The sequence below is a fragment of the Mustela erminea genome, chromosome 13 (assembly GCF_009829155.1).
Source record: "Mustela erminea isolate mMusErm1 chromosome 13, mMusErm1.Pri, whole genome shotgun sequence".
In the NCBI taxonomy this organism is placed as follows: Eukaryota; Metazoa; Chordata; class Mammalia; order Carnivora; family Mustelidae; genus Mustela; species Mustela erminea.
The window spans coordinates 50,747,052-51,035,409 of record NC_045626.1 but is presented as its reverse complement, the minus strand read 5'-3'; the positions used below and the strand labels follow the sequence as shown (position 1 = coordinate 51,035,409).

Sequence of the window (288,358 nt, the reverse complement as noted above, 5' to 3'; positions counted from 1 at the left end):
TTTGTCAAAATTATTATTATTACCTGTGTACACAGCTCTAGTGGCTTCTGTTCCAGGTAAGCAGATATCAGCTAGGACTCTGCATTCCCCTGTCTCTCTAGATTTCAGGGTTGCACTTTGCCCTGTGACTTCTGTCTATGATGGAAAAACCATTGATTTTCAGCTTTTTCTTATTGGAATGATGACTTTGATGTCTAGTTAAAAGTAAAGCTCCTCCAGGACTTTCTTTTTTTTAATAATTTTTTATTTTTTATAAACATATATTTTTATCCCCAGGGGTACAGGTCTGTGAATCACCAGGTTTACACACTTCACAGCACTCACCAAAGCACATACCCTCCCCAATGTCCATAATCCCACCCCCTTCTCCCAAACCCCCTCCCCCCAGCAACCCTCAGTTTGTTTTGTGAGATTAAGAGTCACTTATGGTTTGTCTCCCTCCCAATCCCATCTTGTTTCATTTATTCTACTCCTACCCACTTAAGCCCTCATGTTGCATCACCATTTCCTCATATCAGGGTGATCATATGACAGTTGTCTTTCTCTGCTTGACTTATTTCGCTAAGCATGATACGCTCTAGTTCCATCCATGTTGTCGCAAATGGCAAGATTTCATTTCTTTTGATGGCTGCATAGTATTCCATTGTGTATATATACCACATCTTCTTGATCCATTCATCTGTTGATGGACATCTAGGTTCTTTCCATAGTTTGGCTATTGTGGACATTGCTGCTATAAACATTCGGGTGCATGTGCCCCTTTGGATCACTACGTTTGTATCTTTAGGGTAAATACCCAATAGTACAATTGCTGGGTCATAGGGCAGTTCTATTTTCAACATTTTGAGGAACCTCCATGCTGTTTTCCAGAGTGGCTGCACCAGCTTGCATTCCCACCAACAGTGTAGGAGGGTTCCCCTTTCTCCGCATCCTCGCCAGCATCTGTCATTTCCTGACTTGTTGATTTTAGCCATTCTGACTGGTGTGAGGTGATATCTCATTGTGGTTTTGATTTGTATTTCCCTGATGCCGAGTGATATGGAGCACTTTTTCATGTGTCTATTGGCCATCTGGATGTCTTCTTTGCAGAAATGTCTGTTCATGTCCTCTGCCCATTTCTTGATTGGATTATTTGTTCTTTGGGTGTTGAGTTTGCTAAGTTCTTTATAGATTCTGGACACTAGTCCTTTATCTGATATGTCGTTTGCAAATATCTTCTCCCATTCTGTCAGTTGTCTTTTGATTTTGCTAACTGTTTCCTTTGCTGTGCAAAAGATTTTGATCTTGATGAAATCCCAATAGTTCATTTTTGCCCTTGCTTCCCTTGCCTTTTGCGTTGTTCCTAGGAAGATGTTGCTGCGGCAGAGGTCAAAGAGGTTGCTGCCTGTGTTCTCCTCAAGGATTTTGATGGATTCCTTTTGCACATTGAGGTCCTTCATCCATTTTGAGTCTATTTTTGTGTGTGGTGTAAGGAAATGGTCCAATTTCATTTTTCTGCATGTGGCTGTCCAATTTTCCCAGCACCATTTATTGAAGAGGCTGTCTTTTTTCCATTGGACATTCTTTCCTGCTTTGTCGAAGATAAGTTGACTGTAGAGTTGAGGGTCTATTTCTGGGCTCTCTATTCTGTTCCATTGATCTATGTGTCTGTTTTTGTGCCAGTACCATGCTGTCTTGATGATGACAGCTTTGTAATAGAGCTTGAAGTCCGGAATTGTGATGCCACCAACTTTGGCTTTCTTTTTCAATATCCCTTTGGCTAATCGAGGTCTTTTCTGGTTCCATATAAATTTTAGAATTATTTGTTCCATTTCTTTGAAAAAGATGGATGGTACCTTGATAGGAATTGCATTAAATGTGTAGATTGCTTTAGGTAGCATAGACATTTTCACAATATTTATTCTTCCAATCCAGGAGCATGGAACATTTTTCCATTTCTTTGTGTCTTCCTCAATTTCTTTCATGAGTACTTTATAGTTTTCTGAGTATAGATTCTGTGCCTCTTTGGTTAGGTTTATTCCTAGGTATCTTATGGTTTTGGGTGCAATTGTAAATGGGATTGACTCCTTAATTTCTCTTTCTTCTGTCTTGCTGTTGGTGTAGAGAAATGCAACTGATTTCTGTGCATTGATTTTATATCCTGACACTTTACTGAATTCCTGTATAAGTTCTAGCAGTTTTGGAGTGGAGTCTTTTGCGTTTTCCACATATAGTATCATATCATCTGCGAAGAGTGATAATTTGACTTCTTCTTTGCCGATTTGGATGCCTTTAATTTCCTTTTGTTGTCTGATTGCTGAGGCTAGGACCTCTAGTACTATGTTGAATAGCTTGGTGATAATGGACATCCCTGCCGTGTTCCTGACCTTAGCGGAAAAGCTTTCAGTTTTTCTCCATTGAGAATGATATTTGCGGTGGGTTTTTCATAGATGGCTTTGATGATATTGAGGTATGTGCACTCTATCCCTACACATTGAAGAGTTTTGATCAGGAAGGGATGCTGTACTTTGTCAAATGCTTTTTCAGCATCTACTGAGAGTATCATATGGTTCTTGTTCTTTCTTTTATTGATGTGTTGTATCACATTGACTGATTTGCGGATGTTGAACCAACCTTGCAGCCCTGGAATAAATCCCACTTGGTCGTGGTGAATAATCCTTTTAATGTACTGTTGAATCCTATTTGCTAGTATTTTGGTGAGTATTTTCGCATCTGTGTTCATCAAGGATATTGGTCTATAGCTCTCTTTTTTGATGGGATCCTTGTCTGGTTTTGGGATCAAGGTGCTGCTGGCCTCATAAAATGAGTTTGGAAGCTTTCCTTCCATTTCTATTTTTTGGAACAGTTTCAGGAGAATAGGAATTAGTTCTTCTTTAAATGTTTGGTAGAATTCCCCCGGGAAGCCGTCTGGCCCTGGGCTTTTGTTTGTTTGGAGATTTTTAATGACTGTTTCAATCTCCTTACTGGTTATGGGTCTGTTCAGGCTTTCTATTTATTCCTGGTTCAGTTGTGGTAGTTTATATGTTTCTAGGAATGCATCCATTTCTTCCAGATTGTCAAATTTGTTGGCGTAGATTTGCTCATAGTATGTTCTTATAATAGTTTGTATTTCTTTGGTGTTAGTTGTGATCTCTCCTCTTTCATTCATGATTTTATTTATTTGGGTCCTTTCTCTTTTCTTTTTGATAAGTCTGGCGAGGGGTTTATCAATTTTATTAATTCTTTCAAAGAACCAGCTCCTAGTTTCGTTGATTTGTTCTATTGTTTTTTTGGTTTCTATTTCATTGATTTTTGCTCTGATCTTTATGATTTCTCTTCTCCTGCTGGGCTTAGGGTTTCTTTCTTGTTCTTTCTCCAGCTCCTTTAGGTGTAGGGTTAGGTTGTGTACCTGAGACCTTTCTTGTTTCTTGAGAAAGGCTTGTACCGCTATATATTTTCCTCTCAGGACTGCCTTTTTGTTTCCCACAGATTTTGAACCATTGTATTTTCATTATCATTTGTTTCCATGATTTTTTTCAATTCTTCTTTAATTTCCCGGTTGACCCATTCATTCTTTAGAAGGATGCTGTTTAGTCTCCATGTATTTGGGTTCTTTCCAAACTTCCTTTTGTGGTTGAGTTCTAGCTTTAGAGCATTGTGGTCTGAAAATATACAGGGAATGATCCCAATCTTTTGATACCAGTTGAGTCCTGATTTAGGACCGAGGATGTGATCTATTCTGGAGAATGTTCCATGTGCACTAGAGAAGAATGTGTATTCTGTTGCTTTGGGATGAAATGTTCCTTATATATCTGTGATGTCCATCTGGTCCAGTGTGTCATTTAAGGCCTTTATTTCCTTGCTGATCTTTTGCTTGGATGATCTGTCCATTTCAGTGAGGGGAGTGTTAAAGTCCCCTACTATTATTGTATTATTGTTGATGTGTTTCTTTGATTTTGTTATTAATTGGTTTATATAGTTGGCTGCTCCCACGTTGGGGGCATAGATATTTAAAATTGTTAAATCTTCTTGTTGGACAGACCCTTTGAGTATGATATAGTGTCCTTCCTCACCTCTTATTATAGTCTTTGGCTTAAAATCTAATTGATCTGATATAAGGATTGCCACTCCTGCTTTCTTCTGATGTCCATTAGCATGGTAAATTCTTTTCCACCCCCTCACTTTAAATCTGGAGGTGTCTTTGGGCTTAAAATGAGTTTCTTGGAGGCAACATATAGATGGGTTTTGTTTTTTTATCCATTCTGATACCCTGTGTCTTTTGACAGGGGCTTTTAGCCCATTAACATTCAGGGTAACTATTGAGAGATATGAATTTAGTGCCATTGTATTGCCTGTAAGGTGACTGTTACTGTATATGGTCTCTGTTCCTTTCTGATCTACCACTTGTAGGCTCTCTCTTAGCTTAGAGGACCCCTTTCAAGATTTCCTGTAGAGCTGGTTTGGTGTTTGCAAATTCTTTCAGTTTTTGTTTGTCCTGGAAGCTTTTAATCTCTCCTTTATTTTCAATGATAGCCTAGCTGGATATAGTATTCTTGGATGCATGTTTTTCTCGTTTAGTGCTCTGAAAATATCATGCCAGCTCTTTCTGGCCAGCCAGGTCTCTGTGGATAAGTCAGCTGCCAATCTAATACTTTTACCATTGTATGTTACAGACTTCTTTTCCCGGGCTGCTTTCAGGATTTTCTCTTTGTCACTGAGACTTGTAAATTTTACTATTAGGTGACGGGGTGTGGGCCTATTCTTATTGATTTTGAGGGGCGTTCTCTGAACCTCCTGAATTTTGATGCTCGTTCCCTTTGCCATATTGGGGAAATTCTCCCCAATAATTCTCTCCAGTATACCTTCTGCTCCCCTCTCTCTTTCTTCTTCTTCTGGAATCCCAATTATTCTAATATTGTTTCGTCTTATGGTGTCACTTATCTCTCGAATTCTCCCCTCGTGGTCCAGTAGCTGTTTGTCCCTCTTTTGCTCAGATTCTTTATTCTCTGTCATTTGGTCTTCTATATCACTAATTCTTTCTTCTGCCTCATTTATCCTAGCAGTGAGAGCCTCCATTTTTGATTGCACCTCATTAATAGCTTTTTTGATTTCAACTTGGTTAGATTTTAGTTCTTTTATTTCTCCAGAAAGGGCTTTTATATCTCTCGAGAGGGTTTCTCTAATATCTTCCATGCCTTTTTCGAGCTTGGCTAAAACCTTGAGAATTGTCATACTGAACTCTAGATCTGACATATTACCAATGTCTATATTGATTAGGTCCCTAGCCTTCGGTACTGCCTCTTATTCTTTTTTTTTGTGTTGAATTTTTCCGTCTTGTCATTTTGTCCAGATAAGAGTATATGAAGGGGCAAGTAAAATACTAAAAGGGTGGCAACAACCCCAGGAAAAAATGCTTTAACCAAATTAGAAGAGATCCAAATCCTGAGGGGGGAGAAAGGGGATAAAAAGAGGTTCAAAAAGGAAGAAAGAAAAAAAAAAGAAAAAAGAAAAAAAAAGAAAAGAAAAGAATTTGAAAAAGAAAACAAATAAGAAAATATAAAAAAGAAAAAATATATATATTAGATAAACTAGTTAAAAAACATTAAAAAAGAAAAACATAAAAGTTAAAAAAAAATCTAACCAGAAGGCGAGAAAAAAAAACAAAAAATGAAAAAGAAAAAAATTAAATTAACTGCAAGACTAAAAAAAAAATCACAGGGAAAAAGCCATGAGTTCCGTGCTTTGCTTTTTCCTCCTCTGGAATTCTGCTGCTCTCCTTGGTAGCGAAACCGCACTCCTTGGTAGGTGAACTTGGTCTCAGCTGGATTTCTTGTTGATCTTCTGGGGGAGGGGCCTGTTGTAGTGATTCTCAAGTGTCTTTGCCCCAGGCGGAATTGCACCGCCCTTACCCGGGGCCGCGGTGTGTAATCCGCTCGGGTTTGCTTTCAGGAGCTTTTGTTCCCTGAGCGCTTTCCGTAGAGTTCCGGAGGACGGGAATACAAATGGCGGCCTCCTGGTCTCCGGCCTGGAGGAGCCAAGAGCCCAGGGCCCCACTCCTCAGTGCGCCCTCAGAGAACAGCGCCCAGTTACTCCCGTCTGCCTGACCTCCGGCCGCGCTCCGAGCTCTCCGAGCCTGCGACCGGTTCAAGGTAACCCCAAGCTGCGAGCTTACTGTTGGCTCTGTCTCTGTAGCCGGCTTTCCCATTCCAATACCCACAAGCTCTGTGACACTCAGACACCCCCGATCCTTCTGTGACCCTGCAGGACCTGAGGCCACGCTGACCCCGCGTGGGCTTCGCCCCGGTTTAGCCTCTGGAGCAATGTCCCTCAGCGAAACAGACTTTTAAAAGTCCTGATTTTGTGCGCCGTTGCTCCGCCGCTTACCAGGAGCCGGCCCCTCCCCCCGGGGTCTATCTTCCCAACGCTTTGGATTCACTTCTCCGCCGGTCCTACCTTTCAGAAAGTGGTTGTTTTTCTGTTTCCAGAATTGCTGTTCTTCTCTTCGATCTGCTGATGGATTTTCAGGTGTTTGCAATCTTTAGATAAGCTATCTAGCTGATATCTGGCTAGCTGAAGTAGTCTCAGCCTGCTACTTCTCTGCCATCTTGACTCCTCCCTCTCCTCCAGAACTTTTTATTATTCTTCTTTACCTTAATTTCATTATGTTCCATTTATATTCTTTGGAATTTATTGAGGCTTGCTCTGTGACCAAGCATTTGATTAATTTTGGTAAGTGTATTATTCTCTACCTATTGGGAGCAATATTCTACGAAGATCAAATAGGCCAAGAGTTGTGCTTTCTAGATTTTCTATATGCTTATTCATTTCTTATCTTCTTTTTCTCTTTTCTTTTCTTAGGGAGAGAGAGGTGGAGGGCAGAGGAAGAGACTGAGAGAGAATATTAAGCAGGCCCCACACCCATCATGGAGCCTGACACGGGGCTCAATCTCACAACCTTGAGGTCATGACCTATACCAAAATCAAGAGTCAGTTGCTTAACTAACTAAGCCACCCAGGCACCCCTCTGATCCTCATTTTAAGGAGCTATTTTGAATAAGGTATGTTATCATATGCCACTCTCATGTGGGTTTATTTCTCTTTGGTTCAGTCATGTTTTATTGTATGGATTTTGAAGTTATACTATTGGGAACATACACATCTTTAGAAATAGTATATTTTCCATTTGTTTTCCTAGTTTCTACAGTGACTACACCAGTCTGCATTCCCACCAAAAGATTCCTTTTTCTCCACATCCCTCAACAACACTTGTTTTTTCTTGTGTTTTTAATACTAGCCATCCTGAGAGATGTAAAGTGATGTAAAGTGATGTAAGATGTAAAGCAAGATGTAAAGTGATACTCATTGTGATTTTGATTTGCCTTTCCCTGATGATGACTGATGTTGAGCATCTTTTCACATGTGTGTTGGCCATTTGTATGTTATTTTGAAGAATGTTCATTCAGGTCCTCTGCCCGTTTTAATTGAATTATATGGGGGGGAGGGTTGGTGTTGAGTTTTATCAGTTCTTTATATATTTGGGATTGTATATGTCATTTACAAAAATCTTCTCCCATTTGGTAGGTTGCCTTTTTGTTTTGTTGATGGTTTCCTTCATGTGCAGAAGCTTTTTGTTTTGATATAGTCCCAGTAGTTTTTGGGTTTTTTTTTTTTAAGATTTTATTTATTTATTTTACAGACAGAGATCACAAGTAGGCAGAGAAGCAGGCAGAGAGAGGAGGAAGCAGGCTCCCTGCTGAGCAGAGAGCCCAATGCAGGGCTCAATCCCAGGACCCTGGGATCATGACCTGAGCCGAAGGCAGAGGCTTTAACCCACTGAGCCACCCAGGTACCCCTGGGGTCCCAGTAGTTTAACTTTGCTTTTCTGTCCCTTGCCAGAGGAGACATATATAAACAAATGTTTTTATAGCTGATTTCAAAGAAATTGCTGCCTATGTTTTCTTCTAGGAATTTTATGGTTTCAGGTCTCACATTTAGGTCTTTAATTTTGAGTTTATTTTTATGCATGGTATAAGAAACTGGTCCACTTTCATTCTTTTGCATGTAGCTGTCCAATCTTCCCAACACATTTATTGAAGAGACTTCCATTGTGTATTCTCAATTTTTATTAATGTCTCTTGCCTCAAAGTCTGATTGGGCTGATTGATACAACTATACCAACTTTCTTTTGGTTTGAATTCATTCGATGTACCCTTTCCTATCTATTACTTTTCAATGTTCTTATTTTTAAGATGTCTCTTATAAGAATTATATGGTTACAGATTTACTTTTATCCAGGTAGGTACTGTTTTATTTTAATTTGAGAATCTAATCTTTTACATTTACTGATATATTTAGAATTATTTCTGCCATCTTACTTTTTGCCCACTGAGTTACCTATTTTGTGTTTTTTATTTTTCTGGGTTTTCTTTCTTTAATTTAGGTGAATCAATTATTTTATTATTATTCTGTATCCCCTCTCTATTAGCATACTACTTATACCTTCTTTTACTATTTCATTAATGATTACTTTAGATTACAAGAATTTAAGAGTCCTGAACTCATTCCATTCTAAATGTTGATTTTTGCCTTACCACATCTAAATAAACTCCATTTGCCACTCTTTCATCTTTTCTGTAATATTGTCATGCATTTTACTTCTGGTGATGATGAGTTTTATGTGTCATCTAGCCCAGGCTCTATTGTCTACCAATTTAATCAAATACTAAGTATTGCCATGAAGGTGTTTTGTAGAGTAATTAACATCTTGAATTAGTTACCTTAAGTAAAGGGGATTGTCCTCCATAATCTGAGTGATATTTAACTAAGAAATTAAAAGACCTCAAGAGTAAGACTGGTATTTCCCTGAGGAATAAGAAATTCTACCTTTACCTACTTTGAGGGAGTTTCCAGACTGCTGGCCCACCCTACAAATGTCAGACTTGCCAGCCCGACTTGTTTGTCACCTCTTTGCAATCAATTTCCTTCTGTATCTTGCTCTCTCTACTCATAATCAAGTATTTATAAAAGGCAAGTATTTATAAAAGGCATTGTTGGCCATGCATTTGCTACCTTAGAACAGTTTTTTTCACCTAAAAAGTATCATGAGATTGACTGGTTGCTCTTCACTACATTAAAGAAAGTGATGAAAGGAAAGAAGGATTTTAGAGGCAACTTATTCTTCACTGAGTATCCTACTCTGGCCCATTACCAAGTGACCCAAAAAGCTGCTAGCTTTAAGTGGGGCCCAGAGCAAGGGAGGCTCTACCACTTCAACAGGTGGTCTAGCAGATTTGACGTTGCTTAAAGTGCCAGTGGCACAGAGAGATGATGTTTAGAGACTTTGGTGGGCCCTGCAGGTGGGTCCCAGGGAGGACCCAGGCCTTTGGTGCCAATCCCTGCCACTCCCTATGGCTAAGAACACTCCTTTTGAAAAGTAGTTTTGGCTTCTTCTGAGACTTAGTGGAAACTGGACATTTTACAGCAAGCCATGAAGTTGCCATGCAACCTGATCTGAGGTAACTTCACTCCCAATTCTCTGGCTCACAATCCAGCCTTTCACACCAGGACTCCACTGAACCTCTTTTTCCAGTATCAGGAGACATGCTGGCTCAATGTGTACAAAGAATTTAATTTTATTTTGTTCTAGAGGTAGGATGGTCCTAATTGCCTGGCTCCTAAGAATGCAGGTGGAGATCTGAATGTCTCACCTTTTTATATATGAGCTTTCAATCAATTCCACTTATTCCAGCACTTTTATTCACCTCTTTTCTCAGGGATTCTGATTACTTGATTTCCACTGGAAATTCTTGACAAATTCTTAGCCTTTAACTTTTTCTGCTCTCTGACTTCTTACAACTACTCCACCTATTATTTGTCTTCTGAAAATTATTTTTTTTAATTTTTAAATTTTTTTTCTTTATTTGACAGACAGAGATCACAAGTAGGCAGAGAGGGAGGGAGAGAGAGAGAGGAAGAAGCAGGCTTCCCACTGAGCAGAGAGCCTGATGCGGGGCTCGATCCCAGGACCCTGGGATCATGACCTGAGCCGAAGGCAGAGGCTTTAACCCACTGAGCCACCCAGGCACCCCTGTCTTCTGAAAATTATTTAAAGTCTTCCAACGCACCTATCTCATCTCCAGTTGTTTTTGTCCTGGGTCATTTCCTTCATTCTTGGACATTTTAGTAAGTTTGAGAGGACAAATTCATGGAACCAGTCTATCTTATTTAATGTTATTTCTGTATTGGCTTTTAAAAATGAGATTCTAACCGCAGCAACATCTTCCTAGGAACAACGCAAAAGGCAAGGGAAGCAAGGGCAAAAGTGAACTATTGGGATTTCATCAAGATCAAAAGCTTTTGCACAGCAAAGGAAACAGTTAACAAAATCAAAAGACAACTGACAGAATGGGAGAAGATATTTGCAAACGACATATCAGATAAAGGACTAGTGTCCAGAATCTATAAAGAACTTAGCAAACTCAACACCCAAAGAACAAATAATCCAATCAAGAAATGGGCAGAGGACATGAACAGACATTTCTGCAAAGAAGACATCCAGATGGCCAATAGACACATGAAAAAGTGCTCCATATCACTCGGCATCAGGGAAATACAAATCAAAACCACAATGAGATATCACCTCACACCAGTCAGAATGGCTAAAATCAACAAGTCAGGAAATGACAGATGCTGGCAAGGATGCGGAGAAAGGGGAACCCTCCTACACTGTTGGTGGGAATGCAAGCTGGTGCAGCCACTCTGGAAAACAGCATGGAGGTTCCTCAAAATGTTGAAAATAGAACTGCCCTATGACCCAGCAATTGCACTATTGGGTATTTACCCTAAGGATACAAACGTAGTGATCCAAAGGGGCACATGCACCCGAATGTTTATAGCAGCAATGTCCACAATAGCCAAACTATGGAAAGAACCTAGATGTCCATCAACAGATGAATGGATCAAGAAGATGTGGTATATATACACAATGGAATACTATGCAGCCATCAAAAGAAATGAAATCTTGCCATTTGCGACAACATGGATGGAACTAGAGCGTATCATGCTTAGCGAAATAAGTCAAGCAGAGAAAGACAACTATCATATGATCTCCTTGAGATGAGGAAGTGGTGATACAACATGGGGGCTTAAGTGGGTAGGAGAAGAATAAATGAAACAAGATGGGATTGGGAGGGAGACAAACCATAAGTGACTTTTAATCTCACAAAACAAACTGAGGGTTGCTGGGGGGAGGGGGTTTGGGAGAAGGGGGTGGGATTATGGACATTGGGGAGGGTATGTGCTTTGGTGAGTGCTGTGAAGTGTGTAAACCTGGTGATTCACAGACCTGTACCCCTGGGGATAGAGTATTATGCCTCCATCAGAAAGGATGAATACCCAACTTTTGTAGCAACATGGACGGGACTGGAAGAGATTATGCTGAGTGAAATAAGTCAAGCAGAGAGAGTCAATTATCATATGGTTTCACTTATTTGTGGAGCATAACAAATAGCATGGAGGACATGGGGACTTAGAGTGGAGAAGGGAGTTGGGGGAAATTGGAAGGGGAGGTGAACCATGAGAGACTATGGACTCTGAAAAACAATCTGAGGGTTTTGAAGGGACGGGGGGTGGGAGGTTGGGGTACCAGGTGGTGGGTATTATAGAGGGCACGGATTGCATGGAGCACGGGGTGTGGTGCAAAAATAATGAATACTGTTATGCTGGAAATAAAAAAAAAAATGAGATTCTAATGCCATTTCTAAAGTTTTTAAAAAAATTTTATAATGGGATAATAGAAAAGTAAGATAAACTAAAAGTTGTGACTAGCACAGGCATCACTAATATCAATTAAGGAGGAAAAGAAAAAGAATTTTTAATTTTATCAGTTATTTAGAATGAGCAACATAGTAAGAAAACAATATGGGTCTTTTTCTTTGTGTTTTGTAACATTTGGACAAAATCTTCTCTTGGAGTTAGGGCAGTTTTGGCTTCTTTTTCAGAATGAAAGCCTGACGTTTGCCTTCACAATCAATTCTTATTTCCTCCAATTTGGATCTGATAAATCTTTACTGCAAATGGCAAATGAGGTCAAGAGACACCTCAGGAGACACATCTTCAGTCTTCTACCAGATGCTCTTTGACACTCAGGGGCCTGGTGAGAATAGTCAGGAGGGAGACAGTATGGAAAGGGTAATCACTTTCTAAAAGTTGTCTGGCTTTATGGTTTAAAATATTGGTGATTTATCAGGTCCTTGTCAGTTATAAATCTCCAGGAGTCTAAAACAATAAACTGCCATCAAGATAGAAGCCTATATTCAGGGACTACTTCTAGCCTGGAGCAGAGTATCTATTACAAATTTATATAATTTACAGAATTACAGAAATTTCTAAGACCTGTCTGGTTAAGAGGCATGCTCAGGTAACACAGAAATAAAAGTAATGATAAATATGTTGCAGGAAAGAATTAAAAAATCACAATATCTCAATAAACTGAATTATAGGAATAATCTAAAAACGACAGCGTGTGTTGTCTTTTACATCTTCAAAGTTCAAGTTAATAATATCTACCATTTATTGAAAGTAAAATGTATTGTGCTAACCCAAGGTATTATGCTAAGGATGTGCATAACACATCTTTTTTAATTATAGCAATCCACTCAACAATTATTTTCTGAGCATTTGCTATGGACCAATCTCTATCCTTTGTGCTTAAGATACATCAGTAAACAAAACATTTAAACACCTTTGCCTTGAACAGGCCTAGAGATGACTATCGATTCTATTATTCCTGGTTTTTGGAGGAAGAGACAAAGTAAGCCATATTCTGTAAATCAAATTCTCCAAGCAGTTGAAGTGGCAGTAAACAGTTCAATCCATATTCTTGGTATCATGCAAGTTGAATTTTAACAAAACAAAATAATTATGTAAAGAAAAGAGGTAGTGTACAACACTTGTGAAATAGACAAATATAATTGACAGCAAACTCAACACATGTCAGTATTCTAATCAGGATGACAAAGATCTACAGGAATAACATAATGGTCAAAAGCATGAGCTTTGAGATTAGACAAACTCGGTTTCTTTTTAAAATTTTATTATTTTTATTATTCTTTTTATAAATATACAATGTATTATTTGCCTCAGGGGTACACGTTTGTGAATCATCAGGCTTACATACTATTAATATATATATATAATATATATATATTTTATATATATATATAATATGCCTGCATACTATTAATATATATATATACATATATACATATATACATATATACATATATATATATGTATATATATATATATATATATATAATCATTTCTTCTTTATCCATTTCATTGGTTGATGGACATCTAGGTTCTCTCCAGAGTTTGGCTATTGTGGACATTGCTGCTATAAACATTTGGGCGCATGTGCCCCTTTGGATCACTACATTTGTATCTTTAGGGTAAATACACAGTTGTGTGGTTGCTGGGTCATAGGGTAGTTCTATTTTCAACTTTTTGAGGAAACTCCATGCTGTTTTCCAGAGTGGCTGCACCAGCTTGCATTCCCACCAACAGTGTAGGAGAAAGTCTCTGCATTCTTGCCAACATCTGTTGTTTCCTGACTTGTTAATTTAAGCCATTCTAACTGGTGTGAGGTGGTATCTCATTATGGTTTTGATTTGTATTTCCCTGACGCCAAGTGATGTTGAGCATTTTTTCATGTGTCTCTTGGCCATCTGGATGTCTTCTTTGCAGAAATGCCTGTTCATGTCTTCTGCCGATTTCTTGATTGGCTTATTTTTTCTTTGAGTGTTGAGTTTGGTAAGTTCTTTATAGCTTTTTGATACAGTCCTTTATCTGATACGTTTGTTAAACAGACAGTCTTCTTTCCATTGAATATTCTTTCCTGCTTTGTCGAATTAGTTGACCATAGAGATGAGGGACTATTTGGGGCTCTGTATTCTGTTCCATTGATCTCTGTGTCTGTTTTTGTGTCAGTACCATACTGTCTTGATGATGACAGCTTTGTAATAGAGCTTGAAGTCTGAAATTGTGATGCCACCAACGTTGGGTTTCTTTTTCAACATTCCTCTGGCCAGGGTCTTTTCTGGTTCCATATAAAATTTAGGATTATTTGTTCCATTTCTTTGAAAAATTGGATGGCATTGTGATAGGGATTGCATTAACTGTGTAGATAGCTTTGGATAGCATAGACATTTTCACAATATTTGTTCTTCCAATCCATGAGCATGGAATGTTTTTCCATTTCTTTGTGTTTTCCTCAATTTCTTTCATGAGTACTTTATAGTTTTCTGAGTCTAGATTCTTAGCCTCTTTGGTTAGGTTTCTTCCTAGGTATCTTAATGTTTTGGGTGCAATCATAAATGAGATTCCCTCCTTAATTTCTCTTTTCTTCTGTCTTGCTGTTGGTATATAGAAATGCAACTGATTTCTGCACATTGATTTTATATCCTGACACTTTATTGAATTCCTGTAAGAGTTCTAGGAGTTTTGGAGTGGAGTCTTTTGGGTTTTCCACATAAAATATCATATCATCTGCAACAAGTGGGAGTTTGACTTCTTTGCCAATTTGGATGCCTTTTATTTCATAGCCGTGGATCATGGTTTAAGGTAACCCTGATCTGAAAGCTCACTCTTCGGCTCTGTCTCTGCAGCCAGCTTTCCTGCTCTGATACCTGGCAGCTCTGCCACACTCAGACACCCCTGATCTTTCTGTGACCCTGCGGGACCTGAGACCATGCTGTCCCCACAAGGGCTCCACCCCCGCTTAGCCTCTGGAGTGATGTCCTTCAGTGGAGCAGACTTCCAAAAGTTCTGATTTTGTGCTCCCCTGCTCTGCCACTTGCCAGGACCTGGCCCCTCCCACCATGTTTATCTTCCTGTGGCTTCAGATTCACTTCTCCATACACCCTACCTTTCAGAAAGTGGTCGATTTTCTGTTTCTAGATTTGCTGCTCTTCTTCTCTTCTATCTCCTGTTGAGTTTATAGGTGTTCAGAGTGGTTTGATAACTATCTAGCTGAACTCCTGGAATCTGATGTCATTTCAGTCTGCTACTCCTCTGCCATCTTGCTTTGAGTCCCTGACAAACTCGGTTTCAAATCCTGGTGCCCCTATTAGCTGTGTGACCTTAAGCACATGTATTGCTTTTGTGGCCTCAGTTTGTTCAACTGTGAAATAAATATATACTTTCCAAATCAGGGTAAAGATGAAATGAGCTAATATGTGATGTAATTAGCATGGTCTAAGCACATTATGTAGCTATTAATCCTATGTGACACCAGTATATACATATTATTGAGAAAAGAGAGGTCTTAAAACTCCTTTTACACATGGCTTAGATGTATCAATGTTTTTTATTTAGTTCCAAAATTCACAGTTGAAAAAGTCTTAAGATAAATTGGAGATACCTAAGGGAGAGACTATGATATTGAAGGAATTCAATTCCAATTATCAATTTATTAATTATGTGATAATAATATTCAGGCACTGTGCTCAAGGCTATCACAGGAGAAATACTTTGCTTCTTAGCAAAGAGCCTGGAAGTTCCCCATGAGTGGACATAATAAATGCCTTCCAACAACTATGGGAGAAGTCATGTAAAATATTTACTCCTTTCCATCCTAGGAGCAATAATTAAGCAAAAGGCATTAAAACTATAAGCAAGCAGACAATAGAAGTTTGAATTTATAATAGTTAAATTATCTCAGGGTGAAAGGAACACATCCCAGGAACACATCCTATATGACTTCTTAGAAGGGCAAGGGAATTAAAGCATCAGACATATGGTAGGGTCAATCATAGGATCTTTCCTAGGTCTGAGATGCTATGATTCTAATAAAAACAATTGAAATTTATACTTATGACCAAGTCTGGCATTTCAAGTATATGAGATTCTCATGACTATTGCTTCATATTCTCATAACATGCTATACTTTCTCCTAACTGTAGTAATTAGTTCTTCTCAAAAATAGGTACTGAAATGGAGTTAGGAATGCAAGAGGTTTATCAGGGAATAAAGTAAAGATCAAAGAGAAGGTAGCAGGACTTAAAAGATCAAACTGTTAGCCAGCAATGAAAACCTATAAAGTGTGGAAATAAAAGAGGAGAGAAAAGAAAAACAGGCAGGGGGAGTCTCAGACAGTGAAGATCTCATCAAATCCTCACCAACACCAGGGAGAGGACACAGCCAAACATTAGAAGAGTTTCATGTTGAACAAAAATGTCTCCATTCCCACTGCCCACCACATTCATGCTCAGTCTTTGGCTGGTGGTTGCCTTGAAAGAATGTAGAGGCTTCAGATCAAGGGCAGACTGAGGCAGATCCCAAGGGCGCTGTAGCTGGAGGCTGTAAGCTTACTGCTTTCCTTGCTCAGTGAGAAATAAGCTCCTACTTATGGAAACCATGGGACTTAAGCTCCATGTTATCCACATCCTTATTTCACCACACTGAACATTTTGTTTACTTTCCTTTTTTTATGGATAAGCTACAGGATATCTGAATGTGACAACTGTGTTTTAATCTCCGTTGTGTCTCTCACTTGTATATTAAATAATATCCACAGATACTCTACAGTCACTGTTATCAATTCATAAATATAGGAGGAGCTATGTTGAGAGCTGTGGAAGAACCTAAAAAGGTGGCCTACCATGAAATTAGCAACCAATAAACCCATTAACCTTTAGAAACTTCTGGTAATATACATTTTTAACCAAATTTGGAAACACTTTAATAGTCAGATTTACTTATATGTTGCTAAGGAATAGTTTTTACAATGATCACCTTCTAATATAAAGCAGAGTTTTAAAGTAAGAAAAATGGAGATAGGGACAATAGGGAAAGGGAATTGAGTAAAGTTCGATAATGTGGCTGCCAGAGGTGATGGGAGTTCTCCTTAAGAGCCTTGATGAAGGGCGCCTGGGTGGCTCAGTGGGTTAAAGCCTCTGCTTTCGGCTCTGGTCATGATCTCAGGGTCCTGGGATTGAGCCCTACATCGGGCTGTCCACTCAGCAGGGAGCCTGCTTCCCCTACTCTCTCTCTGCCTGCCTCTCTGCCTACTTGTGATCTGTCAAATAAATAAATAAAATCTTTAGAAAAAATTTAAAAAAAAGAGCCTTGATGAAGAGTGTAGGATGATAGAATGCCAGATAGCATTTATATCAGAGAAATATTTTCATCCCTCTAGATCACTCCTCCACTCTGTTTTTTCCCACAAGAAGATGAGCCGTGTGAATGATGGCAACAATATCCTGTGTCTTCTCACTCCTAGTTGAGGAGCCTAGCAGAAAAGTGGAGGGAGGGAAGAGAGTTCAGGGAATTTGGCCCTTGGTTTTATCCTTGTGGAACTGCCTTTCTGTCAGGTGGTGAATTCTATCACCTCTTTTTCTTGGTTTTGAGGATTATTCTTTTTCCTTGTCCTTTTAAGCCTACAACTGTAACAGCTCTGTTGCTGCTGGCCCTGGGTTCCTATATTTCTGGTAGGCCTATACATATGCAGCCCCGTACCTTTGTACTTAATATGTGACCATGACCCTCACTGATACACAAGTTATATATATCAACCATTTTCCCCACAGATCTGACCTTCATGTATTACAAGGGACTAAAACAAGTTTGTGGCCTATTTCATCTCCTTTGTTGCTGATCCAAGAGGTCAGACAGTTCCATCACTGGCTCACATTGATTTGTCCCAAATGAATGGACTTAGCGATCTGTAAGTCAAGAGAAGATTTGTTTTAGAGTATAATTATGGTCTCTGTAAACGGTTAGATAGATTGAAAGGCTGGGGCCAAGGCTAAAGGTCTCCTGAATGCTAAAGGAGTTCCCATGGCTCACAGGACCACTACCTTCACATGATCAAACTTTCTAGAGTTCAGCCCTCACTTTTCACAACAAAGCCTCTGATGGAATTGAGTGGTATCTTCTTTTCACAATATACTCACATGTCCTATACACTCACATGTACAGAAAGAAAACTCGAGCTTTAAATGCTAAGTATGGAGTTCCATACTTTTTAATGCATGGACTCTAAACCCAGTATGAAATTTCCTTTTATTACACTGGAAAAAACCCACTATACTCCCAGAAGTCATTGAATCATTAAAGATCAACAGAGTTTCAGTATGGTTCAAGCTCTTTAAAATCATCTGTTCCTTGTTAATTCAGATGACAGTTCAGCCTCAATTGTTAGATAAACAAGACAACAAACAAACAACTCACAGACTGCAGCTGAATGTAGATGTTTGCCCGATTCTAGCTTTCGTTTTTGTTATTTCAGACCATATTCATGGCTGTGGAAGTCAACACCATCTGACTTTATCTTCCTACTTAAGTTTGTGTGTGTGAGTTGCATCCCTAGACTAATTTATAGAAGCCATCTGTGAGGTTCTGACTGATACTAAAAAGTTAATGATTTAAAAATAAAACAACTGATTACAAGTATCAATATGAAATTCCTGATGCTCCTCATAGACTGAATATCAACAGAAATGAGTGACAGGAATTACATTAATGACCATTTGGTGTATTCCCACCCTGCTGGACACTTGGGGCATGTATTATCAAAAGAGCAATGGAATTTAGTAGATAGGTCATTTCACAGTTCATGCTTATTTGGTCAGCCAGACCATTATTTATCTATTATGTTAGAAAAAAATGTTAAAAACTCTTTTTCAATTGACCAAATGTCATTGAGAGGGTTTTTATAAATTATTCATCAGAGAAGAAAGAACACCTTATTTCTTTTCCTAAAGTATATTTAAAAAGAAATTCTGTGACAAATTTCAGGGAAAGTAAAGAAAATAAAGAGGGAAATGTTCCTCCAACACAGATGCAACTTAGCTAGGTTATTTCTGAACTAAAGACCGTTTAATAAGAAACAGTGAAATATATTCTTTTTATCTGCTAATTTAGGTATATTCCCTCCAAAAAAAAAAATAATCCAGACCATAATGGTTCCAAAGCCAGTCTGAGTCTCCATTAACTATCTTCAAAGTTTAAATACCTTAAGGAAAATTAGATATTAGTCTACAAGAATCCTGTTAAGTAGCATCAGATAATTAAAACAGAAAATGACAGCTCTATAGAAGTGGGTGTCAATCATAAGACATACCTAAAACATGTCTTTGTCTTGGGACTAGCAATGAGCAGAATCTGAGGATGTTAAGTGTAAGATCAAAGAAAGGGAGACTGTAATTTTTGAACGTTGGTGGCAAAGCAATAGTTGCTATGTTGTGACAGAAAATTAGCAGACTGTTACCTGAACTAACACGGAAAATTGAAAGAGGTCATGGTCTTGGCTAAAGACATTTCCCGGCAGATGTTTAACATGCCACATCCTTCCTCTTGCTGTCTGTGATTAAACATGTGGAGAGAAAGATATCCCAGAGAAGGCACTATTCATATTCTAAGCACAATTTCCCGGATACACAAATGAACTTGGCTCAAAATAATTTTTTCTTATCCCTGGTCCCTTCTGGTAAAGAAACTCAAATTTAGAAATGTTCTAGGACGCTATCAGTAAAGCATGGCTTCAGGAAAAAGATCTGAAGACAGTGCGTAAAAGATTATCGAGACATCCAAAAGATTTAAATCATGCCTATATGGGCTTCTCACAATACTAACAATGAGCCCCTTAGGCATCTGTGATAGAGAAGAAGAGATTCTCTAAAAATATTAAGTGTATGAATGACAGGCATTTTATATTCTTGACAGAGTTTTTAAGAATCGTGAAGATATTGTCCCACATATCAGTGCGATCCAGAGAGGGGCTTGTTTTGCAGATATTTGTAAGTGAGGCCTTTGTCCAACAGAGTTTAACCCAATAAGGATCAAAATGAATCCCAAAATCTGCACTGTGAGAAACACCGATTAAAACTAAAATGAATTAGAAACATTTTTAAATGGGAAGAGCTTCCAGAATCTCCCTGGAGATAGCAGTCTGAGAATCTCATGTGCAAATTCAGCTGTGAGTCTGTGAGAAAGGAAGCACGACTCAGAGGGAAGGCAAAGCCTGGAGAGTAGAGCCAAAAGCAGCGGCAAGGGAGGACCTCTAGGGAGCAAGACAGGTCCTAGTCAAGGAACTGGCAAAGTGTGCTCAGCTGGGTTTCAAAACTGCAAGGACTGGTAACTGCTATGAGTTTTTCATCCAGTCCTTTTTTAATTGAAGTACTTATTTTTATTACACTACACACGTGTCACCTTTGTATGTTGGTTGTATGCATATTTGAAGGGGGTATGTAATCTGTCTCTTTAGTTCACCGATTCTTCCTAGAAAGGAGACAAGTACTTGGTCTTACCTGAGGAGCTTCATTTTTGCCTAGATATAACTTTGTTAACACAATCCTGGGTTTGGGGCTTATGCCAAATTGGATGAAATATGGAGGGACAGGGTGAGTGCATTATTTATGTGGTAAAAATATAAACTATTTTGACTACAGAATAAAGTGGCAGATTAAAGATGACTACAAATTCTTTCCTACCTCTTCCACTGAGTGGTGGACTCTCATTCCTTCTCCCATGAATCTATGATGGCTGTGATAACTTTTTTGAATAACAGATTATAGAAGAAATGACATTCTGGAAGTTTTGGAACTAGATCATAAAATGTCCTAGAGTATCCACCTTGGTCTGTTGGAATGCTTGCTGTTAGAATACTTACTTTCAGAACCATCCATGATGAAGAAGCTCAAGCCACATGGAGAAGCCTGGTCGACAGGCCTAGTCGAGCTACCAGTAGAAAAGACAGCATCATCTGTCAGCCATGTGAGAGAATCCTCCTGGATGTCCAGCCTTGTGGGTCCTTCAGATGACTCAAGCCATGACTTCCATTTGATGGCAACCACATAAAAAATTCCAAATGAAGATCTACCAGTTGATCCTAGTCAACCCAGAGAGCTAAGATAGATAATAAATTGTTTTAGGTCACTAAATTTGGGAGTTGCTTGTTATATAGCAGTAGATAGGATATAGAAACATGAAGGGAATTATAATACATTGTGTCTGTTTTTTAAGGAAAAGCTTTGAAAACTTGGGGCAGTGGGATAACTGATAAGAAAAGGTTGTAAACCTGTATAACTGTCTGTCCTTCTCTATATACATAAAACTACAATGAAATTCATAGACTCTGGGACACCATTGATTACAAAATGCTCCTTTCTTTTATATATCACAAAGAAAGGAAATCATGTTTTAATCTGTGACATAATTCTTCCTTTTGAATTAGAATATCTATGTAACTCTGTGTCCTTCTGTATATAAATAAAACATACAGTGAAGTTCATAGATTCTGAGACACCATTGATTGCAAAATGCTCCTTTCTTTTACATATCACAAAGAAAGGAACTGTGACATAATGCTTCTTTTTGAACTAGAACTTCATGTTCTGCTCATAAAAGAGTTTTATACTGATTTGAGTATAAAATGTTTAACGATGTAACCCTTTTATAATATAGAAAAATGAAAATCTAGGTAAAATAAATTATTTAACTCTTTTTTAAAACATATGTATGTTGAGTCTTACATTTCAGAATCACTTTCCAACTCAAAGTCACTGATGTTTGGTGATTTTCCATATATTTTTGTGTTTTATCAGGAGCACCTGTGAAGTGGCATTTCTAAAACATGTTTTCCACTAGAGTTTCCAGTAATTTCTTGTAAGTCACTTATCCTCATTAGATAGATTTTGATATAGAACCTCTCTTGACTTTTACCAGAAGTTATCAATAGAAGGCTTTCCACAGAATAACCCGAACCCACATTCCTTCTTCAGATGAATCTAAAATGGTTTTATAAGGGCTCCTGGGTTGCTCAGTTGGTTAAATGTTCAACTTTTGGTTTTGGTTCAGGTCATGATCTCAGGGTCATGGGATTGGCCCTGAGTCAAGCTCCATGCTCAGCGCGGAGTCTGCCTGAGATTTTCTCTCTCCCTCTGCTCCTCCCCCTGTGTGCTCGCTCTCTCTCTAAATAAATAAATAAATCTTTTTAAAAAAATTGTTTTATTGACTAGAATATTAAGGGACTGCAGTTATCCATCAGGCTTAACAACCACATCACGATACTTTTCAGCAGGTTTATTCTTCAGTGATTCAAATAAATACTCACAAAGTACAACATGAACACATCCTTAGAATTCTATTGGGTTCCTGGCTGGCTATCTCAGATAGCTTAGGCAGGCTCTCTTCCTTCTAGTCCCCTGAGCACTAGTGGAATCTCTGTCTTGTTTGAGGGGAATCATTTTCCCTTCATGTTTATTTGAGAGGGTGTTCCATGCTATGGATTCCCTTCTCAGAACTGAGGCTTTTCTTGGAAACAATGTCTATAATTCAGTCCTATTGCTTTGTGAACAGCAGTAATCAAGTTTACACATGTACAAGCAATGACATTTATGGTATGACCACTGTATTATCAACAGTGATTGTGAGTTGCTATTGTTGCATATTTAAGTTTCAGAGATGTTAAAATGCAGAAAAATTGTGTATCTTAAAATTGATGAAATATAGCAAATTAATATTTATATATATTTGTAATATAGTTACAAATATATATATTTGTAAATATATATATTTATATATATTTGTAATATAGTTACAAATATATGAATATCTTTTATACACATAATATACACATATATTCATACATATGTATCACATAAATAACATATAAATATGCATACTATTATAACATATATATTACACTATTGTAACATATATAATATATTACATATATAACATATATTATAACATATATTATAATACATATATATTATATATAACATAACATATATATGCATACTATTATAAAATATATATACTATTATAACATATAAATATGTATACTATTATAACGCATATAACATATATATTACATATATATTATTATAACATTAAATGTTATAATATATAACATATGTTATATATTATAACACATATATAAATATGTGTACTATTATAACATATATAACATATATATGCTATTGTTGCATATCTAAGTTTCAGAGATGTTAAAATGCAGAAAAATTGTGTATCTTAAAATTGATGAAATAATAGCAAATTAATATTTATATATATTTGTAATATAGTTTCAAATGTATGAATATCTTTTATACACATATATTCATACATATGTATCACATAAATAACATATATAAATATGTATACTATTATAACATATATATAACATATAAAATAGTTATTTATATATATAATTTATGTATCACATAAATAACATATAAATATGTATACTATTATAACATATATAACATATATAATATAGTTATATATATAACAAAAATATACATATATTTTACATATATTATTATAACATATATATTACATACATACATATATATCACATAAATAACATATATAAATATGCATACTATTATAACATATATACTTATATATTATAAGTACTGTTGCCGATATTGCTCCCAGAAAATACATTTAATGTTATGAAAAATTTCTCATAACAACAAATCAGAAAGCATACTAATCACAGGTTTCTAGAAACTTTGATTTGGAAAGAATTTTAGGGAACCTTCAATTTGGATGCTTTGAGTTATAGATAGAGGCAGTTCTACTGAGGGAAGTAGTTGATTATCACACAACTTATGGATCTCAAAGCTGAAATAATTTATTCTGTTATCTGGCTCAGTATTCTTTTCACTACATCAGTGATCCTTTGGTGATATATAGAAATAGTCCAAATAGATTTTTTTTATAACAATTACTTGGTTTTATCTAAGTGCTCCCTTGTCCCTTTAAGTAAAAGAAGGCTCTTGGGCCACCTGGGTGGCTCAGTGGGTTAAGCCTCTGCCTTCAGCTCAGGTCATGATCTCAGGGTCCTGGGATCGAGCCCCACATTGGGCTCCTTGCTCAGCAGGGAGCCTGCTTACCCCTCCGCCCGCCTGTCTGTCTGCCTACTTGTGATCTCTGTCTGGCAAATGAATAAATAAAAAACTAAAAAAAAAAAAAAAAGAAGGCTCTTACTGGGTAGAGATACTTTAATAAACTTTTTGATGGGAACTGAGATACTGAGATACATATGTAGTTGGCAATACACTGCACTAACCTTCTTGAATTCACTGATGCTATTGCCTTTCTTCAGCCTTTTTTTTTTCCCCCTAAATTGGTCCCAAATTGCAAATTGACCCAGGGCACCATGTATTTAGAAAAAAGAAGATATGTTCACTAAATTATGGCAGCTATAAATCAAGACTCTAAAGTACTATAATTGAATTTTTTCTCTTTTTTAATTGTTTTTATTAACTTATAATGTATTATTTGCCCCAGGGGTACAGGTCTGTGAATCATCAGGCTTACACATTTCCGGCACTCAGCATAGCACATAACCTCCCCAATGTCCATAATACAACCACCCTATGCCTACCCCTCCACCCCCGAGCAACCCTCAGTTTGTTTAATGAGATTAAGTCTCATGGTTTGTCTCCCTCCCAATCCCATCTAGGTTCACTTTTTCCTTTCCTATCTCCCAAACCCCCTGCCCTACCTCTCAAATTCCTCACATGAGAGAGATCATATGATAATTGTCTTTCTCTCATTGACTTACTTCACTTAGCATAATACCCTCTAGTTCCATCCACATCATTGCCAATGGCAAGATTTCATTTATTTTGATGGCTGCATAATATTCCAGTGTGTGTGTGTGTGTGTGTGTGTGTACATACACACTTCATCTTCTTTATCCATTCATCTGTGAATGGACATCTGGGTTCTTTCTATAGTTTGGCTCTTGTGGACATTGCTGTTATCAACATTTAGCTGCATGTGCCCCTTTGGATCACCACATTTGTATCTTTAGGGTAAATACCCAGTAGTGTGATTGCTGGGTCATAGGGTAGCTCTATTTTTAACTTTTTGAGGAACCTCAATGCTGTTTACCAGAGCGGCTGCACCAGCTTGCATTCCCAGCAACAGCATAGGAGGGTTCCCCTTTCTTTGCATCCTTGACAACATCTGTTGTTTCCTGATGTGTTAATTGTAGCCATTCTGACTGGTGTGAGGTGGTATCTCATTGTGGTTTTGATTTGTATTTTCCTGATGCCGAGTGATGTGGAGCACTTTTTCATGTGTCTGTTGGCCATCCGGATGTCTTCTTTGCAGAAATGTCTGTTCATGTCCTCTGCCCATTTCTTGATTGGATTATTTGTTCTTTGGGTGTTGAGTCTGATAAATTCTTTGTAGATTTTGGATACTAGCCCTTTATCTGATATGTCATTTGCAAATATCTTCTCCCATTCTGTCAGTTGTCTTTTGGTTTTTTTGACTATTTCCTTTGCTGTGCAAAAGCTTTTCATCTTGATGAAGTCCCAGTAGTTCACTTTTGCCCTTGCTTCCCTTGCCTTTGGCGACGTTTCTAGGAAGAAGTTGCTGCAGCTGAGGTCGACAAGGTTGTTGCCTGTGTTCTCCTCAAAGATTTTGGTGGATTCCTGTCTCACATTGATGTCTTTCATACATTTGGAGTCTATTTTTGTGTGTGATGTAAGGAAATGGTCCAGTTTCATTCTTCTGCATGTGGGTGTCCAATATTCCCAATACCATTTTTTGAAGAGACTTTTTTCCATTGGAAATTCTTTCCTGCTTTGTCAAAGATTAGTTGACCATAGAGTTGAGGGTCCATTTCTGGGCTCTCTATTATGTTCCACTGATCTATGTCTTTGTTTTTGTGCCAGTATCATACTGTCTTAATGATGACAGCTTTGTAATAGAGCTTGAAGTCCGGAATGGTGATGCCACCAACTTTGGCTTTCTTTTTCAACGTTGCTCTGGCTATTTGGAGTCTTTTCTGATTCCATATAAATTTTAGGATTATTTGTTCCATTTCTTTGGAAAAAAAAAAAAAAGGATGGTATTTTCATAGGGACTGCATTAACTGTGTAGATAGCTTTGGGTAGCATAGACATTTTCACAATATTTGTTCTTCCAATTCATGAGCATGGAATGTTTTTCCATTTCTTTGTGCCCTCAATTTCTTTCATGAATACTTTATAGTTTTCAGAGTACAGATTCTTTGCCTGTTTGGTTAGGTTTCTTCCTAGGTATCTTAAGGTTTTGGGTGCAATCGTAAATGAGATTGACTCCTTAATTTCTTTCTTCTGTCTTGCTGTTGGTGTATAGAAATGCAACTGATTTCTGTGCATTGATTTTATAACCTGTCACTTTATTGAATTCCTGTAAGAGTTCTAGGAGTTTTGGAGTGGAGTCTTTCGGGTTTTCCACATAAAGTATCATATCATCTGCAACAAGTGAGAGTTTGACTTCTTCTTTGCCGATTTGGATGCCTTTTATTTCTTTTTGCTTTCTGATTATTGAGGCTAGGACTTCTATTACTACGTTGAATAGCAGTGGTGATAGTGGACATCCCTGCCATGCTCCTGACCTTAGTGGAAAAGCTCTCAGTTTTTCCCCTTTGAGAATGATATTCACTGTGGGTTTTTCATAGATCACTTTGATGATATTGAGGAATGTATCCTCTGTCCCTACACTTTGAAGAGTTTTGATCAAGGAAGGATGCTGTCAAATGCTTTTGCAGCATCTACTGGGAGTATCATATGGTTCTTGTTCTTTCTTTTATTAATGTATTGTATAACATTGATTGATTTGTGGATGTTGAACCAAACATGCAGCCCAGGAATAAATCCCACTTGCTCATGGTGAATAATCCTTTTGATGTACCATTGGATCCTAATGGCTAGTATTTTGGTGAGAATTTTTGCATCCATGTTCATCAAGGATATTGGTTTGTAATTCTCCTTTTTGGTGGGGTCTTTGTCTGGTTTGGGGATCAAGGTAATGCTGTCTTCATAAAATGAGTTTGGAAGTTTTCCTTTCATTTATATTTTTTGGAACAGTTTCAGGAGAATAGGTATTAATTCATCTTTAAATGTTTGGTAGAGGGGCGCCTGGGTGGCTCAGTGGGTTAAAGCCTCTGCCTTCGGCTCAGGTCATGATCCCAGGGACCTGGCATCGAGCCCTGCATTGAACTCTCTGCTCAGCAGGGAGCCTGCTTCCCTTCCTTTCTCTCTGCCTGCTTCTCTGCCTACTTGTGATCTCTGTCAAATAAATAAAATCTTAAAATAAATAAATAAATAAATAAATGTTTGGTAGAATTCCCCTGGGAAGCCATATGACCCCGGACTCTGGTTTGTTGGGAGATTTTTGATGACTGCTTCAATCTACTTACTGGTTATGGGTCTGTTCAGATTTTCTATGTCTTCCTGTTTTCCAGATTATCAAATTTGCTGGGTTGTAGTTGCTCATAATATGTTCTTATAATTGTTTGTATTTCTTTGGTGTTGGTTGTGAACGCTCCACTTTAATTCATCATTTTATTTATTTGGGTCATTTCTCTTTTCTTTTTGGTAAGTCTGGCCAGGGGTTATCAATTTTATTAATTCTTTCAAAGAACCAGCTCCTCCATTCATTGATTTGTTCTATTGCTCTTTTGGTTTCAATTTCATTGGTTTCTGCTTTGGTCTTTATGATTTCTCTTCTCCTGCTGGGTTTAGGCTTTCTTTGCCGTTCTTTCTCCAGCTCCTTTAGGTGTAGGGTTAAGTTGTTTACTTGAGACCTTTGTTGTTTCTTGAGAAAGGCTTGTATGGCTATATACTTTCCTCTCAGGACTGCCTTTGCTGTGTCCCAAAGATTTTGAACCATTGTGTTTTCATTATCATTTGTTTCCATGATTTTTTTCAATTCTTCTTTAATTTCCTGGTTGACCCATTCATTCTTTAGTAGGATGCTTTTTAGCCTCCATATATTTGAGTTCTTTCCAGTTTTCCTCTTGTGATTGAGTTCTAGCTTCAGAGCATTGTGCTCTGAAAATATTCAGGGAATGATCCCAGTCTTTTTGTATCAGCTGAGACTTCTTTGTGACCCAGGATGTGATCTATTCTGGAGAATGTTCCATGTCCACTAGAGAAGAATGTGTTTTCTGTTGCTTTGTGATGGAATGTTCTAAATATATCTGTGATTTCCATCTGATCCAGTGTGTCATTTAAAGCCTTTTTTTCCTTGTTGATCTTTTGCTTGGATGATCTGTCCATTTCAGTGAGGGGGGTGTTAAAGCCCCCTACTATTATTGTATTATTGTTGATGTGTTTCTTTGATTTTGTTATTAATTGCTTTATATAGCTGGCTGCCCCTATGTTAGGAGCATAGATATTTAAGATTGTTAGATCTTCTTGTTGTACAGACCCTTTGAGTATAATATGGTGTCCTTCCTCGACCCTTATTATAGTATTTGGCTTAAAATCTAATTTATCTGATATAAGGATTGCCACCCAGCTTTATTTCGGCATCCATTAACGTGGTAAATTTTTTTCCACCCCCTCACTTTAAATCTGGAGGTGTTTTGGAGTCTAAAATGAGTTTCTGGTAGACAGCATATGGATGGGTTTTGTTTTTTATCCATTCTGATACCCTGTGTCTTTTAGAGGTATTTAGCGGTGTCTTTTAAGGGTATTTAGCGCATTTGCGTTCAGGCTAACTATGGAAAGATATGAATATAGTGCCACTGTATAGCCTGTAAGGTGACTGTTATTGTGTATTGTCTCTGTTCCTTTGTGGTCTACTACTTTTAGGCTCCCTCTTTGCCTAGAGGACCCCTTTCAATATTTCCTGGAGGGCTGGTTTGGTGTTTGCAAACTTTTAATTTTTGTTTGTCCTGGAAGGTGTTTTTTTTTTTTTAAATAAAGATTTTATTTATTTATTTGACAGAGAGAGAGAGATCATAAGTAGGAAGAGAGGCAGGCGGGGGGGGGGGGGGAAGCAGGCCTGAGTAGAGAACCTGATGTGGGGCTTGATCCCAGGACTCTGGGATCATGATCTGAGCCGAAGGCAGAGGCTTTATTTAACCCACTGAGCCACCCAGACATCCCTGTCCTAGAAGTTTTTATCTTTCCTCTTATTTTCAATGACAGCATAGCTGGATATAGTGTCTGAATATATCATGGCACTTCTTTCTGTCCTGCCAGGTCTCTGTGGATAGGTCTGCAGCCAATATAATATTTCTACCATGGTACATTACAAACCTCTTGTCCTGGTCTGCTTTCAGGATTTTCTCTTTGTCACTTAGTCTTGTAAGTTTTACTGTTAGAGGGGTGTGTGCACCTATTTTTAATGATTTTGAGGGGGATTCTCTGGTGTGCCTCCATGATTTTGATGCTTAGTCCCTTTGCCATATTAGGGAAATGCTCTCCTATAATTTGGTCCAATATACTTTCTGTCCCTCTCTCTCTTTCTTCTTCTTCTGGGATCCTAATTATTGTCAAATTGTTTCTTCTTATGGTATCACTTATCTCTCGAATTCTCCCCTCATGGTCCAGTAGTTTTCCCCTCTTTTGCTTAGCTTCTTTATTCGCAGTCATATGGTCTTCTGTATCACTAATTCTCTCTTCTGCCTCATTTATCCTAGCAGTAAGATCCTCCTTTTTGGAGTGCACCTCATTAATAGCTTCTTTATATTTCTACTTGGTTATAATTTAGTTCTTTTATTTCTCAAGAAAGGTATTTTATTTCTCCAGAAAGGATTCTCTAATATCTTCCATGCCTTTTTTTGAGCCCAGCTAGCTCCTTGAGAATCATTGTTCTGAACTATAGTTCTGACGTGTTACCAATGTCCATATTGATTAGGTCCCTGGCCATTGGTATTGCCTCTTGTTGTTGTTGTTGTTGTTGTTGTTTTTTGTGGTGTGTTTTTCAGCCTTGTCATTTTTTCCAGATAAGAATATATGAATGAGAGAATAAAATACTAAAAGGGTGGCAAAGACCCCAGAAAAATATATGCTAAACAAATCAGAAGAGACCCAAAACTAACCAGTGGAAGAAGAAAGGGGTAATATATATAATATATTATGTATATTATATATATATATATATATATATATATATATATATATATATAAAATTGGTGAATAGAACAGAACCACCCACTTGGTTTTGGGTGTATTCTGATCTCTTAGAGGAAACTACCTCCCAAAATTTTAAAGGAAAGAAAAAAAAATATATATATATATAAAAGTTAATATATAAGGTTAAACACAAAGGTTAAAAAGTTAACAAATAAGGTTAAACACAATGAAGAGATGGGATATGACTGTAAAGATGAAAATTTTAAAAAAGATTCTGAAAAAGGTTGATAAGTTGATTGGAAAAAGAAAAAAATAAGACGATAGAATGTGATCAGGCTGGAGACTAGAACAAAGCCATTTGCTAGATTAGGATATAGTTTGATCTATTAGAAGAAATTGTATCCCAAAATTTTAAAGAAAAAAAGCCTGTATGTATACTAAAAATAAGGTTAAGTACAATGATGGGATAAAATTTGACTATAACAATGAAAATCTAAAAAGTTTTTTTTTTTAAAAAAAGGTATTGTTAAGATAAACTAGTTAAAAAACATTAAGAGAGGAAAGGGGAAAAGTTCGGAAAAAGAGAATAAGAAAAAAATAAAATAAAATAAAAACTTAACTGTGCAAGACTGAAGGATCATGGGAAAAATGCCATGAATTTATGTGTTGCTTTCCCCTACCTCTGGAGTTACACAGTTCTCGTTACTTGGTGAACTTGGTCTTGGCTGGATGTTCTTGCTGATCTTCTGGAGTAGGGGCCTGTTCCAGTGATTCTTAAATGTCTTTGCCTGAGGTGGAACTGCTCACCCTTGCCAGGGGCCAGGCTAAGTAATATGCTCAGGATGGCTCTCAGGAGGTTTTGTTCCCTGAAGCTTTCCATAGAGCTTTGGAGGACGGGAATGAAAATGATGGCCTCCCACTCTTTGGCCCGGAGAAGCTGAGAGCTGGGGCCACACTGCTCAGTGCGCCCTCAGAGAAAAGCAGTCAATCCCTCCCATCTCCCTGGTCACCAGCTGCACTCCATGCTCACCTGGCCTGTGACTGAGCATTTCTATCTCTGGTGCATGGCCCCATATGGAGTCTCCAAACCAGCAGATTCCTGCTGCACACTCCCACGCTGCTCCTCCTGGAGGAGGAAGGAGGGGGTCTTTCTGGATCTGCCACTTGTGGCATCCTTGTTCAAAGAGCAGTGGCCTGACTGTGTCTTATCTCATGGCTTAAGGTAACCCTGAGCTGAGAGCCCACTCCTTGGCTCCAGCTTCATCTCTGTAGCCAGCTTCCCCATTTCAATACCTTGCAACTCTGCCACACTCAGATATCCCCAATCTTTCTGTGACACCACAGGTCCTGAGACCACACTGTCCCTGCGAGGGCTCCACCCCTACTTAGCCTCTGGAGTGATGTACCTCAGTGGAGCAGACTTCTAAAAGTTCTGATTTTGTGCTCTGCTGCTCCACTCCTTGCTGGGAGCTGGCCCCTCCCAACACAGTCTTTCTTCCCATCACTTTGGATTCACTTCTCCACACGTCCTAGCTTCCAGAAGTGGTCAATTTTCTGTTCCTAAAATTGCTCTTCTCTTTGATCTTCTGTTGAGTTTGTAGGTGTTCAGAATGGTTTGATAACTATCTAGATTAACTCCTGGGACCTAATGCTGTTTCAGTCTACTACTCCTCTGCCATCTTGCTTCCTCCTCTTTTTTTTTTTTTCTTTAATTCCAATTTTTACACAACTGTTTACACATCTATGTATTCAGATCTGTGGTGCCCCTTCCAAGCAGTCCTTCTGAGAGACTGTACCTTTTCTCTATTTATGTCAAAGTCAGGTTTTGACTTCCTTCCTGACATTTTGTAAACTGTGATATGTTTTTTCTGAATATTCCTGGTGGTAACAAACTTCAATCCTCTGAGGGTAGATGTATCATTTTGCTTTTCTTCCATAACAGGTCATCCCAAAAGTTAATGGTTTAAAATCATAGCCATTAATTTAAATTATGATTCTGTGAGTCAGCAATTTGGTCTGGGCTTGATTGGCCAGTTATTCTGGTCTGGGTTTGGTCTTGTCATAGTCAGAGTCTGGATTGGCTGGAGCTGTCATATAGGTTTGTTTTTTGGGTTTTTTTTTTTTAATTAATTTTTTATTTTTTATAAACATATATTTTTATCCCCAGGGGTACAGGTCTGTGAATCACCAGGTTTACACACTTCACAGCACTCACCAAAGCCATTCCAGTTTTGAGGCCTTGGCTAGAGGCTTGTCCGTCCCCTTTTTGATTAGATAATTAAGTCCACATCTCACCACTCCCTTTACAGGGGTGATCACACTCCAGCAACTGGAGCCCAGGAAATAATTCAAACTGGTCAATCCACAGTGAGCCTGTGACACCTAGCTAACCCCACCCCACTTGCCTTACTTAAACTATCCCCAAGGCTCCCTACTACCCTATCTCCACTTACGATCCTTTGGCACTGCCTGACAGCCTTCCATTGTTTGGAGCTATTAAGTAACAATTCTGCCTTCTAGCTACCCTAGTGTCACTGTGTTGTGTCCTACACAAAAGATTGTCTTACACAAAAGATTCAAAAGAACTTTTTTAAAAAATATTTTATTTGTTTATTTGAGAGAGAGAGAAATGGAGAGAGCATGAGCAGGGGAGAGGGAGCCCCATAGAGGGAAAGGTTGCCAGATGTGGGGCTCAATCCCAGGACCCTGGCATCATGACTTGATCTGAACGCAGCCGCTTAACCAACTGAGCTATCCAGGTACCATCAAAATAATCTTTAAATCTTTTTTTTTTTTAAAGATTTTATTTATTTATTTGACAGAGAGAAATCACAAGTAGATGGAGAGGCAGGCAGAGAGAGAGAGAGGGAAGCAGGCTCCCTGCTGAGCAGAGAGCCCGATGCGGGCCTCGATCCCAGGACCCTGAGATCATGACCTGAGCCGAAGGCAGCGGCTTAACCCACTGAGCCACCCAGGCGCCCCAAAATAATCTTTAAATCTTAAGGAAATGGGGGTTTGACTGGCCTAGCATTGCTTCAGCGGGGACGGCTTGTTTGTTCCCATGTAGCCCTAGATTTTTCAGCAAGCTAGTCTGGCTATTCAGATTACAGTGGCAGAATGACAAGAGAGAAAGTAATGCCTCATAAAACCTAGGTGGGAAACTAGCATATTGCCACTTCTGCTGCTTTCCTTTGGTTAAAGACTTCATAAAGTCCCCACTTCTCAAGGGTTAGGAAAATGACTGCACCTCTGCAAGACAGAAACTGCAAAATCATATTTCAAAGGCCATGGATACAGAGAGGGTGGAAGAATTGGGGCATTTTTATAATCAGTCGACAATAGAGGCTTTGATTTTGGTGATCATGGAGATGTCATTTAGAGACATGGGTAATGAATAAGGGAGCTTACCAATTTAGAGAGTACCTTTTCAAATTAACAAACAAATTGCCTGTAATTATGGCTTATATATTCACTCTTTATTACCCATAATTGTGATGATTTCAAAACCTGTTTTAAATATGTTTTTAAACCTTGCTATCGTGGCTTAATGAATACTTTTTACAAATATTTCTGCTTGCTACTTAAATGTTTCACAAAATTTTTGCAGAAATGAACTGTAATGGGGATTTATCTCACTGAAAACTAAAAATTACAAGAGAAAATCAAATAACTATTACTATACTGATCTATATACTCTGGAATACATTAATGATTAATATACTCTGAATACATTAATGACGAAATTAAGTATGTCAACATAAATTGACAAATTTTACTCAAAGCTATTCTTTTCATCAGAATTAATGTCTCAAATATCATTTAACACTTTGTATAAAACTAATATTCCTTTTTGTATGTGCATAGAATTGGGGGAGTCGTTCACATCACATTAATGTCAGACTCTTTTGGAGATAATTTCATTAGTTTTCATCCATTGTCCCCATCCCTTCCTGTAATATAACATTTTGTGTGTGTGCATGTGTAAATAGAATAATGGAAAAATAGATAATTACGTTCCTAGTGACTTTCTTGCTGTGTGTGTTTTTTAATTTATAAAAATGATATCATTATGTTTCTTTTTTGCAGATCTATTCATGTTTCTATATGTAAATTTAATTCAGACTTTCTGGTAGCTTACCTCAAACAATGCTGCAGAGAATAATCAATCACATGTCTCCTTAATGGACTAGAGCAGATATTTTCCAGAAATACATATCAGAGCCATGATTACATATATACATGGGTATGGGTAGTGCAGTTATATTCACTCCTATTTTTCACTCTTGACTTAGTCTGGTCAGGCTACCGTAAACAAAATAGCATAGATTGGGTGGCTTGGACGAGAGTAATTTATTTTTCCATAATTCTGGAAACTGGAAGTCCAAGATCAAGGTGCTGGCAGGATTAGTGTCTGGTGAATACTCCTGCCTTGGGTAGCAGATATCTGTCTTCTGTGCTCACATGACCTCAGTGTGCATGCACAAAAAGTGAGGGAGCTCTCTGTTTCTTTTCTCATAAGGACACTAATCCTATCAGATCAGGACCCCATCCTTATGATCTCATTTAACTTTAGTTACTTTCTTAAAGGCCCCATCTCCAAATACAACCCTACCATGCATTAAGGCTTTATTTGGTAGGGACACAAACATTCCATTCATAACAACTATTATTTTGTATTATATTTACTTTTCCCTCTGAAAGAGTTTCAGTTTAAAGAGTAAGTTATATGGTTACTTTAGGTATATGAATACTTAAATTCTCTAAGTCTTATTAAGTTACTCTCCAAGTAGATTATTGGATCTTATGCTCCTTCCAAAAAAAAAAAGCATGAGATTTCTTGTTCTTCCACGTTTTATATGGAATTTTTATTATCTGATTTTCTGTGTTGTCACTGTTAGAGATCATAATAGGCATAGCTGGAACTGAATATTATGTCCTTTAATCTATAGTATAGTCCCTGTGATAGTATCTTTTTGGAGCTGAGAAGGGTGGAGAGGTATTGACAGTTTATCATCTCAGATATTAATGAGTTCTACATGCATTAAATGGCTGATATACTGCACCAAGTTAACATTTGATAAATGAGACCTATTATTATTGTGTAACATAGAAGAAAGATGTGTTTTAGTGGAACCAATATACTGCAGTTACATGATTTTGTGCAAGCCTGCAATTCTGTACTCATAGGAGGGATATTAATCAATAGCTTGTAGGGAACATTCAATGAAGTCAGAGAAAGTGTCAGTGGGCCCCATAGCAGGTCTCCCATATGTGTGGATTCTCTTCCCTTTATTTGGAGTCTTACTGACAGGAGGTCAATGAATTACTCGGACTTTTACATTTTGCTTCTGGCTTTTATTTCTGACTTTCCTTTCCAGGTTGTTTTTTTCTTCCTTGCTAAGAAATTTCATTTTAGTTTTCTGACTTCTCTTTGAAAGACATGGCATTCATTCATGCTTGTTTTCTTCAACCTCATAGTAACTTGAGAGGCTTAAATATCATACAGTTGGGAACTGAGGAAATGGTAAGAAAATACCCTCACTAACTGCTCTGGAGGAGAGCTTCTCCTGAGGCTAAAACCTCTCTCAGACTCAGAGTTTAATGTCCCCACTGCTATTTGGAAAAGCAACTGGATCTAGCTTTCTTTTTTTTTTTGGATCTAGCTTTCTTTTAGCCACAATCAAAAAGACATGGCTCTCTGGGGAACCAAACACTCTCGGTAGATAAATGGCCCATGTCCCAGGAGAAATGGGCAGTGGGGAAGGACAAGTGAGAATTAGGCAGGAGCTAGGATGTGGAGGGGGTGGTGGACTGGGATAGGTTCCTAGGGCGCCATCTGCCACATGCAGGTTAGGCTGCGGATAACTCTTCGTAAAATTCCTTCCAGCTACCTGTTGTCTTGTGTTGGGCCAGGCTCTCAGTGAAGCCTTACCATCTCTGTCATATGCCTTCCAAAATTTGTGGGCACAGGATCTCTTGTTCCAGTAAAGTACCTTGTTGAAAGTTGGCAAATGTCAGTTTAGATAAAAGATCAGTTTTAGAAAAGAAAAAAATATCACTTCCTTATAGATTTAGGCAGGGAGTCAAATTTAGTAAGATGGCCTATAATGGATATTGGTTTCAACATTAGTAACAACCTCACTTGCCTCAGTTTACTCGCTGCATCTCATGGACCTGCCACAGCGACCTCATTCCCTATTAAACCTTCTGACTAAAACCTTTGTTGCTCCGAAAACCCAACAGTATAGAATAATGATAGTTATTTCCAACAACAAGGACATTTGAAGGCTTTTTGTTATTACTCTGCCAGAAATATATGTAACTTGTGGAGCTTAGATAATGGTTTAATGTATACACCCAAAATGTCTGTCCATGTTAGATTTTTTTTTTTAAGATTTTATTTATTTATTTGACAGAGAGAGATCACAAGTAGGCAGAGCAGCAGGCAGAGAGAGAGGAAGGGAAGCAGGCCTCCTGCTGAGCAGAGAGTCTGATGCGGGGCTCGATCCCAGGACCCTGAGATCGTGACCTGAGCTGAAGGCTGAGGCTTAACCCACTGAGCCACCCAGGTGCCCCCAAGTTAGATTTTTTTAAACAATGGATTAATAAAGGGCCATTTAGATGGTCAAGCTGGTGTAAAAAGAGGGGTTGCCATTAATTACTCTGAGGACCGATTACAATTAAAAAAATGTCCTGTATAGTTACAATTTTGGATTTCTCTATTTAATTTAGTCCCTGCACACAGTTGTCATAGCTTCTAGTGAAAGATAGTAACTTTCTTTTAACAGTTCTAGAAACAGCTAGACAGCATTACTATGAAAGAACCACTCCAACCATCTTGTGTTTTCTCCATAGGATACCTTATGGATTTGAGACTTTGAATCAGCAGAGGAGAGGTTAAAAAATTGCTATGATTTTAATTGCTTTCACATTTTTTTCCCTTAACCAGATTCAGTCTGTTTATTAGAACTGAGAGATTTGAATTGATGAGTTTTATTGATTTTTGTCATGCACAATTTAATTCAATCAAATTACTTTGTTCCAGGTTGTGAAAATAAGCTTTGTTTTCTAATCCAGTTAGGAACAGCCTATGGAATGTGGTTCATGTAAGAACTAGGGCATAGCTAATTTATCTGCTAGTAGCTGAAGCCAGAAATAAATAAAAACACTCATGGTCTTAAATTGTATAGATATCTGTGCCTAAGAGTATCAGAAATAATGCTATCTTTAGGGGATGGTGAATCTCAGAAAACAATCAACCAAAGTTATGTACATGAAGTGATTTACTCTACTGTAGGGCCCAGGAATCAGACTAGTGACTCAAGATATTAAGAGTCTGCCCAGCTGAGCCTCAAAGTCATAAAATCAGCCCTCACACTCTCAATGCTTCCAAAGGCACGACTTAGAGGTAATGTCCTTCCCCATTCTCCCACACTATGCCTCTTTCTGAAGCCAACCATAATGTCTATTGTAACCTGATTTTGCCCGTAAAAAAACGTTAGGTTTGGGGCACCTAAGTCTCTCAGTTGGTTAGGACTCTGCCTTCAGCTCATGATTTCAGATTGAGATGTGGGATTGAGCCCAACATCAGACTCTCTGCTCAGCAGGGAGTCCGCTTCTCCCTCTGCGAGCTGTTCCCAGAGCTTGTGCACTCACTCTCTCTCACTCTTATTCTATATCAAATAAATAAATAGAATATTCTCTTAAAAAAAGAAAAACATTAGGTATTACAGCACTTGTGGGAAGCCCCATTATGATAAAATCTATTATCAGCATCCCTATATGTGGTTTTTTATCTGGAGATTACAAGAGGGCTTCTTGCTGGCCAGTATTGAATATTTCTGAAAATATCCTTTCAGATTTTGGCTCAACTTGTTATTGGGTAAGATAGTGGGTTCACTATCAAACTTGCTGTGATTCATATGCTCTTTTGTTTCAAACCCAGACATAGCTGTATTCAGTAAAAACTGTTCTCCTAAAGGGAGTTGAGGGAAATTGGAAGAGGAGGTGAACCATGAGAGAGTATGGACTCTGAAAAACAATCTGAGAGTTTTGAAGGGGCAGGGGGTGGGAGGTTGGGGGAACCAGGTGGTGGGTATTAAGGAGGGCACGGATTACCTGGAGCACTGGGTGTGGTGCAAAAACAATGAATACTGTTACGCTGAAAAGAAATAAAAAATTTAAAAAAAAAAAACTGTTTTCCTAGGTTTTGTGTAAAGGCACTCCCATGAGTCAGTGAATCACATAAAAACACCTTGAGTGTAAATATTTTTGTTTCTTTCGTTTAATTCTCAAAATGAAGGTACTCAGAGACAATATTACCTACTTAATATTGCTATTATAGATGTGAATCACTTTGTTTAAGTATCCCTTAAAAACTTTTAAACACCTTTGACCCACTGAAAAATGCCTGATTCCTCCATTGTATTTTTTATTAGTAAATGCAGTGATTCTTCAAGTCCTAAAATCCTCAAAATTATCGTCAATATAAGCTTAAATATAAAAAAGGTAAAATGACATAAGAATTACTCATTCTTAATGGTTTTATATGAGTCATTTGAAGTAAAGTGTGAGACTATTTTATGCTCTGAATTAACTGCCTTACATTGCATTAAACTACAAAGTGTAAACTATGCTACAATTAAGAGCTCCAACTTAGAATTAAAGAATGCCCCACAGATATACACTACAAAATTAAAAAATATATATATGTGGCAACAGTCTTCCTTTATCTTAATATTAACATCAATAAGTTTCTTTAAAATTTTCTTAATTGGCTTAAGGTTTATTGATTAAATCAAAAGTATTATTTATATATTTTGGTGTATAGAAATGATACCAAATAGCTCTGCTCATGTTCCTGCTTTTTGATTGGCACTATGAAATTTTCTCTTGCCAACTTTTAACTTTTGCTTATTTCTGAAATAAATTTATTTTCTTGGGTTTCATCACACTTTTCTTTTTCTCCCCTGTACTTTAAAATCCATTTCTTAGGATGCCTGGGTGACTCAGTCAGTTAAGTGACTGACTCTTGATCTCAGGGTCCTGGGATTGAATTCTGCGTGGGGCTCCCCAATCAGTGGGGAGCCTGCCTGAGGATTCTCTCCTTCTCCATCTCCCCTCTCTCTGCTCTCTCTCTCTCAAATAAATAAATAAGTCTTTTAAAAAATTAAAAAATAAACTCCATTTCTCTTCTTAGTTTTGAATTTCTGATTCAAAGTGGCTTTAGTATACTCAAATTCATGTTTAGTTATATTTAAAATCCAATGTGAAGTATTGTCTTACCTTCCCCTCTCCCTCTGCCTCCTGATTCATGCTTACTTTTCAGGGGGAGTTTTCCTCACTTGATATGAATTTTCCTTTTCTGTTTTATTATTTTTGAAAGATTTTTTTTAAGATTTTATTTATTTGACTGACAGAGATCACAAGTAGGCTGAGAGACAGGCAGAGAGAGGAGGAAGCAGGCTCCCAGCTGAGCAGAGAGCCCCATGCGGGGCTTGATCCCAGGACCCTGAGATCATGACCTGAGGTTAAGGCAGAGGCTTTAACCCACTGAGCCACCCAGGCGCCCCTCTTTTCTGTTTTTTTTCTGATAGCTCCTTATGGATCTGCTAGTTTGTTTTCATATTCATTGTTGTAGAATTGGGACACATTACATTGTTTCTAGTTTAATGATCTTCTGTAGATCTAATACACTAGAAAATTTATCTTTTGTTTTTTGTTGATAAAAAGGTAACATGTCCTTCAAATTATTTGGTATTCTTTGGTTTTCAGGACCCTAAATCTCCCTTCACCACTCTCCATTTCTTTTTTTTTTTTCTTCTCCCAGAAGCTTTGCAGTTTAAATACCACCACTTAAAATCACATGTATGGTATATCTCCTTCTTGTAATCTTTGCTCTGGTTCACCAGGTTATCTTTTTTTCTTTTTTTTTTTTTTTTAAAGATTTTGTTTATTTATTTGACAGAGAGGGAGAGATCACAAGCAGGCAGAGCAGCAGGCAGAGAGGGGGGAAGCAGGTTCCCAGCTGAGCAGAGAGCCCGATGTGGGGCTCGATCCCAGGACCCTGAGATCATGACCTGAGCCGAAGGCAGAGGCTTTAACCCACCGAGCCACCCAGGCGCCCCCGCCAGGATATCTTTTTAATGTTTTCAGACTTAGGATGGATTTATTGTTGCTAATAGTAATTTGAAATCAGTCTTAGGCCCTATTCCTAGCTCCCTTCTTCTCTTTCACCTACAATTTTTCTTGGTCTAATTTTTCTCCCTGCAAAGTGATGCCATGGGTTGAGGGAGGGGTAGGACCCTGAGATTATGTGTCAGAGTGTTTTCACTTTCCTCATTTTACTTACATTTTCCTTAGAGCTACTTGGAATTTGTACCTTCTCTATCATCAAGCTATGCTGAAGACATAAATTGTGCATAGTTTAGTTTTTTTTCTTGCCAATTTGTGTTGGTTTAGGAGGAAATGCCTGGTGATGAAGACCTAAGCAGGAGCCACCATTGTCTACTAAAATTCACTTAACCAGGTTGCTTTTATGGATACGATGACTAACCACAGATAAATTTCATTTTGTAGGCATGGCCATACCTATGGAATTAGTTCCTCAAAATAAAAGTGCTGGCTCCAAGATCCTAACTTTCTAATTTTTATGGATATTATCAAATTGTTCTTAATTACCAGTGGAATGATCCATACTCTCACTGGCATGGGAAAATATGAGAATGCTTGTTTTTCACATGTTGCCAATGTACTATGGCACTGAAATATTTCCCAGTCTGATATTTCATGGTTGTTTTTTAAATTTTCACTTATGAGCAAAATTGAATATCTTTTCATCTGATGAAGGGCCATTTTTCTTCCTGTGAGATGTCTATTAAATGCTATTCCTTAAACAAATTCATTTACTTTAAATATTTGTCAGTCTATAAAAATACAATGATTTTAGTACACTGATATTTTTAGCCATTAACCTTGATAAATGCTGTATTATTTCTCGTAAGTGTAGATTGTTTAAAACTCTTCTGTTGTCATCTGCAAACAATGACATTATGACTGTTTATGTTTTGTTTTCCTTCTCTTCTTTGCAGTTTTGATATATTCTTTTTATCTTATTATAACATCAGGAATTCCAGAAATATGGTTAATGGAAATGGTAATATACTGCATCTGTCCTTGTCTCGTTCCCAATCTCGAAGAAAAGATTTTCAGCGCTGCACTCTTAAGTCTAAAATTTATTCTATTTTTTTAAAGAGAAATTTTATCAGCTTAAGGATTCTTTTCCTATCCTCTGTTTGCTAAGGGATTTTATCATAATTGGATACAGAACTTTACTCTTTTCTGCATCTATTATGATGATTGTATGATATTTCTCTTTTCAGTTTCCTAATGTGATGAGTTGCATTATTTCACTTTTTTGTTATTAAGGCAACCTAGCCTTCCAGGACATGCCCAACTCAGTTACAGTGTATTATTTTTGTATCCTTTAGCCTGTATTTGGTTTGAAAATATTTTGTTTGAGGTTTTTGCATCTATTTTCATGGAGATGAGGCAGTGATTTTCCTTTTATGTTGGATTTGAATTTATCTTAATGCTAATTTCATAAAACTGCTTTAGGATTCCTTTTTTTTTTATTCCCTGGAAGAGTTTACATAAAATTAGAACCATTTCTTGCTTGAATTGGTTTAAGTACCCCATAAAACCACCAGGATTGAGCTTTCTATTGTGGGAAGATTTTGGTCACTGGGTCAATTTATACAATGGCTACTGGAGATTTCTAGCATTCTGTTTCTTGGATTTTATGTTATCTGAAATTTCAAACTTATTATAAAGTTTTTTATAAAATTTTCTTACATTATTTTTACTGTGTGCATGATCTGTAATTACATCTAATTTTCATCCCTAATACTGGTTGTTACTGCTTTATACTTTCATTGATCAAACTTGCCAGAAGATATCCAATACACACAACTTTTAAAACATCAGTCTTCTTGATATTTATGTTGTTTATTGTTTACCATTTCAAAACCGTTTGTCCTTTCTTATTGTTTCCTACCTATTACCTCTTTTTTATTCATTTTGCTGTTCAAATATTATTTTGAAATTGTTGCCTAGTTAATAAATTTTAAGGCTCTAAGTTTTCTGTTATATGTGTTTAAGTCTACTACTTTTTTTCTCCCAGAACTGCTTTCTTTTATCTTTCATATTTTCATATGAAGGATTTTCTTAATATTCATACAAATATTTTCTAATTTCCATTACTGTTTCTCAGGCACCTGGGTGGCTCAGTTGGCTAAGCATCTGACTGGCTCAGGTCATGATCCCAGGGTCCTGGGATTGCATCCTGCATTGGACTCCCTGCTCAGTGGGGAATCTGCTTCTCCCTCTGCCCCTTGCCCCCTACTCTTGCACAGGCATGCTCTCTCTCTTTCTCCCATTACAACTGCTGTTTTGACGCATGTGTTATTTAGAAATGTTTCACAATTTATGAACATCTGTAGATTTTCTAGTTATATAGTTGTACTTTTATATTAATATCTAGCTTAATTAAATTAAAAAATAACATGTATGTTTAAATGCATTTTTTTTTAAATGGATTGAGGGTTACCTGAATGGTTCAGTTGGTTAAGCATCTGACTTTTGGTTTTGGATTGGGTCATATCTCAAAGTTGTGAGATCAAGCCCTACACTGGACTCTACACTGTGCATGGAGCCTGCTTAAGGTTTTTTTTTTTTTTTTTTTTCTCCATTCATGTGAGTGTACACTCTCTCTCTCTGGGGGAGAAAAAAAATGGAACAGTTAAAAGAAAATAAACAGTTAAAAAAAAAGAAAAAAAAGGAAACAGTTTAAAAAATGGATTGAGACCTCCTTATAGCACTGTATGTGGTAAATATTTACAAATATTGTCTGTACTTTAGTGAAATTTGTTCTCTGAAATTGTAGCAGACAGTGCTCTACATGTATCTTTTTAGTTGTAGCAATTAAATTTTCTCTATTTTTCATCATAAGTTGTCTGTTTACTTTATCAGTTACCAATGGGGGACATTAAAATATCATGTTATGATGGTAAGTTTGTCTGTTTATGTCTGATGTTCAGTTGATTTCTACCTTATCCATGTTGAGGTTACCTATTAGGTACATAAATATTTAGAATTAATATATGCTAAGTAATCTTATTATGTTGATGCTTTACTGTATTATACTGACCATTTTTACCTTTAGTAATGTTTGTTGACTGTTATTAATGTTAATAAATAGGTTTTTTAATTAGTATTCTCATAGAATAGATCTTGGTTATTTTCATTCAAATTTTCTTTTTTTTTTTAAGATTTTATTTATTTATTTGAGAGATAGAATGAGAGAGAGAGCATGAGAAGGGGGAGGGTCAGAGAGAGAAGCAGATTCCCCATGGAGTTGGGAGCCCGATGCAGGACTCGATCCCAGAACTCTGGGATCATGAGCTGAGCCAAAGGCAGCCACTCAACCAACTGAACCACCCAGGTGCCCCTCAAATTTTTTGTAAGTCATCTACCTGTATTTAATATTTTAATCCTGTCTGAGAATCATCTTTCTTTTTAAATTCATGAGAAGTTGTTGGGGTCAATTCCATGTTAAAACATGTGAAACCTCCCCAGCCCAAGGGCCTGCCTGGGCCTACTTAGTCATAGTGACTCCATGTTGCCTAGGTAGACATTTTGTTGTTTAACAAATGCCTCAAATGCCCCAGTTATTGATATCAGTTCCAGGTAACTGTTGCTAAAACACATACCTAAAACAAGGCCATTTTGTTGTTTAATAAACGCCCCAACAGTTACTAGTATCGGTTCCAGGTAACCATTACTAAACCATTACTAACCGTTACTAAAACACAGGTAGGAGACATCCAATCAGCCAAAGCCACACATGCAGACGTCTGTGATTGTGCCCTATAAAAACTAGCCTGTAAGACCAAGGGGCATCGCTCTCTTCGGAGGTGGCCCTGGCCGGTCAGTCTGACTTCTAATACTTGGCATAGAATAAAGCTTTGTGTAACTTTGTCTCAGTCTCATTCCATTGATAATGGACCCAACATTGGGGGCTTGTCCGGGATCAAACGACAAGAACTGAGCCAGCATCAGAATTTCTGGGAAAAGCCTCCAGAGGTAAGATTTCCATATTCTGTGAGATCTGGTCTGTCTGGTTGTGGAGCTCCAGGGTATGGCCCACTGGGGAAAAGCTGGATGCAGCCATGCTCCCCAGGGCTGGAGTAGATGTGGGGACACCCCATCCCTCTTCTGGTAGATCGTCTGGGCGGTTTGAGCCCCCCCAGGCGGTCATCTGGGTCTGTAGGGGGCCGGGTAACCCCCGTCTTTAGGAGGCCAGGAAAACCCCCACCAGTGGGTGAAGGCTGCTGGGTCTGTGTGTCTTTGTCTTGTCTTTTTGTTGTCTGTTTTGTTACTCATTTCTAGGGGACCGAGAAAATCCCCACTGGCAAATGTTTGTAGGGGACTGAGAAAATCCCCACCAGCAGCAGGTTCTGGGTAAGGGCCTCTGGGTCTGTGGTTGTCTGTGTCTTGTCTTTTTGTTTTCTGTTGTGTTGTTTGTTGTGTTTGAAAAAATGGGACCAGCAGAGAGTAAGGGGACTCTGACTTTCATCTCTCCATTCCTCTTAATAGATGTGGGAATTCTCCCTTGCTCATTTCTTATGTTAATGGCTGTAACTGGAGCCAACTGTGGTTGGTCTAACTCAAGAGAGAGACTTTAAGGAATATTCCCAAGCAGCTGCCAAAACTCCCCTAAACTCTAACTCAAGAGAGAGACTTTAAGGAATATTCCCAAGCAGCTGCCAAAACTCCCTTTGTTTAGGGGAAATTCCTTACTTTCTCTGGCCCGACCTCGACTGCCTAGCCCCTCTCCCTTGCTGGCGGGGCCTTCTGGCAGCACTTTGTTTGTTCTGTCTCCTCCTTCTGTTTCTGCACCAGCTTGGGTGCAGCCTGCATAACTGGCTTCTAGACCATCCTCGGTGCTTCCTGCACCACAGCTCCCTCTCTCTTCACTGTCAAGAAACAAAAAGAGCATCCCCTGGACCTAACACCCCCCACTCCAGATCTTCCCACCCGTGTCTCAGGTAAACATTAAAAATGGAGTGGGTCCAGGTGAAATGTAAATCAGAATTTAAACTAAATTAAGTTTATTGGTTTAATTAAAATAGACATGTCTTTAAAGTTACAGCAGTAAATGTGAAACTTCAATCAAAGTTTATGAAGGTCAAATAAGCTCATGTTATTTGTTAAAATCTGTTAGCAAAGAAATAACTAAACTGATGATTAATTGTCTGTCTCAGAGCTTTAATTGGTAATTGTTAAAATAGCTTTCAAAGTCTTTGGCAACCTGAAGCACTAAAGGTTTACTTGGATGACAAACGGAATTAAATTTGTTGGACATCTAAGTCTTAACCAATGGGATAAAATACTAAAGCATTAATTACTGGAACCAGGTTTGTGTTTTTAACTTCTTACTGCAAGAAACTAAAAATATTTAAATCTTTTGGTAAACAAGTTTTGTGCTTAACTGATTCATAAGTTTGCCATCTACAGAATTCTGTTGTAACTATTCAAAATTAGTTAATACTTAGCCATCACTAGAGACTAGAGTGTTTCTAAGAATAAAAAATTCTACTAACTGTAACTAAGACTGATAAAAGTAAGAAAAACAACCCTATATAAAAAAATAGGAGATACATTTAAAAAAGGGGAATAAAAACATTTTGTTAACATTTTGTTAAAAATAAAAGGTAATTTTATTTTTTTAGGTAAAAGGTAAATTTATTTTATTTTATTTTATTTTTACAAATATTCAGATTTTATTATAAATAAAATACTGTTTTTTTTTAACATAAAAAAATGCCAAGTGTCGCATTTTATTCACCACCCTGGAGAGCAAGACTGTAGAGATTAAGGCAAACAGCTAGAGTGAAGGCACATACCAAAGGGCCACTGTTGGGGTTACAAGGAAGAATCCCAGGGCACAGCTGGACGCCCCGCCCCCCGCCACGACACGTAGCATTCTGCAGCAGCCGCCCTGTCGGTTTCGTTACATAAAATACAGGTAACTAGAACTATACAATAAAATAATGTATATTGCAGGAGTGTAATGCAGGTATTGTCTTATAAAGAGATTTTGTTTTAAAAATAAAATTCTGTTTTGGGGCGCCTGGGTGGCTCTGCGGGTTAAATCTTCTGCCTTCAGCCCAGGTCATGATCCCAGGGTGCTGGGATCGAGCCCTGCATTGGGCTCTCTGCTCAGTGCAGAGCCTGCTTCTCTCTCTCTCTCTTTCTCTGCCTGCCTCTCTGCCTACTTGTGTTCTCTGTCAAATAAATAAATAAATAAAATCTTAAAAAAAAAAATCTGTTTAAAAATATACTACACAGATGGAGAAGGAGAAAAGCAGCAAAACAAACCACTCCAAATTTCACTGCAGCCTAAGACTGACTGGTGTGAGGCTGACCCCTGGGCTAGAGGGAAACTGTCCTGGCAGTTGATCTATAGTCCTTGTTCCACAACATTGAACAGAATGTCTCTGTTAGGAGGTGGCCACTTAACACGAGGAACCGGCTAGGAGATGCTGATGTGAAAACTTGGCAACATAAGAGGCCTGAGAGAAGCAGGAGATAATATAGAGATGATTAGAGATAATTATTTGAAGATATAATATCTTAGCATAATTATTGAGATAATTATTGAAACAGGAGATAATAAGAGATAATTATTTGAAAAAAAATGTCTTGGGCAAAACCTTGCAAAAAAGTTGTAAAAGGTTTATGAAGAAAAATCTTCAAAAAAAATTTTAGGGGGCACTGGGGTGACTCAGTGGGTTAAAGCCTCTGCCTTCGGCTCCGGTCATGATCCCAGGGTCCTGAGATTGAGCCCCACATCGGGCTCTCTGCTCAGCAGGGAGCCTGCTTCCTCCTCTCTCTCTCTCTGCCTGCCTCTCAGCCTACTTGTGATCTCTGTCTGTCAAATAAATAAATAAAATCTTTAAACAAAATTTTTAGGTATGGTCAGGACAGACTAAAATTAAAATGAATTTTAAAATGTAACACATCAGAATAATAAATCATATGAAATGGCTCTATGTATTCTAGACTACCAAGAGAAAAACGCCATTAAGATTTTTATTAAAAGTTTTAATGTTGTCTAAAAAAAACCAGAGGAAAGGCAGTTGACTGATAACTGATAGTAAGTTTTAAAAAATTGTACACACACAAAAAAGAGGGCCTAAGAGAATAAATAGTTTTGTCTTAAAATAAAAATATCTGGTTGCACCAGAACTTGAAAGAAAATAATAAAAACTAAACTTGAGGGTATTTAGTAAGTCATAAAATGCTTGGGGAAAGTGACCTTTATTTGCCTTGGTTTATAGGTTTAAAAGAGAACAATAAAATATGTTGGAAATTTAACCATATTAGATCAGCTTTGTTGGATGTATTCACAAGGAAAAAAAAAAAAAGACTAAAGCCCTGTGTCATGGCAAATCTATATTGGTGATCCACTCAAGTAAATGTTGACTATTATGTAAACTAAAAAAACACTGGTATAAAAAATCTGCTTTCTCTCTGTTCAAAAAAAAACAGCTTTCTTAGATTAATTGATCTACTGTTAAGGAGAGAATATAAATGGTTTTCTCTTTGCTTGCCCAGAGAAACCAGTTTCTATATTTTGTTTTATCCATAATCCTATTTAAGCATGTGCTTTAAAAGTTAAATTTCAGCAATTGTCAACAAGATTTTAATTGTAAATGAGATCTCTTTGACTCATAAGGCTTTTCCTTGGTATGCTAATTACTCAAAAAGTACAATGATAAGCCTTGGTTTACATATGGGTAAATACTAAATTCTATGCATAAACTGTAAAATCATATCTATTCTGAATTTTTGTCATTTATAATTATTTTAATTCTCTTATAAAATAAATTCCGCCTTAAAGAAAATTCATATGGGAGACTTCCAAGACAAATACAGTTCTTTGATATGTTGAAATCCTGAAACTGAAATGGATAAAAATTTCCAGAACTAACTAAAACTACATTCAAACTAAACCAGAATTAGTAACATGGGACCTCAATCCCTGGCAAATGAAGGACTACTGTCCCAGGGAACCTCCTGACTGGAACCCAAACTCTGATAAAGGTAAGGAGAGTCTATGTTTCTACCACCAGGCCCTGCTGGGAGGCCTCCATGTGACTGCAAGGAGACCCATAAATTTATCTAAAACTAGTGTGGTGACTCAAGATAAGGATGAGTCTCCAGAGGCTTTTCTAGAAAGGATTATAGAAGCCTATAAAATATATAGCCTGATTGACCCTGAGGCACCCACAAATCAAAGGGCAATAAACCTTGCCTTTGCCAGTCAGTCAGCCCCAGATATAAGGAGAAAACTTCAGAAAATTGAAGGATTTAAAGGAAAGAATTTGACTGAGTTCATGGGAATGGCAGAAAAGGTGTTTAACAACAGAGATACACAAGAAGATGGAAAACAGACTAGAAAAATAGTTAAAGTTTTGGCATTATATGAGACGGGGAAAAAACAAAGGAAAAGAGGTCAATGAAAAGGAAAAAGGTAAAAAATGGTCAATGGAAAGAAAAGCCTAAGTATAAGAAAAAAAAAAAAACTTATGAGAAGTATTAGCTTCAGATCAGTATACTTACTGCAAGGAAAGAGGACACTGGGCCAAGGAGTGCCCCAAAAAGAAGATGGTAGTGCTGGCCACCAGAGACTAAAGGGACCATGGTTCAGAGCCCCTCCCCAAACCTCGGGTAAAAACTCAGGTGGAGGGGAAATCAATTGATTTTTTGATGGACATGGGAGCCCAATTTTCATCATTACTACAATCTATGAAAAAACGATCTGAAGAGGAAGTCTGGGTACACGGGGAAAATGGCACAAAAAGACATAAATAAACAACAGAAAGGACCTTAAATTTGGCCTACCGCTGTTCGCATTAGTTTTCCCTCCCCTGGGAAGCAAAGGAATGGATCTCCATAGAACACACCTTTGCTTCTCGTCAAAAGGCCAAAACTGGGGAGTACCGATCCATTCAGGACTTGCGGGAAGTTAACAAATGGATTAAAGATATCCACCCGATGGTGCCTAACCTCTATACCCTACTTTCCCTCCTGAGCCCCAAGAGAACCATGTGTACTGTCTTCGATCTCAAGAATACAAGAGAGTCTTCTCAACCCCTCTTTGCTTTTGAGTGGTCCAACCCACAGAAAGTGTTCCAAGGCCAGCTCACCTGGACAAGAACAAATGCCCAAGTGATGGGGTATCAGGCCCTCCTCCTCAACAAACCGAAAGTGACTTTCTGGTCCCCGGTGGTGCTAAATCCAGCCATGTTGCTGCCAGAGGAGCTGACTGACCACAGTACTTGCTAATAGCCGCTGAGGACTATAAGTCATGCTTGCGGGGGACAAGCCACTTATTTAAGCTTTGATCTCCAAGAAGGAGTGCGTTCACTGTCTGAGTCCAGGAAACAGGTAACCAACTGATACCTCCAGCCCACCCACACTACTGCGGGGAGGTCCTAACCCAGGTCACAGGAATAAGGCCAGATCTCAGAGACACTCTCCTCCCGAATGTGGAGATGACTTTTTTCACAGATGGGGGTAGCTACATGGTGGATGAAAAGAGGAATGCAGGGGTTGTGATGAGTTCTCCTGAGCAGGAACTCTAAAAAGCGGCCCTGCCACACATCTCTAGGAACAACAGGTATGTCTTTGCTACTCTCCATATACACAGGGCTATTTATAAAGAAAGGGGCCTATTAACAGCAGAAGAAAAAATTAAAAACAAAGAAAAAATACTGGCTCTCCTCCAGACTATTTGGGACCTGAAAGAGGTGGCCATTATGTATTGCCCGGGACACCAAAAGGGGACTGATCTGGTTTCAAAAGGAAAGCAATTAGCAGATCAAACAGCAAAACAAGCAGCCAGGAAAATGACTCAAAAACTGGTTACACTCCTGACTCCAGCCCTACCAGAAAAACCAGATTATTTAGAGGAAGATTTAAAATATTTACAAAAATGGACTAAATTAGACTATAAAGGGGACTGAGCTAAGACCAGGACAAAAAAGTTAATTCTTCCTCGAAGACTTAAAAAAAAAAAAATTGTAAACCAAATACATCAGGGTACTCATTTAGGGACACGGAAACTTAAAAAACTAATGGGCAAGCAATTTCAGGTATCTAAATTAGGGCATATGGCTCAGGATATAGTTAATAGATGTGCTCAATGTCAGGCAGTAAAAGCAGAAAAACTAGGATGGAAGAAAAAAAGAGAAAGAGGTAAAAAACCTCTGAAATAAAATGTTAGTTTTTGTAGATACCTCTTCAGACTGAGTAAAAACTTTTTCTGCGAAGCATGGAACGGCAGAAATAGTAGCCAAAAACTACTAAAAAAGTAATTCCTAGGTTTGGGTTGCCTCTCACAATCGGGTCAGACAACGGCCCAGCATTTGTGAGTTCAGTCTCATGGGCATTGGTCAAGGCCGTGGGCACTAACTGAAAACTACACTGTGCCTACCGGCCCCAGAGTCCCGGACAGGTAGAGAGAATGAGCCAGACTCTTAAAGAAAGAGCTAATTCTGAAAACTGGCGGTGGATGGATGGATCTCCTTCCCTTCACCCTCCTTAGGGCGCGATATGCACCCTACTTTAACAAGGTTACCCCATTTAAAATAATGTTCAGGAGACCCCCTCCACTCTGCTCATGGCTACAAAAGGTTGCCCTAATAAAAATGACTGATCAGTCTGTATTCCAGTCACTGCAGGCACTACAGTCTGTCTTAAAAAGAGCCCACGCAGGGATCTGAACTGCCTACAATGAGATGGAAATAGAGGTAAAACCACATCCTTACCAACCCAAAGACTTGGTTTGGATATGCCGCCATCGAATGAAAACCTTGAAGTCTCATTGGAAGGGACCATTTCCTGTCATCCTATAGAGGACGGAAGGATTCCAACATCTTACTGCAGGAATAAAATGGACAAAACCTGCTGTTCCCATCCTAATTCCAGCACTAATTGATACTTTAAAAAGTCAAAGAATTGACTAATCTCCAAAGAAAAGGGGGGGATGTTGGGGTCAATTCCATGTTAAAACATGTTAAACCCCTAGGGCCTGCCTGGGCCTACTTAACCATAGTGACTCCATGTTGCCTAGGTAGACATTTTGTTGTTTAATAAATGCCTCAACAGTTATTGATATCGGTTCCAGGTAACTGTTGCTAAAACACACACTTAAAACAAGGCCATTTTGTTTATATCGGTTCCAGGTAACTATTACTAAAACACATACCTAAAACAAGGCCATTTTGTTGTTTAATAAATGCCTCAACAGTTACTAGTATCGGTTCCAGGTAACCATTACTAAAACACACAGGTAGGAGACATCCAATCAGCCAAAGCCACATATGCAGATGTCTGTGATTGTGCCCTATAAAAACTAGCCTGTAAGACCAAGGGGCGTCGCTCTCTTCGGAGGCGGCCCTGGCTGGTCAGTCTGACTTCTAATGCTTGGCATAGAATAAAGCTTTATATAACTTTCACTTTGTCTCAGTCTCATTTCCCTGGCCGGTCAGTCTAACTTCTAATGCTTGGCATAGAATAAGGCTTTGCGTAACTTTGTCTCAGTCTCATTCCTTTGATAATGGACCCAACAAAGTGAGGGAAGTAATAACCAATATTTGCCCAACTTGTGACAAATGCAGTATTGCAATGCATTAGGGAGATAGTAGTCTTTAATAAATGATGATGAATCAATACATTAAATGTATAGAAAAAATAAATTCACCCCATCTCAAAACATACAAGAAAAAATATTAATTAAAAATGTATCATGTCAGAAGATGTTGGAGCAAACATAGGTCTTTATGACATTTAAGTTGGCAAATATTTTGGAGAGAATTAAAAAGCTGTCTGTACATGTAAAAGAAAAATTTGATAGTTTGAACTAATTTAAAATGGAGGAATTATCTTCATTAAAAGCCATCACTAAAAAATTTGCCATGAAGATAGTAAAAAGCCAAGTCATCAGTTGGGATGTTATATTTGAATACACATCTTTGACAAAGTGCTCATATCCAGATTAAACAAGAAGTAACTTCAAGTTGGGAAGAAAAAAGAAAATTAATTAAGATAGGCAAATTTAAATGTACACTTCAGAAAATGATCATGCCTCAAATTATATGAAAAGTTGCTCAACAGAACTAGTAATTAAGGAAATGCAAATTAATACCATAATAAATTATTAATACCATAATAAATTATTACACTTATTAATATATCTTAGAATAGAAGGGCCAGGGTTGAAAATATATATTGGTACATCCCTCTGCAAATGTTTTTGGCCATATCTATGAAAGCTATGTATATCCTACCCTTTACCAAAAATTTTAATTTTGGATAGAATGGGGTGGAATGAGTGACATCAAATACTTTATTCATAGTAGTCAAAAAATATGTCAATTCAAATGTGCATCAAGTATACAAAGAATGAATGTAGTAAAATTATATACTAGAACTCTACAAAACAATAAGAATAAAAGAATAAATTCCTGCTATAACAACTATCAGTCCATTTGGGCTGCTATAAGAAAAATGCCATAGACTGGATGACTTAAACAACAAACATTTATTTCTCACAGTTCTGGAGGCTGGCAAGTCAAAGATCCAGGTGCCTGCATATTTGGTATCCTGGTTCATAGATGGCTGTCTGCTCCCTGTGTCCTCACATGGTAAAAAAAAAAAAAAAAAAGCAAGAGAGGTCTCTGGAGTCTTTTGTAGAGACACCTATCTCATTCATGACCGTTCCATTCTTATGACCTAATCACATCTCAAAGGCTGCATCTCCTAATAGCATCACATTGGAGGTTAGGATTTCAACATATGAATTTTAGGAGGCCAACGCATTCAGTCTATACCAGCATCAGAAGAATGATTCTCACAATCATAATGAGAAGCGAAAAAAGCTGGAAATAAATGGATAGTTTTATCTATGGTATGATTCCATTGATATGAGGTTTAAGAGCAGCCAAACTTATTCTCTGATAATTAAAGCTGGAATAATGATTACCTTTGGATGAATGGAATTATTATTAGATGTACAAGGGAGCCTTCTGAGATATTTAAACTATTCTGTAACTTTATCTGAGTTGTGGTTATGTGAATGTATGCATACATGTAAATTCTTCACATTGTACACTTAACCTGTATGTATATGTCAGTAAAGCATTTACAACATAATGTAATTTTTATTAATGAAGGAAAAAATATATAATCATATTAGTAGATGCAGAAAACAGCTTTGATAACATACTGTTCCCTTTTATGATGATAAACAAAACAATTTTTAAATTCCTCTTAATAAATTTTAATAGAGGGCAAATTCTTGAATCTGGTAACAGATAGTCCCTAAAAACCTGTAAGGTGCCTCATATTTAAGAGTGAAACATTATACTGTGATTTATCTGTTAGTGTTAATATAGAGGCTGCTTTTGGGCAACCAACTTGAACAAAGGAAACCTGAGTAGAAGGGTTCACAGTAACCCCCACCCCTCTGTCTGAATACAAACAGGCCCATTAGATGACCCATCTCAAAATAGCCATAAGCCCTAGCTGACCAATGGGATACTTATACCTAGATGAAAAAAGGAAAATTCCATACATCCCCATACCTCCTCACCTTTCCCATTTAACTACAGCCACCCAACCATTACCTCTTGGGAGACAGTCTCTGCTTTGCTGTCCTGACTGCCGCTCCCTTGTGGTATATTCAATAAACTTCTATTTCCTTTGTTCTGTCTTGTGTGAATTCCTCAGCTGGTTTCCACCCAGTCGGGTAATCCCACATTTGGTGGCCCCCATTCGATAAGGAAAGACACCACATTAACTACTTTGAATTTACTTACTAAATTCAGAAAACAGCTAAGGATGATCTTTAACATTAGTATTTTACTGAAAGTTCTATCTAATCCAGTAGTACTAGAAAAATAAGTAAAGGTATAAAGTTTAGGAATAAGAATTAACATTATCATTATTTACAGACTATGTAATTCCTTATTTTAAAAAAAAAAGAAAAATTGAGTTGCTGACTCTGATTTCAATAAAATATATCAATCGAATCATTATATATTACCAACAAATTATTAGAAAATGTAATTTCACAAAAACACATCATTTTAATAGCAACTAAAAGTGTAAGATTTCTAGGAATTATTATAAAAAGATTTATTTATAGTCTTAATGGAGAAAATTATAAAACATTTATTTAGTGAATTTAAAGCAGATCCATGTAAATAGATACATACAGTTCAGAAATAACAGAATGCAGGGTTAAATTAAAGTTCTTATTCTGAAAGATTCAATGGGGTTTTCAAATTTATTCTAAATTTTTGTGGAAAGACAAAGGAGCATGAATATTTAGAAAAAATTTCAAGAACGATGTGTGTTTTGGAAGACAGAGGGGTTTGTTTTTTCAGATAAATATCTAGTCTCACTTAAATTTAAAATAAGATTGTGTGGTACAAGTATAATTATGGAAAAATAGACTAGCAAAATCAAATTTTTAAGTGTACAAAGAGATGCATGCCTTTACGAAAACTGGATAAATGAGAGATGGAGAATTTGATAAGTGATTGAGTGGAAAAGAATGAACTATTAAGAACATGGTACTGGGCAAATGGTTATCATATGGAGAATATTGATTAGAAACATGGATGTGCCATAATTAATTAAATTCCAGAATGATAAAAGATCTGGTTGTGAAAAAGAATAGCTTCATGAACTTTGTCTGAGAAAGGTGTTTTTTTGTTTTGTTTTGTTTTTAAGGTACTGGATATTTAAACCACATGGAAAAGAAAGTTAATTTTTCACATTAAAATGTAAAATTTCTGTGTATCCATGCATGAGAAGCACCATGAGTGAATAACTTGCACATTGACACTAGCAGATTTCATACAGAGACTTACTATTTACTGAGCAGTTATTATGTGTTGGGCATGTTTAGAGTTCTAGGGATAGAACAGTTAACAGAAGAGACAAAGATGCATGCCCTCATGGACGGAGCTTTCAGCCTAGCCCACAGCTGGTATGCAGTAAAATCAGGGTTTGAACCTATTTTTGCCAACTCCAAAGTTCTGCTTTATGAAGTAATGAATAAATTGACATTCTGTGTTGATGCATCACTTTATGAATATGAGCTTGGCAAATATCGGTTCATCCCTGACAACTGGATCCACACTGAGTTAAGACAGAATCTGAACCTGCAAAGATCAAGCTTTTACTTATAATGAATTCTCTAAAGAAATGAAAGTAATCTTGAAATGATTCAGCCCTCAGAAAACAATCAATCTTATACTATATTAAGATACAAATGCATTAGGAACTCGTATAAATAAATAAGAAAAACAATGGAAAAATGTGCAAACAAAAGGGAACAGGCAATTGATTAATAAAAGAGGATCATTACTAATATAAAACATACTTCATCTCACTAGTAGTCAGGTAACTTGACATTCAAAACAAAAGGAGATACTGTTTCCTACTCGTCCAACTGGTAACACTTAAAGCCAGTCAACTCAAGTGTTGCAGGAGATGTGAAGCAATATAAACTCCTATGCACTACTGGTGAGAGTGTAAATTATGCATAATTCTTGGGAGAGAGCAAAGCACTAATGTTTTATAAAGCTGAACCTACCCATACCTTATGACCAACCACATCCAATTCTACATGTGTAGCTTAAAGACATGTACAAGAATGTTTACTGTAATCTTGTTTACTATAAACATAAAAAAGGCCAACTGTGCAGTAATAGAAAGATAGATATATACACTATAATCCAGCCATCGAATAAAAAAAATGATAATAAATTACCTATAACTCTTGATCAATAAGGATAAATATCATAAACATAATTTGGAACAATATCAATTTGGAACAATATCAAGAAAAAATGCTTTAACTGTCCTATTACATGAATTTAAGAACATGCAAAACATTACTATGTATTGACTATGAATTCATGAATACATAGTAAATGTAAAAGAATAAGAAATCCTAGTTATGACAATGTTTTCCTTTTTGAAGAAGGAAGGTAAATCCAATTGAGGAAGTGAATTGTATAGTTTTTGTGTGATTTTAAAATTTTTGTTTCTTAATCTGGGTAATATGAATGTACATATTTATATACATGTATAATTTATATTATTATTTATATCTCCTGAATGTCAGAAATGTTATATTTTTAATGCATACAATCATAGATGGTTCCAAAAGTTTGTTTTTATTTTCTCTTCCTAAATGCACCATTTCTTAGTATTACAGACACAAAGTCCAGTGAGTCAATTAAACAAAAATAGTTACTTGCTGATCTATTTTAAGATATGAAGCTAATATTGAATTTTGTAATGTACTAGGATTTTAAACTGTAGCCACAGGAGACGTTTCAAGGGATGATACCACTGACTTATTAAGCCATAAGTGCAGAAACATCCCATAAGTTACCTATTTTGATGGTGCATCTAATAAAGAGGGATATTACTGTTATCCTTAAAGAACAGCACAACATACCCAAGGTTATCCAAATCCAACAGTCACTGCTCTCTTCCAAAACAAACCATGTTATCCAAAAATAAAGAGTTGTGATATGTTTTCTGAAGGAATAATATTATATCCACATTTTAAAACTTTGGTACAAAATTGAACATATGGGAAACTTTTACAAAATGCAAAATGGGAGGCGCATTAAGTAAAACGCCTAGGTATGGAATCTCAGTATAAATATGTTGAAATATATAATTCCCCAGGTGTTTCCAATGTGAAATCCCAGTTATGAGTCATTGATTAATGCTATTAATGTCCAATAAAGCGAAATTACATTACCTGTGCTTACATTGATCTTTGTGTGTTCTTCGGAAGGATTTTTGCTGGACTCAACACCATGATTATGTAAAAGACCATGCTTAGAAAAAGAGCTTGAAGAAATTCAACATACCCTATGTATACCTTTGTTCTTTTTCCTGCATTCTAGCTCCCTGTCTTTTTACATAGCAAATAAGTCACAGAACATTTTTCAGAGACTATTTCATCCTAAGAGCTGGTAGAGTTTAGAATTAATTAAGGAGTCCTTCAGAAATTAATATCTCATTCTGATAATACAAGTATTGATTATTCACCTTCTATTTGTCATTTTTAGTAGTGATTGATGACCTTATTTTTTTTAATTTTGTGTATAATAATTTTAGAGCCAGTAATAAAACACTGATACATAATTTATAAGAAAAAAAAGAAAAATCAGTAACCTCTCCACAAGGTGAATACATTTTTTTTTTTTTTTTTTTTTTTTTTTTTTTTTTTTTTTAAGGTGAATACATTTAAACCTCAAAAAATTTAGTTCACTTTCCCAACCAAGAAGAAATTAAGGAAAAGAAAATAATACATTTCAGCTTCATATTAATCATTTAGAATCACCACAGGGCCAAAACCCATCATCCTTTTCATAACTGCCTAAGTTCATAAAGTTTCAAAAGAACAGCCACTTACTCAAATTCAACCCAGGAGCTGTTTTCATCATAAAGGTAATGGGGTTTGTACCTAGTTACATTTCAGTTGAAAAACAAAAACAAAACAAAAAATACCACTCCTCCCTTTTGCTTCTGTTTGATGCTCTGTGTATCAAAGGCCAACAGGTCCACTTTACTGGAAGTCTACCTTGTCAGTTAATTTGTATCACTGAATGGTTATATATTTAAACCATGTATCTATGAGAGGCATCCTATCAGTAAATCCTTAAGGGTGTCAAATGTCAAAATAATAACAGGTGTGATGATACATAGTCAACATACATTGTGAGGTAGATGTCATTTATTCCTTCTAATAACCTTGTAAGATAATTGGAATATATGGCTGGCCCTTGAACAACACGGGTTTGTACTGCCTGGGTCCACTTATATGTGGACTTTTTCCAATAAATATAGCACAGTACTGTAAATGTACTTTCCCTTCCTTATGGTATTCTTAATATTTTCTTTTTTCTAGCTTACTTTATGGTAAGAATACAGTATATATTACATAAACAAAATATGTGTTAAATGTTTATGTTATCAGTAAGACCGCAGGTCAATAGTGGGCTATTAGTAAAGATTTTGGGGGGTCAAAAGTTATACATGGATTTTCAACTGAACGGGGGTTGGCGCCCCTAATCCCCATGTTGTTCAGTGTCCACTGTATTAGCTTTCTGAGGGAAAGACATGGAAAAAGCAGCACACTAAAGACAGTATCATCCTTTGAGAGACACATATAATTTAAGAAAAGGAAAAAGAAAGTTTTCTACAAAATGGCAATAATAGACGAAAGATAAATTATCAGAAAGAAAAAAGAGAACTGTATAAGAGAAATGATCTACAAGTCAGAGGAGGAACATCAATAAATGAGCTTTGGAGGTGAGGATGAAACAGCATTCTACCACAAGTCAGCCATGTCCCAGGAGTTTTAGATTTTAGATGTATCATGTCAAAAAATCAACTGCGCTGTGTGGCAGGAAATTCTTTTTTCAGTTTATCGGTGATACCGTTTTGGTTAGTTAAGACTTCAAAATCTGTTTAAATAAGAAATATAATGTGTCATTTTACATCTTAGTCCATTTATGTGAGAAAAAAAGAAGTACCAATGATCAGCTTCTGGATTTTCAAAGAAAATATTCAAATATTTATACCTTTGAGAAAACAGATATCAACTTAAATATTATTTCATGGTACCATGTTATTAAGTAAAGCAATCAACTGGAAATGCACACCTTTTAGAGTTTAAAGGTTAGTTTAATAAGACACAACAACAATATCAGAAGTCTGGTGGTTTTACAAGTTCTCATTATTGAATTTAAACTTCTTAAGTATAATGCTTTGATGCAAAATATCTGATTTTCTTGCAGGGGTAACATTTTTATCTCACCTCTTATAACCCTTTTTTTTTTTTTAACCAGTGACTAGAAAGTCTTATATTTTAAGACTAAAAACTGGAATTTCTTTGCTTAGCCCCAGGGATAAAAAGAGGGTGGCTGGAAAACTCAACCCCTATGATATTGAAAGGAAGAGGTCAGAACATGGTCACTAAGAAACAGCAGGTGGAGGATGTAATGGTTTAGAGCTGAATTATTTTGCATCTATGTAAGTAATGCACAAATGTCTGTAAGTAACGACATTGTTTAGGGACCTATGCCTGCCTAAAGCCAAAGCTTATGCTAGCTCAATTATTCCTTGCCCTCACATATCCAAGGAGATAATCAGTGGACATAGCCCAGAGAATGTAAGACAAACTAGGGGAGAAAAAAGGGGGAAAGTGTCAGAAATCTGACATGGAGGAAACAATAATGGGGTAAGAATTCAGATTCATAACCAAAGGGCAAATGGGATAATAGTGGAAGCTATAGTTTCATTGACATGGCAGAAATAATATAACCTGAAAACCCACCCACAACTTATGAAATGCTGGATTCCATATGAAAATTAATGTATAGCCAAGCTTTCAGGAAAGAAAGGAAAATACAAAGATGACAAAAATGAAGCAGAAATGAAAATGAAAGTGGAAAGTACATGAGGTGATGCTGTAGCAACCTTGGACTTTGGATTTGGAAACTGGGAACAAGAATCTTAACTTTCTTCAGGAATAGATCCTGAGCATACATGAGGGGGAGATTTGAAACTGGGCACCCCTTACATAAAATCAGAACTTCAAAGGGCTTCACACTCCATCAGAGCATTTACTAGTTTTCATTTACCAATATATCTGTATATTGGAATATATGCCTTAGGTATAGAAATAGATTAGTCAGAAAATTGACTCTGAAATAAACTTACTCCTCAAAATGGCAGTTGCTCTGAGTTGTACAATTGGCCAAGAGTATGTGTATACTTTGCAGGAAGTCTGATGTCAAAGAACAAAGAGCTTATCAGACCATATTTGATTCCCCAAATCACTAAGAGTACTTCCCACTTCTTCTCTTGGAAGGTATTTCAATCAGGTTAATATAAGTTATGTGGCTGTAACAAATAATGCAGAAATTTTCTTGGAATACAAAAAGAAAACTTTATTTCTTGATAGTATAAAAGGATTTCATCCTTAGTCTCATTAGTGACTGAAGGAGAAATCCTTCTTTGGAAGATGCTTTCCTTATCCTTGAAGAGGTAAGTAAATTCCAAATATATGCTGACTCTTCCATTGGAAGGCTTGCCCCTGTTACACCTACTTGTATTTCATTTGCTGAAATTTCATTCACCTAAGTCTGACCTGAACAAATAACATAACCTACCAAATGAATGAGTGAGGGGGTAAGGCAAGAGATACCTTATAGTGTCAGTTTGTCCATATGGAAGAAAGGAGCCAGAGAAAAAATCGGCCCCCAAGATAAGAGTGACCGATATTTGTATTCATGTTCATGTGCAGGGAGGTAAGTGGTTATAAAATAAGATGAGATTACTATCCCAGACAATACAATGGAATGTAGAAAAGTGATTAAAAATGAATAATATTTTTAAGAGGAAGAAGCATGAATGTTTGACACTTAAATTTTTATGCATTTGAAAATTTTAAGTATAATAAAAACTGTTAGAAATTAGACACAGGAAAATTTAAAAAGGGAATAAATTAAATTAGAGCAAACTAATAGAATACTGGCATTACATGGAGGAAGTAAATGAAAAGCAGGTTAATTGAAACCATAACATGAGATGGTAGATATAAATGCACATGTATTAGGAAGCATAATAAATGTAAATAAAGCAAACTCAGCATTTAAAGTCCAGAGAGAACCGGACTGGACAAAACAAAACAAAAAATACCTACACGTTATTTTCCTGAAATGCAAGAACATAGAAAATATGAAAGTGAAAAAAAAAATATATCAGGCCAATACTTAACCCATATACAGATAGGAAGTTGTGTTAATATCAGACAAAAGAGACCTTAATATATAACCCCTGATTTCTGAGGTAAGATGGTAAGATGGTGGATTTCTGAGGTAAGATGGTGGAGGAGTAGCGGACTGAAATGATATCAGGTTGTGGGAGTTCAGCTAGATAGTTATCAAACCATTCTGAACACCTACAAACTCAACAGGAGATCGAAAGAGAAGAGCAGTAATTATAGGAACAGAAAATCAACCACTTTCTGAAACGTAGGATGTGCGGAGAAGTGAATCCGAGGCCACAGGAAGATAGACCACGGGGGGAGGGGCCGGCTCCCAGTAAGCAGTGGGGCAGTGGAACATAAAATCAGAACTTTTAGAAGTCTGCTCCACTGAGGGACATCACTCCAGAGGTTAAGCAGGGGTGGAGCCCTCACAGGGACAGTGTGGTCTCAGGACCCACAGGGTCACTGAAAGATTGGAGATGTCTGAGTGTGACAGAGCTCCCAGGTATCGGAGCAGGGAAGCCGACTACATAAATAGAGCCCAGGAATGAACTCTCAGCTCAGGGTTACCTTAAACTATGATCTATGGCACAGTCAGACCACTGCTCTTTGAGCAGTGACCCCACAAGTGGCAGATCAAGGGAGACTCGCCTTCCTTTTCTGGAGGCAGAAATCTGCTGGGTTGGAGACTCCAAATGGAGTTCTGCATCATAGAGAGAAACACTTGGTCACAGGCTGGGTGAGCACAGAATGCAACCAGAGACCAGGGAAATGGGAGTGATTTACCCCTTTTCTCTGAGGGTGCACTGAGGAGTGAGGCCCCAGGCTCTCCGCTCCTCTAGGCTGGAGATTGGGAGGCCACCATTTTCATTCCTGTCCTCCAGAGCTCTACAGAAAGCGTTCAGGGGAAAAAACAAAACAAAACAAAACAAAAAACAAAACAAAACAAAAAAACAAAAAAAACCCCAAACCTCCCAAGAGCAAACCCGAGCAGATTACTTACCCTGGGCCCTGGCAAGGGCTATGCAATTCTGCCTCAGGCAAAGACATTTGAGAATCACTACAACAGGCCCCTTCCCCAGAAGATCAGCAAGAACATGGAGCCAAGACCAAGCTCACTTATCAAGGAGAATAGCAGAACTCCAGAGATAGGGGAAAGCAATGCATGGATTTCATGGCTTTCTTCCCATAATCCTTTTAGTCTTGCAAAGTTAAATTAAATTTTTTAAATTTCATTTTTCTCTTATTCTAATTTTTTAACTTTTTCTCCTTCCTCTTAGTTTTTTTAAACTAGTTTATCTTAACAATACCTTTCTAAAAAAATTTTTTAAACCTTTATTATTATAGTCATATTTTATCCTTCTATGAATTTAACCTTATTTTTTGTATACACATGGGTTTGTTTGTTTTTTTCTAAAAAATTTTGGGATACAATTTCTTCCAATAGATCAAACTATACCCTAAATCTATCACAGGGCTTTGTTCTAGTCTCCAGCCTGAGCACATTCTCTCCCCACTTTTTTTTCTTCTTTCTTTTTCCAACAAATGTTCTTATCAATTCCTTTTTAGAAAGTTTTGAAATTTTCATCTGTATAGTCATATTCCATCCCTTCATTATGTTTACCCTTATTTTGAATATATATGTTTTACTTTCTTTAAAATTTTGGGAGGTGGTTAATTCTTTTTATTTTAAGATTTTATTTATTCATTTGACAGAGAGATCACAAATAGGCAGAGAGGCAGGCAGAGAGAGAGAGGGAAGCAGGCTCCCTGCTGAGGAGATGTGGGGCTTGATTGCAGGACCCTGAGATCATGACCCAAGCTGAAGGCAGAGGCTTTAACCCACTGAGTCACCCAGGCACCCCAGGAGGTAGTTTCTTCAAAGAGACCAAAATACATCCAAAATCAAGTGGGTGGCTTTGTTCAATTCACTATTCATATATATATGAATTCACCATTCATATATATATGAATAGTGAATTGAACAAGTATATATATACATATTTGAAAATTTGAAATTCAAAATTTCAAAATAAGTAAATATATATATATATTTATATATATTTACTTATTTTGAACTTTACTTACTTTGAAATTTCTTTTTACCCCCTTTCTTCTCCCCCCAGTTTAGGGTCTCTTCTGACTTGGTTAGTGTACATTTTTCTGGGGTTGTTGCCACACTTTTAATATTTTATTCTCTTGTGCATATATTCTTCTTATCTGGATAAAAAGACAAGGCAGAAAAACTCTCCACAAAAAAAAGAAAGAAAGAAAGAAAAAGGAACAAGAGGCAGTACCAATGGCTAGCGACCTAATCAATGCGGACATTGGTAATATATCAGAACTAGCGTTCAGAATGATGATTCTCAAGGTGCTAGCTGGGCTCGAAAAAAGCATGGAGGCCTTAAAGAAACCCTGTCTGGAGGAAAAAGCCCTTTCTGGAGAAATAAAAAACTAAAATCTAACCAAGATGAAATCAAAAAAGGAAATAATGAGGTGCAATAAAGAATGGAGGCTCATACTGCTAGGATAAATGAGGGAGAAGAGAGAATTAGTGATATAGAAGACCAAATGACAGGGAATAAAGAAGCTGAGCAAAAGAGAGACAAACAACTACTGGACCATGAGGGAAGAATACGAGAGATAAGTGATATCATAAGATGAAACAATATTAGAGTAATTGGGGTTCCAGAAGAGGAAGAAACAGAGAAAGGGGAAGAAGGTATATTGGAGTGAATTATAATAGAGAATTTCCTTAATATGGCAAAGGGAACAATCATCAAAATCCAGGAGGCACAGAGAACCCCCCTCAAAATCAATAAAAATAGGTCCACACCCCATCATCTAATAGTAAAACTTACTAGTCTAAGTGACAAAGAGAAAATCCTGAAAGCAGCTCAGAACAAGAAGTCTGTAACATACAAAGGTAGAAATATTAGATTGTCAGCAGACTTATCCATAGAGACCTGACAGGCCAGAAAGAACTGGCATGATATATTCAGAGCACTAAATGAAAAAAAAAAATGTGCAGCTGAGAATACTATATCCAGCTAGGCTGTCACTGAAAATAGAAGGAGAGATAAAGTCTCCAGGACAAACAAAAGTTAAAAGAATTGGCAAACACCAAACCAGCCCTACAGGAAGTATTGAAAGGGGTCCTCTAAGCAAGGAGAGCCCAAAAGACCAGAAAGGAACAGATACAATATACAGTAACAGTCACCTTACAGGCAATAAAATGGCACTAAATTAATATTTTTCAGTAGTTAGCCTGAATATAAATGGGCTAAATGTCCCCAATCAAAAGACTGGATAAAAGAATGGATAAAAAAACAAAACCCATCCATATGCTGTCTGCAAGAAATTCATTTCAGACTTAAAGACACCTCCAGATTTAAAGTGAGGAGGTAGAAAACAATTTACCATAGTAATGGACATCAAAAGAAAGCTGGGGGGGGGGTAACAATCCTTATTTCAGATACATTAGATTTTTTAAAATAAGAATTTAGTTTTTTTTAAATTTCTTTTAGTTTTTTTTTAATTTCTTTTCAGCGTAACAGTATTCATTGTTTTTGCACCATTAGATTTTAAGCCAAAGACTATGATAAGAGATGAGGAAGGACACCGTATCATATTCAAAGGGTCTGTACAACAAGAAGATCTAACAATTTTAAATATCTATGCTCCTAACATAGGATCAGCCAGCTATATAAAGCAATTAATAAAATCAAAGAAACACATTGACAATAATACATAATAGTAGGGGACTTTAACACCCCCCTCACTGAAATGGACAGATCATCCAAGCAAAAGATCAACAAGGAAATAAAGGCTTTAAATGACACACTGGACAGATGGACATCACAGATATATTCAGAACATTCCATCCAAAAGCAACAGAATACACATTCTTCTCAAGTGCATATGGGTCATTCTCCAGAATAGATCACAATCTGGGTCACAAAGCAGGTCTCAGCCAGTACCAAAAGACTAAGATCATTCCCTGCATATTTTCAGAGCACAATGCTATGAAGCTTGAACTCAATCACAAGAGGAAAACTGGAAAGAACTCAAATACATGGAGGAAAAAGAGCATCCTACTAGAGAATGAATGGGTAAACCGGGAAATTAAAGAATTGAAAAAATTCATGGAAACAAATGATAATGAAAACACAACTGTTCAAAATCTGAGGGACACAGCAAAGGCAGTCCTGAGAGGAAAGTATATAGCCATACAAGCTTTTTTCAAGAAACAACAAAGGTCTCAAGTAAACAACTTAACCCTACACCTAAAGGAACTGGAGAAAGAACAGCAAAGAAAGGCTAAACCCATCAGTAGAAGAGAAATCATAAAGATCAGAGTAAAAATCAATGAAATTGAAACCAAAAGAGCAATAGAACAAATCAATGAAAGCAGGAGCTGTTCTTCAAAAGAATTAATAAGATTGATAACCGTTGGCCAGACTTACCAAAAAGAAAAGAGAAATGACCAAATAAATAAAATCATGAATGAAAGTGGAGAGATCACAACCAACACCAATAAAATACAAACAATTATAAGAATATACCATGAGCAACTCTATGTCAGCAAATTTGACAATCCAGAAGAAATGGATGCATTCCTAGAGATATATAAACTACCAAATCTGAAGCAGGAAGACATAGAAAACCTGAATAGACCCATAACCAGTAAGGAGATTAAATCAGTCATTAACAATCTCCCAAGAAACAAGAGCCCAGGGTCAGATGGTTTCCCAGGAGAATTCTACCAAACATTTAAAGAAACATTAATACCTATTTTCCTAAAACTGTTCCAAAAAATAGAAATGGAAGGAAAACTTCCAAACTCATTTTTTTAAAGATTTTATTTACTTATTTGACAGACAAGTAGGCAGAGAGACAGAGAGAGACAGAGAGAGGAGGAAGCAGGCTCCCTGATGAGCAGAGAGCCCGATGCGGGGCTCGATCCCAGGACCTTGGGACCATGACCTGAGCCGAAGGCAGAGGTTTTAACCCACTGAGCCACCCAGGCGCCCTTCCAAACTCATTTTATGAGGCCAGTGTTACCTTGATCCCAAAACCAGTCAAAGACCCTACCAAAAAGGAGAAATGAAGACCAATATCCTTGATGAACACAGATGCAAAAATTCTCACCAAAATACTAGCCAATAGGATCCAACAGTTCGTTAAAAGGATTATTTACCACGACCAAGTGGGATTTATCCCTGGGCTGGAAGGTTGGTTCAACATCTGCAAATCAATAACAGTATAACACAGTACATTAATAAAAGAAAGGACAAGAACCATATGATACTCTCAATAGATGCTGAAAAAGCATTTGACATAGTACAGCATCCTTTCTTGATCAAAACTCTTCAACGTGTAAGGATAGAGGGTACATACCTCAATATCATCAAAGCCATCTATGAAAAACCCACAGCGAATATCAAAAACTGAGACTTTTCCCCTAAGGTCAGGAACACGGCAGAGATGTCCACTATTACCACTGATATTCAACATAGTACTAGAAGTCCTAGTCTCAGTAATCAGACAACAAACAAAAATAAAAGGCATCTGGTCAGCAAAGAAGAAGTCAAATTCTCACTCTTTGTAGATGATATGATACTGTATGTGGAAAACCCAAAATACTTTACTCCAAAACTGCTAGAATTTGTACAGGAATTCAGCAAAGTGTCAGGATATAAAATCAATGCACAGAAAACAGTTGCATTCTATATACCAACAGCAAGACAGAAAAAAGAGAAATTAAGGAGTGGATCCCATTTATGATTGCACCCCAAAGAGACAAAGAATCTGTACTCAGAAAACTGAAAAGTACTCATGAAAGAAATTGAAGAAGACACAAAGAAATGGGAAAACATTCCATGCTCATGGTTTGGAAGAAAAAATATTGTGAAAATGTTTATACTATCTAAAGCAATCTACACGGTTAATGTAATCCCTAACAAAATCCCATCTTTTTTTTTTTTTTCAAAGAAATGGAACAAATAATCCTATAATTTATATGGAACTAGAAAACACCCCAAATACCTAGAGGAATGTTGAAAAAGAAAGCCAAAGTTGGTGGCATCACAATTCCAGACTTCAAGCTCTATTACAAAGGTGTCATCATCAAGACAGTATGGTACTGACACAAAAACAGACACATAGATCAATGGAACAGAATAGAGAGCCCAGAAATGAACCCTCAACTCTATGGTCAAAAGAATGTCCAATGGAAAAAAGACAGTCTCTTCAACAAACGGTGTTGGGAAAATAGGATAGTTACATGCAGAAAAATGAAACTGGACCATTTCCTTACACCACACACAAAAATAGACTCCAAGTGGATGAAAGAACTCAATGTGAGATAGGAATCCCCAAAATCCTTGAGGAGAACACAGGTATCAACCTCTTTGATCTCAGTCACAGCAACTTCTTCCTGGAAACATTGCCAAAGGCAAGGAAAGCAAGGGAAAAAGAGAACTATTGGGATTTCATCAAGATCAAAAGCTTTTGCACACAAAGGAAACAGTCAACAAAACCAAAAGACAGCTGACAGAATGGGAGAAGATATTTGCAAACAACATATACGATAAAGGGCTGGTATCCAAAAGCTAAAAAGAACTTAACAATCTCAACACCCAAAGAACAAGTAATCCAATCAAGAAATGTACAGAGGACATGAACAGACATTTCTGCAAAGAAGATATCCAGATGGCCAACAGACATTTGAAAAAATGCTCAACATCACTTGGCATCAGGGAAACACAAATCAAAACCTCAATGAGATACCACCCCACACCTGTCAGAATGGCTAAAATTACCAAGTCAGAAAACGACAGATGTTGGGAAGGATGTGGAGAAAGGGGAACCCTCCTACACTGTTGCTGGGAATGCAAGCTGGTGCATCCACTCTGGAAAATAGCAAGGAGTTTCCTCAAAAAGTTGAAAATAGAACTACCCTACAACCCAGCAATTGCACTACTGAGTATTTACTCTAAAGATACAAATGTAGTGATCCGAAGGAGCATGTGCACCCAAATGTTTCAAATGTTTATAGCAGCAATGTCCACAATAGCCAAACTATGGAAAGAACCTAAATGTCCATCAACAGATGAATGGATGAAAAAGAGGTGATACACACACACACACACACACACACACACACACACACACACAATGGAATACTATGCAGCCATCAAAATAAATGAAATCTTGCTACTTACAGCAATGTGGATGGAACTAAAGGATATTATGCTAAGCGAGATAAGTCAATCAGAGAAAGACAATTATCATATGATATCCATGATATGATGAATTTGAGAGGCAGAGTGGGGTGTTTGGGGGGTAGGGAAGGAAAAAATGAAACAAGATGGGATTGGGAAGGAGACAAACCATAAGAGACTCTTAATCTCACAAAATAAACAGGATTGCTGGGGAGAGAGCGGTATGGAGAGGTGGTTGGGTTATGGAAGTTGGGGAGGGTATGTGATATTGTGAGTGCTGTGAAGTGTGTAAGCCTGACGATTCACAGACCTGTACCTGTGGGGCAAATAATACATTTTATGTTAATAAAATAATTAATAAAAAAAATATACATACAACCCCTACCATGGATAAAGCATATGCTTAGTTATACATTCTGAGTTTGTACATAATAACATATTAAACATCATCACAAAACATTTAAAGGAAAATTTGACAGATGGCAAGGAGAAATTAATAATCCATAATGATTATGAGAAATTTTATTATCTATTTCCCATAATTTTTAAACTAAATGACATATCAGTGAAGATATCAAAGATTATAATGCAATTATTTTTGCATCTGATGGCTGCCATAACTGTCATCTAGACACCTACTTCCAACAACTCATACACATTCTTTTCTTTTACACATGAAACATTCAGAAAATCGGTAACTTAGGAAAAAAGATTCTCACTATGTTTTCAAAATTGGCATTATACAGACTATATATTCTCATGATAATGTAATAATGGTGTAAGCCAATTACAAAAAGGTTAACTTTAAAACTCATACCTGAGAAATTATAAACATAAGTCTAAAATACGGTTCAAAGAATGAAGCGTAATGGACAATTTAAATATTCAAAATTGAATAATTCATAAAATACAGCCTCTGTTAGCTTCCTGGTGCTGCTACAACAAATTGCTGAAAGCTTTGGGGCTTGAAACAGCAATGGATTACTATCTTACCATTCTGAAAGTGAGAAGTTTAAATGAATCTTGGCTAAAGTCAAGGTGCAGCAGGGCTGCAGTCCATCCTGGAAGCTCTAAGTGAAAATCTCTCTCCTTGCCTTTTCTGGTTTCTGGAAGCCACCTGCATTCCTTCATTCATGACCCACTTCACCTTCAAAGAGTCTTGAGTCTTCTTTATGTTACATTACAGGATTCTGATTTCTGACTTCTATTTTACTTATAAGGATTGTCATTACAGTGAGTCTACCTAGTTAATCCAGGATAATCTTCCCAATTGAAAATCAGCTGATTAGAAAACTTAATTCAATCTGCAACCTAAGTTTCCCCTTGCTATGTAACATAATTTACTGTTAGGTCATTAGCATGTGGACATCTTTGATGAGGTTGGGGTTTTGCCTATTCCACAGCTGAAGTATTATTTTGAGGGAAAAATAAAGGCAAATAGTATAAAAAAGAAAGTCCAAATTAAAAAAATAAGATTTATTCACTTATTTTAGAGAGAGAGAGAGAGCACAGGGGGGAGGGGCAGAGAGAAAGGTAGACAAGCAGACTCCCTTCCATATGGGGAGCCCTATGCAAGGCTTGATCCCAGGACCTGGAGATCATGACCCCAGCCAAAACCAAGGGTCAGATGCCCAAACAACTGAGCCACCCACATGCCCTGAAAGGCCAAATTTTTGAGGTACATAGCAATTTTTAAGAAGAGAGAAAAAGAAAATCCGAATAAACTAAATAAAAGATGAAGGAAATATTTATGATAAGAAAAAACAATTAATGAAACAGGACACAAAGCTGCCTCTAGAAATAAATAATAAAAAGTAAAACAAAGGCTTTTGCAAATTCAGTCTAGAAAAATGGACTAATTAAACATTAAAGACAACAAACCAAATGAACAACAACAAACAAGAAAAAAAAGAGTTTACAGATCAATTTCTTATATTAATATAGATACAAAAGTATGTACAAAGCTAAATCAAGTGGTGTAGAAAGTCATAGAATATATTAAAAACTTTGTGTCTCACAGGAAATCAGACAATATAAAATTAAAATCTTTAATCCACTAATAAGAATAAAAGTGTAACATAAACTGGGTTACTTAAAACAACAGAAATTTATTGTCCTATTGTTTTAGAAGCTAGAAGTCTAAAATCAAGGTAATGGCATGACCATGCTTCTTCTGAAACCAATAGGGGAATCCTTCCTTGCTCTTCCTAAGCTTCTGGTGGTTTGTCAGCAGTCTTTGACATTCACTGTAGATGCATGCCTCCTATCCTTCCATCTTCACATGGCCTTCCCCTTGTGTGTCTTCATATCATCTTCCCTCTGTGAATGGTGACTATAGTTAACAATGTTGTGTTGTATATTTATATTTGACTTGAAGTCACCATAAAACCATGTAATAACAAACCATATAATTACACAATTCTGCCTCCAAGATTTTAAAGCAGCTGCTCAATGAAATCAGTGCCTTATGTATCTAATTTCATCATGCACGAAAGAAGCCACTCATGTGTTCAATGTTGTCTATGTTTACAAAATCCATACTAACACCACATCCTACAGAGAAACATTTAGAGCTATGGGTTTCTTGTGGAAATCTTTCTCTTTGTATTTCCTTGAATAGCAATAAGAAAATCAAATCTTGTCCTTTCCCTAGGAGCTGAAGAGTGAGTATACTTGCAGGTGAAATAAACTGTCTTTCTTCTGTTGAAATGAAACTACAATCTATGTGCTCAGTGGCATATGCAAATAGCAGATTGAACTTGGTTGCAGCGAATTTTCTGTTCCTGATAACATCTGTTGTACTTGACAGATGCTCCAGTGCCAACTTCACACCAAGTAAAGTGAGACTACAAGAAAGTAGAAATGCCCAGTGTTTAAGCTTCTTTTCTGAACAAAAACACCATTAACCCAGACACAAGGCTCTGAACTGCGTAAACTCTATATAATGTTTGCACCTTGTGAATGCTAAGCATATGTGATTTCAATGATTAAAACATCACATTCCTCAATCCTTGCTTCCTGACAGGCAGAAGGTCTGGTTTCCTTAATCTTCCATTTGAGTTCATAACATTTCAAAATGTTTGCCTTTTTTTCTTATGACTATCAAAGAAATAGAATATTTGAAAAATGTGAAATGTTTCTTCCCAATCATAAGAACAACATCATAATTATAGTGAATGGATATGCAAGGAAAATGAACAGTAAAATGATTCAAAAGGACATGCAAATAATAAACACATTAGGCATTATTGGAATTTGCTCATATTCAAATAAATGCAAGTTAAAACAAAAAAGAGATATACTATAGAAGACATATACTTTCAAAATATGATTTTAAAAGCTAGTCTGGAGCGCCTGGGTGGCTCAGTGGGTTAAAGCCTCTGCCTTCGGCTCAGGTCATGATCCCAGGGTCCTGGGATCGAGCTCCGCATCGGGCTCTCTGCTTAGCAGGGAGCCTGCTTCCTCCTCTCTCTCTGCCTGTCTCTCTGCCTCCTTGTGATCTCTGTCTGTCAAATAAATAAATAAAAAAATCTTAAAAAAAAAAACAAAAACTAAAAGCTAGTCTAGTGAATAGTACATTGATTCCAGAGTACTGCTGCATCAACAGTAAAGTAATACATTTATATACTCATTTTGGAAAATAGTTTGGCATATCAAATGTCATTAAAAAGTTGTTTTTTTTTTTTAACTCACTTTAGGAAACTGCTGGTTAACTTTGTGCGGAAAAACAAACACAAGCTAAACACAATTTTGTGTTTGTTCCTCCACAGAATTTGACTGTAGAGAAGCTGGAGAAACTAAAGGGAAAGACAGATCCCAGAAATAAAAAACTGAGCAATCAGTTCAGAACATTGAGCATGTTTTGAGTTGTTTGTATATAGAAAATGAGAGTAAATAAGCATACGGAAAGATATTTCGTATCATATGTTGTCAGGGAAATGCAAATTTAAACAATGAGATACCACTAGAAAACTATTGGAATGGCTAGAATCCAGAATATTAACAGCACCATATGCTGGTGAGAATGTGGAGCAACAGAAACTCTCATTCATTGCTGGTGGGAAAGCAAAATGGTACAACCTCTTTAGTTTGGCAATTCTTACAAAATTAAACATACTCTTATGACTCAGTAGTCTCATTCCCTGGTATTGACCCAAAGGAGTTATCCACACAGACACCTGCACATAGGTGTTTATGGCAGCTTTATTCAAATTGCCAAAACTTGGAAGCAATCAAGATGTCCTTCAGTGGGTGAATGGAGGTGCATACGGACAATGGAATATTTTTCAGTAATAAAGGGCAATGAGTTATGAAGGCATGAAAAGAAATGGAGGAAACTAAAATGCATATTACTAAGTGAAAGATACCAATCTGGAAAGACTACTTACTGTATTATTTCAACTGTATGACACAGAGCATGAAAATACTCTGTATGGTACTATAATGATGGAAACATGTCATTATACATTTTCCAAACTCATAGAATATACAACACCAAGAGCAAATCCTAAGATAAACTATGGACTTTGGAAGATTATGATGTCAATGTAGGTTCATCAGTTATAACAAATGTACCACTCTGCTGGGAGATACTGATAATGGGGGAGGCTCTGTATGTATGGGAAGAGGGTATAAGAAAAGTACATATACCTTCCTATCAATTTTGCAGTGAACCTAAAACTGATAAATAAGACACAAAAGGCAACAGCAATAAAACTCCAAAACATAAGGATAACTAAAATAACTCCTATGTTTGTAAACTAGAAAATGTCTTTATAAATAACCCATGTGTCAAAAAAAAATTCACAATGGAAAATTTTTAAAAAAATACTTAAAAGTGACTCAGAAAACAACACAATTCAGTGTTTGTGTTTGCATCAAAACTACAACAATAAAAACTCATTATGAAATCCCAGTCAAGATTTTATTTGAATATTATGAGAAACTTGATTAATTTTCTCTAAATTAAAATTAAGCACATAGCAAAAGGAAATACATTAAAGCATTGAGGATGGTAGTCTATAAGAGTTGGAAGAGAGTAAATACAAAGAAAAATATATACTTTCCTTCTGCAATTCAACTAATTTACGTAAGATAACTTATAAGAAAAATATACATGATTTTTGTAATTATATAATTCAGAAGAAAATATATGTATACAGCTGGGTTTATGACAGTATTATCTCTGGTGAAGACAGAATATTATCCTTCTCAATGCCCAACAACAGAGAAATAGCACAGAAGATTAAGAGTGTAATATTATGTAGGCTTTAAAATAACAGGGAAGATTACGTAGATTCATCTGATAAGAATTTTTAAAGAAAAAGTTGTGTTTTTTTGTTTTTTTAAAGATTTTTATTTATTTATTTGTCAGAGAGCGAGCGAGCGAGAGCGAGCACAGGCAGACAGAGTGGAAGGCAGAGTCAAAGGGAGAAGCAGGCTCCCTGCGGAGCAAGGAGCCTGATGTGGGACTCGATCCCAGGACGCTGGGATCATGACCTGAGCTGAAGGCAGCTGCTTAACCAACTGAGCCACCCAGGCATCCTGAAACAGTTGTTTTCATTTAAAATAACTTTGTTTCATTATATAGGGGCATGGGTGACTCAGTCAGTTGAGCATCTGACTCTTGCTTTTAGCTTAGGTCATGGGATCGAGCCCCTATTGGGCTCTGTGCTCAGTGTGAAGTCTACTTCAGATTGTTTCTCCCCCCACCCCAGCCCCACCCTTTTCTCTCTCTCGAATAAACAAACAAATAAATAAATATTGTTTCATAAAATACACAATGTAATTTGTGATGTTAAAAGATCCCAATTATACATAAACCAGATGATATATACATGAATAAAAATAAAATTAATCAGAGATAATATAAAGCATTATGTTAAAGTGAGCTTAAGATAATAACATAACATATATTTTTAGTTTCTTTAAATACTGTATAATAGTGTCTCAAAAAGAAATATAGTTTGAAATCCTGGAAGTTTTCTATAAGAAATTTATGAAAGAAAACATGAGTTTCACAGTTTTATATGGAATTTTATTCAGTTATCAACCACTTATGCTAATGGTGGAATGCCAAAATATGGTGACTGTACATGTAAAAACTTCATTTCATCCTCATTTTACCTTGTACCAGTCTCATGACTTCTGTTTACCCTGACCATATCTATTGAATTCAATTCAATAGGAAGTTATAGGGTTGGATTAATTAATTAGATTGGATTGCTTTCCTGATGAAACATTCAATCTACTATGTACTGAACACTTCGTATGTATCAGGTCTTATACAAATATTATACATGGTATGTTCTAATTATATTATCTAAAACCAAGCACAGAAGAGCATGGCATGCACAGTGATAAAGCATGTGAAGCTGTACAAACCTTTTGTACAATGAACATACCATTATGTGTTGCATAAACAAAAAATTTGAGTAACGTACTGGCTAGTACTGTATCACTGCATTACTGCTGTGGTCCTCAACTGGTGTGTCTAGGACACTGGTAAACCAAGAACCCTCAGAGATTTGTTTGTATATTATCATTAAAGTATACAGTTTATTTTGCTGCAACTGATCTTACCTATTACCATGGCAACCAATCAGATGGAATGTTGTTCTGGGAAGGTTATGTGACCTGGTGTAAGTATATTATGGACTTACCAGAAAGTGTGAGGGAGAACTTTTCTTCTTGAAGGAATGAAACTGCATTTGGGCAGTGAATATTTCTAGAAAAGCAGCAAAAACAGGTTTAATGAGCAATGAAGAAAAATTATTTTCTAGACAAGGAGGCATTCCTCTGTTGTAATAATGACAGTAAGGTAACTATTGCTGATTTGCTTAGGTGTTGTTTTTTTTTTTTTTTCCATCTCCTGGAAAAAAACCAGCTAAAGGGGCACCTGGGTGGCTCAGTGGGTTAAAGCCTCTGCCTTCGGCTCAGGTCATGATGCAGGGTCCTGGGATCAAGCCCTGTATTGGGCACTCTGCATAGCAGGCAGAGAGCCCACTTCCCCTTCTCTCTCTGCCTGCCTCTCTGCCTATTTGTGACCTCTCTCTCTCTGTCAAATAAACAAAATCTTAAAAAAAAAAAAAAAGAAAAGGAAAAAAAAAGAAAACACCTAAGCAGAACAGCAATAGTTATTTGGTCCTATTGAGAGTTCCATACAAATACTAATTCTGAAAGAGAGTTGTTAGCCTAAGAAGGACAACCACTGGATTTATGAATTCCCTAAATTCATTTTCTTATAATATCAAGCTCCTTGCTAGCCAAAAAAGAAAAAACCAAAATAAAATCCAACAAAAATGACACCAATAATTTTTTCAACCTGCAAAATAGTCTACCTTTTGTAATTTACTAAGCTCTTTTCCCAGTTTCTCAATTCTTAGGAAAGTCATCTGTTGCCTTGCCTCTCAAGACTTCACAGCAGTTTTTTTTTGTATCTAGAAATGTTCCATTACTCCCCCCCCACACACACACAAACACACACACACATACACTGAGATAGACTGATAATATAGGCATTTCAAGAAGTTCTAGTTGGCAATAGCACCATTTGAAACATTTGCAAACCCAGAGGCAGCTCCAGAATTGGCATGAAATCAGAGCTTGAGGTGAGCAGCTGGATGGGAAAGTTTGAGCAGGTGAATTGCTTTGTAGTTGGTTTGAGTGGCAAACATACTAACCTTGTGGTCTATTTTAGGTGGCTAATGGGGTGACTGATGGAGATTGCCCAAGTAACCCACTGTCCTTACTCTTAGTTAAAATCTCTTCTCCTGTTGTAGCAGCTGGATTTCAGACTGCCCTTTCAAGATCCAAGCTTCTAGAAAACATTGTGATTTCAGAAGAGTTAATATAATAAGTAATTAAAGGTAGCTGTTGCTTTAAAATACATCTCTTAGACAGTATTTTAATGTTTTTATAGAAGTAGATTTTGGAAAAGATACTGAAACCTGGCAAATGGTACCTTCAGAAATAAGAAAAACAAGGAAGCCTTATCTCTGTCAGAGAGAAGACTACAGCCTCAAGTCCCTCAAACTATATGGAAACGTTATAATCAAAGCCACAAGGCAACATGGTGCACAGAAATATACTGAGAAATATAGATCACACTATTGCCAAGAAGCGCTTAGGGCATCCAGAGCCGAGGCTCTGGTGATAATTTATCACCAGTATGAAATCATTAAATAATGAATATCACACCTTTTAAATTACATTGCAATTATAATTGCTATTCTAAAAGTGAATCATAAGCTGTGATTTGACCTTGAGAAATAATTGAACATTTTTGGAGAGTTTCCACATCTGCTGTACAAAGTGATTGGATTGTATTCAGAGTCAAAACAGTGTTAATTGAGAATCTAGAATACGCAGGTGTTTTTAACATAATGTTTTAAAATATCGATTTTAGGGGGGGAGGAGTCAAGATGGCGGAGAAGTAGCAGGCTGAGACTGCTTCAGCTAGCCGGAGATCAGCTAGATAGCTTATCTAAAGATTGCAAACACCTGAAAATCCATCGGCAGATCGAAGAGAAGAAGAACAGCAATTCTGGAAACAGAAAAACAACCACTTTCTGAAAGGTAGGACCGGCGGAGAAGTGAATCCAAAGCGTCGGGAAGATAGACCCCGGGGGGAGGGGCCGGCTCCCGGCAAGCGGCGGAGCAACGGTGCACAAAATCAGGACTTTTAAAAGTCTGTTCCGCTGAGGGACATCGCTCCAGAGGCTAAACCGGGGCGAAGCCCACTCGGGTTCAGCGTGGCCTCAGGTCCTGCAGGGTCACAGAAGGATCAGGGGTGTCTGAGTGTCGCAGACCTTGCAGGTATTGGAACGGGAAAGCCGGCTACAGAGACAGAGCCGACAGTAAGCTCACAGCTCGGTGTTACCTTGAACTGGTCGCAGGTCGGAGAGCTCAGAGCGCGGCCGGAGGTCAGGCAGACGGGAGTAACTGGGCGCTGTTCTCTGAGGGCGCACTGAGGAGTACGGCCCTGGGCTCTCGGCTCCTCCGGGCCGGAGACAGGAGGCCGCCATTTGTATTCCCGTCCTCCGGAACTCTACGGAAAGCGCTCAGGGAACAAAAGCTCCTGAAAGCAAACCCGAGCGGATTACTCACCCCGGCCCCGGGTAAGGGTGGTGTAATTCCGCCTGGGGCAAAGACACTTGAGAATCACTACAACAGGCCCCTCCCCCAGAAGATCAACAAGAAATCCAGCCGAGACCAAGTTCACCTACCAAGGAGTGCGGTTTCAATACCAGGAGAGCAGCAGAATTCCAGAGGAGGAGAAAGCCAAGCACGGAACTCATGGCTTTTTCCCTGTGATTTTTTTTTAGTCTTGCAGTTAATTTAATTTTTTTCTTTTTCTTTTTTTTTTTTTTTTTTCCTCGCCTTCGGGTAAAATTTTTTTTTTTTAACTGTTACCTTTTTCTTTTTTAACGATTTTTTACTAGTTTATCTAATATATATATTTTTTCTTTTTTACATTTTTCTTAGGTGTTTTCCTTTTTTTTTTTTAATTCTTTTCTTTTTTCTTTTTTCTTTTTTTTTTTCTTTTTTCTTTTTTTTTCTTTCTTCCTTTTTGAACCTCTTTTTATCCCCTTTCTCCCCCCTCACGATTTTGGATCTCTTCTAATTTGGTTAAAGCATTTTTTCCTGGGGTTGTTGCCACCCTTTTAGTATTTTACTTGCCCCTTCATATACTCTTATCTGGACAAAATGACAAGACGGAAAAATTCAACACAAAAAAAAGAACAAGAGGCAGTACCGAAGGCTAGGGACCTAATCAATACAGACATTGGTAATATGTCAGATCTAGAGTTCAGAATGACAATTCTCAAGGTTCTAGCCGGGCTCGAAAAAGGCATGGAAGATATTAGAGAAACCCTCTCGAGAGATATAAAAGCCCTTTCTGGAGAAATCAAAGAACTAAAATCTAACCAAGTTGAAATCAAAAAAGCTATTAATGAAGTGCAATCAAAAATGGAGGCTCTCACTGCTAGGATAAATGAGGCAGAAGAAAGAATTAGTGATATAGAAGACCAAATGACAGAGAATAAAGAAGCTGAGCAAAAGAGGGACAAACAGTTACTGGACCACGAGGGGAGAATTCGAGAGATAAGTGACACCATAAGACGAAACAACATTAGAATCATTGGGATTCCAGAAGAAGAAGAAAGAGAGAGGGGAGCAGAAGGTATACTGGAGAGAATTATTGGGGAGAATTTCCCCAATATGGCAAAGGGAACGAGCATCAAAATTCAGGAGGTTCAGAGAACGCCCCTCAAAATCAATAGGAATAGGCCCACACCCCATCACCTAATAGTAAAATTTACAAGTCTCAGTGACAAAGAGAAAATCCTGAAAGCAGCCCGGGAAAAGAAGTCTGTAACATACAATGGTAAAAATATTAGATTGGCAGCTGACTTATCCACAGAGACCTGGCAGGCCAGAAAGAGCTGGCATGATATTTTCAGAGCACTAAACGAGAAAAACATGCAGCCAAGAATACTATATCCAGCTAGGCTATCATTGAAAATAGAAGGAGAGATTAAAAGCTTCCAGGACAAACAAAAACTGAAAGAATTTGCAAATACCAAACCAGCTCTACAGGAAATATTGAAAGGGGTCCTCTAAGCAAAGAGAGAGCCTACAAGTGGTAGATCAGAAAGGAACAGAGACCATATACAGTAACAGTCAACTTACAGGCAATACAATGGCACTAAATTCATATCTCTCAATAGTTACCCTGAATGTTAATGGGCTAAATGCCCCAATCAAAAGACACAGGGTATCAGAATGGATAAAAAAACAAAACCCATCTATATGTTGCCTCCAAGAAACTCATTTTAAGCCCGAAGACACCTCCAGATTTAAAGTGAGGGGGTGGAAAAGAATTTACCATGCTAATGGACATCAGAAGAAAGCAGGAGTGGCCATCCTTATATCAGATCAATTAGATTTTAAGCCAAAGACTATAATAAGAGATGAGGAAGGACACTATATCATACTCAAAGGGTCTGTCCAACAAGAAGATTTAACAATTTTAAATATCTATGCCCCCAACGTGGGAGCAGCCAACTATATAAACCAATTAATAACAAAATCAAAGAAACACATCAACAATAATACAATAATAGTAGGGGACTTTAACACTCCCCTCACTGAAATGGACAGATCATCCAAGCAAAAGATCAGCAAGGAAATAAAGGCCTTAAACGACACACTGGACCAGATGGACATCACAGATATATTCAGAATATTTCATCCCAAAGCAACAGAATACACATTCTTCTCTAGTGCACATGGAACATTCTCCAGAATAGATCACATCCTCGGTCCTAAATCAGGACTCAACCGGTATCAAAAGATTGGGATCATCCCCTGCATATTTTCAGACCACAATGCTCTAAAGCTAGAACTCAACCACAAAAGGAAGTTTGGAAAGAACCCAAATACATGGAGACTAAACAGCATCCTTCTAAAGAATGAATGGGTCAACCGGGAAATTAAAGAAGAATTGAAAAAAATCATGGAAACAAATGATAATGAAACTACAACGGTTCAAAATCTGTGGGACACAACAAAGGCAGTCCTGAGAGGAAAATATATAGCGGTACAAGCCTTTCTCAAGAAACAAGAAAGGTCTCAGGTACACAACCTAACACTACACCTAAAGGAGCTGGAGAAAGAACAAGAAAGAAACCCTAAGCCCAGCAGGAGAAGAGAAATCATAAAGATCAGAGCAGGAATCAATGAAATAGAAACCAAAAAAACAATAGAACAAATCAACGAAACTAGGAGCTGGTTCTTTGAAAGAATTAATAAAATTGATAAACCCCTGGCCCGATTTATCAAAAAGAAAAGAGAAAGGACCCAAATAAATAAAATCATGAATGAAAGAGGAGAGATCACAACTAACACCAAAGAAATACAAACTATTATAAGAACATACTATGAGCAACTCTACGCCAATAAATTTGACAATCTGGAAGAAATGGATGCATTCCTAGAAACATATAAACTACCACAACTGAACCAGGAAGAAATAGAAAGCCTGAACAGACCCATAACCAGTAAGGAGATTGAAACAGTCATTAAAAATCTCCAAACAAACAAAAGCCCAGGGCCAGACGGCTTCCCGGGGGAATTCTACCAAACATTTAAAGAAGAACTAATTCCTATTCTCCTGAAACTGTTCCAAAAAATAGAAATGGAAGGAAAACTTCCAAACTCATTTTATGAGGCCAGCATCACCTTGATCCTAAAACCAGACAAGGATCCCACCAAAAAAGAGAGCTATAGACCGATATCCTTGATGAACACAGATGCGAAAATACTCAACAAAATACTAGCCAATAGGATTCAACAGTACATTAAAAAGATTATTCACCACGACCAAGTGGGATTTATTCCAGGGCTGCAAGGTTGGTTCAACATCCGCAAATCAGTCAATGTGATACAACACATCAATAAAAGAAAGAACAAGAACCATATGATACTCTCAATAGATGCTGAAAAAGCATTTGACAAAGTACAGCATCCCTTCCTGATCAAAACTCTTCAAAGTGTAGGGATAGAGGGCACATACCTCAATATCATCAAAGCCATCTATGAAAAACCCACCGCAAATATCATTCTGAATGGAGAAAAACTGAAAGCTTTTCCGCTAAGGTCAGGAACACGGCAGGGATGTCCATTATCACCACTGCTATTCAACATAGTACTAGAGGTCCTAGCCTCAGCAATCAGACAACAAAAGGAAATTAAAGGCATCCAAATCGGCAAAGAAGAAGTCAAATTATCACTCTTCGCAGATGATATGATACTATATGTGGAAAACCCAAAAGACTCCACTCCAAAACTGCTAGAACTTATACAGGAATTCAGTAAAGTGTCAGGATATAAAATCAATGCACAGAAATCAGTTGCATTTCTCTACACCAACAGCAAGACAGAAGAAAGAGAAATTAAGGAGTCAATCCCATTTACAATTGCACCCAAAACCATAAGATACCTAGGAATAAACCTAACCAAAGAGACACAGAATCTATACTCAGAAAACTATAAAGTACTCATGAAAGAAATTGAGGAAGACACAAAGAAATGGAAAAATGTTCCATGCTCCTGGATTGGAAGAATAAATATTGTGAAAATGTCTATGCTACCTAAAGCAATTTACACATTTAATGCAATTCCTATCAAAGTACCATCCATCTTTTTCAAAGAAATGGAACAAATAATGCTAAAATTTATATGGAACCAGAAAAGACCTCGACTAGCCAAAGGGATATTGAAAAAGAAAGCCAACGTTGGTGGCATCACAATTCCGGACTTCAAGCTCTATTACAAAGCTGTCATCATCAAGACAGCATGGTACTGGCACAAAAACAGACACATAGATCAATGGAACAGAATAGAGAGCCCAGAAATAGACCCTCAACTCTATGGTCAACTAATCTTCGACAAAGCAGGAAAGAATGTCCAATGGCAAAAAGACAGCCTCTTCAATAAATGGTGCTGGGAAAATTGGACAGCCACATGCAGAAAAATGAAATTGGACCATTTCCTTACACCACACACAAAAATAGACTCAAAATGGATGAAGGACCTCAATGTGCGAAAGGAATCCATCAAAATCCTTGAGGAGAACACAGGCAGCAACCTCTTCGACCTCAACCGCAGCAACATCTTCCTAGGAACAACGCCAAAGGCAAGGGAAGCAAGGGCAAAAATGAACTATTGGGATTTCATCAAGATCAAAAGCTTTTGCACAGCAAAGGAAACAGTTAACAAAATCAAAAGACAACTGACAGAATGGGAGAAGATATTTGCAAATGACATATCAGATAAAGGACTAGTGTCCAGAATCTATAAAGAACTTAGCAAACTCAACACCCAAAGAACAAATAATCCAATCAAGAAATGGGCAGAGGACATGAACAGACATTTCTGCAAAGAAGACATCCAGATGGCCAACAGACACATGAAAAAGTGCTCCATATCACTCGGCATCAGGGAAATACAAATCAAAACCACAATGAGATATCACCTCACACCAGTCAGAATGGCTAAAATCAACAAGTCAGGAAATGACAGATGCTGGCGAGGATGCGGAGAAAGGGGAACCCTCCTACACTGTTGGTGGGAAGGCAAGCTGGTGCAGCCACTCTGGAAAACAGCATGGAGGTTCCTCAAAATGTTGAAAATAGAACTGCCCTATGACCCAGCAATTGCACTATTGGGTATTTACCCTAAAGATACAAACGTAGTGATCCAAAGGGGCACATGCACCCGAATGTTTATAGCAGCAATGTCCACAATAGCCAAACTATGGAAAGAACCTAGATGTCCATCAACAGATGAATGGATCAAGAAGATGTGGTATATATACACAATGGAATACTATGCAGCCATCAAAAGAAATGAAATCTTGCCATTTGCGACAACATGGATGGAACTAGAGCGTATCATGCTTAGCGAAATAAGTCAAGCAGAGAAAGACAACTATCATATGATCTCCTTGATATGAGGAAGTGGTGATGCAACATGGGGGCTTAAGTGGGTAGGAGAAGAATAAATGAAACAAGATGGGATTGGGAGGGAGACAAACCATAAGTGACTTTTAATCTCACAAAACAAACTGAGGGTTGCTGGGGGGAGGGGGTTTGGGAGAAGGGGGTGGGATTATGGACATTGGGGAGGGTATGTGCTTTGGTGAGTGCTGTGAAGTGTGTAAACCTGGTGATTCACAGACCTGTACCCCTGGGGATAGAGTATTATGCCTCCATCAGAAAGGATGAATACCCAACTTTTGTAGCAACATGGACAGGACTGGAAGAGATTATGCTGAGTGAAATAAGTCAAGCAGAGAGAGTCAATTATCATATGGTTTCACTTATTTGTGGAGCATAACAAATAGCATGGAGGACATGGGGACTTAGAGTGGAGAAGGGAGTTGGGGGAAATTGGAAGGGGAGGTGAATCATGAGAGACTATGGACTCTGAAAAACAATCTGAGGGTTTTGAAGGGATGGGGGGTGGGAGGTTGGGGTACCACGTGGTGGGTATTATAGAGGGCACGGATTGCATGGAGCACGGGGTGTGGTGCAAAAATAATGAATACTGTTATGCTGGAAATAAAAAAAATAATAATAAAAAATAAATAAATAAAATAAAATAAAATATCGATTTTAATAATGTTTATTAAGTAGTTATTAAATATGCTCATATGGAAGAATGACCACAGTTCAGCAGTAGATTGGGCTGTAGTTCTCCACTGGAGGCAGCACAAGACTGGTGACCAGTGCAAAGGTGGCATGAGATGATAATCACAGATGCTAGTGTGGACATTTGCCTCCTTCTGGTGCCATAAGGCTACCATTATTAAATAATGTTGCACCTGAACTAATTTAAGATCTTAATACAGTGTATAAACATGACATATTTATATTAACATTGTTTTCCCATAAAATAACAGCAACCAGTGAATGGTCTAAAAACAATCAGCTAATGGTAAAAATAAGGAAGTGAAAATTGATAAAATACTTAAGAATAGCTTTTAATTTAATGTATATCTTCTTTAATTAAAGAAACCTGTAACATTTCACAGTCAGCTGGAAATGATGAATAGTGATTATTGAGAAGACTGGTCAAAATGCAAATTACTGTCACATCAAATTGTAGATTTAACATAGTTGAAGTCAATTTATTTTTTTTAAGATTTTATTTATTTATTTGACACAGAGAGAGAGATTCACAAGCAGGGGAAGGGCAGGCAGAAGGAGAGAAAGAAGCAGTCTCCCTGAGGAGGAGAGATGCCAACGTGGGGCTCCATCCCAGAGCACTGGGATCATGACCTGAACTGAAGACAGACACTTAACCCATGGGCCTCCATCCCAGGACACTGGGATCATGAACTGAGCTGCAGGCAGACACTTAACAAACTGGGACACCCAGGAACCCCAAAGTTAATTTTTGATGAGTTATTTATACTATAATTCTTTATTTGGAAGAATAAGCAAGTTAATATAATAAAATATATAAGAGCTTGGATTGACTCTAAATTGCTAAAGTTTTAATAATTCTATAAAATACACTTAAATCTCAATAGAAAAATAGAACTAAATTGTGTCTTAGAAGGAGACACATTTTATATAAAAATTAAATTTTATGATAAAATTAAACAAGAGTATAGGTTGTTGGACAAGGGACAGAATAGTCAATAAAACCTGTTACAAAAATTACTTGGTGCACTAGAATTTTTACAGTTTGTAAGCATCAAAAACTAAATTCAAACTCATATAAAGAAAAATAAGAATTACTGGTTTATATAATAGAAGGTACAGGGTGCACTATAAGCATGTCTGAATCCAGGAGTTAAAGTTAAGCCATCAAGACACTGTCCATTTCTATTTTATTGGTTCTCCTTTTATTTGTGATACCTTATTCTCAGTTAGGTCCCCCAACCACATATAAGCACAAATATGACTATTGGCAGCTTCAGGCCCACCTCTGACCAGTAGAGAAACCCCAGAAGCAAAAGGTAACTTATTCTCCATAGGGTTGCACAGAAATATCTGGTTGACTTTCACTGGACTGGTCCACATGCTAGGTTGCAATGCCTGCATCACTCACCTCACTTCATCTCATCATACGGGCATTTTATCATCTTACAGCATCACAAGAAGAAGGCTGAGTACAATACAATAAGCTATTTTGTGCACACAAAGGAATTGCATTCATATAACTTTTATTATAGTATATTGTTATGATTCTTCTATTTTATTATTAGTTATTATCGTTGATCTCTGGCTGTGCTAAATTTATAAGTTAAACTTCATCATAGGTTATGATAAACATTTCCTATACATATGTATGTATAGGGAAAAAACATAGTTTTATATAAAGTTTGGTACTATCTGTGGTCTTGGGCATCTCCTGGGGTCTTGAAACATATTCCTTGTGGATAAGGGGGTATAGCTATATTTAAACTATATTTAAAACTAGTGAAAAACATTCCAACATTCTAGGGGAGGAGACTAATAATAAAGAAAATAAATGCATAAAGTAAATAACACACTGGATACTGATAAACGCCAGGGATAATAATAAAGGAGGAGATGGGGCACCGAGAAAGTGAAATTTGAATGAAAGTCTAAACTAAATGAAGGGACAAAACATAATCACAGTGGGAGGAAGACCATTTCAGACAGAATTGCAAGTGAATTGCTTATATGCCTGACACATTTGAAGATCATAAACATAAAAAGTTTATAATAATGAAAAAAAATGAGAAGCTAGTTTTTAAAATGTAGTGAAAAGAATAGGGCATATTGCTGTGCACAGTGGGTTCTCAGTCATGTACCAATATGTATAGGAAAAGCCCAGCTGGAAAAACATAAAATGGTTAAAAGTAGGATTAATTTTGTTCAATTTTCACTTTTCTGTGACTTTATTTTTTTCTAACAGCCATAAGTTCCTCTCACACTAGAATTTGCATTTTTAAAACTCATTGGACCAGAATGGATTGAGCAGCTGGAAGAACTGTACAATTATAAAATGTGGAAAATAAACCACACATCTGATATTAAATACCAAAATTTCCACCTAAAACCATGCCAAGTTCTTAGTCTTGTACAAGTGATGAAAAGAGCCCTATCAATAAAATATATTTTATTCTCTTCCCAGAAGAATTGCTCAGCCAACAAATACCCAGACAAGAAACTTACTGTCTCATAGTGAGAACATCAGCTTTACACTTAATTTAATTTATGACTTCATAGCAACTCACCAAATTTGAGATAATGTCTTCACATTCCTTATTAGTTTAGTGAAGTATCTAAAAAGGCACAGCTGAAGCCTTAGCAGATGGCAAGCTCAGTCCCTGAAATGGTATTACAGTTCTTTCTTTGCTGGGTGTTGACAGATGGGTCTCATCAGATGGGTATCATCACATACCTCCAGGGCAGAGAATAAGTGCACAGAGATTTCATGGGGACAAATGTGTTTAAAGAGCACATACTGGTTCTGCCAGCTAAATCAATAAGGGACAACTGATAGTTGGAACTATCAAGTCATGTTGGGTCTGGAAATTGCTCTTAACCTTTGCCTTCATTTGCAGACTGCCAACTCTGGAAAGAAACATCCAAAATCTAAGTGGATCAGATGGGATGCTGCACAATATCATTCTGATTAGGCTGCTATTTTTTATGAATGGCTTATCAGCGTTGTTAGATTTTAAGCTGAATTGCCATCTCTTCACATTGTATCTCCAGCACATTACCTAGAACATAGTAGGTGAAATACGTGTGGTGAGACTTGTTCGTGTGGTGAGACTTGTTCTTTCATATGTTGGATGCCTTCCAGCCCACAGAGATAGCTATACATGCTGAGCACTCTAAAAGGTCAGCAGCATATTTAGCAGAAGCTTAACCTTCAGTTTATGTAGAGCTAGGATTAGACTGAGATAATGTCTTTGCCCTCAATCATGCAAATTTGTTAACTCATGGAATTACATCATCATCACAGGTTCTTGTGATTCAGTTAAGTGTCCACTTGCATATAGGTAGTAGACATTTTCTCCTAGTTCTGTTTATTCTTTATTACAATTGGTGATGTTTTAATTATTTTTGCTCATTTTATATATCAGGGTAACATCAGTTGCAATAGCCAACAGTGATTAGTATTTTTTAAAGTTTTTTTTATAAGATTTTATTTTTCTTTATTTGACAGAGAGAGACAGCGAGAGAAGAACACAAGCAGCAGGTTGTGGGAGAGGAAGAAGCAGGCTTCCTGCTGAGCAGAGAGCTGGATGTGGGGCTTGATTCCAGGACCCTGGGATCATGACCTAAACTAAAGGCAGATGCTTAATGACTGCTACCCAAGAGCCCCTTTTTGTCATATTTAACCATTTTTAGCTTAAAGTCTATTTTGTCTCATATAAATGTAACTAATCTTCCATCCTTTTGATTGCCATTCACTTGAAATGTCTTTTTCCATTCTTTCACTCTCAGTCCATGTGTCCTTTTTTTTTTTAATTTTTTTATTTTTTATAAACATATATTTTTATGCCCAGGGGTACAGGTCTGTGAAACACCAGGTTTACACACTTCACAGCACTCACCAAAGCACATACCCTCCCCAATGTCCATAATCCCACCCCCTTCTCCCAAACCCCCTCCCCCAAGCAACCCTCAACTTGTTTTGTAAGATTAAGAGTCACTTATGGTTTGTCTCCCTCCCAATCCCATCTTGTTTCATTTATTCTTCTCCTACCCACTTAAGCCCCCATGTTGCATCACCACTTCCTCATATCAGGGAGATCATATGATAGTTGTCTTTCTCTGCTTGACTTATTTCGCTAAGCATGATACGCTCTAGTTCCATCCATGTTGTCGCAAATGGCAAGATTTCATTTCCTTTTGATGGCTGCATAGTATTCCATTGTGTATATATACCACATCTTCTTGATCCATTCATCTGTTGATGGACATCTAGGTTCTTTCCACAGTTTGGCTGTTGTGGACATTGCTGCTATAAACATTCGGGTGCACGTGCCCCTTTGGATCACTACGTTTGTATCTTTAGGGTAAATACCCAATAGTGCAATTGCTGGATCATAGGGCAGTCCTATTTTCAACATTTTGAGGAACCTCCATGCTGTTTTCCAGAGTGGCTGCACCAGCTTGCATTCCCACCAACATTGTAGGAGGGTTCCCCTTTCTCTGCATCCTCGCCAGCATCTGTCATTTCCTGACTTGTTGATTTTAGCCATTCTGACTGGTGTGAGGTGATATCTCATTGTGGTTTTGATTTGTATTTCCCTGATGCCGAGTGATATGGAGCACTTTTTCATGTGTCTGTTGGCCATCTGGATGTCTTCTTTGCAGAAATGTCTGTTCATGTCCTCTGCCCATTTCTTGATTGGATTATTTGTTCTTTGGGTGTTGAGTTTGCTAAGTTCTTTATAGATTCTGGACACTAGTCCTTTATCTGATATGTCGTTTGCAAATATCTTCTCCCATTCTGTCAGTTGTCTTTTGATTTTGTTAACTGTTTCCTTTGCTGTGCAAAAGCTTTTGATCTTGATGAAATCCCAATAGTTCATTTTTGCCCTTGCTTCCCTTGCCTTTGGCGTTGCTCCTAGGAAGATGTTGCTGCAGCTGAGGTCGAATAGGTTGCTGCCTGTGCTCTCCTCAAGGATTTTGATGGATTCCTTTTGCACATTGAGGTCCTTCATCCATTTTGAGTCTGTTTTTGTGTGTGGTGTAAGGAAATGGTCCAATTTCATTTTTCTGCATGTGGCTGTCCAATTTTCCCAGCACCATTTATTGAAGAGGCTGTCTTTTTTCCATTGGACATTCTTTCCTGCTTTGTCGAAGATTAGTTGACTGTAGAGTTGAGGGTCTATTTCTGGGCTCTCTATTCTGTTCCATTGATCTATGTGTCTGTTTTTGTGCCAGTACCATGCTGTCTTGATGATGACAGCTTTGTAATAGAGCTTGAAGTCCGGAACTGTGATGCCACCAACGTTGGCTTTCTTTTTCAATATCCCTTTGGCTATTCGAGGTCTTTTCTGGTTCCATATAAATTTTAGAATTATTTGTGCCATTTCTTTGAAAAAGATGGATGGTACTTTGATAGGAATTGCATTAAATGTGTAGATTGCTTTAGGTAGCATAGACATTTTCACAATATTTATTCTTCCAATCCAGGAGCATGGAACATTTTTCCATTTCTTTGTGTCTTCCTCAATTTCTTTCATGAGTACTTTATAGTTTTCTGAGTATAGATTCTGTGTCTCTTTGGTTAGGTTTATTCCTAGGTATCTTATGGTTTTGGGTGCAATTGTAAATGGGATTGACTCCTTAATTTCTCTTTCTTCTGTCTTGCTGTTGGTGTAGAGAAATGCAATTGATTCCTGTGCATTGATTTTATATCCTGACACTTTACTGAATTCCTGTATAAGTTCTAGCAGTTTTGGAGTGGAGTCTTTTCGGTTTTCCACATATAGTATCATATCATCTGTGAAGAGTGATAATTTGACTTCTTCTTTGCCGATTTGGATGCCTTTAATTTCCTTTTGTTGTCTGATTGCTGAGGCTAGGACCTCTAGTACTATGTTGAATGGCAGTGGTGATAATGGACATCCCTGCCGTGTTCCTGACCTTAGTGGAAAAGCTTTCAGTTTTTCTCCATTGAGAATGATATTTGCGGTGGGTTTTGCATAGATGGCTTTGATATATTGAGGTATGTGCCCTCTATCCCTACACTTTGAAGAGTTTTGATCAGGAAGGGATGCTGTACTTTGTCAAATGCTTTTTCAGCATCTATTGAGAGTATCATATGGTTCTTGTTCTTTCTTTTATTGATGTGTTGTATCACATTGACTGATTTGCGGATGTTGAACCAACCTTGCAGCCCTGGAATAAATCCCACTTGGTCGTGGTGAATAATCCTTTTAATGTACTGTTGAATCCTATTGGCTAGTATTTTGGTGAGTATTTTCGCATCTGTGTTCATCAAGGATATTGGTCTATAGCTCTCTTTTTTGATGGGATCCTTGTCTGGTTTTGGGATCAAGGTGATGCTGGCCTCATAAAATGAGTTTGGAAGCTTTCCTTCCATTTCTATTTTTTGGAACAGTTTCAGGAGAATAGGAATTTGTTCTTCTTTAAATGTTTGGTAGAATTCCCCCGGGAAGCCGTCTGGCCCTGGGCTTTTGTTTGTTTGGAGATTTTTAATGACTGTTTCAATCTCCTTACTGGTTATGGGTCTGTTCAGGCTTTCTATTTATTCCTGGTTTAGTTGTGGTAGTTTATATGTTTCTAGGAATGCATCCATTTCTTCCAGATTGTCAAATTTGTTGGCGTAGATTTGCTCATAATATGTTCTTATAATAGTTTGTATTTCTTTGGTGTTAGTTGTGATCTCTCCTCTTTCATTCATGATTTTATTTATTTGGGTCCTTTCTCTTTTCTTTTTGATAAGTCGGGCCAGGGGTTTATCAATTTTATTAATTCTTTCAAAGAACCAGCTCCTAGTTTCGTTGATTTGTTCTATTGTGTTTTTTTTGGTATCTATTTCATTTTTTCTGCTCTGATCTTTATGATTTCTCTTCTCCTGCTGGGCTTAGGGTTTCTTTCTTGTTCTTTCTCCAGCTCTTTTAGGTGTAGGGTTAGGTTGTGTACCTGAGACCTTTCTTGTTTCTTGAGAAAAGCTTGTACCGCTGTATATTTTCCTCTCAGGACTGCCTTTGTTGTGTCCCACAGATTTTGAACCGTTGTATTTTCATTATCATTTGTTTCCATGATTTTTTTCAATTCTTCTTTAATTTCCCGGTTGACCCATTCATTCTTTAGAAGGATGCTGTTTAGTCTCCATGTATTTGGGTTCTTTCCAAACTTCCTTTTGTGGTTAAAGTCCCCTACTTCCTTTTGTGGTTAAAGTCCCCTACTATTATTGTATTATTGTTGATGTATTTCTTTGATTTTGTTATTAATTGGTTTATATAGTTGGCTGCTCCCACGTTGGGGGCATAGATATTTAAAATTGTTAAATCTTCTTGATGGACAGACCCTTTGAGTATGATATAGTGTCCTTCCTCATCTCTTATTATAGTCTTTGGCTAAAATCGAATTGATCTGATATAAGGATGGCCACTCCTGCTTTCTTCTGATGTCCATTAGCATGGTAAATTCTTTTCCACCCCCTCACTTTAAATCTGGAGGTGTCTTCGGGCTTAAAATGAGTTTCTTGGAGGCAACATATAGATGGGTTTTGTTTTTTTATCCATTCTGATACCCTGTGTCTTTTGATTGGGGCATTTAGCCCATTAACATTCAGGGTAACTTTTGAGAGATATGAATTTAGTGCCATTGTATTGCCTGGAAGGTGACTGTTACTGTATATGGTCTCTGTTCCTTTCTGATCTACCACTTGTAGGCTCTCTCTTTGCTTAGAGGACCCCTTTCAATATTTCCTGTAGAGCTGGTTTGGTGTTTGCAAATTCTTTCAGTTTTTGTTTGTCCTGGAAGCTTTTAATCTCTCCTTCTATTTTCAATGATAGCCTAGCTGGATATAGTATTCTTGGCTGCACGTTTTTCTCGTTTAGTGCTCTGAAAATATCATGCCAGCTCTTTCTGGCCTGCCAGGTCTCTGTGGATAAGTCAGCTGCCAATCTAATATTTTTACCATTGTATGTTACAGACTTCTTTTCCCGGGCTGCTTTCAGGATTTTCTCTTTGTCACTGAGACTTGTAAATTTTACTATTAGGTGATGGGGTGTGGGCCTATTCTTATTGATTTTGAGGGGCATTCTCTGAACTTCCTGAATTTTGATGCTCGTTCCCTTTGCCATATTGGGGAAATTCTCCCCAATAATTCTCTCCAGTATACCTTCTGCTCCCCTCTCTCTTTCTTCTTCTTCTGGAATCCCAATGATTCTAATGTTGTTTCGTCTTATGGTGTCACTTATCTCTCGAATTCTCCCCTCGTGGTCCAGTAGCTGTTTGTCCCTCTTTTGCTCAGCTTCTTTATTCTCTGTCATTTGGTCTTCTATATCACTAATTCTTTCTTCTGCCTCATTTATCCTAGCAGTGAGAGCCTCCATTTTTGATTGCACTTCATTAATAGCTTTTTTGATTTCAACTTGGTTAGATTTTAGTTCTTTGATTTCTCCAGAAAGGGCTTTTATATCTCTCGAGAGGGTTATATATATCTTCCATGCCTTTTTCGAGCCCGGCTAGAACCTTGAGAATTGTCATTCTGAACTCTAGATCTTACATATTACCAATGTCTGTATTGATTAGGTCCCTAGCCTTCGGTACTGCCTCTTGTTCTTTTTTTGTGTGTTGAATTTTTCCGTCTTGTTATTTTGTCCAGATAAGAGTATATGAAGGAGCAAGTAAAATACTAAAAGGGTGGCAACAACCCCAGGAAAATATGCTTTAACCAAATTAGAAGAGATCCCAAATCGTGATGGGGGAGAAAGGGGATTAAAAAGAGATTCAAAAGGAAGAAAGAAAAAAAAAAGAAAAAAGAAAAGAAAAAGAAAAAAAAAGAAAAGAAGAGAATTAAAAAAAAAGAAAACAAATAAGAAAAATACAAAAAAGAAAAAATATATATATTAGATAAACTAGTTAAAAAATGTTAAAAAAGAAAAAGGTGAAAGTTAAAAAAAAAATTTTACCAGAAGGCGAGAAAAAAAAAAAAATGAAAAAGAGAAAAATTAAATTAGCTGCAAGACTAAAAAAAATCACAGGGAAAAAGCCATGAGTTCCGTGCTTTGCTTTCTCCTCCTCTGGAATTCTGCTGCTCTCCTTGGTATTGAAACCGCACTCCTTGGTAGGTGAACTTGGTCTCGGCTGGATTTCTTGTTGATCTTCTGGGGGAGGGGCCTGTTGTAGTGATTCTCAAGTGTCTTTGCCCCAGGTGGAATTGCACCGCCCTATCAGGGGCCAGGGTGAGTAATCCCCTCGGGTTTGCTTTCAGGAGCTTTTGTTCCCTGAGCACTTTCCGTAGAGTTCCGGAGGATGGGGAATACAAATGGCGGCCTCCTGGTCTCCGGCCTGGAGGAGCCAAGAGCCCAGGGCCCCACTCCTCAGTGCGCCCTCAGAGAACAGCGCCCAGTTACTCCCGTCTGCCTGACCTCCGGCCGCGCTCCGAGCTCACCGAGCCTGCGACTGGTTCAAGGTAACACTGAGCTGTGAGCTTACTGTCAGCTCTGTCTCTGTAGCCGGCTTTCCCGTTCCAATACCCGCAAGCTCTGCGACACTCAGACACCCCTGATCCTTCTGTGACCCTGCGGGCCCTGAGGCCATGCTGACCCCGCGTGGGCTTCGCCCCGGTTTAGCCTCTGGAGCGATGTCCCTCAGTGGAACAGACTTTTAAAAGTCCTGATTTTGTGCGCCGTTGCTCCGCCGCTTGCCGGGAGCCGGCCCCTCCCCCCCCCCCGGGTCTATCTTCCCATCGCTTTGGATTCACTTCTCCCCCGGTCCTACCCCTCAGAAAGTGGTTGTTTTTCTGTTTCCAGAATTGCTGTTCTTCTTCTCTTCGATCTGCCGATGGATTTTCAGGTGTTTGCAATCTTTAGATAAGCTATCTAGCTGATCTCCGGGTAGCTGAAGTAGTCTCAGCCTGCTACTTCTCCGCCATCTTGATTCCTCCCTCCCCATGTGTCCTTTAAGCTAATGTGAGCATCTTGTCCGCAGCATCACTGCTGTTCAATAGTACTGGAGTCCTAGACAGAGCAATCAGGCAAGAAAAAGAAATAAAGGCATCCAAATTGGAAAGGAAGAAGCAAAACTGTCTCTGCTTGCAAATGACATGATTTTACATATAGAAAATCCTGAAGACTTCCTCAAATACTGTGAGAACTAATAAATTCAGTAAAAGTATAAGATACAAAATCAATATGCAAAAATCAGTTTTTCTATACACTGATAATGAATTATCTAAAAAAGTAATAGAGGACAATTCCATTTACAATACCATTGAAAAAACAAAATACTTAAGAATAAAGTAAATCAAGGAAGTATAAAATCTGCACACTGAAAACTATAAGACACAAACAAATGGAAAGATATCTGATGTTCATGGTTTGGAAGAATTAGTATTGTTAAAATATCTAAACTATTCAAAGCCATCTATATATTTTATGCAATCCCTGTCAAATTCCAATGGTGGTTTTTTTACATAAATAGAAAAAAATCATAAAATTTATATAGAACCTAAAAAAAGACTGTATAGCTAAAGCATCTTGAGAAAAAAAAAGCTGGAGTATCACACTTTCAATTTCAAACTATATTAAAGGCCGTGTGTGTGTGTGTGTGTGTGTGTGTGTATACATATATATGTATGTGTGTATATATAGCACTGTAGCTATATATAGTATATATATGTAGTACTGACCTACAGACACATAAAAAAATGGAAAGGAATCTAGCACACAGAAATAAATTCATGCATATGTACTCAACTAATATTTAACATGAGAGCCAAGAATATTCAAAAGACAAAAGAGTTTCTGTTCAATAAATGGTGTTGTGAAAACTGGATATTTGCATGTAAAAGAATAAGATTGTACCCCCCATTTTACACCACTGACAAAAGTTGATTTGAAATGATTAAAGACTTACATGTAAATCTTAGATAAAACTCCTAGAAAAAAACAGAGGGAAAAAGCACCTTGGCATGGATCTTGGTGATGATTTTATGGGTACGATACCAAATCAAAAGCAACAAAAACAAAGATCAGCAAGCAGCAATCAGATGCTATTAAACTAAAAAGCTTCTATACAACAAAAGAAATAGTCAATAAAATGACAAAATCTATGTGATGGGAGAGCCTATTTGCAAACTACATATATGACAAGGAGTTTATATCCAAAGTATAAGTAATTCATATGACTCAATAGCAAAATAATAACAACAACAACTATAATAATGATAATGAATAACAATCAGGCAAAAAACTGAAAATACATTTTTCCAATGTATTTTTCAGGTACATGAAGTTACTCAATGCCACTAATCATCATGAAAACGCAAATCAAAACTACAATGATGTATCACCTAAACTGGTCAAAATGGTTTTTATCAAAAAGAGATAACAAAAGCTAGAGAGGATGGAATAAAAAGAATCCTTCTACACTGTTGATATTAATGTAAATTGGTACAGCCATTATGGAAAACAATACAGAGATTACTTAAAATTTAAAAGTAGAACTACAATATGATCCATAAATTCTACTTCTATGTTATTAATCCAAAGGAATAAAATCATTGTACCCAAGACATGGAAGCAATCTTTAATGTCTAACCTGGATGAAAATATAAAGAAAATTTGATATATAAGTAATGGAATATTATTCAACCATAAAAAAGAAGAAACCTTTGCCATTTGCAACAATATCTATGCCATCATAGTTGAAGAGTTTTACACCACTGATTCAGAAATGGACAGATCCAGCAGGCAGAAAATCTTTAAGAACATAGTTGATCTCAACAACACCATCAATTAACTGGATATTATTGACATCTAAAGACTATTTTATCCAACACCAGGAATAGGGACTCTGGATGATTATGATGTGCTAATGCAGGTTTATCAGTTATAACAAATAGACTGCTCACGTGGGGGATGTTGATAATGGGGGAGACTATGCATGTGTGGGACAAGGAAGGATAGGAAAAATCTCTGTAGCTTCCTCTCAACTTTGCTATGAAACTAAAACTGCTCTAAAAAATGTCTTTCAAGTAAAAGAATTTCTAATACAGGATGCTCATTACCAAGTTATTTGTAAAGAAATTGTAAAACAGCCTAAAAGTCCCCAATGAGAGATTGTTTAAATAAACTGAACATCTTTTGTGAGATTAAGAGTCACTTAATATAAAAATATATGTTTATAAAAAATAAAAAATTAATTAAAAAAAAAAACTGAAAAAAAAAATAAACTGAACATCAAGCAGGTACCATATAGAACACTATGCTTTGGGATCAGACAAACCATAGTACAAATATTGAATGTTTACTATACAGCCTTGCACAACTTACCTTCATTCTCTAAATTTCAGTAACAATAGGAGACTTACCTTGTAGATCTATGTGTGGAAAGTGCTATTAAAATATACCTAGTACAATGCCAACCAGCTAAAACTTTCTCAAGAAATATTAGCTAATTATGAATATGTTGCAAAAATTCAAAATTTATTTGATATTTTGAGCAAATGTTCATGGTCATAATAAATGAATCATCTAATTTCAAGTGAATTGCTCCTCATTTATATTTTAAAAATACGACCTCTTCTCTCTCTCTCTTCCTCTTTTTTGTATTCACCAAAATTTTAGGAGTGTATATTTGGATTGTGGAATTATGAATGACATTTGTTTTCTGTGTGAGTTTTCTGCAATGAGGATATATTGCTTTTATGAAAAAAGGAGAGAAGATAAGAGTGCCTATGATGAAGTCTGCTCTATCTAGTTCAAGTTTAGGAAATAACACATTACCAGACAGTGCAATTGCAAAAGGCCAGGGTCCACTCAGGGACTGGAAGTTCCCAGATGCAGAGAATGAAGCAGAGAGCCTGTTAGCACCAAGAGAACAATTCTGAAAGAAGGCTTGCATTTTGGAGGACACAGTATAGCACTTAATGGCAGGGAAGAGTTAAGACCATTGAACTCCCTGCCTCTCGGTCTTCACAGAGATGCACTGGTCAGCATATTATAGACTTCCTGCTCTTTTTTCAGACATTTCTGTCAGTCATGTTAGACCTGGACTGTTTTCCATTCAGCGGTGATACTTCTAACTTATTCCACTTCTCTACACCTTCCATAACTCAACTGTGAAATGGAGATAGTGAATGTGTCATCACATAAGTTGGTTTTGAGTATAGTGCCTGCTATATAGTAAACAATAAGTATCATTAGTATTAACATTCATCTCTTTTTTATTATAAGAAGGAAATATTTATTTGCTCCACTTATCCTTGGCATAAGACAAAGGAAAACATGAGATTAAATTTCCTCAGTAAATATGACACTAAATAGGGAAGTGGATATAATTTGCTTGTTTAAGAAATAAACAATTGCAGCCTGGCAATTACTCTCAAAAAAAAAAAAAAAAAAAAAAAAAAGAAAGAAAGAAAGAAAAAGAAAAGAAAAGAAAAATCTATCCTATTTGGTAAGGCAGAATTCACTTTCTGGACATAATGAGTAATAACTTGGAGTGCTGCTGTCTTACCTTAAACTTACATTTAATTGGTGGAGTTTGAAAGGTGTTCTAGAGTTCACTTAAAAGTTAAGCCCTAATCTTCACATTCGTTTATTCAATAAGTGCTATTATATATCTGATACTTTTCTAGATACAAGGAACACAAAAAGGCGTAACATAGGAGGATCTCTTTGAGAAGAAACACTTGTCTGGTTGAGGCATAATGTATAGACAAATTATTTTAATGCAATGGTACATAGAATACTTGAATAATGCCCAAGATACAGAAATAGCAGAATGATTGATAGATCATCTGGAACTGATAGAATTTAAGGATAATTTCTTAGAAAAGATGACACCTGAGATAAATTTTAAAGAATGAACAGATGTTTGCAGGGTGACTGGAGATAGGAGGGAGAACATTTCAGGATAGAATGATATAAAATGTGTCATAAAAGTATGAAATTAAATGAAGCATTTGGAAAATCAGCAAACTTTGGAATAACTAGGGTGTCAGAGTAGGGGGTGTTGGAAGATGTGATCAGAGAGACTGGCAAGCCCTGATGAATTCAAGTCCTGAATTCCGTGCTAAAGTTTTAAAATTCACCACAATAGTAAAGTGCAGTTATTGACATTTTTAAGTTTGGGGCAATATGGTCACATCTGCATTTTAAATAAATACTTTCTCAAGTATGGAGGATGTTTCAAGTACACTTTAGGTAAATGTATCATTTAGATTATCTGCATATAAGTGACTGGCATAGCTACTTAAAGGATGTGTGACTTTGGTCAGTTTAATCTCTGTGTTCTGGTTTCCTTGGTTATAAAATGAAGAAGGTGGGGTACGTGGGTGGCTCAGCTCAGGTATGATCTCAGGGTCCTGGGATCAAGCTCCGCATCGGGCTCTCTGCTCAGCAGAGAGCCTGCTTCCTCCTCTCTCTCTCTCTGCCTGCCTCCCTGCCTACTTGTGATCTCTGTCTGTCAAATAAATAAATAAAATCTCTTAAAAAAATGAAGAAGGTATTAGATCCCCTCTCAGAAAGTAAGGATAAAAGTGAAATGGGTTAGTCTATCCACCAAGAAGATCTAACAATTGTAAATATTTATGCCCCCAATATGGGAGCAGTCAACTACATAAGACAACTGTTAATCAAGATAAGGAGTCATATTGATATGAATACATTAATATTAGGGGATCTTAACATGCCACTCTCAATAATAGACAGATCATCCAAGCAGAAAATTAATAAAGAAACAAGAGCATCGAATGACACATTGGACTAGATGAGCCTTATAGATATATACAGAACATTTAACCATACAACAACAGAATACTTATTCTTTGCAAGTGCACATGGAACTTTCTCCAGAATAGACCACATACTGGGTACAAATCAGGACTCAACAGATACCAAAAGACTGAGATTATTCCCTGCATATTCTCAGACCACAATGCTTTGAAACTGGAACTCAACCACAAGAAATAGTTTGGAAGGAATTCAAACACCTGGAAGCTAAAGACCACCTTGCTTAAAAATGGATCAACCAGGAATCAAAGAAGAACTTAAACGATTCATGGAAACCAATGAGAATGAAGACACATTGGTCCAAAACCTATGGGATATGGCAAAGGCAGTCCTAAGGGGAAAATATATAACCATCCAAGCCTCCCTCAAAAAAATTGAAAAATTCAGAATACAACAGCTCTCTTTACACCTTAAATAACTGGAGAATCAACAAAAAATTAAGCCAACCCCACGCACAGAAGGGAAATAATCAAAATTAGAGCAGAGATCAATAAGATAGAAACTAGAGGTACAGTAAAACACATCAATAAAACTAGAAGCTGGTTTTTTGAAAGAATCAATAAGATTGATAAACCATTGGCCAAACTAATCCAAAAGAAAAGAGAGAAGACCCAAATTAATAAAATTATGACTGAAAAGGGAGAGATCACAACTAACACCAAGGAAATAGAAACAACCATCAGAAATCTTTATCAACAGTTATATGCCAACAGTTATATGCCAATAAGTTAAGCAACTTAGATGAAATGGATGCATTCCTGGAAACCGATTAACTTCCAAAACTGAATCAGGAAGAAATTGACAACCTGAATAGACCAATACCTAGTAACGAGATTGAAGCAGAGATCAAAAACTTCCCAAAAAACAAGAGCCCAAGACCTGACAGATTCCCTGGGGAATTCTACCAAACATTCAAAGAAAAAATAATACCTATTCTCCTGAAGGTGTTTCAAAAAATAGAAGCAGCAGGAAAACTTCCAAACTCTTTTTATGAAGCCAACATTACCCTGATTCCCAAACCAGGCAAAGACCCCACCAAAAAGGAGAATTTCAGACCAATATCCTAATGAGTATGGTTGCTAAGAGTCTCAACAAGATCTTAGCCAACAGGATCCAACAGTACATTAAAAAGATTATCCACCATGACCAGGTGGGATTTATCTGTGGGATGCAGGGGTGGTTCAACATTCACAAATCAATCAATGTGATAGAACAAATCAATAAGAGAAGAGAGAAGAACCACACAGTCGTCTCAATTTTTGCAGAAAAAGCATTTGACAAGATACAGCATCCATTCCTGATTAAAACGATTCAAAGTACAGGGATAGAGGGAACATTTCTCAACTTCATAAAAGCTATCTATGAAAAATGCACAGCGAATATCATCCTCAATGGGGAAAAGCTGACAGCCTTCCCTTTGAGATCAGGAACACAACAAGGATGCCCACTCTCACCACTCTTGTTCAACATAGTACTAGAAGTCCTAGCAACGACAACAAAAAGAAATAAAAGGTATCCAAATTGGCAAGGAGAAGTCAAACTCTCTCTGTTCACATGTGACAACATATTTTATATGGAAAACCCAAAAGACTCCACCCCCAAACTACTAGAACTCATACAGCAATTCAGTAATGTGGCAGGATACAAAATCAATGTACATAAATCAGTTGCTTTCTCATACACTAACAATGAAAATACAGAAAGGGAAATTAAAGAATCGATTCCATTTACTATAGCACCAAGAACCATAAGATACCTGGAAATAAACCTAATCAAACAGGTAAAGGATCTGTACTCGAAGAACTACAGAACACTCATGAAAGAAACTGAAGAAGACACAAAAAGATGGAAGACCATTCCATGCTCATGAATCAGAAAAATAAGCATTGTTAAAATGTCTATAGGGCCTAGAGCCATCTATATTTTCAATGCCATCCTGATCAAAATTCCACCAGCATTTTTCAAAGAGCTGGAACAAACAATCCTAAAATTTGTATGGAACCAGAAGAGACCCCAAATTGCTAAGGAAATGTTGAAAAAGAAAAACAAAACTGGGGGCACCACGTTACCTGATTTCAAGCTTTACTACAAAGCTGGGATCCACCAAGACAGCATGGTACTGGCACAAAAACAGACACATAGACCAGTGGAACAGAGTAGAGAGCCCAGATATAGACCCTCAACTTTACGGTCAATTAATCTTTGACAAAGCAGGAAAAAATATACAATGGAAAAAAGACAGTCTCTTCAATAAATGGTGCTGGGAAAACTGGGCAGCTATATGTAGAAGAATGAAACTCGACCATTCTCTTACACCGTATACAAAGACAAACTCAAAATGGATAAAAGAACTCAATGCAAGGCAGAAATCTATCAAAATCCTAGAGGAGAACATAGGTAGTAACCTTTTCGACACTGGCCCAGCAACTTCTTTCAAGATATGTCTCCAAAGGCAAAGGAAACAAAAGTGAAAATAAACTTTGGGACTTCATCAAGATCAAAAGCTTCTGCACAGCAAAGGAAACAGGCAACAAAACAAAGAGGCAACCCATTAAATGGGAGAAGATATTTGCAAATGACACTACAGACAAAGAGCTGATAGCCAAGATCTATAAAGAACTCCTCAAACTCAACACACACAAAACAAATAATCACGTCAAAAAATGGTCAGAAGACATGAAAGACACTTCTCCAAAGAAGACATACAAATGGCTAATAGACACATGAAAAAATGTTCATCATCATTAGCTATCAGGGAGATTCAAATCAAAACCAAACTCAGATATCACCTTATACCTCTTAGAATGGCAAAAAATTAACAAGACATTAAACAACAAGTGTTGGAGAGGATGTGAAGAAAGGGGAAACCCCCTTACACTGTTGGTGGGAATGCAATTTGGTGCAGCCACTTTAAAACACAGTGTGGATATTCCTTAAGAAATTACAAATAGAGCTTCCCTATGACCCTGCAATTGCACTATTGGGTATTTACCCCAAAGATACAGATGTAGTGAAAAGAAAGGCCACCTGTATCCCAATGTTCATAGCAGCAATGGCTATAGTCACCAAACTGTGGAAAGAACCAAGATGCCCTTCAATGGACGAATGGATAAAGAAGGTATGGTCCCTATATACAATGGAGTATTATGCCTCTATCAGAAAGGATGAATACCCAACTTTTGTACAAACATGGATGGGACTGGAAGAGATTATGCTAAGTGAAATAAGTCAAGCAGAGAGAGCCAATTATCATATAGTTTTGCTTACTTGTGGAGCATAAGGAATAACACAGAGGACATGAGAAATGAAGAGGAGAAGGGAGTTGGGGCAAATTGGAGGGGGAGACAAACCATGAGAGGCTGTGGACTCTGAGAAACAAACTGAGGGTTTTGGAGGGGAGGGAGGTGGGGGGCAGGGTGATTACCCTATTGAAAATAGGTGGTGGGTATTATGGAGGGCATTTATTGCATGGAACACTGGGTGTGGTGCATAAACAAACAATTCTGGAACACTGAAAAGAAACTTTTAAAAAAAATTTAAAAAGCCAAATGGGTTAGTATGTGTAAAGTGCTTAGAATAGTACCTGGCATGTAGTAGAGACCCCATAAATGGCAACTAACTAAATAATTAAGTTAAAGTGAATTTTTTTCTTTAAATATCCACAATTTGGGAGGGGAGAAAAGCAAACAGCACAATGAAGATAAGAATAAAGGAATAATAATTGGAGTAACCATCTTCCTATATAGTCATGAAATATAGTCATGAAAATTCTAGAGTGAATAGTATTACACATTCCACGGTTTTATTTTCTCACCAACTGTGTAAACTTTGCATTTGGCAAGGAGGTATGAAAAAGTTCTGAAAACTCTTCTGTAGAAACATAGACAATTTTTTAATCAGAGTTTGACATTCACACTCATTCATTTGCGTGCCAGAGTGCAGTTTCACCTTTACGTAAACACCAATGATTGTTTGCTCAACAGCTTGGGAACCATCAGGTAGAAGAACAAAGGGCACATTTCAGGCTCAGAGAAACATGAAAAGGGTAAATGAACTTTGTATGAATCTTTCAACTCTCATGATACTTTCTCTGGCCTCTTCCCCAGGATGCTTTTATACAAAAAGAAGAAAAAACAAAACCAAACAAGCTCTCATACCTACCTCATCTATTGGAATCAAAGGACTGAAAAGAAAGGAGATTTGTTTTTAGTATGGTGAGTGATGCAGCTGTGGATTAAAATTTTAAAAGCTACACAATGTCAGGAAATTCTTAATGGATAAACTAACTTTTATGAACGTCAATAATAATATGTTTATTTACCATACTGTATCCTATGCATATAGAAAAACAAGAAATTGACAATACATTCAATATAAAAATGAACATAATTAAATTTTACCATGTTAAAATTAATTCTAATGTTTCATAACAATTTGGTTAAAAAGAATATATAATTAAGTACTTAGAAAATATGTGGGAAAGTACACATTGATTACTATATTTAAACAGTTGTAGACATCTGCAGGTATTTAAATATTCAATTAAATCAGGATGTGTAAAATGTTAATAGTTTTTATACGGTGCCATATTCCTACATTTCTCTATTTCACAAAGGAAACTATTGCAATTTGCATTTTAAGAGCTAGAATTATACTTTAAAAAATGAAAATGTAATGCGAAGAATTGTTCGGGGAGAATCTATTTTAAAATCCAAAGATTTAAGCATTCCAGTTATTACAGAAATTGATTTAAATTTCAGCGAACAAAGAGATGTCCAAAATTATGAAGAAAAATATGAAGAGAAAAAGCTCTAGTAATTGTGTCTCTAACAATAATGCAAATTCTGGAGAGAAGAATATCATGCTGTGAAACTATGTGAGGATATAAAATTCTGTTTCCGAGCATGTCAAGAGTCTGTAATTCCATATAGTTATTAAAATGTAAGCAGGCAGCAACTTTGATTTTCTTTGTAGGTTATTCTAGTTTCAATTGCTGTGTAATAAATTATCCTGAATTTAACATCTTTAAGACTGTGATTTATTATGCTTATGGATTTTGGGGGGTCAGGAATTCAGCAAAAGACAAAAAGGAATGGCTTTTCTTTGCTGCATATTATCTGCAGGCTGGGCTGCATCTAAGACTGGGTGGCTGGAGGTAACTGATGATTTCGGATTCTCTGGCACACACTCTCCAACATGCAGTAAGCCTTTGGATAAAACACTGCATGTACATGTAACTTTCTAATCTGTAAAACTAAGAAACTAATAGTGTTTTTTTCACAGCTGTATATGACATATAAACGATGGATATGCATGTGTACATAGGTGCACATGTATGTTATCTCTATCTTTACATCAACTCACATTTCCTATCATAAACTGAATTGATCACCTTAACTTATTTGGCAGGAAAATTCCACTTGCTTATTAATGTGAATTCATCTACCTACCGAAACACTTAACAGTGTGTGACAATGTTTCCAATGTTAATAAATACTGAGAAGAAGTAAGATATTTATATGTATATGTATATATGTATTTTAATATAACACTCACTGAATTACTTTTGACATTCCCCATGATTGCCATGTGCCAGGGATGGCAGGATTTAGTGAGTCAGGAGATGTCAGGTTAGTCTTTGGTTAGAATTCTGTGGGCAATTCACAGTCTTTCAACTTTCTATTTTCATCAAATAAGTCAGTTGAGGTAAGAACAGTCATACAAGCAATGAGATAATTTCATTTTTAACTCCAAAATGAGCATTGCACGATAATGATAAAAGGTATTGACTCTGGAGCAGAATGCTCACATTTGAAAGTTGACTCCAAAAATTAATGTCTGCAAGACTTTGGACAGGTTAGTTAACTTGTCTGCACTGTAATCCACTCATTTGTAATATGGGGATAATAATAGCATCTATATCACAAATGTGGGATTTAAATGAGTTAGTATGGGTAAAGTCTTAGTATAATACAAGACATATGGTTCACACTCAAGTAAATATTAGATGTTATTATTAACATTAGTATTACAATATAATTTAGGCAGGTGGGAGAAAATTTCACAAGGTAAATTTTATTTCACAGATAGATTACCCTATTGAAAATAAAAGGCATATGACCATAATTGTAATCCTTCTTTGCACTTTATTTCTCTATATTGTTGAAACATCCTTATGATGCTTTCATGGATTTGATTTGCTCCATCCATTCAGATTGATGTTGTTCTGACATAGGGTAGAGGGAGGTGGTGTTCTCCAGATATATCTCTCTTTTCTATGTTTTAAGGTCTTTTGCCTTAATTCTTATAAAAAATTTATTGATGACATGCAATATTCTAAACATGGAGGTAGACCTGGAAGATACTATACTAATAACACAATCTAGTCCTTCAATGTATTCTCAGTTTTGTGGGAGAGAAAGGCATGTAAAAAGATAACTTTCCATGATTCAAGAATGAACATGATGCTCTGGAATTTTTTTTCAGGGGGTGGAGGGTGGGGGCACATCTTTGGCTGAGCATTTCTATTTCCTGACCCTACCTCCACTCCTCATTATTTGTAATATCTACTCCCCAGCCTGTCTGAGCAAACCTTATCTCTCTCTCTTTTTTTTTTTTTTTTTAAATACTTGACTCATTTGTCACCTTGTTTTGTGGAACTTCTCTGACAACTCCAAGCGGACTTAAAGTTCTTTTGTATCCCTAAGACAGAACTCTTTATATGAGAGTGATGATGAATTCCCAAGTATTTGTAATCACAATTTTAAGAAAGATATAATTTAGAAAACATACTGAAACATTTTATCGTAATGTCTTCTTTGCTTCTGACACTCAAAATAAATCTGTAAGGGGTCTAAAAAGGTATGGTGAGAATTTGTAATGCATGATTTTGGGGTTGTATTTCAATTTCTCTCCAATGACAAAAAAGGATTTGGAAATATTATTTACAGGGCTTTCAGTTTTTGCCAATTGGTTTTAAGATAATAAAATATTATTACACATACATTGGTTACTCATATTTTAAAATCACAAAACAAGGGGTGCCTGGGTGCTCATTTGGTTAAGCCTCTGACTCTTGATTTTGGCTCAGGTCATGATCTCAGCATTTGCTTTTTTAATTGTGTTATGCTAGTAAACCATAAAACACATAAAAACCATAAAACACATCATTAGTTTTTGATGCAGTGTCTTAAGACAGAGTCCTGCCTGGGGCTTCAGGCTCACAGCGATTCTTTCTCTCCCTCTACCACTCCTCCCCTCATTGCACACACACGGTGTCTCTCTCAAATCAATAAATCTTTTAAAAAATTAAAAAATAAAATCTCAAAACCAAGTGTAGGTTTTTATTGCTTCCATTTCAGAATATTGTTTGTGATTGAACCCTTTTCAGGAGTAATTCCTACAGCGCTGTGTTTAGAAATATATGCCTATGTCTTTGCCTAACAAATATGTTTGAGTTCTAAATATATTGTTGCTCTTCCAAGGAATTTAAATTCTACATTAGAAAATCAATTCATAATCTTGTATCAGAACACGTAGATCTATTCATAGAATATGTTTGTGAGTAAAAGTAGTAATCATGGGGTGAGTGTATTGAAACATTTTAGGTATATATAGCTTGATTACTATCATCTTGCTTCACATAAAAGCATACATATTTCATGATAATTTATTCTAACTTGCTTCTTTCAAACGTCAGCACAGTCTCAGTCACTTCCTTAATCTTGTAAGTTTTACATGACTCACATGTCCACAGAGACTGTTTTAAATATCTGAGTGCATCTCCTGATATGCCTATCCCATCATACTAGAAATTGAAATACATATGAACAAAAGAATCCTTATGTAGAGTGTCTGCTTTAATAGTTGTTATAAAATGAAGTGGTGGTGCGTGTTGTCAGTGGGTACATAGTCTGTGCTTGGAGCAGCCAAAAAGTTCTGGAGCCTGATGGTGGCGCTAGAGCACGGCAGTGAGAATGCATTGAACAGTACTGAATTGCTCACTTAAAAATGGTTAATATGCTGTCTTGGTGATCACAGCTTTGTAGTAAAGCTTGAAACCAGGTAACGTGATGCCCCCAGTTTTATTTTTATTTTTCAACATTTCCTTAGCGATTCGGTGTCTCTTCTGATTCCATACAAATTTTTGGATATTTGCTCCAGCTCTTTGAAAAATACCAGTGGAATTTTGATCGGAATGGCATTAAAATGCTCTAGGCAGTATAGACATTTTAACAGTGTTTATTCTTCCAATCCAAGAGCATGGAATGGTCTTCCATCTTTTTGTGTCTTCTTCAATTTCTTTCATGAGTGTTCTGTAGTTCCTCGAGTACAGTTCCTTTACCTCTTTGGTTAGGTTTATTCCCAGGTATTTTGTGGTTCTTGGTGCTATAGTAAATGGAATCGATTCTCTAATTTGCCTTTCTGTATTTTCATTATTAGTGTATAAGAAAGCCACTGGTTTCTGTACATTGACTTTGTAACCTGCCACGTTGCCGAATTGCTGTATGAGTTCTAGTAATTTGGGGGTGGAGTCTTTTGGGTTTTCCATATAAAGAATCATGTCATCTGCGAAGAGAGAGAGTTTGACTTCTTCATTGCCAATTTGGATAACTTTTATTTCTCTTTGGTGTCTGATTGCTGTTGCTAGGACTTCAAGTACCATGTTGAACAAGAGTGGTGAGAGTGGGCATCCTTGTCGTGTTCCTGATCTCAACGGGAAGGCTGATTTCAAGCTTTACTACAAAGCTGTGATCACCAAGACAGCATGGTACTGGCATAAAAACAGACACATAGACCAGTGGAACAGAGTAGAGAGCCCAGATATGGACCCTCAATTCTATGGTCAAATAATCTTCGATAAAACAGGAAAAAATATACAGTGGGAAAAAGATGGTCTCTTCAATAAATGGTGCTGGGAAAACTGGGAAGCTATATGTAGAAGAATGAAACTCGACCATTCTCTTACACTGTACACAAAGACAAACTCAAAATGGATAAAAGACCTCAATGTGAGACAGGAATCCATCAGAATCCTAGAGGAGAACATAGGCAGTAATCTCTTAGATATCAGCCACAACAACTTCTTTCAAGATATGTCTCCAAAGGCAAAGGAAACAAAAGCGAAGATGAACTTTTGGGACTTCTTCAAGATCAAAAGCTTCTGCACAACAAAGGAAAGAGTCAACAAAACAAAGAGGCAACCCATGGAATTGGAGAAGATATTTGCAAATGACAGTACAGACAAAAGGTTGATATCCAGGATCTATAAAGAACTCCTCAAACTCAACACACACAAAACAGACAATCATATAAAAAAAAATGGGCAGAAGATATGAACAGACACTTCTCCAATGAAGACATACAAATGGCTATCAGACAAATGAAAAAATGTTCATCATCACTAGCCATCAGGGAGATTCAAATTAAAACCACATTGAGATACCACCTTACACCAGTTAGAATGGCCAAAATTAGCAAGACAGGAAACAACATGTGTTGGGGAGAATGTAGAGAAAGGGGAACGCTCTTAGACTGTTGGTGGGATTGCAAGTTGGTGCAGCCACTTTGGAGAACAGTGTGGAGATTCCTCAAGAAATTAAAAATAGAACTTCCCTATGACCCTGCAATTGCACTACTGGGTATTTACCCCAAAGATACAGATGTAGTGAGAAGAAGGGCCATCTGTACCCCAATGTTTATAGCAGCAATGGCCACGGTTGCCAAACTGTGGAAAGAACCAAGATGCCCTTCAACGATGAATGGATAAGGAAGATGTGGTCCATATACACTATGGAGTATTATACCTCCATCAGAAAGGATGAATACCCAACTTTTGTAGCAACATGGACAGGACTGGAAGAGATTGGGCTGAGTGAAATAAGTCAAGCAGAGAGAGTCAATTATCATATGGTTTCATTTATTTGTGGAGCATAACAAATAGCACGGAGGACAAGGGGAGATGGAGAGGAGAAGGGAGGTGAGGGAAATTGGAAGGGGAGGTGAACCATGAGAGACTATGGACTCTGAAAAACAATCTGAGGGCTTTGAAGGGGCGGGGGGATGGGAGTTTGGGGGAACGAGGTGGTGGGTATTAGAGAGGGCACAGATTGCATGGAGCACTGGGGGTGGTGCAAAAACAATGAATACTGTTACGCTGAAAAGAAATTTTAAAAATGGTTAATATGGTAAATTTTTTTTAAAGATTTTATTTATTTATTTGACAGAGAGAAATCACAAGTAGATGGAGAGGCAGGCAGAGAGAGAGAGAGGGAAGCAGGCTCCCTGCTGAGCAGAGAGCCCGATGCGGGCCTCGATCCCAGGACCCTGAGATCATGACCTGAGCCGAAGGCAGCGGCTTAACCCTCTGAGCCACCCAGGCGCCCAATATGGTAAATTTTATATGAAGTATATATTACCACAATAGAAAAGTAAAAGAAAATGAACCAGTGTGTTTTAGCCCTTGGTAACATCTAAACAAATAGAAAACTGTAACAAATGTGTGCATATGTCTTTAAACTTGTAGGTATGAAATTTGTGTGTCTTTTCATCAATATTTTTACTCAGGTGCATTTGGTCCCTTGTCCTATTGAATGATCATTAGTGCTTTATCACAAGTTCAAGTGGACCAGGCATTGTGAAGAGTACAGGCAAAGCAGTTCCTACCTATCGTTAAGGACGTTACTATGAATAAACAAGCATAAAAATACTAAAATGAAGGACAGAGTAAGGTAAGGGCTATGACTCAAGTATAGAACAATCATCTGGGCAGTCAGGGGAAGGGGGGATTTGGGCTGACTGTGGAGGAGATCGGGCTAGGTCATGGTGCAACTGAGATGTCAGAGATGAATACGATATTTTGGCAGCAGGTTTAAGATCTTATTTTACCAAGAAGGAGCAGGACAAATAGAACAGTCAGGAAAATGAAAAGTCAGAACGGCAAGTGAACTAGAGCACATACCATGTGAAGTAATGTGTTGAAATATTGGACTAGAGTCGTGGGAGAGTGTCAAGTCTTTGAAGGGACTGGAAAATTTACTGGACTTTTCTGCAGGTAATAACATGAGACTGGAACGGGTAGATAGAGCCATAATGCCAGATAATTGATCTAACGACTTTTACCGAAAAGATTTTTGTGGTATTAGCATATGAAGGCAGTAAAAAGGAAACTTGAATTTAAACATGTTTTCTTTTATTTCCAAGGAGACCAGGAGATCAAGTTGAAGTGCCAGCCACTGTGAATACACGTCTTACATTGAGGTTAGTTCTAGATTTAAATTCAGTTAGGCATTTGTTTAGCAATCTGGTCTCCAAATGTTAGTGAAAACACGTTGTAGGAAAAAACATTTTTATATGGAATTTCTGCAGGTGCTAGGGATGACACCCCACTTCGCATTTTGAAAATAAAAACTATTTAGGTTACCACACAGGCCTCTAGATAATATTGAAACTTCCATCCAAGGTTATTCACGTCTAACAATACAAAACTATAGGGGTGCCTGGTGGCTCAGTGGGTTAAGTCTCTGTCTTCTGCTCAGGTCATGATTTGAGGGTCCTGAGATCAAGCACCGCATAGGGCTCTCTGCTCAGCAGGGAGTCTTCTTCCCCCTGTCTCTCTGCCTGCTGCTCTGCCTACTTGTGATCCACCCCTCTCTCTCTCTGTCAAATAAATAAATAAATAATTTAAAAAAATACAAAACTATAAATTTTATTTTAGAAAGCCATATTCTTGTCCTCATAAGTGCTGTGAACTTTCCTATTATATGTACATGTATATGAGTTTATAATTTATTCTCCATCCCTCAATACAAATTCCAAAATCAAAATGTTCTGATAAAATGCCTGCATGTTATATTAATACCAAACCCATTTCCACATTGGGTTTATATTGTGAATTAGAGATATGTTTCTTCTGAAATATTTAGAATGCAACTTATAATAGAGGGTCAAAGTTTTTATTTCTCATAAGATGATCAGTGAACTCAGAATATAAAACAACAAAAAGAATGTCTTCTTTTCTTCTGCTTTATTAATGCTTATATATTCAAGCATTTCCAGTAAATGTTGAAACAATGCATGCTTTACAAGATAACTAAAAGGATCCTACTGCATAGGATGACTATGAAATATGAGGAATAATGAAAAGTAGAGCAGGCCTCTGAAGCTTATGTCACCTTATGTATATTGGAATTCATTTATTGGTGGTTAATATGCAATTTCCTAGTAGAGCTTTCATAAAACCAAATAACATTTATATAATCTGTCTAGCTAAAATGTGAATTTTTTTTGCTCAATCAAAATTACTCTCATGCTAAAAGTACATCTATTTTCAAAACTGTAATTCTTCATGTTGAGCACCTCATATGTGGAAGGTTGGCCAACACAGTGGCTGGGCATGTAGAGAGAAGGAAAAAAAGAAATATACCCTCTTTTTTGGAAAAAAAAAAAAAAGAAAACTTCTTGCCACGAGGCCTAGCAAAGTGTAGTAAACAACACTGGAAGGAATGTAAATGGATTGTTAGTCTGTGCCCTCTGGAATATTTTTCTGCTCTTTGGCAAGATGCCAAGCCGGAGATGATGGGGGGCCCTGGCAATGAATTCTGGTAAGTCGGCAGGGAGGTCGAGAAACACCCTATTTTTTTGCACGCATATGTGCGGGTGCTCGTGGTCTGTGTCAGAATTTCACAGTGGCTTTACCAGACTCTGAATTTGATCCACTTTCTCATAATATCCAAGACAGGAAGAGAGAAACCATCTGTTGGATTACCAAGGTAGAAATCGCATTATAATGCGAGAAATTAACCATAAGGTCTGAGTCAGCTGGACCATCACTGCAGATCTGTCATAAGCAGAAAATAAACTCTGACAAATGTGCTCCATCTTCAGGATAACCGTCAATCTACTGCAGCCCAAATATGTTTACTTCAGCATATGGACTTAATAAAATTGTTAAGTCCTTTCTATAGTGATGTTTAAAATTGTTTGTCAAGTTGGAGCAAGAGCTGCTGCTCATTGTAATGAAAGTACTTGACGTCACCCTGAAAATAGAGTCATCAGTCATCTGTATCCTGTTTTGGGGAAAAAAAATGTGTTCTCCCTAGTGCACTTAGATCTACAACCTGATGTCTAAATGAAAATAAAATGTGAGTAGAACAAATAAATAAGACATGATTTTATGATACGGTAGCAACTAAACACAGGTGTGGGTTCCAATAGATGCTAAAAGAATGCCAGGAGTACAGAATTGGAAAGATTGATTAACGCTCTTACGATTTTGTGAAATAATAAGATCTGTATCATCTGTATCTATATCTATGTATCTCAGTCTCTGCCCCAGTTCCCAACACATCGCTACAAAAACCTTCTAAATCCTAAGTGCCAGATACCCTAGGAGCATCTCTCTTTCCAATATCTCATCTCTGACCTGTTTCTGACACAAGGCTCCTAAACCTGTGTAAATTCCTAAGTGATAAGAGCAGTAGGATCATCTTTTGTTCCAGTGAGGAGACTCCAGGTAGGCTCCTGAATGCCTCCTGGGTGGGGGCTGGTCACCAGAAATTTTCAGTCCTCCCTGTCATCTGCCAGAGAGGGAAAGGGGGCTAGAAATGGACTTTATAATTGATCATATCTACATGAACAAGCCTCCATATAACCCCAACACTAAGGGGTTCAGACAGCTTCCAGTCTAGCAAACATCTGCCTGCCAGGTGGGTGATGCACCTCAGCTCCACAAGGATGTAAGATCCTATGCTAGGGACCCTCTCAGACCTCGCCCTTTGTGACTCTTCATCTGGTTGCTCTTAGGTATCCTTTATCATATTCTTTAATAAAGTGGTAAACAGAAGTAAGCCTTTCCCTGAGTTCTGTGAGCCACTCTAATAAATTAGTTGAATTGAAGAAGGGGGTCTTTGGAACCTCCAGGCATAGCCAATCAGTCAGAAGCAGAGTTGATGACCCAGGCTTGGGACAGGAATTTGAAGTGGGGGGTGGGGGATGGAGAGACAGTCCTGTGGGGCTGAGACCTTACCCCGTGGGATCGGAGGCTACCTCCGGGTAGACAGTGTCAGAATGGAGTTAAGTTTTAAGACCCTCAGCTGGTGCCACAAAGAACTGCCTGGTGTGGGAAAAACCTCCACATGTTGGGGACCAGAAGTGAAGTGTTTCGTATGAGTAGTAAAGGAGAAGGGTGGGGTTTTGCCTATAGAGAAGGAGGAAATACTATTCACCCTTTGCATCTTCTTTTCTCCTCATCACACACCTCTCTGCTCCATCTCCCTGTGCTCATAAAACTGCTGAAACATCTACTTCTCTTTTCTGTCATTTAAGCCCTCACTGTTCTTCAAGGCTCACCCTGTTTGTTTGTGAATGAAGTCTTTGCTGATAACCTCAGCCATACTCATCTCTCACATTTAAACAGTTGGAAATTTCTGCCTACAATATACACTTCTGAATTATGTTTTATAATATAGTTGTTCATCTCAAATTCTACTGATTTCTGAAAGCATCTTCCTATTTACCTCCCTCTGGGGTAAGTGCTTGTCCTCTATGGTCTCAAAGTACATAGTAACTGTTTTTTTGTTTTTTGGGTTTTTTTTTTTTTTTTGATAGCATTATTGCCCTGCGTTTACTCATACTGTCAATTCCCTAAGAGAATGGGCTATGCTTTCTCTTCATTATATCCCCAGCATATAGAAGAGTACCCAACACAGAACTGCTGTTCCCTGTTTGTTGAATGAATGAGCACTCTTTTCCCAGACTTTAGTAACCCTAAAGATGAGCAGGGGTAAAAATGTTGTCCAATTTTTTAAAAAATCTAAACTTCAGAAAAGAGAGAACTTATCCAAAAGCATTATTGTGATGGGGGCGGGGGGAGACTCTAACCATAAGGTAGGCATCTTTGCAAGAGGGAGAAAGGCGAAAGAGAGGGCTTATATGCTCCGATCATAAGGGCCATAAGATCTATAAGTGATTCAAATATCAAGGAGGAAAAAAGCTCTTTTTTTCTAGGAAAGATTAAACAAAGCAAAGAAGATTCAGAAGTGAAAAAGTGGGATGAGCAATGGTCTGATCTAACCATTGTAACTATTCCTTGAGGTCAGCAGATTTGGGGGTGAGGGTTCACTAAGTAGGGCTGTTCTGAGTTCCTGATGCTTATTCAAGGATTGGTCAAACCAGGGCCTGTGGAGAGGAGAGAAACTTAACTAAAGTTTGGTCAAGTCAGATTAGTAGATATTTTATTTAGATTGTTCAGTGCATACAAACAATTCAGCTAATCATTTATAAGGCAAAGAGGAAATTCAGAGTATCTTTGTTTAGACAAGCCATTTTTAAGAAAGAGGGGCATCTGAGTGTCTTATCTAAATCACATGGAGGAGAGTAGTTGTTTGCATTAAATCATTTCCTGGACCACAAAAAAAGTGGGGAGATTTATTATCTGGGGTTGCTCCAGGAGTATTCAGGCATAATTGAACATTGTCAACGTAGAGCCATTATCTGACCATTATCTGACCCAAAATAGCTCTCACCACTTGCCTGGCCCTGTGCTTACTTCTGAACATAAGATCTCTGACCTGTTAGAGATCTAAAGGATGGCTTTGATTTGGTTAAGCTTATAGTTGGGAGATAATGGTCCAGCCAGACAAGATACCTGTCCAGAGAGAAGGAAAAGCAAGAGTGAAGGTCTCAGGAAAGAAAGAGTATTGAATCATCTGAGAACTAGAAGTCCAAATGGAAAATATATTTTTAAAAACCTTGAACTATAGCCAAAAAATTATCTATGGTTAAGGAGGTTATTTTAAAGATGAAGTTGGAAATTAATTGAAACAAAGAATATTAATTCTGACTAATGAAAAAATAGAAACTTCTATAAATCAAAGAACTTTTATGGATCATATCTTTACTCTTTTCTACCTTCTTTGTGGTACCAGAGACTGACCTCTATTGGTTACAGCGTTGGGCTTCCACCACCTTCTGGCTTCTTGATTATATTGGCCTCTGGGTGGTACCAGCAGGAGACCAGAAGGATCCTCTTTTGTGATTCCAGTGCTGGTTGGACTCTGGTAACATCATTCCCTCCCATTGATGTGGGGGGCCAACAGCTCCCTGTGGTTGCTAATCCTTGAGTGTTTCATTATCCTGTGTTTGGTCCCCCAAACATGTCCATATCTTTGTAAACTCTTTAAATTAAACCCTTTGGGTGCACCATCTGTTTTCTGCAGTGAACCGGACTGAAACATCACAACCAAAATAGAAAGTGACAAACTTGGAAAGAAAATATGACCTGCTTACAGAAGAAGAGTTTATACCAGCTTTATAGGTGCCATATTATAGAGTCCCTAGAAAGGATTATGAAAATTAAAGATGAATATCTTAAAATAAAAATGAGCAAGTGACCAGAACATTAAACAAATTAACATCACCAAATAACTATAAAACAGCTTTTTGTACATTTAAAGGGTGGGCAGAACCTTATTTTATGTGAATTGCTATAGTGCCCAAGTTTTCTACTAAGAATAGCTTTTACTTATATGACAAGGAAAATTAACATATGTGATACAGAAAGTAAACCTCACACAAATTTACTTTAAATATTTTTCATAAAGTTGAATTTAGTAACAACAAAGTCACTGATCTGCCCAACTTGGGCAAAGAACAGCCTAATAGATGGAAGAACAAAAAGCAGGAGAAACATTCAGTGAAGACAATCCATTTAAACCTCCTTGAAGCTTGCTTTGAAAAACTCATTCTTTGTAAACTCAGCCACTCTCTTGTTAGTGAATCCATTGTACCTCACATGTGATTCTTTATAATGTCATTTTTCCATTACATGACTGCCTCCCTGTTGTGAAGTCCTTAAAGATATTTATAAATAATGCCTAGAACAAAATATGTGTTCAGTAAATATTTCTTGAATGAGTAAGTGGATGAATATGGATAGTGAAACAGAAGAGAAAGGATGAGATGCTATCCCTGGGGGGTTCCAGGGGCACTTTAAACAGTAACAGATTCTGGAAAAATTTTGGAACCCTATTGCATGCAAGTTAGAAATTCAGTCCGAGTCACAGAGTAATGAAGGAAATAGGCTTGTGAGCAACACTCAATGTACTCCTTTACTATTACCTGAGTTCTCTCTTAAATTTATTCACATCATTGATTCTTTGTGTGTTCTTCTTTTCAGGAAGGCAAAATCCTATCCCTTTTCCCCCCAAACCAGGGAAATGTGTTTTCTTGAAAATTTTGCACTTGACTGTGAAGATGGGAGTGGGGTGTGTGTGTGTGTGTGTGTGCATGTGAAAGAGCAAGAGAGAGAGAAAACACACCAGGTATCAAGCAGTGTAACAATACCACAAGTGATATGGGATAAGGTGTTCATTTATTGGAATCTAACATACACAGTCGTCAAAGGAACTAGGGACATGAATAATCAGAATGGGTATATGGATATTTAGAGAAAAATCATTACTTGCAGAGAAACCGGAAGAACCAAGTCCAGCTGCCTAAGTGGGCCTGTGACAGGAAACTCTCATACCCACGGGAAGCCCTTGCCACTGTGCACTTAGTGCTTCTGTGGGCTCACAGTCAAGAGTTTGGCAGTGGACCTATTGGTTAGCAGGCAGATGAGTTAAATGACAAGCAAGGCGAGAAATAAAAACTGGAAATTTTCACTAACCTCTGTGTTTCATCGAAAACACCAGAAGAGCGATGGCTGCTACTTCCTTTCTTCTTTTCTTTTGAACAACACAAACCTGGACTTGTACGAGGAAGGACAATCATGGAAATGCAAGTCCTGTCTCAACCAAACCGGCGATAGAACAATCTGGCACAGTGGGTACATAAAGTGCCTAATATCCGGCACCATCACTATGAGTCATTATTGTTGTCCTTACGAAAGAGGGCATTACCCAAAGGAAAGAGAATTTTTAGAACTACACTGGAATACGTTGCATGCTGAAATACACACTCACTTAACTGTACTCCCCATCCTTGGGTCCAGGCAGTAAATTACTTGTTTTCTGTAAGATGAATTGCTTTTTTCTGTTCTAGGATTTCAATACATAGAATTATATTTTATGCACAATTTTGTGTCTGGTTTCTTTTGGTCAGCATTATGTTTTAAATTTTTTTTTAATTTTTAACTTTCTAAAATTTAAAATTTTAGTTTTTAAAATTGCACCAAGTTGGTGCATGTAGCAACTCATTCTTTTTATTTTGAGTAGCAATTTACAAAAGACTATAACCCAATTTGTTTATTGATTCAGTTATTTGGAACAAAGAGACTATGAATATTTCTACTATTCCTTGCGTATACATATATTTTCATTCCTCTTAAATACTCAGAAGTGGGATCATTGGGTTATATGACAATGATATGTTTAACTTTATAAGAAATGGAAACACAATTTTCCAAGTTGGTTATATCATTTTACACCAGTATATTTGAGATATCCAGTTGCTCTGCATCTTCACTAACATTTGGTATTATGGGGATTTTTTTTTTTAAATTTAAACTTTCTAGTGTGTGTGAAGTGGTCTCTCATTATAGTTATACATATATTTCCCTGATGACTAATGATGTAGAACATCTTTTTATCTGTTTATTGGTCATTCAGATGTCTTCTTTTGTGAACTGCATTTTGTCATTTTTAACATTTATTTCTTTCCTTAATATTAAGTTTTAAGAGTATATAATCTGGATATAATTCTCTTGTCAGATATAAATATTTTGAGTATTTTATCCAGTTTATGGTTTGCCTTGTTAATGACAAGGAGAATATTCTAAACAGCAACAAGTTTTAAATTTGATAAGGTACAATTTAGCGATTTGTATGGTTTATTCTTTTATTTCCTACTAAAAACATCTTTACCACCTCATAGTTTTCTTCTAATGTATTCTAAAATAGCACACCAGAAAATATCTATTTTACACAAAAGAAGGCAGTAATGAAGGAATAGAGGGAAAAAGAGAAGACATTTAAAAAAAAAACACACACAAATGGGAAAATGGCAGATGAAAATCTTATCTGTAACCCCACTAAATGTAAACGGAGTATATGGTTTTTTTCAGCAGTGGATGAACCTTGGAAATATTTGAAAATATTTCAGTAAGTACAAGAAGGCAGCCACAAAAGACAGCATCTTATATAACTTTGTTTACTTGAAATGCCCAGAATAGGGAAATTTGGAGAGACATAAAATATATCTGTGAGCTTTAAGAAAAAATAGCTTTCTTGAGATATAATTTATACATTCTAAAATTCACCACTGTAAAGTGTACAATTCAGTGTTTTATTTTATTTTTTTTAATTTTTATTTTATATTTATTCATAAAGTTCTACAACCTCATCACTACTTAATTTTGGAATATTTTTATCATTCTTACCCTACCCATTGTACTACTATCACACATTTTATTTCTACATATATTATAAAACTCAAAATATATTATGTAGATAATAGGTAGGTTAAGGCAAATGAAAACATACTATTATAAGATTCTTAAATTATAATTTGTGTTTGATAGGGGTTATAGAGAGAAAGGACAGGGAATGACAGCTGATGGGTATGGAGTTTCTTCGGGGGATGATAAAGGCTTTAGCATGCCTGGTTAATTTTGAGGAAAATGTGTCATGATGAGATTTGGTGATAGGAACTGAAGAAATAAACCCATATTATATAGTATGAGGTTCTGTGTTTATCTGGCCAGAATTTAAACTGTGCCTTAATGTTTGCTGCAGGTACAGGTACCAGTGGTTTCAGTTTCCTCTGGTGTTCTGTTTTGCCCCTCCTGTTGTCTTGGGATTACCCCTAGAAGGCTTTCTGAAGTAGCTCTTTTATTTATAGCTCTTTTATTTGTATCCATTGATATTACATGTGGCAGTACGAATGCAGAGATGAAATCTTCCACAATCCTCTGATAAAGTCTCAACCATTCAGTGGGCTTTTTGAACCTAGGCTGTGACCTTCCCAAGTGCTTCTTAGCTTTTTCCCCATCTTCCTTACTTGAGACCAGAAAAGCTAGGGCTTACTGGGTTCATGGAATTGCCCTACTCCCAGGTTGGATAAGGCTCAGTTATATCTTTTCCCCTGCACAGCCGGTCTTTGTTAATGTTAAGGAGAAAGCCCTGAGCAATCTTGAGAATGTGTACTCTTTTCCTCCTCCAGCCAGAAAATGAGAGGTTTTTAAAATTTTATATAGTTTTTTAAACTTTCTTTACTTATTTGAGAGGAAGAGCATGAGTTGGGGAGGGGAAGGGCAAAGGGAGAGGGAGAAGTAGGCTCCCCGCTAAGCAGGGAGCCCAATATGGGGCTCCATCACAGAACCCTGAGATCATGACCTGAGCAGGAGGCAGATGCTTAACTGACTGAGCCGCCCAGGTGCCCCAATTTAGCACATTTTTCAAGACTAACCTGACCTGGGTCATTTCTTGCATATGTCTGTGGAAATAATAAGCAAAACTTATACTGTTTCCCAAGGGTGATATCAGATAACCACTGACGAATTCCCCATCATTTAAGAAAATTCTAATATTATAACCAATCGCTATGAAGAATAGTCACAGCTTTCTCACTGTAGAACCTGCTTTATAACAATATGCCTCTGAGCCTGATTTCATATTTTAGTTTGATTGCTCCTGGTTAGCAAATTGTCTTTTTGGTATGTGCAAAATAAACTTTTACTAATTATTGCTTCACTAATTCACTGGTTTCACTTCTGTTATTTCTGAACTTTTGACAATGTATTTTCATTCAGGCAGTGCAATGCCTTTTTATTATGCATTAGAAAAATCAATCTGAATTACTGGTGTAATTTATCATTTTAAACATATACAAGCCCATGACAGAAATTATTGCTGTAAGTGTCTGTTAATATGTAAATGAGGATTCTATTGCTTCAAGCCTCATATAGTAATTACTCAGCTCCTTTTTAAGTATGATTTATTGATCAGCACTTTGTAAAGATGGAAAGATGTTGGCTTATTTCCTCTTGTCAGTTATTCCATTGGTTGGAATTTCAAAATATGCTTTCTCTTTTTATAGCTGTGTTCTCCATGCAATGGAATGTGTCACTGAATTCCTCTCTGTGAAGTTGCACACGTATTATTATAGATTCCTGGGATTTATCAACAACTACTTATTGAAACACTGTACTTGTTTCTTAAAAATCTGTTTTTAAAAGTGAGACATCAAACTAAATTCCAACAGAAGGTATGAAATTAAGAGTTATTGATTGATATAACTCTACCCTAAGAATGGGAGTGGTTATAAAATTATTAGCTTTGTTGCTTTCTGGTTTTGATGATTCAAAAAAAAGTGTTTAAATGGAAGGGCATGTAGAATTTGGGGGGAAATTAGGAGGACTAGAGAAAGCAAGGTATCTCTAAATGTTGAAAAAATTAATAAGAAAAAGAAAAGACAACAAATTACTTCGTAGAGAAAAACACTGAGGAGATTACAGATATGCTTTCACAGGTTAGTTATACAGAGCCAATAAGGAGTAAATTTCCATTCAAAACCAGTACTATTTAATCAAAGAAAGAGAGCTAATCCTCCCTATATAAGAGACAATATTTTCTAATATCCCAAGCCATTCTCTCAACTCTCCCTAAAAATATGTGTGTGTGTGTATATATATATATATATATATATATATATATATATGCACATTATCTAGGTATTCAACAGATTTAACATAATCTCAAAAATTCAAATGAAAACAGGATAATGATATTAATATAAAATGTGACCTTTATTCCAGGTTCTCATCTTGAAGACTTTCTTAATCCAAAAAAATAAAAACATTGGCTAAAGAAGTTCAGTAGATTCTTATTTACTGCTATAAAGAAAAGATTTTTTTCTTTAATTTCTTAAGGAAATCAGAAAAGATTCTAGGAAATGTCTTGTAAGCAAGAAAGTATGAAAAAGAATTTTCTTTCCTATGCAGGGATATGCAAATAATGACTAATTGGAGGGAACAATGAATAATGATCATGGGAAACCAGTAGTAACCAATGCAACCTCTTTTATCCTTCCCTCCTTTCTCTTGCAATGCTTCTAAAAGTAAACCCTCTTATCAGTGAGCCATCAAGCAGCTGGAGGATTTCCACTCAACACAACCATCTGAAGCCAGGGAGATATTAATAACCTTCCTAAAATGGCAATCTACCTTATTACATTAATTTACAGCACAGATAAAAAATCTTCACCATCCAGAAGATAAAGACACACACACACACACACACACACACACACACACACACACGTGCGTACACCCTCCCACCCCCACCCCCACAACCTGTTGGCAAAGACCGCTGTTTCTTGATCCAATTTCCTCCATTAATCCCTCTTTTTTATTAGACGAACTGAAAGATTTCTAGATCACATAAGCAACAGAAAGGAGTGAGAAGACAGTGAAACATTGGTATTACTTCTTACTAGATAATGGAGTTGGGAGGGAATTAGCTTGGAGCAGTTCAAAGGTTGAAGTACTCTAGAAATTGTGGGTGCTTTTTTTGGGGGGGGCAAGGAAAAAGAATGAAATGAGTGCTTCAGATTATGTATACAAATAAAAATTCATAGAGAGATAATCATAGTAGAATTGGAAATCTTCAGGATAGAAAATCCACACAAAATAAGATCATAAAACGTGAGAAAGTTATGAAGAAATTCAGCACATAGAACACACATTTGGCTTAAGACTCAGCTGAATATTGATGACAATCAGTTAAATATTGAAAGATACGATGGAAAAGCTGGAAGCCTCTATCAATGCATTAAATGGTTAGGACACAATAGAAAGGCCCATAAATGAGGATGAGTAAATCACTAAATGAAATTAAGAAATTGAAAAATTCAGCAGCATACAAAAAGAAGGAAGAATAAGAGCATAATCTGAAAATGATTTGCCACTGGAAACTGAATTATATTTTAGAATGTATACATAGAAACATGTCTCACTTTATTCCCAAGATCCATATACTTCATTGCCCTGTGCCCTGAGACCTGTCATGACCCCTATTGATTGTATCACCCAAGCTTCCTCGACCTCTGACTTCCACTTGTCCAGACCTCTGAGAAGCACAGGCAGGAGATTAGAGACTGAGCTGAAAGCAAGGTCTCTGGATATTTCTTCTCCCTATTTCTGTTTTGGCTCTGCACTCTTGACAATGGCTTGGCCAAATCACTGTATAACTATGTAATCTGTCATGTTGGTCCCTTCTTTAAGGCTCCAACTCATAAGAGGCTCTAGAAACACTGTTTAATCTTAGCTCTTTCAGGGCTAAGACAGTAATGGCTTCCCATAGTTGCTAGTTTCTAGGTGCCTCATACATTTGACTGCTTTTTTTGCCTGCCTAGACTTTGAAGGTAGGACTTCAAATTAGACTCAGTTACCTAATGGGACCCTAAGCGACATTGCTCCTTTTTGGTACATAAACAAAAGTCAGGAATTTAAACATGAAAGAAGTATTAAAAAGAAGCAAGAAGGCAAAACATGAGAGAAAAAGAAATCCAGCTAAAAGTGTGTAGAAATGCAAAAAGAGCCAGATCAAATAAAACATTTTAAGGAAACTAAAACAAATTGTAAAATATTTAAAAACCTATAAGAATACACAACAAACTGCATCACATATACACAAAAAATAAATAAATAAAATAAATTTATTTAAATAAAATTTATTTATTAAATAAAATTTATTTAAATAAAATATTAAATCAAATATTTTAAATCAAATGATATGAACACCAACCAGAGCTTTTTCAAAATACAGAAGAAAAAGACAAGGAAATGACAATAGTATCAGAAACACACATGTATGCACATATGCATGCATACATAAGTATAGTGTATATATTATACAGTGTAAAGAGCAACAGATAACATAAAAGTAACTAATGTGGGACAACATAAAATGGAAGCAATAAAGTTATAATAGAAGAAATGCTTCCTAACAAAGGATCTATTTTGTAAATGGTAATCACTGAACAGATAAATCTAGATATAATCATTTAATTTTAAATTTTATGGATCATGTAGGAGAAATGATCAGGTTACCTGCAAAAAGAAAGAGAATAAAGCAAACCTTATGCTACAGAAATGATGGAAGAAAGCAAAGCAACACCAAAATATTCTGGAAGATAAACAAAAGATTTAGACACAAATATTCTATACCAAACTGAATAGTTGTTAATGTAGAAAACTATTTAAATTACCTGAATTTTAATTTCTTCATCTGTAAATATGATTAATAATAATTCCTGGGGTGCTTGGGTGGCTCAATGGGTTAAGCCTCTGCCTTCCACTCCAGTCATGATCGTAGGATCCTGGGATCAAGACCCAAATCAGGATCTCTGCTCAGCAGGGAACCTGCTTCCCCCACCCCGACCCTCTCTGCCTGCCTCTCTGCCTATTTGTGATCTCTGTCAAATAAGTAAAATTTTTTAAAATAATAATAATAATAATAATAATTCTTTTTTCATAAGTTTGCTGTAAAGACCAATTCAAGTATGATACATAAATGACTGCTTGGGGACTTAAAACTACTTTCACACAATTCAGAAAATTATCTCATTGTAAATAGCAATAAAAATATTAATGAATAACCCTAAACATCATGTAGGGCTGAAATGTTAAAAAAAAAACCTTTAAAATAGTCTCAACAATATTAAAATATTGTTGACAGTGGTTATTCTTTTTTTATTCCTGCTTTATTTAATAAGAATTTTCTTATGGTTTCACCATTAAGTATATAGAGTTAGATTATTATGTCTCCAATATATTAATTAATTCTTACTTGAAATAAGAGCTAAAATACAGGCATTGTTTCAATGAAACAATGCAAATGTTGAGTGAAGAAGTTGTTGAACTGTGATTTTGAGAATGCAAAGCACTGAGTTGGCCATTACTTTTTGTTTAGAAAGATAACAGACTAGGGGCACCTGGGTGGCTCAGTCTGTTAGGTGCCTCTGCCTTCAGCTCAGCTCATGATGCCCAGGTCCTGGGATGAGCCCCATGTCACACAGGGCTCCCTGCTAAGGGGGGGGGGGCTGCTTCTCCCTCTGCTGCGCCCCTGTTTGTGCTCTCTCTCTTGCATGCTCACTCACTCTCAAATAAATAAATAAATAAATAAATAAATAAATAAAAAAAATTTTTTTAAAAAGCAAGCTATATATTTACAGGACAGTACTAAAAATTAAGTTAAATTTGTTCTTAGTCTGTATCTTGATACCTTAAAACCGAATTTTAGACTACTGCAAAATTATTCTGACTTTTGTCACCAGAAGAGTTGAATTCTGACTCAGCTTTGCTTTTTGGTTCAGAAATTATCAATCAAGAGCTGATAATTCCCTGGTGACCTACAATTAAATATCTACATCTAGATCTACAAATATTTATACATATACATACATATACATATTGTGGTTTCTCTTATCAATTTTTAAAAGTCATCAGGAAGTATTTCCTTTTGCAGAAATCATTTTATCCCAATAAAATAAAGTGATTAATTTTGAACCTATAGCTCATTCTTCCACCAGAATTTAATGCTAATTCTGGATTTAAGAGAAATCCCCTGTTACAGTAATGGAGCATCTTTGTATATGGAGTTGTTAGTTATATTTCCTCTCTAATGGCTTTCCCATAAATGTCACAGAGGAAAGCTGTGCAAATTGTTTCTGGCTGTGAATTTTCCTGTCCATTTCAGAAAGCCCGAAGTCTCACTTTCCCTTTTCCCCCCACAGCTACTTCTATTTGCGTAGGAAGAGGGAGAACACTGCAGCTTCACTGATTTTGTGTGGGTCTAACTTTTATCTAAACAGCTGAAGCAGCTTAATGTGGTTTTATATTTCAATTTTCAAGGTAGATTCAGATTTTCAGTGACTTGAATATCCAACTTAACTGGTTTAAGCATTTTAACCTCTCACAAAATTACAGCCACCTTGTGAAAAACTTGGGGCATCATTTGTAGCTCTTTTTCCAAAAACCTTAATTTAGATAATCTGAGCATTATCAGATGGGAATTTTAGTTGTTTTCAGTGGTTTCTACTGGAAAACATGGTAATTGAGGTTGAGCCAGATAGCTGTGTCTGAACAAAGGAGTCCTGCTGTTTTATTACCAAGAGGTTTTATTTAAAGCAAACTGGAAAAGTTCTGGGCTGCAAGGAGCATTTCAGCTGCCAGCTTCTAGGAGGAAATTAAGTGGCAATATGCACAACTGATGTAGCAGAGACTGAAATCAATGCAAGAGGAACACACGTGTTTTGAATACTCTAGTTTGATACCAAGGTATGGATTTTGTAGCTGTTTAAACTCCTAAGTAAGTGATTTGCAGAGATCTCTTCAAATACCCACACATACACACTCCTCTATCCTTTCTTCCCCATCCTTGCTTTCTTTACTTTCTCCTCTCCTGTTTCCTTCTCCTATGCAGAAAAATGAAATTTCCTCCTAAGCAAATGTAACTTGTTGGGATATTTGGCATATTAGGTTTAAATTAGTCTTAAGCAATTACAAATTCTAAACTGAATCTTGCACTTTTGCTCTTTAGAAATACATTTGCCCAAGAAATCGTTGGAACATTTATTCATGGTATTAAAATTCAATGATCCTGGTGACTTTCATTTGAAAAATTTATCTTTGAAAAGTATTGGAGAATGATGAATATTCTGCACTTTAATCACATTTTCAGGACAATGGACCCTGATGGAAGCAGGTAGCCCTGTTTTATATTCAGCTCGGCTTCCTACAGCGCCCCTTCAAGGTGACCCAAGGCCATCCAGCCGTTTGCCACATTTATCTCCACTTGGCTCTGGAATGGAAGTCAGGGGCCTGGGTTACAACCACTATTCTGCTATAGACCGTTAAGTCACCTCTGACAAATCTCTTGGTTTTTTCTTCAGGAAGAAATAAACGATACATCTCAGGCTTGGGATAGAGTCAAATGGAAGACAGTAGTCCCTCTTCATCTGTGGTTCTGATTTTTGCAGTTTCAGTTCCCCTGAAGCAGATGATCCCCCTTCTGACAGAATCATCAGAAGATGAATAGTAGCCTCACTTGATGTCACATTGCCCATGTCAATCCCTTCATTTCATCTCATCATGTACGCATTTTATCATTTCACTGCATCTCAAGGAGAAGGGTGAGTACAGTGCAATCAGATATTTCAACACACACACACACACACACACAGACTATATTCACATAACTTTTATTAAAGTATATTCTTATTATTGTTCTGTTTTATTAGAGGTTGTTGATGTTAATTTCTTTCTGTGCCTAATTTAGAAGTTAAGCTTTATCATAGGTATGTATAAAAAATAGAAAAAAAATAGAATAAAATATACATATATATGTATATATGTATACTATTTATGTACCATCTGTGGTTTCAGGCATCGACCGGGGGTTTCAGAAAGTATCCCCTAGCAGATGAGTGGGGGCTGCTGGAAAACATGGAAGCAGTTCATAAGCTATAATTGTCACACATCTGTATGGAACTATTATTAGGCCATTCTCAATGGCTATCAATATAGCTTTCAGTGACTGGTGAAAGAAATTACTAATCACCCCCTTCAAAAAAAATGATAAATCACTCTTCCAGAATTTTCTACTTCAAAAAAATGCATAGTTATTTTTCCATAATTAGCTCGATTATGTCTCTGCTATCACAAACAAGTAAATTTTAGAATATAATATTTAATAATGAAGTATTTCTATTACAAAATGTATGATACAAACCATTTAAAAAACACTCTTAATGACTTAAATTATCTTAAATATTTATATCACAAAATGATAATTAAAGTAGCAGCTGTACTATAAAATATTCAGAGTCTGCCCGACTCTTCAGGTGGGACATTGGTCTTCTCCTGCCCTGAGGCTGGAAGTTACACCATCTGCCCTCTGGTTTTTAGACCTTGAGACTTGGTCCAGAACTCACATCATTTGTTCTCCTGGTTTTCAGGCTTTTGGACTGAGACTAAAATTATGACACTGGCTTTTCCTGGGTTTCCAGCTCATAGACAGCAGATCATCAGACTTTTCAACATCTGTGGTCATGTAAGCTAATTTGTATAATAAATCTCTCTCTCTTTCTCGCTTTCTCTTTCTCTCTATATATGTATATACGTATACATTCATGTTAACTCTATATGTGTGTATATATATGTATATACGTATACATTCATGTTACCTCTATATGTGCTAATCCAGGGCAGCAGCTCTTCCTGCTCAGGGGTCCTGTCCCTGTGCTTTAATAAACCACCATTTTGCACCAAAGATGTCTCAAGAATTCTTTCTTGGTCATCAGCGCCAGACCGCAGCCCACCAACCTCACCTAGGTTCTAGAACTTCATCACAAGCATCAGTGGCTTTGGGAATGATCATCTGCCAGAAAAAGAAGCTGTGAGTGAATGGAATGGACTACTACCTATTTTCTCTGAAATTTATCAATTTAAATTCTATTTAAAATTTTTATAGTTCCATCATCTTATGACATCATATAATTGTTACTTTACCAATTAGAAGAATCCCTTGTCTTTGCCTCCCTGTAATCTTTATTCTCTTAAAATGTAATCTAACTGGATTTTTATTTGCTATACCCCACTGTCATATCAAAATTGTCTGGGTTTTTTATCCTTTACTTAGTGACATTTTCTAGTTAGAAAGGAGCTTTTGAAAATTTTTAATAGGCTACAAAACAAAACTAAATCAGGTGTATAAGGCAACAACTTGTAAGATTTAAGAATAAATGAGATTTTACACACACACACACACACACACACACACACACCCCAAATGACGTAAAGAATGGTTTCTTAAAAATACATAAATTAAGTTGCAGGGCTAAAAGTTCTTTTTGATGTTTTGTTGTTATATAAAGCTGAAGTTTAAATTTAGTAACAATGCTTTTCAGCAGAAATTTAAAGCTGAAATGTGGCTTAAGTGATTTCAGAGGCACAAAGTGACTTTCAAAAAAGGGACATCTGACTGTATCTTATTTTATTGTAAAATCAGTGAACCAAATCCATTTATTCCATCTCTTCTTTCTAACACTTAAGTGTTGCAAACTCACTGAATTGTAGAGTCTTAAGGTGTATAAGGAAAGGAAGGGTGTTCAAGCACAGGTCTAATCTGCTGTGCATACTAGGTATTAAATCCTTTCTCTTCCCAAATTAGGTAACTGTTGACTTAATATGGCAATCAATATTTGCTAGTAAAAAATAAATAAAATCTATGAATTCATACACAAACAGATCGAAGAAAACATGAGGGGATGAACACTGACCTTTTATAGTGAAGAAAACAAAAGAATTGCTAACTAAAATAATTTAAAAGGCACATTGTCATGATGATGAAGATATACAACTATTAGAACAATACAATGACTAATCTTCAAGGAAGTTCACATTTGCAAAGAAGATTCTTTGATGAAAAAGATTGTTTCATCAAATCAGGGCTGCACACACCTTTACAGCTGTTTTCTCATCTAAATCAAATGTCATCATAGATGATATTTTCATTTATTTCCCCTGTTCTTCTTATTATTTTGAATGCCTTTATGGTTTCTAGGCAACCATGCTAATACTTCTGTTTTAAAAATCCACTGCACAGGAATAGTATGCTTTAAAAAGATTGGTGACCTTCCTAGGAAAATATAAAGTTAGAAATAGATGTTAACCAAAAAGAAGAAAAAAAACTCAGTTATAATCATGAGTTTTGAATGCTACAGTGTGGAGAATTAAAATGTGTTGCCTGTAAAACATAATGAGCTCAACAATGTCACAAGAAAGAAGAAGGTACAAGTAAATTTATTTCCAAGAAGATGCACAAACAAACTCTGGCCAGATCTTTTGGTATTCATGCTCATTGCTGATCTGGTGAGGGAATAGGAGGTGATCATCCAGGAACAACCATGACTAGAAAGCCATTTAAGATGAGGGATGGTAGGAATGGAATGCTTAGCCAGGGCAAGAGAAGATCAATCAAGTAAAATGATCTGTTGGCAAATTTGCATAAGGCTATAATGGAAGAGATTGTTTCCTTATATTTATTCTTCAGAAAATAAAATAGTGATCACTAGGTGTAAGTTGGAAGTGGGATAGTTTGGGCTTAATAAAATTTTCTGAAACTTAGGATTGGCTGCAGGGGATTAGAATAACTCAGAAGCAGCAAAATCTCTAACTGTAAGTGTTCAAGCAAGATAGCCATCATTACGTATCCCACTGTATACCAGCATCCCTTCTTGGATGTCTAATAGAAACCTCAAACTTAACATGTCCCAAGCAAGCTCTTGAATCTTTCCAATCTGCTCTTCTTCCTATTTATCCAGCCTTAGTGGTAATTATTCAGGCTGAAAATTGAAGAATCATCCACATCTCTTCCCTTCATTTTCTTACCTTTCACATCCAATATAACAGCTAATCCTACAGTTTAACATGCATGTTAAATGTAGACTGTTCAACGACTTCTCTCCAGTTCTCATCACTTTCACCCAATAAAACTCCCTATAGCTATTATCATCCCTTGTGTGGATGGCTACTTAATGGTATCCCTGCTTCCACATTGTGACCTCTGAAGCTGATTCTTTTCATAGAAGCCAAGGAAATCTTTAAAAAATATATGCGATCATGCCAGTCCTTTGCTCCTATCCCTCTAATAACGTCACCTAGAATAAAACACACCATTCTTGCCATGTCTTCAAATAAAGCCAACTGCTCTTGCATGTCTAGGTAACTCTTAACTTCACCTTCTACCACTCTTCTCTTTCAATCTGTTCCCAACTGAGACCACATTCTTGGTATAGTCTTTGTTCTCATGGTGTCTTCTGCTTGGAGTGTCTGTTCCCAGTTATCTGCATTTCAGTTAAAGCTCTGCTCAAATATCAGCTAATCAAAAAGACCTTCCCTGAATCCTCTGTATATCATAGTACAGTCATTACTCATCACCTCTATTTCCCTTTTCTTCACAGTGTCACCTAGCTTGTTATACTTTTATTTGTTCAGCATCTGAATCTCATCACTGGAATATAAATTTCATGATTCCTTTTATTGACTATCCCCAGACTGAAAAGGCACTGTCCCATAAAAGGTTTCCCACAAATATTTTTTCAATAAATGTTGTGGGAAGTATTTTAGCATGAGATTAAAATACAAAATTTAATAAAGTTCCTCCTAAATCTGCAATTCTGTTATCACAACCAAGAAGTATTCTTTGTTTATTCTTTAAATTGGCTATCATTTGAAAATTGATTTGGGTGTTCTCTTATCTTTAATTTTTTTCTGGATATAACTTACTCTTCCTGTTCCAAAACCCTGTTTCTCATGAAGCTCATTAATTTTATGGAAAATGTTTATAATTTACTAGATTGTTATGTTATAAAATATTAGATTTTTTCACATTCCCTGTCATTACCATTTTAACTATCTGACTCTTTCTGAGGAACATTTTGAGCATAATTGTAAGAAAGTTATAATGACTCTTTAGCAAGCAACTCTACCAGTAGAATTGTCACTCAAGACCATTTGTTACAGTAGTTTTAACTTAACAAAAAACAAATGCCTTTATTATCCCTCCAAGTTTTTACTACAGAGGATATATAAAACTAGTTTTTGTTTTTGAAGTTAACGATTTCTCCCATAGGCATATGAAGCCTCCTGTTTTCGGAAGGATCCCTAAAAACCAGTGAAACAGATTTTTCATATAGATCAGCAAGTTGCTTTCCAGATAACTAAAAGTAGAAGTCGTATTGTTCGCATTGTATTCTTAGAGCCCACGTGATCCAAAGGTATGGATATGGCAAGTAATAAAGTAGTTCAGTATTGCTAAGTGGTACCATAGATTAATTTACCCATTTTTAAATTTATTCATATTCATTATCAATAAATGAATATAAATAATCAACTATGGACCACAAAAATTCCTGGTGATATATTGACTTAAAAAAGTTTTGAGTATCTCTGGGACATACATAAATGGATCCAACACATTGTGTTTTATGCCATGGTAATAGTGAGCACAGGGTGTAGGGGCTGAATGAGGTCATTTTTCTCTAAGGAATTTTAATTTATGTTGATTTTTTTCAGCTCCTTTGGGGAGATGAAACTCTACTTGTTTATAAGCAGAATGCAAAAAAATAATTATTATTTGGAAGATGGCAGCTACTGTAAATAAAGTACATGATTGGGTCTGGAAGTGTGCTATTTTCTTATCACAATGGAAATAACTTCAGGTAAGGTAATAAACCAGTAACTGATAATTTCACATTGTTGTATTGCCAGCTTAGTCATTTACCCTTTTGTGTCTCTGGTAGTTGTAAAATATCAGGAGTGAAATAACTTAAGAGACAATGTGGTATAGTATAGTAGATTGAGAAATGAACTACCTCAGGAGACTTGAGTACCAATTCCAGCTTTACCACTAATTTGCCAATGAACAGCTGATTTTCCAACATGTAATAACCCTCCTTGGGTTGTCCAGTCTTCATCTGATTAATAAAAAGACTGCAAAAAATAATCTCCAAGTGAGCTCAGAGCCCATGTACTGTTCTAAAATACAACATCCAAAGTGAAACGAGTATAAATAACTTAAAAGGACCTTCACCAGTTTCACTTAGACCTACTTTCAATGAAAAGCAAAATTTCAACCGCATTCTGTTTAAAACTCCAGTCAGTGCTGTCTTTAGGAACTTTCTGTGATGAAGGAAATGTTCTGTATGTGCACTGTTCAGCGTGGTAACCACTAGACGTATTTGGCTATTGAGAACTTGAAATGAGGCTGAGAGCAACAGAGGTACCAGTTTTTAAATATCATTAATTTTAATTAATTTAAATGTAAATAGTCATGTGAGGCTAGTAACTAGCTTACTGAGCAGCACATCAAAAGCCACTATCCACTGTTAGTACAAAAAGGATCTTATAATATTGTAAGTTTAAGAAGAAAAAAGCTGCTCATTGGATCTGCTCTTAGATGTTCTGTTCTGCATTTCCACTTTAATGAAACATAATCATTTATAGAGATGGACTAACTAATGAAAACCAGAGTGCTAGTAAAAGAAAAGCATCGAGAGCACATTGTATGTAATAGAAATTATCATCCACCAATGCTATGATTTTGTCTTATGTTTTCAATGGCATTTATATAAATTGGAAAGGATCATTTCTTTCATTAACCTTTTAAGTCAGTAGAGTAATACTTTTAAAGGTGTTCCACTCACTTTTTCTTGAACATGCAGAAATGTCATTATAGCTTAAATTTAGGAAGGTACTTTAAAGGGCATGAGATTAGTGTATCTTCCATTGCTGTGTAGGGTAATCATATAGTGTACATTTCAGAATTTTAATTCATGTGTATTAAAATCAAGTTAATTTTAATTTGATAAATACACACAAATCAACTTTGAATAAATAAGTTAAAAATGATTCCACATTTCAAAAACATGACAATGTCATGGAGATTTATCAGTAGCTTTAAAAGAAATGAAAATAAATTTTTCCAAAAAGATAATTGTACACTTAAGTAATAAACTATGAATACAAATGTTATTGAATCTGTAACCAACTTCTATTTTCACTGTTTTTTCTTTTTTTTTCAAAAGTATTGTTTATGCTTTAATTCTGAGATATATGGTTGGGCTTTAATTTAGAGAGAACATTAAATGTACAGAATTACTTATAATGAGAAAAATTAGAGTAATTAATAAATGTTATTACAATAAGTATAAATAATATATAAAATAAATAAAATAATAAATAAAATTGATTAGCTACACTTTTATGACCATTAAAATGGTTAGGATTCAAATTGGTTAAAAATGAAAGATTCTTATAAGGATCATATTTTTTTTCATCCATCAACAAATATTTACTGAATGCCTAACTTGTATCTGGTATTCTAAAAATAGAGAGGAAAAACATCATAGTTTCTGCCTTTGAGAAGTTCACAGGTTAATGAAAAGATGAAAAGGAATTATTCAATAACATACCACTGTGATATGTCCTGTGCTCTGGGTTCTACAAAGAGGTGCATGAATAGTTGCTGTGACGATCAGGATAGCTGAGGGGATTCAAACATACAACTAGCTTCCCACTTTGGATATTTGCTAAATCCTGTTGCTACTACAGTAGTGTGAAGGAAGTAGGCCATTGTTTCTAAAAGGCATAGTGAGGGGCACCTGGTTAGCTCAGTCCCGTGAGCTGCCACTCTTGAATTAGGCTCAGTTCCTGATCTCTGGTCCTGAGTTCAAGCCCCCAGGTGGATTCATGCTCAGCAGGGTGTCTGCTGGAGATTCTTTTCTATGTCCACCTCTGCCTCTTCCCCCACTGTGCTCTCTCCCTCTCTAAACAAACAAACAAAAAAATAAAATCCTTAAAAGACACAGTGAAAATTCCTGAAATGATTAGGAAAAAGAATGGTTGGTAATCAGGGCATTTACCAAATTTTGAAGACAGGAATGTCAGGGAGTTAGATCTTACACGTTCTTCCAGAAAGTTAGCTAGACAGCCTCTGGACGCCCCTCAGATGCACGGTGGTGCACACCTGAGGATCAGGGATTAGGCACGGTAGAGGAAGTGTTACTGACATTACAATTTATCTCTGACCCATGTCAATTTCCTGTTAGATTGAGAGGTTGATTGAGGCGATCAACCTGTCACCCTATCTGCATAACATAAAAAAAGGGAACCCTGTCTGATAGAAGATATTATTTATAGCCTCTACTTCATTTATATGTAATGTTTAGTATTCAGTTAAACTTTACCAGATATGTAAAGATGAAAGTAAGTAAGACCAATAATCAAGAGGAAAGGCACATAACAGATGCAGACTCACAACTGATCCAGATAGTGACATTAGCAAACAGGGATGTTTAAATGACTATGATTAATTAGGTTAAAGAAAATTGAGGAAAAGAGGGACAAAACAGAGGAAAGGATGAAGGATTTTAACAGAAATATGAAATTTTTAAAAACGAATTACATGACCATTCTAGAACTAAAACATTATTTAATATTCAGAATTCAGTGTATGTATTTAAATGCAGACTGGATGAAAGAGAGGACAGGATTAGTGAATTCAAAGACAGTCAATAGAAAATAACCTAAACTGGGAAAACTTATATTTTTATTTGTTTATTTTATTTGTCTTATTCTGGAATAATAGAAAAGGATGTTAATGAAAATGGGGGAAAAGAAGAAGGAAAGAAATAGAGCAGATTGCAGCAAGTTAAAGTAAATTCACTAACTACAAGGATCCTCTGTGTGAAAAGGAATGAATCTTTGACCCTGTCCCCAGAGAGACAGAATAAACCATAGTATAGATTAGCCAATTAAATCTTAGAAGGGATAGCGCAGACTAGGTATTTTAGTCATTGAAGACAGGGTCTTGTAGCAGCTGATAGGGGCTTTTCAATATGCCTTGTACTCAGAAGGCAGACATATATGTAGGAATACCTAGCCTTCAGACAGGAGTTCTGTCGCTCTTGCCAGCAAGAACGACCAGGAGACCTCAGCGAAGCAAGCTTTATTTCTGGGTAGCTGTTGGGATCTCTCTCTCCCCCACCCGCACATGTCTATATATACCAAGGTTGCACAACCAATCACTCGCAGCCACATAGATACAAAATCTTAAGTTCCGCCTACTGGCTCGCATCCAGCCGCCATCTTAATGGCGTGTTTACTTTCGGGCAACGAAAAAGTCATGCGGCGCCCGAGGCCCCCACGGGCCCAGCCTGAGCAGCTCCGCATCGTTGCCACCTGGCAGCGGCGACGGCTTGAGGCAGCGGCGGCCAAGGCAACAAGCGGGCACGGCGGAGCCCAAAAGCATCACCGCGCATACGCTACAAGCCGCTCGGGCACTGACATCTCCCCCTTTTCTTTTATATTAGGCATGCAAGGCAGGAGATCGTGCCTGTCTTAGGTTGTCAGCTGCCATGAACATGCTTACCCGTCATCGGATAATTCCCCCTGGTTGGAGAACTCCTGGCTTAGGTTGCTATGTGCATGCAGCCAATCTTACCCGTCATTGACTACCGATCTAGCGCTGCCAGCCAGATTTGGGGAAATGTACCAGCTTCCAGTGCCATGCAAGCTTGTACTAGCGCCAACTGTTGCCTACACTGTTGTTTATGTAATGATGCAAAACGGCGGAACATAAGGATTTACAACAGATACCCAATCCCGTAATGGCGCTATGTCAATCTTATCTGCTTAACTCTTTCCACGGATTAGCAGCAATAGAAAGGTCATTATTGGCCATGGAGGTTATGCAAAGTCCAGAAAGTGATTGGATCCATCCGGTCATCAATAGTTTCTGGAGAATGTCCACTTGTTACAGATGTGGTGATAGCTACAGCCGCTGCCGTTGCTGCAGCTGCAGAGGCTGCTACAGCCGCAATAATGGCTGCAGTGATCCCAAAGTCTCTTTTATGTCTTGAGAGCAATACAGGCGAATTGTTACAGGAGGGAGGATGGCGGACTCATTCGTCAGTGGCATGGGGAACGGCCAGGCTTTCACTATTGCCCATTGGTGCATCTGTTGAAGGGATGCTGGTGGCGCCAGGATCGCTATCAGGCCAAGCATCAGGACGGGGCGGGCCTTGTTGATCGATTCTTCTAATCAGTCGCTCCGGGACCCAGATAGGCACTTGGGCATCCTGTGGAAAAAGACAAACAGAACCTCGGTGCCATCTTAGGACCGGGTCAGGGCCTCTCCATTGGCCCGTGGTATATCCTTCCACTTTGCCTGGGCTAGAGTGCGTTCGGTAACCGCCGCATGCCTGTCTGCTGCAGATGTACCATTATGGTCCAAGGACAAAAAATTTAAAATGTAAAGGGTGAGAGATGTAAGATCACGGGGTGACTTGTAGTCATCCCCTATTCCCCCTTTTCTTATTTTTTGTAAGCATCGTTTGAAGGTGCCATTGGCGCGTTCAATTATTCCTTGACCTTGTGGATTGTAAGGTATACCTGTAGTATGGACTATACCAAATTGACTTAGGAATTGATGGATAGATTTTGATGTATATGCAGGTCCATTATCTGTCTTTATTTGTTTTGGGATACCCCAATCTGCGAAGCATCGTAGGCAGTGTGTGATGACTTGTTTTGAATTCTCCCCTGTGAGGGGAGTAGCCATTATGATACCCGAATAAGTGTCCACTGATATATGTACGTACTTTTGTTGCCCGAATTCAGGTACATGTGTGACATCCATTTGCCATAGGTGATTAGCTTGAAGGCCTTTGGGATTTACCCCTAAGGAAGGCTGAGGGAGTAATGTGGCACAATTCCCACAGGTCCTTACTATATCTCTTGCCTGTTCTTTGGTGATATGGAATCTATATCTTAAGGTATTAGAATTCACATGCCATTTGCTATGGAACAGCTTCGCCTGTTCTAAGGTAGGGCAAATGAGTTGGAAACGACTATTGTGGTCTGCTAGAGCATTGCCCTCGGATAATGGTCCTGGTAGGCTCATATGGGCTCTGATGTGATCTATAAAAAATGGTGCAGTGCGCAGTTGCACAACCTCTTGTAGTTGCCTTAAGATCCATGGAATAGGTGAATCACTTAAGGAGAGGATGGCTGTTTCAATATTTTTTGTTGCATTTACCACATATTGACTATCAGAAATAATGTTTAGGGGAGTGTCTGAAAATCTTTGGAGCACTAGGAGCACTACTAGTAGCTCTCTGACAGAGGGCGCTAGGGAGTCATATTTTTTCCCGGCTTCTTTGTATGTCTTTCCCTTTAAAGGTTTGTTAGGGCCTTCCTCTTTTAATTTTAAGTGTGTCATGGCTTCGCCAAGCTCATCTTCAGAGGAGCTCTCCTCTGAATTTTCTCCCCCTCTGCTAGATCCTGCCTTAGAGGCTTCTCTGACCTGCTCCTCGATAACATTTTTTAACCATTTTATGGTTAGAGTCTAGCGGAGTGCCGTCAGCCTTAAGCACCTCCGTCAGTAATCCTCCCATCTTAGTAAACTTTGATCCCATTATTTCTTGTCCTATGCCTAGGAACCCTTTTACTTCTCGTCCTATACTTAGGAACTTTCTCACTTCTCGTCCTATACTTAGGAACTTTCTCACTTCTCGTCCTATACTTAGAAACTTTCTCACTTCTCGTCCTATACTTAGGAACTTTCTTATCTGAAATTTTGTGCACACTTACCGGATCGTTGCATTCACTGAGCACTCCTCGGTGTAGGTTTCAGGTTTCCCGGGTTTCGGCACCACTTGTCGCTCTCGCCAGCAAGAACGACCAGGAGACCTCAGCGAAGCAAGCTTTATTTCTGGGTAGCTGTTGGGATCTCTCTCTCCCCCGCCCGCGCATGTCTATATATACCAAGGTTGCACAACCAATCACTCACAGCCACATAGATACAAAATCTTAAGTTCCGCCTACTGGCTCGCATCCAGCCGCCATCTTAATGGCGTGTTTACTTTCGGGCAACGAAAAAGTCATGCGGCGCCCGAGGCCCCCACGGGCCCAGCCTGAGCAGCTCCGCATCGTCGCCACCTGGCGGCGGCGACGGCTTGAGGCAGCGGCGGCCAAGGCAACAAGCGGGCACGGCGGAGCCCAAAAGCATCACCGCGCATACGCTACAAGCCGCTCGGGCACCGACAGAGTTCAGAAAAGAAAACAATCTTAAAAGGAATTGTAGAGGACATAAGAAGTCACCAGCAATAAGGGATCATGTAAAGGACCTGGGCAGAGCTAGCCATATTCAGTAAAAGATTTAAAAGTGACTGTGGAAAGTAGGTAAATGTACTAAATAGACTAAATATAATAATACCTTTTTTACAAAGGAAGAAAAGAAAGACAAAAGCAAAAAGTTTAAAAGGAGAAAGAAAGGATACGAAAGGAAGGGAAGGGAAGAGAAGAAAGAAAGGAAGAAATCCAGTATAATAAAGGTAGGTATAGAAATAAGGTTAAGAATAGAAAAAAGTCCTCCATCCTCCTGTCAGAGGGCTATGTAATAACAAAATGAATTATCCTTCAAAAATAGAACAGGAGCTCAAAGATGAAGTGAAAGCATAAGAGAATGACACGAGAACAGAGAAAATACATGGATTCATCATCATTTGAAAAGCAAAAATTATTTCTAAGCAAGTAATGGACTGAAAACAGCTGAAAATCAAATAAATGATATAGAGGAAAAATGTGTAAAGCTTAAGGTAAATGCAGAAAAACAAATGAACCTAGAAAGAGAAAGACAACAAATATGGAATCCATAAAAGGATGATTCAGTAAAATGTCAATTTGTGAACCGAGAGAAACAAAACACATAGAAAAAAAATATTCAAAGATATCATACATAGAATGGCAAAAGGCTAAGGAAATCCAAGACAATCCTAAAGAAGACCAACATAGATGTGCTTGCTATACCAGGTACTAAGAATCATTATAAATATATCATACCATAATTAAGCTATGGAGAGAGAGAAAGAGAAAAGTCCATGTTGTCATGAAGCTTAAAAACAGACAACGGAACAGAAGGAAAAGTTCAGAGATATATATAATGGTCTTGTTCATGAATTGTGAAATGGCATTCACAAAACTGGAATACCAGTCAGGTAAATGACCAGTTCAGGGGAATTATATATGTGAAAGATGAGGCTAAAAGATAAAATTTTTTTAGAAAACAACTGCATGAACTTGACATACACTGCTTTCCTGAAGACATCAAAAACATTAATTATAAAAATATTTATAAATTAACAACATTAAATTTAAGAATCCCTCCTCATTACAAGAGATTATAAAGTAAGCAAGGCAGGCCACAAAAAAGAAATGTTGGTGCACACAGTTTTAGCTGCAATGGTGAGAGATACAATGTGTGCTACACACATAACAGAGAAATGGTTTATATAGCAATCAGTGGGAAACAGACAGGCTACCCAATGGGAAATTGGAGGAGACCTGATTAGGGACTTTGCTCAAAAGGAAGAAAAAAATGGCTAAAAAGAAAAAAGATGACAGATTCTCAATCTAACTAATAACCAGGGAAATGCATTTAAAATCACAATGGGGTACTACTACTTATCTGCCAGAATGGATAAAATTAAGTCTAACAGTATCTAATACGTGGGAGGATGTGGAGCAGTGAGAACACACATATACTACTGGGAATATAAATTGATACAGCTGCTTTGGAAAACAGTCATTGTCTAGTAAAGTTAAAAAACATATTACTCATGACTCAGATAACCACCCTGAAATATATATCCTGCAGATAGGCATGCACATTGACACTATAAGACATGAAGACGAATGTTTAGAGCAGGCTTTGCCATAGTATTCTCAAATTGGATACAACTCATATCTTTTAAGAGTGGAATAAACAAGAATATGATAAAATGACATATTTAATACAGCTGTGAAAATGAGTGAATATTAATATAACACTAAGTAAAGAAGCATAAAGGTCAAAAGGAGGTAAAACTAAATAAGAATATTTAGGGATTAATGTGAATATGATAAAATTGTAAAGAAATCAAAGACTGAATTATCACTGAAATCATAATTTATTTTAGCAGAAGGGAAGGATTTTTAATTGAAAAGGACATACTTGTTTGTTCTAGGATGTTGTCAATTTACTATTTCTTAGCTTGGATAATTGAAAGGACCCAGAGGACTCCATGATGTGCTAAAAGTAAGACTTTAATGAAGGTAAAGCTTATAGTGCAGAATGAGAGGAAAGGATGCATAAGCATCAAGGTCCTAGACTGCCAAGCATAGCTCATAGAATCCTTTCTTAGCACAGGACTCACTTTGTTTCTGGAGTGTGAAGTCCCAAAATATGTGCAAGAAATAAGAGTTGGATAAGAAATAATGCAAAACCAAAATTTTATAAGTAGGTCTTTTAAAAATTGTTTTCCTTATATTTTTTTTAATTTTTTAAATTAAAAAATTTTTATTTATTTTTATATTAGTTTCAGATGTACAACATAATGATTTGATATTTGTACATGTTGCAAAATGATCACCACACTGTTCTTTTTTAACATCTATTAAAGCAAACATAGGTACCAGTTTTTTTCTTGTGATGAAAACTTTTAAGATTTACTCTATTCTAACTTTGTTATTATTATTTTTAAATTTGATTATAGTTGGGACATTATGGTACATTAATTTCAAGTGTATAACAGTGATTCCACAAGTTTGTACATTATGCTTTGTTAACCACAAGCATAGCTACTGTCTGTCCTGATACCTCACTATTACAATATTATTGACTATCATCCCTATGCTGTGACTTTTATTTCTGTGATGTATTCATTTCATAATTGAAGCTTATATCTCCCACTCTTTTTCACCCATTTTGCCCATCTCCTTACCCTCTTCCTCTCTGGCAGCCATCAGTGCACTGTCTGTATTTATAGGGCTGGTTCTGCTTTTTGTTTGCTTATTCATTTAGTTTTTTTGTGGTGGTTTGGTTTGGTTTTTTGTTTGTTTGTTTTTCAGATTCCACTTACTAGTGAAATCATGTAGTACCTGTCTTTCTCAGTCTGACTTAATTCACTTAGCCTAATACTCTCTAGGTCCACCCATATTGTCTCAACTGGCACTATCTTCTATCTCATACTTTTTATGGCTGTGTAATATTTCTCTCTCTCTCTCTTTCTCTCTCTCTCTGTGTGTATGTGTGTGTATACGTGCATGCAAGCATGCAAAGAATTGGGTCTTTTAAACTCTGCTTTGTGACAAATCTAGGCCATGCGACTTATTAAACCAGGTGAAACCATGGATCCACACAGCCCTAAACAATGTGAACAAGCCATCCCAGGTTCCAGGGAGTTTCTGATTTGAAATGACACATATATACCTCTAGCTAACCCATTTCATTCTTGTAGCCACATGTCAGTAGTAGTCTTGTAGATGTCTTCAAAAATAAGAATATAGCTGTTTCACCTAGCTGTAACTCGATCTTGCACAAGGTTGTGGTTATATGACTATATACTTAGACTGCACAATATATTATATGTACTTTTTATAGTTAATAGATTATTTTTTAGCACAGTTTTAGGTTTATAAGAAACTGAACAAAAAGTGCAGTAAGTTCCCACATCCCCACTCCCCTGCTCCCAACTTCCTCTACTATTAACATCTTGAATTAGAATTGTACATTTGCTACAATTGGCTAACCAGTAGGGACACATTATTATTAACTAAAATCTGCAGTTTACTTTAGGGTTCAGTCTATGTGTTGTATATTCAGTGGATTTGATGAATATATAAGATCATGTATCCATCATTGTAGTATCATACAGAATTGTTCAACTTCCATAAAAATCCTATATGTTCCACCTGTTCATTCTTAGTCCCATCTCCCTGAACTTCTTTCAACCGCTCATCTGTTCATTATCTCTAGTTTCGCCTTTTCCAGAATGTCGTATAGTTGGAATTGAACAGTATGTCACCTTTTCAGACTGGCTTCTTTATGGAGCAGTATGCACTTAGTTTCTGCCTGTCTTTTTATGTTATTAACTTATGTTTTTAAAGGCATTCTTTTTTTTTAATTAATTTTTTATTTTTTATAAACATATATTTTTATCCCCAGGGGTACAGGTCTGTGAATCACCAGGTTTACACACTTCACAGCATTCTTAATTGCTTCCAGTTTTTGTCAATTATGAATTAAGCTGCTATAAATATTCATGTGCAAGTTTTTGAGTGAATGCAACTTTTTAACTTATTTAGGTAAATATCCATTAGCATATCTGCTAGATTATATGTACAGTTTTGTAAGAAACTGACAAACTGTCTTTCAAGTTGTACCATTTTGAATCCCCACCATCCATACCTGAAAGTTCCTGTGGCTCCACATCCTTGCCAGCACTTGATAACATCAACTTTTAAAAGTGTTTTATGCATACTAATTGGTTTATAGTAGTATTTTTCATCTCAAAGATTTTTTTTTTAATTTGAATATGGTTGGCATATAATATTGCAATGTTGCATTAGTTTCAGGTGTACAGCATAATGATTCAACAAGTTTATATATTATGCTACATTCACTATCACTGTAGCTAACATCTGTTCTGATGCATCACTGTTATAATGTCACTGATTATATTCTTTATGCTGTGTCTTTTATTCCTTTGATTACTTATTCTAAAACTGGAAGCCTATATCTCCTTGTTATTTTAATTATAACTTTCTAATAACTTAAGAGGTGAAACACCTTTTTATAAGCTTAGCAACCACCTGGATGGATGGATAGACAGAAGGATAAAAGGTAGATAGATAGATGACAGATAGATTTTTTTGGTGAGATACCTGTTCTGATAATTTATTTACCTTTTGATTGGATTTTCTGATTTCTTAGTATTGAATTTTAATAGTTCTTTGTGTATTTTGGATGCAAGTCCTTTATCAGATATATATTTTACAAGTATTTTCTCCAAGCATGTGGCTGGTCTGTTCATTTTCTTAACAATGTATTTTACAGAGCAGAAGTTTTCTGTTTTTCTCTTTTTGTTTTACCAGAGAAGAGCATGTTTTATTTATTTTTAGAAGAAACTGCTTTTGATTTTATCTTATATTCTATTTTTTCCATTTTACAGTTAATTACTTCGAAGGTATTTCCCTATATTCTATTTTACTATTCTTCTTGTGCTTACTTAAATTTGTTTTTTTTAAGTTGTTATTTAAATTTCAGTTAGTTAACATGCAGTGTAATATTAGTTTCAGATGTACCATTAGTAATTCAACATTTCCATAACACCTGGTACTCATCACAAGTGTCTTCCTTAATCCCCACTAACTATTTAACCCATCCCCCCATGCTCCCCACTCTGGTAACCATCTGTTTGTTCTCTATGATTAAGAGTCTCTTTCTTGTTTTGCCTCCCACTCTTTTTTCACTTTGCATGTTTCTTTTGTTTCTTTGTTTTTAAAAATCCCATATATGAGTGAAATCATATGGTATTTGTCTTTTTCTGACTTTTCACTCAGCATAATACTCTCTAGCTTCATCCATGTCATTTCAAATGGCAAGATTTCATTCTTTTTTATGACTAATATTCCATTTTATATATACACATCTATCTCACCTCTTCTTTATCCATTCATCAGTTGATGTACACTTAGGCTGTTTCCATAATTTGGCTATTGTAGATAATGCTGCTATAAATATTGGGGTACATGTATCCCATTAAATTAGTATTTTTGTACTCTCTGTGTAAATACCTAGCAGTATAATTGCTGGATTGTGGGATAGTTATTTTTAACTTGTTGAGGAACTGCTATACTGTTCTCCAGAGTGATGGCACTGGTTTGCATTCCCACCAACAGTGAAAGAGGATTCCCCTCTCTCCACATTGTCCCCAGCAGCTGCTGTTTCTTATGTTGTTGATTTTAGCCATTCGGACAGTTGTGAGGTGACACCTCTTTGTAGCTTTGGTTTACATTTCCCTGATGAGTGCTATTGAGCATCTTTTCATGTGTCTGTTGGCCACCTGGATGTCTCCTTTGGAAAAATGTCTATTCATGTCTTTGGCCCATTTTTTAATTGGATTATTTTTAATTGGATGTTGATTTTTGTAAGTTCTTTATATATTTTGGATATTAACCCTTTATCAGATATGTCGTTTGCAAACAGCTTCTCCCATTCCATACGTTGCCTTTTAGTTTTGTTAATTGTTTAACTGTGTAGAAGTTTTTTATTTTGATGTAGTCCCAACAGTTTATTTTTGCTTTTGTTTTCCTTGCTTAGGAGGCATATTTAGAAAGAAGTTGCTACAGTGGGTGTAAAAGAGGTTACTTCCTGTGTTCTCCTCTAGGATTTTTATGGGTTCAAGACTGACATTAGTTTGGTTCTGGAAAGTAATTTTGTCTAAGAATGGACATTTATGGAGAACGTAACAACACTGGGGCGGACTGCAAAATGGTTACTCTCTCCCACCTCGAAATAGTTACTTTTCTCTCTCCATCTGACAGCAACAAGAGGGATTTTCCTCTAATCTTCACTTAGATGACCAACTGGGACTCCTAGAGATAAAACTTACAAAAAATGGAGTCCATCTAATAATGGACCCTTAAGAGACCAGTTTGAGCTGGTCCATACTCGCTCTTCAGCAATCTGTCTGTTACTGTTTCATTGTTCCTAATGGTGACTGCCTCAAGAGGTGTAATTCTTTGTATCTTGCCCCTCCAGTTTTAGGGGGCAAAGTTTGCCCTATGACCTCAGTTTTCTTATGGAGCTAAGATTTTCTGTTTTCAGCTTGTTCAGATTTTTTCTTGTAAGAACGAGAGTGAGGACTCCTGAGCACTTTTTATGTTAGATTAGATCATCCCTGTGTGAAGATATGGAAAATGAGAAACGCTGGGGTGAAGTTAACTAATCTGTACTTTTTAATATGTGTTCTGTTTCATGATTTTTTAAAGTTTGACAAAAGATGCCGATGCTTTAAAGACCATGCTCTCTTCTCAGAAAAACTGTTATGGAACAATAGATTCTGAGTCATATCTTGGTTAAATTGTGAACTTGAAGGCGATAGAAATAATTCTTTATACCTTCGTGTAGTAAGCAATTGTATGACCAAAGAGAAAAAAAAATGTAGGCAGGCCTCGGGATTTTTCCACAACCACATTCAAAGATACACCAAGCTGGAAAGATGTCTACACATTTGGGAGACAAAATGTAATCCAAGACTATTATACTTAGCCAAATTGTCATTCAAATGTGTAGTCAGACATTCTCAAGCATGGAAGAATTTAGAAACTAAAATGTCCATGAACGTGTCCTATTAAGGAATATATTTGGGGGTACCAGGGGGGCTCAGTCAGTGGAGCATCCGACTCTTGGTTTTAGCTCAGGTCATGATCTCAGGGTGGTGAGACTGAGCCCTGAGTGGGGCTCTGCACTGAGCAGAGTCTGTTTGAGATTCTCTCTTCCTCTCCCTTTGCCCCTCCTCCCTGCTCTCTCTCTCTTTCATGTATAAATACATTTATTTATACAAATATAAAAAATATACAAATACATATATGACTACCAAAAAAAGAAATATATTGATGATGATCTCTATCTATTAAAAAGATGAATCCAAATAGTCAATGAATGTAAGAGACATGGTGAATTGCTTTGATGTTGAGCAAAGGAATCATTCAAATTAAGATAAGCACAATGGGAATTATAACTGTAAAAGAGAATGTAACTGTCATAAACACTGATAATATTAAATAATAATAAAACTGATAATAAGAATAAGGGAAAGGAAGAAATATGACCATAATAACATCCTCAGGTTTTCATGTTACTAATTCAGTCTGTGGTACCCCAAGCATTTTCTTATCCTGCAATTAGAGAAGTGGCAGAAAATTATTTCTTTCTGAATATCTAGAAATAAATATTCTTCACTGGGCTTTCATTGGGTTGGGAAAATTGTAATGTAAGTTAGAACAGTATGACAGCTTTTGAGCAAGTATCCAGGCCAAGAATCTATTTCCATTGGTCATTTTAGAGGAATAAAATAATATCATCAGAGGCTAGTAGATTCATTAAAGAGAATGTAACTAATGGCAATGAAATTTATATATCAGCTCTCTGCTGAAGGAGAACAGTTGGGAAATTAAATTATTAGGGAAATAAGTCACTACATTTAAAGAGAGGTGATCAAATATCTATGCATAGGTATGAATCTTTGAATTCATTAATCTGATTTATTGAGACTTTCATATGCCAAATTATTGTGGAACTAAGATACAGAAATGAGCAAGGGAGGTACCACTTCAATCTTTAAAGAAGTAAGGGTCTAGTAGAAGGGATAATGTAGAAAGATTATAGAATTAATACATTAGTTAAGAGAAGATGGGGCGCCTGGGTGTCTCAGTGGGTTAAAGCCTCTGCCTTCGGCTCAAGTCATGATCCCAGGGTCCTGGGATCGAGCCCCACATCAGAGCCTGCTTCCTCCTCTCTCTCTCTCTCTCTGCCTGCTTTCTGCCTACTTGTAATCTCTGTCTGTCAAATAAATAAATAACATCTTTAAAAAAAAGAGAGAGAAATTTGTTAAACACACACACACACACACACACACACACACATTATAGACTCTTATGGGAAAGAGCAGGGAGCACTTCCCCAGTGTAGTGTCACTTCAGCTGAAATCAAATTGATGTGCCCAAACCGGCCATACTAGCCAGATTATCATTAGCCAGATGAAAGAGTTCTCTAGTTAAAGAGAAAGGCATGGAGAAAATGTGTGAGGCAGAAATGAAATTTATGTCCTAGAGGAACTGATAGAACCAGATTTGTGTTATAAAAAGATTATACTAAAACCAAGGCTCAAGGACCTGAAGATGTCAGTTACATAAAGGTATGAAAGAGGCAGGGTGCTGAAAAAGGAATTTGGAAGAAAAAGCCAGAAAAGGAGGATAACATCAGAAAAACAAAAACAAAACAAAACAAAAAAAGAGAAAACACTGTCAGAAAAGCCACAGAAGGAAATATTTTAACATGGAAGTGTGATCAATTTGGTTAACTCCGTTGAAAGCATTTGAGATGTAAATGAGAAAAATAAAGGGCTCTTTGGATTTTCTTACATACTCATTGTTGACATAGAAGAAAAATTCAGTGTATCAGTGGGAACAGACATTGTAGAAGGGAGTAAAAAAGAAGGGACATAGAGAGCATTTGGGCAGTAACTGTTCAGAATGTGCTACTGAGGGGCACCTGGATGGCTCAGCAGGTTAAGCCTCTGCCTTTAGCTCAGGTCATGATATCAGGGTATTGGGATCTAGCCCCACATCGGGCTCTCTGCTCAGTGGGGAACCTGATTCCCTCTCTCTCTCTCTCTCTGCCTACCTCTCTGCCTGCTTGTGAGCTCTCTTTGTCAAATAAATAAATAAAATCTAAAAAAAAAAAAGAACGTGCTACTGAATATTCTCAATATAAAGGGCAGGCATGCTCTGGCCAGCTCTTTAATTCCAGCTACTTTGTGAACACCAGCTCTAGAGAAGAGCATCTCACTTCACTGGAGCTACATGATTTGCCTTCTGACCTGCACTTCAGGGAATGTAAAGGGGTTTACACGCCACAAAGCAATCCTTGATCATTGTAGAGCAAGAACTAGGGATCAGTTTGTCTCCTTCTATCCTTCAGGCAGATAATTCCAATAACTAATAATTTCAACAGCCTCTCAGAAAGTTCCTAGTAGAATTAAGCTTCCCTTATTCACAGCAATGACCAGCTTTATAATGTACACTTGACATGACTTTTTTTTTTTAAGATTTTATTTATTTGACAGAGAGAGAGAGAGATCATAAGTAGGCAGAGAGGTAGGCAGAGGGAGGGAGAAGTAGCCTCCCTGCTGAGCAGAAAGCCCAATGCAGGGCTCAATCCAGGGCTCCATCTCAGGACCCTGAGACCACGATCTGAGCCAAAGGCAGAGGCTCAATTCACTGAGCCACCAGGTGCCTCTTGACATGACATCTTATTCTGTTTCACTTCTAATATTTATACCATCTCCTGTTCCTTAGGATCACTTCCTTAAATTCCCTGCCACCATGCAAGCCCTTGTCTCAGGTTTTTGTGAGAATATCAGTTTCTAACTCATATGGCTATACATACATAGGGTTTGGATTGCTGGGTTGTATAGTACATGTACATTAAACTTTATAAATATTGCCTGCCAAACTGTCTTTCAGAATGGCTGTACTATTTTGCATCCCCACTAGCAATGGATGAAAAAACAAAACTATATGAACAGACAATAGAGACTGCCAAGAGTTGGTAATGAAGGAAGTGGTTGATGAAAAAGGGGTCACACAATGAAACTTTAAAGTGATAAAACTGTTCTGTATGATACTGTAATAGTGAATACATGACATTATGCATTTGTCAAAATCCATGATGATCATCAAAATCGTGAACTTTACAGGATGTAGATTAAAATCAGTCAGGCTGTTAGGGGATTCATTGGATAGAATACAGACAGAGACAATGAATCTGACTGTATTACAAATGGATGGCAAAACCTTACTGAAGAAGGTGTGGAAAACAGGCACTATGTTTTGATGCAATATTGCAATGCTAAACACAAAAAGAACTCTGCATAAATACTATACTGTAGTTCTTAAATGTGTTTTTCACAGGCCATGAGTTCATAATTCTGAAACAACATTACATACATACTAAAGCTGAATGAAAAAAAAAATGAATACTATCGGGAACCAGTATTATAGAAAAAAGTTGCAACTAAGAATGGGGGGAAGACTAGAATTAATCCTATGGTGCTGGATTATGGCAATATTACTATAGCCCATATTCATTTAAGTGTATATATAAACAGATACATACAGAAATGATTATAGATGTGTATGTATATGTGGATGAGTATACATGTACACACTTGCTAGCTGAGAGGGTCTAGAAACAGGGATATATCATACCCAGGCCCAGATCATGCCTTCTTAATCTTTAGTACTGTTTTCTAATAAATGGCACCAGGGATCCTTAAAGAGATGGCTGATTCTAAGGCTGGGATACTGAGAACACAAAATGAGCCTGGAATATAGTGTAGTGGCAAAGTCAGGAAGTGCTAAAAGAAATGATGGGTGCTTGTCAAAAAAACAGGATATAACATGAAAGAGGGTACCAATGGTTAAAGTTGATACAAATTGAGCAAAAAAATAAATCAAAGTTACCTCAAAACAAAGGTAGATAAACATATTACAAGAAAACTATAGATCAATACTTCTCATGAACAGACACAAAAATACTTAAAAAGTTTTTCAAAATAAGTCCTGAAACATATAAAAAGGATTCTGCATCATGATTAAGTAGCTATTACCACAGGAATGCATAGTTGGTTTAAAATTGGAAAATTATTTAATACAGTGTACCATATCAATAGAATAAAGGATGAAACAACATAATCATCTTAGTAGATTCAACAAAGCATATAACAAAATCTAACACTATGATAAATAATAATATCTTTCTTGCTTTGGTTATAATGGCCTTATTATTTCATCATTAAACATTTACTGATACTTTGAGATATATAACATATAACTAGATGGATAAATATGGATGGATAATATGAGGATAAAATAGATAACATAGTATTTATAGACAGGTGATAGAAAGATAGATAACATAAAGTATGCACTGTATAAAATATGAAATAAGAAATATTCTTCCTGGAGATGCCTGGGTGGCTCAGTTCTCTTAAGCATCTGCTTTGGTTCATGTCATGATCCCAGGGTCCTGAGATTGAGCCCCACATGAGGCTCTCTGCTCACTGGGGAGACTGCTTCTCCCTTTCCCTCTCTTCCTCCCCTGAGCTTGTGCTCTTGCTCTCTCTCCCTCAAATAAATAAATATTTTTTACAAAAGATTTTTAAAATTTATTTATTTGACAGAGAGAGGGAGATCACAAGTAGGCAGAGAAGCAGGCAGAGAGAGAGGGGAAGCAGGCTACCTGCTGAGCAGAGAGCCGGATGCAGGGCTCAATCCCAGGACCCTGAGATCATGACCTGAACTGAAGGCAGAGGCTTAACCCACTGAGCCACCCAGGTGCCCCTAAATAAATAAAATCTAAAAAAAAAATTTTTTTTAATGGATTGAGCTCAGAAAAAAAGAAATCGTCTTCCTGTTTCCATCACACATGAGATGATCATGTGTTCATTTTCCTTGACCAATTAATAAGAAATACTACCCAATTCATAATTTTAAAGCATCCTTGAATTTTGAGGTGGAATTCATTTTAATTTACTTTATCATTCTTTTTAAGTTTTGTTTGTTTTTTATTTGACAGACAGAGAGAGAGAGAGAGAGAGAGAGAGAGAGATTGAGATCACAAGTAGGCAGAGAGGCAGGAGAGAGAGAGGGGGAAGCAGGCTCCCTGCCGAGGAGAGAGCCCCGGTGTGGGCCTCGATCCTAGGACCCTGAGATCATGACCTGAGTGGAAGGCAGCTTAACCCACTGAGCCACCCAGGTGCCCCTTAATTTCTCATTTTTATGTTCTGCCATATTTTATTAATATTTTGTTTAACAGTTCATAACATTTTGAAATGAGGCTGGACTATTGCTTTCTTTATTAGGTTTTAGCATTAGTATCATTTTTCTTTTTTTTAATTTAACACAATGCTGAGCATGATATGGGTAAATTTCTTTTTTACAAGATTCATTTATTTTACAGAAAGCACAAGAGAGAAAGCATTCAGTCAAGTTGGGGGATGGCAGAGGGAGGAGAGAGAGAGAATCTTCAAGCAGGCTCCCTGCTGAGCATGGAGGTTGACATGGGGCTAAATCCCATAACCCATGAGATCATGACCTGAGCTGAAACCAAGAGTTAGTCACCCTCCCAGTCACCCTATTCAATTTGAAGGAAAAGTTTCGTAAATTTCTATTTGTTGCATTTAAGAAAGAATCGATTTGTAAATATATCTCTGCCTGGCTTGAATTTTTCAGCTCCAGGGTCAGAGCAGGATCAATTCATGACATTCTCAGTTTCTTCCTTCTCTTATTGATTTGCTTAAGATTTCTAACTTTTTTGATACAAATTTTATTTATATATTTTCCTTGAGAGTCATCTGTCTCATTCTTTTTTTTTTTTTTAATTTTTTATTTTTTATAAAATTGGAAGGGGAGGTGAACCATCTGTTTCATTCTTATTCTCAGATTTATATCCATAGAATTTGGCAAAATAATACCATAGACCTATCTTTTCTATATGTATTATGTTTATGAGTTATATAATTATATATGTTATATAATATAAATATATATCATATATTACATACATTACATGTTATATAATTATATATTATTGTATAATTATATGTTAATTAATTGAATTTAAATTTAAAAAGAGAAAGGAATGCCATCAGAGGAAATAGGAAATGTAAGAGTAGGACTAAAGTTTTGCTATATTTGGGGCAGAAAGAGATGGTGAATTTGTTAATTTTAAATTTTTTTTTAAGATTTTATTTATTTATTTATTTATTTTAAAGATTTTATTTATTTATTTGACAGTGAGAGATCACAAGTAGGCAGAGAGGCAGGCAGAGAGAGAGGAAGGGAAGCAGGCTCCCCGCTGAGCAGAGAGCCCAACGTGGGGCTCGATCCCAGGACCCTGAGATCATGACCCGAGCCGAAGGCAGCGGCTTAACCCACTAAGCCACCCAGGCACCCCTAATTTTAAATTTTTGACAGGTTTATTTCCTTTTAGCTTTTTTTTTTTTTTTTTAAAGAGAGAAGCAGAGTGGGGAAAAGGGCAGAGGGAGAGAGAGAATCTTAAGCGGGCTCTATGCTCAGTGCAAAGCCTGCCATGATCTCACAATCTGAGATCATGACCCTGAGATCTCAGTGCCCTGAGATCAACAGTCAGACATTTAACTGACTGAGCCATCCAATTTTTGGGTGCCCAAAATTGGGTGCCCCATTTTTGACAGTTCCATCACTCGTAATAACCATTCTTGTAACAACAAAATACCTTTTATTTTAATTTGAATTTTGTATTGGTGTTGTTGCGGTATTCTTTGCTTAGGTAAATAAGCCGTGTAGTTAGTGAATACTTACCAATACATTGTAGTTGCTCTCCTTTAACCATTTTTGTGCAATGTTATAGCTGATGATATCAATTAACTTTGTAGAAAAATTGCAAAAGTGTTCCAAGGGAAGAGAACAAGTATTTTGTCCCCAAAATAATACTGGTGACTTACATTTGTATCCTTCTTTATGATCAAAGGATAGTAAGTATTACCTCTTTAAAAAAAAAAGGTGACTGGGCACCTGGGTGGCTCAGTGGTTTAAGCCTCTGCCTTCGGCTCAGGTCATGATCTTGGGTCCTGGGATCGAGTTCCGCATCGGGCTCTCTGCTTGGCAGGGAGCCTGCTTCCTCCTCTCTCTCTCTGCCTGTCTTTCTGCCTACTTGTGATCTCTCTCTGTCAAATAAATAAATAAAATCTTAAAAAAAAAAAAAAAAGGTGACTGCCGGGTCAGTGGTTCCCAGGGTAAATCTAGGATGGCATCAAGATGGCGTGGGATCATTTTCCCGGGAAAAACTAGACTCCTACATTAGGAACTGATATTCTAGAATAAAGACATGCCTATTCTGGCAGTGAAAGTGGAGTATAGTATGTCTAAATCCAACTCTCCTCTCCCGAAAGCAAAGGCAATGAGTTGACACTTGTTTACCATGTACACAGTCAGTGTGCAAGATGGGGAAACAGGCCTAAGTCAACTAAAGAAATCAACAACAGCTACTAAGATTTTCAGCCTTGTTCTTCTTTCACAAATACGGTTGGATAAGCAGAAATACCTGACAGTGAAGAAAGATAACACAAAAAAGAAAGGACCAAGATACGTAAACTAAAGAACAGAATGTGGAAGAAAAGAGATCATATTCAGGACACAGGAAAGGACTTTGGGATATAGAATCCAACAAAAGAGATAGAGGCTCAATCCAGAAAATTCATTTTTCATACAAGAGGACCACCATACAAACAATGCTGAGAATATATAAAAGAGGGAATCACAAAAGAAAGAGCAGTTTACATTTTCCCAATGAGGAAGAAAGAGAAGTCTTCATTATCTGGAGGAATGACAAAAGACACACAACTAAATATCTCCTGGTGAGATATCAGGACCTCAAAGATCAAAAGATATCTAAAAGCTCCCCGAGCGGAAACATAAAACACAACCGTTTGCCTATGAAGAAATTAAGATCAGAGAGGTATCAGACACCCTATGGACCACAAGGAAGTGGAATAGCCTCCAATGTTTTGAAGGAAAATAACCTTGAATCTAAAGTATATATCTGACACATAATCAGTTATCAATCAAGTATAAAGACAAAGGAGAAATGTTTTTGCAATATGCAAAAATGGAGAAACTTTAATACTGTGCACCTTCCTTTAAAAAAAATATTTGAAGAAACAGTGCAGAAAAAAAATATTCAGAATAATAAAGGAGAAAGACACTGGATCTAATCAACAGTAGGATTAAATCAGATTCAACATAAAGAATATCAGGGTGATAGTTATGCAACAGACCTAGGAATTAAAAATTTAAGTTAGAAAAGAAGTGGGCTAGGAGGGCGGAGTCAAGATGGCGGAGAAGTAGCAGGCTGAGACTACTTCAGCTAGCCGGAGATCAGCTAGATAGCTTATCTAAAGATTGCAAACACCTGAAAATCCATCGGCAGATCGAAGAGAAGAAGAACAGCAATTCTGGAAACAGAAAAACAACCACTTTCTGAAAGGTAGGACCGGCGGAGAAGTGAATCCAAAGCGTCGGGAAGATAGACCCCGGGGGGAGGGGCCGGCTCCCGGTAAGCGGCGGAGCAATGGCGCACAAAATCAGGACTTTTAAAAGTCTGTTCCGCTGAGGGACATCGCTCCAGAGGCTAAACCGGGGCGAAGCCCACGCAGGGTCAGCGTGGCCTCAGGTCCTGCAGGGTCACAGAAGGATCGGGGGTGTCTGAGTGTCGCAGAGCTTGTGGGTATTGGAATGGGAAAGCCGGCTACAGAGACAGAGCCAACAGTAAGCTCGCAGCTCGGGGTTACCTTGAACCGGTCGCAGGCTCGGTGAGCTCGGAGCGCGGCCAGAGGTCAGGCAGACGGGAGTAACTGGGCACTGTTCTCTGAGGGCGCACTGAGGAGTGGGGCCCTGGGCTCTTGGCTCCTCCAGGCCGGAGACCGGGAGGCCGCCATTTGTATTCCCTGTCCTCCGGAACTCTACGGAAAGCGCTCAGGGAACAAAAGCTCCTGAAAGCAAACCCAAGCGGATTACTCACCCCGGCCCCTGATAAGGGCGGTGCAATTCCGCCTGGGGCAAAGACACTTGAGAATCACTACAACAGGCCCCTCCCCCAGAAGATCAACAAGAAATCCAGCTGAGACCAAGTTCACCTACCAAGGAGTGCGGTTTCGATACCAAGGAGAGCAGCAGAATTCCAGAGGAGGAGAAAGCAAAGCACGGAACTCATGGCTTTTTCCCTGTGATTTTTTTTAGTCTTGCAGTTAATTTGATTTTTTTCTTTTTCATTTTTTGGTTTTTTTTCTCACCTTCTGTTAAATTTTTTTTTTTAACTTTCACCTTTTTCTTTTTTAACATTTTGTAACTAGTTTATCCAATATATATATATTTTTTCTTTTTGATATTTTTCTTATTTGTTTTCTCTTTTTTAATTCTTTTCTTTTCTTTTTTTTTCTTTCCTCCTTTTTGAACCTCTTTTTATCCCCTTTCTACCCCCTCACGATTTGGGATCTCTTCTAATTTGGTTAAAGCATATTTTCCTGGGGTTGTTGCCACCCTTTTAGTATTTTACTTGCTCCTTCATATACTCTTATCTGGACAGAATGACAAGACGGAAAAATTCAACACAAAAAAAAGAACAAGAGGCAGTACCGAAGGCTAGGGACCTAATCAATACAGACATTGGTAATATGTCAGATCTAGAGTTCAGAATGACAATTCTCAAGGTTCTAGCCAGGCTCGAAAAAGGCATGGAAGATATTAGAGAAACCCTCTAGAGAGATATAAAAGCCCTTTCTGGAGAAATAAAAGAACTAAAATCTAACCAAGTTGAAATCAAAAAAGCTATTAATGAGGTACAATCAAAAATGGAGGCTCTCACTGCTAGCATAAATGAGGCAGAAGAAAGAATTAGTGATATAGAAGACCAAATGACAGAGAATAAAGAAGCTGAGCAAAAGAGGGACAAACAGCTACTGGACCATGAGGGGAGAATTCGAGAGATAAGTGACACCATAAGACGAAACAACATTAGAATCATTGGGATTCCAGAAGAAGAAGAAAGAGAGAGGGGAGCAGAAGGTATACTGGAGAGAATTATTGGGGAGAATTTCCCCAATATGGCAAAGGGAACGAGCATCAAAATTCAGGAGGTTCAGAGAACGCCCCTCAAAATCAATAAGAATAGGCCCACACCCCGTCACCTAATAGTAAAATTTACAAGTCTCAGTGACAAAGAGAAAATCCTGAAAGCAGCCCGGGAAAAGAAGTCTGTAACATACAATGGTAAAAGTATTAGATTAGCAGCTGACTTATCCACAGAGACCTGGCAGGCCAGAAAGAGCTGGCATGATATTTTCAGAGCACTAAATGAGAAAAACATGCAGCCACGAATACTATATCCAGCTAGGCTATTATTGAAAATAGAAGGAGAGATTAAAAGCTTCCAGGACAAACAACAACTGAAAGAATTTGCAAACACCAAACCAGCTCTACAGGAAATCTTGAAAGGGGTCCTCTAAGCAAAGAGAGAGCCTACAAGTGGTAGATCAGAAAGGAACAGAGACCATATACAGTAACAGTCACCTTACAGGCAATACAATGGCACTAAATTCATATCTCTCAATAGTTGCCCTGAATGTTAATGGGATAAATGCCCCTGACAAAAACACAGGGTATCAGAATGGATAAAAAAACAAAACCCACCTATATGTTGCCTCCAAGAAACTCATTTTAAGCCCAAGGACACCTCCAGATTTAAAGTGAGGGGGTGGAAAAGAATTTACCATGCTAATGGACATCAGAAGAAAGCAGGAGTGGCAATCCTTATATCAGATCAATTAGATTTTAAGCCAAAGACTATAATAAGAGATGAGGAAGGACACTTCAAGAAGATTTAACAATTTTAAATATCTATGCCCCCAACGTGGGAGCAGCCAACTATATAAAACAATTAATAACAAAATCAAAGAAACACATCAACAATAATACAATAATAGTAGGGGACTTTAACACTCCCCTCACTGAAATGGACAGATCATCCAAGCAAAAGACCAGCAAGGAAATAAAGGCCTTAAACGACACACTGGACCAGATGGACATCACAGATATATTCAGAACATTTCATCCCAAAGCAACAGAATACACATTCTTCTCTAGTGCACATGGAACATTCTCCAGAATAGATCACATCCTCGGTCCTAAATCAGGACTCAATCGAAATCAAAAGATTGGGATCATTCCCTGCATATTTTCAGACCACAATGCTCTAAAGTTAGAACTCAACCACAAAAGGAAGTTTGAAAAGAACCCAAATACATGGAGACTAAACAGCATCCTTCTAAAGAATGAATGGGTCAACCGGGAAATTAAAGAAGAATTGAAAAAAATCATGGAAACAAATGATAATGAAAATACAACGGTTCAAAATCTGTGGGACACAACAAAGGCAGTCCTGAGAGGAAAATATATAGCGGTACAAGCCTTTCTCAAGAAACAAGAAAGGTCTCAGGTACACAACCTAACCCTACACCTAAAGGAGCTGGAGAAAGAACAAGAAAGAAAGCCTAAGCCCAGCAGGAGAAGAGAAATCATAAAGATCAGAGCAGAAATCAATGAAATAGAAACCAAAAAGACAATAGAGCAAATCAACGAATCTAGGAGCTGGTTCTTTGAAAGAATTAATAAAATTGATAAACCCCTGGCCAGACTTATCAAAAAGAAAAGAGAAAGGACCCAAATAAATAAAATCATGAATGAAAGAGGACAGATCACAACTAACACCAAAGAAATACAAACTATTATAAGAACATACTATGAGCAACTCCACGCCAACAAATTTGACAATCTGGAAGAAATGGATGCATTCCTAGAAACATATAAACTACCACAACTGAACCAGGAAGAAGTAGAAAGCCTGAACAGATCCATAACCAGTAAGGAGATTGAAACAGTCATTAAAAATCTCCAAACAAACAAAAGCCCAGGGCCAGACGGCTTCCCGGGGGAATTCTACCAAACATTTAAAGAAGAACTAATTCCTATTCTCTTGAAACTGTTCCAAAAAATAGAAGTGGAAGGAAAACCTCCAAACTCATTTTATGAGGCCAGCATCACCTTGATCCCCAAACCAGACAAGGATCCCATCAAAAAAGAGAGCTATAGACCAATATCCTTGATGAACACAGATGCGAAAATACTCAACAAAATACTAGCCAATAGGATTCAACAGTACATTAAAAGGATTATTCACCACGACCAAGTGGGATTTATTCCAGGGCTACAAGGTTGGTTCAACATCCGCAAATCAGTCAATGTGATACAACACATCAATAAAAGAAAGAACAAGAACCATATGATACTCTCAATAGATGCTGAAAAAGCATTTGACAAAGTACAGCATCCCTTCCTGATCAAAACTCTTCAAAGTGTAGGGATAGAGGGCACATACCTCAATATCATCAAAGCCATCTATGAAAAACCCACCGCAAATATCATTCTCAATGGAGAAAAACTGAAAGCTTTTCCGCTAAGGTCAGGAACACGGCAGGGATGTCCATTATCACCACTGCTATTCAACATAGTACTAGAGGTCCTAGCCTCAGCAATCAGACAACAAAAGGAAATTAAAGGCATCCAAATCGGCAAAGAAGAAGTCAAATTATCACTCTTTTCAGATGATATGATACTATATGTGGAAAACCCAAAAGACTCCACTCCAAAACTGCTAGAACTTATACAGGAATTCAGTAAAGTGTCAGGATATAAAATCAATGCACAGAAATCAGTTGCATTTCTCTACACCAACAGCAAGACAGAAGAAAGAGAAATTAAGGAGTCAATCCCATTTACAATTGCACCCAAAACCATAAGATACCTAGGAATAAACCTAACCAAAGAGGCACAGAATCTATACTCAGAAAACTATAAAGTACTCATGAAAGAAATTGAGGAAGACACAAAGAAATGGAAAAATGTTCCATGCTCCTGGATTGGAAGAATAAATATTGTGAAAATGTCTATGCTACCTAAAGCAATCTACACATTTATTGCAATTCCTATCAAAGTACCATCCATCTTTTTCAAAGAAATGGAACAAATAATGCTAAAATTTATATGGAACCAGAAAAGACCTCGAATAGCCAAAGGGATATTGAAAAAGAAAGCCAACGTTGGTGGCATCACAATTCCGGACTTCAAGCTCTATTACAAAGCTGTCGTCATCAAGACAGCATGGTACTGGCACAAAAACAGACACATAGATCAATGGAACAGAATAGAGAGCCCAGAAATAGACCCTCAGCTTTACAGTCAACTAATCTTCGACAAAGCAGGAAAGAATGTCCAATGGAAAAAAGACAGCCTCTTCAATAAATAGTGCTGGGAAAATTGGACAGCCACATGCAGAAAAATGAAATCGGACCATTTCCTTACACCACACACAAAAATAGACTCAAAATGGATGAAGGACCTCAATGTGCGAAAGGAATCCATCAAAATCCTTGAGGAGAACACAGGCAGCAACCTCTTCGACCTCAGCTGCAGCAACATCTTCCTAGGAACAACGCCAAAGGCAAGGGAAGCAAGGGCAAAAATGAACTATTGGGATTTCATCAAGATCAAAAGCTTTTGCACAGCAAAGGAAACAGTTAACAAAATCAAAAGACAACTGACAGAATGGGAGAAGATATTTGCAAACGACGTATCAGATAAAGGACTAGTGTCCAGAATCTATAAAGAACTTAGCAAACTCAGCACCCAAAGAACAAATAATCCAATCAAGAATGGGCAGAGGACATGAACAGACATTTCTGCAAAGAAGACATCCAGATGGCCAACAGACACATGAAAAAATGCTCCATATCACTCGGCATCAGGGAAATACAAATCAAAACCACAATGAGATATCACCTCACACCAGTCAGAATGGCTAAAATCAACAAGTCAGGAAATGACAGATGCTGGCGAGGATGCAGAGAAAGGGGAACCCTCCTACACTGTTGGTGGGAATGCAAGCTGGTGCAGCCACTCTGGAAAACAGCATGGAGGTTCCTCAAAATGTTGAAAATAGAACTGCCCTATGACCCAGCAATTGCACTATTGGGTATTTACCCTAAAGATACAAACGTAGTGATCCAAAGGGGCACGTGCACATGAATGTTTATAGCAGCAATGTCCACAATAGCCAAACTGTGGAAAGAAACTAGATGTCCATCAACAGATGAATGGATCAAGAAGATGTGGTATATATACACAATGGAATACTATGCAGCCATCAAAAGAAATGAAATCTTGCCATTTGCGACAACATGGATGGAACTAGAGCGTATCATGCTTAGCGAAATAAGTCAAGCAGAGAAAGACAACTATCATATGATCTCCCTGATATGAGGAAGTGGTGATGCAACAGGGGGGCTTAAGTGGGTAGGAGAAGAATAAATGAAACAAGATGGGATTGGGAGGGAGACAAACCATAAGTGACTCTTAATCTCACAAAACAAACTGAGGGTTGCTGGGGGGAGGGGGTTTGGGAGAAGGGGGTGGGATTATGGACATTGGGGAGGCTATGTGCTTTGGTGAGTGCTGTGAAGTGTGTAAACCTGGTGATTCACAGACCTGTACCCCTGGGGATAAAAATATATGTTTATAAAAAATAAAAAATTAAAAAAAAAAGACATGGGCTATAAAAATATTGACAATCAAGCAGATAATATTCATAAAATAAGATTAAGAAGTCAGAATATGAGTGATCTGTAAATAATCATATACTTTATCTTTTTTATTTTTTTAAATCAATTAGAGAAGTTCCTGGGTGGCTCAGTGGGTTAAGCAACCAACTCATGACTTCAGCTTAGGTCATGATTTCCTATGTGGTGAGCTGGATCCCTGCACAGGGCTCTGCCCTCAGCAGACAGTCTGCCTGAGATTTTTCTCGCTCTGCCTCTCTCCCCTACTCTTTCTCTCAGCACTCTGTTTCTCTCTTCCAGATAAATAAATAAATCTTTTTAAAAAAACAATCAGAAATACCAGGAATACAAAGCAACACAAATGCATAAGGATTAAGCTACACACACACACACACACACACACACACACACACACGGCATATTTTTGCCATATATATACATAAGCAACATATATATAAGCAATATGTGTGTGTGTGTGTGTGTGTGTGTGTGTGTGTATGGTATGATTTGGTAACTGAAAGAAAAGAATAAATTTGTACTGTAGTCTGAACATTCTCCTTTAAGGGTACAGTGAATATGATATGAAACAACATTTATATAATCATAAATTTTGGTTGGGTTTGAGTTTTACAATTAACTTACTGCTAGAGGTTCAATATGATCCCACAAATTCATTAAAATCGTCATGCCCAATGTGATAGTCTTGGGAGGTGTGGCCTTTGGTCATGGATGACCAGACATTCATAAATAAAATTAATGATCTTATAAAAGAAAGCTGAGAGAGATGCCTTGCTTTTCCCACCAAGTGAGGACACACTGAGAAGTGGACAATTTGCAACTCAGAAGATGGCCTTCACCAGATCCTGACCATGCCAGTCAGCCTCTGGTACTGTGAATACTAAATGTTTGTTGTTTAAAAGCGGCACAGTCTGTAGTATTTTCTTACAGCAGCCTGAGTAGACGAAGACACCTATATTCCAATACTAAATACTGCATTATTATAATAAAAAAGGTGATAACAAAATTTAATAATATTAAACAACATAAGTGTTAACAAAAGAGGGGTGGGTACTGGAGAGCAGTGTAGATGTACAATTTCTTTATTTGAAATATAATAATTTCTAAAGCTAATGTAATAAGAAATAGTAATTGTATTATTTGGGGTGGTAAGTGGAATTGATAGGAGAATTAAAAATTATAAGACAATTATTTAAACATAGGAGAATTGTAGAAAGGAATAAGTAGTATGGCAAATGGGATAAACACTTATCTTTTATATCAATAAGTGAATAAATAGCCAGAGGTTAAAGTAGAAGAACATTTGCAAATAAAGCATTTTTCTTTTTAGAATTATGGTGTTATCCATCAGAAAAGTAAAAATGCACACAGTTAAGAGTGTTACCCTGGGGGGTTGTGAATAGAAGTGGAACAAGATTTACATCATTCCACACTCAGCATCCTTTGCCCCCCATTCTGTATTTTTTATTAGAAAAAAACAGCATTACTCTCTGAACTTTAATAACTACTAGCATTGGTTTTATTGGATCAGTTGTGAGTCAGGTCACATATTCAGAAACAAGATTTTCTTCATGCCATTTTGGGCTCATTTCCAGGTGTGTGACCACAGTTCAAGTCAAGACCTGGAAGAGCACAGAAGGAAAAGACATGTAAGCCCAACTAGTTCAGCTAACTGAGGTGGTTGGCCATAATTTTCAGCCTGTCTTCTTCCTTTCTTTCCACACAACAGCGGTTGGAGATCCAGTTCTTGTCCCTAGTAAATGATATTCTTATTGAGTTGCAAGGATTTCAATGTCCAAATCACTACTCAAGCTCTTACATCAATTGGTATGTGATTTACTAAAAATAGAAGTATGAAGTCTTGGACAAAATTTAAACAAATCTCACCTTAAATATTGATAGCTTAAATGAAGGAATATTAACAAAATCTAAGTTGTGAAGAAGTTTGCTTTTGTTTAATGGTCTGTAATCAAAATGGCTCCTCCTCTTAAGGGGTTAAACATATATATGTGAGCAAACTTATAATGATAAACCATAAGGATTTGTTACATGAGGCTATTTTCCTGTAATTGTCCAACTCCCAAGTTAGATATTTCATCACTTTCCTAATTGCAGTGTTGATCTCTGTGCATTGCTCTGAATGCCAGATGGAGCTCAATGTATGTCCCTATAAAAATGAGGGGGAAAAAGCTTTATATTAATTTATATTAATTTCATCTACTGACACCTGACCTTTTTATTCTTACCAAATGAGCCAGCTAAAGTAAGATCAATAATTAAAGATAATGGTTAAAATGGTATTATTTAAAAGTTCTAATACTTGATTCTCAAGTACATATGCAGACACAAAATGATTTTCAAAAAGAATTTATATTGATAATAATGAATTGCAGAATACATTCCGAATGCGTATTTTCATATTACCCAAAAAAAAAAAAAATCTGTAACTGGTAGAAGTACATGTGAAATTAAAATATGTGTATTGGGATTAGGTCGCCATTTAAAAATCTCTGAGGTTACAGTTTCCTGAATTTTAACTTATAATATTATTTCTCACTAAGATAAAGCTAAGAGGAAAAACAAAAACAAATGATATTCCTTAGAATAAGGAGCATTTGGGTCTATAATGCTGAATAAAATTCAGGAAATTTTTGCTTGACTGCTATTTCTAGACGTGTGTTCTGTTTAAGAATAGCTACTTGATGGTGAGTGCTGTGAAGTGTGTAAACCTGGTGATTCACAGACCTGTACCCCTGGGGATAAAAATATATGTTTATAAAAAAAATAAAAAATTAAAATTTAAAAAAAAAAAAAAAGAATAGCTACTTGACTTTTCAGTATATTTTCGGGGGGGGGTTGGAAAAGATGGTTAAAAAGATTTAACATGTTAATATTTGTAACTCTTCAAAAGTACAAAGCATTTTCTAATTTATTTGACCAATTATCTTCCCCCTTTTTATTTCCAGAGGTTAACAGGGAGATTTTATAAGAAATTCTGCAGTCGAAGAATAAGTTTCATAATCATTGAATTAAAAACTCACATTTGAAGTAGGTTTGGATTCAGTATTAGAGATAAAAGGTACAGGTTCTAGTGAGTAAAAGAAGGTGGTGCTTTTCTTGCTGTGATTCTCATATATAGGATTAAGCATCCTGCTGCTAGTTTGGCCAGCATTCTTGCATAGAATACAGTGCTCTGCCAACAATTAGAAGACTGAACTTGACAAGTTCCTGAAATTTCCTATGCTCCATTTCCATTCTCACTGGAGACACAGGTGCAGCTTTGGAACCTGGTGTACTGGGTCTCCCTTTGAAAACAGTATCTAGTTTTTTTTATTCACTGACTCATTTCATAGATCATGCTCATTCCACTTGGCCCCACTTCAAGAATCAAACAGATATTTGGAAGACTTTGTTGGCAAGGACAGAAAGGGGATGTCGAGGAGGACCGTGTAGGACATGAGAAACTGGAAAGCTTTCGTTGTAATAGAGGTCAGAATTCAAAGCCTTTAAACATACATTAAATATACAAAAACAATAAAATAACATTTTAAAAACTTAATATTAATTTTTAATCATACTATAAACTCTAAATAAAACCTTAAGAATATGCATAAAATATAAATAAATTAATACATACAGAATGATCTTCGGTAAATATACTCCAAGATAATTCAAAATTTCCTTGTGTTTATTTAACCAAGTGGTTGTTACTTTATTAATGAAAAAGGACTTTGGTTGTTAGCTCATGGATACAGCTTCAGTAGATGCCAAAGAAGAGTGGAAAAAATGAGTCTCTATTTACATTCCAGGGAAAACAGAAGTATAAACTTATAGGCACTTAAAAAGTCTGCAGTATCCCTGATTACTGCTCTTAAATTATGGGCTCAGGAGAAATCAGGCACATAACTTTTTTAGCTCAATGAATTATGATTTTTTTCCTCCAACTATGAGTCATATTATATAATGCTGGTGACTCAGTCTCTTACTGTTCACTAACCTCAAATCACACCTGTGCATCTATTACTAAATTCAGAATTTTTAGAGCATTATGTACTAGGAGTGTAAAGGTTTCTGGCAGAAGATGCTTTTCCTTACAGAAGGTCATGGGAGGTACTGATGCAATAAAGAGATCCATGTAGCCCTTTAATACCTAATTCCCTATGTATCCCAGCTTGCTTTCAAGTGAACAAGCTATCTTTTATGATTCAAAAATGAATCTTTATTATTACCAAGATAGTCTAAAACTTGGGCTTACAGATGGGTTTTCACAGTTACTTTTGGTCGTTGAAGGCAAGTATTTCCTGGAATGCAAACGTCTAATGAAAGCCTGGTTGGAACACCTGACCTCAAGCATTCCCTTGGCTCCTAGTTAATTTAATATGGATCCATCCACTTGTATCAGATATTACCTCTGTCCAAGTGGGCTTCAGTGATGCTATTAGCAAAACATCACTAAGTGAGGGAAATGGAGTGTATTAGAAAAATTAACCATTGCCAACATAAATAAAATTTGGAAGAATAAATGTGTATCCTGTTACACCATCTCTGAAAGATGTCGAGGATCACACCTGTTTTCTTTCATCAAAGGAAATTTGAGTAGTCACTGAGAGCCCAGTACATGTTCAAAAATATGCTTGTTGGCAGTTCCTTTCTTGTATTACTAATATTTAAAGAGATAGTATAGGAAATTTGTTTTAAACATATTAGTGAGAAATTTATGTTTTCTTTTGAAGACTCGATGTTAAATGATTTTCTTTAATTAAAGTCATAGAGTCAGATTATGAATATATATAAGGCATAAGGATTCAGATTCTCACAAACTTAATGAAGCAAATTATACAGAATTAATGAGCAGACTTTGAATATTAACCACAATTGTAAGGGTCTTATTTTGTATCCTCAGAGTTACTTTGTTTATCACACAAGGACTTGATGTGGCCTCATATGTGCCTTATATGAAAGATGGTAGCACTCCATTTATCCAGACATTGCTTACCTGGAAAATGACACTTAATTAGGACAAAGCTGAGGACATGAAAATTAGCAAAAGTGTTAAATAAATAGACAAAATATACACCTCAAAGTTTATTAATTTGCTGATAGAGTGACCTTTCAGGACCTATTGAAAGCAATTGTCTTTATTTTATACAAAGTTTTCACAGGCTTGGTCTTAATGGAAGTAAATAGGTAGAATAAAGTATCAAATGAAACCTGAAATGAAAAGGAAAACTAAATAGCATGGAAGCCAGTCCAGTAACTCAGAATATAAAATAGAGAATACCGAGTAATCTGGAAGGACAACACAAAGGGAAATGAGACTTGAGGTTTTTCTCAGGGCACCTTAGGCTAATACTGTGTGTGTGTGTATATATATGTGTATATATACACATACATATTATATATGTGTATATATAAAAATAACTATGCATATACATATATGTAACATATATATAAATAACCATACATATATGAATATATATGTTATATGTATATCACACATATATATAAACAACTTTGTGTCATTATCAAGAGAAGTATAAATTATAATTAAGACAAGGAAGACTTTCCAGGAATATCAATTGCCCAGTGAATTCACATTTCAGACAGATGAGGAACTACAATTGAAGTCTAGAGTGAATTAAAAAAACACAAAATACCCAACTGTATGTTGTCTATAAGAAACCCATATCAAATATAAAGAAACCCATATCAAACATAAAGATAAGTTTTGGTCAAAACTCTTCAAGGTGTAGGGATTCCTCAATATCTTCAAAGCCATCTAAGAAAAACCCACAGCAAATATCATCCTCTATGGAGATAAGCTGAGAGCTTTTCCCCCTAAGGTCAAGAACCCTGCAGGGATGTCCATTATCACCACTGCTATTCAACATAGTACTAGAAGTCCTAGCCTCAGCAATCAGACAACAAAAAGAAATTAAAGGCATCCAAATCGGCAAAGAAGAAGTCAAATTACCACTCCTTGTAAATGATATGATACTTTATGTGGAAAATCCAGAAGACTGCACCCTAAATCTGCTAGAACTTGTACAGGAATTCAGTAAAGTGTCAGGATATAAAATCAATGCACAGAAATGAGTTACATTTCCTTACACCAACAACAAGACAGAAGAAGGAGAAATTAAGAAGTTGATCCCATTTACAATAGCACCCCAAACCATAAGATACCTAGGATGAAACCTAACAAAAGAGGCAAAGAATCTGTACTCAGAAAACTATAATGTACTCATGAAAGAAATTGAGGAAGACACAAAGAAATGGAAAAATGTTCCATGCTCATGGATTGGAAGAACAAATATTGTGAACATGTCTATGCTACCTAAAGCTATCTACACATTTAATGCAATCCCTATCAAAATACCATCCTTTTTTTTTTCTTTCAAAGAAATGGAACAAATAATCCTAAAATTTATATAGAACCAGAGAAGACCCCAAATAGCCAGAGGAATGTTGAAAAAGAAATCCGAAGTTCTTTGCCTTACAATTCCAGACTTCAAGCTCTGTTACAAAGCTATGATCATCAAGACAGTATGATATTGGCCCAAAAACAGACACATAGATCAATGGAACAGAATAGAGAGCCCAGAAATAGACCATCAACTCTATGGTCAACTAATCTTCAACAAAGCAGGAAAGAATGTCCAATGGAAAAAAGACAGTCTCTTCAACAAATGGTGTTAGGAAAATTGGACAGCCACATGCAGAAAAATGAAACTAGACCATTTCCTTACATCACACATAAAAATAGACTCAAAATGGATGAAACACCTCAATGTGAGACAGGAATCCATCAAAATCCTTGAGAAGAACACAGGCAGCAAACTCTTTGACCTCAGCCACAGCAAATTCTTCTTAGAAACATCACCAAAGGCAAGGGAAACAAGGGCAAAAATGAACTACTCGGACTTTATCTAGATCAAAAGCTTTTGCACAGCAAAGGAAACAGTCAACAAAACCAAGAGACAATTGACAGAATGGGAGAAGATGTTTGCAAATGGCATATCGGATAAAGGGCTAGTATCCAAAAGCTATAAAGCACTTCTCAAACTCAACACCCAAAGAACAAATAATCCAATCAAGAAATGGGTAGAGGACATGAACAGACATATCTGCAAAGAAAACATCCAGATGGCCAACAGACACATGAAAAATTGCTCAACATCACTTGGCATCAGGGAAATACAAATCAAAACCACAGAGAGCTACCACCTCACACTAGACAGAATGAGTAAAATTAACAAGTCAGGAAATGACAGGTGTTGGGGAAGATGAGGAGAAAGTGGAACCCTCTGACACTGTTTGTGGGAATGCAAGCTGGTGAAGCCACTCTGGAATACAGCATGGAGCTTCCTCAAAAAGTTGAAAATAGAGTTACCCTATGACTCAGCAATCACAGTACTGGGTATTTATCCTAAAGATACAAATTTAGTGATCCGACGGGGCACATGCACCCGAATGTTTACAGCAGCAATGTCCACAATAGCCAAACTATAGAAAGAACCTAGATGTCCATCAACAGATGAATGGGTAAAGAAGATGTGGTATATATATACACAATGGAATACTATGCAGCCATCAAAATAAATGAAATCTTGCCATTTGCAACGATGTGGATGGAACTAGAAGGCATTATGCTTAGTGAAATAATTCAGTCAGAGAAAGACCACTATCATATGATCTCCCTGATATGAGGAAGTGGAGATGCAATGTGGGGGGTTTGGGGGTTGGAAAAGAATAAATGAAACAAGATGGGATCAGGAGGGAGACAAACCGTAAGTGAGTCTTAATCTCACAAAAGTAACTGAGGGTTCCTGGGTGGAGAGGGTGATGGAGAGGGTGGTTGGGTTATGGACATTGGGGAGGGTATATGTTATGCTGAGTGTTGTGAAGTGTGTAAGCCTGACAACTCACAGACTTGTACTCCTGGGTCAAATAATATATTACATGTTAAAAAAAAAAAAGTTAAAAAAAGAATTGATTAAAGAGTTAACGAAACCCACTATTATATCTGGAGACCCAAACATTCCACTTCTTATAATGAATAAATCAAGCAGGTAGAAAATCAATAAGGTTTTGATTAAATGAATGTACTATCAACCTACTGAATCCAGTTGAGATTTATAGATTACTTCATCAAATGACGGCTTCAATCTTAAATGGAGCATTTACAAATATAGACTACATTTGGGGGCATAAATTTTACAAATTTAAAAAATAGAAATTATATAGAGTTGGTTATTGAAAGAAATAACTAGAAATCGATAACAGAAAAATAACTGGAAAATCCCCAGATAGAGTTTAAGCAATACAATTCTACATTTCTAAACAACACATGATCCATAAAGAAGTATCAAGGGATATTAAGACATATTTTTAATTAAATAAATATGAAAATTCTACTGATGAAAATTTGGGGGATAGAGTGAAATGGTGCTTAGAGGACAGTTTACAGTACTAAATGCATATATTAGAAAAGAAAAAAGATCTAACAGAAATAGCCTAAGCCTAAACTTTGGAAATTAGAGATATAGGAAATTAGAGACATAGGAAAATTATTCCTAGAACAAACAGAAATAAAGAATAAAAATATCTGAGCAGAAGTGAATGAAACTGAAAACAGAAAACAGTAGATATAATCAAGGAAACCAAAAGACAGTTCTTTAAAGAAAGAGAAGAGACATGAATTATCTTCATCAGAAATGAAAGAAAGGTTCTTACTCAAGATCTCATGGATATTAAGAGAAATACTAAAACAACTCTGTGTTCACAACTGATAACTTATATGAAATAAAGAAATTGCATGAAATATATAAGCTGTCAAATAAAAAACATGGAAATATAGATAATCTGAATAACACTCTATGTATTAAAGAGATGGAATAAATAGTAATAGTACCATTGGTCAATTGTAGCAAACTTTCAAGTAAGAAATGATGGCAATTTTCTATAATCTTTTCCAGAAAATAAAACTCAGTTCATGATTTCATCCTTTCCCTAATACACAGAGCAAACAAAAATATTATAATTGAGGAAAACTACAGACTAGTATCTCTCAGAAACACAGACATAAAAATTACCAACAAAATAGCAGTGAATGGAATCCAACAATATAAAGAAAAGTACACATTGTGACAAAGTGAGACGTATTCTAAGGATTCAAGTCTGGGTCAACTTTTGAAAAATCAATCAAAGGGGCACCTGGGTGGTTTAGTTGGTTAAACACCTGCCTTTGGCTTGAGTCATGATCCCAGGGTCCTGAGACTGAGCCCCACATCCTGTTAGGTTCCCTGCCTGCTTCTTCCTCTCCTCCCTGCTCATGTTCTCTCTCACTATCTCTGTCACTATCTCTGTCTCTCTTTCTCTCAAATAAATAAATAAAATCTTTAAAAAAAAATCAAAACAATGGACCACATCTATAGGCTAAAAAAGATAAATCATACAATTATACCAACTAGTGGCAAAAAAAGCATTTGAAAAAACCAGTGCTTGTGATAAAGATTCTCAGCAAACTAGACATGAAGAGTGATATCTTCAATTTAAAAAAGAACACCTACAAAAACTAGCTAAAATCATACTCAAAACTGAGATTGGATATTTTCCCCCTAAGACAGGGAACAAGGAAAAGATACCCTCTCCCTCCACTCCTAGTCAACATCATATCCTATGTAGTGAAAAAAGACAAGAAAAAGAAATACAAGAGGGTGCCTGGGTGGCTCAGTGGGTTAAGCCGCTGCCTTCGGCTCAGGTTATGATCTCAGGGTCCTGGGATCGAGTCCCACATCGGGCTCTCTGCTCGGCAGGGAGCCTGCTTCCTTCTCTCTCTCTCTGCCTGCCTCTCTGCCTGCTTGTGATCTCTCTCTGTCAAATAAATAAATAAATAAAATCTTTAAAAAAAAAAAAAAGAAAAAGAAAAAGAAATACAAGATATACAAACTGGAAATAAATTAAATAATCTCTTTATATGCACATGGTATACTTGTCTATGTAAAACATCCTGAAGAATTAAAAAAAAAATTCTGAAACTAAAAAGTGAGTATATGGAAAGACCATAAGATGAAAGTTTACTATATAAAAGTTAATTTCTTTCCTATACATTAAAAATGACCAATTAATATTTGAAATAAAAATATACCATTAATAATGGCACCAAGATAAATGAAACATGTATCTATAGATTGAATACAAAATATAACCTGTATGGAAAAATTTTTAAAACACTGCTGAAAGAAGTCAAAGAATATCTATATAAATGGGGGAATATTCCATGTTCATGAACTGAAAGACTCAATGTTATTCATTTTAATTCTTCTTAAAATGTTCTAAGATTAAGGTAATCCCATTAAAATAAAAAGAAAACCTATTTTGGGATGTAAACAAAACAACTCTAAAGTTTATATGAAAAGTTAAAAGATCCACACTAGATAATACAATATTAAAGAAGAAAAACAAAATTGGAGGACTAAAACTGTCAACTTCAAGGCTTAATATAAAACTATAGAAATAAAAGTTGTGTGGTATTGGTAAAATATTAGACAATTAGATCAGAATACAGAGCCCAGAAATAGACCTGCATAAATGTAGTCAACTGACAAATACACAATTTTGTAGAAAACTGGACAAATTCCAGTTTGACAAATACACAATTTTGTAGAAAACTGGACAAATTCCAAATCAGCAGAAAAAGGACAGTCTTTTTCAACAAGTAGTTCTGGTACACTTTGACATCCATATGCAAAAGAAAAAAATCTATGCAAGGAAATTCCATATTTGACAAAAGTAAGTTCTTCATAATAATTATACATAAAAGTAGAATGCAAAACTATAAAACTTCTAGATGATAACGCAGAATACATCTACATGGCTTAGTTTTTGGTAATGAGATTTGAGATAAAATACCACAAACAAATCCATGAAAGAAAAAAAAATCAATAGATAAAACTATATTAAACTTAAATTCATTGACTTTAAAAGACATTGCTAAAAGAATGAAAAGACAAACAGATTGGGACAAAATATTTACAAGCACATCAAACACATATTTAATGAAGGACTTATCAAAATATTTTTGAGCTTTCCAGAAGCACTGCTTAAAACTTCCAAAATTTCACACAAAAAAAATAACTGATTAAAAGATAGACAACAGATCTGAAAAGATACTTCAGAATAAAAATTTATAAATGACAAGCATATGAAAAGATGTTTAATATTATTTGTTATCAAATAATTACAAATTAAAGTAACAATGAAAGAATGAATCCTAGTTAATGCATTAGGACAATAAAAAGAATTACAAGGTATATATATTAGGAAGAAAAATAAAATTGTCTTTATTCACAGATGATGTAATTGTCTATGAAGAAAATCTGAAAACATTGGGAGGGAAAAAAAAGCAAAAAAGAAAACCACAAAAAACCCTCCTGGAACTAATATGCAATTATAGCAGGGTTGCAAAATACAAGATACATAAAAATCAGTTGCTTTCCTATATTCCAGGTTGAATAAGGGGAACTGAAATTTAAAACACGGTACCATTTATTAAATATTAGCACCCCTCAAAATGGTATACTTAGGTATAAAACTAATAAAATATGTACAAAATTATAAGGAAAACTATAAAACTGTGATGAAAGAAATCAAAATAAGTGAATTCATCTAAGTATTTAGGAAGACAAAACTGTCAAGATGTCAGTTCTTTCCAAACTGACCTAGAGATTCAATGCAATCCCAGTCAAAACCCCAGCAAGGCATGCTGGGGATATTTACATACTGATTCTAAAGTTTATATAGAGAAAATAAAGATCCAGAATAACCAACACAATATTGAAGAAGTACAAAGTTGGAGGACTGACATATCCAACTTCAAGACTTATGATAAAGCTATAGTAATCAAGACTGGTATTGTGAAAGGATAGGCAAATAGATTAATGAAACAGAATACAAATCCTGGAGAGATCCTCACAGATCTAATCAACTGATCTTTGACAAAAGAACAAAGGCAATCCAATGAAGGAAAGATGGTCTTTTCAATAAAAAGGGCTGGAAAAACTGGACATTCGCATGAACACCCTTCACAAAAATTAAGGGCTTACACCCTTCACGAAAATTAACTCAAACTGAATTACGAACCTAAATGTAAAACATAAAATATAAGACTCCTGAAAGACAATATAGGAGAAAATTGAGGTGATCCTTGGGTTTGGCAATGACTTTTTAGATAAAACACCAAATGCACGATCTTTGAAAGAAAGAATTAACAAGCTGGACTTCACTAAAATTAATTTTTTTTTGCTCTGTGAAGGACACTGTCAAGAGACTGAAAAGACAACCTACATACTGGGAGAATGTATTTGCAGAAGACACATCTGATAAAGGACTATTATCCATGGGGGTGTCTGGGTGGCTCAGTTGGTTAAGCATCTGCCTTTGGATCACGTCATGATCCCAGAGTCCTGGGATTGAGCTCCACATAGGGGGTCCCTGCTCAGTGGGGAGCCTGCTTCTCCCTCTCCCTCCGCTGCTCGCCCTGCTTGTGCTCTATCCCTCTATCCCTCTCTCTCTCTGTCCAATAAATAAATAAAATATTTTTTAAAAATATAAGGACTGTTATCCAAAATATATAAGGAACTCTTAAAACTCAACATGAAGAAAACAAACCAATTTTTATTTTTTTATTTTTTAAAAGATTTTATTTATTTGTTTGACACAGAGAGAGATCACAAGGAGGCAGAGAGGCAGGCAGGGGTGTGGGGGAAGAAGGCTCCCCGCTGAGCAGAGAGCCTGAGGCAGGGCTCGATCCCAGGACCCTGAGACCATTACCTGAGCCGATATTTCACCTTCAAGGAGATAGAGTAAAATTTCATACTCCTTAAGTGTGGGCTGTGTGTAGGGACCTCCTTCTGAAAAGCATAGTATGGAAAAGGGGAGGAAATTGTAACTTTACTTTAAAGAGACCTGACAAACTGTCACAACCAGGTAATCAAGGCTAACACCAACAATTATGTCATCTCAACAGGGTCTACCCTTGATACAATGGAGTGAAAAGGACACTACCTTTGTGATCTTCCTCCCCCAAACCCATAACTTCAGTCTAACCATAAGAGGAAAAAAAATCAAGTACCAATAAAAAGGAATTCTACAAAACATCTGATTAATATTTCTCAAAGCTGCCAATGTTTTGAGAAAAAGAAGAAGGTTTTAGAAACTTGCAGACAACAGTAGACTAAGGTATCATGATGGTTAAATTAATATTTAATGACATTTAATGATATTCCAGATGACTCTGGAAAAGAAAAAATTACATTAAATTCAAAAAAGGAATCTAAGAATAAGTATGAAATTTTTAGTTAATAAAAAATTTTCAGCATAGATTAGTTCTTTGCTACTTAGCATCTTAATGATTCCTTTTTCTCTGGAAGTGGACGCCTACACTCATCCACATCCCACTTCATCCGCATTGGTAAGACCACTAAGGCAGAAGTCCGGCTGCACTTTTTGTGGCAAGCTAACTGCCAAATACCATTTGTGTTTGCATCAGCTGTTCACTGATTCCAATTACTCATGCGAAACTCCATTCTTGGGGCGCCTGGATGGCTCAGTTGGTTAAGCTTCTGCCTCTGGCTTGGGTCATGATCCTGGAGTCCCAGGATAGAGCCCTATATGGGGCTCCCTGCTCAGTGGAGAGTCTGCTTCTCCCTCTGACCCTCCCCTCTCTCGTGGTCTTTCTCGTTCATTCTCTCTCTCTCACTCTCTCTCTCAAATAAATAAATAGAATCTAAACTCCATTCTTTTATGTTTACTCAAGACTGCTGGGCGCCTGGGTGGCTCAGTGGGTTAAGCCGCTGCCTTCTGCTCAGGTCATGATCTCGGGGTCGTGGGATCGAGTCCTGCATCGGGCTCTCTGCTCAGCAGGGAACCTGCTTCCCTCTCTCTCTCTCTCTCTGCCTGCCTCTCCATCTACTTGTGATCTCTCTCTGTCAAATAAATAAATAAAATCTTAAAAAAAAAAAAAGACTGCCAAACTGAGGGTTGCTGGGGGGAGGGAGGTTGGGAGAAGGAGGTGGGATTATGGACATTGGGGAGGGTATGTGCTTTGGTGAGTGCTGTGAAGTGTGTAAACCTGGTGATTCACAGACCTGTACCCCTGGGGATAAAAATATATGTTTATAAAAAATAAAAAATTAAAAATTAAAAAAAAAAGACTGCCTACGTAAAAATTTAAACTCTGAGTGTCTACCTAACAACTGTGTTCTTGATGCATTTTACTTACTCTGTTAAACAACATGTATGTGATGAATTTAACCTTCTGCCTATGAACTCTGCTCAGTGTTTTGAATTTCTGGGCTCTAGCCTCTGGACTGACAATCTAACTTTAACTCTACCTATTACCTTCCACAGGTGAAAGTAATTAGCAGGAGTGAAGTCTCAGACACCAGCTTGCCATGTGCCCTTGACAATAGTCTCAGACTCCTCCTGTTTCACTTTCCCTGTGTGTAAATAAGGATAACCCAGTGCAGACACCACAGGCTCAGGATTAGGGCAAGGATTATGGGCTCATCCTGCTGTGTGGAACATAGTGGAATTCATAAATTTTAGTTATCGTTTTTAGTAATGTTGTTATCTTTGGCCACGAAAAAACTCAGATACCTAACCATGTCTTGTTTCTTAGATTTTCCAGGAAACACTGCCTTTTTGCATCAGTTCCAGGGATGGAGCTGCCCAGTCCTTAGAACAGCTGGCACTTTTGCTTTCTCAGCCTCAGTTCTGGCTGTAAGCATCACACCACCCCATCTCTCTCTTTCAACTTTGCAACAGATACTGGGTTTGTAGTTAAAACCTAGGTATTTGGAACGTGTCTTGCTCGTAATAAACCAGACCTGCAAGTCTATTCTCTTATTTACAAAGGAAATGATTCAGAAATAGAGTCAAATAGGAGCGAGTTAAAAATCTTTCTAACAGGGTGCCTGAGTGGCTCAGATGGTTGAGCATCTGCCTCCGGCTCAGGTCATGATCTCAGGGTCCTGGACTCAAGCCCCATGTGGGGCTCCCAGTTCAGCAGGGAGTCTGCTTTTCCCTCCCCCTTTGCCTCTCCCCTTGCTTGTGCTGTCTCTCTCTATGTATTAACTGAAAAAATAAAATCTTTAAAAAAGAAGAATATTTTTAACATTCCAATATTTGTATCTTACCCATGATTATTAAAAGTGCATTTTTTCTACAGTGCCAGGGTAATGAGGAAATTTCCTCAGTATACGTCATAGTTGGTATGAATAGTTAGTGATTTGGCAAAGCTTTTTGGTAAAAGGGTTACTGTCTATGAGGAAGTCTACAAGTGTTTCACATGGAGTAGACTAAAAGGTAGGCTGATTGTCCATCTATATTTTTGTCTTGTTCTTGACATTATGTAGGTATGTTGCAAGCTGATGCAAACACTTCTCCAACTCTTGGTAAAAAATTTAAACAGATAAATGTAACTAAACAGCACAACTTTAAAATCTAAGGTATTTTTTTTTTCCTCCTGAACTCCAAGTTTCTGAATTTCCAGTCTAATAATTTATGAGTCCTCTCTTATAACATACTTTTAAATGAATTCTCTTTCTGGAATCATAATTTTTCCCCATATCAATGCAAGCACATTCATTTTCTCCACAAAAAAAGGGGGGCAGTAAAGCAATTACAACAAACTCAGAAAGCATTTGAGGTCATATCACTCAACATTTAACTGTGATATTGTAATTCTTAAGTTTTTCCCAATGTTTATGATGTTTTGAGCTCACTTGGGAGGAGGAAAATATGTATCTCTGCCAACACATTTTGGTGATTTCATCTCCTTTCATAGGAATCTCTAAGGGCTTCCTAATTAGAAGAATTTACAGGAAATGTCAAACAGTCCAAATAACTGATGTATTGTAATTAAAGTCTCAGCAATTGAGCAAATTAACCTTTATATTTTTACAACATCAAACTACATGGCAGGTTCCAGAAAGTTTTTAAAGCAAGTAATTAAGGGAATTATCAAAAGCTAGGAAATAGAGGAGAAAAAAAATAACATTTCTGGGTTGTTACTACAATATTTTAAATGTGCAATTAAACTGATAACAGTGATCTTTCTCTAAGATTAAAAAATAAGGAGATTTATTGTAAAAATATAAGACATATATTTCAATTTGTGTACAATAAGGTAAAGGAAATACCTATAATTTTAATCATTAATACTGTAGCAAATTTTAATTTTTTATTTAATTTTTAAATTTTTTAATAAATATATAATGTATTTTTAGCCCCAGGAGTACAGGTCTGTGAATCGCCAGGTTTACACACTTCACAGCACTCACCATAGCACATACCCTCCCCAATGTCCATAACCCCACCACCCTCTCTCGACCCCCCTCCCCCCAGCAACCCTCTACTATCAATAGTATTAGTAGCTAAATAAATATTTGGACACAACTTTTCTTGTACCTTTAGCTCAATCCAGCAACTGAAGAAAACATCTAAAAGAGTATTGCATGTGAGAGACAGCCAATAAAGAACTGCTTATTTACATCTGAATTTTGCTAGCTATGTGTCTACTATATTATCTACTATATTAAGATAGCCTTAATATTTTATATTTAGGAAAATTTTAAGAGTTTACAAATAATTTGTTTTATTTTTTATAAATATTTTATTTATTTATTTACTTATTTATTTATTAGAGAGAGAGAGAGAGAGAGAGTGTGTGTGCACAAGCAGGGGAAGGGAGAGGGACACACTCCACCTCAAGCTTGGAGCCTGACTTGGGGCTCTGATCACCTGACTCTGAGATCATGACCTTAGCTGAAATCAAGAGTTGAAGGCTTAATGGACTGAACCATCCAGGCCCCATAAGAGTTTACAAATAATTTATTAGAAGGAACTCTTAAAATAATTCATTAAGGGGCGCCTGGGTGGCTCAGTGGGTTAAAGTCTCTGCCTGCCGCTCAGGTCATGATCCCAGGGTCCTGGGATCGAGCCCCACATTGGGTTCTCTGCTGGGTGGGGAGCCTACTTCCCCCTCTCTCTCTGCCTGCTTGTTGATCTCTGTCTGTCAAATAAATAAATAAAATCTTAAAAAAAAAAAAACCCGATTCATTAAGTTCTACCTAGTTCTCACAGTGTTTTGCCATCTCTGTTCTTAATTGCTTTGAATTTACATATATATAATATATAATAAATAATACTAGTATAATGTAATCTATATAATACACAAGGCAGGAAAAAATTATGTAAGTATATTACAGGCCATTTCCTTTCCACACAGATCTGAGCAGAAATTCCAAGTCCATACTAGTAGCATGAATCTAAGACAAGAAGTTGATAAGTTACCAAGGTTTTCTCAAGTATTCTATATGAAGCTACAGATATGGCACATCATATGAATTTCTTGGTCTAAGCCTCAGCTGGAGAAAATATTTTCCCTTATATTACTTTTTTTTTCTTTTTTAAGATTCCATTCATTTACCCTACAGACAAAGATCACCAGAGAGAAGCAGGCAGAGCGAGAGGGGGAAGCAGGCTCCCCTCCCAGCAGAGAACCTGATGGGCTCAATCCCAGGATCCTAGGATTACAACCTGAGCCGAAGGCAGAGGCCCTAATCCACTGAGCCACCCAGGTGTCCTTCCCTTATATTACTTTTATATAAAACTCTATATACTGTTATGTAAATCCAAACAGCTATATATCTGCTTTACTTTTTTTAATATTTTATTTATTTATTTGACAGAGATTGAGAAAGCACAAGCAGGGGGAGTGGCAAGGCAGAGGGAGACAGGAGCATGGAGCCTAGTGTGGGGCTTGATCCCATCATGACCTGAGCCGAAGGCAGACATTGACTGAGAAAGCTACCTAGGCACTCCTCTATATCTGTTTTAAAACTTAATGTAGAGTCACAGATTTTCAAAAACATCAACATTTTAAATTTCAAGTATATCACTCCTGGATGGATAATATTTTCTTGTCCAAAAGTTGTATGCCACGGCAAACTGTACGGTGATAAGCAGTGAGCATTTTCAAGCAAAATATAATAATTTATTATGATAAATACAACTTGCCTCTTTTTTTTTTTAAGATTTTATTTATTTATTTGAGAGAGAGGCAGTGAGAGAGAGCATGAGCGAGGAGAAGGTCAGAGGGACAATCAGACTCCCCGTGGAGCTGGAAGCCCTATGAGGGACTTGATCCCAAGACTCCGGGATCATGACCTGAGCCGAAAGCAGTCGTCCAACCAACTGAGCCACCCAGGCGTCCCTACAACTTGCCACTTATAAAATAATTCCTTAGGAGATGGTAAAAATTTGGCAGATATCAACAGATTGTCTTAAGTTTTCCTGAAAGAGAATCATATATTTTGCTAATAGAAATATTTTTACCTCTTCTTTTTCAATGTGTATGCCCCCACTTGCTCTCTTTTAGTTGTGTTGACTAATTCTTCCAATGTCTTGTTCAATATTAGTGGCATAGAGTGTATTCCTTTGATCTTATTTCTTACTTTATTGGTGATGGAAATCAGTAATTTGTAATTCATTATGCTGTGTACTTGGGCATTTGTTTCTGTGACCTAAATTACCTGGTCACACCACAGGGCTGCAAGTGGGAAGTGCTGGGAAGGCTGAATGGATTTCCCAGAATGATTGAGAATCCACAGAATACCTGCCTCATCAATTACTATTTTTTTCCCATTGAGTGTTTACTTTTCTACCCTAGTTTCCTTCTATGACTTCAAAGCTTTCTTGCAATTGCCAAATATAAATTCAGGGGCTGAAATAATAATTTCTTCTAAAATCTGAATTTGTTTTAAACTGATACCAATGAGACTTGCATATCCTATGGCATTCAAATGATTTTCTTTCACATACTAATGTATCACTATTACCCATGATTTGAATGCAAATAAATGGCATCTTTTTATTGATATTGACTTTGACATTGATGCTGACAATTTGGACTTTAAGTGACAGCATTAATATTGGTAGTAGCAACATAAAGTCAAAGGAAGTCTTTGTAATAGAATGTGATTTCAAATTTATTTTAAATAAAGGTGATAAGAGAATTTTTTAATTTGGCTTCTTCCAGAGATTAAAATAGACAATGGATAAATAAAAACAAGAATCCAAAAATGAAATTTTAAAAAAGGATAAGAGAATCCAAAGAAACATGACGAAGGGTTATTTTAAGTCAACTATAACGAAAAAGAAAACAAAGAATAAAAAAAAAAAAGAGGGAGAAGTAGATGAAAGGACAAAAGATTAGACAATTTACAGAAACAAGGCAAAGCAGTCTGGAAGCTCTTATATTTCCTTCTTCATTTGTTAATTTTAACACCTAAAGGACAGCAAATCTCAGTGTGTTTCATGTGATAATAATGGCTTATTTTGTTTTTCTCATTAAACACTAATAGTACCTCTTCATTCTCCCTCTTTCTTAAAGTCTGATAAAGTATTTCCATGTTGCATTATGGGAGAAGGGCTGTGTAAAAAAATGAGGTTTAAGAAAACCTCATTTTATATTTCATAAAATATGAAAATCTAAACTTTACAATATTTTTATTCCTTTGGAGAATCATATGGCATTGTTTCTATTAGAAGCATAATTAAAATAATCATTTATAGAAATGTATCTAAAAAACCACAGAGCCTGCATACCCAGAATCATATAAACAATTCAAAGAAATCATTGTTCAGGGAATGGCTGGGGCTCAGGCATGTAGATGCCTCACTCATTGATTAGACTTTGTTTGGACACTGTGGTGAGTGGAACAATATTTCCCTCGGCTCCTAAAGTAGTCTACGTCCTAGTCTTCAGAACCTGGGAATATGTTACCTTACATGGCAAATGGCCTTGGCGATATGATTAAGTTAAGGATCTGGGATACTATCCTGTATTGATTATAACCATCAGGAGCTTTATAAGTAAAAGAGGTAGAGGGGTGTTTGAAGAAACTACAGTGGTTTTGAAGATGGGAAAAGAGCCAGGAGCGAAGGAATGGAGACAGTCTCTACAAACTGGAAAAGACAAGGAAATGAATTCTCCCCTGGAGACCTCGGAAGGAATACAGGCCTGCTGATACTAATTTTTTTGCTCAGTCAGATTCGTTTCAAATTTCTGACCTTCAGAACTGAGAGAATACATTTCTGTTGTTTTAAGCCACCAAAGTTGGGGTAATTTCTTGCTATAACAATAGGAAACTAATCCAAAAGCCTGTAATGAAGTTAGCACTGGACACATATGAAGAGACACCATCCGCAGATTGAGGAAGTCAGCGTTCATTGGAGGAGCTCTGGACTTAAGCAGCGACAAGAGACTATGAAATATACATAATTATAACACAGCATGATAGAAACATGCTCTGATGGTAGGGGAACACAGTAAAGGGAGCATCTAATTCTGGCTGGAGAGATGAGGTAGGTTTCCTTATAAGAAACAATGCTCAAGGTCAGTCTTGAAAGATAGGTGGTAGGGTCCTGCCAGGCAGATGAAAGAGGAAAATTCATTTCAGGCTGAGAGAACAAATGCCTGAGAAAATAAAAACACTCAGACTGGAAAATTCATATTTAAGTGAATATGAATTGGTTTCACAAACCTCAATATCCTAGAAAAAGAAGCCAAAAGTTTTTATAATATAAATTTTATAAAGCTGTTATAAGAGATGGTTTAGGGAGAAGATGTTCTCTTTATTTAAATAGAAGGTTTAGGGGCTCTTGGGTGGGTCGGTGGGTTAAAGCCTCTGCCTTTGGCTCAGGTCATGATCCCAGGGTTCATGGGCTCTCTGCTCAGTGGGGAGCCTGCTTCCCTTCCTCTCTCTCTGCGTACTTGTGATCTTTGTCAAATAAATAAATAAATAAATAAATAAATAAATCTTTAAAAAAAAATAGAAGGTTCATGAACACTCTAGTTCTGATGGCAATATAGCAGGAATGCTTACTTCCCATATGTGAATTCATCCTTATGCCCTGACTATAAGAGCTCCCAATTGAAAAATACAAGTAAATTAAGAGGAGCCAGGGGAAAATGAGAATGAACAGTTTTATACTGGAATTCCAGGGGAAATCAGCTATTGCATTATTTGTTCCTATCATTCAGCCATTGGTTCTCTGGTAAGTCTGCAAGTTTCTTGATGGTAAGGACTGTGTTTTAGATTTATTTTTGTATTTCTTTTTTGTATTTCTTTTTGTATTTGCATTACACAGGTTGTGTAATGCAGTGCTTATACACAGGACCATATTAAATACTTTAAGAATCACATCTTTAATGTGTGTTTTTCATTGTGATATAGTAACTATGATCTGAGACTATTTTCTCTGCCACATCAGAATAGGCTAATGGCTTGAAAGGACTCTCTTAAACCTGACATGACCATATGTTGTAATACTTTTTCCTAATTATACTCATTAAAATTGAGTGTACAGTGAAGCTGTGAAATAGACACAACATGGGGATTTGTCTTGTGGTAGGTGGCAAGAACACCTACCATTTATTCAGCAATTTCTTTAATATCCCACACCATGTTAGTAAGTGGTGGGCTCGCACCACACCACTCCTTTCTAAGACTATGAATTATGTTTCCCAGAATATCCTTCCCTGAATGATTTAGGCTTAGTTAACTGGGGAGCGGAACTCAAGAGGTTTGTGAAGTGAACATGAAGAAGCCATTAATCTTGGGAGGCTGGTGCAGCCAGATGCCTGGGCAGACAAGAGAACCATAACAGCTTCCCACCCACTTGGCCCCTCAAGACTAAGACAGTTGGTGACATCTTCTCAGAGTTTCAAAATTACAGCAGCTTCCTGGTGAGATGGAGTGAACCATCTCATTTGGTGCTTACAACTGAGATCTTTGGTATCAACTTTGCAAATTTCAGAAGCAACTTTTCGACCTTTTTTTCCCCAGCATTTCCATAAGTCATTAAACCTTAATTATGTAAACTAAACTCTTTATACCTGGGATATGTGGTGTGACTTCCGTTTTTCAGAACCCTATCTAATGGAGTGTTTATGTATACTTTAACAGTCTCAGCAGCCCAGTGGAATAGGTGCTTTTAAAATGAGAGAACTGGGGGCATCTGGGTGGCTCAGTGTGTTAAGCCTCTGCCTCAGGGTCCTGGGCTCGAGCCCAGCATCAGGCTCTCTGCTCAGCAGGGAGCCTGCTTCCCTCCCTCCCCCTCTCTCTGCCTGCCTCTCTGCCTACTTGTGATCTCTCTCTCTGTCAAATAAATAAATAAAATCTTTAAAAAATAAAAATGAGAGAACTGAAGTAATTGGACCCCACCATTATTCTGAATATTTCACAGCCCTTTGAGTTGCACACTATAGGAATCAAATGCCTGACTTCAGTCTTTGCTTTTAACCCCTATAGCATGTAGTCCCATTTTACACTGAGTTTTTTTTTTTTTTTAAAGATTTTATTTATTTATTTGACAGAGAGAGATCACAAGTAGATGGAGAGAGAGGCAGGCAGAGAGAGAGAGAGGGAAGCAGGCTCCCTGCTGAGCAGAGAGCCCGATATGGGACTTGATCCCAGGACCCTGAGATCGTGACCTGAGCTGAAGGCAGCGGCTTAACCCACTGAGCCAACCAGGCGCCCTACACTGAGTTTTAAAAGGTGTGAAACTTTCTCCATGATAAAGATGACAAAGAGCCCAGGGTGCCTGGGTGGCTCGGTATGTTAAAGCCTCTGCCTCTGGCTCAGGTCATGGTCTCAGGGTCATGGGATTGAGCCCCACATCGGGCTCTCTGCTTGGCAGGGAGCCTGCTTCCTCCTCTCTCTCTCTGCCTGTGTCTCTGCCTACTTGTGATTTCTGTCTGTCAAATAAATAGATAAAATCTTAAAAAAAAAAGAAAAATGACAAAGAGCCCTTAGAAAGAAATCTAATTACCCAACTAAAGTCAGCATTGTATATTCAAGAATCAAACTTTTTTGAGGATAGTTTTTAATATTCATACCCAGATTGTCTGAAAATGGTCTTGTTTTATTAGCATATGGTTTAAATGTCTGTAGCTTTCTAATAAACAGCACATACACGCACACTCACTCATAAACACACACACACACATTAATAACAAAGGTTATTAATCCTTTTTATATATAACTGGATTTATTATTTTATTATTTTAAGGGAATTCTTTTATGGTTTTTCTTAACTGAGATTGGCTTCATATAGTGAATGGGGTGCTATAATTTTATGTAAGTTTGTAATGGTCTTGTCCTTGAAAATTTGTTAGCAGTCACTTTAAAAATCTTTTAGACGTAATGTATTCTTTTTAGAATTATTTTAAACAGCACATTCAAGTTCTTTAATTGTTACAGGGATGTGAAGACTTTCTTTCTACTTCTTCTTAAATCTGTTTTGGTAAATTTTACTTTTCTAGAAATTTGATCATTATGTTAACATTTTCATTTATGACTCAAAGTTGTTAAATGCATCTTTATATTTTTAATTTCTGATGCATTTCTAGTGTCTCTTTGTTCATACTTTATATTTTATACTTGTAACATCTGAATCATGTTCACAATGCCAGAAGTTTATCAATTTTATAAGTTTATTCAAATAACAAACTTGCAACTTTTTGAATCCTCTTTATTGGGTTTTTGTTTTCCAGTGCATTTATTTCTACTATGTTTATGTTTTGCTTCTATTTTCTTTGTGTTTGCTTTGTTCTTTTTTAAACCTTTAAATTGGGCACAACTCCTTTTTAGCCCCTTTTCTAATACAGAAATAAAGGATATAAATATTTTTTGATGTAGTACTTCCAGAATTTCAGAAATTTAGCATTTCAATTCTCTTTCATCCTAATAATGTTTTTAATTCTCACTTTGGATTTTTATTTAACTGATAGGTTTACTTAAAATTGTGTTTGTAAAGCCCAATATTTTTTTAATTTATCTTTTTGTTATTGACTTCTAACTTCATGAATTCAAAATAATATAGTATGCATGATTCTTTGAAAAATCTGAGATTTACTTAATGACATTAAACACAGTTCAATTTTTTTTTTAAGATTTTATTTATTTGACAGACAGATCACAAGTAGGTAGAGAGGCAGGCAGAGAGAGGAGGAAGCAGGCTCCCTGCTGATTGGAGAGCCCAATGCAGGGCTTGATCCCAAGACCCTGGGATCATGAACTGAGCCAAAGGCAGAGGCTTTAACCCACTGAGCCAGCCAGACACCCCAACACAGTTCAATTTTCCTAAATGTTTTGTTTAAGTCTGAGAAGAATCTTTATTCTCTAATAGTTGGGTATAAGATTTTTTGTTTCTTACATCTACATTCTTAAATACAATATTTAACCCTATAACTTAATATAAAATTGTAGGAGCCATGTTGAAATCTTTCACAATGATTGTGCAAATTAATAAATTTTCCTTTGTATAGTTTGATTTTTTAACAGTTTTGTAGAGATATAATTTACATACAATCCATTTCATCCATTTAAATTATACATTTCAGTGGATTTTAGTATATTCATATTTATCACAGTCAATTTTAGAATTATCCACTACTTTAAAAAGAAATCCCATACTCCTTAGCTATCACCTTCCTCTCCCTTATTCCTACCTCCCAGCCCTTAGCAGGCACTAATCTAATATGAATGGAATCATATAATAAGGGTCTTTTGTGATTGGCTCATTTCATTTAGCAATGTTTCAAAGTCCATCCATGTTTTGGCACGTATTCAAAACATCATTCATTTTTATAGCTGAATAATATCTTGCTGTATGGATATACCACCTTTTGTTTATCCATTCATCCTCTGAAGGACAGTTGAGTTCTTTCCACCTTTGGTTGTTTGAATAATACTGCTATAAAAAACATTTATGTACAAGTTTTTGTGTGAACATGTTTTCTTTTATCTTGAATGTGTACTTAGGAGTGGAACTGATGAATAAAATGGTAACTTATATATGAATAATATGGTAACTTATAACTAATCATTTGAGAAACTACTAGACTGTCCACCAAAGCGACTGTGGCATTTTATATTTCTACTAGCAGTACATGAAGATTGCAGTCTCCCCATATCCTCTCAAACACTTATTATTTCGCTTTTTTATTCTAGCCATTCTAAGTGTGAAGTCGTATCTCATTGTGATTTAATTTGCATTTTTCTGGTGTCTGATGGTGTTTTTTGACCATTTATATATCTTCCTTGGATGAATGTCTATTTAGATCTTTTAACCATTTTTTAAAATTGGGTTATTTATGTTTCTATTTTTCTATTATTACCATAATTATTCTTTATATATTCTTGAAGTCCCTTATCAGATCTATAATTTGCAAGTATTTGTTCCCAGCCTGTGGATTGTCATTCTACTTTCTTAATGGTATCCTTTGAAGCATAAATTTTTAATTTGATGAAATTCAATTTATTATTTTTGTCTTCTGTTACTCATGCTTTTAACATCATATCTAAGAATCTTTTGCCAAATTCAAGATCACACATATTTACTCCTACACTGAGGTTTATACTTTTTGCTCTTGAATCTAGGTCCATGATCCATTCTGACTTAATTTAATAGATGATGTTAAATAAGGATCCAAGTTTATTCTTTTGCAAGTGACTATCCAATTGATTTAGCACAATTTGTGATTTGCTATAATATGTATTTATTTAGAATTTTTATATCTTCTTATTGAACTGAAGTATTTATCCATATAGAATCACCCTCTCTATCCTGAATGATGTTTTTGTTACTATAGACTATATTGTCTGATGCAAATATGGTGACTTACCCTTTCTTAAATACTTTATATTTATCTGGTGTCTTTTTTCATCTTTTTAATTTAAACTTTTCTGTGTCTTTGTATTTTAGTTGTTTCTTTTTCAAATGTTATGATCCTAGATTTTTAAAATCTAATCTGAAAATCTCTTTAACTTGTCAATTTAGCCCGTTTACATTTATTGTAATTATTAGTACATTCAGACTTGATTAATTGCCTTCTTCACTATTTTCTATATGTTCTATTTTTTCTATATTATTAATTTCTCTTTTTTTGCTCCTTTTAAGGGTCAGTTCATATTTTATTTGTTTTTTTTTTTTTTTGTTTTCCCCTTTGGATTTCTTACATCGTGAAGATGGGATTGGTGTGTTTCACTTACTGATGTATCTGCAAAGCCTGGAACAGTGCCTGCCACTTGTTAGTTCCAAATAAATATTTACTGTCAGATCTATGCCTAGAAAGCACTTTGGTTGGTGGGTCAATTCTTAGTTCCATTTCTATTTAATGACCAAAGAGTTTGATGCTTTTTAGAAGTGTTCAAAGATTGATGCAAGACCACACACACACACACACACACACAGAGAAAAGAAGAAGAAGAAGAAACATGTACTCCTTAGGTTTTATGCATTAGTATATCTGTATTGTATAGCAGTTTTAAAAATACAAGATAAAAGAAATAATTATGTATTTAATAATTCATCCAGTTCTTTTTGCATGTGAAGAAATTGAAACAAAATGAGGTTATGAAAACCTCATAAACCATCCAGCAAATGCACATATTGTTCCTAATTGATGCCTGGGAAATTCACTATTGACTTTTCTCTTGATTCACTAAGTTGATCCTTTTAACTTAAAATTAAATTAAAATAAGCCAGGGGTGCTGACAATTGTAAGTGACATGTCCTGTGGGATAACTGGTGAATATCACCTCCCCCAAAATTCTAGTACTAATGATTTCTGTGACTTGACTCCAAGCACTTACAGTGAGAGAGTCTAGTTTTTATGAAAAATAAAGGCAAATGTATATCTCCCCAAAAGAAATAAAACTCCTCCCATGTCATTTTCCATTTGTGTACTCCTGACTTCATTAAAATTGCATACTGATCAAATCGCTTGGTTTTGCTAATAGCTCCACAGAGGAATAGTCATTGCTAGAGCATGAACACCACAATCCATTTTCTCTGATTATTGTTTTGCAATGTTGCTAATTTGACAGCTCCTGCTGAACATGGGCTCATTATTTTGTGTCATTGTTTTGGGAAAAGGAATATCAAATGAATAACAAAGTAACTTACAAAGAAGCATGCAGCTGATGATAGGTTAGCAGAATAAGAAGTTTTTCACAGACATGAGAGAGAATAGTCAAATTGAAATGGTAAGGAGTGAACTTCTTGACACCCATATGATAACTTCTATTTCAAGATTCAAATGCTCTGCAACTTTTTATTGGCTCTGTAATGACCTAACCCTGTTCCAAACAAGATAAACATACCATTTTTCCTAGGTATATCTCTTTCTCTCTCTCTCTCTATTTCTTTCTTTCTCTATCTTTCTATCTTTCCAGAATCTCACATATATAAGACTTTTTTTTAATGTACATGTGCTTCTATTCTAGACTGTTTTTTTTTTTTCTTTCCCCACACAATTGTTTTTACAGAAAAGCAAACATTTATCTTTGTCTATGGGCAATGGTTAAAAAAAAAAAAGCCTCACAAAATCTGGCCCCTGGGGCCACCTGGGTGGCTCAGTGGGTTAAGCTGCTGCCTTCAGCTCAGGTCATGATCTCAGGGTCCTGGGATCCAGTCCCGCATCAGGCTCTCTGCTCAGCGGGGAGTCTGCTTCCCTCTCTCTCTCTCTGCCTGCCTCTCTGCCTACTTGTGATCTTTCTCTGTCATATAAATAAATAAAATCTTTTAAAAAATCTGGCCCCTGCCTTCCTTTCCAAGCTCAATTGTCTGCTTTCACCTTTGCATTCTAAAGCTATTCTATTTGGAAGCCATACTTGAATTACCTAGGTTTCTCTCCTGTTTTACAGCTCTACAGGTGCACACTCCCCTTCTTGGCCAAACGGCTTTATTAACTTACAACCATTTCTTCCTTCCTCCTCCCATCCCACCCCTCATTGGTTCCTATTTATTATAGATATCTGCTTTAAATCATTTTATTAGAGACACTGTTGCCATATCTTACCCAATTTATACAAGATTGTCTCTTACAATATTTTCCTTTATACTGTTTATCACATTGTGATTCTGTGTTCAATGTCTAGTCCCCACTAGATTCTGGATTTTAGGAGGTCATGTTTATTTTCTTCACCTCTGTATCCCCATTAAATAGTGCTTGACACACAGTGCTTCCCTTTTAATCTGTTAAATCAGTGGATAACAATGGTGTGTTTTCTTTCAACCATGTATCTCCATTTTGTTTTGTCCTTCTGTTTTGAAAGACCTTCTGCATTTTAGTTTGTTTACTTCTTCAAGATCCAGCTAAGGCTTCCCTTTCCCAAGATGTCCTTTGTTCCTTTGTTTCCTCCTTTCTTTTACCTTGGTTTCTGTCCCTCTCTGTGTTCCCAGTATACAAACAGCTCTCCCAAGCCCCTGATACACAGGAATGAAGCTCTGAGCTATGTATGCTCCTTTTTGCAAAACTCTGGCACTCCATGGGCACAGGTCACATTTGCTTTTTCTCCATTTTTTGGCCAGAAAAAAACAAGAACAACAACAACAAAAAAAAAAAAAACCCGTATCAGAACATAACACAGATGCCCCAAAATACTCTTAAAAGTAAAAAAAAAAAAAAAAGAGAGAGAGAGAGAGAAAGAGAGAGAGATTTGGATGGTAATTGAGATTCTTCCATTTGGTATTAAAGCTTGCCATAATCTTCCATAGAACTAAGAAAAATAAAGAAATGAAATAAATAATAGATATTTACAGTGAGGCTGTTATGACTTTTCTGATAAACATTGTGCAGAAATAGATTAATTTTTATTTGCCCATTTTGAACTACCTGGGGGATATTTATCACTATAGGTTTTCTTATAAAGCATAATTACAGTATCCCTCATGAGCTGTATATGGAAAACTAGTTTTTGAGAACAAGTATTTGGCAGTCCTGGTTGCCTGCTAAAGGTAAACTCAATGTAACTATCTTAACCCTGTGCTTAACACTTTTTCATCTGATTTGAGGATGCTTTGCAAGTTTTGTAAATTAGATGACAGAATTACCAGGGGATATAAAAAACATGAATCCTACAGCCATTCTTATTGCCCCTTTGTAGAACTGTCGGACGGGACTGGAAGAGATTATGCTCAGTGAAATAAGTCAAGCAGAGAGAGTCAATTATCATATGGTTTCAGTTATTTGTGGAGCATAACAAAAAGCATGGAGGACATGGGAAGTTAGAGAGAAGGGGGTTGGGGTAAATTGGAAGGGGAGGTGAATCATGAGAGACTATGGACTCTGAAAAACAATCTGAGGGGTTTGAAGTGGCGGGGGAGTGGGAGGTTGGGGTACCAGGTGGTAGGTATTATAGAGGGCATGGATTGCATGGAGCACTGGATGTGGTGAAAAAATAATGATACTGTTAAGCTGAAAATAAATAAATGAAAAAATAAATAAATTAAAAAAACTGTCAGTGGCTTTGTCTCCTGTATTCATCATACTCTTAGAGAACTTTAGGATGCTGAAGACTTTATTTTCAGCAAGAGCTGCTCCAGTCTAAATACAATAGGCTGGGGTGGCTGGGTGGCTCAGTGGGTTAAGCATCTGTCTGCCTTTGGCTCAGGTCATGATTTCAGGATCCTGGGACTGAGCTCTGCATTGGGCTCCCTGATCAACAGGTAGCCTGCTTCTCCTTCTCCCTCTGCAGCTTCCCCTGCTTGCGATCTCTCTCTCTCTCTCTCTCTGTCAAATAAATAAAATCTTTTTAAAAAGGATTTATAATAAATAAATAAATAAATAAATAGACCTGGACCTACCCAGCAAACTTCATTGAGTGGTACTCTTAAAATTTGTGCATTTTTTTTTTTTGCAGGTACATTTTACTCAAACTAAAGTAACTCTGAATAAATACTGAATGCTAGTAGATAGTGTGCATTCTGAGATGTTTAGCAAGCAGCACAGTGAAGTCTATAAATTACTTAGACATACATCAAATTTTAAAATGCATAGAAAATTAAAGGGTTGGAAAATTAGATAAATATGTGATGAAACAAGTTCGGTAAAAACGTTAGTTGCAGAATCTAGATGGTATGTATATGATGGCTTGCTATATATTCTTTCATTTTTCTATATGAGTATCTTCGGAATAAAATGTTGGGATGTTACTTCAAGTTAGATTGATGTAATGCAGGAATAGGTGAAGACCAAGAGGGAGGATACATTTGTGAATAAATCTAAATAAACATGAACTTAAAACAACAACAAAAAATGGCCAATTTTTTAATCATTAGAGTCCACACATTTATTTTGAAAAGAGAACTTCGATTTGTGTGCAATGTGTCCTTTCATTTTCCTTCCTTCCTTCTTTATAGCAAATTATAAACACATTCATGCCAAAATCTGCTTAAAAGTCTTATATTTTAATTTCCCATCAGAAAAATCCAGCCTAAAAGTGCATGCTGTCCCATATGTAAGTTAACTGTAATAGACTTTGTTCAATAAATATTCATTTAGCCCTTCTTCTCTCTCTCTTTTTTAAAAGATTTTATGTATTTATTTGACAGAGAGAGAGAGAGAGAGATCACAAGTAGCCCTTCTTCTCTTTTAAGCCAGAATGTAATTCCCCACTCCCTTTTGGAATTCGTCATTTGACTTGTTTTAAACAAGGCATATGAGTAGGTGGTGATACAAGCAGAGACATTAGAATGTGCTTGAAGAGTTTGGTTTATAAATCAAAGAGTACAACAACAACAAAAAATGATGACTGTTTTAACATCATTTCATCATTTCTAGCTCTTATTTTAGTCTCTCATTTTACTCTCACTAAATACTTCTCAGCAATTTCCAAATGCAATATTGAACAATTAGATTGCTTATTTAAATATTATCTTTGTGATAAATTTGACATTAAGAATTTAGTTCATAATGAAGATTGTATTAAAAAAAAAAAAGATCACATGCTGAAAGAAGATATTTGTTACCCATGTAGCCAACAACAGAATAATTGGAATATATAAGAGAAAACTTCTACAAAATAATAGAGATGAAAACTACTCAAGAGAAAATATCAAGAAGAAATGCACAAAGGAACATAAGTAAGCAACATATGTAAAAATGTTCAAATCATTAAAAATCAGTAAAAGATTAAGCCATTAGATTAGCCGAAGTTAAATGATCAGAAAATATTATATATTGGTGAATCTACAAAGTAATGAAACTTCTCATACTTTACTAATGGGAGTGTACATTCTTGAAACTATGGAGAAGACTCTAACAATATCTAGAGTCCAGATACATATACAGACCAGGATATAACACCATGACTACGGTCTAAGACATCTCTTGTACATGTATATGTAAAGAGAGGTTCAACATTTATGGCAACATTACTTTAAGAAGAAGAACTTGGAAAAAATTCATATGTCAAACAAGAGGTAAAAGTAAATTATGGCACTCCTATGCAAGGGAATACAACGGCATTCAAAATAAAAGACCCAGTATTCAAAATAAAAGAAAACACAGATTAAGCTCATAAAATCTTTCAAGTATTTAAACAGCATTTTCACTTAACCTGGGGTTATCTTCAGGGTTTCTGATTCAGGTAGGAAAGTCACAAACAAACTTTTTCACTTTTCTCCTAGCTAGGCTTATAATTTGTCTTTGTCAACCCAAAGAAAATCTAAAGCATCACTTTCATTGCTTCTTCTACCCTATAAGGATGTAAGACACATCAGGGATGTACTGCATTAGATGGACTGTTCTGAGTAAAACTGGTATGACATTTAGAAGCATTAGAGGGTATTGGAATCTTCCTGCTATGTTTTCCACTTCTGCTGGCTTTATGTGGTACACCATGTAGGGTATTTGTGGCCAACTCCCACAATCCTGTAACTGTTGTTTCTCTCCCCTTTGGTGCTGAACAATGTGCACTGAGCTTTCCCCCTTGCACCATTCAGTACAAGTAGGACACACCCTTCCAGTCTTTACCCTTTCCTCACAGTCCCATAGATGCATCTCCTTTATTATTTTGATAACTCTCTTATAAACATGTGCTCTTCTTCTTCCTGCTGTGTTGTTCATTAGTATCTGGGTGTTCAGGGCATTTTCTGTTTCCTCTGTTTGTTACTCACCATTAACTCCTACACCATTCTCTGTTCTGTATTCTTGTTGCTCTGGGATTTTTTCCCTTCATCTTCATGTCTCCAGTTTAAAACTTAGAGTTACCTAGCCTCCCAGCAAACACATAGTTTTCTGACATGGAGAAATACAATCCATCTCTGTGCAAGAGATGATCCTTCCAAAGTCATGGGCCACAATTCCACTTATTATTATATTTTGGATACTAAATGTTTTATCTTCCAAAGGCTCAACTATTGGTAATACGAGGTGGTGAAAAGGGTCCAACTGCTACTTGTTCTAAGGATAGTTCTCTACTCATTTGAAAATATCACCAATTTTCATATGAAAGAGCAAGAGTACAAAGATAGCAAATAATTTACATAAATCTTGTTAGCCTCCTCAATACATGCCAAGGTCATTACCCAGGACAGAAGATCATTTTCTGACTGTCTGACCTTACCTTTTTATATTTCATGTTGGTGAGAAGAAATTCTAGGCACAATTCACTTGAAGGAAGAGAGAAAATTAAGTGAAGATGGTAGCTCTGAGTAGTAAACCAGTTGCTGACAAGTTTTGATCAAAGTACTATCACAGTATAAGATTTATTTTTGGCCACCATGAGCAACATATACTTTTATGAAGATGTATGTCAAATGGAACTCCATGAAGAGAGGGTCAGGGAAAGATCTCACTTAGCAAGATTGTGTGATTAATTTGCCTTCTGAATTTATGAGACAGTGCATTCAAGGCAGTTCTAAAGACCAACAAGGTGATTACAAGTGACTGAGTAAACAATGTAATTACTGTGAGTGGAATTTAATCTCTTTGTATGTTCTGCTAAAAATCCTAGTTTTTGAAAGAATGCCGTGAACACAAAAAGGTGAATATTACTGCTATAAGGGCTACTGCAAGGAAGGGAGAACAAAGGGGGATGATCTAGTCTTAAACATTTCCAACCACTCAATATAATGTCTTGAACTTCTAAAATGTAGGCACCTTTTTAGGCACTATGAGATGAAGAGTCAAAAAATATTCCCTTATGTATGAAATTATAAAATATTTAATGAGATAAAATGTCTGATGTGTGTCTTTTCCTTTTTTGAAGATTTTAAAATAATAATAGCTAGTATTTACTGAATATATGCTGTATATTGTATGTCTAGGACTTTCCATAGGTAATTTTTACTTATATAAATATATCTAAAATGGCATTAAGAGATGGTTATTGACTCTGTTTTAAAGATTTGAGGAAATAATGCACAGAAAGGTTAAAAAACTTGTTCAAACCCATATAATGAGTCACTCTCAGATCTGGAATTAGAATATGAAAAAATTGCAGAGATTGTCTTTTTAATCAAAGTTCAGAGTCTATGCTGTAAATAGGGATCTAGGAATCTATTTTAAGGATATATTGGCACTAGACAGAACTCAATTTGTGATGAAACATTCTAGTTAGCATGGTGGAAACAGGTAAATCAGAGGCTGATTCTGATTTTATATGAAATAGGGCTTGGATTTAGTGGCTATAGATTTAGGAGAGATTGAGGCAATGCAGTATATGTATCAAAACAGTATCCTTCAAAGTAAGAATGAATATAAATGTTTTTATGGTCTGCACCATGTTACCAAGTAGTTCTTTCTGATGGAGCTGGGAATGCAGCCAGACTAGGATTTGCACATAGCCTTGTACTTGAGATTAACCACTAGGTGGCACTGAGTCTACAGACCTAGGATAAACCTGAGTTTAAACTCCATTGGATAAATTGATACGCTTCTTTTCTGGATGTGAATGAGCACCCCTTTTCTTATATATGCCCCCCAATATACAATTGTGTGAAACATCAGATTCTAAGCCATACTTAGCATCAGCTACTACTTATATTCAGCTCCAAGGCTTTATCATTTCCTCCCCCTACTGGTTTCCGGAGCGACATTTTTTTCTTAAAGATTTATTTGAGAGAGAGAGAGAGAGAGCACACGTAAGCATGCGTGCGTGTACACACACACACACACACACACACACACACACACACGGAGGGGTGGGGCACAGAGGGAGAAAAAAAATCTTAATCAGATTCCTGCTGAGCACAGAACTTGACTTGGAGCTCACTCTCATGACCCTGAGATCATAACCTGAGTGAAACCAAGTGTAGGAGGTTTAACCAACTGCGTCGCCCAGGCACTCCCTGAGTGACATGTTTTAATGCACATGCCAGAGCTTGGGTAGATTCTGAAGTAAAATGTTAGCATAATGATGTAGCCTATGTGTAGTCTTCTGATAATGTGATATCTCTAGGTATAGTCACTGACTCTCCTTTAGGGATAAAGTACATCTGTAGTAATTAACTCCTTAGTAGGGCCGTATGAATAAGATAATTGTCCTATTGAATATGACTGAGTCTCAGAGTAAGACCTTGTTTCTCTACTACTCGCAGAAGTTCATTTATTAATATTGCGTTCTTGACGACAGAGTGTTTCTAAGCCAATTTATGTTAAGTGAAACAGAGGGAACACTTCTGTGAAGTAGAAATACTGCCCAAACATATTACATAGAGAGAGTTCAAAAACAAAGAATGTTTATCAGCATAGAAACATAATAACTCAAACTAGCAGTCAAAGCAAAGTTTTAATTTCTTATGGGAAGCCATGTATTTGTTCAAACTTAAAACTCTTCAAAGATAAATCAGATTGATGGGAACAGATTTACAAGGCAGAAACCAAAGACCAATTAGGAAAGGTATATAACATTTTCTGTTACCATGATAGACCAGATTATAGATTCAGTATTCTTTCATCATAAAATAAAAGTATAGTTGGAAATAAATAATGAAACATTTCATAAAAAGTTACTATTTTTCTTAATAAATAAGTAGTGGTATTATATATATATACATATTATGAATATTATTGTAAAGGTTAGACACCATAGAAAACAAAAGCTCATCATGAATCTAAATCTTTCAAAACCTTGTTCATGTCAATTCCATAGAATTGTATAGTTGACCATTCACTTTATGTTAGCCTTGCTTCTTCTGAGTTTCTCCTGCTTGGCTCCCTTACTAGATAGATTCTGCTGACTTCCTGAAAGCTAGCCACTGCTACCTTTTGATTGTCACATTTAGACCCCTGATATTCGAAGTGATGACTGCTGTAATAGCTACCATATTTATAACTATTTTCTTTTTGCAGGCGAGAAGCAGGCAGAAGGAGAGGGGGTAAGCAGGCTCCCTGCTGAGCAGAGAGCCCGATGCAGGGCTCAATCCCAGGACCCTGAGACCATGACCTGAGCCGAAGGCAGAGGCTTAACTCACTGAGTCACCTAGGTGCCCCTTTATTACTATTTTCAATTTGTTACTCTTGTTCTTTCTTCCTATTTTTATCTTCCACTCTTTTCCTGCCTTTTGTGGCTTTAATTGAGCATTTTTCATGATTCTATTTTCTCTCCATTCTTAGCATATCAGTTATACTTCTCGTTTTACTTTTTTTAGTGATTTCCCTGGAGTCTATAATAGACATGTACAACCAATCCATATCCACTTTCTACTAACACTGCTAGCTTTTCCATACTAAGTCCACACACTTCAACCTTCCCCCATTCTCCAAGTTTTACCTTGGACAACCCTGGTCCTCCTCCAACTACTCTAATGCACACCAGTCTTCAAAAAAGTGCTAATAGAGAAATTTTAGGATAAATTATTTTCCTGTTGGAGAGCTAGGTTTGAAGTTCTACAGGGAACACCAAGGCCATCATTTCTTAAATGTCTTTGGTGCAAGAGAGATGCACTGCAAAATATAGGCCCAGGAGTCTACTGAGTTTCAGAAAATCTGCAAACCATATTTCTATCTTTGAGACTTACAAGGCCCTTTAGTATAGGAAGGGCTCCTAGAAGTGCTGTAGTAGTGAAATCCAGTGTTTACCGAACTTATTCAAACATTACATATTTTTTATAACTATTTAATGACATTTGGGGACTCAACAGCCTACACTACAAATTAACCAGAGAACTGGCCCTCGTGGTTCAAGGAATTTTTTAATTGTTGGAATATAAAGTTTGTCTTTGAAGTACCTTGTATTACCTCACCTATGCTTGTGCATGAGCCTGTCTTGCTTGAGAATGGTAGGCAGATTCCTTCTGGGCTCCAGAGGTGCCTGTGTGCCATAAGAGGATGGCTTTGCTCTATCAGCAAGTAGTCCCAAGAGCTGGCTTAGCTGAGTAGAAAATCAGCCATTTCCTCCCTCTCCTAGAGGAGTTCAGTCAGAGGTACTCAAGCAATGGGCTGCTGACGGGAAGTTACCATCTCTTTTATGAAAACTTTTGTTTCTTGTTTCTGACATAAGCAAATTAAAACCTATGGCAATGATTCCCATGGGAAATTATCATATACTCTGCAAAACATGTTTACACCTTACTGTCTTTATCTGCCTCCTACTGATTTAAGAATTAACGGCTCAAATTGTTTAAAAACTGTTTTACAATGTTTTAGAAAATACAGAAATTAAATCTACTGTAATTCTACACCCAGGGACAATTACTACTAACAAATTTAGTGAAGTTCCTTATTAAATGTAAGTGCTTTTAAACATTTGCCTTAACTTACACTGTATAATTTCACATTTTGTAAATTTCATTTAACATATCATTAGCTCTTTCCCAGATCATTCACTACTTCTTGAAATTGTTGATTTTAATGGCTACATAATATTCCATCCTAACATAACATCTCCCCTGTTATTAAGCATATAAGTTATTTCCCTGTTTTCATTATTATTAAAACCTGAAGTGAACACACTTAGAAATAAATAGTTGTTGGATGATTTCCTTAGAATAGATTCCAAAAAAGAAAAACCTTCTGTGTCAAAGATATTGAATGGCTCTTTATATAGAGAGATTTCCAAAATGTTTTAAAAACCACACACACACACACACGGACACACACACACACACACACACACACGGACACACACACTACCTGTATCACTGCTCTGCATCTTAACATTTCATTAGTTAGTTAGCATATATTTAGCTATATATATATATATATATATATATATATATATATATGCATATTGATGTGCTGGGCCCTATTTACCACGTGGGGTGGTCTCCCCCCCACAAACCTTCAGCCAGCATCACACTTATTGCCTGGAACCTCTGCATTAGACTAGAGTCCCCTACTACCCTGTCCTACAGCTCACCCTCTCTTGGATGGGAGCCCAGGGAAGCCCTGAGGACAGACCTCTCCAATATGACACAGGACTGAAGGAGCTGAGGCTGGGGCTGAGAAAGACACACTGTGTGACACGCTCAAGGTCTCTGCCCTAACAAAGCCTACAGCCTACCTGGGAAAGTACCTATTAAGTAAAGGTTGATAAAGTATAATGAAGATATACTTAGGAAGTCAATAAGTTGTTGTTATTGTTGTTGTTTGCCAAATTCCTAGACAAAAAACATCAACACATTATTATTTTTTCATTTGGTATATCTTTGGCTACTTTTACCACTAATATTTGGTTTCACATATTTATATTTTAATCTCCCCTATGATCTTTCTGTTCAACTCTTTTGACAATTTTCTATTAATGTATAGAATTTTCATTGGCTTAAAATATTATTTATAAATTAGTGACATTACCCTTTGTCACATGATTGTTGCAATTATAGTTCAGCTTACCAATTTATCTTTAGATCATTATATTATAGTTATTATGTGCAGCTTTGATTTTTATATATTCAAATACCTAAGTATTTCAATCTTTCCCCCATTATTATTCCAGCTTACTAAGTTCTTATTCATTTCATAATGATTTAAATATTTTCACATCTATGGTTTCCCAGACAATTCTTTCTAGTCAAAAGTGCTTGTTGTAAAATATAGCAATCATATTATCAATATAAAAATAGCTGATATTACTTGAGAAACTCCTTAATCTCACTTAATTCTCTCAACAAGATAGTATTATTATTTGCATTTTACAGATAATAAAAATGAGCAGAGAGCGATTAAGAATTTGGCTCAGTACTAGATACTGAGGTTGGTTTTGAATCCTTGCAGTTTTTCTCCAGATTTAACTAGAGAATGTTGTTACTGGTTGTTCTTATTCCCATTTGTTTAACTGTATGTCACGTTTTCTTTATGGGAGATTTTTTAATCTGCTCATTTTTTAATTTTTTTTTAATTTAATTTTATTTTTTCAGTGTTCCAAGATTCATTGTTTATATACCCCACCCAGTACTACATGCAATACGTTCCTTCCTTAATACCCACCACCAGGCTCATTTATTCTTTATTCTACTCATTTTTATCTTTATTTTAAGATCTCAGGATGATGTGGTTTGATGGATGTCTTTCATTCACTGATTTGAGCAAGCAACCCTTTAAATCTGAAAAATTCCCTCCTTTAATTATGGAATGGTTTATGAGCTATTAAATAAACAACTTATTTAAAATTGCACAATCTTCATTTTTTATTATTCTTTCTTTACGAAACTCCTAGTATGAGGTTGCTGGATGTTTTGGAGAAATATTTAATTTTTAAAAATCCTTTTCTTCTTGTTATTGCTTTCTTTGTTTTTGTCCTTTTTAAAAAGATTTTGTTTATTTATTTGAGAGAGAACGTGAATAAGCAATGGTTGGGGGAAGAGCAGAGGGAGAAGCAGACTCCCCACTGGCAGTGAGCAAGGCAGGGCTTGATCCCAGGACCTGGGATCACGACCTGAGCCAAAGGCAGTCACTTAACCAGCTGAACCACACAGGCATCCCTCATTTTATGAATTTTTAATTATACATCTGCATACATGAATATATACAGTATTTGTTTGGATTTTATTTGTCCTTATTAGAAATCTCAATGAGGGGTAGGTTTTTTAGTTTATTGTTTTATTTACAGTATTTGGTATCTTTTTATTTTTTTAAGATTTTATTTATTTATTAGAGAGAGAGAGCAAGAGAGAACATGAGCAGGGGAAGGGACAGAGAGAGGGAAAAGCAGACTCTCTGCTGAGCAGCGAACCTGACCTGGGAATCAGTCCCAGGACCTGGGGTCACGACCTGTGCCAAAGGCAGTCACTTAACCGACTGAGACACCCAGGCACCATTTCTTTGTTTTTATTCTAATTTCAGGAGGATTATTTATTATTATTATTATTTTAATGTTGCTGTTTTGTTTGGATGTTTAATAATGAATATGTATTACAATTATAAGCAGGTAAAATAAAGCTCTTTTCATTTAAAAAAGGAAGTGGCTAATTTGAAATAAATATCACTAGTACTACTTATAACAATAGGAAATATTTATGAAGAAATTGTTAAGCATTTCTATGTGTGAGAATGAGAAGCTTCTCATTTCTTCATTTGATTTTGCTCCCTCATTACCCAAGGGGAGAGCTAGAATCTTGAACAGAACAGTGTGTCATGCCGGAACCTTGCTTTATCAGAGCAGTGGTAGCTGGGAGCAGCCTGGTCTTAGAGGTGCCCCTTCTCTGTCTACACCCCCTGTCTCTACCTTCCATGCTGTGCTGGGGCTGCACTGGAGGCTGGGAGAGGGCTGGGGCAGAGGGAGCCCATTGCAGGAAGCTCTATTTCAAAAATCTTTTGAAATTTCTATTTATTTTTAAAATTCTGATTATCATAATTTTAATTTCCATGAGTGCTTTTTTGATTTTCCGTGCTTTATTTGCACTTTATTTGCACTCATTTATTCTCACTTTATAGATGTGCTATTCATGTTTATCAAACTAAGCATATTAATAGTAGTTTTACAAAGTTTGCTTTTGGCTATCTTGAGTTTTCTTCTTGATCCAAGTCATTTTCTTTTTATTATTTTAGGCTTTGGCCATGATTTTAGAGAATTTTTTTTTGGAAATATTTTGTGACCTTTGCCTTTACATTTCCATTTAAGTGAGACACTAAAGGTCCTGTGGGAAATCCAGCTGCAAGGCAAGAATTTTAATGGGTAAACAGCATCATAAAGTGATCTAGCAGAGCAACTTCTTCCTTCGGTGACCCCAAATGTCAGAATATCTCAAAAGTGAGAAATGGTTTTTTTTGTTTGTTTGTTTGTTTGTTTTCCTAGAGCAGTCTCTTTAGAAACTAATCTTTTATTTTCTTGCTCTGATGACTGGAAGGGCATATTCTTGTTTGCCTCTGTTCTTGGAAGAGAGATGAGAAATGATCATGGGATTCCTAGGCAGATTTTCACTTAATCCCTGTATCTTCAGTAAGCCTGACCTCCACATCCCAAGCATCTTGAGTTCTGTTTCTCCACAGAATATACATCTTCCATCTGCTGGGGATGGGCAGAGAAGGAGAATCACCGGCTGCTTGCTTGAGGAGGAAGAGATCTAAGGTTTCATTTCCATTATAGATAATCAACCCTCATTTGAGTTTTAGATTTAAGATTCAGTCCACATCATATGTTCTGGATCTCTCTAAAGTAAATAGGGTTTTATCATTATTCCTCTGTGAAGGCTCTTAGATCTTAGCTTTCTCTGCTTTTATTTTTTAAAAAATACAAAATACAGAAATACTATGTTTTTTCCCAAATAGTTGGAGAAAGAGGTAAAAATTATGTTTTTAAAAATAATTTACATTCTGAACCATAGAAAATTTAGCCCAAAAGTTCATAGGTATTTCTACTGATTGTTTTATGTGCTAGTTGCTAAGGCAGCCCTACCCATTCTATCAATCACCCTTTGACCAGGTAAACTTTTTCTTTCTTTTTTTTTTTAAGTTAAATTTACATACTAGCAAAAATTAACATTTCCATAATTTTATGGTTGAAGAAGAGCGATGTTGAGGAATGAATAGTGATACAGAAAAGATATCAATGATATGAAACTATATTTTTCATGGTTCTGCACTGTGCCATTTCATAGCTGGGTGCATAGCTGACCCTTAATTATGTTGCAAATTAGTCAAACACTATTCAACAACCAAATCCATTTTTTCTTTGCTTTTTTTCCTGGCCTATTCTAAAGCAGGCACTAAAGACTATCAAAGCTCTGAGTTCGCCCTGACCAGCATGTGGAAAAATCTCTTTTCTTTTTGTTTTTAAGATTTTATTTTGTCAGAATGAGAAAGAGAGAGAAAGAGAGCACTCAAGTAGGGGGAGCCATAGGCAGAGGGAGAAGCAGCCTTCCCATGGAGCAAGAACCCCGATGCTGGGCTTGATCCCAGGACCCTGCAACCCTGGGATCATGACCTGAGCTTGTCAGATGCTTAAATGACTGAGCCACTCAGGCACCCTGTGAACTAATTTCTTAAGAGGCAGTCAACAAATATATCAATACACTGAGACCCTCATAAGTAAGGTAGTGAATTCATCTCTATAAAGCATTCATGTCATCTCATCCAAATTCATCTCATCAAAAGCATTGTTACATGACTGTGTCACAGGCTAAAGCATGGTAAATAACAGCATTTCCTCGATATTACGCTCAGTTAACTTCATAGCCCCTATAAAGAACATAGGTTTTGGAGTGATAAAATTGTATAAGGAACCAAATTCTATCACCACATAGAAGCCCTGTGATTTTTAATAAATGATCATCTCTGGGCTTCAGTTTATTTCCATGTCATAAATGAGGATAATAACAGTTTGCCCTGTGTCCTCTCAAGTTCTTCTCCAGGACTAGCTCATCTCCTCATATCCCCCAGTCTTTTTTCCTGAAAGTCCCCTCCCCCTCCATGCTCCAACTGAATGCTGGCTATCCCCGGAGAATACTAGCTATCAAGTAGAATGTGTTTATTTCTGTATTCTTTAAGCTCACATCTGCATAGTGGAGTGAGCAGCTTCCTCCTTTCCAGACACGCTAACATATCCTTACCTCCTCTCCTTGCTCTTGCAGAAACCCTTACTATTTTGAGGTCTATTAATGCTGTTAGCATTTAACACTTTGCTCCCATCATCACTGGCTTCCACGGACCTCTTCGTCAATTCTCTTTTATTATTGCTGTCTTTAGAGAACCCAGGTCACAATGGCTTCATCACACCTTTCCTGACAGGATATTAAGCAATTGTTAATAAGAGCAGGTCTCTAAAACCCTGACTTCTCAGCTCCTTGAGCCATTGTCTTACTCCAACACAATTTTGATTAATCTCTCTGAATGCTCTTAATAGCTCTTGTGGCTCAGCCAGTAAAGAAACTAGTGCTTGGGAAAACAGGGATGAAAGCCAATGATGGTTGCTGCTTTGTGCCAAATTTTATGTGCTGAATGCATAAGAATATCCCAAAAGTAAAAGTAACTTCAAACCAAGATCACTTTGCTGAACTACAACTATTCTATTTTCCATAGGTCTTGCAATTTTGAAGCAAGATCAAGAACAGAATGCACAAAAACTCTGACCTGTGAAACAAAAGCAGCGTCTTTCTGTGGGTAATAAACATTTTGTTGGGTTATAAATAGAGTCCAATTTGTCTCTTGATATTCTCATGGAATTCAACTACATAGACTATTCTGACTTTTAACCAAAAACGTGTACACTTCCTTATGTATTTCCCAAAATAGACAGAATTTGACTCCAGGCTGTTATTAAATCAAACAAAGATATATAATAGAAAATAAGTACAGTATTCTGATTGTATATATAAAATTCATGCCTCTTCTCAAGCAACCCACAAGGTCCATGATGCATAGCCATTTACAAGATGGTTAGTGAAACCTACCTCATAGAACTGTTGTCATAATTATGTGCAATCTTTTTATGTGAAGAGAGTTATCAAATTTGAAATTTGACAATGTCGGGCTATTGGAGCAGAAGTGGTCGGTCTCTTGGGGCTGAATAGGCTGAGATCACAAAGAATCACACTGCTGCTCAAGGACCTGATGATCTGATATTCTAATTCCTAAATATTCTCTGAATTCAACCTCTTTTGCTTACTTCTGCCATAGCTGTGTTCTCTCATAGGGAAGAACCTTTATCTCTTGCCAGGATCAGTGCAGAAGCTTCAGGCAGGTCTCTTCTTTCAACTACAAAAGGTCTTCTTTCCAGGTAGTAGTCCTAGTGATCTATTTACAAATGTAAATCTGATCATGTCTTCCCAACCCTGATAACACACACACACACACACACACTCTCAAAATCTGCTAGTGGCATCTCACCGCACTAAGGAAAAAATTCAAACCCTTTATCATGACTGATGAGACCTTCTATCTGAACAGGGCTCTGACCTCCTCTCCGTCTTCAGTCCCTGTCATTTGTCACACCTGACACTTTATTATATATATGTTTTGATCTGTCATATCTTTCAGCCACTAGAACATAAAATCTATTGGTGCAGGGAGTTTCTGTCTGTTCTGTTCAGTGTTATAAACCTGCAGCTTAAAAACAGTACATGGTATGCAGAAAGCACTGAAAACATATTTGTTGAATGAGCAAATGACTTTCATGTATCCATTTCCTTCACTGCACCTCAGCCATAGTTACATCCTAGGTTTTGCTCTCTCCAGAAACCATCTTACCTCAAAGCACAAATGTCTTATTATGACTGCTTGTTTTGTCAAATACTCTCACGGAAACCATGTTTCCACCTCTTTTAGACCCTCATACAGTGGCTCCACCACTTACTCTAGACCTCACATCCTGTTAATCCAGTTTCAATATATGATCTTTCAATATAAGCAGTCCATGGCATCTTCCTGCAAATCTTTTATGCTTTCATTTTACTCATCCAGAAAATGCACAAGTTGAGATTTAAACATTTATCTTCTTTGTGTATAGACTCATGCAGTGAAGTTTTACAAAAAAAAAAAAAAAATCTTGAAACTGGCCAGATTGGGTTCACTACAAATTCATGATCTTGAATTGCAAATGAGTTCTCAATAGCAGAAAACCTATGCTGTTTCTTCAAGGAAGGGTATTATTCTACTCTCAGCAAGAAACATTTCATACCCCTTCCTTTCTTTCTAATCTCCAACCACTTGTTGTGTTTTTTTTAAGACTTTATTTATTTATTTGACAGAGAGTGAGAGAGAGAGCGAGCACAAGCAGTAGGCAGAGGGAGAGGGAGAAGCAGACCCCCTGCAGAGTAGGGGGAGCCTGACGTGGGACTCAATCCCAGGACCCCGGGATCATGACCTGAGCTGATGGCAGTCGATTAACCAACTAAGCCACTCAGGCGCCCATGTCTTGCCACTTATAATCACTTTTCCATTTTTTTTTTAAAGATTTTATTTATTTATTTGACAGAGAGAAATCACAAGTAGACGGAGAGGCAGGCAGAGAGAGAGAGAGGGAAGCAGGCTCCCTGCTGAGCAGAGAGCCCGATGCGGGACTCGATCCCAGGACCCTGAGATCATGACCTGAGCTGAAGGCAGCGGCTTAACCCACTGAGCCACCTAGGCACCCCCACTTTTCCATTTTTAGTTAATGCACTTGCATCTTATCTCACTGAAATATTGAAGTCCTCATAGAGAAATATGTTATATATTCTCACGGCCAAATCTGCTTGCATCTTCTCTTTCCTCTTCCTTCAAAGGAGAAATGCCCTGGCAAAGGTTAATGCCTTCATATGTTCCCCCTGTCATACCCTTGCTCCCCTTTTTGATGGCTTTACTCTCCTGGTTATCTCCTCTCTTGCATTACTATTCTGTTTCTATGGACAATTGCCATAAGTGTGGAAACCCCTTCCAGAATTCCCCATGTTTAAATATAGCTTCCTTGTCTCCACATCCTTTTCTAGCTACTCTACCATTTCTCTACTTACCTCTCTGAAGTTTTGGAATAATTTTCTAAAAATCATTTTTCTACTGCCTCACCTTCCAGTGATCTCCCACATACACTGATTAAAAAAAGTTAGTCCTCATCAAGCAATTAAGGTTTCTCTGGTCAGCATCACATCTGTAACTCCATTGCTGATTCAAACGAGTGCTTTCCAGTAGTCATCTTCTTAAATACTCTTGTTTGGTCTCTTACACTTCTCCCCTGACTCTTGTATTCTGTGAAACTTCCTCTTCTCATTTTTCACCTGCCATATTTCACTTTTCTTACCTGTTCTCTTATCTGCTCCTCCCCTGTTATTAGAACTGTAAGGGTCTGAATCTTTCAGGAATTACCCTGTGCCTTCACTTCTTTTCAATGTCTTCCTCAATTTACCTTTGAAATTTTAATTTAATCTCTTACTGTGCCTTTCAATGCTATCTATATGCTGATAATTAAAACTCTGTAACTCTGGCCTACACCTCCCCATGAAGTGTTGGTTTTAACTCTTCATTGCTTACTTGATATCTGCAACTGACAGACTTCTCAAAATTAACATGTTTAAAGTGAAAGATGAAACTGCCTCTTCATGAATGTTCTCTATTTCTCTAAATAGCCATACTGCCTGCCCAAATGATTGCTTAAGCCATAACTCAGGAGTTGTCTTTCAATTTATTCTGTTCCTTTCTCACTACAATGAATCAAGTATTGTCTGCTCTACGTTTAATATTTATCTAGGTTCTCCAAATTGGCCCATGTCCACTGCACCCACTCTAATCTAGTTGTAATCATCTTTCAATGCACAACTTCCCACAACTTCTTACTGTCCCTTCTCCTAATAGTCAAAGTGAGCCTTCCAAAATTCAGATAAAATCATATGGCTCCTCCTTTAAAAAAAGCCCTCTAATGGTGTTCCATTGTGTTTCCAACTTTGTCCATCCAAGCTTACCACCCTCATTGTGTTTTACCTTCATCTGTGTTTACTGTGCTCTGGCCACATCTAAACTTCATTCTGTTTCTCACCAGCTACCCTCATTCCAGCCTTAAGACATTTGCCCTTGCTGTCCTGCTAGGAATACTTTGTCCCCAATTCTAACATGGCTGTTCTGTTCTCTTAATTCAGATAACAACTCAAATATCAATCCCCTTGATGACTCTTCCCTGACCATCTCAATTTCCTCAGTATGGAATCCCGAGTGTATGAATCCAGTATCAGGGTCATTATTTGCTTTTTACATGCATAATTTTAAGTTCAGTTACTGACTTACAGAATAAAGTTTTGTCCACAATATAATAGAAGCAGAAACTTGCTCATGTAGTTGAAAACTCCAGTTCTAAAACAGTTCAGGCTATAATTGCCATTTTTTGTTTTTACCAGTGAAGCATAATTGAATCTTGACAACATGATTGTAATCAAAGGATACATGCAAGTTCACCCTAATCAATGCGCCTGAGCTTCCAGATGACCCCATTCAGGAGATATTGATGGAAAAGTACACCAGTTTCCACTGCTCTTCTGCCAACATTAACCAAGTGCAAATTAGATGTCTTTTTTGTCATTCTTTTGAGTGGCTTGGTTCCAGTTGTGTTAAAAGTGATCATTGATCACCTGAAGAGCCATGGTAGTTTGGTAAATTAGTTTCAGTCTGATGTTATTTTATATATAAACAGACTAATGTGCAAAACCTTAGGCATCACAGATTGTGTATAGTGTGGTAGACTTGCTTAATTACTTTTAAATGATCAGTGAGAAACCCAAACCAGTATGAAAATAATGAGAAAATAAGAACTACAATGATAGCAATTATGAAATAACAGCAGATTCAGTTATCCTAAGCCTATCCAACAAATAAGACTGGTGAGCAAAATAACCATATATAAAAAACAATGTTTAGACACAAAATAAGAATAAATGTTTCACTAACTGTGGGATTGATTGCAGAAGAACTCTATGTAAGCTATATAATGTAAAGTGAGGCCATAGAAAAATGCTATGAAATATGTGTAAAGACTTGCCATGTGGCTTAGAATTGGGGCAGTTAGCCTAAGAGGGTGTCATTGAATTCCTTGTACATTCATATTTGAATCATCCTTCTAAGGAAGCATTAAAAAACTTCAATGTTACTAATTCAAGAAATACATATTGGAGCCATTATACAGTATAACTTTCCTCCTATCAAACTGGGACAAAAATTGAGAATATTAATTGTAATTGAAGACACAGTGGTATGAGTACTCTCATATAGTTTCATACAAACATCAGTTGGATTGTATATTGGTTAAGCCTTCAAATCGTTACACTTTAGGATTAAAACACAGACACACAGACACACACATTGCTGCTTCTAAAAATCTACCATTATAAATTCATTCCTACATGCACAAAGACCTCTATTCATCACAGTGTTGAGGTGACAGCACAAAGTTGGAACAGAAATGTCTTTCTGAAAGACAGTAGTTGAAAATATGATGCACCTATTCAGTGCAATTCTATACTCCAGGTTAAAAAAATGACATTATTGGTAAGTGAGGAAAAAAATAGATGGAGTAATACTTATGGTAAGATCCTATTTATGTAAAAAATAACCAAAAAAGATAAACAGGCATACATGTATATTTATATAAAATGTAATAATTTGTAAGTATAAAGAAGAATACAGAAGGCTAGCCATGAATCCTTTAGTGTGGTTACATCTGGGGAAAAGGAATTTTCACATTTTTCTATATAATAAAATTATAAATAAATAAATAAAATTATATACATGTGTTATTGGTGTTAATTTAAAAATAATAACAAATAACAGTCTAGGAACCTATTTTCAAATTAAAACAAGATTAGGTTGGCAACAAGAGATGGAATACTAAATCAGATTGAAACTTAGCTGGGAGCCTTGAGACAAGGATCACATAACTGGCCAGATAAACTCATAGGTTTTAGTTATTGTGGTAGGTTGAATAATGGCCACCCAAAGATGTCAAGGTCCTCATTCCAGAAACTCATAAATATGTTACCTTACTTATATTCAAAAGGGACTTTGCAGATCTTCAGATTGGGAGATTATTCTGTCCCTTGGATATAATCATAAAGATACTTATATCTTTATAGGTAGGATGGTCAAAGACTGAGAAGGTGATGTGATAATGGGAGGAGAAAGACAGAGAGACAGAAAGGAAGACAAAGACAGAGACTAAGATTGGAAGATGCTACACTTCTGGTTTTGAAGGTGGAGAAAGAAACCACCAACTAAGAAATGCAATTGCCTTCTAAAAGGTAGAAAGGCAAGGAGACTATTTATCCACTAGAGCCTAAAGAAGAAACGAGCCCTGCTGACACCTTGACTTGAGCCCAGTCAGACTGAATTTGGACTTCTGAGCTCCAGAACTCTAAGAGAATAAACGTGTTGTTCTAAGCCACTAAATTTGAGGGAACTTGTTGTAGTAGCATTAGGAGATTAATATAGTAATCTGGCCTATAAGTATAGGAAGTAGAATTGGATTATCAATAATAAAAATAATTTTAGTAATAATCAAAATAGCAAACATTTGTAAATACTTCCTATGTGTTAGAAACTATGTTAAGGGCTTCATATGCAATGCTCGTAACAATTTTGTATGTACACACTATTTACATATTCCACTTCATACATGAGGAGCCAAAGCTTAAAGAGATTTAGTAATTTCCCAATGAGTAACAGAACCAAAAAACAAACAGATCTGGTTGACTCCATAACCTTCTTATGGTAGTGACCTTAAGAGTCACTGCTGCTATCCTAAATGTGGTAAGGCTATGAAGACATTCTTCCACAATGGCTTTTGATTTTAGAGCCATTCTCATATAAATGTACTAAATTTGTAACAGATAATTAAATTCTATGTTCCCTGTGGGAACATTCAAAGAATCTGAATGCACCTATGCAATGAGAGCCACAATGTTAGGAACACAATGCATGTTCTATGGCCTAACTTATTGAAATAGGTTCTTGTTTTCTGTGATTATATATAACACATGTGGGTCTGTGTGATAAGAGGACACATTTTAATGAGTGATTAATTTCATAGATGGACACTGAGGTGTAGATAGGTTAGATGGCTTTCATCTTGCTTGGGTCAAGGATCATGGATTGTGTAGGTTGAGGACACACATGGTGGCCTGGCTGGGGACCACCTGTTTCACTGTATGATGGGTTAGGACAGGAAAGAGCTGACAAATTTCTGAAGCAGTTTTGGTCTATTGCTGGGACACCTGGAGCAATAAGACCCAAGGGTATTGAGGAGCTGCTAGAAAGCTCTGAGGGGGAATACTAAAGAGCTGAAGTTCCACACCCTTCTGAGCTACACTGCTCTAGTCTGTTTTACATGTGTTTCTGCATAGGATTTCTTCAGTTGAAAGAGGAAGGAGGAAGAGTACAAGTTTTGGAATGGCTCATGGAGAGTTCTGAGAGAATACAGGAAGCCCAGGATTGCAGAGCCCAATTGGGGTGAGGGTGGGGGTGAGGGAACTACTTTCAGAATAATCATGTTGTCAATCTTACAATTTAACTGTATTTCAGTTGTTAAAGACTCTATACCAGCACTTAGGGATTCTAGGATGGGGCTGTTGTGGGCTGAGGGTCCCCTTCCAGCTCTAGGCTATGCCAGGTCACACTCTGGGCTGCCCCTAGGTTGGCTCCAGAATCACGCAGGTGAAACCACTTGATGTTGCCTCCTTCATTACTGCACAATTGCCACCAGCATTGAAAAACCAGGGTTTGGACAGTTTGCTAATGAAATAGAGAAAAGAATCGGTTGAATGGTTCTCTTAAATCACAAAAGAATGTTGGTTTTATGTTAATTAGCTGTTATTAAGTGAGGATTCTTTTGTTCAACTGGGAGTTGAAAGTCTCAATAAACATGACTGAGAGCAACCACCGCCTCTCCAAGTAAAATAAGTAAACAGCCTCATCAGAAAGAGAAGTTGGTGGCATCTGGTTGCAAGGAATAAATAAAATCTCCCATCTGGTGAAAGGCTTTTGAGATCCCACTTCCTATTCAGATTGTCACTATTACTGCAGCTGGATGACAATACCTTGAGTATTATTAGCAACCTGTCCAGATCAGTTCAGTGAAGCAACATAATTCAGTTTCACTGATTAAAAAATGGATATTTTCTTGTTATGCTAACTGAAATCTAACAATATTTCACAAAGTTATGATGCAACACAGAGCAGCTTGATAAGTAAAAATACTCTGGGAATGGACAAGTTCTAAAACTTTATTCACTATTCTTCCATTTACTGATAGTAAGAATTTGGGTAGCAACAAAACCTCTTCCTAAATGTTAAATACAGGATGAAAGTGCTCTATAATAGAATTGGATTGTTAAAGAAAAAGTGACATTTTTTTCAAGGGTAGCTTCATTAACTAACCCATTTTATCTACTTTTAGTCTAATGAATTGTCATCTTTCTGATATAAAAAATATCATACTTGGTCTAAGCATCTGCTTAGAAGATCCTGAGTCCTAAGAGAATCTCTGGGAAACAGCAGCATCAACCCTGAAATAAATGGAATCTTGCAGGTGTGTCCTTTGATTGAATAAAAGGTTAATTAAATTTGAGGAACAGTTGCACTAATTGGTGACACACTCCATTTTACTGTTTTTCCAGAACTGATTTATTTGAGAAGTAAACAGATTTAAGTGACTGAGCAATAGTGAGATTCATGCAACTACAAAAAGATCTCCATATATATTTAATTAAATTGACCTTAAGCCATCCTGTAATGTTTATTTCAACAAATAGCTCACTGTGTGATCACTTCTGGAATATTTGTATGACTTGAAGCATCTTTTAGGTATAATCAGCATTCAAAACATCATTAAACTTTACTGTTTGTGTATCATTAGTGTCTATAAAATATATTACATTGGGCAAACGATAGCAAAGAGATATATTTCATTTATGTGGTTCCCATCTCCCATTGCCAATTACCAATAGACTACATGAATTATTTATCGTCTCATGTTGGCTTAATATCAAATATTTTGCAACTTATATATATTAAAGATTGAAAGGGTAATTCTTTTATTTTCTCCCTTTCTTAGGAGAAAATCTTTGGAGAATATCAACAAACTTCTTAATGAAATACAAAGCAAAACTGAGATAGAAGAAAATCTTCCCCAAAAGGAGGTTATTTGATTAAAACTATTTTACAAAATGGCAGTGGGCATTTCAATCCAAATGTTGAAGATTCAACAGTTCTATATACAAGTAAATGAATAAAATTTAGGGTTTTAGAGTTGCAGAACGTATTTACTTAACTTTAAAATATAATTTTTAAAAACTAGTATAATCAGATGGGGATGAATTAGCTGGAATTAACCTTAGCTTCAGGAATTTTTAATAAACAATTTACACAACTGTACTAGGAAATAGACATGATACTGCCCCATTTCTTTTTTTTTTTTTTTAAAGATTTTATTTATTTATTTGACAGAGAGAAATCACAAGTAGTGAGAGAGGCAGGCATAGAGAGAGAGAGAGGGAAGCAGGCTCCCTGCTGAGCAGAGAGCCCGATGCGGGACTCGATCCCAGGACCCTGAGATCACGACCTGAGCCGAAGGCAGCGGCTTAACCCACTGAGCCACCCAGGCGCCCTATACTGTCCCATTTCTTTAGCCTATCTTTCATATCAACAGCTTTTTCTCTGTGGAAATGCACATCTCACCCATTTTTATCCTCTAAACATTCTTTTTTACATTCATCACTCTATTGTGAATTAGGATGTAACTACAATTTTTAAGCACTTTCCTGAATATCAGTTGTTCATACGAAGTAAAAGATTTCAAATAAAAATGCAGAAAATAGCATGTGACTTTCTACCATTCATACACTGATAATCAAGGCTGAATTGCCTTGCCCTTATTCATACCCACATTTTCCTAAGCAAGCTCAATTAATGGTCATTGGCCTCCATTGATTCCTGCCAGTGGCACTCAGATCAAATTTTAATGTGTATAAGAGTTATATGGGATACTTTAAAAAAAAAAAAAAAAGCAGATTCCTTAGCTCTACCTTCAGACATCCTGCCTCATTAACTCTTGAATGGAGCCGGGAATCTAAGTTTTTTAACAAACATGCCCAAATAGTTGTAATGAAAGTGGGAAATAGACCATATGCTAGAAACACTGGAATAAAAACTAAATAAAAAATGCAACTTTGAATGAATCCCAATTAAGACCACAGGCTTGCATTACCTCTTAAAAAAAATAAAGGGCATGCAACTTCTAATTAAAACTATAAGGTTTTTATAATGAGATACCACCTCACACCAGTCAGAATGGCTAAAATTAACAAGTCAGGAAATGGCAGATGCTGGCCAAAATGCGGAGAAAGGGAACCCTCCTACACTGTTGGTGGGAATGCAAGCTGGTGCAACCACTCTGGAAAATAGCGTGGAGGTTCCTCAAAAAGTTGAAAATAGAGCTACCCTACGACCAGCAATTGCACTACTGGGTATTTACCCTAAAGATACAAACATAGTGATCCAAAGGGGCATGTGCACTTGAATGTTTATAGCAGCAATGTCCACAATAGCCAAACTGTGGAAAGAACCTAGATGTCCATCAACAGATGAATGGATAAAGAAGAAGTGGTATACACACACACACACACACACACACACAGAGGCATACTATGCAGCCATCAAAAGAAATGAAATCTTGCCATTTGTGATGACGTGGATAGAACTAGAGGGTATTATGCTGAGCAAAATAAGTCAATAAGAGAAAGACAACTATCATATGATCTCCCTGATATGAGGAAGTGGAGATGCAATGTGGGGGGTTTGCAGGTAGGAAAAGAATAAATGAAACAAGCTGGGATCGGGAGGGAGACAAACCATAAAAGACTCTTAATGTCACAAAACAAACTGAGGGTGGCTGGGGGGAAGGGGATAGGGAGAGGGCGGTGGGGTTATGGACACTGGGGAGAATATGTGCTATGGTGAGTACTGTGAAGTGTGTAAACCTGGAGATTCACAGACCTGTACCCCTAGGGCTAATAATACATTATATGTTTATAAAAAAATTTAAAAAATTATAAAACAAAACCACCAAAACTATCAGGTTTTTTTCTCTCTGAATTTTATCTATTTTTTTTTTTTACTTGAGTATGGTTGACACACAATGTTATATTAGTTTCAGGTGTATAACACAGTGATTTCAACAATTCTATACATTACAGCTATGCTCACCACAAGTATAGCTACCACCTGTCACCTTATGATGCTATTACAGTATCACTGACTAAGTTCCCTATGCCGTGTCTTTTAATTTATTCATTCCATAACTGGATCCTGTACCTCCCACTCCCCTTCATCCATTTTGCCCACCCTTCCCCCTCTTGCAACCATCATTTTATTCTCTATTTATAGGTCTGATTCTGATTTTTGTTTGTTTATTCACTTGTTTTGTTTCTCAGATTCCATGTATAAGTGAAATCATATGGCATTTGTCCTTCTCAAACTATCAATTTTGATTCACTTTAGAAACAAGGAAATTCTACATGTTCAATTGTTTATTTTTGAATTTTATTCAAATTTTGGTTAAAACAGTTTAGTGAGATTCAGATTGATACTGTTGATTAAAATTTGGCATAAGGAAATATTTTTAGACCCAAATAAGCCATTAAAATCCAATTTTGTAAAACAAAACAGAAATTACTCTATATTTTATATACTCAGTGGGTAAAATGATGAACATGAACTAAGGAAAAAATAGAGCGAGGTAATTAGTATTCTTACATCATTTTTTGCTTTAAGAAACAAACTCTCATCAAAAAAATCTGCTTTCCAGGACAGAGGCTCAATGAAAAACATTTTAATTTTAGATTTTTTAATTTTTAAAATTTTTTTTAAAGATGTTATTTATTTATTTGACAGATGGAGATCACAAGTAGGCAGTGAAGCAGGCAGACAGAGAGGAGGAAGAAGGCACCCTGCTGAGTAGAGAATCTGATGCAGGGCTCCATCTCAGGACCCTGGGATCATAACCTGAGCCGCAGGCAGAGGCTTTAACCCACTGAGCCACCCAGGTGTTCCTTAATTTTAGTTTTTTAAAATTTATTTTTATTTTAAGATTTTATTCATTTTTTTATTTTTTGAGAGACAGAGAGGGCACAAGCAGGGAGAAGGAGCAGAGGCAGAAGGAGAAGCAGGCTCCCTGCTGAGCCCTGAGCCCAATGTAGAACTTGATCCCAGGACCCTGGGATCATGACTTGAACTGAAGGCAGGCATTTAACTGACTGAGCCACCCAGGCACCTTAATTTTAGTTTTAAAAACCCTGGTATCTATTATAGAAAATGGCCAGTGAAGGATATTCATGTTTGTTATTTTCAAGAACAAAGAGAAGATTTCCAAGGCTAGTCCAAGCTAACAAATAAATAAAAACACTCACAAATTGACTTATATATGGGATCGGTGTCTCCTGTTTAAAAAAAAGACATACTATAGAAAATATCCATTAAGGATTACTAGAAGATGGAGAAAGTTGTAGCCCTAAGCTTCAAGATGAGTTTTATAAGTGTACCTCAGGATCAGGAAGACCTATCAGTAGGAAATGCAATTTGCAAAACACATGTGGTTAGGTTTCCAACTGTGCTAGAACAAATCCTGCAATACCCCGAGTTCTCTCTCCTAATTATTGATTTCTCCTGTCATATTCACCTTACATCCTGACTTTGTCTCATACAACTAACCTGTAGTACCCAAAGTCTAATTAACTTGCTGGGGGAAAAATAATAGAATCAATCCAGTCATTTGGCATCAACTGAATCACAAATTTGGTCATTTTTCCTGAGTGTAATTTTCTCTTCTCTGAAATCAATCAAAACATATGATCAACATTAATATGCTGGTTAATCAATTGCTTGATAACATATGGGCTGGCTTCTACCATGGAAACTTGAAGATTTCAGAAGTCAAAGAATAGAAATAATTAAACCCAACAATAATAATAGACGTGTAATAACATGCCAGTTTCTGTGTTAAGCATGAATTAATTCGAAACCTCAGAATGCTATGAAGCGAATATTATTTTATGTCCATTTTTCCAAAAAGAAGAGAAGTACAGAGAAAGTCTGCAACTTCTCCAGTGTTATACTATTTGCAAGTGGCAGAAGCAGGTTTGGGAACACCTGTTTTTAACTCCATCACCCATACTTTCAACTACTTTGCCAGACCAGTGGTACAGCTTGTCCTGAATTAGCTCACCACAGTCTTCCTCCTGAAAAATGAAATCTCCTGCAGATGAGTTAAGAAGAGAAGGGGGCTGATACTCTCCTGTTATCAATGTCAGGAAACAATGCAGATCCAATCCCCTAATTCTCAAATGCTTTGAAAATGGAAAAGGCTATGTTCTTAAAGTAAAACACGCATAATCATCTGTAAGAGCTATAATTAAGCCTCTTGAGGAGATTCATGTGTGCCCTTACTTCCTGTGCTGACGTCTGACTGGCACTGCCAGCATTGTCAGAGCGGTCTGTACAAATGATTACACAGAAGGCTTGGAAACTTTCATAGTTACTCTAAAGCATGGTCTCGATGCTTCCACCAATCAGGGCAACAGCTCATACATATATGGTGTGGACAGTGAAGGATTTTGATCCAAATACATGAATGGGGTGAGTAGGCAGGAATAAGGGGAATTGATTCTCTTAATTACAAAATACTACAATTTCTTGTTAATGAAAAGTATCCCGGGATAGTAATCAGACTCTGATATAGGTATACATACATATGTGTACAAATACATATATACAGAGTATGATGAATACAAGTTAATATTCGCTAAGGAATGTAAGAGTCTTAACATTAATCATTGCATCGTTCTACAACATAGTGATATTCTTTGTAAATACATGGTATTAATTTTTTCATTATATATATTGTATATGCATTAATTGCCTACCCTGTACCAGGCACTGGGTCTATAAATATGAAGAGATATAAGCCTTGCTTTCAAAGAGCTCACAGAACACTGTGACAGAACACTGGCTACATGTTCTAAGAGCTGTGCTCAATCATTCAACACACATTTATTGAACAATTATTATCTAGTAGGCAATATAAAAGGTGTTACGAACACACAGGTGATCTAGGTAAACACGATCCCTGTGTTAAGTTGTTCATAAGGAAGTAGAAGGTCCACCTGTCCCTAAGAATAGAACAGGTAACTCAGCTTACCTGAGCACAGCTGGAAAAACAATTAGTAACTTTCCCACAGGGTGAAACAGAAGCTCATTGAACAAAGAAGGATCTAATGTTTTGAAGTGACAGTTCTAATAAGGATAATAAAGACTTCCTGTGGCTCAATGGTGGGACATCCTACTGGAGACAGCCTTAAATGTGAATGGCCTTTCCTGTGGTAAGGTTTGCAATTAACCCTTCTAAGCAGCTGCGACTGGTGGTCATTTCTTTCTTATGTGAAGCTACTCAAATGTGGTCTTCCAGCATCATTGGAAAACTGGTTAGAAATGTAGAAATACAGAATTACAGAATCTCTGGCCCTACCCCAGACTTACTGAGTCAGAATCTGCATGTTAACAAGATTCCCAAGTGCTTCCTGCACATTCAAGTTTGAAAATGCTCCTCTGAGCCACTGATCCTGAACCTTGGCTGTACCTTGGAATTATCTGTGGCCCTTAAAAAAATTACTCATGCTTTGCCCCCACCCCACTGACTCAGATTTGTTTACTTTTTCGTGGGGCCAGAACGTACTCATAATTTTTAAGTTCCACGGGTAATTCTAATGTACAACTAGAGTTCAGAAACACTGATCAGGGAAAGTATATACTAAAGTTGGCAAAACGTCAGAATCACATGTGGCATGCCTTGCCCCAGACATAATACATAATAGTTCCTGAAGATGGATGTTGATAATTTCTGGGTGTGAGTGCGTGTACTTAAGGGAGTGTTTGTGTAATATTTGGCTGCATGTTTGTGAATAAAAGATCAAATAAGAAAGCCATAAACAGGAATCCAGTATCCACAGAATATTGGTTCAGGAGGAAGACGAGAAGTTTTTAATGCAATGATACCCTGACTCCATTTTACTTACTGGGTCGTGTGAGGATTATTGGACCATGTTATTGGATTATATGTATATATATTATATTATATATAATATAAGTATATTGAATTATATGTATTATATTGGAAATATGTGGAAAAAACCTGTGCAAATTATAGAAAAATGATAGAATTAACTATTTGGACCTAATATAATACATGGGAAGTTGTCAAATTCAATTGAATGGCCTTGTCCTGTGTTTTTTTGAACTTGCTTGATGGAAAATGGCAATGATTCCTCAAATTCTCCTCTTTCTACCACACACAGACTGAGTGGCCACCACTCACAAATAAAGCTCTTGATAAATACATGATATCATCATGGCGCAGCATGAGTACAGTGTGGTTTGGGACATCTTCAGGAGCATGCATGGCAGAGGTAGGAAAGAGTATGTGAATGTAAATTTAGCAGGCATGGCATGTGCAAATTTTCCAGAAGCATTTGGAAACTGGCTGCATCAGGGAGTATCAAATGCCATAGAAACCCTCAACAGAAAGGGGAAAGAACCAAGGCCATGACATTGACAGCCATTCTCAGTTTTGGCTGTTTAAGATGATCTAATTATGAATGTCTAAATGTAAAGTTGGTGAGAGGTTTTAATCAGAATTGAGTAGTAGCATGTGAGCAGTTTATTTGGACTATTTTTTGCTTCTGAAACCTCATGCATCATCTCCAATTTTTTTTTCTTTTTAAAAAAGACAATGATTGTACACACTATAAAAGGGAAGTCTGTTTTTGTATTTCTTATCATCTCCTTCAAAGTTAAAGCCTGTGTTAACTGCATCTTTTAATGGTTGTGTCTGCCCTGGAAAAACTCATGAGGTTACTTAAAATAGGGGATTTTTTCTAAAATAGATTTGGCTGGAAAAGTTTGCAATTTCTCATCCTTTTAAATGATATTTTCCTTATAAATGCTTTAAACTTTAAATTGATAAAAGGAATTAAGGTCACTAGAGGAGAGGCATAAAAAAGAACTAAAATGTCCTAGAGCTACATAGCCAGAAGGGAGATCTGAGGATCTTGCCTTTTTTTTACTTATTAAAAAGATTGAAACGAAGAAGTTCCCTTAACCTTATAACCATCTCCCAAGAAATAGCCATCCTAGCCCATTTGGTAAAGCACTCTAGGAAGGCTGATTCTAAACTAAAATGCTTCCTGCTAAAAATGTTCATTGTGTATACTCTTTTTATGTGTCTTGGTGGAAATGTGCACATTTTGCTTACAAATGACATTTATTCAGGGACCTGAAATCTGTTACCTCAGTTCCCCAACCCTGAGGTCAATCTGGCTTCATGTACAATGACCCAGGTTTCTTTAACTTTTCCCTTATTCTCAGTCTTTCATTCACCTATATTCCTTGCATATAATAATCAATAAATATTTATTGCATTAAATTGACTCAGTTGATTTCCTGTTAGGCCACATCCTGTTTTAGTTATGAGGTCCTAAGGTAGAGGCAGACACACCCAAAGGAGGATTTAAATAACCCTGAGTAGAATAATTCATGGTTTTAAACATATATGTGTGAGTACATGAGTATGTGTGTGTGTGTGTGTGTATGTGTGTATACACACATTCTCCTTTCATTGCCATCTGGCTTTTCAACCAGTCTTGTTCTGAGGAATTTACTTTTGAGCTGAATTAGGTTCCTCCTAAGACTGCTAACACTCTAGGAGGTCATCCCCTTATTCAGCAGCCCAAGACTCTAAGAACACTGGTATATCTGCCCAGTAAACAATCATCAGGCATTGTTAACTGACTGACAATGATTAAGGGCAAATATTATTAGTCTAAGAATCTGGAGGAACTATTTTCACAAAATTCTCTCTTTTAATTATTTTTTTTATCCAAGTTCAGATCAATTATAATTTCCAAGTTCATATAATGTACCAAACACTACTGAGAATACAGTATGGAGGAATGCAATCCCTGTCTTAAAGGCATTAAAAATCTACTTAGTGGGACACATGTACACTAAAATCATAATTCAAGTTTATAAATATAAAGACAGGTTTCAGAGGATATTGTGGAAATGCACAGGAAGTGCGCATAGCAGAAGTCTCAGTTGGAAGAACGAATGTCAGGTCAGCAGTATTTGGAGAATGAACAATCACAGCAGAAGGAGTTAGACATTGTCAAGGAATCCTTTCCTCTAGGCAGCAACTCATGGATTTTTTTTCCTGGTCACTCCAGAGATATTCCTGACACATAAGCAAGATCAGAAAAAGGGGTAAAAGGGGAAAGAAAATATGGGACAAGAGAGGTGAGGAGGAAGAAAGCAGAGGGAAGAAAAAGGAGGGAAAACAAGGACCATCTCATTCAGAAAGTTCCCGGAACAACTTGAGAACTACTCTATTTCTAGAATGTAGCTCCCCTCTCCTTACCTCCTCATGGTACTATTATCCTCACAAAAGTCTTGGCAATTTTTATGTGATTGGACATTGGGTCGTGGTTGAAGCACTTTGTAACCAAGTGAAGTGGCAATAACTGATGTTCCTTCCTTTTGATCCCAACAGTGCTTTGCCAATATTGTTCGTTGCTCCTGAGATTCAATTGTCCCTGGAGACGGGAACAGGTTCCCACTCATCCCAATAGAGCCTATTACACAGGTGAGGGATCTGTCAATTGACTGCCTCTTGAGATTGCTTCTAAGAAGGGATGACCAAATCTAGTTTTAAGCCCAGATTGTAATTTTTCAGCCCCAAAGGCAATATCACATTCTGGTCTGTATTTGATTTCATATTCTCTCTAACTGCTCATGTTATGCTAGGTCTCTTTTCCTTAGAGTATCTAGAGAATAGTATCCATACACGCACTCCTATATCTCTATTATACTTAAACCTATTTATAACTACCCAATTTTCCACCAAACCTCATAGCCACAGCAAATGGTTTTAACTCTGTGAAAATTATTTCTCAAAACGTGTCCATAAAATAATTCTATAAGATGCTTGGAGAAGGAAGTTTATGGTGAAATATGTTAAGAAAAAATTATGCAAAATATCTGCACAACTATGTGGTTTAAAAAAAAGTCTTAACATCTCTCAAAGTTAGTATTCTAAAGATCAGAGTAACCTGGATACATTTTTAAATTATAGATCCATGGGGCCCATCTTAATTAATTAAAATGTTTTATAGTAAGTCTGAGAAATCTTTAATTTTTATAACTTCCTACTATCCATGATGTCACCATCCTGGTCTGGATTCAAAAGCTAGTATTTGAGGGTCTCTATTTTTAAGAATTCTTCACCACCTTTTTATTGATCATTTGAAAGCATTCCTTTACCACTCTATGAATCAACTAACAATTATTCACAATTCTACATGATAACATTAATTGCATTCTCAAGAAAAGCCTGTAACTGTTTGGAATATTTGTAAAGATGATACAAATAGGGAAGTGGACATTTCAAATTTTAACTCTGGAATATTCCTATCCTTCTTATTTGCTTTTCTCTCCCAAGCCAATCTTCCCCCAACTTAATGTTGGTCTGTGTCCATGATTTTCAGTTTTCACACACTCTTTGTGTACTAATGGGAAATGGATGAAGCACTGTGAACTTTAATGATAGTAACCTTCACATGTAGCAATAAATTATTTTAACTTTCCTAACAGATTCACAAAAAATATATTTTAAACTACTTAAGATAATTTGTGAAAAAATGTCAAACTTAAGTTTTTATTTTAGAACAGTTTGGAGTTTTCAACTTAATTTTCACTTACAAAAAGCAGTTTGAAGCTGGTAAAAACTCAAGTAATCAGAAATGTGTAATAAGTAATCAAAATGTGAGTTACAAATTGTTATCTAGTGTACAATGAACAGCATAAAATAACAAGGGACTGGCTGTCTACAGGATGGCAAGTTAATGAGAAAGAGCTAGTATGTAATAGAGACTAATTTTTAACTGAAAATAAAATTTGCATTGAATCTCAAGTGTACAATGTCTTAGAAATTATCAGAAATGCAAGGCAATGAAAAGATTTTTTGAGCTATTTAAAAAAATTATTTGCTTCCTCCTTTATACATTTATTCTCCAGGTTAGTGAAAAACAGCATTTGCTAATCTTGTGCTTTCTTTCTGGTATCTCAACTTCCATCATTTTAACTAAAGATACACTATATTTTCATTTGTTATATGTGTGTGTTTATATACATATATGTACATATATGTACACACATATAGTACATATATGTGTGTGTATACACATACAATCACACACACACATACTACCACATGAGCCACAAATGGTGTTTAGAATTCATCATGTCAGCAATGGTAAGTAAGATACAACACCAATCAAGATGCTTAATGCTATTTTCGACTCATGCCAAAATCCCATTCTCATCTTTATCTTCCCTGATAGAGTACAATGAGTACTTACAGCTTTTTCCAAAATCTGGCAATGCTTGCAATAAAGAATGGAGACTTCACTACAGTTATATGAAGGTGGCATTTATTTTCTGGCAGCTCTCCTCTGTCAAAAAATAGAAAACTTTGAATGATCATGTTCCTCAGTTTAGGTATCAAGGATTCTTTCTGAATAAGGGAGACTTTGAAGCTAGATTTCAGCCTCGATACATGTTTTTTCGTGATGAACCTTCCCCAAACTCTAGTAAAAACTGATCCAGGATGTGGTGGCTGTATCCCATGACAGTAGCAATGAGTATTCCAACAAAGAACTAAAAACACTGGTGGATAGTGTAACAGTAAAAGGATTTTTGCAGTTAGTAATGCAGTGTGCGTGTGCACTCGTGTGTGTGTGTGTCTGTGAGTCTGTGTGCCTGTTTATGTGTATGTGTGTGTGTGTGTGTACAACTTTTGCCAAACTGATAGGAGAAATGAATATTGTTGTATTGGTATACTCATGAGCTTATAGAACTTTCTCACATATTTACTGGCTACTTATATTTCTTCTTTCATCTAAATCATATAATGTATGTACTTTTTATCATTTTCTTGTTTGGTTGTTCATCGTTTTTTGGGTTGACTTTCATTAGTTCTTCATGCAGTATAATGCTAAAAATTGCTGTTTATTACATGCTATAAATATTTCTTCTTTACTTTATATAAGGAACCAATGGAAATATATTCTACTTAGTTCATTCCAGCTCCTGAAATGACTTCTCAGTTTACTTTTTCTTTTTCTTTCTTTCTTTCTTTCTTTCTTTTTTTTTTTGTGGTAGAGAGAAAACTGTTTTTGTGCATAAAGAAAGGAAGAGAAGAGATCTATAAATCAATGTTAACTATCCAAACTACTTATATTTTTCCCACAGGCAAGCTCAATTACACGAGCAACTACTGAAGCTGAAGGGTTATTTTTTCCCCAAGTATATCATGCTACTAGCAATCTTCATCCAACAAGTTATCTCCTATTTTTGACGTCTATCAGATCAGCTTCTCCATCAGTGTGTAAGGTGTCATTAGGATAGGTTGCTCCTGGTTCCCTCAAGGTAATTTTGAACTAAAAATATAGTGATCTTTCCCTGAAAAGAGCTATAATAATTCTTCTTAAGTTTAAGGTCAGGACTAAATCTCATTCATTCTAAGACATAAAAAAATAAGTAATGTTACTTGAAGAAAATATTCAAATAATTTGCTTAGAATAAAAATTCTAGAATTATTTACATTTTTTTCCTTATGGCTGAGTCCTCAAAATAAACTCTATATTAAATATTTTTTTCATTTTTTTTTAGCTTTATTAAGATTTAATTTACATATAATAAACTACATGTATTAAAATGTGTAATTTGATAACTTTTAAATATGTATAACCTCTTTAAATCGTCACTATAATTGCTAATAATCATATCCATCACCTCCAAAACTTTCTTCTTGCCTATGTGTAATTACCACTCCTTCCCAGGCAACTATTGGTGGTTACTAAAGTGTCTTTACAAAACATTTTACGCAGTTTTTTAAATTAATTTGCATGATTTCTTCTTATTAAGTTTTGAGAGTTCTTCACAGATTCTGAATACAAGTCCTTTATCATATACACACTTTACAAATATTTTCTACCAGTCTGTGGCTTATCTTTTCATTCTCTTAAAAGTATCTTTTGAAGGGCAGAAAGTTTTAATTTTTAATAAAATCTAATTTATCTTTTTTAAGGTATGTTTTTCTTTCCATATCTGAGAACTCTTTGCTATAACCCAAAGTCACAAGTTTTCTTATATTTTTTTCTACAAGTTTAATGGTTTTAAGTTTTATATTTAGACCAATAATTCATTCTGAGTTAATTACAACATATGGTGTAGGTTATGGATCAATGTTTGTTTTGGTTTGGGTTTGGGTATTTTGCATATGGTTAGCCAACTGTTTGAGCATTATTTGATGAACATTATTCTTTTTCCACTGAATTGACTTTGCACCTTTTCAAAAACCAGTTGTCCATACACATGTGTGTCTATTCCTGGACACTCTATTCTGTTCATTTTATCTATTTATTTATCTTTGCGAATACCAAAACTCTCTTAATTACATTAACTTTATAGTGTCTTAACATTAAATAGCAGTAGTTCTCCAGCTCTATTCTTCCTTTTACAAACTTATTTTGGCTAATCTAAGCACTTTGCATTTCCACATTAATTTTCAATTAGTTTGTCTAGTCTCACAAAAATTTTTCCTGGGATTTGACTGGAGCTGTGTTAAATCTTTACATCAATTTGGGGAGAATTTACATCTCAACAATATTGAGTCTTCCAACCTATAGATGGTACACCTCTCCGTTTACTTAGATATTTACTTCCTCTCAGTAGTGCTTTATATTTCTCAGTATGCAGGCCTTTAATATCTTTTGTCGGACTTAGCCATACATATTTCATATGTTTGATAGTAGTTTGAATAGTACTTTAAAATTTTTTATATATGGATTATTTGGTATATAGAAATATAATCTGACCTCTGGATTGATACATGAATGTATGGTAAGAATTAAGAGCTTCAGCAGAGTCATCAGAAAACACTGATCATTTGAGTATGAATGGAGTGAGGAACCAAGAGCAGTACCCTCCTCCTTCACTATATTAAGTGAAGCAGATAGTGGCTACCCTTAACAAAAACAAATCCTTGAAAGAACAGATTTGTCTTGAGAAGTATGATCATGTGATTTTTGAAAGGAAGGAGGACAGGGTATGATGCAACCCAATTTGCTATAGTGGAGGCCATTTCACTAATGGCCGTACTCACTGAAAGGATGGTTTAGAAAAACCTAGCACGTGCAAGCAACAAAGACTCACATCTGCCTTAGTGTGGACTCTAAATAGAAAAGGTTTCCATTTAGAAATTCTTTTTTTTTTAATATTTAATTTTTTATTTAGAAATTCTGAATGTAAGATACCTCACCTGAATTTGGACTTCACATTTAAGTTACCTATTTGGACTGAATGTGAGCGGAGAAAAGAATATGGAAAGTACTCCTACAAGAGTATGTTCCCTGGAGCACCTGCCAAGTTGTGCTCTGCTACAGAACTTTTGCAGAGGAACACACTTGCAAGAAAAGGTCTATTAATGCCTCCCACCAGGAGAATGGTAGAGAAATGATACCCCCCAAATCTGTTCCTTTGTAAAAACAGTGAAAAATTGTCAAAATCAACTTTTTCATCTTTCTGGAAATTAAGCAAAGGCTTGCAATAATCTAAGGTGTGTTTTTTCCAGAAAGATTAGTTAATCTCAGTAAGAAGTTTTATAGCATTTCAACTTGTTCTGTTCCCTTCCCACTTTCCTCACTCCACAGTAGCCTTAAAAAACAGCAGGATTGCAAGCATGGTAGCTATATAATCAGCAGCCTAAAAGCATTACAGGGGCAAGAACAGAATTGGAGCTCCACAAAAAGCCCCATCTCAGAGAATTTTTAGGATTTGACCTGCTTGACAATTGTCTGGAAAAATATCCATTCACAGGGTTTATTTTTATTTGAACCCAGATTTTTCTCATTGGGAAAATCCCCCTTTCCAGGTTATTTATCAATCAGTATCAGCAACAATTATTTAATACTACAGCTTCCTACAGTGATGATACTAGTTGGTACAAACATGAGTTTGGCCATAAAACTTAAAAGTAAAATCTGGGAATGAGGTGCCCATAGAGGACTTTGAAAAGCTCTGACATACTCCTGAGCATTGCGAATTCCACATACAAACACGAAGTTGTTTGCATGTTCAGAAGAAAAACCCAAAAAGGCCCCAATCTCTCAACTCTGACATTGAGGTTCTGCACAAGAAGGAAAAGTTATAAACTACCATAATGTTAAAGGCATATCCAACATAAACACAGAGTCCATCAGAAATGGTGGAAGACACTGGTTCAAAGCATTTAAGGAAATATCCATTCAATCATTAGCTGACCACACAATCAAGTGTCAACCTCAGCAGTTGCACATATCAAAGAATAAGGGCTTTAGGGAATTCAGGAAAGCCACTAAACAAACAAACCACATCAACAGAAACAACAACAACAACCAGCAACAACAACAAAACCTGCTATATCATGTTTAAAATTTCCAGATTTCAGCCAAACATTATGAGACATAAAAGTGACATGAAAGTATGGCCTATACACAAAGGTAAAAAGGCAGTCATTAGAAACACTACCCAAGGGGTACCTGGGTGGCTCAGTTAGTTAAGCATTTGCCTTCAGCCCAGGTCATAATCTCAGAGTCCAGGGATCGAGCCCCACATCTGGTTCCCTGCTCATTGGGGAGCCTGCTTCTCCCTCTCTCTCTCCTGCCACTCCCCCTGCTTGTGCTTGCTCTCTCTTTCTCTCTGTGTCAAATAAGTAAATAAAATCTTTTTAAAAGGAAAAAAAAAAAAAGAAAGAAAGAAACACTACCCAAGGAATCTCATAAGTTAGACTCATTAGAAAAACATTTTATTTATTTATTTATTTTTTTTTTTTTTTAAAGATTTTATTTATTTGTTAGAGAGAGAGATACAGAGCACAAGCACAGGCAGATAGAGTGGCAGGCTAGAGGCAGAGGGAGAAGCAGGCTCCCTGCCGAGCAAGGAGCGCGATGCGGGACTCGATCCCAGAACGCCGGGATCATGACCTGAGCCGAAGGCAGCCGCCCAACCAACTGAGCCACCCAGGCGTCCCTAGAAAAACATTTTAAAGAAGACATTATAAATATGTTCAACTAAATAAAATAAAATGTATCTAAAACATTAAAGAAAAGTATAAGAACACTCCTCAAATAAGAATATCAATAGAGGGAAGTTATTAAAAAGAACCAAATAGAAAATGTCAAGTTGAAAAGGAAAATAATAGTAAGGAAAATCAAACAGAGGGATTCAGCAATGGATTTGAGCTGCCAAAAAAAAGAATCAGAAAATTTGAAGATAGATAATAGAAGTCAACCAGTCTGAGAAACAAACAAACAAACAAACAAACAAAGGAAAAAAGAAAAATGAACAGAGGGCTGTGGAACATCATCGAGACAGCAATAAATGCTTAAATGGACTCCTAGAGGAGAATAAAGAAGGGAGGAGAGTCCCAAACTTCCTGTCTTTAATAACTCAATTTATACATTCAAGAAACTCAACAAATTCCAAACAGGATAAACTCAAAGAGATACACAACTATACATGTTAGAGTTTAATTCTCAAAATCCAAGACAAAGAGACATACTTGAAAGCAGAAAGATGAAAAAAGACTTGGATAGGAATGCTCAAAGAAATGCACAACTCACTCTGGACAAAACAAAGTGGGGTGACATCTTCAAGGCATGGACAGGCCAAGGCTATTAACCAAGGATTCTATACCCAGAGAAACTATCCTTCAAAAATTTGGAAGACGTGACATTGCAAACAAAAACAGAGAATTTTTCATTAGCATACTCTTCCTAAAAGAAATAAGAAATGGAGTCGTTTAGTCTGATAAGAAAAAACACTAGTGAGCTACACTAGTAGCTCAAATCCACACAAAGAAATAAATAACAGTGCTAATAGAATCTATATAAGTAAATATAAAAAACAATATAAACATTTTGTAACATTTTCTTCTTTTGAAACACAGTGACATGGAGTAATTATTATAAAACATGTTGATAGTTTCATAATGTACAAGTTTGTAATTTGACAATAATATTACAAAGGAAGGCAAGGGAATGGAACTATTTTAGAGCAAAGCTTTTGTATGCTATTGAAATGAAATTGCTGTTAACCCAATCTAGATTACTTTAAAGATTTTTTTAAAAATTTATTTATTTGACAGACGAGATCACAAGTAGGCAGAGAAGCAGGCAAAGAGAGAGGGGGAAGCAGGCTCCCTGCTGAGCAGACAGCCTGATACGGGGCTCGATCCCAGTACCCTGGGATCATGACTCGAGCCAAAGGCAGAGGCTTTAACCCACTGAGCCACCCAGGCACCTCCAATCTAGATTACTTTAAATTAAGAATTCATTTTAATACCCAGGGCAACCACTAAAAAAATAAAATCTAAAAATAACTTTAAAAAAGAGGGGATATAAAACCAGAAACCACATAAGATATATAAAAAACAACTGAAATGACAGATGCAAATGCTACTTACCAATAAGCACTTTAAATATAAATAGATGAAACATTCTAATCAAGAGGCAGAAACTATCACACTGGATTACAAAACAAGACACAATTATATGTTCTCTACAGGAAGATTAAAAAATACAATGTATTTAATATAATGGGATTGAAGAGATAAATAACACAAACAGAAAGCATAAGAAATAGACTAGACTAAAAAAGTTACTGGAGATAAAGAGGAACATTGTATGATGTGTGATAATAAAAGGTCAGGCCATCAGATGTAATAATAAAAATCATCTTGACCTTTGTCCTGCACCATACTCAAAAAATAAGAAATGCATCACAGATCTAGGTACGAACCCTAAAACTATAAACTCTCTAGTAGAAAACATTCTAACAGTGGAAAAGACAGTTTTTTAGGTAGGATACAAAAAAACCCACAACCACACAAAATGTGATACACTGGATTTTATCAAAATTTTAAAAAATTCTGCTTCTTAAAAGACACTTTAAGAAATAAAAGACAAACTACAGACAAGAAAATATTTGTAAAACACATATCTGTGAAGGACTCAAATTCATAATATAAATATATACAATAAAAAGAAAAAACAGCAACACAATGAAATATGGGCAAAGAGTCATGCAGACATTTCACCAAAAAAAGATATGGGTAACAGATGAGCACATGAGATGTTCGACATTATTAGGCATTAAAGAGATCCAGATTATCCATGAGAAAAGGAATTTGCAATAACATTTATAAAGAATAAAGGAGTATATGAGACAGGAAAATTCCAATCCTCATTTATAGATCATAGATGTGAGAAATTCCTAGTAAAATACATAGCATACTGAATCTAAAAATATTACTTTAAATATTATTTTAAAATATTAATATCCAAGAGGTTTCATTTCTGAGATACAGTAATTACTTAACAGAAATTACTTTGAATAAATTTAACACATTGAGGGCACCTGGGTGGCTCAGTTGGTTAAACGACTGCCTTCAGCTCAGGTCATGATCCCGGAGTCCCAGGATCGAGTCCCACATCGGGCTCCTTGCTCAGCAGGGGGTCTGCTTCTCCCTCTGACCCTCTCCTCTCTCATGCTCTCTCTCTTTTTCTCTCTCTTAAATAAATAAAATCTTTAAAAAAAAATTTTTTTAACACATTGAAGAATTAATGGAGGATAACACAGCTCTAAATGCAGAAAAGTCAGTGTTCAAATTTAGTACCCATTCATCACTAAAAATTTTAAGTAAACTGGAAACAGAAAGAAATTTCCTTGATGTGATAAAGGAATCTACAAAAAATATTTACAGAAATTAAAGTTAATGATGAAATTGTAGAAGCAACCCCTTAAAATTAAGCAGTGAGCAAAGGATTCCTGACATCACTTTTTGTTTTCAACAGTGAATTGTATCCTCTAGTTAATGAAATAGAAATTAGGAAAAAACATACAAACAAACAAAAAAAACCCACCATCATTCACAGACAACGTATAAATTTGTACATAGAAAATTCAACAGGTATGTTGAAAAAATTAGTAGTAGGCATAAAATCAACATAAAATAATGAGTATGTTCCTATATACCAGATAGACATTGAAAATGCTAATTAAAATAACATCATTCAGAAAGACAAAAAAATATGATACACAGGAATAAATTTAACAAAGTATGTTGAAAGTCTATACCAAAAATATCACAGAGACACACAGAAATGCCTTCAGCTATAAGAATTTATTGGGAGCACAGGAGCAGAAAAGACCGTTTCATTGGTCATACACTCAGGCCTCCTGGAGAATGGGGCTCTCATTCTGTGTTCCAGTAATTACAGCAATGATAGCAGTAGCTCTATGGGCATTCTTCCTGGTCTAGGGACTGCTGTACTGTTGCAGTTTAGCTCCTCAGCATCTATTTCATACTGTTCTTTCTCTCTTTACCATACATAAACTTTCTAATAGAGAATCATATTGGTTTGATTAACACCTATTCAGGTTAGGGTCCTTATTGGACAGAGATCTCTAAGAGACAGATAAAGGATTGCTAATTATTGAATCCTTACTAGGGCCCAGGTAGTTTTTATATATTGTATCATTGAAACCTAATAAAAATCATATGAAAGAAGTATAAGTCATATCCCTTTTTATAAATAGGGAAACTGATGCTTAGAATGGCTACATAAACATGCCACAGTCACCTAGCTAGTAAGTGGTGGAGTGGGTGAATCCCGTGTCCCTGCTCTTGGTCACTCTGCCCATACTCCAAACCATTGCCTCTTACTAGTTCAGTCTCTACAGTGTTACATATCAGCAGAAGAGTGTAGATTCCTGTTCTAATAACTGTGGTCAGGAAAACAGGGCTATATATATTACAAAGCATCACAATCTTTTCACAAGACCTTGTTGCCAATATTATAAGAGGCAATAGAGATGGAAAATTCTTGTGTTATTACTCAGCAATAAAAGCACACCAATCCTGTTTAGTATTAGTTGCCATAAAATAAAATGGGTAGTTATCATTTATTCTCAGAACTATTACCCTGATGCAATAGATTTAATTTGCATTTTTTAAAATGCCAACATAGTTATATTATGATTTTTTAAGGCACAGATTAAGCACATTTGTGTCCAAATGTGATACTTATCTTTGTACTTTTTCTCTATACTTTTGCTCTATCAGAGCAATTCCAGAAGCAAGAGTAAATACCCTATAATTAAAATGACACTGACTCTCTATGAATATATTCTAGAATTTAATGGGAGAGGAGCAGCAAAAGGGAGGTGATCAGCCTCTATGGTTAGCTGCTATAACATCAGGACAATAAAGTATCTAACACTTTCAATTGTATTTCAGATTTCTTGGCTATAGTCATAGAACCTAGTACTATGCTTTGAATTTAATAGGCACTCAAGAAGTTTGTATGGGGAATGAAAAATGACTATACATTTTTCTTAATGTACATAACCTGTTTGCATTGACTTGTTGCAAACAAAAACTGTACAAGTAATAGGAAATATCTTCCAAGGACTGGAAAGTGGTATTAAGTCAACATAGCAAAATGTTCCACATATTTTTAGGGCAAATGACAACTGCACTGAAACAACAATTGGCTAATGCAAGGTTGCTAACAAGGAAATAGGTAAGTTGAGTAAAACTGCAGCTTACAGGGGTGCCTGGATGGCTCAGTTGGTTTTGCGACTGCCTTCAGCTCAGGTCATGATCATGGGGTCCTGAGATCAAGTCCCCACATCAGGCTCCCTGCTCAGTGGGGAGTCTGTTTCTTCCTCTGACCTTGGCCCCTCTCATGCTCTCTGTCTGACTCTCTCTCTCTCAAGTAAATTAAAAAAAAAAAAAAAAAAAGAAGAAAGATGAAAGAAAATCTTAAAGAAAGAAACAAACAAACAAAAAACACTTGACTACAGAATGGACAAGGCCTGTTAAATATTTTCCAGAGCCTGGAAACTCCAGATCCAGCTAGCAAGGAAGAATTCTGGGTCCACAGCCATTTTTTTCTTTTTTAAAGATTTTATTTATTTATTTGACAGACAGCGATCACAGGTAGGCAGAGGCAGGCAGAGAGAGGGAGGGAGGGAGGCAGGCTCCCTGCTGAGCAGAGAGCCCGATGCGGGGCTCGATTCCAGGACCCTGGGATCATGACCAGACCCGAGCTGAAGGCAGAGGCTTCAACACACTGAGCCACCCAGGGCCCCCACAGCCATTTTTTTTTTTTTATATCCCCTCTAAATGTGGTGTCAGTAGCAGAAAGAGTGCCTAGAAAATCATCTAAATTCAATAAAGCCTGATATCTGATACAAAACAAAGAAGCAGTTCTTATTAAAAAAAGGTAAGAACCAGAGACCATGAATTCCTAACAGAGGAAAAGAAAAGAACCACAAAAACAATATGGTAAAAATGCATCCAGCTCCAAAAGAAAGGAATCTAACTAAAATCATTTGTGCAGGTGTTAGAAAGTGGTGCTTTCCATTGCCCCTGAATGATGGAAAACCTCCATGAATAAAATTCCACAAAACACATGAGCCCTTATTATAATCCAATATATTCCAAGCACATCTGATTCATAAACACTTAAATGTAAGAAAGATCAAGAACATAAAATTTTCAAGTATGACTGGTTCAAAACTAAGTAAAGAGTAAAGCTGAACCTTTAAAATACAATACTACAAATTAATATATCAATTGATCTGAATATTAAAATACTGATATGAAAATTACTAACTTTTTGTAAATAAAAATGATAAGTTTATTTTAGTCAATTTTATAATTACCACTTTTTCTAAAACTTTACCTGTTTGGCTAAAATAGCATGGAGGACATGGGGACTTAGAGTGGAGAAGGGAGTTGGGGGAAATTGGAAGGGGAGGTGAACCATGAGAGACTATGGACTCTGAAAAACAATCTGAGGGTTTTTGAAGGGACGGGGGGTGGGAGGTTGGGGTACCAGGTGGTGGGTATTATAGAGGGCACGGATTGCATGGAGCACGGGGTGTGGTGCAAAAATAATGAATACTGTTATGCTGGAAATTAAAAAAAAAAAAAAGCATAAACTTAGAATATTAATTGGTTGGGTCAATGCAATTAATTTAATTAGATCTAAAGATAATTGTATCACATGAAACAAATTTTTGGTATTGAGCACAAAAGAAAGGGAAACAATTTAACACAGAATAAACACATCTGAGCCTTGCATGCCATGCACTAAACAGCAAAACACTGAAAAATATGAGGCACAGTACATGAGAAGGAAGTACATGAGTTTTATACTCATGTACAAAATGAGTACATGAGAAGGAAGAAAGATTATAACAAAAGGAACGTGTCCTACATTCTCAGCTTCTCTGGTCTTCTTCATGCTTCTCCACCTCAGTTTTTGCAATAGATCTCTATTTGAGGTTCATACTTACATGTGTTACATACAATCCTCAACTCTGTATACATGTTAGTATCACCTGGAGAGCTTTGAAAAATACACATGTCTGGCCCAACTCCAGAATCCTTATATATATCCTACGACCTAAGGTTGAGGACCAAGCATAGCTATTTTAACAACATTTCAAGTCTGGGTTGACAGTCACTGCTGACGAACTCAAAGAAAGAAATGAATGCTGTTTCTCTAACAAAAACAAGTCTGTGAACGGCATTTGATTATTCAGAAATTCAGGAACTACTAAATTTGAAAAGAGAATATATATTTTGTCAAAAAAAAAGACTTATTGTAACTAGGCGTTAATATCTAAATCTGTACCATTATCAGAAACACGAAATAGAGATAATACAAAAATGAATGACTACTTTTTAAGGACAAGGGACGTATGTAAAATGCAGCTGCAATTTGCTTTATGACATTCTATAAGGTTAATGAACTTGCTAGAAGTATACTAATCCTGTTGCTAAGCAACTAAATTTTCTGTGCACCTCCAAAATAAGAATCCCAAATTATTAAGCATTTTAAGAGGCTAATTCAGGACTGGTGTGTTGTTATAAAAAGAGAACCAAGTATTTTCATGACAGTCATTCTCACCTGGAAGTTCTTCTAAGGAGTCTAATCACATTGCCAAGAGGTATAAAAGACAATGAAGAAACCATTGCCCTTGGGATGATGACTTTGTGTTGAATAAGCTAATAGCCTGATCTAAACAACTAATTTGATTGATAAACAAAAGATGTCCTAACACACTGATTGAACAACTGGTTGATTTTTTGAATCACCAGTTAAAACTAGACTCTAGCAACAGAAATGGAGCCATGATATTAAATAACAGTTGAAATAGATAATGTAGTGTCAAATATGAAAATCCATATATTCTTATTTCATAGCATTTTAAGTATTTTAATGCATTTTAAATCTAGGAAATAAATATCTTTGTGCATTTATTAAATTGTCCTTTCAGAATGAAGTTACAAATTTTAATATTCTTGTCACATATACTGGAAAAATCACTCAAAGGATTCTTGACATTTCTTAACATATATTATTATTTATAATGGTATTCTTTTAATGGTCACTACTTACAGTATTTTAATTACATCTTAGTTGAATAGTTGATTTCCACTATTGTCTCCAGTTTTGATAATTAGGAAACATCGATTACCCTAAGACTAAATACTTATGCTGCAAAGCAATCTTATCTCTATCCAGCTGTGCTTTCTTTCCTAAGGTAATGTCCTTCGTATTGCCTGTAGAACCCCGGAAATTAAGCATATCAGAACAGTGGATAATAGCAGTTTCTAAGCAGATTCCCGTGGTTAAAACTTGTCACTATCACATATTGACTGATTTTTTTTTTTTGTAGTTAACTGATCTTGAACAAATTACTTTAGCTCTTTGATTCAGTTTTTATGAAATGGCAATACTCACACATCTACATCAAGGATTTTCAAAATATGCTTCACAAATGAATCTTCTAAGAATCTTGTTAAGATTCTGTCACTCATTAATTGTGTTTAATATAGAATCTATATTCTGCATTTTTTAAATCTCCATATGATGCTTGTCAAAGCTGCTGGTTATTGCCAGACTTTGAGGAGCAGGATCTGCATCATAAGGTCATTGTGAGGGCTAGATGAGATAATCCATGTAAAATTAATAATACAGTGCTTTTCTACATAGTAAGTGCTCTTATCATTAACATTTTCAGAGAAATTAAAATTATGCAACCTACTATATTTATTTTACAGATAACTGAAGATCTGAAATGACCTGTTCAAGGTCACATGAACTAATCCCAGGGAAGCCCTTGATTGTTGCCCATAGTTTCCTTGTCCATTGCCTCCAAACTTTGACCACATTATCCCTCTCCACTCATCTAGAATGCATTCCAAATCTACTCTTTCTACACTAACGCTATGCATTCAAAACTCATGGTTTAACAGCCACCCTGGGAAGCCTTTTCCAATTGTCTAAATCTATACTGTCTCCCTGTTCCTCTGAGCTGCTATTTTTCTCTTCTTTTCTAATCCTTTTGTACTTCCCACACACACTTTTATTTAAAATATTTAGAATGTAATCCAACTAAGTGAAATAAATGCATGAACTGATTTTTTTTCCCTCTATGTATATTCTATAGTACCTTCTCTATAATCAATAAATAACACTAACTGGGGGCACCTGGGTGGCTCAGTGGGTTAAGCCTTTGCCTTCAGCTCAGGTCATGGTCTCAGGGTCCTGGGATCATGCCCTACATCAGGCTCTCTGCTCAGCTGGGAGCCTGCTTCACCCTCTCTCTCTGCCTTCCTCTCTACCTACTTGTGATTCTCTCTGTCAAATAAATAAATAAAATCTTTAAAAATAAATAAATAAATAACACTAATTCATAGATCAAAGATCATTCATGTACTTTCTTGTCATTATGAATGTCAGTTAGGTAGATTGTTCAGGAAAAGCAGAACACCCATTCCCTTCATGCCTTTTCTAAGTGTATTCTTGATTTCCTTCATAAGTTCTTAAAGAGAAAATAGGATATGGAACTGAAATAACCTGAGTTGGAGTGCTCAGGCACACTTAGAAGTCTATATGGTGTGAAGTTAAGATGGCAGAGTAGTAGGGGAGTCCTATGCTTGCCTACTCTCTAGATAAATATCAAATCATTCTGAACACCTCAGAAACTGATCTGAGGACTAAAAGAACAAATGCACAACTACAGAGAGAAAAGAGGCCACATTGTGGAAGGCAGGAGTTAAGAGACATGATTTGGGGGAGAAAAGAATTATGGATGCTGCAGAGGAGAGGAAACTCCGATCACATAGGGGAGAGAGAGACAAAGAGAGAGAGAGAGAGAGAGAGAAGTGCACAGTGGCACTTTTCCGAAACCACTGACCGAGAAAATGAGTGGGGTTGATTATTGTGAGTTTTTACAACTAGCAGAACCCAAAACTGAAGTCTTAGAGGTCCATGACATGGTTGGTGTGAAGCCTGGTGGGTGCAACAGTGCTCCTGTGGAGAGAGAGGGCAGGGCCACGATTCAACATATGGTCCAACGATTCTCTGCATTGCACTGGAACAGATAGTTCCTCCTTGGAGTTCATCTGGAGAGGTAGCATTGCCTCTCACAGGACAAAAGAACCAGTGGGTACAACTGCACTGCCCCATTTATTACCATAGGTGCAGAGATACCTGCTGATGGCAGCTAACCTGGATGCTGGTTTTTTGTTGTACTTTGCTCTAAACTACAAGCTCCTATACATTTGTGTAACTGACCTTCTTAGAAAATTAGCACCAGCCCCAGCATGGGGAGACCCTACCCCCAGAGGATCAGCATGGCTCCATGCCATGCTGGGCCATGCCATGCTAAGTCCCTAAAATTTTGAATTTTGAAATTCAATGTCTGGGATAAAACACAGGAGCACAGGAGCACTGCCACTCCTGGGCAGACAGATGGCCTGGACACAGAGAGTGTGAAGCCAGGAAACAGACAGAAGCCTGGGATACATGAAGATAGATTGTCTGCTCTTTGGTGAAGGCTTCCTGAACCTCAGCAGGTGCAAAATCCCCTCTCTGGGTATGAGGGAGCAGGCTGGTGTCATTTTTCTCCCATCAGCATGGATGGACTTAAGTGAGTAGCACAGCATCCACAGTGGAGGCTTAAGCCATTTACACCAAGACCCACTGCCCTGCACTCTGCAGGTGCTTCTTTACTAGGGCAAGTGTGCATGAGTGCCAGAGTAACAATGGGCCACTCCCCAGAAGGCCAGCACAAACCCCCTTGCAAGCACCAAGTCTACAACCATAGAGTGCTGCAAGGCCTCACCTCTAGTGGAAATCAGATCAAGTCTATGTTAATAAGCAGACCAGAGAACACCTGGATAAAACTTGCCACACACTGGACAAGGTCAAACACTCACCAGTGTAGGTAAGGAGAAACTCTGCAGAGGACTGACCTGAGGGAAAGAGAAACCCAAATACAGGAGCCAAGTACAGGTAGCATATACCAGAAACACTTCCTGAAGCACCAGGCTGTGGACAGTATCTGACCTCTTCATAACAAATCCATTATTCTCAGGAGCAGGAAACAACAGGCTTTCCTAACAGCAAGAAGTATACAGAGACCTAGACAGATACCAAGACAGAGAAATTCACCCCAAAAGAAAGAACAAGAAAAGGTCACAGGCAGGGATCTAATTGAAATAGATATAAGTTATATGCTTGATCCAGAATTTAAAGCAGCAGTCAAAAGGATACTAGCTGAGTTTGAGAAAAGCATAGAGGATATCAGGGAGTCCCTGAGTGCAGGATAAAAGACTGAAACACTAGTCAGGATGTAATAAAAAAAATGCTGTAACTGAGATGCAAAACCAGTTGGATGTAATGGCCACAAGGCTAGAAGAAGCAGAGGAATAAATAAGTGATATAGAAGATAAAATATAAAATAATGGAAAATAATGAAGCTGAAAAGAAGAGAGAAAGAAAAATATCGAATCATGAATGTAGACTTAGGGAACTGAGCAACTCCATGAAGCATAACAACATTCATATCATACAAGTCCCAGAGGAGAGAGGAAAAAAAGGCACAAAATGTTTATCTGAGAAAAGTATAGCTGAAAACTTCCTTAATCTGGGGAAGAAAACAGACATCCAAATACAGGAGGCAGAGAACCCTGATCAAAATTAAAAAAAAAAAAAAGGAGGCCAATACCGAGACATATCATTGTAGAATTTAAAAAATACAGAAACGAACAAACAAACAAACAAAACCACCAAAAGCAGCAAGGGAAAAGAAACCCCTAACTTACAAGGAAAGACAAATGAGAGAAGCAGCAGACCTTGTCACAAAAACTTGGCAGGCCAGAAGAAGGTGGCATGATATATTCAATGAGCAGAATGGGGAAAATATGAAGCCAAGGATACTTTATCTAGCAAACAAGACTGCCATTCAGAATGACAAAGAACTTTCAAGACAAGCAAAAACTGAATGAGTTTGTGACCACTAATCCAACCCTGCAAGAAATATTAAAGGGGACACTTTGAATGGGAAACACAGACCAAAAGGGACAAAGACTAGAAAGAAAAGAGAAAATCTCCAGAAACAATGACTTAACAGGTAATACAACAGCATGAAATTCTTATCTATAAACAATCACTCTAAATGTAAAAGACTAAATTCTCCAATCAAAAGACATAGAGTCTCAGAATGGATACAAAAACAAGATCCATCTATGTGCTCCCTACAAGAGATTCATTTTAGACCTAAACATAACTGCAAATTGAAAGTGAAGGGATGGAGAACATTTATGCTAATGAATTTCAAAAAGAAAGCTAGAGTAGCTATACTTATATCAAACTAGATTTTAAACCAAGGACTTTAATAAGAGATGAAGAAGGGCACTCTATCATAATAAAGGTATCTATCCAACAAGATGGGACAAATGTAAATAATTATCCCCCCAATTTGGGAGAAGCCAAACATAAAATCAATTAATAACAAACATAAAGAAACTCTTTAATAATAATACAGTAATAGTGGGAAACTTAAACACCCCATCTACAACAATGGACAAATCATCTAAGTAGAAGATCAAAGTGACACATTGCACCAGATGGACTTAAAAGACACATTTAGAACATTTCGTCCTAGGGCAGTAGAAAACACATTTTTTCAAGGGCACATGGAACAGTTTCCAGAACAGATCACATACTGGGTCAGAAATCAACCTTCTACCAGTATAAAAAGATTAAGATCATGCTATGCATATTTTCAGACCACAATGCTATGAAATTTGAAGTCAACCACAAGAAAAAATTTGGAAAGACCTCTAATACATGGACGTTAAGGTACATCCTACTAAATAATGAATGGGCTAACCAGGAAATTAAAGAAGAAATAAAAGAAAATAAATGGAAGCAAATGAAAATGAAAACACAATGGTCCAAATGGTGATCATAAGAGGGAAGTATAGCAATATAGGCCTCAAAAAGCAAGAAAAATCTCAAACACACAACCTAACCTTTCACCTAAAAGAGCTAGTAAAGGAACAGCAAAAGAAGCCTAACTTTAGGAGAGAAAGGGAATTAATAAAGATTAGAGCAGAAATAAATGATACAGAAACAAACAAAAAAAATCCAGTAGAACAGATTAAAGAAACTAGGATCTGGTTCCTTGAAAGAATTAATAAGGCAAGCCTGGGTGGCTCAGTTGGTTAAGCATCTGCCTTCAGCTCAGGTCATAATCTCTGGGTTCTGAGATCAATATCTGCATCAGGCTCCTTTGTCAGCAGGGAGGCTCTTCCTCCTTCTACCTCTCCCCCCTACTCATGCACACACTCTCTTTCTGTCTGAAATAAATAAATAAATACATAAAAAATAAATTAATAAATTGATAAATCCCTAGTCAAACTTATCAAAAAGAAAAGAAAAAGGATTGAAATAAATAAGATCATGAGTGAGAGAGGAGAGATCACAACAAATTCTATAGAAGTACAAACTTTTATAAGAGAATATAATGAAAAAATATGCCAACAAATTGGGCAATCTGTAAGAAATGGATAAATTCCTAGAAACACTATTACTTACAACATTAGCTGTTAGGGCTTTTTTTGGTTTTGCTTTTGTTTTATAGATTCTGTCTATAGAGGTAGTTACCTATTCCTATTTTTCTGGAGAGATTTTATAATAAAAGGGTACTGAATTTTGCCAAATGCTTTTTTTGCATCAATTGATTTTTTTTTTCAACTAGGCTGTTAATATGGAGGATTGTACTAGTTTTTTGGAGATTGGTTCAGCCTCATATACCTGTAGTAAATCCAATTTAGTTATGGTGTATAATTTCTTTTATATACTTGTTGGAGTCAATGTACCAAATTTGTTGAAAATTCCTATGTCTAAGTTTGTGAAAATATTGGTCTGTATCTTCCCATCCTTCCTTTCTGTCTTTCCTTTTTTTCTTCTCTATCCCTCTCTCTACTTTCTCTTTCTTTTTAAAATTTCAGTTATTGTATTTTGCAGTTCTATAATTTCCAGTTAGTTCCTTTATAACTTTTATTTCTTTTCTAAGATGTTCTATTTTTTCATTTGTTTAAAATGAATTTGTAATTATTCTCAAAGCAATTTTACATTGGCTGCTTTAAAATCTTTGTACAATTATTCCCACATCAGATTCATCTCTGTATTGATGTGGTTTGTCTTTTGTCACTTAAGGTACAATTTTCTTGGCTCTTACATGACCAGTGATTTTTTATTATATCCTGAACATTTCTTCTGGTCTACTTTTATGGATTGTAGTCTAATGACAATTTAGTTTTCTGAGTCCTTACAATATTTCATTCTGCTTCATTTTTCTGGTTCTGAGTGAGTGAGCACCTGCTAGACCGCCACTCGAGCCGCATATGGAAGTGGAAGACTTTTGTAAGCCCCCCAGTTATCACTAGGTGTCAGGTGGGATATGTTGTATTAGCAGGAGAGAATTTCTTATGCACTGATCTCTGGCTGAGTCTGGTAGGCTTCCCAGTATATCTCTGCTGTGTGGCAGAGAGAAGGAAAGTGTCTACCTGAGCAGATGAGTGGAAATGTCAGAATTGCTTGCACACACCATGTACCATGACTTCCTTTCTTCAAGATCTAGTTTAAATCTTATTTTCTCTAAGAAACTTTGTAGTGTTGGGGCACCTGGGTGGCTCAGTGGGTTAAAGCCTCTGCCTTCGGCTCAGGTCATGATCCCAGGTCCTGGGATCGAGCCTTGCATCGAGCTCTTTGCTCCGCGGGGAGCCTGCTTCCTCCTTTCTGCCTGCCTCTCTGCCTACTTGAGATCTCTGTCTGTCAAATAAATAAAATAATAAATCTTTAAAAAAGAAAAAAAAAGGAAACTTTGCAGTGTTATCTGGTTAAATTAATTCACACTCACTATATACATGCCATAATAGCTTACACATAATAGCTTACACATCTTTGTTACAGTATAGTACTTCATTAAACCTTGTAACAGAATGGTTCATAAATATGTCTGCTTCATCCATTATTGTGGGACTCCTTGGAGGACAATTACTGGTGGACATTTTATTTGCATTTATAAAGTTCCTAGCCCAGTATTCCACATAGAGTAGGTACTAATGCTCTTTTAAAACAAATTTTAATAAATGGATACTTCTCAGTTCCTTCTCTTTCCAACTGTATTTTCCACTTTCAAATTTCTTGGAATAGTTTGTATTTAAGTCAGGACCTTTTACAAACCTATGTCCTACTTAACTCCAGTGCTGTTGGTTTCTTATCCTAGGCATCCTATCAAATTCAGTACTATAGTGACTATTTTAGGATCCAAATAACATTTTTATTTTGATCAAATATGAAATAATTTGGCAATAAAACCATTCAACTAATTACCACTCAAATTCAAGCATTGAACAATTCTTTTTTCCTTGATTACTACTACAATTTTACATCTCAGTCCCATAATTTCCTTAGTTTAGTTTTCCCTTTATATCAAAAGACATATCTGGAGAGAAAGTCATGATGGAGGCTAATTACATTTAGTGCTTGCAGGTCTATTTCATATTTAATATTACTAAATTATGGAGTTTATTATGACTTCAGGAATACTAAATATTTTTGATATGCATGTTTTCTACATTTCTTTTTTAAATTTACTTTCTTTTGTTACTATTAAAGTTTTATTCAATTATAATTAACATACAGTGTTATGTTAGTCTCAGGTATACAATATAATGGTAATATACATTCTACATACTTACATACATATATAGAATGCACAATTCTATACATTTCTCAGTGTTCCTCCAGGTAAGTCTACTCTTAATCCCCTTTATTTCACTCACCCACTCTACCTCCTCTCTTAAAACCACCAGTTTGTTCTCTCTATATATGTATATATATGATAAGCATGTTTAAACACATAATCTTAAGTGTGTTTCTTTTGACTACTCACTTGCTGATACAATTTTATAGTTAGGTGTGTCCCTATGAAAACATACCCTTTCCTAAATTTCGCTGTAAAAATAGAATTTATGCTTTCATTCAGTGTCATGCTTCTCTATCAAATAGATTTCTTTTCTTTTTATTTTTTTAAAGAGAGAGAGAGAAAGAGAAGGAGAGGAGGAGCAGAGGGAGAGGGAGAGAGAGAATATATGCGCTGGGCATGGAGCCTGATGTGGGGCTCAATCTCACAACCCCGAGATCAGGACCTTAGTGGAAATGAAGAGTCAGAGGCTTAATCAACTGAGCCACGTAGGCACCCCTCAAATAGATTTATTTTTCTAAAATTTTTTAAAAATGCAGTTTGAACCAAGGTTCACGTAACAACACAACATCCAGATGGTTATATTATGGTGATATATAGTAATTATATATTGCAATCTCTGATTCCTCTGTGTTATAAAAAAACACCATGTCAATCTAAGCAATGGAAGTATAAAAGAAAAAATAAAATAAAAGAAAGATAAATTAAGAATAGAAGGAAGGAAGAAAGAAAAAGCTGTATGTTTTAATATGTTTAAATAAAATGGTTTATATAATCTTAGCACAAAACTTGTGCCTAAAAAGTTGCATAAATTATTATTCCAGCCGAAAATATCAGTAAAGGTGAGGATAGTTATTTAATTAAGCAAATGTTCATCAATATCACTTTACAAAGTGGAGGACAACTGTATAAAGTGGTTGGTATGCTGGCCAGGCTTATACAGAATGATCTCACCATTCATATCTTTGATGTTAAATAGTTTACATCTTCATCCTTAATACATTAATGTCACTGGATCATGTTCATATTCTAAATTCAAACTTGCCTATATCTAATGATTGATATTTCTAATAACTGCCTGCAAATCAATAATGTGGTTTAGCAACATCATCACAATTCCAAAGCAATGCTGGTTTTGAAATTATTTAGACATCTTATTGAATCTTGCCATCATTAATTTTTACAATCAGTGGAGTTGACACTTAAGAAGGATGTTAGTAGTGATATGAAACACAGAGGTCATAAATACCGAATTGAGAACATATGAAAACATATTGTATATAAAATGAAAACCTAAATTGATCTTTTCAGAATTTATACTTTTTAATTGTGTTTTGAACTTTAAATTAAAGAACAAAATTACAGATGTAAATATTTAATAAAGTGTCGAGAAAGGGAATTTTGAATTTTATGTCTAAAAGTGAAAATAATTAAAAATTATGTGGTATTATTTAGCTCTCTGGAAAAAGAAACATGTTTTGCAAAATTTTTTCTTCTTCTACTTTCCATGTCAACATCAGTACAATATTAAAAACTGGTTGCATTTAAAACTAAAGGAATGTCAGCAAATATCTATTGTACAGATTAATGATTTAAGTCTTATTCAGATAACCTGTTAAATCAGATGTTTCTTGGTTAGCCCATTTCATTAAAATGTTCTCTGGCTATGAAATTGAGAAGGTAATCTTTTTGTACCTATACTCTGTGTCTAACTTCAGGTCCAAATGAAGTCATAGTTTTTTTGTTTTTTTCATTTGTTTTATTTTGTTTTTCCTGATCATAAGTAGATGACAAAGGTCTTCTTTATTGTTGTCACTATCTAGAGAAAATTTATTAATCTTCTTATGTACAATCCAAATACCACCAACTTTGAGAACCTCTCCAAATACCACATGACAATAAGGATGCAACCACCAATATTTTCTTCAACACTTGGTTCATGAGGATAGAATTATTCCTATGTCAATCTCTTTCTCTGACTTAGCTCTATCCAATAGAAAATAAAGTGTGAGCCACACATGTAATTTAAAATTTTCCTGTAGCTACATTTAAGGTAAAATAACTTTAATACATATCATTTAATGTAAATATCTAAATCTCTTTTATAATTTCAATGTTATTAGTGCACAAATTATTATGGAGAGATTTTATGTGATTTTAATTTTTTTTTAATTAAGTGTCTTCAAAATCCTGTGTCACTTTACCATTAGAGCACATTTCTTTTTGGACCAGTCATATTTCAGATGCTCAATATATGGCTAATAGCTGCTCTCTTGGACATTACAGATCTACACTTGATTTTTGATTGATTGGTTTCATTCACTGAGCCTTATTTATCCATTTATCTATTTCCTTAAGTTTCTCCTTTATCTTTTTACTTTGAAGAAAATAAAAATAATTTAGACCTACCTATTTCCATCCTAGTCTTTACACTTAGATTTTATACCCTTTATTTAATGGCAGAATACCATTTTCCTCCTGACTTCTGCTGAAATATAACTGCAGGGATTTTCACTGTCAGCAGCATTATTATTGAATCATTTATTGATACTTTATGTGTAAAATGTGACATTAATTGTTCATTATACAATATGTAGCAAATACTATGACATACATATTATAACCCCACTTTTTTTTTAAAGATTTTATTTATTTATTTGACAGACATCACAAGTAGGCAGAGAGGCAGGCAGAGAGAGAGAGAAAGAGAAGCAGGCTCCCCACTGAGCAGAGAGCTGTATGTGGGGCTCGATCCCAGGACCCTGGGATCATGACCAGAGCTGAAGGCAGAGGCCTTAACCCACTGAGCCACCCACGTGCCCCGATAACCCCACTTTTAAGTGGAGGTTATTTGAGATTCAGAGATTGAACAACTTCAACACAATTATTAAATGGTCAAGCTAGGATTCAACCCTAACCTAGACTTTTCTCCAATATACAGCATATCAAGGAGCAACAGGTAAGACTGACTGGATCCTCTGTTGTGATAGAGATAGAGTATGTATATGACCAATACCCGACAGAGTACCAGATATATCTGTTAAGTGGTGACTGAGAAATGAAAAGATGACAGGAAATGGAGACATCCAAGGTAACATTAAAAACAATCTTTCCTGGCTGCCCAGGTGGCTCAGTTGGTTAAGCATCTGACTTTGGCTCAGGTCATGATCTCACTAGGCACCAAGGTCTACTTAGGGCTCCCTGCTTGGAGGGGAGGCTGCTTCTCCCTCTCCTTCCTGCTCACACTCTCTTGCTATCTCTGTCTCTCAAATAAATACATAAAATCTTTAAAACAACAACAACAATCTTTCCAGATAGGATGAAGCCTGTATTAGCTTCCAAAAGTTTTTCTCTTCCTTTTAAAACTTTCCTTCATAATGTTAAATAAGAAAGTAAATCCTCTTCTACAACTCAGCATTTTTTCCTAGTCCTGAAACATTTGGGATCAAAGTAACTCCATAGATCTGTGAATAAATACAAACTATAAAACAATATATGCAAACATGTAAAATAAACATGATTTTGATGTATGATCTGTATAAATTACATGATCTCCAGTAATATTTGAACTGAAAATGAGATCAAAAGCAAACATTTGCCAACATGTAGCTTGTTTCTATAGTTGTTGTTATTTCATTAGTCTGCTAGATTTTTTCACATTAAAAAGTAACTGATTTTTAACAGTGTCAAAAGACTTGGGGGGGATCTATATATCTGCTAGGAAATTATTACCTGCCTTATAATCTTTTTTCACACAGGTTGCCATTCTAGTTAAGGTTAGATCATTTATTTTTGTTCTGATTGCTTCCTGATGAGAGTCAAAGTTGGTAATGAAAGCACATTTATGAATTTTGCCTCATAGGCACAGATCAAAGATCATGAGATCATAGGTTTTCATAGGGCTAGATGTGCAAATGTTCTATAGTGGTTTAAACTTTCTGCTATTAAAAAAAAACTTTGATGTATCACTAATTGGCTTTAACACCATTGAAGAGGTGCTGAAATCAGTAGGCAAGAAATTTCTAGCAGTAGGTAGAACATGGAGAACTTTGAGAATCACCATATGCTTTCAGAAATTCAGGCATTAAAACACAAGTCCAAAAAAGGAGTCAACTCAATTTTCTATTATTATTTTTAAAACACAGCTTCATTATAATTTCTACAAAGCTACTGCAAGTGTTCTTGCAAATTCTAAAAAACTTAAGTTGTTACTTCACAGTTTTTATTTTTGTAGACAACTACTTGTTATATGCAATGCATTGTGACACCTAATGTGCAATGAAAGAATGACAAAGATCATTCTTCTCTGGTAAGTTGTGCACACTTGAATGAATAACTGTATCAGAAACTCCAATACTCATGAAATAAGGAAACATGTCAGACAACTGTCCTACAAGATGTATTGAATTGGGTTGTTTGATTTTACTATCTCAGTACACGCCTTCTAAAATCATATTTCTTAGATTGATCAGTAAAATAACCCCTACCAACTCTTGGGAAAAATATAGAATTTCACTTTTACTACTAGAAACTAAAAATAACTTTCTTCATCTACTATAATTGGTCATTTTTTACTAGAAGAGGTCATTCTCAAGAACATTCTGAGAACTTATTTGTAGTAAATAGAACATATACTTAATGTTTCCCCCCAGTTATAGTGACATTTTTACATTCAGACAAACACATTTGTTCTTATTCCCCTTGGTGACTAAAGGATGCATTCACATAATGTGTAAACATCACCATGGTCTAATAGGACAATCTTTTCATCACACCAAAAAGAAATCCCATATAAATTAGGAGTAACTCCATATTCCCTCCCATTTCCTACCTGTCAACCTTAGACAACCACTAATATAATTTCTATAAACTTTATTAGATTATGCCATTTCTTTTATTTTCAAAGAGGCTTCTGGACAGTGAGGAAAAGATACACACATAAATAACTATGTCAATAACCATGTGAATTTTACTCTAGATTTTCTTATTTTTTAAGATTTATTTATTTATTTGAGCGAGAGAGTGAATGTAAGTTGGGGGGAATAGTTTTATTAGTAAATTCTTTGAAATATATAAGGAAAAAATAATATCAACTCATAAAAAACCCTTTAAAAATCAAGGGAAAAAGAACATTTTGAACTCTGATTTGTAAGAATTCTTATAATAAAACATGCCCAAGATATTTTAAGAAAAGAACATTGTAAGTTAATACCCTCATGAACACAGGAAAAGAGTACTTATCAAATTATGAGGAAATATATATACAATATATACATAAATATATTAATTATATATTTTACACAATTATAATATGTATATCATCTATTTAAATCTCTATCTATATATCTTATCTATAGCTATATCATCTGTAATACACCATCAAATGCAAATTGCCGCTTCCAGTCGGCGATGAGAGAAGAATTAGGCTCAAACAAGTCAGCTGCAAAAGACTGGGAGCAGGGGACAACAGACGAAAAGGACTGCTGCCACGAGCAACTCTACAGTCTCACTTTTATTGGATAGAAAACAATAGCCAACAGAAGGATTGATGGAGGTCGCACGTTAGTCACGTCTTGCAGGTCAGCAAGGAGGAGGGTAATGTTTATAGTTAACCAAGCACATTCAAAGGACTCCTCTAACTAACAACGAGCACTTCTGGGAAGAGAAAGGAGCGATCACGAGAAAGGGAAGCAGGCGGTTTTCGTTCCACCCTGAGCTGACCGGGCGTTCCCGGGTGCTCGGCTTCCCTGAAGCAGGCGGCGTTGGGCCCTGGGTGGGCCAGGCGTTCCCGGCTGCCCAGCTTCGGTGAAGGGGTGGCCTTCCGCCCTGAGCCCTGAGCGAGCCAGGCATCCCCAGCTGCCCAGCTTCACGGTCGTACATCGTCCTTCTCCCCAAAGACCTGTTGTCAGTATCAGTATTTTTTAAGGCCTTGTCTAAATGTGCTTGGCAACTAGTAAAATCCTCCAGGGGTTACAGTTTAAGTAACAAATTGTTCCGAGGGGCAGCAGCACAAATTATCCTAGTAATATACTGTTAGCTTAAAATTTAAAAAAATCAAAAATAAATATTCACTAGCAAAACATGAAATTAGACCTTACCTCACACCATTGTTGAAGAAGAAAGATTTTACCCTTCTCTTTAACATTGCTTTCAGCTGATCTAAAAATTAAATTGACATGAGACTGATTAGCAGGAGAAAATCATATTTAATCATGTACATATAAGGAATCCACATGAGAGATTCCAAAGACAGGAAAAATGTAGTACATACATCATTCTGGACTAAGATAAAGAGAATAGGGATCTGAGGCTTCAAAGGGTAGAAAGGCAAAGGTAGAAAAGATTCGATGTTTGATAAACAAATGTTTGCTGGGTCATCCAGAACCAATGACAAAAAGAGGATTTTGATCAAAAAGGCCTTGCTAGGTTGTTACCTATCTACCATACCTGGTTAATATTATACTATGGTTATTTATGGTGATAGCTCCCTTTGAGGTCCTCTGTCTTAATTCTTTTAGGCAGTTAGATGGGAGGCAAAAAAGATTTTTTAGTCTTCTGTTTCTTAAAAATAATCAGCTGAAAATAATTCACATGTCAAAGAGACACACTTTAGGGTGGCAATTTTCCTCTCCTATGCCATGCATAAAAAGTAATTCAAAATATATCATAAACCTAAATATAAGCATAAAAATGATAAAACTCTAAGAAAAAAAACATAGGAATGAATCTTCATGACTTTGAGTTAAGCAAAGGTTCTGTAAATATGTATATAAGGATAGCCAAAACAATCTAGAGAAAGTATATTAGAAGACCTACACTGTGAGTCTCAGTATTTGAGAATATCAGAATGACTATTTGATGTAATTATTTTTCCTATTTTTACAATAAGCTTCATAATAATGGTTTAGTGTGTTTTGAGATTCTAGCTAATGACGTTTTTAGTAAGTTGATCATATATCTCACTTTGCCTAAAACACTATTGATTTTTTTTCAAATGTAGATAATATTTTTTATTGTGTTATGTTAGTCACCACACAGTACTATTGATTTATGCCTACTGCTCATCTGTTTTTTGTTTCATGTCTATTTTTTAAATAGGCTTTATTATTTTTAGCTCAGTTTTAAATTTATAGGAAAATTGAGAAGATAGATTACACATCTTTTTTATTAATAATTTACAGAAATATGGTACATTTTTAAAAATAACTAACAAATATTGAAATATTATTATAAATTTAAGTCAGTTTATTAAATTTTATTTTGTTTTTACCTAATGTCCTTTCTCTATTCCAGGAGTCCACCCACAATACCATGTTAATCTAGTTATTGTGTTTCATTAGGTATCTCTTAGCTGTGAGAGTTCCTCAGACTTTCTTTGTTTTGGAGGCCTTGACAGTTTTGAGAAGTACCAATCAGATGTTTTGAAGAAAACCTTTGTATTGCAATAAATCTGATGTTTTTTCCCGTAATTAGTGTAGGAAATGGATTCATGGGAGGAAGAACACAGAGGTAAATAGCCACTGTCATCAGATCATATCAAGTGTAAATACAGTCAACGCGATTTATGACTTTTGAAGTTGACCATGATCAGCTGGCTGTGTTAGTGTTTGTCAAGTTTCTCTTCTAAAGAATTTTTATTTTTTCTTTGGCATATAGTCTCTTAGGAAGGAATCACAATGTGCATAAGGAGAGGGAAGGTATGCTCCCTTCTTTGAGAACACAGTATCTATATAAATTATTTAGAATTATTTGGCACAGGAGAGTTGTCTTTCCTTGTTAATTTGTTTAATCATTTATTTCTATCAGTATGGATATTTGTGTTATACTTAGATTATAATCCAGTACTACTTATTGATTCTTTTGCTCAGATTGCTTCAGTTGTAGACATTGGGTAATTTTTAAGTGGGTTACTGTGGTCTTTGACATATCTTCATGTCATCAGTGTTGTGTTGTGTTGTGTTTTTAGCACTTTTTTTATAACAGCATTTATTAACAGCATTAAAACCAAAACGTGTGGCCTGGGTTTACTTGCTGTCGCTAAGGTATTATTACTAAGGTAAACACAAGTGTTTACTTGTCAGTTAACAGAGCAAGGAAGTATGTGTGTATACTAAAGCATATATGCACACATATCTACCAATGTTTCTGTATAAAACCAATTGTATTTTGATGAAGTCCCAAAAGTTTATTTTCACTTTTGTTTCCTTTGCCTTTGGAAACATATCTTGAAAGAAGTTGCTGTGGCTTCATCAAAATCAAAAGCTTCTGCACAGCAAAGGAAACAGTCAAAAAAACAAAGAGGCAACCCACGGAATGGGAGAAGACATTTGCAAATGAAAGTACAGACAAAAGGTTGATATCCAGGATCTATAATGAACTCTTCAAACTCAACACACACAAAACAGACAATCATATCAAAAAATGGGCAGATGAGATGAACAGACACTTCTCCAATGAAGACATACAAATGGCTATCAGACACATGAAAAAATGTTCATCATATCTAGCCTCAGGGAGATTCAGATTAAAACCACATTGAGAGGGGCGCCTGGGTGGCTCAGTGGGTTAAGCCGCTGCCTTCGGCTCAGGTCATGATCTCAGGGTCCTGGGATCGAGTCCTGCATCAGGCTCTCTGCTCAGCGGGGAGCCTGCTTCCTCCTCTCTCTCTCTCTCTGCCTGCCTCTCTGCCTACTTGTGATCTCTCTCTGTCAAATAAATAAATAAAATCTTTAAAAAAAAAAACACATTGAGATATCACCTTACACCAGTTAGAATGGCCAAAATTAGCAAGACAGGAAACAACAAGTGTTGGAGGGAATGTGGAGAAAGGGGAACCCTCTTACACTGTTGGTGGGAATGCAAGTTGGTGCAGCCTCTTTGGAGAACAGTGTGGAGATTCCTCAAGAAATTAAAAATAGAACTTCCCTATGACCCTGCCATTATACTCCTGGGTATTTACCTCAAAGATACAGATGTCGTGAAAAGAAGGGCCATCTGTACCCCAATGTTTATAGCAGCAACGGCCACGGTTGCCAAACTGTGGAAAGAACCAAGATGCCCTTCAACGGACGAATGGATAGGAAAATGTGGTCCATATACACTATGAAGTATTATGCCTCCATCAGAAAGGATGAATACCCAACTTTTGTAGCAACATGGATGGGACTGGAAGAGATTATGCTGAGTGAAATAAGTCAAACAGAGAGAGTCAATTACCATATGGTTTCTTTTATTTGTGGAGCATAACAAATAGCATGGAGGACATGGGGAGTTAGAGAGGAGAAGGGAGTTGGGGGAAATTGGAAGGGGAAGTGAACCATGAGAGACTATGGACTCTGAAAAACAATCTGAGGGGTTTGAAGTGGCGGGGAGGTGGGAGGTTGGGGTACCGGGTGGTGGGTATTAGAGAGGACACAGATTGCATGGAGCACTGGGTGTGGTACAAAAATAATGAATACTGTTATGATGAAAATAAATAAAAAATAAATTTAAAAAACAAAACAAAAACCAATTGCATTAGTATTTAGCTAAACTCAAGCTATAGATGTTTCTGACTCTAATCAATTACCACATAAGTCATTTTAACTTATTTCCCTTGCTTATCTATAAAGTTCCATTCTAACAGTGAGAAACCAGGCTCCCACCATCTGCAGTCTATTTACTTAATTGTCCAATTCAGGTACAAATATACCATGGAAAAAAATTTTATCAACAACTTGTCAGTTCCTTTGCCATTAGTCTTGCAGATTCCTCTCATTTCCAGAATTACTTAGTTCAACATCTCTCCCTGCCTTTCTTGTCAGTGAGGTTTCTTCTTATATTTGTAGTACAGTTGGATTCTCTTGTCCCACTCTGCATTCCTTCCTGGAATCCCCAACATCCTAAATAATTTCTTGAATTGATATATATTAAGATAAATTGTCTGTACTAAAACATGCTGGGTTCTGACAGATGTACTATGTTATGTATCTACCAATAAACTATCATAGAAAATTCTTTCACCCCTTAAATTCCCCTGTGCTTTATCTATTCAATCCCCTTTCCCTCCCTCCAAACACTTGTTAGTGTTGATCTTTTTACTTTTTTAAAAATAATTTATCTTTTAAAATGTCATATAATTGAATTATGGAATAAGTAGTCTTTTCAAACTGAATTTTTAAAACTTAACAATATTCATTATGGTTTTCATAGCTTGATAGAGTTTTTTTAAGTCACTGAATAGTATTCTATTTTCTGGGAGTTCTATAATTTGGTTTATTTATTCACCTATTGAAGGACAACTTAGTTGCTTCCAGTTCAGAGTGATTAATGAATAGAGCATATAAAAATAAACATGGGCAGGGTTTTGCATGGATATGTTTTTAAATGAATTGAGTAAACAACAATTAGCTATCTGTTGGATTGGATAGTAAGACTGTATTTAGCTTTGCAAGAAACTACCAAACTGTCTCTCAAAATGGTAGTACCATGCAGCAATCCCACTAGCAACAAATGAGTTTCTGTTGCCCTGTGTTCTCACCAGGATTAAGCAATATCAATATTTTGGGTTTTTTTTTAGCATTTTATTTATTTATTTATTTATTTATTTATGAGCATATAATGTATTTTTATCCCCAGGGGTACAGGTCTGGATTTTACTTACTATAATAGATGTGTGGTGGAAACTCATTATCTTTTTTTTAAAGATTTATTTATTTATTTTTAGAGACACAGAGAGAAAAAAATCTTAAACAGACTCCTGCTGAGCACAGAGCCCATTGAGGAACTCAATCTCATGACCCTGGGGTCACGACCTAAGCTGCAACCAAGAGTTACACACTTAACTGATTACACCACCCAGGCACCCCACTCACTGTCCTTTAAATTTGTCATTCCTTAGTAGCAAGTAATGTTGAGCATCTTTTAATGTTTTTTCGCCACCTGTATATCTTTGGTGAAGTGTCTCTCCAAGTTTTTGTCCACTTAAATAAATTATTTATTTTCTTGTTGAATTTTATGTCTTCTTTATATATTTTGGATACTTTGCCAGATATGTGTTTGAAAAATAAATTTTCGGGGTACCTGGGTGGCTCAGTCGCTTACGTGTCTGCCTTCAGCTCAGGTCATGATCCCAGGGTTCTGGAATCTAGCCTTATTTGGGCTCCCTGCTCAGTGGAGAGCCTGCTTCTCCTTCTCCCTCTGCCTCTACCCTCTGGCTCATCCTCTCTCATTCTCTCCTTTTCTCTATAGCAAATAAATAAATAAAATATTTTTAAAAATAAAAATAAATAATTTTCTTATCTATGACTATAATTTCATTCTTTAACAGTATATTTCACAAAATAGAAAATATCAATTGTAATAAAATCTAACATCAATTTTTTTCTTCCATGGGTCATGCTTTTGGCGTTGTACCTAAAAACTTACGTTCAAAACCCAAGTTTATGCAGATTTTCTCCTATGCTTGACTCCAGAAGTTCTATAGTATTATGCTTTGTAATTAGAGTGTGGACCATTTTGAATTAATTTTTGAAAAAAAGGTATAATTTCTCTGTCTAGATTGATTGACTGATTTTGCATATCGATGTCCAACTGTTGCAGCACCATTTGTTGAAAAAGACTCTCCTTTTCCCACTGAAATGCCTTTCTGCCTTTGTCAGAGATTGGTTAACTATACTTATGTGGATATTGATTCTAATTTATTGATTCTTATGTTTATCATTTGGCCAATACCCCTCTGGATTGATTACCGTAGTTTTATAGTCTGTCTTGAAGTCAGGTCGTGTTATTCTTCCAACACTTTTATCAGTATTATGTTGCCTCTTTCTGTCTTTTGCTATACCACATTAAGGTTAATTAGCTTGGATTATTTCTTGGTTTCTGTTTTGTATATTTTTATTTTTTTAATTATTGCTGTTTAAATTTAGAAGTCCAGAAGTAGAGGGGTACCTGGGTCGCTTGGTTCATTAAGCGTCTGACTTTGGTTCAGGACATGATAGCAGGGTCCTGGAATAAAGCCTTGTATTAGGCTCCCTGCTCCTCAGGAAATCTGCTTCTCCTTCTCCTTCTGCCCCTCCTCTCATCTTCACCTTCCCCCAAATAAAAAATATCTTAAAAGGAAAAAAAAAAAAAAAAGATGTCCAGAAGTAGATGTCATAGGAATAGAAAGTATATTTCTGAGTCTCCACAAAGCATTTGTTTCTATAATGTGGAAACTCTTCTGGATCAAAAGTAAGAGACTGTAAGCCATAATGAATAGTACTGATATTATTTGGGCCTAAATGGTGATATGTGAAGTATGGATAAAAAAAACATAATTGTAAATACTGTGGGGGCAGAGAAGTTTTCACTTCTTCCCTTCTAGGTTTTTTGCTTAATTTAATAATTAGATTGATACAAGGCAATTTAATAGGAGAAAAACAAACACAATTTTATTAACATATGTATCTCCTATACACATGGGAGAGATCGAGGAAAACTGAGCAACTCCCCAAAATGGCCAAAGCCATCATCTTAAGTACCATCTTCAGATAACCAAAATAGGTTGAGTGGGAGTTCGTTATGCCTCATCTTATGCCTGCAGTTCCTCAAAAATAACCAGCTTAAAATAATCAATATACCAAGGGACACAATTTGGGGTGGCAAATTCTGCTCCTCTACATGAGTTAAAGAAGATAATGATGAGGAAAGTATAGACTAAAGGCCTTGAAATCTGGGTAGTCACATCAAATTAATAATCATTTTGCTTGGGAACAGTTGCTGAAATCAAACCTCCACTGAATTAATTTTCATCATAAGCACTCTTATTTAGAACCTGTACATGGCCATTACCCATTTGGTGGAATCAGTAGACAATACCATTTACAGAAATTGTATTGATCTGTGACCTGGGAAAACAGAACAAGAGCTGCTACGTACTTCTTCAACAAGACAGGAAGCATTCTTTGCCAGTTTGCCTTGACTGTACGTTCTGCAAGATCATTTGCCACCTCATCCATGGATTTCATAATGATTAAAATAAATATGACTTCTTGTTTTATGTTGAGGGATGAATAAAGGAATCAGGTAAGCAGCCCACAATAGAGCAGCTTTGTTATTTACATTCTGTCTAGTGATTCACAGGGTCATTAAGTTGCAAGGACAGGAAAAAAAGTTGCAACTAAAAACATATATCCTGGTTACTTAATATGAAAATACTTAAAAATGTTCCATGAACCCAATAAACATTCCCCAGTCTCTGACATCCTATCTATTCTAGCCTAATACCAAGATGAAGAGGACCTGAATGTTGTTAACTTGTGTTATCCTTTACAGTTTTTTGTAATAAGATCAATTTATTGTTGATATTACAAGTTTTCATCATCCCTAGAGTCCAAAAGGAATAAAATTTTATTTTTCTAGTATGAATGCTTCTCAAATTGTGTGATCAAATACGTATGTTGTAAATGTAACCAACACTGAAGTGAAATGAAAATGACTAATAAGGTTACAAGTGTAGTGTAATAACTCCCAATGGCATTTCTATTTTAACATGACTGAAAGTCTTTAAAGAACAGGAATAATTATCAAATAACGTGTAGAAAGGTACACATCAAATCAGTCACCAAATTTCAGAGATATTCTTAGGGCACTAATATTTTTCTGTGGTTTTTGAAACTACATAGAGTTAGGACTATGTTTTCATGGCATTCGTGAAGTAGAGTGCTGAACGAAGGGCCAGGCATGTATCGATCGTCCAATTTATTCAGTACACTCACAAGCTTAAGACCTCAGATTACTGCAGAACTTAGAGAGCTAGAAATAAAATCCAGGTCTAAAGTTGTAAACCTTTTGTGATCTGTTCCACACAATTTCTACCTTCTTTCACCGGTTCTTCATTCTGATTTATGCTTTACTTTCTTTCTACCACATGGTAAGGAAAAATGTGTGCCGAGTATTTACTTGGTTCCCTTTTTAATATTTTATCATTCCATCAAGTGTTCATCTGTGTTTTCTGAACATGCCCATTCATCCGTTAATTATATTGCACTATTTATCAGATACAAGTGCTGGCCTTGTTCTAAGTACTGGGCATTCCATCCAACCAACAGTTAGTGCTTGTTATGTATGAGTCACTTTAATATCTCACAACAACAACCTATGATGTATGGACTATTGCAACCCACAAGTCACAATTGAAAAAAAATCTTAAACAAAATGTTTATAGGTGTGACAGAGCTGGAGAATAAACCCAGGTAGTGTGACTCTGCTTCCCACTATTTAACTACTACAATGTACCAATTCTCAGTCTCAGAGTGATGAACTTGACAGAAAAGGTCTATCCTTTTATAGTGCTGGCTCTCTAATGTGGGAAGGTAGCAAACAGCAAGTAGAGAAGTTATTAATTTCAAGTAGTGGTAACTGGTATTTACTGTTGATAACAAAAATTCAACTGAGTTGCTTAAAAGATCAAATTAGCTTTATTGAATGGTTCATGTATCAGGTAGCATCCAATTTAACAAATAGAAAAAATCTCCCTTGAGCTGAAGAAAAGGAAATGTTTTTAAATATAGTGTTAAAAAGAAAACCAAAGCCCCAAAATGGCAACATTTAGGTTACAGCCCAAGTCAGTAAACCAGGGCTTAATACCTAATCTAATTGCAGTTTGATCCTCTCGCAGAAATAATAAGGCTTAAGTGGAGAGTCAGGGATTTTCTGATAAGCAACAAAGAGGTAATTTGTTGAATTGGCCTTCTCAATCCCCCCCAAAGAAAGATGAGGTAATCTGCATAGTAACAACCCCTTCCCTTCCCTGTAAGGGTGATTGACCTGAAACAATCTTGTCTTTTCTTTTGCTTATAACTTCTTTGCCCCATCCTCCTTTCTATAAAAACCTTCCATTTTGTATAACTCCTTGGGGTTCTCCTCTGTTTGCTAGATGGGATGTTGCCCAATTCACGAATTGTTTAATAAAGCTAATTAGGTCTCTAAAACTTACTCAGTTGAAATTTTGTTTTCTAACAGTAGAGAGAGAGTAGAAAAAAAATGAAATTATTAGCCAAGAACTCATTGTTTTAGGCAAGGTCACCTTCCTAAGGTGGAACAGAGTCTATCCATAAATAACCTAGTGCTGACCAGGAAACTTATGGTTGACGGGTTAAAGGTTACATTCCTTAGAGGCTAAAAACTGCAGTTAGGTTAGATAGTTAAGTCTTGAACTGCTGATGTTGAAGAGGAAAATGACCCAGAGCAGGCCCAGGTCAGGAGGCCCCAAAAGATGTAGAGTTACTAACAATAAACTAGAGATAATCAGAAGCCCTACTGGAAGCAAGAAATAACAAGCCATCCCTGCTTCTGTAAACTGGCTTCCCATCACAGGTTCCCTGCACTACTGTTCCCACCGGAAGCATCCTGCTCCCCCGTTTAAACCTACCTACCAGCAGTCAGCACAGACCTTGGAACTTGACTGCCTGCAGTCCCCCATAAAAGCCCTATAACCCCACTGCCCGGGGCCCAGAAATTCCAGCACAAGCTCATCTGAGTCTGCCAGGTGTAAAATAAATCCGAGTTCTGCTTCTCCAAGTGTCACTTTGATGTGGGAAACAGAGGCAAAAGAAAAATTATTAAATTTCCTTACCTACTGACAAGCCCTTGAAACAGGAAGAGTGACACTCCTCTAGGGACTCAACTACCCCCACCTTAAGGCTTTGCTAAAGGCAAAGGACAATCCGCAAAGGACAATCCTAGCCTGATGGACTCCCTACCCCCAACCAGGATCCTGTAAGTCTACTTTAACAATTCCTTTGTAATTATCTCTAAACCTCCAAGATAGTGTCAACAATCAGTCCCAAGCATAAGGCCCACTGATATATATCTAAATGGTCTCATGAAAAGGTTTTATTACTGGTAATGAATAACCTTTTCCCCAGACAATAGCTAGCCCCTCAAGGTCCTAGAAACCTTGCTTCCAAAACTTCTTAGAGACTTACATCATCCCTAATCCCCTTCCCAATTTACAAGTATACAATAGACCACTCCTCCCATCCCTGGGCAGCAGCTCTTCCTGCCCACGGGTCCTGTCCCCATGCTTTAATAAGCCACCAATTTGCACCAAAGATGTCTCAAGAATTCTTTCTTGGTCATCGGCTCCAGAACTCACCCCACCGAACTCCAGTTCTATGTTCTAGAACTTCATCAACTTGGTGTCTTGCTGGTCTGATTATTTTCTGCAACAATGTGGGCCCTTAACATAAATGATTCCATTTTGGATTTGTGGTTTACTTTTCAATATTATAATAATTGTTAACTTAGAAATAATAATAGCTTGAAATCGACCTTTCTCTGTTTTACAGACTAGTTTTTAAGGGCAAAGGTCATGCGGTTGGGCCTGGCCATGCACAGGTGGCCAATGAAATTGTAACACACAGAGAAAGCTGCACAGTGATGCTAGGTGACCACCTGAATTACAACTGAATTACAATTTACCCTATAGTAGACATTTGACCTAGCCTATCACCTTGGTTAGAATTGGTGCCCAAAAGACTCCCAAACGGCGGGGCCCATACTCCTTGGTAGCTAGGGAGACATTATGCAACCCCCCACTGATTGGATGTCTCCACCAGGTCTGACCCATCCTTGTATCTGGGCTTTGTTACCTGGGGCTGGTTTCCAGGACTTGTTTTTAAGTAAGTCCCCTGGGGGAAGGGGAGCAAGGACAGTTTAAGGGTTAAACAAGGTTTTTGTTTAACCTGGATGGAAGCCTCTGGCTAAATAGGTCCTTACACTATTAAACAAATCATAAGGAAGAGAAAATACATTTACAGTACTGAGCTGTATTTATTGAAAAAAATCTACATGTAAGTGGACCCTCATAGTCAAAGATTGGGTTCCTTGGTTTCTTTCACTTTATGGTGTTCTTCTCATAAAGTAGGGGAGGTAGCTTTTTCCATGGGTGGAAAAGAGATGGAGATTAAGGGGTACACTTGTGATGAGCACCACATATTGTATAGAAGTTCGAATCATTATATTGTACACTTGAAACTGATATTATGCTGTATGTTAACTAACTGGAATTTAAATAAAAACTTGAAGAAGAAAAAAAAAGAGTAGGTGATTCATATCTACTGTCCAAAATGGATGGTGATTGCAGTGCTCAGAGACAGTTTCTCAGGTTCCAAAGAAATAATTCAGTAGCTGTTTATAGATGAATACTATATTCCAAATATCTCTGACCTGCTCCATGTCCTTTTGTAAATATCTACCAAATGATTTTAAATAATTGAATGAATATTAGTCATTTTTTTTTCTACCCAAGTAAGTGAGGTCACTTCCTCTTAAACTCAAATGACTTTTAAATGAAATTCTCCTAAAGTCATTTCAATTCTGAAAACCTTTTCTACAACAGCGGGAAAACAAACTGAGTATACATGGATTAGGATAAATTCCAAGTCATAAAATTTAAAGTAAAATAAACAAAACAAACAAAAAATTTGGTGGAAAACAAGACACAGGAAGAGACCTTTTGTAGATAATCACTTTAGCATAATGAAAAGCAAATTCACAGCATTTTTTTTTTTTGAAGCTGCAGAAGATCCTGGATTGTTTCACAAATAATGTTAAAAGAAAATATTTTATAGCGAAATAAGTCAAGCAGAGAAAGACAACTATCATATGATCTCCCTGATATGAGGAAGTGGTGATGCAACATGGGGGCTTAAGTGGGTAGGAGAAGAATCAATGAAACAAGATGGGATTGGGAGGGAGACAAACCATAAGTGACTTTTAATCTCACAAAACAAACTGAGGGTTGCTGGGGGGAGGGGGTTTGGGAGAAGGGGGTGGGATTATGGACATTGGGGAGGGTATGTGCTTTGGTGAGTGCTGTGAAGTGTGTAAACCTGGTGATTCACAGACCTGTACCCCTGGGGATAGAGTATTATGCCTCCATCAGAAAGGATGAATACCCAACTTTTGTAGCAACATGGACGGGACTGGAAGAGATTATGCTGAGTGAAATAAGTCAAGCAGAGAGAGTCAATTATCATATCGTTTCACTTATTTGTGGAGCATAACAAATAGCATGGAGGACATGGGGACTTAGAGTGGAGAAGGGAGTTGGGGGAAATTGGAAGGGGAGGTGAACCAGGAGAGACTATGGACTCTGAAAAACAATCTGAGGGTTTTGAAGGGACGGGGGGTGGGAGGTTGGGGTACCAGGTGGTGGGTATTATAGAGGGCACGGATTGCATGGAGCACGGGGTGTGGTGCAAAAATAATGAATACTGTTATGCTGGAAATAAAAAAAAAAAAAAATAAAAAATAAATTAAATATTAAAAAAAAAAAAAAAAAAAAAAAAAAAAACTCAAGTAGTCTTTGTGGATTGGCTCTGTTTGAGGACATTCCCTCAACATTTAGCCAAAGCCATTTACAACTCTGTTTTAGCCTTCATTTTCTGCTTGCACTAAAATGAACAGTCAGCCAGAGCTCAAAGTTTAGTGTCTTCTCAGCAATTTTCTGAACTTGCACCCTACTCTGGGGATGAATCTAGCTTTCTAAATTCCCTTGTAAACACAGGAGGATTTCAATGCGTTAATTCTTCAAAGCAGCTCTCTCTCAGGCTTTTGATATGTCTATTGTTTACCTCAACAGTATTATTATTATTACCACTATCCCTAGGTAGCAACATGTTGGCCATTTAACTTTCAATATTTTCAGGGAATGACCTCTGAATAGTCACATTTCTGTCCTAAGAACTTTCCAAATTAGGTGACACAAAAGAGAGCTCATAAACACCTACCTTCCCAGTTTAGTTGATGTTTTAGTCTTGACTCATACTCAAGCATGACAACTTAAATTTGTTTTAAAAAAAAATTAAATGAAGCAAAAAGAGAAATTTGCAGGTTTCTCCCTTGGTCTATTTAATATCTCCCCCCTTGGTCTATTTAGTATGTCAGTTGCCTCCTACAACCTGAAAAAAAATTTTATATTTGGGGGAAAAGTGAGAGTAGCCCACTCATATTTTATAGAAGAAAAAAAAACACTGCTATTTTGAAATAAATAATATGATAATGTTTCCTTTTTAAGGTGTTTATTCTGAAAAAAAAATACCCACTTCATTAAATTAAATTGTACATGTGAAATTTGAAACTAATTTATCTATGGAAAGTCTATATGTTAAAAAATATTTAATTTCATGGAAAATACTGACATAGTTTAAAATGTTCTATTTTTCTATCTAATGCACTTCAGATTATATTTATGTAAACTATAAATTCTATGAATTCCATCTTACATGCATATATAAAAGTTCAAGACCAAGTACTATGAAAACGTTGTTAAATATATTTGACCTGTGCTCTACTCCTAAGAGAAACAGAACTTATTCATTTAAAGAAATTTTTAAAAGTCACTTATGGTTTGTCTCCCTCCCAATCCCATCTTGTTTCATTTATTCTTCTCCTACCCACTTAAGCCCCCATGTTGCATCACCACTTCCTCATATCAGGGAGATCATATGATAGTTGTCTTTCTCTGCTTGACTTATTTCGCTAAGCATGATACGCTCTAGTTCCATCCATGTTGTCGCAAATGGCAAGATTTCATTTCTTTTGATGGCTGCATAGTATTCCATTGTGTATATATACCACATCTTCTTGATCCATTCATCTGTTGATGGACATCTAGGTTCCTTCCATAGTTTGGCTATTGTGGACATTGCTGCTATAAACATTCGGGTGCATGTGCCCCTTTGGATCACTACGTTTGTATCCTTAGGGTAAATACCCAATAGTGCAATTGCTGGGTCATAGGGCAGTTCTATTTTCAACATTTTGAGGAACCTCCATGCTGTTTTCCAGAGTGGCTGCACCAGCTTGCATTCCCACCAACAGTGTAGGAGGGTTCCCCTTTCTCCGCATCCTCGCCAGCATCTGTCATTTCCTGACTTGTTGATTTTAGCCATTCTGACTGGTGTGAGGTGATATCTCATTGTGGTTTTGATTTGTATTTCCCTGATGCCGAGTGATATGGAGCACTTTTTCATGTGTTTGTTGGCCATCTGGATGTCTTCTTTGCAGAAATGTCTGTTCATGTCCTCTCCAATTTGTTCTTTGGGTGTTGAGTCTAGGGTATGTGCTTTGGTGAGTGCTGTGAAGTGTGTAAACCTGGTGATTCACAGACCTGTACCCCTGGGGATAGAGTATTATGCCTCCATCAGAAAGGATGAATACCCAACTTTTGTAGCAACATGGACGGGACTGGAAGAGATTATGCTGAGTGAAATAAGTCAAGCAGAAAGAGTCAATTATCATATGGTTTCACTTATTTGTGGAGCATAACAAATAGCATGGAGGACATGGGGACTTAGAGTGGAGAAGGGAGTTGGGGGATTTTTGGAAGGGGAGGTGAACCATGAGAGACTATGGACTCTGAAAAACAATCTGAGGGTTTTGAAGGGACGGGGGGTGGGAGGTTGGGGTACCAGGTGGTGGGTATTATAGAGGGCACGGATTGCATGGAGCACGGGGTGTGGTGCAAAAATAATGAATACTGTTATGCTGGAAATAAAATAAAATAAAAAAAAGAAATTTTTAATTTCAGAATGTATTAATTCTAAGTAACAGAATATGGAGGTTTCTCAAGTTAATTAGGAAACCAAACTAGAATTAGAAAAGCATTCTATAAGTAGAATATGAGGTTATGGTATGTGAGAGCATGATCACGTACCTACTCCAATCAACAACTATGTATATACTCATACCTAGTGACATCTACTCAGCTTCTTAGAGGGCATTTACACAGGGTATATACGTATAGATCTGGCACACACAAGTGTTAGGAATGTGACTGCTTTTTCACTATACCTAAGAAAAGAGGGTGAGAAATTTGGTCTAAGAATAACTCATATTATTGCTTCCATATGGCAAGTAACAAATTAGGAAAATATACATGATATCCAGAGACATACAATGAAACTTAAGGTTAAAACCTCTGACAAAACTTCTTATTTTAGTATAAAAGGCATCATTAAGAGTGTGATTACTCATAGCCACTGTTCTCTGTGATGTGTTTGAAGTCGTGCATGGTGGAAAATGATATTACTGAACTACAAGTCCTTATTCTGTTTTTCCTATTAATGACACAGTCAGTAGCCCTCAGATCTCTACATTCTCTTAACATGTGAGCTCTTTTATCCCACTACAAAGAACAGATAAAGCAGCAGAAGAAACACTTTCTGTAGACTTTCATTGAAAAAACTATAGACTTTAAAAAGAGAAATGAGGGTGGCTCTTTTCAATTGAATCCACTTTCCTTATGGGTTTGCAAGTAACTCTTCTCCATCAGCCCTCCCCAAAGCCAGATCTACAAACTTGAAATTTTCAATAGTTTGATGTAAGAATGAACATTGACTCTTACACCATTATAGTCATTGAAATGAAAACTCATTTACTTGCTGAACTAGATACTAATGTATCAAAAACTCATATTTTGATGATACAAGAGTCAACTGAAAACTCTTTCTTGTCTGTCCTCCCTCTGGTGCCCCATGATCCTGTCCCACTTAGGGTCCCCTGATGGACACCTTCTGGATCTTTTCCCATGGAGCAATATACCCTTAAACTCTTGGTATTTCCTGAATCCCAATCCTTAAAATGCAATGGCGTCTTATCAATTGTGAAGTGACAGCTAACTAATTTGTAAAAATGGTTGACGTTCATGAGTAGCAATCAACAGTGTTTTCAAGTATGGACTTCTACAAAACAAATATAATTTTGTTGCATGGTATTTGACACAAAATCACAATCCAATGAACTGAATCTAATGGGTAAACTAACAAGCGCTAGAGCACATGAATTGGCATTTTGTTTAATAGTTAGAGCACACAACCCAGATGGTTAACTCAGCCATTTCAACCACAGTCTGGTATATTAATAATCACTTGTGAATTGCTTTCTATTGCAGGGAAAAAAAAAAACAGTATCACATATTCAATTTACTCACTTACTAATGAGAACATAATTGAATCATGAATATTTGTTTGCTACAAATTTATGGGAAGAAAAAAGAGCACTCTAAGGTGAAGAAATACCATGAGCAAAAATATCATCACTACAGGGAGAGCTTAGCATAAGGAAACAACAGTAAAGTGCTACCCTGGTTAAAACACAGAAATATGCCAAATATTGGCCCAGAAATGAACACTATGTCATGTTATAAAGAACTTAGAATGCTCTGCTGAAGATTTTTAAACTGATCATATAAGAATGTGAGAGTCATTGATAGTTTTCACACATGCACATAACATTATCAGACATAAATTTAGAGAATTAATTGCAGAAGCATTAAGAAAGAAAGATGAGCTTCCTGAAAGACTATTCCATGGCCTTCAGACTGATCATACAGGCAGTGAATCAATCAATTAACATTGCTGTCCATGCACTCTAAAACCTAACAACTCTCAATTTTACCCTTCCATTAAAGAATTAATAAAATTATGTAATCTTTATATTTCTAAGTGGCATGTCTATAATATCATCTAATTGAGTGTAATTAATTGTTTTTAAAAAACTAATCATGAAGAACAAATCATTTTTGGCAGTCCATCTGACCTATAAGATACTCCTAGAAGATAAAAATGAGAATGAAAATATTGAACTAATTGGCTAAAACTATTGCACAGAATACTCAAACTTTGGCAAATCTTTAAACTATACAAGTAATAGCAGGGAATGACAAACACTATCCCACATCTTGTTTTGTTTTTTTAAGGTTTTATTTATTTATTTATTTATTTGTCAGAGAGAGAGAGAGAGAGAGAAAACACAAGCAGGCAGAGTGGCAGGCAGAGATAGAGAGAGAAGCAGGCTCCCCACTGAGCAAGAAGCCAATCCAGGACTCAATCCCAGGACTCGATCATGACCTGAGCTAAAGGCAGTGGCTTAACTGACTGAGCTATCAGGCGTCCCAAACACATCTTGTTTTTATTTATTTTATTTTTTATTTTTAAAGATTTTATTTATTTGACAGAATGAGACACAGCAAGAGAGAGAAACACAAGCAGGGGGAGTAGGAGAGGGAGAAGCAGGGTTCCTGTGGAGCATGGAACCCGATGCGGAGCTCAATCCCAGGACCCTGGGATCATGATCTGAGCTGAGGGCAGACACTTAATGACTGAGCCACCTAAGTGCCCCCACATCCTGTTTTTATATAACTTATGAACCAAGAATGTTTTTTGAATTTTTAAAGGAACTGTAAAAAAACAGAGAAGAGTACGCAACAGAAATAATAGTGATCCTCAAGATTTAAAATATGTATTGTTTGGTCCTTTACAGAAAAAGTCGCTGACCCTTGTTTCACAGTGAAAGATGTGAGAGCTTGAGTAATATTTTTTTCCACTAATTCCTCCTTCTAGAAACTGCTAAAAAGTAATGGATGGAAGTACTTTTATAGCCTCATTCAATTTCCACTTCAACCAAAGAGAGTTTCTCATACAGTTAGTGAGAATATTTTACCAATTGTAAAGAGCTTGGTACCACAGAATTACGATCATAAAGTATTATCCTGGAGATATGGCCTCAATTACACAATTAATTTTTCCAGTTATATCCTGATTAAAAAGAGAACACTTTGCTATAGAACCTATGCAAATAATAGATTACATACAAGGAAGGGAACTGGATAAAGTATTTGTTTCTAAATTCCAGGTATGAGGGGGAGATGTCAATGAGAATTTGATTTCATTAAAACTGTTTTCTTTTATTTTGCGAAAACAGAATCTAGTAAATTAAAGGCCAGAGATGGCTTAAGAAAGGCAAGTTTTCCTCATGTAAGCATAACAATAAATCACTGGGAGTCATAATACTATTCTGAGCAAAGAGCTACAAAAATATTTCTATCCATTCATTCAGTTCAGTTTAATTAATTCTTATTCTGCCCAATTTTGAGTCAGAAGTTGCCTTTAACTTAGCATGCCTGCTTTAAGATTGAAGGAGTCTGGAAATACTGACCTGATCCACTGCTGCAATCAGAATTTGGCTTAAATGATGTCAGTTGGGAGGCTGGTACTCAAAAACTATTCTTACACATATGAATAGCTCAGAGTAGCTGGTCCTGTCACAAGGCTCTTAGATTGTGCATCTTTGTCAGAAACAAAAATTCTAGCTTGTCACTTCTGGCAGTCTTCAGCAAGCTTCAGAAAGAAGCAAAACCTCTTTGAGAATGAGACTGAATGTCTACAGATATTTTATTAGTAGTCATTCATATCAGAATGGAAGAAATTAGAATTCCTTATTAAGATTCAGGAAAGGACAATTTCTTAAGGTTTTGAGCAATAGCGTCCTAAAAGTAAGAACTATGGCACCAAGGTCATTGACAAATCCCCATGGTCTTTCCAAAAAAAACACAGAAACACAGAATATTTATATGAATAATATTTTATATGGAGATAGACTTAATTTGTAGTTGGTTTAGAAAAGTTGTACCTTTCTCTGTTAATGTCTAATGATGCCAAGATAAGAGCAGTTTTCATATCTGGTTTAAGGTTCCAAACTTCCCCTTGTGACCCCAGAGTTAGTTTCTTTACTGATGATTTGCAACTGGACTAAATAGTTTGACAAACTAGCTTCACTACTTCAAAAGTCACTGATAACTTTTTCAGTGAGTCTACCAAAATCAGGATTCCTCACAGAGATCTTGGCAGTGCAAGTAAGAGCCTCAGCTGGGCCCTGTCTGCTCACAGAAGGGCCTTTCTGAGTTGTAGAAGGGCTCTTGGACCTCTGATGGTTGCCTACATTCTTTTTCTCTCACTGGACCTCTGCACCATAGCCTTTGCTTTTAAATATAAACTGCATGTGAGTATACTGATGATATATTTTCCAATATTTAAACTGGAGAAAATAATAACAGATTTTGTGCAATATTGTGTCTACACAGTCTTATCCTAAAGAAGGTTGACTATCTCTTCTGATCTGATAACTGTTCACATACAGGTATTACAGTAATGCTGAACCAATGACAAAATTTGAAACATACCTAGCATACTTCATTATTTCTAGCACCCTGCCTTAAAAATGAGATCAATACAATTTTTCAGGGAACCCTTAAGAAATCTCGAAGATATTTTAGGTGTCAAAGACATTCTGAATATTTTTTCTGATTTTAGGGACAAGTCTTCGGAATTCAAAAGAATTACCAAATCTCATTTGGCTACCTAATTGCAATAGGATCAGTGGAGGTTACTTATTTAATCAAAGTGTCATTTAAAAATAAAACACAGAAGACCATTATATGATTGTAAGGATTACTGGCTCTTTCACAACCGAGGAACCATTATTTTGAAACAATCAAAACATTTCGAAGTCAGTTAAAAGCAAAGATTACTCCAGTGAGATATGGAAACTTTGTTATTATACCGATGTTATAAAAGGTAAAGAATCATCAGTTACTATCTTTGTTAATAGCTTTAAATCAATTCCTCATTTTAATAAGGAGAAAACAAAATTCTAGTTTTATTTCAGTATTTGTCAGTTAATGTTTTAAGGATACGTCCATCCCAACTTAAAAATGTAATTATCTGAGAATATGTCCATCGAACTGAAAACATATTGCCAAATTTTTAACATATCTCTTAGTTTTCTTTTTTAGATGTGGATATTATAAACCAAAGAAATCCTTCATATCCTTTGAAACTTGGAACAAATAGTCACGTTTTGTCCTTTACTATGATCTTTCATATTCTAGAACAACAAGTCTAGTCTCTGATTCCCTGAAAAACAAAATCTCATCTGCCTACTTGAGAATGTAATGTTCTGTCAATATTACTCTTAGTTTCAAATACTCGTGTTAGTTATACATTTTATCAAAAATAATATTTCACAAAAAACTAGGAGGATAGTAATTGAAAACTTCATACACAATTGTTTTAGAAGACATTTTCTAGAGCCAAACACGTCGCTTTACAAAAATGAACACATTTATTAACATGTTCCAATAGTCTACTCATACATAAAAAAGGAGCAAATGTACATAAACATTATTATACTCAGTAATGGTATTTCTGTGTTCAGAATCATCACTTAAAAGTGATATGCTATCAAATGTTTAATTAACTCAATTTAATATTATTTTTAGGTTTTAAAATATCTAACAGTTTTTGGAATGATGTTCAAGCTGATACATAGAAAACATAATTACTTTTGTTATAAAAATTTAGCAGAATTATCATTCAATTTAGCTGGCACAAATTTATATTTTTATAGTTTTAAATGTTATATAAGATTACTGTCAACTTATTTTTTTCAGTAAGCCAGGATAAGTAGCTGAGAAAATTCAAATGAACTACTTTCTTTTTGAAAAAATAAATAAAAATCTTATTATAAAAATAATAAAATGTGTTCTTATTTAGTATTTTCTACTGACAAAAATCAAGGAAATGACATAATAATAATTTTAAGCTAAAATTATTAAGTTGTACTAATTTATCCACAGATCCACCCTAACTTTATAAACTTGAATTTTCATATTAAAACATTTTTGCATTAGCAATTTCTGTAAGGATGCTTTTAATCTAAAACCTACAAATTATTATTTTTATGCACTTTTGCATATTAGACTTACATAAGTAACTCTCATGATCAGAAACCAAAACAGAGCACTTTTCATTTGAGAGGTATTTATTAACTAATATCTTCCAGAGGCAGGTATATTAGTTATCCACTACTGCTTAACAAATTATTCCAAAACTAAGAATCCTAAGACAACAAATATGTATTACACGAGACAGTTTCTGAAGGTCAGAAATGCAGAAACATCTGGTGGTTCTGGCCAGATCTCTTAGGAGATTGTAATCAAGCTGCTCTCTGGGGCTGAGTAATCTCACAGCTCCACAGGGGCTTCCAAACACACATGTGGAAGCCTAAGGTCCTCCTTGACTGAAACTAACTTCAGTTTCCCACCAACTGGGTCTCTTCACAGCACTTCTCTCGCAACACAGCAGTTTTTCTTTCTTTTCTTTTCTTTTCTTTTTTTTTTCCCAGAACAACTGGTCCAAGAGAACGAGAGCAAGAAGGCATACCCAAGATGAAAGCCACAACTGAGAAGTGACATACTATCACATCTGCCCTAAGCTCTTGGCCAATCAGACCAAGCATGGCATAGGATGGGAGAAAACTACAAAACTACAAAACATTGTGAATAACAGGAACAGGGATGATTGGGGTCACCTTGGAGGTGAGGTATTATGAAAGGAAACATCTAATACTCACTCAGTGAGAGGCCAGGGCATTCATTATAAACACATACACACAGAAAGCTTATAAATCCAGTTCTACAAGTCCAGCAATAGGACAAAGTAAGTACAGAAGCAGAAATTCATTAGTTTGGATTCTAAGGAGCTGCTATGAATGAAACTCTTAATTGACTTAAGGTCACAAATAGACCAAGAGACAAATAAAAAGACTAACTAATCAGATTCTCTGTTATCTCTCACCAAAGGGAGAATAGATTTTTATGATCCGCCTAACAGATTATCAACTGATTGGGAAAAAGCAAAATTCTTGATCACTGCTGTCAACAATGGGAAATAATACATTGGTTATGCATGAACCAGTAACCAAAACAAAGAATAAAATCAGTAGGGAAGGAGGAAGATTTTGGAGAAACAGAGTTGCAAATTTAAAGTTGTTTTGCTGCTTGGGATTTACTCTGGGCCAAGGTTAAGCAGCTTATGAGAACGACTTCTCAAAAAATGTAGCTTTATTACCTTTCAAACAGATTAGTATACTTAAGCATCTCAAAAAAATACCCTCCAAAACCTCTTAAGTTTAATTTCTTAAAAGTCCAAACAACATGACTCATAAAACTATAAGATGAACACACATCAGAGATTCCATTCAACTGGGCATTTATAGGAAAATTTAATAAAGGAAAGTTAGGATAAAATTGCTGCATTAGATACAAAACTGATTAATGTCTACATGGAAATAAACTGTATCCTTTGATGTAACTACATATTTGTCTAGTCCTTGTTAAGACTAACAACAGAAAATCCTGACAAAGCTGTATGGAAATTACTATAGCATTAAATAAAAGTAACATTGTCAGGGTAACTAAAATGAGATATGCAGCAGAGCCATATTTAATCATTTTTAAGCAAGAAGTCAGTGATAAACTTTTACTTCACAAAGCTTCCCTTTAACTCTAACATTCTATGCTAATATTCTTAATATTGGGGTACTGATTTTCCTTTTAAGAAGGATGAGAAAATGGATAATATCTTGTACACATTAAAAAAAAAACTGTAAAACATCACGACTTGAGGAAGATATGTCTTTCACACCATGTAACACTAAATTTTCTCAATCAATGAATAAATTTTGTGGAATAGATAGGCAAGCCCAGTAGATCTCAGAGAAAAGCAGTATAACAAGTTTATAAATAACCAGAAATCATTTTTCTTCTGCAAGAGTAAGAAGAGTTGATGGCAAGTGCCAAAAGGAATAAAAAGCCAACCCCCAAGCTGAGAGCCAACCACTGAAGGAAACAACCTGATAATCAAGCACATGAAAGACCCCATAAATTATGATGCTATTAATTCTGGAAGCTTAATCACTGTATAAAACTGAAGAAATACTTATATGAAAATACAAATAGAATAGAAAAGGAAAATCCTAAAATAGAGAAATAGATACACACTAGGCTCAAAATCAAGTTTTATCTGCAATTTCTGTTCTTTTTATAAAAAGAAACTTTTGATGGGCTGTGACACACCTTTCTTTTTCCTCCAACTCCATCAGACATATTTCTGTTCCTTTAAGTTGAAAGAGAACATGCAATGAAAATCGGACCACGTAATCTAATGGACAAACACCTGTAACTCTCAACCTCTTATTTCCATATCTGACCTTTCCTTTTAACTCCAAATATCTATATTTGATAGTATATTCAATATATCATCTTGAATAACTCAAAATTACCAAAACTAAATGTTTATATCTAGTCCTCTTCCAGGTTTTTCTTTCTTTTTCTCTCCCCCTGCCCCAGGGTTTTTCTCTATCAGTTAATTTTACTACCATCATTCCATCCTGAAATTAGAAAGCTGGAACTCATTTCCAATAATTAATTTCCTCCATTTCACCTCCATGTTCACCCATCAACAATGTCCTATTATACCTTATACATCTTTTATCTTTCCATTCCACCATCTGTATCACCACTGTATCAGTCTAAGCTAATGTCAAGATTTACTTTAATAGCCTCCTATATGTCTGCAAATACGGTCTACTCAGGACTGTCCCCATTTCTATTCCATACTGCTTTCACAGTTTTCTTTTTGAAAATTATATATGACAATGTCACTATCTCTTTCCCTACTGTTAAGATTATTTGTAGATTGGGGTACCTGGGTGGCTCAGGGGGTTAAGACTCTGGCTTCAGCTAAGGTCATGATCTCAGGGTCCTGGGATCAAGCCCTGCATCAGGCTCTCTGCTCAGCAGGGAGCCTGCTTCCCCCTCTCTCTCTGCCTCTCTGCTTACTTGTGATCTCTCTCTCTGTGTCAAATAAATAAATAAAATCTCTGTCGATCAGTGGTTGCTTGGAATGAGGGCATTAGGGTAGGAAAAGATATGGATTACAAATGAGCATGAGGATATCTTTGAAGGTAATGGATATGTTCATCATCTTGATCTTGGTGATGGTTTCCCAGGTATATTCATATGTCAAAATTCACCAAATTGCACACATTAAATATGTATAGTTTTAGACAATTAAATCTCAATAAAGCTAAAAGGAAAGAAATGACAGAACTTTGCCTGTATCATTAGCACTCAAGTCCCTGGTTAACTTTCACCTAGCAAAATGCTTTCAAGATTCCTTCATATCTTTACATGGCTTGATTGTTGATTTCTTTTAATTGTTAAATAATATTCCATGGTTTGGATGTACAACAATTTATCTATTCACTTATCCATGAACATCTTGGTTGCTTCCAAGTTTTGGCAATTATGAATAAAACTGCTATGAGTAATCATATGCAGATTTTTATATGGGCATAAGTTCTTAAATCAGTTGAATAAATACTAAGAAGCATAAATGGTTGGGTTATATGGCAAAAGTATGTTAAGCTTTTTAAGAAGCCACCAAACTATCTCCCAAACTATACCATCTTGCATTCCCACTTGCAATGAATGAATGAGACTTCCTATTGCTCCATATCCTCCCCACATTTGGTGCTATCAGTGTTTGAGATTTTGGTCATTCGAATAGGTGTGTGGCAATTTGAAATTCCTTAACCATGTGTGATGTTGAACATACTTTCTTATGTGTATTTGCCACCTATGTATTTTCTTTGGTGAGGTGTCTATTAGGTCTGTTGCACAATTTTTAACCTGGTTGTTCACTTTCTTGTTGAATTTAAGAATTTTTCATATATTTAGTATATCAATTCTTTATCAGATATGTCTTTTGCAAATATGTTCTCTTAGTCTATGGATTATCTTTTTATTCTCTTGGTAGTATATTTACAGAACAGCAGTTATTAATTTTAACGAAGTCTAGTTTATCAATTCTTTCTTCCCTGGATTGTGCTTTTTGTCTTTATATCTAAAAAGTCATTGCCACTATAAAGTCACCTAGATTTTCTCCATGGTATCGTCTAGGAATTTTTACTGTGGGGTTTACATTTATATCTAAGATCCATTTTCAGTTAATTTTAGTGAAAGGTGTAAATCAAATCTGTTTCTAGATTCATTTCTTTGCATACAGATGTCTCATTACTTTGGAAGAGTCATCTTAAAGCATTACCAGAATTCTGACCAATAATCTATGATTCTAATGCTGGTCTCCTTTATAAGTATTGCTTATCTACTTATTGAGAGAACATCAATTTTGTTAATCTTCCACTGTAACAAAGAAACCAATAAAGGACATAAATTCTAAAGCAACAATTGATTAACTCACAGAAAAAAGGGTAGTAAAATAGAGACAAAGTTCAGAGGAAAATAATTTAAAGCAAGTAGGAAAATGGCATAATCAAAGCAAATCATATTTCTAATTACCTTAAATGCCAAAAAGCTTACCAGTCCTAATACAAGGCAGATATTGGTAGACTGGATAAAAGAAAAAAAAAAATCAAGATCCTATAAGAAATTTATAAGATGAATTTAGAAGTTAAATTACCATACAGATTGTAAGTAAAATCATTGGAAAAGAAGCAAGTATAAGAAAGTTGTTTTAGGGGGGAGGAGTCAAGATGGTGGAGAAGTAGCAGGCTGAGACTGCTTCAGCTAGCCGGAGATCAGCTAGATAGCTTATCTAAAGATTGCAAACACCTGAAAATCCATCGGCAGATCGAAGAGAAGAAGAACAGCAATTCTGGAAACAGAAAAACAACCACTTTCTGAAAGGTAGGGCCGGCGGAGAAGTGAATCCAAAGCGACGGGAAGATAGACCCCGAGGGGAGGGGCCGGCTCCCGGCAAGCGGCGGAGCAACGGTGCACAAAATCAGGACTTTTAAAAGTCTGTTCCGCTGAGGGACATTGCTCCAGAGGCTAAACCGGGGCGAAGCCCACGCGGGTTCAGCGTGGCCTCAGGTCCCGCAGGGTCACAGAAGGATCAGGGGTGTCTGAGTGTCGCAGACCTTGCGGGTATTGGAACGGGAAAGCCGGCTACAGAGACAGAGCCGACAGTAAGCTCACAGCTCGGTGTTACCTTGAACTGGTCGCAGGCTCGGAGAGCTCGGAGCGCGGCCGGAGGTCAGGCAGACGGGAGTAACTGGGCGCTGTTCTCTGAGGGCGCACTGAGGAGTGCGGCCCTGGGCTCTCGGCTCCTACAGGCCGGAGACCAGGAGGCCGCCATTTGTATTCCCGTCCTCCGGAACTCTACGGAAAGCGCTCAGGGAACAAAAGCTCCTGAAAGCAAACCCGAGCGGATTACTCACCCCGGCCCCAGGTAAGGGCGGTGTCATTCCGCCTGGGGCAAAGACACTTGAGAATCACTACAACAGGCCCCTCCCCCAGAAGATCAACAAGAAATCCAGCCGAGACCAAGTTCACCTACCAAGGAGTGCGCTTTCAATACCAAGGAGAGCAGCAGAATTCCAGAGGAGGAGAAAGCCGAGCACGGAACTCATGGCTTTTTCCCTGTGATGTTTTTTAGTCTTGCAGTTAATTTAATATGTTTCTTTTTCATTTTTTTTTTTTTTCTCGCCTTTGGGTAAAATTTTTTTTTTTTAACTGTTACCTTTTTCTTTTTTAACGATTTTTTACTAGTTTATCTAATATATATATTTTTTCTTTTTTTTACATTTTTCTTAGGTGTTTTCCTTTTTTTTTTTTAATTCTTTTCTTTTATTTTTTCTTTTTTTTTCTTTATTCCTTTTTGAACCTCTTTTTATCCCCTTTCTCCCCCCTCACTATTTTGGATCTCTTCTAATTTAGTTAAAGCATTTTTTCCTGGGGTTGTTGCCACCCTTTTAGTATTTTACTTGCTCCTTCATATACTCTTATCTGGACAAAATGACAAGACGGAAAAATTCAACACAAAAAAAAGAACAAGAGGCAGTACCGAAGGCTAGGGACCTAATCAATACAGACATTGGTAATATGTCAGATCTAGAGTTCAGAATGACAATTCTCAAGGTTCTAGCCAGGCTCGAAAAAGGCATGGAAGATATTAGAGAAACCCTCTCGAGAGATATAAAAGCCCTTTCTGGAGAAATAAAAGAACTAAAATCTAACCAAGTTGAAATAAAAAAAGCTATTAATGAAGTGCAATCAAAAATGGAGGCTCTCACTGCTAGGATAAATGAGGCAGAAGAAAGAATTAGTGATATAGAAGACCAAATGACAGAGAATAAAGAAGCTGAGCAAAAGAGGGACAAACAGCTACTGGACCACGAGGGGAGAATTCGAGAGATAAGTGACACCATAAGACGAAACAACATTAGAATAATTGGGATTCCAGAAGAAGAAGAAAGAGAGAGGGGAGCAGAAGGTATACTGGAGAGAATTATTGGGGAGAATTTCCCCAATATGGCAAAGGGAACGAGCATCAAAATCCAGGAGGTTCAGAGAACACCCCTCAAAATCAATAGGAATAGGCCCACACCCCGTCACCTAATAGTAAAATTTACAAGTCTCAGTGACAAAGAGAAAATCCTGAAAGCAGCCCGGGAAAAGAAGTCTGTAACATACAATGGTAAAAATATTAGATTGGCAGCTGACTTATCCACAGAGACCTGGCAGGCCAGAAAGAGCTGGCATGATATTTTCAGAGCACTAAATGAGAAAAACATGCAGCCAAGAATACTATATCCAGCTAGGCTATCATTGAAAATAGGAGGAGAGATTAAAAGCTTCCAGGACAAACAAAAACTGAAAGAATTTGCAAATACCAAACCAGCTCTACAGGAAATATTGAAAGGGGTCCTCTAAGCAAAGAGAGAGCCTACAAGTGGTAGATCAGAAAGGAACAGAGACCATATACAGTAACAGTCAACTTACAGGCAATACAATGGCACTAAATTCATATCTCTCAATAGTTACCCTGAATGTTAATGGGCTAAATGCCCCTGTCAAAAGACACAGGGTATCAGAATGGATAAAAAAACAAAACCCATCTATATGTTGCCTCCAAGAAACTCATTTTAAGCCCGAAGACACCTCCAGATTTAAAGTGAGGGGGTGGAAAAGAATTTACCATGCTAATGGACATCAGAAGAAAGCAGGAGTGGCAATCCTTATATCAGATCAATTAGATTTTAAGCCAAAGACTATAATAAGAGATGAGGAAGGACACTATATCATACTCAAAGGGTCTGTCCAACAAGAAGATTTAACAATTTTAAATATCTATGCCCCCAACGTGGGAGCAGCCAACTATATAAACCAATTAATAACAAAATCAAAGAAACACATCAACAATAATACAATAATAGTAGGGGACTTTAACACTCCCCTCACTGAAATGGACAGATCATCCAAGCAAAAGATCAGCAAGGAAATAAAGGCCTTAAACGACACACTGGACCAGATGGACATCACAGATATATTCAGAATATTTCATCCCAAAGCAACAGAATACACATTCTTCTCTAGTGCACATGGAACATTCTCCAGAATAGATCACATCCTCGGTCCTAAATCAGGACTCAACCGGTATCAAAAGATTGGGATCATTCCCTGCATATTTTCAGACCACAATGCTCTAAAGCTAGAACTCAACCACAAAAGGAAGTTCGGAAAGTACCCAAATACATGGAGACTAAACAGCATCCTTCTAAAGAATGAATGGGTCAACCGGGAAATTAAAGAAGAATTGAAAAAAATCATGGAAACAAATGATAATGAAAATACAACGGTTCAAAATCTGTGGGACACAACAAAGGCAGTCCTGAGAGGAAAATATATAGCGGTACAAGCCTTTCTCAAGAAACAAGAAAGGTCTCAGGTACACAACCTAACCCTACACCTAAAGGAGCTGGAGAAAGAACAAGAAAGAAACCCTAAGCCCAGCAGGAGAAGAGAAATCATAAAGATCAGAGCAGAAATCAATGAAATAGAAACCAAAAAAACAATAGAACAAATCAACGAAACTAGGAGCTGGTTCTTTGAAAGAATTAATAAAATTGATAAACCCCTGGCCCGACTTATCAAAAAGAAAAGAGAAAGGACCCAAATAAATAAAATCATGAATGAAAGAGGAGAGATCACAACTAACACCAAAGAAATACAAACTATTATAAGAACATACTATGAGCAACTCTACGCCAATAAATTTGACAATCTGGAAGAAATGGATGCATTCCTAGAAACATATAAACTACCACAACTGAACCAGGAAGAAATAGAAAGCCTGAACAGACCCATAACCAGTAAGCAGATTGAAACAGTCATTAAAAATCTCCAAACAAACAAAAGCCCAGGGCCAGACGGCTTCCCGGGGGAATTCTACCAAACATTTAAAGAAGAACTAATTCCTCTTCTCCTGAAACTGTTCCAAAAAATAGAAATGGAAGGAAAACTTCCAAACTCATTTTATGAGGCCAGCATCACCTTGATCCTAAAACCAGACAAGGATCCCACCAAAAAAGAGAGCTATAGACCGATATCCTTGATGAACACAGATGCGAAAATACTCAACAAAATACTAGCCAATAGGATTCAACAGTACATTAAAAAGATTATTCACCACGACCAAGTGGGATTTATTCCAGGGCTGCAAGGTTGGTTCAACATCCGCAAATCAGTCAATGTGATACAACACATCAATAAAAGAAAGAACAAGAACCATATGATACTCTCAATAGATGCTGAAAAAGCATTTGACAAAGTACAGCATCCCTTCCTGATCAAAACTCTTCAAAGTGTAGGGATAGAGGGCACATACCTCAATATCATCAAAGCCATCTATGAAAAACCCACCGCAGATATCATTCTCAATGGAGAAAAACTGAAAGCTTTTCCGCTAAGGTCAGGAACACGGCAGAGATGTCCATTATCACCACTGCTATTCAACATAGTACTAGAGGTCCTAGCCTCAGCAATCAGACAACAAAAGGAAATTAAAGGCATCCAAATTGGCAAAGAAGAAGTCAAATTATCACTCTTCGCAGATGATATGATACTATATGTGGAAAACCCAAAAGACTCCACTCCAAAACTGCTAGAACTTATACAGGAATTCAGTAAAGTGTCAGGATATAAAATCAATGCACAGAAATCAGTTGCATTTCTCTACACCAACAGCAAGACAGAAGAAAGAGAAATTAAGGAGTCAATCCCATTTACAATTGCACCCAAAACCATAAGATACCTAGGAATAAACCTAACCAAAGAGACACAGAATCTATACTCAGAAAACTATAAAGTACTCATGAAAGAAATTGAGGAAGACACAAAGAAATGGAAAAATGTTCCATGCTCCTGGATTGGAAGAATAAATATTGTGAAAATGTCTATGCTACCTAAAGCAATCTACACATTTAATGCAATTCCTATCAAAGTACCATCCATCTTTTTCAAAGAAATGGAACAAATAATGCTAAAATTTATATGGAACCAGAAAAGACCTCGAATAGCCAAAGGGATATTGAAAAAGAAAGCCAACGTTGGTGGCATCACAATTCCGGACTTCAAGCTCTATTACAAAGCTGTCGTCATCAAGACAGCATGGTACTGGCACAAAAACAGACACATAGATCAATGGAACAGAATAGAGAGCCCAGAAATAGACCCTCAACTCTATGGTCAATTAATCTTCGACAAAGCAGGAAAGAATGTCCAATGGCAAAAAGACAGCCTCTTCAATAAATGGTGCTGGGAAAATTGGACAGCCACATGCAGAAAAATGAAATTGGGCCATTTCCTTACACCACACACAAAAATAGACTCAAAATGGATGAAGGACCTCAATGTGCGAAAGGAATCCATCAAAATCCTTGAGGAGAACACAGGCAGCAACCTCTTTGACCTCAACCGCAGCAACATCTTCCTAGGAACAACGCAAAAGGCAAGGGAAGCAAGGGCAAAAATGAACTATTGGGATTTCATCAAGATCAAAAGCTTTTGCACAGCAAAGGAAACAGTTAACAAAATCAAAAGACAACTGACAGAATGGGAGAAGATATTTGCAAATGACATATCAGATAAAGGACTAGTGTCCAGAATCTATAAAGAACTTAGCAAACTCAACACCCAAAGAACAAATAATCCAATCAAGAAATGGGCAGAGGACATGAACAGACATTTCTGCAAAGAAGACATCCAGATGGCCAACAGACACATGAAAAAGTGCTCCATATCACTCGGCATCAGGGAAATACAACTCAAAACCACGATGAGATATCACCTCACACCAGTCAGAATGGCTAAAATCAACAAGTCAGGAAATGACAGATGCTGGCGAGGATGCGGAGAAAGGGGAACCCTCCTACACTGTTGGTGGGAATGCAAGCTGGTGCAGCCACTCTGGAAAACAGCATGGAGGTTCCTCAAAATGTTGAAAATAGAACTGCCCTATGACCCAGCAATTGCACTATTGGGTATTTACCCTAAGGATACAAACGTAGTGATCCAAAGGGGCACATGCACCCGAATGTTTATAGCAGCAATGTCCACAATAGCCAAACTATGGAAAGAACCTAGATGTCCATCAACAGATGAATGGATCAAGAAGATGTGGTATATATACACAATGGAATACTATGCAGCCATCAAAAGAAATGAAATCTTGCCATTTGCGACAACATGGATGGAACTAGAGCGTATCATGCTTAGCGAAATAAGTCAAGCAGAGAAAGACAACTATCATATGATCTCCTTGATATGAGGAAGTGGTGATGCAACATGGGGGCTTAAGTGGGTAGGAGGAGAATCAATGAAACAAGATGGGATTGGGAGGGAGACAAACCATAAGTGACTTTTAATCTCACAAAACAAACTGAGGGTTGCTGGGGGGAGGGGGTTTGGGAGAAGGGGGTGGGATTATGGACATTGGGGAGGGTATGTGCTTTGGTGAGTGCTGTGAAGTGTGTAAACCTGGTGATTCACAGACCTGTACCCCTGGGGATAGAGTATTATGCCTCCATCAGAAAGGATGAATACCCAACTTTTGTAGCAACATGGACGGGACTGGAAGAGATTATGCTGAGTGAAATAAGTCAAGCAGAGAGAGTCAATTATCATATGATTTCAATTATTTGTGGAGCATAACAAATAGCATGGAGGACATGGGGACTTAGAGTGGAGAAGGGAGTTGGGGGATTTTTGGAAGGGGAGGTGAACCATGAGTGACTATGGACTCTGAAAAACAATCTGAGGGTTTTGAAGGGACGGGGGGTGGGAGGTTGGGGTACCAGGTGGTGGGTATTATAGAGGGCACGGATTGCATGGAGCACGGGGTGTGGTGCAAAAATAATGAATACTGTTATGCTGGAAATAAAAAATAAATAAATAAATAAAATGATTTAGGAGGCAATAAAAAAAAAAAAAGTTGTTTTAAAGGGCACTTGGGTGGCTCAGTGGGTTAAGCCTCTACCTTCAGCTCAGGTCATGGTCTCAGGGTCCTGGGATCAAGCCCCGCATTGGGCTCTCTGCTCAGTGGGGAGCCTGCTTCTCTCTCTCTGCCTGCCTCTCTGCCTACTTATGATCTCTCTCTATATATATCAAATAAATAAAATCTTTTTTAAAAAGTTGTTTCAAAGTAAAAAAACAAAACAAAAAACCCCAAAACTATTAATGTTGGACTAATCACACTTAAAGAAAAAGGATTTTCCCAGATAGTAACAATTATTTTATAATGACAAAGAGTAAATTCATGAAAAATATGAAAAATTTTACAAGTATATGCTCTTGATAATGAAAATTCAAAATAGGTAAAATTTGACAGAACTGAAGGGGTAAATAGGAAATTCTATAATTATTGTTCATTTTAATATTCCACTCTCAGTAGTTAATAGGACAAGTGGACAAAAAAGGCAGCAAGGTTATACATCTGAACAGTACTACTGACTAACTTGAACCAACCAATATTTACAGAACAAGTATACGAAGCAAATTCAAAATACATATTCTTTCCAAGTGTACGTGGAACATTCACCAAGAAATACCATATGTGGGCCTTAAAACAAGTCTGAACAATTTTCATAGGGCTGCATTTATTTATAATATGTTCTCTGAACATAACAGAATTAAGTTAGAATTGGAACAATGACATATCTAGGGAGTCCTGAAATATTTGACATTTATCAACACACTTCTAAATAACCCATGAGTCAAAGAAATCCTAAGAAAAACTAGAAAACATTTCAAACTAATGATAATGCAGGTACAATGTATCCAAATGTCTAGTTATTGCCACTGAATTAACAAACCACTCAAAACTAAGTGGTTAAGAAAAACACCCATTTTATGATGCTCAGGGATTCAGTGGTTCAGAAGTTAAGGTATGACACATGAGGATGCATATTTCTATTGGTCCTGAGCTGGGAAGGCTGGCACAGCTGAGGCAAGTCAATGACTGGGGTTGGCATTGTTTGGTGACATCTGCACTCATATTTGGAACCTGGGCTCACTCAGCTCATGGGGGCAGTTGAGCAGAGCACCTATGCATGACTCTCCATGTAGCCTTGGCATTTCTCACAGCGTGGAAATTTCAAAAAGTAATCAAACTTCTTCCATGGCCTCTGGGACTACAAAGGTGGGTGTTCTTTTTAAATATTTGTAACAATGTAGACAACTCTGGTACATTGTTAATGAGAGTGGAAAAATGGAACAGTAGCTATGTAAAAGTTTCTGGTGGTTTCTAATAAAGTTATCCATATGCATAACAATATGGATAAATGTCAAAAACATTACCATTTTGTTTGTTTGTTTGTTTGTTTGTTTGTTTTGAGGTGGGTAGAGAGAGGTGCAGAGAGAGAATCTCAAACAGGCTCCATGCCCAGCATGGAGCCCAAGGCAGGGCTCACTCTCACAACCCTAAGATCATGACTTGAGCCAAAATCAAGAGTCAGACACTTAACCAACTGAGCCACTGAGGTACCCTTCAAAAACATTTTCTTAATGAAAGAAGCCAAAGACAAAAATATTCAACTATGATTCCAATTTTATGAACAGGCAAAACGAATCCAGGATGATTGGAATCAGAACCATAGTTGCTATGGGAGGCAAAGATTGCCTAGAAGATGACACAGGGGAATTTTCAACATCAGTATTGTTTAATAAATAATAGTTACTTGAGATGAGAGAGAGATAAAAAATGATAGATGCATACACTGATATAGAGAACATAATAAAGCAAATATTTTAAAATGTTAATTATTAGTCTAATTCAAGTGTATATGGGTTTTCATTATGCAGTTATGTTATTTTCTATAGATTTCAAAATTTTGAAAAAATAAAACATTTTAAAGTTCATTAAGTAAATTCTGAGTGACTTTGAAAGAATTTTTTTCAAGTCTTTATTTAAATCCCAATTAGTTAGTGTAAAATTAGTTTCAAGTGTAGAATTCAATGATTCGTTACTTACATACAACACCCAGTTGTCATCACAAGTGTCCTCCTTAACACCCATCACCCAATTAACCCATCCCCTGCCCAACTCCCTTCTGGTAACCATCAGTTTTTCTCTACAGTTAAGTGTCTGTTTCTTGATTTGCCTCTCTCTCTCTCTCTCTTTTTTTTTCCCCTTTCTCTCCTTTTCTTTCCATTCTCTCCTTTGTTGTTTCTTAAATTCCACATACAAGTGAAATCTTATGCCATTTGCCTTTCTCTGACTGACTAATCTTGCTTAGCATAATACTCTATAGCTTCAGTCACATCATTGCAAATGGCAAGACTTCATTCTTTTTTATGGCCGAATAATATTTCATTGTGTATATTTATATAAAAAAACCATTTCTTTGTGGTGCCCAGTGGCTCAGTCATTGAGCGCCTGCCTTTCGCTCAGATCATGATCCCAGGGTCCTGGGTCTGAACCCTACATCAGGATACCTGCTTGGCTGGAAGTCTGCATCTCCCTCTCTCACCCTCCCTCTCCACCGCCACTTGTGTTCCCTTGCTTACTGTCAAACAAACAAATAAATAAATAAATAAAATATTTAAAAGAAAGAAAGAAAAAACCCCACCTTTATCCATTCATTGGTCAATGGACATTTGGGGTCTTTCCATAATTTGGCTATTGTTAATAATGCTGCTATGAACCTCAGGTTGCATGTATCCCTTGAACTCAGTATTTTTATATCCTTTGAGGTAAATACTCAGTAGTGCAATTCCTGGGTCATAGGATAGCTCTACTTTCACCTTTTTGAGGAATGTCCATACTGTTTTCTGGAGTTTGCTTTCCCACCAACAGTATAACAGGGTTCTCTTTTCTCAACACCTGTTTTTTCCTATGTTGGTGATCTTAGCCATTCTAACAGGTATGAGGTGATATCAAACAATTATTTTTAAATTTGTTAATTAGAAATATTTTCTGAGGAACTCATATCAGAATATTTTGAATGTTCAAATTTCACAATTTTTTATTATTATGCCTAGAATTTTCACTTTTTAATCTTCACAAGCATGTTCATTATTCATTATTTATTCTTTTATGTTCATTACTTCAGTTAAGCTATAAATACTTTAAAAATAAAAGGTTCAAACTAAATATAAGAAATACAAAATTACATGGAAGTAGAGAATTATGAAACTTATGTTCAGACAGTTGTAAGTAGACTTAGCAAAAAATTTTTGACAGAAAATAAGAACATATTTTCCCCTAGGGAGAGAACTCCTTGGCAAAGTAGAAGATCCAGACATTGAGCTCAGTAGTGGGAGTATGTTTCTCTCCAACTGGTCTGTCTTGCCTGAGGAATCTATGCAGCATTTTAAATATTCCTTCTTTTTTTAAAGATTTATTTATTTATTTGAGACAGAGACAGTGTGAGAGAGAGTGTGAGAGAGTATGAGAGAGGAGAAGGTTGGATAGAGAAGCAGACTCCCATGGAGCTGGGAGCCTGATATGGGACTCGATCCTGGAACTCCAGGACCATGACCTGGACCGAAGGCATTTGCTTAACCTACTGAGCCACCCAGGTGCCCCTCTATGCAGCGTTTTAATTTAAGAAATGAAGGTTATGTATGTCAGTTTACTTTTATTATTAAATATCCAGGTACAAGAATATGGGTAATCTTAATATATATGTTTTTGCAAATATATTCTGTGTTTAACTAGAAAATAATTCAGGAAAGCTGGGGGGATAGTACCCCTCTGCTACCTACTCTGAGAATCACTGCACCCTTTGCTCTTAAAAACAGCTTGAGACAAACAGCCAATATTTCTCATTATCTTTCTCTACCTCCAGAAGCCACATGTTAGGAGTGAATAGATGTTAAAAATGGTAAATAGCACAAGAATTAATTATGCAAGATGCTTAAAGTCCAGCCTAGAAGCAGGGATCTCAACCTAGTTTTTTTGTGAGTTATCACATTGTCATTAGATTTTCTAGGAGGATATAAATTGCTTTGTATTGAAATTTTTTCTGAGCCATTTTGGCATTGAAGAAGGAAAGTGTATCTCCATGATAAGATGGATATTTAAAAGACTGGACTAGAAAATCTTAGATGAAGAATAAGCTTATGTTTTAATAATGAATAATGCACACCAGAATGCAGAAGTATAGAATTATTTTAGGTTCACTTCTGCTCATCCAGGCAGAAGATACCACCCTTTAAAGGAAAAATAAAGAGATTTTGAAAAGAAGAAGAAATACAATGAGGACATAATATACAAATAAAATTAAGTTTAGAAATATTCCATGCACAGGATAAACTGAAGAAAATAAAATGTAAAACAAATTGAATTCATTTGATGGATTTGTTCTCAGTAAATTGGCAGTATTACAGAAAGCAATAAAAGAGCATATAGAAGTAATAGTGAAATTTAAAACTAAAACACAAAAATGCTGGCTTTTTTTGTTGCATAAATGTGCATCCAAAAACAAATAATTACATTTTTCCCTACTAGTTCAAATTTTCAATTTTGCCACATATTTGTTTTTTTGTTACCTATTATAGAAATGGAGAGGGTTTTTTGGAGGTATCTTGGCAGAAAAGCAGAATAAAGAAAAGCAAAATAAAATTTTCTGGAGACATCAAAAGATCACCCATATTTTACCTTCTTCATGCATAAAATAGCTGCTCTATATTCAGATTACCTCTAAAATGTCATAATGGTACTTTACAGTCAGCTGCAGGCTGGGTGGAGAATGACTATGGAGAACAATAACTAGTGGTATGTTTGAGGGAGAAAAATCAAGAGTTGAATAACAAAGAAAGGAGTCCTGAATTATAGGGCTGAGGCAAATTATTATGCCTCATAGTGTGTGATTAATATCTTTAAGAATGTATGTGTGTTGTTTTGGTCTCCTTGGAAAGTCTTCCTTTTTATTATTTGAATATAATTAGAGAATCCAGCAATGAGAAGATAAAAACTTAATTAAAAGTTACATTTAAGTCATATAAAGTTCTAAATGTCATCCCTGGTTCATTCTGTGTCAATCTATCTGAAATATCAGAATTATAATATTCGGCTCTTAAACAGAAATCTTATTAACTATTTTGGTTAAAGAAGGATGTTATTAACTCAAAAAGATAATTAAGGTCTGAAAGCAATAGTGATGGAATCAAGAGATGACATACATATTAAGAAATACAAATCATAACACATGTAATCATTTCAAAGTTAAATTTATGTGGAGCATTTAAGAAGTGTTCATTTTAAAACAACTTTATAATAATGTTCATAATTGTTTAGCGCTGTGTTTGCCATTAGAATTCTGACTTGTAAAAGCAACACATCATCAGAAATAGCCATAATCTCTCAAAGTATTTTCCCATAAAGACCATCATGTAAATTTCAGGTCATTTAATTACGATTGACTAAGAAACACTTATATTTCACATATGGAAAATAAGAAAATGCCAAAATTGATATATGGCTTATCTCATCAAATTTAAAAAAAATTGTTTTTCTTGTAGATTACAGAAGAAAAGTTCATATCTAAAAATACATTGTCTGGAACTCAAATTCCTAAAGATATAAGAATTTATTACTCAGTTTTCATTTTGCGTAAGCATTTACTAATCACATTTTTCAGATTTACATGTGAGGCCAATATCAATATAGTACAAATGCATAAAACTTTCACATTCTGAATTAAGGTTTGGTACACTGCCACCTTGTGATTATATGAAGAAAGTTCAAGTCTTTTGGGAAATGTATATTGAGCTGAGAGCTCAAGATAACATTTACTTGAATACTGAGTATGAAATTAGCACCCATTCATTTATCTGAGTAAGAAGCAAGCTGGATAAAGGTAAGACATAATAGTACAGGGCTGTTTGAATCTCTGCTTCATTTACATTGGGACCTAGAGCAGGTTATACTTAGTATCTCTGAGTCTCACTTTATAACTCTGTAAAGTAGACCTAATTATATGTTGACTTCAGAGGGTTGTCTGAAGAAATGAACATGATAAGGATACATTGTTGATCATAGTTCATGGCATATGATAAACCCCATTAGTAATCATACAACCATTTTGAAAAGTCAGTTTACAAGTGATTTCATAACCAAGGCCAATTCTATTTTCTCTAAAATACTGCTGAAGGTATTTTTACTTCTATAGCAAAAAGAAAAATGGGATGGTTTACAGTAGGATTTGTGACATTTATAGTTGCTGTTTCAAAAATGGAAAGAATACATGAGAATTCTAGGATCCAATCATAATATAGTAATGGGTCCAATTTAGGAATTGTATTTTAGTATTTTCCAGTGAATTGACAGCTATGATATTGTCTTCTACATATTTTTTTTAACATTAAGTACATAATGGCCCTCTTAGCGCAGTGGGCAGCGCATCAGTCTCATACATTATGTATATAATTATAGTGCCTATTACATAGTAGGTGTTCAACAAATATTTTCATAAGATCTGAATAGCATATTGCCAACATGCTAGATTTAGTTCAATGGGCATTTAGTCCCTGTTACAATTCAGTAATTAGAATAGGTAGTTATAAGAAAATGAATAAAATGTAGTTCCAAATTTTTAAAATAGTTCCAAATTTTTAAAAGATAGAACAATGATTACAACTGAGTAAGTGAGAAGTATAAAAAAATGGCAACAGACTTACAAGCAAAAGAAGAAACAGTATGTGTAATTGAGGCAAACTAGAAAAACAAAAAATAAAGGGAAGCACTCCATTTTTCTGCTTGTATCTACTAGCAATTTTTAATGGTTCATTTGGCAAAAATCATGAAGGAAGTGAATTTGCACAAGCAGATTTAATGACTTCTTAAAAGATCAGTAGAGATGAAATTACATCTGAGTAAATAATCATTTCCAGAATGCTCGTTTTAAAGTGGAAAACTATTTGGAAATTTTCCACCATAAAATTGTACCCCATTCCTATACATCCTTTTTTTAAAGAATTTAAATTTTAGATGGTCAAGAGAAGATGAATTTTGATCAAAGAGCAGGGCAGCTGCTTTGCCTCATCATACCTAGCAGCATAAAAGAAAGGCAAAAGACAGTCTGAAACCTCCTCTTTTTCTACCATATTAATGAAGAAGCTAGCACCCCTGAGTCAACAGATCTGGCCACAAATGGATTTCAATAGTGGAGCAAGGACAACAGACAAGGAGACAGATGAAGAAAGAGTCTAGAGACGTCAGTGAAATTCTGACCAGAGTTAAAAAACATCAAGTAGCTGTCAGAGTACATGTTGATTGATGTTATTAAAACATAGTTGGATCAATAAAGACTGCTTCGAGGTCACAGTGTGGCTCCCAATTCTACTCTTGGACTTGATGTGCTGTAAATCGTATCTAAGTTGAACCTTACTAATTCTTCATAGATATTCTGTGATATATGGTGCAAAAATGCTCCTGAAGGAGAGGCACCAACAAGGAGCATTCTGTGCAGCATTATCAGCAGTGTCTGCCAGTAGGCAGAGAACAGCAAATAGGGAATAGTCCATCAAATACTCTAGAAAACATCCTTTTGTCAACAATTCAAATTAGTGATAAGCAAAATATAGCTAATTCAGCAGAAGACATATTTAGGAAGCAGCCATTAAATATATGTAAATATATACATACACAAAACTGTTATGGGAGCTGAAACATAAAATGAATAAATCTGTATAAATCACAATTTGTTTACTTTCTTTTTTTAAAGATTTTATTTATTTATTTGACACAGAGAGATCACAAGTAGGCAGAGAAGCGGGGGCAGGGGGCAGGGGGGGGAGTGAAGCAGGCTCCCCGCTGAGCAGAGAGCCTGATGTGGGGCTCAATCCTAGGACCCTGAGATCATGACCTGAGCTGAAAGCAGAGGCTTAATCCACTGAGCTAAAAAAGAAAGAGCCAAAATGAGCCAAAAAGAAAGTTTACTTTCTTGAAGAGAAAAGAAATGAAGCAGAAGACAATGGAATGAAACAATAAAGGAAAAGCAAAGAGGAAGTAATGGCCAAGGTTTTTCCATGCATTACCAAAATCATTCTCTAAGGAGCAATAGAATTAACAGTGAAAGGAGATAAGAGCCATGCTTTACTCACTCGTTCATTTTTTAAAGGTTTATTTATTTATTTGAGAGAGAGAAAGTGAGAGAGCATGAGCGGAGGTAAAGGAGCAGAGGGAGAGGGGAAAAACAGATTCCCCACTGAGCAAGGAGCCTGATGTGGGGCTTGATCCTAGGACTCTCTAGGATCATGACCTGAGCTGCAGGCAGACGGTAAACTGACTGAGCCACCCAGGTACCCCTCATTCACTCACTTAACAAATATTTATTAAGTGCCTAATTTATGGCAGGCAGACACTGTAGTTAACCCTGGAGATACAGTAGGGAGCATGACCAAGGAGCTTACCTGCTATTGGGAATAATTAAACACTAAAATGAAGAAGCACTGTCTATGTTAACTAACCTGAATTTAAATAAAAAAAAAAAAGGGAGCACAGGAGAGATAATTTCACAAAGTGAAAAGCAATAAGGAAAAAAAAAAAGAGAGAGAGAGAGAGAGATGGGTGGCTCAGTTGGTTAAGAGGCTATCTTTGGCTCAGGTCATGATTGAGTCCCATATCGGACTTCTTACTCAGCAGGGGAGGCTGCTTCTCCCTCTGCCTGATGCTCCCTCTGCTTGTGTGCTCGTGCTCGCTCGCTCTCTCTCTCTCTAACAAAGAAATAAATAAAATCTTTAAAAACAAAACAAAATAAAAAAGGAATAAAGAAATACAGTGATGTAATCAACTGTGCTGATAGATGGAACCAGACCTGTGAAAATCTGAGGAAAGAGTGTATCAAACAGAGAAAAGCAGCTGGTAGAAAGTCATTGCTGCAGCAACTCAGTGCTTTCCGGGAGTCTGGTAATGGAGCTGAACCATATGTGTTGTGAGATTGTCTCTGAGGCAAAAGCTAGAGTAGGTCAGATCTTCAAGGGCATGTTAAGGGCTTTGTATTTTATTCTAGATAAAAAGGAAGACCACTGGAAGTTTTTAAGATAGGGAGTGAAGTAATCCTATTAAAAATTTGGAAGAAAAATTCTGGAAATGGGTTAAGGAGGGTCTGAAATGACAAGTTCAAAGAGTTGGGACTTACTTATGAATAATGAGCATCTAAGGAACCTTAGGAAGATGGATGGGAAACAGAAATAAGGCAGGAAAATTATGCATTTTTAAAGTACCTTATTTGGTCTATATATACCTCTGATAAGTGGAGGCCTTCATTATTTGACTCCAACCTAACCTTAAGTGTCATCTGAAACATTCATAAATGTCTTAACTCTTAACTCTTAACGAAACTCTTACCCCAACCTAAAATCCCTTGACTCCTCTTATTCCCGTAGGAACTTTTGCTTATCCTTCAAGACTGAGCTCACATGTGACCTATGTGTGAACACTTCAAGGTCACATGTGACCTATTTGTGAACTCTTGTTGCTTAACTCTATAGGGATTTGGAGAATCCTCATGCCTAAGGCCAGATTCAGGCCCCAGCAAATGAAGCAGGACTAAACAAATCAAGCAAAAGGTTTTCAAGATTAAGATTAAGAAACTGCATAATACAAGGGACTCATTTCACAATTTCCTCTATAATGTATCAATTGACAAGGGACAAAATGACCTTGCATTTGAAGGAATGATCTTTTAAAATTAATTAGTACTTTGATTTTTCTTGTCCTCTGGAATTTTATTTTACTCTTTACTAAAAAAAGAGGAGGGATTATTTTTGGGGAGAAGGCTCATCTAGCTCATACTAATTTGAACACAGCAGAGTTTTCACAGTGTTCATGATGTTCTTTTCTCAGGAACATTAACTGTTTATGACCCATAACTCTTGGGGGTATGACATGGTTTTACGGACAAGATCTATATAGATCTTATATCGCTTTCATCCATAATCCATTGGCAAAAACTGAGTCATATGACCAAACTTAAGGATAAGAAAAGTTAGAAAACGTACTCTTTCTATACTCTTTGGAAAAGTAAACAGTAGAGCAACCACAGAACTTCTCTGACAGAAGGGGACTGAGAAATAGAAGTTTGAGCTTAGGGATGACATGATTTTCATTACATTCATTTCCTGGGTAGTTAATGAAGTTCTAAGTAAGAATTCCAATTTCTTTAAATGGAAAGAAAGTATAATAATATCTACAGTATCTATTTTATAAGGTTGCTATAGCAAAATTAATTAATAAAATTAAATGATGATGGGGAAGAACTAAATTCTAAAATAATATGTAAACAAAACAAATGTATTTTGTGCAATATTGACCCTAGAAATACCAGAATAAACAGAAGGAACTCACTTTCATTCTCTGTTCTTGTTTGATACCAGCTTCTTGTGCAGTAAAATGAAGAGTATCAGATAATTTTCTTTCCCACTCCTTTAGGTCTGAAGTTAGCAAACTTTTTCTGTAAGAAGTTGGTAGCACATATTTTAGACTTTGTGGGCTATGAGGTCATGGCATACATGACTACTGAATTCTGGCACTGTAGCAAGAAAGCAGCCACTAGCAGTCCAAAAAAACATTATTTATAAAATGTAGATGGCATGTTTAAGACCACTGATTTTGCCAAAAGAGCCTCTTCTGCATTTATTAAAAAAAAAAAAGTACTTAGATCAGAAAGTTAAAAATAGAACTACCCCATGATCTAGCAGTTGCACTACTAGGTATTTACCCAAAGAATACAAAAATACTAGTTCAAAAGGATATATATACCCCAACGCTTCTAACAGCATTATATACAATAGCCAAATTATGGCAACAGCCCAAGTGTCCATTGCCTGATGAATGGATAAGGAAGACATGGGATAGATAGATAAATAGATAGATAGATAGATAGATAGATAGATAGATAGAGCTATTTATCTATACCTATATC

At 36.5% G+C, this 288,358-nt stretch overlaps 2 long non-coding RNA genes across 5 annotated transcripts; one reads left to right on the top strand and one right to left on the bottom strand.

Moving 5' to 3' along the window:
* Positions 1-43,852: 43,852 nt before the first annotated feature.
* On the top strand, positions 43,853-51,030 carry LOC116572057. 2 transcript variants are annotated; one of them, XR_004278109.1, is made up of 4 exons: positions 43,853-44,003; positions 45,752-45,948; positions 47,827-48,029; positions 50,663-51,030. It is a non-coding gene; the product is annotated as an uncharacterized LOC116572057 (long non-coding RNA). The 2 variants fall into 2 exon arrangements; XR_004278108.1 differs by lacking the exon at positions 50,663-51,030 and having other exon boundaries at positions 47,827-50,162.
* An 18,984-nt stretch (positions 51,031-70,014) lies between these two features.
* LOC116572058 lies at positions 70,015-245,797 on the bottom strand. 3 transcript variants are annotated; one of them, XR_004278110.1, is made up of 5 exons: positions 245,751-245,797; positions 245,578-245,638; positions 219,652-219,744; positions 74,693-74,757; positions 70,015-70,349 (listed from the first exon to the last, which is right to left on the bottom strand). It is a non-coding gene; the product is annotated as an uncharacterized LOC116572058 (long non-coding RNA). The 3 variants fall into 3 exon arrangements; XR_004278111.1 differs by lacking the exon at positions 219,652-219,744 and adding an exon at positions 75,713-75,849; XR_004278112.1 differs by lacking the exon at positions 219,652-219,744.
* Positions 245,798-288,358: the final 42,561 nt, after the last annotated feature.